Source organism: Papio anubis, chromosome 11 (assembly GCF_008728515.1).
Source record: "Papio anubis isolate 15944 chromosome 11, Panubis1.0, whole genome shotgun sequence".
Classification (NCBI taxonomy): domain Eukaryota; kingdom Metazoa; phylum Chordata; class Mammalia; order Primates; family Cercopithecidae; genus Papio; species Papio anubis.
In genome coordinates, this window is record NC_044986.1 from 109,230,183 (window position 1) to 109,489,989 (window position 259,807).

Consider the following 259,807-nt stretch of genomic DNA (forward strand, 5'->3'; position numbering starts at 1 on the left):
TGAATTCCTCTCCTGAAAAAGCTTTTTCTTTCTCTGCCATATGGCCAGGCTGTAAATCTTCCAAATTTTTACATTCCGCTTTCCTTTTTAATATAAGTTCCAATTTAAAGTCATTTCTTTGCTCCCACATCTGAGCACATGCTATATTAGAAGTAGCCAGCCCAAATCTTGAACACTTTGCTGCTTAGAAATTTTTTCCACCAGATACCCCAGGTTGCCACTCTTTAGTTCAAACTTCCATAGATCCCTAGGGCATGGACAGAATGCAGCCAAGCTCTTTGCTAAGGCATAATATGTGTCACCTTTGCTCCAGTTCCCACTAAGTTCCTCATTACCATCCAAGACCTTGGCAGCCTGGACATCATTATCCATATCACTATCAGAATTTTAGTCACAACTTTTAACCAGTCTCTAAGAAGTTCCAATTTTTTCCTCATCTTTCTGTCTTCTGAGCCCTCCAAACTCTTCCAACCTCTACCCATTACCTTGTTCCAAAGTCAGTTCCACATTTTCAGATATCTTTATAACAAAACCCCACTCCTGGTACCAATTTTCTGTTTTAGCTCATTCTTGCATTACTATAAAGAAATACCTGAGACTGGGTAATTTATAAAGAAAAGAGGTTTAATCGGTTCACAGTTCTGTAGGCTTTATAGGAAACATGGTGCTGACATCTACTTGGCTTCTGGGGTGGCTTTGGGAAGCTTATAATCATGGAAGAAGGCGAAGGGGAAACAGGCATGTCACATGGTGAAAGCAGGAGCAAGACAGTGAGAGTAGGGGGCAGGTGCCACACATTTTTGTGACCAGATCTCATGTGAACTCAGAGCGAGAGTTATCACCAAGGGGATGGTCCAAGCCATCCATGAGGGATCCACCCCCATGATCTAAACACCTCCCACCAGGCCCATCTCCAACACTGGGTGTTACAACTCAACATGAGATCTGCACAAGGACAAATACCCAAACTCTATGATATATTTATGCTCGACCATTGCCTATTCCTTAACACAATATGTTAAGTGAAAATAAACATTATGGTTTGCCATTTAACCAGAAGTAGAAAGTTCAACAGCACATCCTCATCTCCAATGCTGCCAGACATGTAACTAGGTGAGGTAGATATGAGCTTCCTTTTCATAAGAAAATTCAAATGCTTTTATAAAGTTTTTCACTGCCTCTAGAAAAGCAGAAGCCTTTACAAAGGAGATTTGCTTTATGTTAATTATGCAAAATCAAGGGTTATTAAGAACATGAGACCAAGTGAATGAAAGAAGCTGAGGAATATATCACTTCATCTTACTCTAATACTCAAATGCCAGAGAAATTATTTCTGGACAGAGTATGGAGCCACATAAATAAAACACTCTCACCTTAAAAATTCAGCTACTTGGGAGGCTGAGGCAGGAGAATCACTTGAGCCTAGGAGGCAGAGGTTTCAGTGAGCCAACATCGTGCCACTGCACTCCAGTGTGGGTTACAGAGTGAGACTCCATCTCAAAAAAACAAACAACAACAACAAAAATTCCTGCTCCTTTTTTGTATTATGGATAGATATATCAACTTTATGGGTGACAATTCTATTGGAAAGGATGGTGAATGCAATGAATAACACCATCAAATCCAAAAGGTCTTGATAAGCTAGTAACAATGGGCCAATTGTAACAGATGAAATGTGACAGATATAAGATCTTCCTCTTTTATCAAAAAATGAATTGCAAAGCTACGGAATCCAGGGAAAGTTTAACAATAACATGAAATAACATAGTACTTTTCTGAAAGCAAGATTAACATGATGTCGCTGTCAAAAAAATGATGCTTTGATCATGGACTGCATCATTAGAGTAACGGTATCATTTCCACTCAGAAGGGCATGCTTTTCTAGGAGGCATATTGGAATATCTGGGAGATGTGTACCTGAAATTGAGGAAAGCATATTTTAAAATTAAAAATACAGAAAAAAGAGACAAAATGAAGCTTTACAAAATCTTCCAGGCTAGGCATCTAGGAAACAAGCAGTGATTCTTTAGTGGGTTAGGGGATGGTCAGGTTTGGGAGAATGATATTTTCATGTATAGCAAAGGGAAGTAGTTATTGAGTAATTCAGTGTTTGAGTAATTCAGCTGGAAGAAGGAGAAAAGAGTCGACTCTACTCTCATTAGTGAGACCCATCGTATATCCTCTGGTTCTGCTTTACATTTAATTCGCTTGTTTCCAAATGTTTATTGAGCGTCAGCTATGTGACATGTACTAAATGCACTGAGGATAAAGCAGAGAACAAGACAGCCATACAAGACTATCAGCTGATGTCTCCCGACTTCACAAATCACACTTCCCAGCTCCATCTGCTTGATTTCTTGAGCCAGTCCCGAAGCAAAAACCTTAATATTCTTATCTGGTGAAGCATACATTGAGCCAGCTTCCCGGATCTAATGGCCAAGGGATAAGTTTCCTGATTCCAAATTGTGTCACCATGAAGTTTCACTGCTTGCAATCAGGACCCTGAACAGACTAACAATCATCCTAGCAAATTCATCAAACCTGAGTTTGGGTGTGGGAACCCTGATTGACAGCTGGGATCCTAGGGATCTAGGAGGAAAACAATACACACAAACAAGAGACCACTCCAGCTATCTAGAAAAACCAATTCAGATCTTCACACTTGAACTCAAAAGGACAACCAAGAATCCATCACCAGAGAGGGGAAGAATCTTTCTTTTCTAAGGGAAAGACTAGATAAATACACATAAGAATGGACTCCTGAAGAAACATAACTGGGTGAACAGAAGAGAGGTTTAAAAACTATTATCCTCAGTGATACTTGAGAAAAGAGTACATTCATGAAACAAACGCAGGGTGTTATTATAGAGAAGACTGCCACTGGCAGTCCAATAGGACTGGTGTCCTTAGAAGAGGAAGAGACACCAAGGGTGTGATTGCACAGAGAAAATGCCCTGGAGGGACACCAAGAGAAGACAGTCATCCACAAGGCAAGGGGAGAGGCCACAGGATAAATCAAATCTGCTGGCACCTTCATCTTGAACTTCCAGGATTGTGAGAAATTTCTGTCGTTTAAGCCATCCAGGCTGTGGTATATTGTTACGACAGCCCTAGCCGACTAACCCAGGTACTAATGTCTTCAGCCTACATAGTCAAGATTCACCATTAGAAATTGCTGGAACAAGAAAAATTCTGATTTTTTCAAAACAGGTTTTGCTTTAAAAGAGTTAATGATTCGAGAAACAAATATGTTAGGAGATTACCTTACCAACTAATACGTATAGATGAAATTATGAAGTTAGAAAATCATCAGTGGATGCTAAAACGAGTGGGTAAAAATTAGATGAGGAATGGGACGCGATCAAGTAGCACCTCCCCCCAGCATTGTTTTTAATCATAAAGAAAAAAATAGTAACTTTATGGTGAAGAAACCTGGCAGACACTACCTTACCTAAGTGAACATCACCTATACTGGGAGTAACCGATGTCATCTGTACCTTGATATCATACAGTGGAAAAGACACATCGCTTTAGTGGTGTTTCTCCAAAAATTCAGAACCCGAAAGGGAACATCAAACTCACTTTAAAGCATATTCCACACAACACCTGGTCTGTACTCTTAGATAATGTGTAGTTCAACAAACATAAAAGCCAAGAACGGTTCCAGATCAAAGAAGACTAATGCAGGAATGACCCTTTCATCTGGAATGTTTTTTACGCAATCAATGTTTGCTTTTAAGAGTGCAGATCCTTTTTTTAATCCAATTGGTTCGGAGCTATAATTACATGATTTTACCACATCTTCTTAAGGCTTTGATCCCCGCTACAATCTACAATATATACATGCGTATGTGTGGTATCTGTCTATCATCAATTTAGGTGACAATAGGAGAAAACTGCCTGGTGCCAAACTTTATTCCATAGTATGAAATTGTCTCTCAGGACAGGGCTTTTGGTGAGAGAAGCACAGGATATTGCTGGGTGACTGCGACTGGGTCAGGAAATAGGGAGGCAGAGGGCAGCAGTTTTGCTAGAACTTAAAATTTGGTTGCTTTTGGAAGAGGAAGCGGGAGATTCCTGGAAGCCAGAACGTCATGTCTCACAGATGTAAGTCATAGTTGGGAAAGACACATCGCTTTAGTGGTGTTTTCAAACGACTTTTGAAATAGTAGGGTTTTACTTGTAGCTTCTATCCCTGAGGGTAGTTCCTGCTGCTCAAGAGCAAAAGGGTCAGGGTTTGTAAAAGCCAGCCTTAGAAACCTATTGAAAAAGATTTCCAGCGGGGCGCTGGGGAAACGCAGACAGCGCCGGAATCCCTGCCTGGAGAAGCTCTTAACAGGACGGGAAGCTGCGTGCCCCACAAGGTCCCTCAGAGGCACATTGTGGAGACGGGACGCAGGGTAGCAACTTCCGGCGAGTGGAGCCGCTATTACAGAAGATAAATATACGGAGCCAATTTACTGCCAGCTTTCGCAACACCCACCCTCAGCCACCACCCTCCCTGACGCAGTCACGCCACAAACTTCCACGCTTCCGCCCACAGCCCTCTGGGCTTCAACCATCAACTGAGCATGCGCCAATTCTAGTGCGCACGCGCCAACTTTGGCCCAATCAGAGTTCCAACCCGTGGGGTGGACGCCACGGGGATAAACTAACCTCAGCGTGGGGCGGGGGTCTCGAAGCCGAATAACGAAGGTGATTGGCCAGCCTCTAGCACATACTTTTAAGGGCGGAGCCTGGCTCAGAAGCCACGTCTAGCGAGCTGTTCTCCTAATATGGGTAGGGTCGGGCGTGGAGCTGTCAGCTGAGCTGTGTGCGCCTGCGCGGGGTGCCGAGACAGGGCGTGTTCGCAGTTCAGTGCCGGTGTTTCGCGGGGCGAGGGCATCTCTCGCAGCCGGAGTGCGTCCTGCTGAAGCCTGTGGTTGCACGCCTACCCTCTTAGGGGCTACCTTCCTAGGTGAGTGTGTGCGGCGTGGCACTTGGGGTTGCTTCTCGCTGCGTCGCCGGAGCGGGGCTAGACCCTTCCCACTCCCCTGCCCTACCCCATCCCCTCCCCGCACCCGGACCAACCCCTGGGACGCCCACCCGCTCCAACCCTGGGGAAGCCTCAGAGTGGCAGCGAAGACCTCTTTCCTTTCCGTCCCTGCGCTTGCTGCCATCGCCCACGTGTTTTGTTGTTTGGTGCAGACCATGTCCAAGTCTCTGAAGAAGTTGGTGGAGGAGAGCCGGGAGAAGAACCAGCCAGAAGTGGACATGAGTGACCGGGGCATCTCCAACATGCTGGATGTCAACGGCCTCTGTGAGTTCTCGGGCAGGACCCTCCCGTGGATGAGCCGGAAGGCTTTCTAAGTTTGCCAGTTCACTGCTGCTCCTGCTGTGAGCGATTGTACTGGTTTAGACCCCAGCCCCTGCTTGTAAACATCACTTGTCAGGGGCTTCGCGCAGAGGGTTTGCAGTAGGATTTGTTCTGTTCCACCTGGAAAACGATCCTGAGAGTCCACGATGAGAATCACACAGACAGCTGTGCCTCATCGGTTGTCTCTGCTGTATGGCACTGAGGTGGATTTTCCACATAGTTTGCTTAATAGCCACTTTATTTTTAATTGAGAATTAATTTTGAGTCCTTCCTGTCTCCTAATAGTCTGTCCATGAACAAATGACACACAAAAGTTCCATGATTAATAAGCATTCTTGTGCCTGGAGCAGTTTAAGCATATCTTGAATCTTTACATTCTTCTGCGTATTTATTCTCCGAACTTGGTTCAGGCTTTTCTTACCTCCTCAGGCTGTGATGAAATCCTCCTAAATTGCCCTCTTGCCTTCAGTTTCACTGCCCCGTTTAATCAGTGGGTCACTTTCAGTGTTATTTTCCTGTAATCCCCGTCTGTGGTGTTACCCTCTCCCTTAAAATCAGTGATTGCAAATTCACGTGCCTCCAAGTGAGGGCGGTCATGGACTAGGTGATAGGTATCCCACCTGAAGGGGCCAGCTGCCGCACCTGCTACTCTGACACATGTCGCCATAGGAATGTTGGCCCAGTGTGCCAGATTATTAAAGGAGTCAAGATTCTATATTTTTATGTGAAATTTGCTAATTTTTAGATGTTGGCTAGTAATTTCAATATTTGAAAAACCTGTGATAAGTGAGATAAAGCACTTCCTCGGGCTGACGTGGCTTTGGTTTAAACCCTCTCCATACTTCTCCAGGTTGTCTGTTACCGACGGTAATGCTCCAGGTTTCTTGGCGTGATGTACAAGGCCTTTCTGAGTCTGAACACAACCTTACCCTTCCATGCAGTTGGCATTCCAGCCATTCTGAACCTATTGCTGTATCTGGACCAGAGCCTACTTGTTCAGACCTTTGTGCCTTTACGAATTCTGTTTTCCCTCCTTCTGAGTCTTTTGCACCTGAAATCCTTTTACTTCTAAGAGTCAGCTTAGACTATCACCACCTGTGTAAAATCTTCTCCGTGTGCACCAAGCTAACATAGCCACTCCCTCTCCTGTGAAGTTGGACATGTGCGTTGCTTTGTGACTTCTGTCACATAGGATTATATGGTTTTTTTTTTTTTTTAAATCTAGAAGTCTCTCTTCGCTGGGACTTTGGGAAGACAAAAACCGTGCAATATTCATGCTTGCATTTTTTTTTTTATAATAGTGCCTGGAGCACAGCAGATGCTCAAAAATAGTTGAGGAATGAAGAAAATGAAAGAATGATGGATTAGGCCTGTGAGTGTGAGATATCAGGTCCAGGATGTGACGAGAGAAGAAGGGAGCCTGAGAGGTGATGGATAGCCATTTAGGCATGGAGAGAACGGCAGAGTCGGTTTACTGTGAATCCATGGTTTTCACGGTTTGAAAACCTGCCTGCGACAGAGGTTGGAGTTGATACTGTTGATATGTCTTGGCAGAAGGAAAAGGGAGGAAACGTAGATTTGTGTTCCGTAGGCTTTATGAAAATACGTGCCATTAAACTGAGTTTGTGTACTAGTGAGCGTCTCAGCCTTGGTGTGTGTTGGTCTCTTGCATTCCGTAAGGGTCCTTGCTGTCAGCAACTGAGCAGATGCCTCTGGAGTTGGATATCTGAGTGTACCATTGCCTCTGCCTGGCTCTGCCATGACCATGGTCATTAGTGGGGGCACTGTTGATACAGAGGAGAAAGAGAAGGGGATAAGGAAGATGATGCCTTGTACAGCAGGACTCTTGGCCCCGCGGCTTTCCTCCCTCCAGCGCTCGTTCTCACTGGGTAGATGAGAGGCTGCTTTCAGCACAGGAACTTTATACCCTTCGGCTTTTGAAGAGGAGACTTTATGTAATATTTATAAATGGGGAGAATGGCTTAGCTATTTCGGTTCAGCTCTGTTATCTCTTTGAAGCTTTGGCTTTTATTAAGGAAGAAAAGATAGCCACTTGCTTCCTGAAATATATTTCCGGTGTAACACTGGGTGGTGAAAAGCGAGACCATTCTTAAATTTTCCTAAAGAAGTTGCTAACAAAGAATAATAGTACTTTTTGGGAAGTTGGGTGGAAGTGAATTTGGAGATTTCCAGATTCCACCTCCTCTGGCTTCTGTAGCATTGATCCAAGGCTGCTCTCTGCAAACTCCCTGACCTTGGGACTCCTTGGAGCCTAGGGGGTTCCAGGATGCTCTTCGGAGCCTCCACCAGGGCTGTTCTCAGCAGTGCACACACAGTGACACAGTGCTTAATATATACAAGTAGTAAAATACTTCACATGGCTCCATTAATTATAAGTGTAAGAATTTTTTTTTCCCCCCTGAAAACAGGGTCTCACTCTGTCACCCAGGCTGGAATGCAGTGGTGCAGTCACAGCTCACTGTGGCCTCAACCTCCCAGGCTCAAGCGATCCTCCCACCTTAGCCTCCTGAGTAGCTGGGACTATAGGTACACACCACCATGCCTGGCTAATGGTTTTATTTTTTATTTTTTTGTAGAGATGGGGTCTTGCTATGCTGCCCAGGCTGGCCTCAAGCTTGTGGGCTCAAGGAGTGCCCCCATTTTGGCCTCCTAAAGTGCTGGCATTACAGATGTGAGCTACCACACCCAACCTACATGTTTCTTTACTGATAAAAATCTTAGCTGTAACCAGGAAGTTTTATATATTAGTATCCAGTTTAAACACAAGGAACAGTTAACTTGCATGTACAGAGAATAGCTGTTTCTTGCATCTCAGGCTTTCTCTTCATTCTTACTTTGTTTAATTTCTCAAGAGGTAAGAGTTAAGCTTTGAAGATAAAGTAAGGTTTTGTACTACTAAGCGTATGAGATGCCCGTCTTTCTTCTTGGGAGAGTTGTATCTTCTAACGCAGCACTTCCTTAGAGATAGCAAATTACCTTTGAAACATGTTTTGAGGAGTTTAGGTACCAAGAGCTTTCTGATGGGGAAAACTTCTTAGGCTGGAGACAGATATCAGACAGGTTCTACATTTTCTAGTAGTCCAGCCAGATTCTAGAAATGCTCACTTCCTACCAGGAGAGGCAGAGGAGTACAGAGCATAGGAGGGGAACTTAGATTTGGATAGACGTGAGTTCCAATTCTGCTACTTAGTACTGTGTAACCTTAGAGAAGCTACTTAACCTCTCTGATCCTCAAGTTCCTTAACAAATAGTAACCTAAGTAACCACTTCATAAGACTGGCTTAATGGTTCATGTTAAATACAATAATGCACATTAAATGTTATTAACTAGTTAGTGTTAGATCCAATAATGTACATTAAATGTTAACTATTAATAGGAATATCCAGCTATGGGCCCTATGCCTCAGACATATCCAGTTTCAACATAGTCAATGGCCTGAACCAGGAATTTCGCTTTGTTAACTCGACTGGGTAAGGCATTTGTATCAGGTGTTGGAAGTTTTTGTGTGGCTTATTAGAACCTGTAGTGTTTGGTCCTTTTGCCTGAGGTTCTAAGTGATTTCGATGGCTCTTTATTTAAAATTTGTCCTAATTTATTTCTTTTCCATCATTTTGTTTTCACATGGCGTGTAATTTGCACACATATTCTCCTTAAAGCTTCCAAGAAGACCAGTGTGGGCAATAGAGTGAGACCCCATCTCTGCAAAACTTAAAACATGAGCTGAGGGTGATGTGCGAGTCTGCAGTCCCAGCTGTTAGGGAGGCTGCCGTGGGAGGATTGCTTGAGCCCAGGAGTTTGAGTTTGTAGTGAGCTATGATCGTGTTACTAGGCGACAGAACAAGACCTTGTCTCTTAAAAAAAAAAAAAAAAAAAAGCTTCCAAGCATAATCGTAATGCTGCTGATTTTTTTCTTTTTATTAAAGAGATTTCACTGCAGAAACTCTTTCCCAGGCAGCAGCTGTCTTCGTCTGGTTGATAAAGTTGATTTTGAAGAGCCCTGTAGTCAGCTTCCATTTGCATAGAGACAGAATCCCAGCTGTAGCCGGAGGAACTTTCTTTCATTTCTCGTATTTAAGTGTCTCCTGATTTTTTAATCTCTTCAAGTGTATTGCCCTCTCTGGGTGGTCACGCCTTTATCTTTTTTTTTTCCAAGTTAGACTAAAATATTTTTCAGATAAATCCTCGAAAAGAAAACAACCTGCTTTCAAGGGAGTGGTCTTTCTAAAGGAGCGGGCAAAATAATAAACAAATATGAGCATGGGTTATCTGGAAGAGCTATCTCAAAAGTCTTGCTCAACCTGGAACACATGCTATCCATGTAGACCTGCTTTGGGGGAAAGATAAAAGAGCCAGGGAGAACCTGTAATTTTAGCTATAATCCTTATTAAAATCTTTTTAAAAAATTTTTTATTTTTATTTTTTCGTTTTTGAGACAGAGTCTTGCTCTGTTGCCCAGGCTGGAGTGCAGTGGCGTGATCTCTGTTCACTGCAGCCTCTACCTCTTGGGTTCAAGTGATTCTCCTGCCTCAGCCTCCCGAGTAGCTGGGATTATAGGCATGCGCCACCACGCCTGGCTAATTTTTGTATTTTTAGTAGAGATGGGGTTTCACCATGTTGGCCAGGCTGGTCTCGAACTTCTGACCTCAGTGATCTGCCCACCTCGGCCTCCCAAAGTTCTGGGATTCCAGGCGTGAGCCACCGTGCCTGGCCTTAAAATCGTTTATGTTTTCACTCCTCTAGGTTGTGTATATGTGCCCACCTTTGTGTTTTTAAACACGCCGCATCTTGACCTGGGGAGCCCTTTTCCTTTTTCTCTCTCCAGTTAGCCCTTGCCCCCTTGTCAGTTAGTGTTTGTTGAAAGAAGGAAGGACTTATCTATTCACATGACTGCTTTTCCTGTCACCTCCTCCAGGAAGCCCCTCGAGTATACTCAGTTCTGACCCACCGTCCCATCCAACCTGGTTGAAGTGTCTCTCTACTTGGCGTAGTGCTTGGGAAAGATTTATTGAAGAAAGAATGTTACTGCTTTTAGTTAAGAGATTCAGGTTGGCTAAGGGAGAAAGCATAGCTCTGGAGAAAGAGCAGGTACTCTGTCTCCTTCCTGCAGGCTTCTCCCCAGTTTCCAGAGGGAAGCGGTTTCCAGCTCTCAGGAACAAGATGGAACTGACACCTTCTATTTGTGATTGTGTGATAGGGTTAAAACTGGACATGTTTCACTGAAACAAAGAGGAGTTGAAGCCCCTTTGGTGTGACTGAACCAGTAATGACATTTGACTGTTTGTCAGTCCTCTGACATTCCGGCTCTAGTGGCCACGGTGGCTTTTTTGCAAGCATCTTTTCTGTTTATTACTAGCTGTGTATCCTTGGGCAAGTTGCTTAACCTCTCTGTGCCTCAGGTACCTCATCTATAAAATGGGAGTAATAAGAGCACCTGATAGGGTCATTGTGAGTTAATATCTATAGGGGCCTAGTGTACCACCTGGTACCTGTTGGTCTTAATGCCTGCTATTATTAGTACACTCATGCATTACTTAATGATGGGGATACGTTATGAGAAATGCATAATAAGATTTTGTCATTGTGTGATCATCACTGAGTGTCCCTACACACACTCAGATGGAGTAGCCTACTACACATCTGGGCTAGATGGAGTAGCCTACTACACATCTGGGCTAGATGGTGTGCTTGTGACTAAGGCTTTAGCTTTTAGGCTACAAACCTGTACAGCATGTGATTGTACGGAATACCATAGGGAATTGTAACACAGTGGTGGGTATTTGTGTCTTTATAGAAAAGATACAGTAAGAATATAGTACATTATTGTCATCTCATGGGACCACTGTCATATTTGTGGTCCATTGTTTGTTTTTTTGAGACAAGGTCTCCCTCTGTTGCCCAGGCTGGACTACAGTGGCGTGATCTCACCTTATCGTAGCCTCGGCTTCCTGGGCTCAAGTGATCCTCCCATCTCAGCCTCCCAAGTAGCTTAGATTACAGGCACATGCCACCACTCTTGGCAAATTTTTGTAGAGGTGGAGTTTCGCCGTGTCTCCCAGGCTGGTCTTGAACTCCAGATCAAGCGATCTGCTTGCCCCAGCCTCCCTGGTGGTCCATTGTTGAGTGAAATATCGTTAAGCCGTACGTGACTATTTTAAAAACTGTTTTATCTGTGATGGTATAACAAATGAAAAACAGTGTCTCTTTATTTCTTGGAAATCTTGGTGATGGTACTTCTCAGTGGTCTTTGCCCACCTGTCCCATGGTCTCGTCGAACCTGCGCACCCACTGCCTCATTCCTCACCTGAGTCAGAATTCCCAGGAGAAGTTGGGTGGCTGGGCGCAGTGTGCTGGGGTCAGGAGGAACAGCCATGGCCACACGCTGGCGAGTTCAGAGCTGTGCATAGCCCAGGGGGTGGCTGGGGGAACAGCAGCAGGATTTTTGTTGGGATGTGCTTGTGGCCAAGTTTCTGTTGAAAATGGCAGACATGCTTTGAAAACTGATAATTTCTCCACTAATGATTAAAATACTCTGTCCTGTAGTAACTATTGATTTTTTTTTTTTTCTGATAGGCATTATGTAACCAGAGTTCATTTGGGAGTTTATATCGAATTTTTTTATTTCTATTTTTTTTTTTAATTTTTTGAGACACAGTCTCACTCCGTTGTCCAGGCTGGAGTGCAGTGGTGCAATCTTGGCTCACTGCAGCCACTGCCTCCCGGGTTCAAGCGATTCTGCTGTCTTGGCCTCCCGAGTAGTTGGGATTACAGGCGCCTGCCACCATGCTTGGCTAATTTTTGTATTTTTAGTAGAGATGAGGTTTTGCCATGTTGGCAAGGCTGGTCTCGAACTCCGGACCTCAGGTGATCTGCCCTCCTCGGCCTCCCAAATTGCTGGGATTACAGGCAATGCACCACTGTGCCTGGCCTTATATTGAATTTTAAAATTATCTAGTGATAAATTATTATTTGCTATGTTAAGATGACTCTGAGTTGTTTATTACGTGTGAAGTAGTTATATTTTCACCATAAGAAACCGTAACACTCACTGCTTTGCCATTATAACCAGTGTTACAATTGGTATGGATAATAATTGAAAACCATACCCTGTATTATTTGTTCATAAATTCACACGAACCTATTTGAAAGAAAACACGACCTATATACAGGAGATCCATTGTCAGAAAAAAGCCTAGAGGTGACTCTTTTTTTAAAAGTAGCATAAAGACCTCTTGCTTGTTTGGATAGCAAGTTTGTGCAGGTGGGTTAATTTTTTTATTTTTTAAACCAAAAGGTAATGTAAAAATGTGGCCCAGGGGCAGTTGGTCTAGATCAAGTGTGTGACCAGCAGGGGTCAGTGTTGAGCCTCTGCGTTTTGCTTCTGGGCTCCTTGGGAGGTTGGACACGGCGCGACTGATCTCCGAACGGACCTTTGCTGCCTCTACAGTTCCTTCCGCCTTCACTCGCCAGATTCTATCTTTGGGTAAAGAGATGGAATCTTAATGGCATTTCATCTGTGTAGCTCACAGTGAAGGAAATCTCACGTGTGTTACAGTCAACCAGAGCATCAGTTTCACAGCTGCCTTGCATATGGCCTCTGAGTAGAGAAGTGCTGATCAGAGTATGTTTCCAATCAAAGGAAATGGAATTTGCAGTGTCCCCTTTGAGCAGATTCCATCAGCATGTGATGCTTAATGATGTAAAACAGCATTCCAGGTTTGAGGTGCTAGCAAAGCCCAGGCCAATAATAGGATTAATAATACCTACTTGGTTAATTTCCCAGGGCTGCAAAACAAAATACCACAGCCTGGGTGATTTCGACAACAGAAATTTATTTCCCACAGGCCTAGAGGCTGGAAGTTCAAGATCACAGTGTCAGCAGGGCTGGCTGCTCCTGGGTCTTCTTGCAAGTGGCTGCCTTCTTGCTGTGTCCTCATGTGGCCTTCCCTCTGCATCCCTGGTGTCCCTCAGTCTGTTCAGTTTCCTCTTCTCATGAGGACAATAGTCAGATTAGGATAGGGGTCTACCTTAAGGACCTCATTTTAACCTAACCACCTCTTTAAAAGCCTCATCTCCAAATATAGTCACATGTTGAGGTATTGGGGGTTGGGGCTTCAGCATGTGAGTTTTGGGGAGACACAGTGCATTCCATAACATCTAGATTGGAGGTTCTCAAATGATACAGACCTGAGGACCTACTCTGTGGTAAGTGCTTCTCACACTCCTAACATCCCTCTTTGGTTCACCTGATTATTGTCAGCGTTTTATAAATGAGAAGGTAGAACGCTATTGAGGTTCTATAAAGTCCCCAGTGTCACTCAGGCAGTGGCTGAAACGGAGTTCACTTTTTTTTTTTTTTTTTCACTCTTGTTGCCCAGGCTGGAGTGCAGTGGCATGATCATGACTCACTACAGCCTCCCACTCCCAGATTCTAGCAATTCTCCTGTTCTCCCTCCCAAGTAGCTAGGATTACAGGCACCTGCCACAACACCTGGCTAATTTTTCGTATTTTTAGTAGAGACAGGGATGAGTTTCACCATGTTGGCCAGGCTGGTCTCGAACTCCTGGCCTTGGGTGATTCAACTGCCTTGGCCTCCCAAAGTGTTGGGATTACAGGCACAAGCTACTGTGCCCGGTTGGAGTTCACTCTTGAGTGTGTCCAAAAGCTTTGCTCTGTGATGCTGTGCTATGTTGTATCCTAGTCCTGAAAGAGTCACCAGGGCCAGGCTTGGGTGCCAAGGAGAGGTGACTTCTAGGGCCTGCCTTACCTTAAGGCATTCATTTCCAGAATTCTTTAAAACACTGTATTAGGCAAATAAAATGTGTCATTGGGCTAGCCCTGCCAGCTTGGAAACTTGGGTTTACCGGATGGCTGCAGAGCTTTAACTGTTGAAAAAAAGAAGCAACTTAATCTCCATCTGATCAATATTAGCAGAACCCTCCCCACTTTCTTTATGGTTTCCTAAAAAACTATTAATCTCAACGGAATGGAATGATCAGATGTGAGATCTTTTTATACCGTATATTAATTCATTTTCTTCTGTCTTCAAACCTAGAACATTACCTTAAAACACTGCAAAGTATGGTGCTGGAAAAGATTGTATTGGGGAAGTATTGGTTCATGTATCTAACAGAATAAACCTGAATTACATTAAATGGTAGTTTTAGTTATAGTATCGGTAGTTTTAGGTATAGTATCCATACCTCCTAAAGATCCTTTTTATTTCATCCATTTCTCTGCATATCCATTAATTATTCCTTTCGACTCTGTGTAGCTTATAATTTTAAGGGTGAGGCCAAATGAAGGTACACATCAGAACAAGCAATTACTTGCAAGGAGGTTTCGCCTCTTAGTTTTTCTCTACATAGTGTAGACCAGAAAATGGTAATGTGGTTTGCAATCTTGATATTTGAATGCTGGTCTGTGTAACTTGGTTTTCTTAACAGCTGTAAGTGAGGCTGGGCGCAGTGGCTCATGCCTGCTGCAATCCCAGCACTTTGGGAGGCCAACGTGGGTGGATCACCTGAGCGAAGTCAGGAGTTTGAGACCACCCTGGCCAACATGGTGAAACACCCTCTCTACTAATAATACAAGAATTAGCTGGCTGTGGTGGTGCACGCCTGTAATCCCAGCTGCTTAGGAGGCTGAGGCAGGAGAATCGCTTGAACCTGGGAGGTGGAGGCTTCATTGAGCTAAGATCATCACGCCATTGTACTCCAGCCTGGGCGACAAGAGTGAGAATCTTTCAAAATAAATAAATAATAGAACAGCTATAAATGCTTAAGTCTTTGGGCCGTGTCAAAGATACCTATGTAATTTATTATATGTTTGTATTCTGCAAAGTTGTGCACCCTTTGTTAGGATAAAAATAATAGATAATATGATTGAAATACCATGCCATCTATGCATGCAGTGTATCAATACACGCACACATTTACCATGTACCAGGCATTGTGCTAAGCCCTCTGTATAGATTAATCTTTCAAACCTCACAATTTATTGTCATTATATAGTGAATAGGTAAGGAAACAGATTTAGGGAGCATCATTAACTTGCTCAGAGTCATCCAGGCAATAAGTGGTAAAACCCAGATTTGAACCCATTCCAGCAGAAGCAGTGTTCTCAGCTTATCCTGTTTTGCCTTACTTGTTTCTGACAGTCTTATGCGCATACCCTGTGGAGGAGATGAAGATGAATGGCTAATCCAGCAAGCATGCTGAGTACCTGTGGCCACCTGGTCATGTTCTAGAAGCCATGGTAGCTGCCCTGTCTGGGCTAATGATTCTGTATCAATTTAGGGAATGCATTCAGGGTCACTACCTATGTTTATTCCATTTGAACCAGGGAAACAGGAACCTTCATCTTCCCAAAATACTTACACATAGTTTTAAAAAAATCTACTCCAAAACACTCTATTGAAATATTCACATCGATAAGTACATATATGATAGTACAAGTTGACAGATTTTCATAGCAAGAAACATTATCAGTAAGTTGGGAGCTCGTGCGCCTCCCAGTCACTCTCCCTTTAAGTCATGAGACTGCCAGCCTCCTGAGCTTATCCTGGTAGTTCCAATGGAAATACATAGTAACACTTAACTCCTCCTCCTAGTCCTCATCTTGACCTCCTCCCTTCCACTCAGAACCGTGCCTCTCACAGATATGGGTGATGATAGAGTTGAAATATCTCACAATCTCAGATGTGGTACCCGACACACAATTAACAATACTAATATGACTAATGCCAGTATTGCTAAAAACAATTGTCTTACGCATATGCTATCTTCATTCTCCCTCTTTAAAAAAAAAAAAAAAAAAAACTAGGCTATTTTTTTAAGAGCAGTTTTTGATTTATAGAGAACTAGAGCAGGAAGTACAGATCCACATCTCTCCTCCATCCCCCTTTCCTAGTTTCCCATATTAACATCTTGCGTTGGTGTGTTACGTTTGCTATGATTGCTGAACCAATATTGATGCAATATTATTAATAGTTTTTGAGACGGAGTCTCACTCTGTCACCCAGGCTGGAGTGCAATGGTGTGATCTCAGCTCACTGCAACCTCTGCCTCCCAAGTTCAAGGGATTCTCGTGCCTCAGCCTCTCGAGTAGCTGGGATTACAGGCACGCGCCATCACACTTGGCTGATTTTTTAAAATTTTTAGTAGAGACGGGGTTTCAGCATGTTAGCCAGGCTGTTGATGCATTATTATTAACTAAAGTTTAGAACCAACATCAGGATTCACTCTGTATAGTATAGTTTTATGGGTTTTGACAAATTAATGTTGTGTATTCACCATTATAGCATCGTATGGAACAGTTTCACTGCTCTAAAAACCCTCTCTGCTCTACCTTTTTGTCCCTTCTCCCTCATTATCTACCTCCAGAACCTCAGACAACCACTGAAATGTTACAGTTTGCCTTTGTCTCTATAATTTTACCCTTTCCAGAATGCCATACAGCTGGAATCGTACCATATATAGCCTCTACGGATTGGCTACTTTTGCTTCACAACATGCATTTAAGATTCCTCCATGTCTTTTTGTGGTTTGATAGCTCATTTCTTTTCGATGGAGTGAATAATATTCCATTGTCTGGATGTACCACAGTTTGCTTATCCATTCACCTATTGGATCATATTTTGGCAACTTCCAAATTTGGACAATTATGAATAAAGCTGGTGTAAACATTGTTGTACAGATTTTTGTATAGACAGAAGATTTCAACACATCTGGGTGAACACCTAGGAGTGTGATTACCGGATCATGTGATAAGACTGTGTTTAGCTTTATAAGAGACTGTCAAACTCTTCTCAAGTGGCTGTACCATTTTGCATTCTACCAATAAAGAATGAGATTTCCTGTTGTTCCACATCCTCACCAGCATTTGGTATTGTTGGTGTTTTGGATTTTAGCCATTCTAGTGGGTATGCAGTGGTATCTCATTGTTTCCATTCTGTTTAATTCCCTAATGACATGTGATGCTGAGCATCTTTTCATATGCTTGTTTGCCATATGTTTATCTTCTTTGGTGAGATGTCCATTCAGATTTTTTATGTACTTCTTAATTGGGTTGGTGTTCCTGAGTTTTAAGTGTCGTTTTTATATTTTGGATACCAGTTCTTTATCAGATATGTAGGTTGCAAATATTTTCTCCTTGTTTGCATTGGTTCTTCATTCCCTTAATGATATCTTTCACAGAGCAGAAATTTTTAATTATAATGAAGTCTCATTTAACAAGTTTTTCCTTCGTAGGTTGTGCCTTTGGTATTGTATCTCGGAAGTCATTGCCAAATCTCAGGTCAACTAGATTTTTCTCCTTTGTTATATCTAGAAATTTTTATAGCTTTGTGTTTTGTATTAGGTCTGTGATTCGAGTTCATTTTTGTGAAAGATGTTAGGTCTTTGTCTAGATTGATTTTGGTGTGTGTTGATGTCCATCTGTTTCAGCACCATTTGTTGAAAAGACTCCTTTTCTCACTGAATTGCCTTTGCACTTTTGCCAGACATTAGCTGATTATATTTGTGTGGGTCTATTTCTGGGCTTTCTATTTTAATCCAGTGACCTACTTGTCTATTGTTTCACCAGTACCACACTGTCTTGTTACTATAACCAATATTAAGTTTTGAAGTTGGGCAGTGTCATTGCTCCAACTGTATTTTCTTCAATACTGCATTAGCTGTTCTGCTTTTCCATGTAAATTTTAGGATCAGTTTGTTGATATCCATAAACTTGCTAGTATTTTGACTGGAACTGAGTGTAGATCGACTTGGGAAGAACTGACATTATAACAATGTTGAGTCTTCCTATTCATGAACATGGAATATCTCACTATTTATTTAGGTCTTTGATTTCTTCCATACTAGTTTTGAAGCTTTTCTCATATAGAGCTTGTACATATTTTGTTACCTATATATTTAAATATTTCATTTGTTTGGCGTTAATGTAAATGATGTGTTTTTAATGTAAAATTCTAATTTTTTTATATAGAAAAGCAATTGCCTTTGTATATTACCTTGTATCCTGCAAACTTGCTGTAGTTGTTTTTCAATTCTTCTTTGTTGATTCTTTGGGATTTTCTACGTAGACATCATATTATCTGTGGACAAAGACAGTTTTAATTCATCTTTCCCAGTCTGCATACATTTTGCTGTTTTTCCTTACCTTACTGCATTAGCAAGGACGTCCAATGTGATTGTGGCTAGAAGTGGTGAGGGGACATCCTCGCCTTGTTCCCAACCATAGTAGGAAAGCAACTAGTTCCTTAACATTAAGTATCATGTTAATTGTAGGATTTTTGTAGATATTTTTTACTAAGTTGAGAAAGTTTTCCTCTATTCCTAGTTTGCTAAGAGTTTTTATGGGTGTTGAATTTTGTCCAGTGGTTTTTCTGCTTCTATAGATATAATCATATGAATTTTCTTCTTTTGCCTGTTTGAAGTGATGGATTGCTTTTGTTTTTGAGTTTGAACCACCTTTGCATACTTGGAGTAAGTTCCACTTGGTCATTGTGTGTACTCTTAATACATTTTTGAATTTATTTGCCAATGCTTTGTTGAGGATTTTTGTATCTATGTCCATGAGGGACATTGGTCTGTAGTTTCTCCTTTTTGTAATGTCTTTGGCTTAATGCTGGCCTCATAGAATGAGTTAGAAATTGTTCTCTCTGCTTCTGTTTTCTGAAAGGTACTGTAGAGAATTGGTATAATTTCTTCCTTAAATGTTTGGTAGAATTCATGAGTAAACCGATCTGGGCGTGGTACTTTCTGTTTTAGAAGATTATTAATATTAATTTATGATTCAATTTCTTTAATAGACATAGGCCTACTAAAATGATCTATTTCTTCTTGTGTGAGTTTTGGTAGATTATGTCTTTCCAGCAATTGGTCCATTTTATCTAAGTTATAACATTTTTGGACATTGAGTTGTTCATAATGTTACTTTATTATCCCTTTAACATCCATGAAATCAGTAGTAATGGCCCTTCTTTCATTTCTGTTAGTAATTTGTTCTTTTTTTTTTTTTTTTTTGATTAGCCTCCCTAGAGGATTACCAGTTTTATTGATTTTTTTCCAAAAACCAGCTTTTGGACTCAGAGATTTTCTCTATTATTTCCCCTTTTAAGTATCACAGATTTCTGCCCTAATTTTTATTATTTTTTTTTCTGTTTACTTGTAGTTCATTCTCGTTTTTCTTGTTTTCTAGGGTAGAGGTTTAGATTATTGATTTTAGTAGGTTGGTGCAGAGGTAATTGCCGTTTTACCATTACTTTTGCACCAACCTAATAGAACTTTCTCGTTTTGTAATACATGCATTTAATGCTATAAGTTTCCTTTAGCATTGATTTTGCTGCAGTTCCCAAATTCTGATAAGTAGTATTTTCATTTTCATTTAATTAAAATAGTTTTAAAAATTTTTTGACATTTCTTTGACATGTTATTTAGACATATGTTGTTAATGTCCAGATGTTTTGGGATTTTGCAGCTATCTTTCTGTTTGATTTCTAGTTTAATTCCAATGTGGACTGAGAGCATATATTGTATAATTTCTATTCTCTTAAGTTTAAGGGGTGTTTTAATGCCCAGAATGTGGTCTATGTTGATGAATGTTCTGTGCAAGCTTCAGAAGAGTGTGTATTTTTCTGTTGGATGGAGTAGTCTATAGATGTCAGTTATATCCAGCTGATTGATGGTGGTGGTGTGTTTTTAACTCTGTCCTTACTGATTTTCTCCCTGCTGGATATGTCAGTTACTAATAGAATGGAGTGTTGAAGTCTCCAAGTATAATAGCAGATTCGTTTGTTTCTCTTTGCATTTCTGTAAGTTTTTGTCTTACCTATTTTGATGCTGTTGTTAGATACATACACAATAAGGATTACTGTATCTTTCTTGGAAAGTTTACCATTTAATCGTTATGTAATACCTTTTTTATTTCTGATAATTTTCTTTGCTTTGAAGTCAACTTTGTCTGAAATTAACATGACTACTCCAGCTTTTTTTGCTTACTATTTAGTGTCATATATCTTTCTCCATCCCTTTAGTTTTAATTTAGTTGTATCTACATTTTATATTTAAAGTGGATTTCTCATAGATAACATATAGTTAGATCCAATCTTGTTTTTTTTTCTAAAAAAAAATCCATCCTGACAATCTTTTAATTGATATGTTTGTTTAATAACATTTAATGCAATAATTGACATGACTTAGATTAATACCTGCATAATAAGTGTTTTCTATTCTTGTCCCCTGTTCTTTTTTTTTTTTTTTTTTTTTTGTCTTGCACTGTTTTTCTGCTTTCTGTGGCTTTAACTGAGCACTTCATATGATTTCATTTTCTCTTCTTATAACATATTCCATTTTCTCTGCTCTCAGGAAAATTTATATTTAAAAATTTAGTTTTTTAGAAGGAGGATAAAGCAAGGAATAAAAACTTCTTAATGATAGCCCTAGAGTTTGCAGTATACATTTACAATTAATCTTAACTCACTTTTAAATAACACTGTGCCACTTCAGAACCAGTGCAGGTAACTTAAAATCAAACATTTCCAGTTCCTTCCTGTTATCCTTTATAGAATTGCTATCATTCATTTCACTTATCTGTAAACTGTAATCAACCAACACATTGTTGCTGTTACTATTTTGAACAATCTGTGATCTGTTAGATTAAGAACAGTAAACCATTTTATATTACTTTTATTAATTTATTCTTTAACTCTTCCTTTCTTTATGTAGATCCTGTTTTCTGCTGTATCATTTTTATTCTCTGTGATGAGCTTGTTTTAACACATTTTATGTCTTCAGTTTTTACTTTGGTGAGAAAGTATTTTTTTTTTCTATCTAATTTTTCACCCTGAGAACCTGATGGGGCTCTTGGAGGTAAAACTCAGCAAAGTACAGGAGACCTCTTTAAGCCTGGGCCCCTAGGAGTTGTTTTTGGTTTATTTTCTATTTTTTATTTGTTGTTGTTGTTGTTTTTTAATCTCTCAAACTAGCCTGTCACTCAGTCTCTGGCAATTAGGCAGTTATCCTTGAAGCATCCCTACTGGTTGCTGGCTCCAGCAGGTATTTCTTTTCCTAGAATGCTGTGATTCTCTGTGTTTGCCTGTCTGTAGATTTCAGTATGGTGGATTGCCCTGTGACCTCAATTTTGTGATGTGTCTGTGGAAGAGTTGTTGGTTTTCTGTTTGCTCAGCTTTTTTCTCACTGTGAGCATGGTAGTGATAACTTCCGGACTCTCTATTTGCTAACCAGAAACCTGATACATCTCTAATCTGGTTTTAACTGTGGAAATACGGCTCCCTGCTTTTTAGAAGTTGAACTATATCTAGATTTTCAGCACATATAGCCATCTCCTATGATACCGTCTCTCCTTTAGCCCTCAGGTAGTCTTAGTTCTACAGGTACCTCTATCTTTTATGCGCATCAAGGTCTTTAGGTCAATGCATCTCCAGTTATTTTGATTGTCTGAAGCTTGAACTCTGAAATATTCCTCAGAAAGGTATCAAGAGAATAATATTCCCAGAGCTTTTCCTGTGGGTAGTATGTAAAAATTTGTGTTCTTTTAACATGAAAGTCAATTTTACAGGTAGGGAGACTCACGGTTTCTTTTCTGGAGTGTTGTTGATGTGTTACTCTTATTTCTTCTGGCATGAAGCGTTGTCCAAAAGTCTGGTGATACAATTTTATTTCCTGTAATTTTTACTAGAGTATGACTTGGTGTAGGGTATAGTTCATTCTGGTCTGATTATTTCCCAGGTATGTAGTATGCTCTTTAAAGTTTGAAAATTGTATTAGTCCGTTTTCATACTGCTATAAAGAACTGCTCGAGATGGGTAATTTATGAAGGAAAGAGGTTTAAGGAAGGAGAAGTGCTGAGCGAATGGGGAAGAGCCCCTTATAAAACCATCAGATCTCATGAGAACTCACCATCAGGAGAACAGGATAGGGGCAACCACTACCGTGATTCAATTACCTCCACCTGGTCTCTCCCTTGACATATGAGGATTATGAGGATTATCAGTTCAAGATGAGATTTGGGTGGGAACACACAGCCTAACCATATCAAAACTTTAAAATTTTTATTTCAGGAAAGTATTTTTATTGTGATTTTTAGTCTATAAGCTCTTATGTTCTTCTTTAGGTTTTTTTGGGGTCTGTATGTTGATCTTTTTGCCCGTCTTTAATATTTGTCACTTTCTCACAGATCCCTGTTCCTGCTTCATTTCTTTGTTTTAAAAGAAATCTCTCATGCCTGTAATCCCAGCACTTTGGGAGGCTGAGGCAGGTGGATCACCTGAGGTCAGGAGTTCAAGATCAGCCTGGCCAACATGGTGAAACCCTGTCGCTAGCTACTAAAAATACAGGAATTAGCCAGGTGTGGTGGTGGGCGCCTATAATCCCAGCTACTTGGGAGGCTGAGGCAGAAGAATCGCTGGAACCCGGGAGGCGGAGGTTGCAGTGAGCTGAGATCATACCACTGCACTCCAGTCTGGGCAATAGAGCGAGATTCCGTCTAAAAAAAAAAAAAAGAAAGAAATCCCCACTTTATCTTCTGTTTCTTGTGAAGTATTATGTATTGTGTTTATTTGCTCTTATATATCTTTGAATTTAGCTTTCATTTCTGAAATTTTTTTTTGTTTCTAATTTTTTTCTCAAGTTTTGTCCCTTTATTACTGAATTTTTGGAAATCAGATTTATGTTTCTGTTTTATGTCGTGTATCATTGTTGTAATGTCTTTTTACCTTGTTTTGAAATAGTCAATTATAGTTTTGCCCTGTTTTCTGGGCCTCTTTTTGGTTAGTGAGCTTTCATGGTCAGTGATGTTCTTCTACACTTTCTTTTTCCTTTTATTCCATAATAAGTTTATGGGATTTGCTCCCAATATTTTTTATGTCACTCATTTTAAATAAAATTAATTTTCCTAAACTTTCAGAGTTTAGGAAAATTCTATACAGGTTTTCTAACTTTACAGAGCTCTGTCCTCTGGTTGATTTTATGTAGTATTCAAAATACAGTGGCTTGCTTTCAAATGACTTGGTTCAGTCCTTCTGCCCACTTTTATTTGGATCTTATCTATCCTTGGTCTCTTCTTTTTTCTCTCTTTTAAAAAATTTTTAATTTTTACTTACTGCTCCTTGTGGAGTAGGGCTACCCTATAGGCAGTGTGCGTCTGTCGTTGGTCTCTATTATTTGTCTTATCCAGCTTTGATTCTCGGCCCTGTCCTGCAAGGGAGCCCTAGGTGGTCAGTTTCCAGGTCACAGGGCCTAGACTTGTTCTGATCCATCAGACCCTACTGCAGGCCCCGCTGTTGGAATGGACAAACCCTTCCTAATTTCAGCTGCTCTTCTCACAGAGATCTTCTGGGCTTTCTGGTGAATTTGTTTAGCTATTTGGGGGTTCTCTGTTCTCAAGTTGTTCGATGCTCCTTGGGTTCTCTTTGCTTTCATCACATACGTGCTGATATCACACCAGTCTTTGGGTTATTGGTAACTTGTCCTCATCTACTTGTATTTTGGAGTTTTTTGTGGGGACACTTTATTACTTAGTTTTGTTGCAAATAGTGTCCTTGAATGTTTTCTTGCTGCCTAGTTTCTCTGTTTTAATGTAGGGTTTCAGGATTCCTAAAATCTGCCATGCTGCCTGCACGTTTCCTGCACCCACATTTTTTTCCCCTTGGTACAGTGGGAAAAATACCCTTCTCCTGAAGTGAAGGAAAATATGTATGTAGTATCTGATGCAGACCAGGTACTCAAAAAATGATCATTGTGGTGAACAGTTTGGCAATTTCACCCTTGTTGAGCCGAGGCATAGTCTGTTTTGAAACTGCCATTGTGGGAGCTCTGATGAGGTGGAGATTTGGGGGTGAAGAGTCTAATGGGCCTTTGGGTTGAGGAAAGAACACGAGGGTAAGGGTTTGTGGGTGTCATTGGTGGCAGATTTGTTTGCTGCATCTGTGCATGTTGAGAGAAAGCCAGAGGGAATGGACTGGAGCAGGATTGGGAGAAAAGACTTCACACATAGTGAAGATCTAGGAAAGCCACGGAGCAGATCAGAAGAAACAAACCTAAGTTTGACTTAGGGGCCGGTGGATTATCAGTGTCAATCTAGGTGACTGGTTACAGGATTGGAGAAGGCAACACTTGGAGGCCAGGATAAGGGATGACATGGGGAAAGAATCAAAATCCAAGGTTAAAAATAATGGTTGAGCTGCCTCCGAGATCAAATCATGTTCTGCCTTCTGGTAAGAGCAGGTGCACACCATGGTCTTCTAATATTTAGTGACTCTTGAGGGACTTAGAATTCTTAGAGCTCCAAGAGTCACGTGGCTTTTGTACAGGCAGCAGGTTTAGGATTCCAGCTCCTCCTGCTTGGAAAGGAGGTTTGCTTTTCCCGGGGAAATGTGGGGCCAGGTTCAGATGAGAAGTATGGGGGAAGGTTGAGGCGGACGCAGAGAGCTGCTGCTCAACGGGGGAATGGAAAGTCATAGAGAAACTCCCAACATCAGACCCTGGGAATAGAGTGCCGGTGCCCCACCTGGGCGGCTTGTTTATCTCTAGGGGTCCCGGGGGTTGAAGAAACACCCTATTTTCTGAAATGCAAAGTGTGCACAGTTAATACTGCTCATGTCTTAACTTTGGCAAATAAAAGAACCTATGTACGTACTTAAACTCCTTCTTGTCTTTTCAACGTCATCAAATGCCATGCAATTGGCAAATTGTGGATGCAACCAGTGGCATATTTGTTTAGCCAGTAAAACAGTATCAGAATTAATCAACTTATTGTTTAGAAACAGCTTTTAGGGGATTCTGTCTGCTTACTAGTTCCGAAATCACAGGCAAGTTGCATAGCCTCTTGTGTCTCATTTTTCTCATCTAAAATTGAGAGGGAAGAAGATACTACTACTGTTGCCTTGTAGGGTTATTGTGAGAAGTAGGTAAATTGATAAAATTCTTAAAACTGTCATGTTTTAAGCATTTGGTAAGCATTAGCTATTGCTGTTTGTTATTGCCTTATTTTGTTTGAACATTTTTTTTTTTTTTTTTTTGAGACTGATCACTGTGTCACCCAGGCTGGAGTGCAGTGGTACCATCTCAGCTCACTGCAACCACCGCCGCCTGGGTTCAAGCCATTCTCCTGCCTCAGCCTCTCGAGTAGCTGGGATTACAGGCACCCATCACCACACCTGGCTAGTATTTGTATTTTTAGTGGAGATGAGGTTTCACCATGTTGGCCAGGCTGGTCTCGAACTCCTGACCTCAGGTGATCTGCCCGCCTTGGCCTCCCAAAGTGCTGGAAATACAGGTGCGAGCCACCCCACTGGGACTGTGTTAACATTTTTGATTCTAGTGAGCAGATAGGTAAAGTGCTCAGCACAACACAGTGATGTAGTGGTCATTGCATAAATATTCTTTTTTCTCTCTTTTGTTTCATTTTTAAGATGAGGAATTTGTGCTGCAGAACAATCCAGTGATTTTCTTGGGATCTCATGGGATGACAGGACCGGTCTCACCTGCTAGGAACTGTGCATTCTTTGCTTTGCTTTTGTGTCTTATTTTATTCTAGATAGGAAGGAATTTTCCATTCAGGTTTATATTATTTTTATTATGGTTGGAATTTCTGTCATAAAGGACATTCCATCCAGGTGTCAATATTATTTTTCCAGTTTGCAAGGAAGAAGCTCAAGATTTAGAATGTGGAAAACTTGGTTGTACTCTGTTCTGATTCTGGTGGCCTGTGGAATCTTAGAAGAATACCTTTACTTCTCTGGCCCACTGTTTTCTTATCTGTAAATTGAGGAGCTTAAGTTCTTTGATTTCTAGGGTTCGTTTGGCTCTGACATTCTACAACTATGATTTCTAAAACTACATACATCTTGTGTTACACAAATAAAATAGTCTATGCTAGAAAAATTAGTCAATACAAGCAAACCAAAAAGAAAAAGGAGGAGACAGAGGAGGGAGGTAGTTAGATATAAAATAAAAGGGACTCTGGTCCTTGAAGATTTTATTAACCCTAAAAAAGTTTTCAGCACTTGCCTTTTAATGGGAGTTTCAAAGCAGCTTGCTACTTTTATGGTACAAGTCTTCTGCCTGTCAGACTTCTCCAGAGAAATAGAATCCATAGGCAATATATATATATGGAGATTTATTATGGAAATTGGCCCAGGCGATTATGGAGGCTAAGAAATTCCATGATGTGCTGTCTACAAGCTGGAGGACCTGAAAAGTTGGTGATGATGAGTCCAAGGCTGAAGGCTGGAGAGTCACAGGAGGGGTGCGTATCAGTGACGCAAGTCCCAGAATTTCAAGGTCCTGGAACCAGAAACTGTAATGTCTAATGACAGGAGAAGATGGATCTTCATGAAATCTCCCTTCCTCTGCCTTTTTATTCTATGAGGTGCTCAATGAATTGGTTATTGCTCACCTGTATTGGTGAGGGTGGGTCTTCATTACTTAGTCCCCTGATTCAAATGCTAATCTCTTCTGGAAACACCCTCATAGACCGTGGAAAAGAATATTTTACTAGTTATCTGGGTATCTCGTAGCCCGGTCAAGTTGACAACATTCACTATCACGTTCTGTATTGTATCCTAGTGTTTTATTTCATCTCCTTATTGCAGAGGAAGCTCATTGAGGGCAGCAACTGCATCTCACTCATATTCTATCCCTGTCCCACCAAAGAAGTACAGTGGCTTGCAGAGTAGTTGTAACTCACCAAGTTTTGTTAATAGCATCCAAAGACTGCATCTCTTAGGTGGCTTACTATATTTTTCTCTTTAATTCTCCCAGGCATGTTCAGAAACAGTTTTTTCTGTGTGTTTTTCCTGGAGCAAAAACTATAAAATGATGTGTTTGGACAGGAATGATGTGGGCCCCATAATTTAAATACCAGCGTCTTGGGTCTGTCTGTCTTCTTTCTCCTTAATGTCCTGATGGACTGAAATACTCCAATTAGTGACCAGCTCATGGGAGGGTTCTCAAGATAGGTGAATTTGCTGCTCTTCTGTGTAGAAACAGGGGCCGTCTTTTTTTTTCAGTTGTAGTATGTTCAATTGTTTTATTGTTGATTGAGAGATGACTTAATTGGGATTGATAGACCCTTTATCTGTACGTAGTAGAATTCAGTCAAGTATTCAAAATTTCAAGTATTTTGAAAACTTACTACTGAAGAGTTTCAGTAACCCTGAACAATAATTAGTTGTGAACTAAGGAAAAGCTTTCATCCCACAGTGATATTTTTAAAGTTTTAACTTATGAACAAAATTCAAAAGAAAGGTTTTTATGATTCTGGGTGTGTTGATGAATATAATATTTTTATTGTTTATTGATATCAAATATTTTATTGTCTGTCTTCATTTTAATACATTGTCAGAACCTGCATACGTAGTAGTAGATCAGAATCTGTGTCCTACTACCAAGGGTGAAATAACTTCAGCCATGTGACATGGGCAGGCATTTTAAGCAGCATCACGGAGATGCAGAGCTCAAGTTGGTCAGCATTGCTGCCCGGTGCTGACATCTGTCCAGCTTCCACATTCCTGTGGAGCCTCTGATGAGGGTTATTTAAAGCTGTGGCTGTTTCTAGTCCACCAGGGAGCCAAAATGGAAAAGCCATTTACACCACGCTACATGTTAAGATCCAGTTAATTCTTTGTGGTCTAGAACTCTGGGATGATTTGCATTAACATGGCGGTCTCTGTGTACAACTGCAGAGGGTTCTGTCTACAATGCAATTTGTAGAATCTTGCAGAATTGGAATAGTGCACCCTGCAGTGGTAAAACAAGGTGGCCTCTGAATATCCCAGAAGGTATGGTGGTTCTTCCAACATGTTACATTTGAAACCACAAGAGGGGTGAAAAAGCACTGGCCGGGCACGGTGGTTCATGCCTATAATCCCAGCATTTTGGGAGACTGAGGCGAGCGGATCACGAGGTCAGGAGCTCAAGAACAGCTTGGCCAACATAATGAACCCCGTCTCTACTAAAAATACAAAAATTAGCCAGATGTGGTGGTGCGTGCCTGTCAGCTACTCGGGAGGCTGAGGCAGGAGAATTGTTTGAACCCAGGAGGCGGAGGTTGTAGTGAGCCGAGATCATGCCACTGTACTTCAGCCTGTGACAGAGTGAGACTGTCTCAAAACAAAAAAGCGATGAACTCTTTGCGAATAGCAAGACCTCTTTAATGGCTTCCATTCGGAATGCACAATCTTTGAGCTGAACTGGTGATTGCAGTCCAGTTTTTATGACCAACGTTACAGAACCATTCATTTAGAGTCCAAGATGGCCAGTGCTCACCCATGAGAAGATCTTAGAAACTTCCAAGCTCAGTTTCATTTTGTGTATTTTCAGGTCTCATCTCCCGTGTCTCATCCTGGCTTTGATCCCCCTCATCTCTCTGGATGTAAGTGCCATTTTGTGAAGCTAGAGCTTTTTCCCATCTCTGAAATGCTACTAAAGGAATCATTTGCTTCCTAATTTGTCAGATTGAAAACTATGGAGACAAGTTCCAGAGTGCCACATCTTTGTGATATGTTGGGCCACCTTGAGAACAAGTCAGTAGCATCATATTACAGGGCTGTGGATTGTATCCTGCTTATTTTTCCTTTCTTATGTTGTCTACTTTATCCTGAAGAAGAGGAAAAAAACAGGACCTATTTCAAATACTGATATCTGCTTAAATGAGTTATCTAGACATAATGATTCTTTTTCTAGGAGTTTTAGTTTTTTGATTTTTCTTTTCTTTTCTTTTCTTTTTTTTTGTTGAGACGGAGGCTTGCTCCATTGCCCAGGCTGGAGTGCAGTGGTGCGATGTCAGTTATCACACCAACCTCTGCCTCCTGGTTTCAGGCGATTCTCCTGCCTCAGCCTCCCGAGTAGCTGGGATTACAGGTATGCACCACCACGCCCAACTAATTTTTTGTACTTTAGTGGAGACGGGATTTCACCATGTTGAACAGGCCAGTCTTGAACTCCTGAGCTCAGGCAGTCTGCCCATCTCGGCCTCCGAAAGTTCTGGGATTACAGGCATGAGCCACCACATCTGGCCAGTTCTTTGATTGTTTTTTGTTTTTGTTTTTGTTTTTGTTTTTAATTTTTCCTTTTTTTTGACAGATGGCTCATGCCTGTAATCAGCACTTTGGGAGGCCAAGGCAGGTGAATCACCTGAGGTCAGGAGTTCAGGACCAGCCTGGCCAACATGGTGAAACCTCATCTCTACTAAAAGTACAAAAATTAGCTGGGTACAGTGGGGCACGCTTGTAACCCCAGCTACTTGGGAGGCTGTGGCATGAGAATTGCTTGAATCTGGGAAGTGGAGGTTACAGTGAGCCAAGATCATACCACTACACTCCAGCTAGTTCTTTGATTTTTCTGAATTTACTCCATTAAAATACTGACCACTCCTTCCAGGTTCTATCCTGTATTAGTACGTTCTCACACTGCTATAAAGAGCCGCTTGAGGCTGGGTAGCTTCTGAAGAAAAGAGGCTTAATTGACTCATAGTTCCACAGGCTATACCTGCAAGCATGGCTGAGAGGCTTCAGAAAACGTACAATCATGGTGGAAGGTGAAGGGGAGGCAATCACGTCAGAGCAGGAGAAAGAGAAAGCAAAGAAGGAGGTGCTAACACACTTTCAGACAACCAGATCTGATGAGAACTCACTCACCATCATGAGAAAGGCAAGGAGGGAGTCCACCCCCATGATCTAATCACTTCCCACCAGGTCCCTCCCTCAACAGAGAGGATTACAATTCAACATGAAATTTAGGAGGGGACACAGAGCCAGACCCTATCATATGCCTTCCTTGTTTTTCATCTCTGTGCTCAGATAAGCCTGGGATTGATTCCATCACCCATGAGTTGCATAGGTCCCCTGGGTGCATGGTGTACTCTGTACCCTAAAGCGTTTCTCAATTTGTTGCGTCTTACAATAAGTAACATCTCTTTCTGAACTGCCATTGTCCTTGTAAATCTACCTCCCAGTGTCCATGATTCTTTTATACCTAGCGTGTTAAGTGGTTGATCCATATTCTCTCTTCTGTAAGTTGGGTGATCGTGTAGCTTATCCTCCAAACCAGGACATTTTTTAGAGGGACAGTTGGTGTAACCCGAGACCATTCCAGGCTAATCAGGATGTGTGATCGATGCTGCCTCTAAGAGAATCTCCAAGGTAGAGACGGCCGGCGCTCTGAGTGTGATCGGTAAATATCCAGTCAATAAGTGCCTGCGTGAGTCCTTGATTGTCTTTCTTGTGAAATTATTGAACCAGCTAATTCCTTTCTAGCATTTTCGTGCTGATTCCCTTCCTGGCTCAAGAATAAAAAAATCATAAATCACAGGTACAGTGCCAGCAATCTCACCCTGCCCCCACACCCAACAAATGCTTCCCTCCCAATGATTTTGCTTCCCACTGTTCATTTTGGACTGATCCAACGTTCACCTAAATAATATTCCTAAAGAGGCTAGAGATAGAATGATAACCAAGGCACTGTAGCATTTCACTGTGCACGTCAACACATTTTCTCAGTGATTGAGTTGAATTTTGAAATGTATTCTACTCTGAAAATGCCCAGATAAAGCATAGTTGAATATTGCTTTAGGAATTTTAATAACAGTTTGTTCTCACTGCTTTGGGGGAGCTCAGTTGGAACGGTGTCTGGTTAGCAGGAGCATTAGAGGATGTTATTAACACAGCAGCAGATCTACCAGATGTGATTACGGTCAGCAAGGCACCGGTAGCGGGTCAGTGGTACTGCCTGCTCCCGTTTTCCCGACATGTTCAGCGGGGGCAGCTTTTGTACTTTTAAATAACCCATTCTATTTTGGTAGACCTTTTCTCCCTTCTTTTCTAACAGCGCCGTTTCCATACAAGACTCACAATGAACTCACCATTCCCGAGTGGAAAGGAGTGACTGGTTGTATAAATACGTGTGTCTCCACTTGGTCTTTGCCAGTCCCGGCTTTGTGGGGGTCTATTGCTTCTTTCAACTTAGCTGCCCTCCCTGCAGACCCGACCTGCAGTCCTTTGTTGCTCTCAATATTTTTCTCAAAGATCTTTTATTAACTTTTTATTTTCTGCTCTCGTTTTTCTTCCTCTTACCTACTTTAGCATGTGGTCCCGTGGCAAGAGTGAGGAAGAAAAATACACTCTGGTGGTGTGATCAGGTGAAGCAACTACTGAATTTCTCTTCTCTATTAAAGGAAAAAAAAAAGAAAACACAACTTTTGAACTTCTTTAGTTTCTCTCCTGCTAAGTGTTTGTTGAAAGGACACAATGAAATGACTGAAAATAACCAGTTTTCCCTCATTAAATCTGTCCTTGTGAACCTAAGCTTGTGAACTTTGCACTTTTTTGAGAAGAACAACATTTTTTTTCCCCTTCTAATTAGTTGCTTGTGCTATTTTAGGAGAAATTAAGGCAGGGAAGATGGGAGTACCTTCAGTTTTCTTTTGATTTCAGTGACTCTCAAATGGATGGTCTGCGGGTGTGAGAGACTGCTAATTGTCTGCCAGTTTCAGCTCACTCATCTTTCTTGGTAATAAAACACCTAATTTTTACCTGGCACATGGTCACCCAGAAGCCAGACTTGTAGCTAGGCATCACTGTGTTACTAAATTTTGATTACTTGCTTGTAAGTGGAAATACCGTGTACAACTTCTTGGATGTGTCCTGAAGGAGGAAGCCTTCTTTATCCTTTCCTTTTTCCTGAGAGGAATGTCGATGTGATGGCTGAGCTCAGGCTGTCATCTTGGGCCAGGAGGTGTGTTTTAGTCAGCTCTGGCTGCTATAACAAAAATACTATAGACTGGGTAACTTCAACAACAGAAGTTTTTTATTTGTGGTTGTGAAGGCCAGAAATTCCAAGACAAAGGTACTGACAGATGCAGTGTCCAGTGAGGGCTCTCTTACTAGTTTGTGGCAGGCCACCTGCTTGTATCCTCACCCAGTGGAGAAAGAGATCATGTCTCTCATGTCTTCTCTTATGAAGGCACTAACCTCATTCATGAGGGCTCCACCCTCATGACCTAATCACTTCCCAAAGACTCCACCTCCCAATACCATACACGGGGGAGTAGGGCTTCTGTATATGAATTTTTCGGGGAAAAATTCCCAAATGTACAGTCCCTACCAAGGTGGGAGCCATGCATAGGGGATGGCTTGGTAACAGGAAACCAGGGGCCTCTGGACTGCCTATGTGTGAGAGAGAGACTCCTGTTTTGTATAACTCCTGTTAAGTGTCGTTTACTCTTACATGAAGCTGAGCATAATCTTAACTGATACATCTGTGAATCTTTTTAATAATCTTGTTTGTTATCAAGGATTTCTGGGGAGATTGTTTTCATGTCAGACTATGTATCTCAGGGATAGAGCAATGCTTTGTCTGGTGGACAGAAAAATCTGAACTCTTAGAAATAAAAATGTGTGAGATTTCTGCAGCGTGTAACATCTTAACCATCATGTGGGAAACCACCATCGGGATTCTGTATAAAAGCCACAAAAATGCCTTTCTTCTTCCCCTTGGCCTCTTTCTGTCCCATTCTGTAACAGTTCGGTCCTAAAGCCATTAACTGGGTGTATTAGTTTGTTTTCACACTGCTAATAAAGACATACCAAGACTGTGTAATTTATAAAGAAAGAGGTTTAATGGACTCACAGTTCCACATGGCTGGAGAGGCCTCACAGTGATGGGAGGAGACGAAGGAAGAGCAAAGGGACATCTTACATGGGGGCAGGTAAGAGAGTGTGTGCAGGGGAACTCCCATTTATATAACCATCAGATCCCATGAGACTTATTTACTGTCCTGCAAACAGTATGGGGAACCCCGCCCCCCCCCCCCCCCCCCCCCCCCCCCCCCCCCCCCCCCCCCCCGCCCCCCGCCTCCCCGTGATTCAATTATCTCCATCTGGCCCTGCCCTTGACAAGTGGGGATTATTAAAATTCAGGGTGAGATTTGGGCGGGGACACAGCCTAACCATATCAATGGGACAGGAAAAGAGAGGCGTTCAGGGGTGGCCTGTGTGGGAGCATTGGCACCTTAGTGGGTGAGGAGAGCAGCCATCTAAGGGTTGGGCAAGTCGGGCCTCAGGCAGAATGAGGAGAGTGTCCTGGTGGAGGTAGCTTGGCATGGAGTTTAGTATCAGGGCAGAGTGAGGAGGAAGGGGTGATGGGGAGATTGGTTGCTGTAGTGGAACAAATGTTGGATAATTGAAAGGGCTCCCAAGATTCCACAGCGCCTGCTCACAGGAGGACTTAATAAGAGCACAGAAGGTGGTTCAGCTGGAGGAAGAAAGCACAAGCCAGCACTGGTGACCCAAGAGACTCACTGGTATGGCTCTGTAGGACACATTTTGTCTCCAGATTATGAATCATCAAGATGTGTCCAAGGAATCTTGGTGTCAGGAGAGCCTGGGCAAAAACATGGAGCACTGTCTTCTGTGCTTGGCCAGTCAGCAAGCCAGCCTAGGCCCTGTGACCAGGTGTAAGGCATCGATCCGATCCGCACCTCCCTGAATGGTCTAAGCAAGCTGGCCCTGGGGACCACCATGGGCGTTTTTAACTTTAAACTGGCCCACTCCTCCTTATCTTGATTAAGAGTCAGTACCAAACTTCCAGGGGTCCTTGCAGGTGAGCACAGAGCTGTCCCGGTTTCACTGTAAGATAACCGTTTTATGCAGCTCTATAGAGGAGTATTGATAAGTAAACGGTTTAAAGACCATAGAAGTGGAGTTGTCGTCGTTAGAGCAGAGAATTACAAATACGGGAAGAGAGAAAACTAGAATGAGCCCTGAGATGTATTGGAATTGGGTAGATTGGGGTGAACATAGGGTGTTTAAAAGTAGAAATAGACAATGAAATCAAAATAGGTGTTAGGAGTGTGTGTATTTCCTAGCTCTGACCACTCAGAGGGGCCGAGAGTACCTAACTCCCCACCCTGGCCCATAGCAGTGAGCACATCTAGTGCCTGAATTTTGGCTTATAAATATTACTTCCCACAAAAAGGAACCAGAGGTCATGGGAGAAATGGCTAATTCCAGGGCTGTGGTAGAAAAAATACAAGATGAACCTGAATATCTTGTGTCAGAAGGCAAGAAAGTGCTGCAAGAATGAGGGGGCATGTCAAAAGGACTAAGAAGCCAGCTTGGATGGATTCATACTGGCCAAATCAGGGACAATTTGAACATCACTGTAAATAATAATGATAAATGATAACCCATCAGCTAAAATAGCAAGCTGCAAAGCCTTACAAGTATAACTAAATAAACCATGATCTCCCAGTACCAATGCTGTTGACCTTTTGGATTGGATGGTTCTTTGTCACGGGTTGGGCTGCCTTGCGTGATGTAGGATGTGTGACAGCATCCCTGGTTTCCATCCACTACACCAGTGCTTTACACTAGTGCCATCCAGCAGACAGAAAATGCCAGTCACCAGTGAAATTTTAGATTTTCTAGTGGCCACAGTTGTTACAATCCAAAATGTCTCCAGACATTACCAGATATCCCAGTTTGGGCGGGGGGACAAAGTTGCCTTGACTGGGGACCAAAAGATACAAGAATAAGTTTAGAGTTTGGTGAGGAACAGGATATTGACATTGTATCAAAGTACCCTTCCTCCTTTTCCCAAATTTACTAATTACAAGAGGGGAAAACAAGACGTTGGCAATGGAGAAGCTAGGCAGACTTCAGCGATCAAAGCGAAGATCCTTATCAGTGGGATAAATGGAAGTCGTATGTCCTAGGTAGGGTGCCATGACAAGAACACAGTGTTTCTGTGATATCCCTGCCAAGGATGCTGATATGGTTTGGATCTGTGTTCCCACCAAATCTCATGTGGAATTGTAATCCCCAGTGTTGGAGGTGGGGCCTGGTGGGAGGTGACTGGATCATGGGGGCAGAGTTCTCATGAATGGGTTAGCACCATCCCTCCTGTATTAGTCAGAGTTCTCTAGAGGGACAGAACTAATAGCATATATACACATATATAATATATATGCACATATGTATACATATATATGCACATATATACACGTATATATACACACGTATATATATACACACGTGTATATATATAAATCTGTATATAGAGAGAAAGCACGCGAGAGTTTATTAAGTAGTATTAACTCACACGATCACAGGGTCCCACGACAGGCCATCTGCAAGCTGAGGAGCAAGGAAAGCCAGTCCAAGTCCCAAAGGTGAAGAACTTGGAGTCCGATATTCGAGGGCAGCAAGCATCCAGCACAGGAGGAAGATGTAGGCTGGAAGGCTAAGCCAGTTTAGCCTTTTCAGAGGCTAAGCCAGTTAAGCCTTTTTCTGCCTGCTTTATATCCTGGCCATACTGGCAGCTAATTAGATGGTGCCCACCCAAAATTAAGGGTGGATCTGCCTTTCCCAGCCCACTGACTCAAATGTTAATCTCCTTTGGCAACACCCTCACAGACGCACCCAGCATCAACACTTTGCATCCTTTAATCAAGTTGACACTTAGTATTAACCATCACACCACTTTTGTACTGTATAGTGATAGAGTTCTCATGAGATCTAGTTGTTTAACAGTGTGTGGTACCTCCCCCTCAACCCCCACTTCCTCCTGCCCTGGCCATGTGATATGGTTTGGCTGTGTTCCCATCCAAATCTCATCTTGAATTTTAGCTCCAATGATTCCTACATGTTGTGGGAGGAACCTGGTAGGAGGCAATTGAATCATGGGGGTGGGGCTTTCCCATGCTGTTCTTGTTATAGTGAATAAGTCTCAGGAGATCGAATGGCTTTATGAAGGGGAGTTCCCCTGCATACGCTCTCTTACCTCCTGCCATGTAAGATGTGCCTTTGCTTCTCCTTTGCCTTCTGCCATGATTGTGAGGCTTCCCAGCCATATGGAACTGTGAGTCCGTTAAACCTCTTTCCTTTATAAATTACCCAGTCTTATAAAAAACTCTCTTATAAAGTTTCCTTTATAAATAAAGACAGGTACGTCTTTATTAGCAGCGTGAGAACAGGCTAATACCTCATGTGAAGATGTCTGCTCCAGCTTTGCCTTCCGCCATGAGTAAAAGTTCCCTGAGGCCTCCCCAGAATCAGATGCTTCTATGCTTTCTGTACAGCCTGCAGAACCATGAGCCATATAAACTTCTTTTCTTATAAATTATTCAGTCTCAGGTATTTCTTTATAGCAATGCAAGAATGGACTAATACAGATGCATGAATCAAGAATCAACAAATGACTAATCTCCAGCCTGGGCAACAGAATGAGACCCCATTTCTAAAAAAAAAAAAAAAAGAAAAAATTTTAATCAAGCAAGCATGGTGCTGTGAGCCTGTAGTCTCAGCTACTTGGGAGGCTGAGGTAGGAGGATTGCTTGAGCCTGGGAAGCTGAGGCTGCAGTGAGCTGTAATTGCACCACCGCACCCCAGCCTGGGCAACAGAGCAAGGTCATGTCAAAAAAAAAAAACTGTGTAGAGGGACATAATATAAAACAATTGCCCCTGCAGTCTTTACAATTGCCAAGGTCACAAAAGTCAAGGAAAGAGAAATTCTCAGCCTAGAGGAGATGACAAACACCTGACAGCTACCCGCAACATGAATTCTGAACCAGACCCTATTTCTTCCCTAAAATAAATAATTGGGAGAAACTTGGATTTGGAGAAACTTGGATGGGGGCTAGGATTAGATGGTCCTCATGTGCTGGGTTAACTATTTTGATGGTTGTATTGTGGTTATGTACATTTTTGCTTGTAGGAAGTATACCCTAGAGTTTATGGGGCGTCAGGCCAGCAAAATTAATCTCAGTGGTCCAAGCTGGGAAAACAGATTTTTGTATTGCATTTTGAACTTCTCTGTAAGTTTGCAATGGTTTGAAAAAAAAAAAACAAAAACATGCGGGCAGACTCGGTGGCCCACGCCTGTAATCCCAGCACTTTGGGAGTCCGAAGCAGGCGGATCATGAGGTCAAGAGATGGAGACCATCCTGGCCAACATGGTGAAACCCCATCTCTACTAAAAATACAAAAATTAGCTGGGCATGGTGGCACACACCTGTACTCCCAGCTACTCTGGAGGCTGAAGCAGGAGAATCACTTTAACCTGGGAGGCGGAAAGGGCAATGAGCCAAGATTGCGCCGCTATATTCCAACCTGGCGACAAGAGTGAGACTCAGTCTCAAAAAAAAAAAAAAAAAAAAAATTGCAAAAGCGTGGTCAGTAGAAGTGATGCATATTTTCTTCAAAGCATGCTGAGCCCCAACATCGAGACCCTTCCTGAGAAAAATTTTTGTCTTATCAGTTTAAGGAAAAACCTCTACTGCATTAATAGAATGTTCTTATAGAAATAATTTGGGAGACTGGACACAGTGGCTGATGCCTGTAATCCCAGCACTTTGGGAGGTTGAGGTGGGAGAATTACTTGAGCCCAGGAGTTTGAGACCAGCCTGGGCAAAATGGCGAGACCCACATCTCTACAAAAAATATAAAATTAGCCAGGCATGGTGGCACACGCCTGTGGTCTCAGCTACACGGGAGGCTGAGGCAGGAGAATCATTTGAACCTGGGAGGTGGAGGTTACAGTGAGCTGAGATTGTGCCACTGCACTCCAACCTGGGCAACAGAGTGAGACCCTGTCTCAAAAAAAAAAAAAAAAAAAAAAAGGAAAAATTTACACACACACACACGTGTATATGCATATGTGTGTAAATGCTGACACATGCAGTAAAATTTTAGACCCCAGACTAGAGGGCAGATCATTTCTCTCTTTTACTTTTGTGGCTGTGTATATATTTTCTTTATTTATAGTTAGAAAAACCATTCTTTAAGCAAACCTAATCTTACTGAGCACATTAAACCGCCATGATAATGTTTGAAGCTGGAGAGCAATCTGCATTTCAAATCAGTGCTTCAAAATGTCAACCAAAATATGTTTAGAAGAAATTGTGAAGGGTTTTAACTCCGCTCATCTGATAGCATGGAGGGGAATTTCTGGATGGGCACCGAACATAGATGAAACAGTAACACTGGTGGCCTTCTGCTAGATAAGTTTCTGTTTGGATGAAGTGTCGTCAAAAAAAAATAATTAAAATTTTTTAGCACAAGTAAGGCCCCTGTGCACCTCTATCCCCTTGGCTGGTCTTTCTGACCGACACAGATAATTGAGATGAATCACTAACGGCTAGGCAAGCAGGCCGGGGCACCACACAGAGCTAACTGGCCCTTGTCATGTTGGATTCTGTGACATTAATCTCATTAGCTCTAACTTGCTGTGCTAATTGCACTGTTAGTTGGGTGCCTTTTCTTCCTTTGGTTTAACATTGAACAGATCGTATTCCATGAATCCTAGTTTCTATTTTGGTGAGTGATAATGCTTCAGCCTGTGAAAATAACTTTGCCGTTTGCTTTGTAGGAGTACAGGTAGAATCCGAATACAGCGATACATTTACTGACTTGACTTTTTTTTTTCTTTTTAGTTACCTTATCCCATATCACACAACTGGTCCTCAGCCATAACAAGTTAACAAGTAAGTGATGTTTCTCTTTTTTTACAGTTTCTGACATTTAGGTAATCCTATGGCACTGCTGAGTCTGTTATTGTTTCCTTGGAAGAAACTAATGACAAATGATTGTTTGCAGAAACCTTATTTTGGTGACACTAAGATGAGAATATTGTCGTCTTGTATTTTGTCCTTTTGTAGTTAGCTCTAGTTTGAAGATTCTTTTCTTTTCTTTTCTTTTCTTTTTTTTTTTTTGAGACAGGGTCTCACTGCGTTACCCAGGTTGGTCTTGAACTCCTGGGCTCAAGTGATCTTCCTGCCTTGGCCTCCCAAAGTGCTGGGATTACAGGCATGAGCCATGGCACCTGGCCTGAAGATTCTTTCTTATCATGTGTATAAACCAAAGAGGAAAAAAATGGCATTGTTTCTCTAAGTGGTTCCGTTCAGAGATAGTAAATGCTGTGGTGACCTGAACTGCCAGACCATTGGTGAGCATCTCAGGAGAAAAACTGACTTGAAGGCATTGAAAACTTGAAATGATTAGAACGAGTTCTTCGTTTTCATTTATATTTCCTCCTCAAAAGGAAAAGGTTTAAGTGTTCAATACACTTTCCGTCCCTGCTTGATGGGGGAAAAGATGCAAAATTGTATACATGATAGACCTTTACATCTGTATTTTTAAAAATTTTTGAGTCTGGCTTCTCCAAAAGAAAAATTCTGCTGGGCATCCATAGAGCCCCACAGTAGAAGTATCTGCTTAGCATACAGTAGGATGAATGCCTATTTTTGTATGAATGTCTTGTGTGCATGACGGGCCATTTTCTTCATAGAGCACTGGCTTTAAAGATTTTAATGGCAGGGACCCATGCTCCTTTCCCATTCCTAATTGACTGTCAGTTCTCTTTGCTTGCCATTTTTCCTGCAGACTTGAATGATTTTCTAATCATGTGGCAAGAATTTGTTAAGGAGCTTTCCGAGTCCAGTGAAATGGAGCAGAATGTCATGTTGAGGGATTTATGTCATGAATTTATGTGTGTATGTGTGTTATATACAGCCTGAAGCACAGAGCTGTTGATTATTGAGAATTAAGAGCGGCAGCGAGGTCCCCTCATGCGCAGGAAACAAGCGGATTAGTTCGTTGTTAGCCAAAGCGCGTATTTGTAAGGCAAAGGCAGAGTGATGACACAGTTGTCCACTTCAGTAGTGGTGGCCACAGAAGCCAAAAGTGAGACCTATAAATCTTGTGTGGTCATTGTTGTAACAGGTAATTTATTGCCGGTTTCATCGTTTTTCTGGGAAATGGTCCCGTGGTCCACAGAGACCCGATTCTCAGTTCAGAAGGGATTCGTGGTTTGTTTTGAAGGGTGGGCCACATGATTCCTAAATCCCCCAAGATTTGTGAGCAGTAATAACTGACATGCTCTGTTGTGTAGTTTATTAAAGTATTTCTTAATTGCTAAGCTTATCATTGTTATAACAATGATATCTTGTTTCGCTTATCTTGTGCAAACCAGTTTACACAAGAAAGCAAAATTGGCCAGGATCAGTGACTCGTGCCTGTAATCCCAGCACTTAGGAAGGCTGACGTAGGAGAATTGTTTGAACCTAGGAGTTTGAGATCAGCCAAGGCAACATACCGAGGCCTCCATCTCTACCAAAAATCAAAAAATTAGCTGGACATGATGGGTGCACCAGTGGTCCCAGCTACTCAAGAGGCTGACCCCAATAGGTCGAGGCTACAATGAACCAGGTGATGACACTGCACTGCAGCCTGGGCGACAGAGGGAGACCCTGTCCCCAACAGAAAGAAAGCAAAACCTTTATTTCTATTAAATCATTCATTGATCTCTTCTTTGAAAACATCTTGCAGATCATTGTAATTTATTTCTTTTTACAGGGGTCAATGGATCAGTTTCTTCCTCCAGGCATTATACTATTAGATTAATTTCGAGGGGCATATTTATATGTGGAGTTACATTGTGTTGGCCATTCAGGAGACTGACTGTGAAAAAATCCAAACTTTATATTTCTGCCTTGCCAGTTTTTTTTCCCTTTTCTTCACTCCATTTGAGACACTCTTGACCTAATCCAGTAAACTCTAATTAATGGTCTTGGTAAATTCTGTTTCAAGCCATCCTGAGTAGTATCAGTGACACCCGATCTGTTTCAGTAAGGTCAAATTTGCATCCTTTACTATTTTTCTGGCATTTAAATGAATGACTTTGCTATGGTTTTTCAAGTGTTTATAGTAAATATGTCCATTTGATGGAAATATAAATATGCATTAAATGTAAGTGGCTAGGCACACCCTGCTGTCACTTTTTATGGTAATCAGTGTCTTTCACTTTCTGTTGTTTTTAATAGGGACCAGCTGACAACGCCACATTAAAATCACAGGGACTCAAAAGATAACTCCCCCACCCCCTCACCCGGCACTGCTTTTATCTTGCAAAACTATTCATGTTTTTCTCTTAGTATACCAATTACACCGTTCTCTGACATTTCCACTTATGTGCTCATGGAAGGAATGAATGGTTTACTCAAACCGGGACATTGATTTGGGGACACTGTTGACTCCACTGACAAGATCTGCAGGGTTATTGAAACAGTGTGGCACGGGGTTGACTTCCCTTTTCTTGCCAGTGGTTTTGGCCTTGACAGGTCCACCCAGGGCAGTAAAAGTGAGGCCACAAGGAAGCTGAAAGTGTCATCTGTGATTCTGAAATTCCTCAAGAATTTGGGAGCAGAAATTCCTGAACTTTTAAATACTGCAGTTCATAAAAATATTTATGTATTGTCAAGCTAATTGCTGCTAATGCTTCAAGACTATTATGGTGACACTATTTAAATTTAAACCTGGGGGCTTGGGGCAGCATTGATGGGTTTTTGAAGTCAGCGGGGGAATTAATCTGTCTGTAGCAGCTTTCCTAGATGTGTCCATATGCATGATATATTTAAGGAGACAGGAAGAATAGTTGCAAGTGAATTTTTTTCTTCCGTCTTTTTGCTATGAATGGGCAGGTACTGACTTTGAATGCAACAAAGTCATTGGCAAAGTCAGAATGCAAAGCCATCCTGGCCCAATGGGAAGAGTTTCAGATTAAAGATCCTTTTGGAAACACTGCTTTCTTTGAGCACCTGCCTGTGATGCAGTACGCACCTGGCAGAAGGCTGGCTCGCTCTTGTGCACCTGCTCTCTCTCTCTGCCTTTCAGAAACTGCTCTAATCTGCCCCACATCCCATGCCAGCCTCTCCTCTTCATATGCTGCTCTAGGAAGATCTATCATCTTCTGTCCCCCGGTAGCCCTGCCTCTGGGCCCAGGGTCTACTCCTGCCTGCCTCTTGTCCTCTCTCCTCCTCTCTACCAGCCTCTCCCCATCCTCTCCCTGGGGCCCCCTGGCTACTCTGGCCCATTTGAAGCCTTTCCTCCCCAAACTCCCTTGCATGTAGACTCTTTAACTCCAGCATGGCATTCCCTGTCCTTCTCTTGCTTTGTGTTTTTTCTCTCTGTCCAAATAGGTGGTAAGCTTTTGTGGAAGCAGGGATCATTTCATATTCTTCCTGAATGCCTGTGGCTGGGCACTTAGTGGCTTCCCTGTATAAACCGAGTGTTCACTGCTCCCAGGAGGTCTGTGAATGACAGGGAAGGGCAGAGAGGAAACCGCTGGCTGGAGAGAAAGTGGGGAACACTGGGACCAGACGGTTTCTTTGGGATTAACTGGTGTGGGGACTTGAGTAGATGCGGCCATCACAGACTTCAGTTTCTTACTCATTATGTGCTCATTTCAAACATGGTAGAGCATGAATGCTCTAAAGATACATGACCTTCAGCCTGGGCAACACAGCAAGATCCTGTCTCTTAAAAAATGAGCCAGGCATGGTGGTGCACCCGTGTAGTCCCAGTTACTCTGGAGGCTGTAATGGGAGGACCACTTCAGCCCAGGAGTTTGAGGCTGCAGTGAGCTATGATTATACTACTGCACTCCAACCTGGGTGACAGAGCAAGATCTTAGCTCAAAAAAAAAAAAAAAAAGATATATGACCTTATGTCCAGTAAATGATGGCCGTCTCATCTTTACAATCCTAGAGCCAAGGAATGATGGGCTGTGATGTGTGTTACTCAGGCACACAAAGGACTCGCAGCCAGGGAAACTGGTATCACGACCACTCAGATGCGTGGGAAGGCAGCAGTGTTGCCAAAGGTCATCTTCCTGTGTTTCTTTGCTTTTCCTTCCTGCCCCTGGCCTCTGGGGTTACCCTCCCTTTCAAGCCACTGTCGGCTGAGTCTTTTTTAGTCTGCTCCTTAATCCAATTCCCAGGTTTTATGGTGTTTGAAAGTGTGAGCTTTGTAAATGCTTTCCTACTGTTTTTTTGTTTTTAAAAAGGAGTTTCTTTTGGGGACGACCATTTTAAGACTTGTCCACTAGAGGTCACTGTTGAGACACATATGTCTCCTCCAGGTTTTGTACCTAAAGATTAGAAATCCTTATAGAAGGAGGTGTGCTGTGTTTTTTGTTTTTCTCCTACCATGAGCATGTTCAGTTTCACGTGTCATTATTTGGTGTTTATTATGGCTACTTTCTCAAATTAGAAACATTTTTTTCCCTCCAATATTCTTACATTGAAAGAATTATACTGCTTTACGTAGTATTTTGTATTGGGCATATACGAGTTTTTTTTTTTTTAACCTGCAGAAGAAAGTTTGAAGTATTTATGTATGTAACCAGATTTTAATTCAAAAATAACTATAAAAATCAGGAAAATGTGTATTTTGTGCATATTTATGCTGATTCATAGACTGCCCAATTCCATTGTGTTGGGGAGAATATGAAATGAATGTGCATCAGGAAATGAATTGCCTTCTGTACCAGTGATAAACCAAGCTCTGGGCCTTACTTTTTTAAGTGAAGTTTTGCTTAAGTTTTAAAAATAGTTTTATTCCAACAGCAAAACCCATATGTAAACCTTGCAAGCACCTTAAATATGACAATAGGTTTTTTTTCAAAGTTTGTGACCCCTCTGTGTTGAGGATTAGACATTCATCATTTTGTGCAAGAAATAACCAAGGATATCTTTTTGCTCTGTGCAAACATTGAGGAGCTGACATCTATGTAAAACCTTTCAAAAGGGGGTCTCTGAATGTAATTGTTTAGTTTTATACTTTGAACTTTTAACTGCCATGTAAAGCCTTTTCCTGAGAGATTGGCAGTTTTGCCTACAATTTCAGATCTTCACTGTGATCATATCTCATCATTTAATGCATCGGAAATGGCTAGGCAGGTAGTAAACCTAAGTTTTATGGCAAAATATGGGTTTTTAAAAAATATACACTATTTCCTATTAGTTATAGCTTATGTACGAATTATAGCAAACAAGAAATACTAAGATACCTTCTTTGGTGTTTTCAATAATTTATTTATCAAAGATAATATTCTAAGTACATAGAACATAATACTTTTAAATTTTATGCAGATGTATATTTTATCTACCATAAGTCATTATAAACAAATTAAGCAGCATATTTCACATGAAAATGCTGCATTCTTAAAATCTGTAGATGCAATTTTAATGAAGAAAATTTAGCAGTTTTTAAACAGCGTAATACATTGAAACCTTTTTATACAGACATAATAGATTGTTGGGATGATTGAGAAGAACTAACTGTCTGAATTCCTGAGGGTGACCTTCACCGCTCTTCTCAGACCTTGCTGTTCTTGAGCCTGTAGTTATTCCATCCTTCATAGATTATTTGTCTTGCTTTATGCAAAAGTTCTTGTGCATGGCTTGTATGAAATTAAACCATGAGGGGGGAATATGTAAAATAAATGGTCTCTGTGTCATGAATTTATCTTGTGACAATATCAAAACAACTTGCTGTTTGCATTTTAACAGGGTGTAAATGTATTTATAATACAGAGGCTTTGATCAATAACTTATTTTTTAAATTACTGCACATTTATCAGTTCACTTCTGTGCCATCATTAAAAGATGAGAGTTAAAAAAAAAAATTTGCATAGTATCTTTGAATCCAACAGCTATTAATTAAACAGTGTCTATCTGATGGTTCCGGTAGTCAGGTTACCATGAAAAAATGACTGGCAGTTGGGCATGCGTTGCTGTTTTTGGCTTTATTGAGTGAGCGCCTGAGATCATCCTATGGGAGGGTCTGTTGACCCAGGGACCCGGGACCAGTGCGGCCAAGGCCAGCGAATGAAGTCGAAGAAATGTCTTCCCAATGGCATCTTATCTGTCCTCAGCTTGTAGACTGTGGCCACCCCCCAGCCCCTGTTCTCTTTGTTCTCAGCCCCACCAACCAAAATGTACCTGTTCCAGAATCCTTTTTCTTGAGGTCCTGTTCTGTGCTAAGTGGAAGCTAGCTAACATGTGAATTCCTCCACAATATATTTTTAAATGGAACCACTGCAAGCGTGAGAACTTCAGAACGGTGGCAGGCTGTGGAGAAAATAAGACGGGGGAGTGTAAGTCTGTCACTTTGCAACTCCTAATTAGCCCATGTTTGGGGCTGATCCTGAAAAAGGTTTCTTTTGCTATTGATGATAGAATGTCTATCAAACAGAATTGATGTAATAGCAAAATATTATACATAGATTTTCAGTTGATGCACTCTCTCCTAAATAACTTGGTGTGTGTGTACATGTGAGTATGTGTGCAGGATGTTAGAGAAGATATACTAAGAAGTGCGATACTTAGGTACATGCATTCTTCTAGAACATCTCTTCTCTTTTTTAATGTTTTTATTTTTTAGAGATAGTGTCTTTATCACCCAGGCTGGAGTACAATGGCATGATCCTAGCTTTCTGTAACCTGAAACTCCTGGGCTCAAGCAAGCTTCCCAGATGGATGTGCACCACCATGCCTGGCTAATTTCCCCAGGCTGGACTCAAACTCCTGGCCTCAAGTGGTCCTCCTGCCTTGGCCTCCAAAAGTACCGGAAACATAGGCCACTGTGAGCCCCTGTGCCCAGCCTTCGTAACTTTTCGTAAGTCACTGATCTTTTTAAATAATAGAGCGAAAACTACAACCCTGATCCGTAGAGAAGTGCACGTGATGGTTGTAGTTTCACCAGGCCTGTGGATCCCATTGTGTTCATCCATGAATTCTTTAGAGGTCCACGGAGCTCAGATTTAGAAACTCCAGAATCGGATGAAGATAACACTAGTATGTTTGCATGCAGTGTGGACATAGTGATGTTATTTTTTTGTTTGTTTGAGACAGGGTCTCACTCTGTCACCCAGGTTGGAATGCGGTGGCGTGATTTCGGCTCACTGCAACCTCCATCTCCCAGGTTCAAGCGATTCTTCTGCCTCAGCCTCCCTAGTAGCTGGGACTACAGGTGTGCACTGCCACGCCCAGCTAGGTTTTGTTCTTAGTAGAGACGGGTTTCACCACATTGGCCAGGCTGGTCTTGAACTCCTGGACTCAAGCAATCTGTCTGCCTTGGTCTAGTGATGCTATTTCTTAAAGGAGATGCTTCTTGGAAATTTGTATGAAACTTTAGATGATTTTTAATGCATCACAGAACTCATTCTTGATGGCTTCTTTAAAAATGTAGCTAAGTGCCTCCTTATTAATCTGCTTAAATTTACATTTGGTTAAATAAGAATTTGTAATCCTGTAGCTCCCAGGCTTGAACAGAACGTGGTGTGGGCATGTGCACATTTTTTTTTTTAAGGGAATACCTTTCCCATTTCCATTTTTCATTTTCTTCTTTAGCTTCGTAGGCCAAAACCACTTGAATACAATTGATAACCAGTTAACCAATTCATTGACCTTGCATTTTGCTGTTTTCAGTCTGAACCCTCTTTTGTCTAATTTTTTGCTATTTCTTTAGCTTTTTTTTCCCCCTGCCTAAATATTCTTTGTTCTAGTCACCTGATTTTTTCTAAAATCTGAAGTTCCTACCCCTCTCTCTGAATTTTGCTCATCCTTCAGAAAGTTGAGATGAATGCTCATCTTTCTCTGTGAAGCCCTCCTTTTCATCCAACTGAACCAGCCCTGTGTGGAAAGAAATACAAGGCACCCCACAGCCTGCGGGACCATCAAGAACAACACCTATGTAATAACTTCAGCAGGAAGTGAAAGGGAAAGAGTGAGTTTGTTGAGCCCCCACTCTGTATCACGTGGAGGAGACAGGTGTAAAGTGGTTAAGTGACCAAAACAAGGGGGCGATGGAGCTTTCTGTACGGCTTCCAAGTGGCTGCTCCACCATGTCCCCTGCTGTCTCTGCAAGTGATGTGTGTGCGCACTTGACATGTCCCATCAGGTCAATCTAGGAGCACCATGGACGAAGTGTGGCTCTGGATCCTTACTCATTCCAATAGAAGAACAGGGACAGTTCCTAAGGTTAAAAGCCATAGTTGTGTTAGTTCAGAGGGAAAGATCAAAGCTCCCATGTGGATTTGGTGGATTTCCTAGCCCTGGGCCTCTTCCTTCCCCTCCCCTTCCTGCCCTCCTCATGCAGCGACCCTAAAGATAAGGTCCGGTAGGAAGAGAAGCAGTCCAGTTGTGGCCTCTTGATAGATTAATTCCGGTGTTTTTTGTTGTTGTTGTTTGTTTATTTATTTATTTATTTATTTATTTATTTTTGAGACAGGGTCTCACTTTGTCGCCCAGGCTGGAGTGCAGTGGTGCAATCTTGGCTCACTGCAGCCTTAACCTCCAGGCTCATGTGATCTTCCCACCTCAGCCTCCTGAGTAGCTAGGACTACAGGCATGCATCACCATACCAAGCTAATTTTTTGTAGAGGTGGTATTTTGCCCTGTTGCCCAGGCTGTTCTGAAACTCCTGGGCTCAAGTAACCCACCCACCTCAGCTTCTTCCCAAAGTGCTGGGATTACAAGTGTGAGCCACTGCATCCAGCTAGATTAATTCTTAATTGTAAAAGAAGACAGAAACTAATGGCAAAACATGCTTTTTCTGTGTGTGTGTAAGAGTGCAAGATAGAATGTGACTTGCTTACTGTCTACCACGTAATGCTAATAATCGAGGCTTACATGTAGATATACATTCATATATATTATACATAATAAAGACATGTACTCACATAAAAGAGCCTAGATCACTCCTTTTATAACACTGAGCTTGCTTTTCTCCACTGATGGATTGAAGTTTTTTTTCATATTCTCCTTCTCTCTCTTCCCAGTGTTTTGGAATTTCCTGGGCAATTTTCCTACCCTTCCTTTTCTTACCCTTCGCTGGGTGTCACTTCCTCCCCAGGCCACTGAATGCCATTTCCTTTCCTCTCAGTGCTGCTTCTCCCTCCCAGCTCCCCAATTAAAGCTCTTTATTCAAGTACGGCTTTGCTGGAGGGGTAGCGCATCAGAACTGGAGTCAATTTAGAAGCAGTGTTCCTGCAAGAATTCAGAGTTCATATGTCCTCCTGAAGATGCTTTGGAAGTTAACACAAGATTCAGAAATTAATTTTTATATCCTTGGAGGAGAAGAAATCTATGCTTGTCAGTTTTTTAGGAGATTTGTTTGGTTATGCATACACACCTTTTATAGCTCAGGAACATATATTTTTGCATGTTTGGCTTTATACTTTAAAATCTACCTTATTAATTGCTTATACTTTTTCCTCTAATTTTCATGTAATTGATTTTTCACATTGCTGCTGAAAGAGTAGGACCATTGTGTTGCAGTGAGTTAAGCCAGGGAATTTTTTTGTTTACTAAAGTGACTTAGGCTATAGAATCCTGAGGCGGCTCATACTAGGATAGAGTGAGCATGTGCTTTCGGGGCACAGGTTCTCAGTAAATACTTGTTGTTTATTAACCAAAAGTAGCATTACCATTGTTATTTATAAAGCCAATAATATTTGGAGGACGTTGGCCTTTTTGGGGTAGATGCTTAGATATTTTGCTATTTTATGTTTACCTTGAGGAACATGTAGAACCTTTTAAATGAGAATTTTACTGTTTCATAAACTTTATGTTTAAATAACCTAGAACTACTGTAATTCACTGCTTTAATAGCTGCTTTGGGGGAAGTCCCATAAAATCTGTGAAGCCAGTTATCATTAGTATACTTTTGAACATCAAACTCTTATGGTCATATGTAATTAGTTCATTATCCACCTTGTGTTTTGGGCCAGAAAACAAAGGTAATTAATCACTATAACTGCAAATGACCTTTTTTTTTTTTTTGCATGTAAAGTGCTGAAGTGTAATTATTCCTACGCAAGAGTGAGAAGATTCTTCTTCATGTGTAACTATTAAAATGGCATTGAGAACTATGATTTGCTGAAAGAATCGGCATGTATATAATTAGTCTAGACGCCACCTCTGTGCTATGAATGGACTCATGTTCTCCAGTTATTATGGCTAGAGATTAAAAAGGCTGTGCTTTTACTTTGACCATGGATGCCCCAAATCGTATTTCAACGAGTTTCTGCTAATTTGGTTTTTTTCCTCCCTTGCTTCATTCAGGCCAAAGGGGGGCACTTGTTTTTGGGTATCATATTCATCAAATGGTGGGGCAAGGAAGTTTTTAGTAATTTTTCTAGTACCTTGGTTGTAGTAATGTAATATGCTAAGTTATCTTACAAGCTAATTTTAATATCCTCTACCATCCTCTGTTCTTCTATGCTTTATAAAAAAAAAAAAAGCTGTAGAAATATATGACATTGTGAACATCTGCCCAGGCATTTTCATTTGTTATAACAGCAGACAAAAACCTTTTTTTTTTTTTTTTTTTAAATAGCAATATGTCAGGTTTTTACAAGCAATGCTACTCGGTTTCATTTTGCTGTAACTCATGCTATGTGGTTTATTTGGGGACTCTTTGGCCTGAGGGTGGGTGGCACTTTTGCATCCTGGAAATGGGCACGAGACAGTAGTGTTGCCTCCATTGCAGCACAAGGGTGGGTGTGCCCCTTTGCCACCTGCCGTCCTGGTCCTGGCTGTCAGCAGTTGCCTCACACGAAGTATCTGCCCAAAGTCCTCCTCTTCTTCCCTTGCTGTAATTCACAGTCTGTCACTGGAGGCAGAGGTTGAGCTATCCGTTTACTTCTTTCCAAGAGGCTGGGTCCCTTGGCTTTCATGCCCTGGGCCAGCCCTAGCTCAGGAATCACCAGCTCTAAAAACGTCCTTTGGTGCTTCTGCAAAAACAATTGGGTGTAGTGCAGCCCCCAACTCCCCAGAAGTTTGGTGGAGATGGTGGGTGGAGGTCACCTCCAGATTTCATGCCTGCGGTGCGGATGGAAAGCGCCATGTGTTCGGAGCGGCTTCTGGCTTCCTGGCAGCCGTGGGTGTGCGTTAGCATGGTGCAGGGTCTAGTGCTGCCCTTCTGGAGCTGAAGAGGACCTGGCTGTCGCTGGTAACCATATGGCTCTAAAGACCAAAGTGTGACCCCCTGACCCTCCCGTGGGCTGCACCCAAGCAGAGCTCCCATCCTTATGTTTTTGTGTGGTGCCTGCTGCTCCCAGAGTCTGTCGCTCCTTACAGCTTTGTGTTTTTGCCTCAAGGGCCACAAGATGCTTTTGCTCAAAAAGCACCCCAATCAGCTGCACCCTGATCTGTCTGTGCTGTCTGTACCACCCAGCATCCTGCCGTTAGGGCTCAGTGTTTTGAAGTAGACCAGGTGACATCTCTTTGTGTGACTACCCTTGGTCATGATGAATTTGCCACTGAGTGACTTAATTCAGTGTGCTAGGGAATTCAAGGCTTTTCTCCTCTGGAGAGTTGTCCATCTTAATACTGATCTCACCATAAAATCCTGTGTGAGGAGGCAGAAGTTTGATGGTGGCACCCACGTTGAACGTGTTAGCTACTTAGAGTATCATTTGTTTCACTTGTCATCAATCCCCAGGCTCAAGAGGCATCTTCATTTGGATCAGATTGATGATTATACTCACTGCATTATCGCATGGGGTAAGGGATGTATGTGTTGGATTGATAATGGTGATGCTGCCAATGAATTGAAAGTTTTCTGAGCCAAAATACGGTTCCCAGACTAGCAACATCGGCATCCCCTGGGAAGTTGTTGGAAATTCAGAGTCTCAGGCTTTACCCCAGACCTACTGAATCAGAAACTCCGGGATACCCCTCCATCTGTGTTTTAACAAGCCCTCCGGTGATTCTGATGTCTCTGTGGTTTGAGAGCCACTGCCATCGGGCAGGGCTGTGTAACAGAACGTTCTGTAGTGATGGAAACAGTCAGTATCCCTGCCGTGCAGTAGTGGAGCCACTAGCCACCACATGTGGCCGTCGAGCTCTTGAAATGGGGCTGCTATGACCAACAGTAGCATTCATCATTTTATTTAATTTTGATTAATCTAAGTTTAAATTCAAACAGCTGCATATAGCTAGTGGCTGTCCATCAGATAGCCCAGCCCCAGAACATACCCGGCTAATTATTATTGTGTAAACTCCTAAAATGCTTTAAGTTGTTAGTTGTGGAATTATTAATTGTAGATCATAGAGCAGAATCTTCCTTACTCAATTCAACAGGATTGAAACTGCGATTGTTACAACATAGGTGATCTTGATTTTTCCTGTGGAGGGCAGACAGTTTGCGGGCTGCTGGCCGGTTGGGGGAAGCCTATTCTTGAGCTGATTGATTGTTGATTTTGTGAATATGCATCAATGGTGCAGTGCTGGGTGGCTCATGCCTGTTGCAGATATAACTGATGACAGTAGATATATGTCCTTTTAGGAGTAAAACTGTTGCTCAGGAAGGGGTGTCAGTATTTCGCACAGATGGACTTTGGTTTCTCCAGCCTGTCCGGCAAAGTGGAGGTGCTTCCGGCCAAGGAGAAGTGAATGAGCCCTTTGGGCACTTTGGGCTGCTTGTGGAACCTTCCAGAAACTGTGCTGGTGGAGATGGGGGTGCTGAATTGCCAAGTCTGGGCTTGCACATGAGATGGACAAAACTTTTGAATCACATTCGGGTTCTTCAGTTTGGGAGGACCTGAAGGAAAAAAGGTCATGGCGGGTGTGTTAGGCGGAACTGCTGCAAAGCCCAGAAGAAACTTTGAGATTAGTCTCTGGGGTGATGTGACCACATCCTTGTCACCTTTCCAAAACACCAGCAGAGGCTCTGGGACGAGAGCATCCCCAGCAGTCCTGTGACCCTGCGGCTAGAGTGAAATGTGACATTGAGGAGCCAGGGGATATATCTGAGTCCTTTGGGACTGTTCCCCAAACCTGGCAACTGAAGTCTCAAAATTAAAGCAACCATCTTTGGCTAGGCAGAAAATGATACTCAATTCTCTGTCAGAAGCAAAGTTCTACATGACTAAGCTTCCTAATTGTGGGCCCCATTTGTTGAATTATTTAAAGCCATATCATTGATTTTCATAATCCATCTCCTCTTAGAATCCTAGAATGTTAACACGAGGTGGAAGAGACCTGGGAAATGGTCATAATCTAGCCTTCTTATTTTATGGAGGCCCAGAGAGGTTATGAGTTGAGTGAGGGCACACACAGCACTGTAGGGTCAGGGACCATGTTACTCTTTAGTTCCTTTGGTGTCATAGGTCAGCTGGGGTCATAGATCAGAAGCTGGACAGATTGATGAAAAAGGGTTGTTTCAAAGACATAAGAAATATACTGATGCACACTGTTAGGTTTTAAAATGCTTCTTGCTCATGCGTCCTGTAGCTATCTAGAAAATTCCAATAGAATATTTTGGTAAAATATTGCAGTGGTCTTTTTGGAATAGCTAAAATTGTTCCCGCCATGTATGTATAGGATTTAGTCATGGCACAATTTGTATTGCTAACTGGGTTATTTTTTCTGGAGAGTTTGGTTGCGAGTAGTTTATTTTCCAAGCACTAGGCCTGTTTCTGTTGATTGACTTTGATACTGTGTCTTTTGTAACTTACTTTGTTTAAATAACATGCCTCTCCTACTTTATCCCCAGAGTATTGAGATGCTGTGTGTGCAAAGTATGGCACTGTGCACCTAATCAGCATTCTCTAAATATTGGTTCAAAGAGTGAATACCATCCCATCCAGAAGGGTCTGCATGTTAATTTCTTTAGATTTTCACTGTGGCTGGCGGTTAAAAAAAATTCTGTATATTTAGGGAAATTATTAGCTGTGTATTGTTTTTTTTTCCTCACCTAGCTTGAATGGAGTCTTAAACAAAAGATTCACATGCTCACCAAAGGCTGGGAGAGGTTTTGTAAATTGAATATGGGGTTATTGTTTGCGTTCACAAAACAAAGCCCTAAATCACATTTAGCATAATTTGTGGTTTTAAATTGGACTGATTTAGCAAGGAGAGTGAAATAATCTCTCATCCTGTCAAAAAGGCGATACCTTTAGACCAGCATTTAATTGCATTGGCAGAGTAACTTTGGGAAGACAGCAGTAATTCTGGCTGCATTATTCTTGGTTTGTGGCTAAATTGAGATCATCATTTTCTCCTGGTTTCACTAACTTTCGTTATTGCTCTTCAAACTAATCAGATGAATGTGGTCTTCGAACTAATCAGATGAAGGCTTAGTGGTAGCTGGAGGGTGGACAGGGGAGGGATGAGGTCTGTGGGCAGCTGTACTGTATATACTTCATGATCTCGGGGGAGAAGGTGACATCCCAGTGACCCAGAAGGCACAGCCTGGTGATTTTCTTTTCTTTTTTTTTTGACATAGAGTTTCACTGTTGTTGCCCAGGCTGGAGTGTAATGGCGTGATCTCAGCTCACTGCAACCTCTGCCTCCCAGGTTCAAGCAATTCTCCTGCCTCAGCTTCCCGAGTAGCTGTGACTACAGGCGTGTGCCACCATGCCCAGCTATTTATTTATTTATTTATTTATTTATTGTAGAGATGGGGTTTCACCATGTCGGCCAGGCTGGTCTCAAACTCCTGACCTCAGGTGATCCTCCTGCCTCAGCCTCCCAAAGTGCTAGGATTACAGGAGTGAGCTACTGTGCCAGGCCAGTCTTCTCTTCTCTTCTCTTTAGATAGAGTTTCACTCTTGTCACCTAGGCTGGAGTGTAATGGCGTGATCTTGGCTCACTGCAACCTCTGCCTCCCAGGTTCAAGCGATTCTCCTGCCTCAGCTTCCCGAGTAGCTGGGATTACAGGCGTCTGCCACCATGCCCAGCTAATTTTTGTATTTTTAGTAGAGTTGGGGTTTCCACCATGTTGCTCAGGCTAGTCTTGAACTCCTGACCTCAGGTAATCCACCCACCTTGGCCTCCTAAAGTGCTGGGTTACAGGTGTGAGCCACTGCCCCTGGCCCCGGTGATTTTCTTGGTAATTGCTTACACACAGTGAATACCATTCATTTGCACAGAAGTGTTCCATGGACTGTGCACCTAAGAAAGAATGTACATTTGCACAGGTAGGGTTCGTTTGCATTCCTGCAGGTATCCAAGAGGGAGGGTTCTGGAGGAACTTCGAGCTGTCTAGATTACCTGATGAAAACCTGTTCTTTTCTCAACAGCCACTTCAGGAGCTCACCCAGGGGCTGCTCACTAGACCACTGCTCCCTGCCCATGTGCCCCAGTTCAGAGTAATCTGTATTCTTCACAGTCCCTTCTTCCAGTGAAAGCATCTCTTTTACCTTTCACCAAGCCTTACCTCTAAAAGAATAGCCGGCGATACCTTAGACATTTCAGAAATAAGCAAAGTGCCTGTCCTTATACTTTTATTCCCCTGGGAGTTATCAACTAGTCTTCTTGAAATGGCTAACTGCTTAAATATTTTAAATGTACATTTGGCATTTTACACACACCTTTGTGGGGGTTCAAATCACGGGTGCTCCTGGGTCTGAGTTTAGGTCTGACTGCAGGAAGCAGGTTAGTTTCCCGGCCTCCTGGGGCACCCCTGGAGGAAGCAGATGGGGATAGGAAGTAAACTGACTGATAAGAGACATCACACTTTCCTGGGCTGGGCTCCAGGCCCCTGTTCATGTTCTTAGTTACCTGGATAGTCTTGGTATCAGAGTTTATGTGAACCATGGCCAAGCTTATCACCCACAGAAATGTTTCTGGAAAGACTGAATAGCAAATGGGATAGATGAATTACAGTCTATGGAAACTCCTTCTGCTACCAATTTGTAGTTTGTGCTTTTGAGATGAAGATGCCTTTGGCTTTTACATTTGTATTTTCAAGTGTATATATGCTAGGGAAGGAAGAACCTTTCAGATCCCTAGTGGCTGATTTTCATCTTGGATCTGCATACTAGAATTCATAGCATGCTACTGAGTTGACTTTTTGTATTTCTATATAATACCAGTGTATCGATCTGTTGCTAATCTGATGTAACCTTTGTGTGTGTGTATGTGTATGTATGTGTGTGTCTGTATGTGTGTGTGTGTGTTATTGATCAAGATACATTACTCCAGAGGCCAAAATCAGAAACTAGGGAGGTCGAATATTTCATCATTTAAAATTGAGCTTATATTGTTATTAATGCAATGTTAAGAGGACAGCCCTTCAGATACTGGGTTATTTAAGCAACTTCAATGTACCCCACCCCAGAAAGGATTAGGAGGTCGCTATCTTACTTCTGGTGGCAATGCAAGAAAACTGAAAGGAAAAAAAAAAACAACAGTTGCACTTATAAGATCCTATGTGACAACCATAAGTATGTATGCTTCACAGTATTTTTATAGGCTGTTTATGGTACAGAAATTCTCTTTTGTGCATCTTGGCTCTGTTGCCCCCGTCATTGTCCATCTGAAACAAACTATGCCAGGCACTTAGCTAATCAGATACAAAGAAGCATTTCAGCGGCCACTCAGAAGTGAGCGACTGCTTATGAAAAACCTGTACAAAATAAATAAGACCGGTAGGTGAATTCGATGGTCCTTTTGGACTTATAATCTTTCTTTGCTTTGAAAGAAAAACAAAACGTGCCGCTGCCGTCCCTTTCTAGGAGTTCCGTCCCCAGATTCACACTCAGCATTTTTGTTTCCATAGCGGTGCCACCCAACATCGCAGAACTGAAGAATTTGGAAGTGCTCAACTTTTTTAATAACCAGATCGAAGAGCTGCCCACACAGATCAGCAGCCTTCAGAAACTCAAACACCTGAACCTCGGGTGAGTATCAGTGGAGGGAAGAGGCTGAGAGGGAGAGAGTGGAAGGGGTGTGCCGGGTAGGGCCAGGGGAGGAATTATTTTTATATTATTGCACAGAAATGGATCTCTAATTTCTTTTTATGTTTTGGGTCTTAAACAAATTTTATTGTTTTAATATATCCTTTCAGTGGCCTACATCAGTGAGTATTTGAGAGCTAATTGAGAAGCTAATTGTTGGCACAATAAGGAAGTTAAATTTTTACTGTATTTTGTGTCCAGTAAAATTTTATCTCAGTTCTGTTGACCGAGAAGGGACTTATTTGCATTGCATGAACTGGCAGACAAATGGTAATATGGTTGATTTTTTTTTTTTCTCTCCGCGTTAAATAGGAATAGTTTACAAAGCACCTTTGTGCCTTGGAGGGAAGAATATTTTCCCTAATGATGCTTCATTCATTTTTGCAATTCTCTGTAGCTTAGAGGTGAGAATCCTCTGTCTTTGTTTATGCAAAGGTGAGGAGAGGAGTTTTGATTCAGCTGAGGTTGCAGAACCAGGGAGCAGTAAATAATAATAATGATAACCTGTTTTTGTGTATTACTTTGCAGCACTTGACCCTCTCAATATTTGTGAGGTAGGCAGGGCAGGTTTTAGTGCTTTCATTGTACACAGAGGAAGCTAAGCCTTTTCAAAGGGGCTAAGGGCCTGGCTCCTGGTCCCCTCTGAGGTTAGTGGCCAAGCTGGGAAGAGAACCCCATGGTTCTGGGTCTACATGCTCCTTCAGACTCCATTGATATGGTTTGGGTCTGTGTCTCCACCAAATCTCATGTGGAATTGTAATCCCTAGTGTTGGAAGTGGGGCCTGGTGGGAGGTGATTAGATCATGGGGGTGGAGCTCTCGTGAATGGGTTAGCACCATCCCCTCTTGGTACTGTCCTTATGATAGTGAGTGAGTTATTGTGAGATCTGGTTGTTTAAAAGTGTGTAGCACCTCCCCCCCTCATGCTTTCCTGCTCCTGCCATGTAATATACGTGCTCCTGCGTTGCCTTCTACCATGAGTAAAAGCTCCCTGAGGTTTCCCCACAAGCAGCTGCTGCCATGCTTCCTATACAGCTGGTAGAACCATGAGTCAGTTAAACCTCTTTTTTTGTAAGTTTCCCGGCCTCAGGCATTCCCTTATAGCAATGGGAGAACAGACAAATACATCCATAGACCCCAACTGGAACTGTGGCATCAGAATTCCATCTTCATTGGTGCAGCCATCAGATGAAACTGACCATTCATGCTTCAGTCTCTGTGCAAAGTCATATATTCATTAAATTGTAGCCACTAAATGCTCTGGTTAAGTTAGTGATTGACATGGAGTGGCAATAGATGCTGGCCAGGTATTTGCCAGCTTTTTTTTTTTTGAGGCAGAGTCTTGCTGTGTCGTCAAGCGGTCTTAGCTCGCTACAACCTCCACCTCCTGGGTTCAAGCGAGTCTCCTGCCTCAGCCTCCCGAGTAGCTGGGACTACAGGCACACGCCACCATGCCCAGCTAATTTTTGTATTTTTAGTAGAGACGGGGTTTCACCATGTTGGCCAGGATGGTCTCAACCTCTTGACCTCATGATCTGCCTGCCTCGGTCTCCCAAAGCACTGGGATTACAGGCATGAGCCACTGTGTCTAGCCGTATTTGCCAATTTAATAGGGAGCAGTCATGAAAAAAATCTCATTCATGGAGTGATTTTTAGTTTATTCTTTCCACAAAGAGTTTGGTCAGACACATTATTTTGAAGTTCACTTGGGCTTAGGGACCAACTTTGTAAGATCCATGGGCAGCCTTTATTCTTATGTCTGAGGGAAAGTGAAGTTAAAAGGAGGGAGAAACATCACTTTAGATGAGATGGGTTTTTTTTTTCTCTCCCTACAAATTTGGAGCCTGTATACCCATCTGGCAAAGCAGAAATGAAACGATTCTCCATTTATATCTTGGTTTTACAGACTATTCTATCCTGATCTTTAATTTGTATGTGAGAAAGAAGCTAAAACTACATATAGATGTATACTCTTACTGTTAATTTGTTCATTTATTAAATATATATATGTATACATAGTATATATATAAAATCTCAATCACTAGGAACAGTGCTTGGCACATACTGAGAAGTGTACCTAGTATTAGTTAGCTATTGTTATCATCATAATTGTCTTATTTACTTTTTCATTGATTCCATGACTATGTAAGTGACTATTCTATGTAAGGAATCTTGCTAGTACCGGGGAGCCAAGGTGAAGGTCATGGTCCCTGACCTTACCTACTGGGGCAAGACTGGCTATAAACAGGAACAGACCAGCGAGGTCACAGATGTGCTGGCGACTGTGGACCGGCAGGGGGAGCAGCAAGACGGGGAGCACTTTAGTCCGCAGGTGAGATTCTCAGGAGCAGGAACACAGCAGGTAGCACGGGAGCCGACACTCGATGCGTGAGAATTTCTCAGACTTAAAAGTCGAAGGAAGGTGTCTCAGATTGAGCGAATGGTATTTTTTTTTTTTTCGAGATGGCGTTTCACTCTGTCGCCAAGGCTGGAATGCAGTGACGCGATCTTGGCTCACTGCAGCCTCCGCCTACCAGGTTCAAGCAATTCTCTTGCCTCAGCCTCCCGAGTAGCTGGGACTACAGCCGCCCGCCACCACGCCCAGCTAATTTTTTTATATTTTTAGTAGAGACGGGGTTTCACCGTGTTAGCCAGGATGGTCTTCATCTCCTGACCTTGTGATCCGCCCGCCTCGGCCTCCCAAAGTGCTGGGATTACAGGCATGAGCCACCGCGCCCAGCTGAGAATGACATATTTAAACGCTCACAGCACTGCCTGCCTGGGGCCTGGGAATTGTCAGTTTTTGGCGCTGTTGAGTGTAAAGTGTGAGGCAGGCGGCGGTAAGGTCAGAGGTCAGGCTAGACAGGGAATCCTGGATGTTTGCTGTTCAGTGAATGAGGATTTACCAAGTTCCCAACCATGTACCAGGCATTGTTCTAGTTACTGGCTATCCAGCCCTGATGGAGCTTCCATTACAGTTAGGGAAACCAACTATAAGCAAATAAATGTTTATAATAATGACAGGGAGTCAAAAGTGCTAAGGAAAGGGCTCTGTGCTACATAAACAAGCAAGTCTCGGGCGCGGTGGCTCATGCCTGTAGTCCCAGAACTTTGAGAGACTGAGGCTGGCAGGTCATCTGAGGCCAGGAGTTGGAGACCAGCCTGGCCAACATGGTGAAAACTCATCTCTACTAAAAATACAAAAATTAACTAAGTGTGGTGGCACATGCTTGTGATCCCAGCTACTCTACCTGGGAGGCTGAGGCAGGAGAATCATTTGAACCCAGGAGGCAGAGGTTTCAGTGAACTGAGATTGCACCGCTGCACTCCAGCCTAGGCGACAGAGTGAGACTCCATCTCAAAAATAAATACATAAATAAATAAATGAGCTCCAATTTTGTAATGCTGACCATTGAGAAATTTGCATAGCCGAGTAGTGGATATGAGATATGGTCAGATTTTCCTACAAAAGATCAGTGTGGAGAAGAGGGTGGAGGGAGTTAAACTAGAGGTTAGGAGACCAGTAAGAACATGAGCTTCATGTCCCCTGTGAACTAGGACAGTGGCAGTGGAGGCAGGGGGGGATTTTATATGAAAAATGTACAGGCGGTAATGTTGACAGACAGTAACTGATGGGATGGAGACAGATTTGGGAATAAAATAATAAGGTCAGATTTTGTTCTTTTTTGACTTTCCTAATAACATTTTGGTTTGAGGCACCGTAGGACAGAGCTGTAAACTTTTCTTTTTCTTTCTTTTCTTTCTTTTATTTTTTGAAGATGGAGTTTCGGTCTTGTTGCCCAGGCTCCAGTGCAATGGCACGATCTTGACTCACTGCAACCTCCACCTCCTGGGTTCAAACGATTCTTCTGCTTCAGCCTCCCGCGTAGCTGGGATTACAGGCATACCCAACCACGCACAGCTACTTTTGTATTTTTAGTAGAGATGGCATTTCACCATGTTGATCAGGCTGGTCTCGAACTCCTGATCTCAGGTGATCCGCCCGCCTCGGCCTCCCAAAGTGCTGGGATTACAGGCATGAGCCACCATGCCTGGCCCTAAACTTTTCTTTTTCAATGAATGCATCTTAGTTGCCTTCTTGTTCTCTTTGGAGTTGTTTACACTTTTGGCTGTCGTTGTTTTATTGATTGTGTAAAGCTTCTTGTATTTAATTACGTAGCTGCATAGATGGAGTTGTCAAAGTTTGAAGAAAACTCCCAGTTCTTAGGGAAAGGAGCTAAGATGGGTTTCACTAAAGGATGCCTCTGTCCTCAAATGGCATGAAGAATTATGTTCACACAGTAAGGCAAGTTATAGGGAGGACTCCTTATTCTAAGGAGCCAGGGTGAAAGAAAGCATACACACAGGAGATCACAAAATGGAGCAGGCAAGCCACTTGTATGCGTGATCCAAAAGGCACCCTCAATAAGAATTTGCTTTCAAAGTTTTATATAGTATTTGCAGTTTATTCTGTTGGTTGTAAGACATGAGATAATTTTAGGCCACCTGAATAAATAAAAGAAAGTTTAGTTCTGTTCTAAGTTCGGTTTAAATACAGTTTATTTCCTAGAGTTATTTTCCAAAAAATGTGAAACCACACATGTTCCCATGCTGATGATTATTTCTAGGATAACTTCACAGCAGGACCACTGTGCCCAACTATTCAGAAATAACGTTTGACCTTGTTTGTTGCTAGAGCTTGTCTCATGAACACATAGAAGTTTTTATTAAGTACCATGTGGGGTACTTATGGATTTGGATTATTTATTTATTTATTGAGACAGGGTCTCGCTCTGTCTCCCAGGCTGGAGTGCAGTGGCGTGATCTCCGCTCACTGCTACCTATGCCTCCTGGGCTCAAGTGATCCTCCCACCTCAGCCTCCTGAGTAGCTGGGACCACAGGTAGGTGCCACCACACCTGGCTAATTTTTGTAGTCTTTTTTGTAGAGACGGGGTTTTGCCATGTTGCCCAGGCTGGTCTTGAGCTCCTGAGCTCAAGCAATCTGCCTGTGTTGGCCTCCCAAAGTGCTGGAATTACAGATGTGAGCCACTGGGCTCAGCCTGTTTTTTTTTTTTTAATATTTATTTTTGATAACTGTGAGTAGGTCACTGTGGAGTTGAGAAAATTAGTGCCTTTAGCCAAGAAGGTTTTATTGAAGCTGGAGGTGCTCAAGACAACCTGCAGAGAAGAAACTGCTCTGAAAAGGAGTCTGTACAGACCTTTCTGGGGCTTTAGAAGAAAAGGAAAACAGATGCTGAATAGCCTTAGACATCCTGGTTTTATAAATTTCTCCATCATATGCAGACATTTGCCCACTTCCAACACGCATTTGAAAAATCTTCCCATGCAAACAAAGAATTGATACCACTTGGCATAGCTGAGCCCTATGAAGCTTTATGTTTCAACACCTGAAGTCACCTGAGATTAAGCAAGTGTGGCACAAATGGTAAAACCACACTTGGTATTCAGACCATCCCAAGTGGCTTGTCATGAGGTGAGCTTGCTCGCTTAGGGCTGATTCAAAATTTTCTCTCAAATCTTTTGAAAAATAATTCTAGCAGCAGCTCTCCTTTCCTGAGAAGCCGCGTGTGAGCCATGGATCGGGTGTTGGGTGCTTCACATATTTTCTCTCTCATCCTCCCAGTGATCCTGCCCTGAAGATGTTATCAGCCTTATTTTATACTTGAGGAAATTCGGTCTCAGAGAAGCTGAGTAACTTGGTCAAGGTCACGCAGCTGGCAAGTACTGGAGTCAGACTCCTCACCTAGCTGTCTCCTACCTTAAAGCTCCATTCTTTTCCTACCCCCCCTGTAACCTCTCATGGAAACCTTGATTGCTAGCGGTGTCAGAGTGGGGCCTAAGCACGGAATTCCCACATGTGGAAATGTGGATGGATGGAGATGGATGTTAGCACCTGCTGAGGGGAAGGGGGACAGCCAGCATGTTCTGTGTTTCATTGTGCAGAGAGAGATGCCACCAGGTCACCGTGCACATGGTCTGGCGTCCGAAGAGGTGGCCAGAAGTCTCTGCAGTTCCTTGCCCCCTTTGTAGCTGGAGCTGTTGCTGGCAGTTCTTCTGAAGTTTCAGCATTTGTTTAAGGGCTTCCTTTCTGCCCCCCAGGGTGGTGTGCCTACTACTGTTACATACTGCTGTCAGCTGCACGTGGGACTCTGCTGTGTTCCTTACACGTTGTTGGTATTGTTTTGTCACTCAAAGGAAAAAGGAACCTTTGGTTAAGTAGATTCTTGCCACCAAGAGGTGGAGGGGCTCCAGGCTTGCTCTGGGCTGGAGATTGAATGGGAGCTCTCTCTCAAGTGAGATGCCTCTTCCCTCTAAACCTGTTTAACTGTGGATTTCCTGTACCTAATATTGCAAAAGTGTATTTCTTTATTTGCAGAGAAAAATGTTAAGGAATCAGCAGTTTTCAAAAACGGATAACTTAAAGCAGTGTTTAAAGACAGAAGCACCTAGTGTATGCTTCTCTGCCTCCCTTGCTCTCTTTGACTTGCACTTCTTCTCAGAATCCTTGCATAGGAGCCCACGGGTCTGGAGTGGCTTTGGCCTCCGTGAGGTACAGGGTGCTTCCAGACACATGTCACCCACTTCTGAAGTCTTTGCTCCTTACTCTCTCTTAGGCTGTTTTTTCGTCTCAACATAGCATTAATGACAAGCTCCATCTTGCCTGTATTACAAGGTAGTTTTAGTGAACAAGGGAAGTACTTGCCATAATGTGCTTCACAAATTGTGACCTCATGGAGAATGCTCGTCGTTGCTGTCGTGGCAGTAGATAGTCGTGGAGGTCGTTTTGCTGGGTGTGGTCTGTCTGGGATATTTTCTGCCTGAGAGAGGGAACCCACATTTCCTTTTGGTTGCCCTCTGCTGTCAGCTGCTTCTGTGAGGCCCGGCTTAGTAGGGCTGGACCGAGCTGGATCTGTTATGAGAAGGATCGATGGCTAGAATGATTTTTATTGTCAGAGTCCCTTCCATCTTTCAATATCTGTCAACTTTTATTAAAGTTTTTTTTTAAATTGACTTTTAAGTAAGTTCAAAGGGAACTGCATTAAGGAAAATAAGGGGCTTGAAGAAAGGATAAAAGATAGTGTAGAAAAAAATTCCCTTAGACTTCATTGGAGACACACACAGACACAGACACAAACATGCACACCCACACACACACCACACCACACATACCGTGTACACACCCACACACCCACACACACACACATACCGTGTACACACCCACACACCCACACACACACACACATACATACCTACACACCCACAACACACACCACACCCATATCATACCCATACACACCACACACACACACACCGCACACACCCACACACCCACACCCATACCACACCACCACACCACACACACCGTACACACACACCCACACACCCACACCCATACCACACACACACCGTACACACTCCACACACCCACACCCATACCACACCCATACCACACCCCACACACACACCCACACCCATACCACACCCATACCACACCACACACACACACCGTGTACACACCCACACACACCCATACCCATACCACACCCATACCACACCACACACACACCCATACCACACCACACACACACCGTGTACACACCCACACACCCACACCCATACCACACCCATACCACACCACACACACACTGCACACACCCACACCACACCCACACCACAACCCATACCACACCACACACACATACCGTGTACACACCCACACACCCACACCACACCCACACCACACACCCACACCACACCCATACCACACCACACACACATACCGTGTACACACCCACACACCACACCCATACCACACCACACACACACATACCGTGATAATAACTCCACACCACACCCATACCACACCACACACACATACTGTGTACACACCCACACACCCACACCACACACACACACCCAAACCACACCACACACACATACTGTGTACACACACACACCACACACACACCACACACTGCGTACACACACCCACACACACACCACCACACCCCCAAACACACCCCATACACACACCACACCACGCCCATATCCCCCACACACACCACACACATACCTCACACACCATACCCCTCACACACTCCACGAAACACCCAAATACACATACACATAACACCACACACACACACATACACACACCACACACCCCCACACACTCACACACAGTTGACCCTTGAGCAACACATGGGTTGAGGGAGCAACACAGTGACTCATGCAGTCAAAAATCCACACGTTACTTTTGACTCCGAAAAATCTTAATTCCCAATAGCCTACAGTTGACCGGAAACCTTATCAAAAACAGAAATAGTTGATGAACGCGTATTTTGTGTGCTGTATGTATTCTGTTCTTCATTCTTACAATAAAGTAAGCTAGAGAAAAGAAAATGTTATTAGGGAAGTCATAAGGAAAAGGCGGTGCATTGACTGTGCTTTAAATGGAAGTGGATCATCTTAAAGGTATTCATCCTCTTCATGCTGAGTGGGCTGAAGAGGAAGAGGAGGGTTGTTCTTGCTGTCTCAGGGGTGGCAGAGGCAGAGGAAAAATATACTTGTGTCCTTGGACCCAGGCAGTTCAAACCCATGTTGCTCAAGGGTCAATTGTATGATTTTAATTTTTCTTAAGTTGTGATAAAATGCACACAAAATGTTCTGTCTTTGTAGTAGACAGTTCAGTGGTGTTAAGCGTATTCACATTGTTGTTCAACCAATCCCCAGAATTTTCTCATCTTGCAAACCTGAATCCTATGCCCATTAAACAATACCTCTCCATTCCCCTCCCTCCAGCCCCTGGCCATCACCATTCTAATTGAAGATAATTTTCAATGTTAGCAGTTGTAGAACAAAAACATGATGTTTCCCTCCAAAAAGGAATAAATGAAATGAAATCAAGCAAAAGTCTGAAAACTACAAAGCTTCAATGTGTATATTTTGAGATATTATCGCTACGTTCATAAGGAAATTTTTCTTTACAAGGACAGATATTTTGTGATGGTTTGAGTTTTTGTGTAAAACAGTGATTAAGTTTCGCCGCTGGAGGAAAATGACAACTAAGAAATTTGCAAATGTTTCAGGAACCTACAAGCTCTCTGACTGAAATTATGAGTCCAAGTAGGACAACATACCACACCCTCTTACTTATATGTGGAATGTAAAAAAGTAAACCTCATTGAAACAGGGAATAAAATAGTTACCAGAGGCTGGAGGGAGTGGGGAATTGCAGAAATGTTAGCCAAAGGACACGAAATTTTAGTTAGACAGGAGAAGTACATTCAAGAGATGGATCATACATCGTGGTGACTGCAGTCAATAACAATATGTGGTATACTTGAAAATTGCTAAGAGAGTGAATGTTAAGCATTCTCACCACAAAAGACAAAAAAAAAAAAAAAAGACGAAAAAAAAATGACAAGCATGTGAGGCAGTACATATGTTAAACAGTGTGATTTAAGCCATTCCACAATGGATTATATATATATAATTGTTGTACACCATAAGTATGTACACCATAAGTATGTACACCATGTTGTACACCATAAGTATGTACAATCTTTATTTGTCATTGTAAATATTAAATAAATGCTTTTTTTTTAATTTAAAAAAAAATAGGATGGGCATGGTGGCTCACGCCTATAATCCCAGCATTCTCAGACGCCAAGATGAGAGGATTGCTGGAGCTCAGGAGTTTGAGACCAGTGTGAGCAACATGGCAAAACCCCATTTTTGCAAAAAATACAAACATTAGCAGGGCGTGGTGGCATGCACGTGTGGTCCCAGTTACTTGGGAGACTGAAGTGGAAGGATCGCTTGAGCCTGGGGAGGTTGAGGCTGCAGTGAGCTGAGATCGTGCCACTGCACTACAACCTGGGCACACCTAGGCAACAGAGCAAACCCCTGTCTCAAAATAATCAAAAATAAAAATAAAGTAGAAAGTGACTCTAGGATCATGGCACTGTCTTACACTTTCAGCCTGTGAAACAGAGGTGCCTTTGATAATCTGTATAAATGTGTCTTTGGTGTCCTAACAGATTTTTGTCCCCCTGCAACAGCATGAACAGGCTGAACACTTTGCCACGAGGCTTCAGCTCCCTGCCAGCTCTTGAGGTTCTGGACTTGACTTACAACAACTTGAACGAAAATTGTCTTCCTGGAAACTTCTTCTACCTGAGTAAGAAACTTTCAGTTCTATAAATCTCCTGAACACTATACTTTGCGTTCTAAGAGTGAAATGTATTTGCCAGGACCTAAATAAACTCCAAGAGAAATTACTGGACAGAGATATTTTTTACTTTAGAGACTCCTTTTGAATATTCCTTTGTAGCTCAGCAGTATGTACATTTGATATATCATTATGTGACACCATCGGGCTGAAGTGGACTTAGTAATGTCATATTAACATTCTGAGAGAGATTATGTACCTAAATGAGATCAAGCCTCACATTTAGCTAAGAGACTTGACTTTCTTTTTAAATAGCATGCCAAAAAAAGGTACCCTCCCATGTTGGTATTAATTCTTTGTGCGATATTTGCCCAGGATATCACAATCAATTATTTATAAAAATATTTATTAATAAATCACTAACCAAATTTTTTAAATTTCCAGCTGGGATTCTTATCTTCAGCCTTTTAAAAAGTACTCTTATTGACCTATTTATCCAGTACACAGGCATTAAGAAATTACTGGCCACACTTTATTCTTTTATATGCCAACAAATTTCTTGCTGAAGATGCTTTTGAAAATTAAAAAAGTGATTTCTTCTGGGAACTCATGCACTATTTTGGACAAGGTTTGCTTCTTTTAAATGAGTGTTCTATTTCTTCAATTAGTAACTTATATGGCATTCAGAAAATCTGAATTTTCTGAGCTGGTCTCTTAACTTTCACTTTTTACCTTATGTACATTACCTCTCTATGACTTTGTCAAGCACATGAAACCAACTGTAAAATATTTTCTTGGGTGGTGGAGCACCTGTTTTTATTATGTTATATTAACGTACAGTTCTGGAGTCTGAGCTCCAAAGATCACTTGAGGCTGGGAGTGTAGGACCAGCCTGGGCAACATAGAGAGACCCTGCCTCTAGAAATAAAAATTTAAAAAGTAGCCAGGCATAGTAGCATGCGCCTGTGATCTTAGCTACTTGGGAGGCTGAGGTAGGAAGAGTGCTCGAGGCCAAGAGTTTGAGGCTGCAGTGACCAACTACACTCCAGCCTAGGTGACAGAGCGAGACTCTGTCTCTAGAAAATAAATACTGGTAAACAAAACATATATCTAATTATACTCAGTTTTTTTGGTTGAGGATAAACAGATGCTTTAGAATTTTAGCCTTCAGTAGTTTGGAATCATATTATCATTGTGTAATAATTGTGAACAAATTTCTGACTAGTGATATTCTGCTTAAGTTAGGATTTACTCTGTTAACTTCATGCCATTGTTTTAGCCCCTTTGTCTTCATTTACTTTTGTCCTTAAGGCTGTAGAAACAAGCAGTAATAATTAGTCAGATTATGGAACTGATGAGCTATGGTTATAGCCTCCATCACCAGAAAGCCTTTCATTAATTTTTAACACAGTGCTATTTACATAGGAAAAGGTCTATTTTAACATAGTTGTATTCACTTGAAAGAACCTTTTTGCCCTAGGTAACCATAAAAGTGGCACAGTAGTTTTCTTTGTTTTACTTTGGATGCAAATGGAGATATAAATGTGAATCAAAAGTAATCTATGAGAAAAATAGCAATCTGTTTTCAAAATGCGTTAAAACTCTGTGCCCCAAAATGCTAGTGCCCACATTGTTAATTGCATCAGTCCTCTTGGATATAGATGTTTTCCTGGACACACCGGATGCACGATAAGCCAGTAAATCTTGGTTTGACCTGCTTGCTATCATTGGGAGCCCTAGGTATGTCAAAGGCTTTTCACCAAGCCAGCGTTATTAATCAAAGCTGACTCCCTCGTATTGATCAGACCTCAAATGGTTAGGTTCCCTGCCACCCTGTTTATATATTGCTGTTTAATTTGCAGCCACCCTGTGTGCACTCTATCTGAGTGACAACAATTTTGAAATCCTGCCACCAGATATTGGGAAGCTCACAAAGATGCAGACAGTAAGTTATCTAAATTCTTAGAAAATCAATTCACTGCTGCAGCCTTTTAGGGGTAGAATCAAGTCAATTTGAGCAGGAGTAAGGTTTGTTTTGCAGGAATAAACCACTACTCCTGATAGTGTTTCTTGATTATCTACCGGCACTTGTAAACAAATGGAAGGGACTGAGCTTTAGTAGAAGAGAGGGCATGGAGGAGGATGAGAGTTTCTGTGGAGCACCTTTTAATGTGTAAATATGTTGACAACTCCTTGTTTTCTTCTGTTTAGCTCAGCCTTAGGGATAACGACCTGATCTCACTGCCTAAGGAAATCGGGGAGCTTACCCAGCTTAAAGAGCTCCACATTCAGGGGAACCGCCTCACCGTTCTGCCCCCAGAACTAGGTAAGGTTGCCGATGAATGAACTTAGTTCTGGGTTTCATGAATAACAGTTATCCTAATGTAGCAATTCTGAACAACCTCTCTCCTCTTCTTGACAACTACTCTGCACCTAGGCACCCGATTCTGATCATTTGAGAACCATTTGTCATTGACTAGAGTTGAGCTGTTATAGATTTGACCTTCCCCGATCCTGTGTTCTGCAGCTGTAGTGTCCCGTATATTAGAAACTGCTGATGAAAGATGACCCCGCTCAGCTCCCTGCGTGATGTAGTGGAAAAAGCATGGGATTAGTAGTAAGAGCCTTATCCGTGGTGCCTCATTGACTAGCTGCGTAAGCTTTCTGGGTCTTGGTTGGTTATTAATAACTTTATCTAAGTATCACTCTTACTTTTGAACCCCTTAAATTTTTATTGACCTGGAAAAACTTTTACCAAATAGTTAAAGTAGTTGTTACGGCTACTTGAAGATGTTAATACCGCTGCGGGTCATGAATTTACCTCTCTCCTAATCCTGTCTCTAGTAGGAATTGTTAAATATGTTCTTGCTGGGAATGGGTTCTACTCCTGGCTGCTGAATCCTAATCCTATTCCTCTGCCAGGTCGTTCCTATTTCCAGAGTGGGTTTATGTCCCCCGCCAGAAATAACCTCCAAGCCAGTGATTCTGTTAACTGCTTTGTTCCACTGCAAAAGGTTCACGAGTTCCCTTATCTTTGCTTGTGCAGACCCTCCATAGCCTCTCATTTCTTCAGTCCTTTGAACCACATTGTTGTCTCAAACTGCGATTATTTGCCTTTCTACTCCAAAATACCATCATTTTTAAGAAACACATTGAAGAAGCAGTTCTTTAAACAAGTCTGGCGGTTTGAAGAGGCCATTTGTTAGAAATTAGAATGCAAGCACCAGGAGGGCAGGGGCATTTTTGCATTTGTTCCCTGGGGTACAGTAGGTGCTCAGAAAACGTTGAATGAATGAATTAATGAAGCAAGGACCTTGGATGGCAGGATGTTAGGAAGGTTATGAGCAGGCTGATGTGGCTAATTGTTAGCATAGGAAGACTGAGACACAGAACAGGCCTATTAGTGCCTAAAGTTCGGTTGGCAGCCATATTAGTCTAAAGGGAAGGCAGTCACGTGGTTTCCTGGAACAGCTGGAAAGTCCCGCCTCATCTCTTCCCATTTCCTTTAGCTCTCTTGTTAGTGTTAAAAGACCAGAGGATTATTTAATGATTTTTTTAAGGTTAACTCAACACTTCTCTTTACTGAGTTGCAAGTAGTCAAGTGTTGCTTTGGGAGCAGGGTTACAGAATCAAGAAACGCTTTTTGCAAACATTTTCAAGGCAAAAAACTTCTTGTCAAAGGAGAGATCTTGGGCCGGGCACGTGGCTCACACTTGTAATCCCAGCACTCTGGGAGGCTGAAGCAGGCAGATAGCTTGAGCCCAGGAGTTTGAGACCAGCCTGTGCTATGTGCTGAAACTCCGTCTCTATAAAAAGTACAAAAAATTAGCTGAATATGGTGGTACATGCCTATAGTTCCAGCTACTCCGGAGGCTGAGGTGGGAGGATCGCCTGAGCCTGGGAGGTCAAAGCTGCAGTGAGCTGTGATTGTGCCACTGTACTCCCACCTGGGTGACAGAACAAGACTGTCAAAAGGAAAAAAATATATATATATATTACACAGTGGTTAATAACCACAGATGTTAGCATTAGTAATAGCTGGGGAGCTTCTGCGGAACTCAAATACTTGCTCCCTCCCCAACCTACTAAATCGGAATCCCCGTGTGTGAGGTGAATTCTTGTGTCATTTGGTGTAAAGCTCACTTGATGCCTCTGACATGTATCCTTGGTTAGCGTGGTTAGTAGAAACAGAAAAATAAATGTGTATTTTGATGTCATTTGATCTTACTTCATTTTTCAAGCTGTGAGGCAACGTAGGATATTAGATTAAACGATTATTTTATCAGGCAGTAATTTGCCACAAAAATGCCTATTTGAACCTACGTGTGCCTATGTATATATTTTAAAATCTTACTTATTTTGCTTATCTTATTTAAATACTACACGAGGTCATATTTGTTCAACATTTCTGTTAAGCTTTCCATGAACAAATCATGTATGTTTTTATTCAGGTGTAGAATTGAGGGGGAAGGCTTTAAATGACTTTATTTTTGCCAGCCATATGTAGAAAAGCTTAATCTTAACATTGGCCTGATAGCTGTTTTTCCTGATTATAGACAAACACTTAGTTGTAAGTAAATGATAAACCTTCTTCAGAAGTCACTGTCACAAGCAAAACTCAAGATGGAGACAAATGTACTATTTATTTTTGAATGGTGATTTTTTTTTAAAGTCAAGATTAATATGATACTAATATAGTAGCAGCTGTTATAATAATAGGTGATATCTATTAAGGCCTGGAATTGCAAGGCACTGTAAGTGTTTTTCCTGCAATATCGCCTATAATGATCGTAAGAATTATAAACAGACTTGTTAGAGGTGAGGACATTGAGGTGTAGAGAGGGCTGGTTGGTGACATGTCTGTGGGGACATAGCTAGTGACTCACAGAGTCGAGATCTGAACCTGGCAGTCCCTCCTCTGGGTCCAGCTTCCTGATCACAGTGAGGTCCTCTTTCCTGCCCATATGCTGGTAAGAGGATTCCTAGAAATGCAGTTTTCAAGTTTGAACGAAACACAACCCCGGCACACCCTCCCGAAAAGGCAGGCGGCGAGATGTTGCTGGATGGTGAGCTGGCGTGGGCTTTGCCAGCACGTGAGCAAGGCTAGCATAACACTTTGCAAAATGCAGCTGAGATGGCCTCTGCAAGAGAAATTGCTGGCCCTTTCCAAGCCAGTTGCATTGTCCCGGTGTTTCTTTCCCCTCAGTAAACATGCCTCACGATGGGAATGTCTTTGGTTTCTTTGTGTCCCCAACACCTGAGGTGACCATCTGAATGCTGCTCCAGACTGGCTGATGGGCAGTGCCGGGCACTGATGATGCACATGAAGCTTATGCTGCAGGTTTGCTTCTGGGGGTGTTTTAAAGTGTGGATGATGATCTCTCCCTGTATGTTTTTTACATATCTGAATACATGAGATAAATGCTTTCGAGATTTCATAATAAATCCAGAGTTTATTGACTTGTAACCTTTTTGGTACTGGTGTTTCAGCCAAGCGAGAGAATCCGGGCGAGTTCTGATTTGTCAGGTCTGAGAACACAGCAAAATAAAGTCAGGGGCTTGGCTGGCGTTTTAATATGTGATTGTATTACTTTACCTTTATTGTGTGTCTTTGAATAAGCTATTTAAACCGTTATGTCTGGTTCCTAAGTAGTAAAGCACTTGCTTTCATAGTAGTCTGTATACCTATAAAAAATGAGATGTAAGTTGAGTCTCTCAGGTACCCATTCATTCATTTATTCATTCAGGTTAAGTTCCTACTTTAGGGCAGATCTTTGAGTCCAAGGAACTTGCCTTTTCTGGTAAAGTAAGATTCACTTATTCAACAACTGTTTGTTGAGCCTCTGGTATTTGCTAGGGATTAGGACAAGAGACAGAACACCTGTTATTGATGATGTTCTAGTGGGAGAGGACAGAAGAAAGAGAGAGAGAATATGAATGACAGACATGTGGTGTTAAGAGCTCTGGGAAAGAATTGAGCGTGGAAGGGAGTGCCTGGCTGGGGAAGGGGTAATCAGAGAAACCCTCACTCATAGGGTGGTGCCCTTTATGCAGAGACTTAAAGGAAGGAGGGAGGTCTCCTGTCGGAGAGAACGGTAAGTGCAAAGGTCCTGGATGGGCTTATGTTGAGGAAGAGCAAGGCCAATGTGGCTGGAACAGAGTGAGTGAAGGGGAGAGAGTTGTAAGCAATGAGCTCAGACAGGAAGTGGGGTCTGGTTCACATGGGAACTAGTAAGACATTGTCAGAACTTGGGCTTTTACTCTGTGTGAAATGGGCACTCCCATAGATGCTCCTGTCCCAATCACCAGAATATGAGAATTTGTTACCTTCTGCAGGGAAAGTGACTTTGCTTATGGGCTTTGGAGTCTTGAGATGGGGAGATTACCCTGGATTGCCCAGGTGAGCCCAGTGTAATCACAAGGGGCCTAGTAAGATGGAAGAAGGAAGGTCAGAGGTAGGAGTAAAAGATGTAGTGGCAGGAGCAAGAGGCTGGAGTCACTCATGGAAGGGACCACGAGCCGAGAAGTACAGGCAGCCTCCAGAAACTGGAAAGGCATGCAGCCGGATTTCCCCCACCGCAACCCCGAAGCCTCCAGAAGGAATGCAGCCTTATTGGTACCTCGATTTTAGCTCCATAAAATCCAGTTTTTGGACTTGTGCGCTCTACAACAGTAAGAGACTAGATTTCTATTATTTTAAGCCACTGCTTGTAGTCATTGGTTAGAGCAGCGAAAGGAAACTGATACAAGTGGGAAGACATTGAAGGGTTTTGAGCAAAGGCATAGCATGATCTGACTTTCTTACTTAGACAGTCTCATGTGATCACCCAGGCTGGAGTGCAGTGGTGCAGTCGTAACTCACTGCAGCTTCCATCTCCCAGGCTCAAGGGATCCTCCTGCCTTGGCCTCCCAAGTAGCTGGGACTACAGGCATGCACCACTATGCCCCACTGATTTTCTCAGTTTTTTGTGGAGGTGGGATCTTGCTGTGTTGCCCAGGCTAGTCTCAAATGCCTGGGCTTGAGTGATCCTCCTGCCTCAGCCTCCTGAAGCACTGGGATTACAGGCATGAGCCATGGTGTGCAGCCCCTGACTGTTTTTCTTTTCTTTTTTGAGACGGAGTCTCGCTGTGTCGCCCAGGGTGGAGTGCAGTGGCCAGATCTCAGCTCACTGCAAGCTCCGCCTCCCGGGTTTTTACGCCATTCTCCTGCCTCAGCCTCCTGAGTAGCCGGGACTACAGGCGCCCGCCACCTCACCCGGCTAGTTTTTTGTATTTTTTAGTAGAGACGGGGTTTCACTGTGTTAGCCAGGATGGTCTCGAACTCCTGACCTCGTGATCCGCCCGTCTTGGCACAGGAGTTCTTTGGCTGCTGTGCTGAAAATAGGCTGGAGGACAGAGGGCAAGGGTGGAAGCGGAGAGTCCGAGAGATAGGAGACTATCATAGCAATCCTGGTGGGAGTAGATGCTGGCTTCATCCAAATGGTAGTGGTAGTGATACAACTAATGGTTGGATACTGGATCTGTAACTAACAGGAACTGGTGACAGCTTAGATGAGGGGTGAAAGAGTTAAAGTTAACTGTGAGCTTTTGGTCTAAGCAACTGGAAGTGTGGGGAATATTACAGGAAGAGTAGATTAGGAGAGGGATTGAGGAGAGAAGGTCATCCTGAGCTGAGTTTCAGATATCTTAAATTCGAGATGCCTTCGGGGTAACTCATTGAGAAGGCAATGGGGTATAAGAATCTGGAGTCCAGAAGAGACGTCTAGGCTGCATATATAGTTTGAGGCATTATCAGCATACATTTAAGGCTACCAATTGGATGAGATCCCTTGTGTGTGACTGCAGAGTGAAAGATTAAGCCCGAAGCACTGTGGTTCCTAAACACTGAACCCAGAAGGATCGAGGAGGTTTATGGGTCCGGCTGACTCCCAGGCAGACGTCCGTGGCCAGTCAGGGACTGTGGCCACCTCGGTTGACACCACAGATGGCTCCCCATTGCTGGAGCTGTGTGGTGTGTTTTTGCTTCATAGGAAAAAGGGGTTCTCTAACGAGGCGGATGGGGAGTTATTCTTTTTTTCCTGACAAATGCAGTTAACTCAGATAGGGCAGGACAGTGGAGTGCACATAACTGAAATATCCTCCAGAGCCTGCCTGAATGCAGAAGTCTCTTTTTTACCCAGTATTTTCAGCCAACATCCAGTCTCCTAAAAAGCAGCCAGCCATGTGGCTAACTGAACTTTCACCCCTTTTTTGTTCCTTTATATATTATTTCCTGGAAGAATTAATTAGTAGAGAAGATAAAAATCCTGCATTGGTAGTGAAGAAAGGAAACTCAATATATACCTTGACCAATCCTCAGAATAGGTCGACAGCCCTAGGAAAAAAAAAAAAAAAAAAGAAAGAAAGAAAAAGGTGATTTGGGAGCTGGTGGCGCCCCCTGGGGTTTGTTAGCAGTTTTCTGTTCCACTTCTGCATTTTCTCACCCGCAGATGAGACCGCTGTCATGTGAGCTGAAGATCTGGATTCTGTGTTTTGCATAATTCTCTTTCCTAACCATTCCATGGTTTCTGCTGCTTGTTCTGAATTGGAATTGTTTCTGGTTTCTTGGCTTCTAGGCAATGATGGGACCTCTTCTCCCGCATTTGTTACCCAAATAATTTTGCCTTTGGAGAAGAGTAAAAAAAATCACATTAGTCTGCTTGGCATGCAACAAAACAAAGTGCTATAGACATCAAAACGTTATTTGCACCAATCCAAGCAGCCTATGAGACATATGTCTGCAACGCTGCATACGCGTGGGGCTAGCCAGCTTAGTGCGCTACAATATGTGCCCACAATCGATAGCATTTTTTACTACAGTAACTATGAGAACCATAGTATTTTCTAGCATATTTGTGAAGAGTGGAAACAAATATTAATCCCCTTCAGAGAGTAAAGGATGTTATGAATTGAGAATTTCCTCTCAATTATATTCTCCAGAATAAGCAGAATTAACCATGAGTGGATGTACAGTCAAAAATCTCTTCTGTTATATCTCTTAATCCTTCTCCTGTGGACATTGAGAAGCTAAAGAAAAATAACTTTCTTTCCTGAGGCAGGCAAGAAGAAAATCCAGTATTCTTTGTTTGGTCAATTAAGTCCCCGATTATAAGTGTCTTGTTTATCTTCTCTTCTGTTATTGTCATTCTGTCAACTGGTTCCCAATTATTTTTTCCAGAGGTTTAAAACGTTTTTCAGGCCAGGCGCGGCGGCTCACGCCTGTAATCCCAGCACTTTGGGAGGCCAAGGCGGGCGGATCACGAGGTCAGGAGATCGAGACCATCCTGGCTAACACGGTGAAACCCCATCTGTACTAAAAATGCAAAAAATTAGCCGGGCGCGTGGCGGTGGGCGCCTGTAGTCCCAGCTACTTGGGAGGCTGAGGCAGGAGAATGGCGTGAACCCGGGAGGCGGAGCTTGCAGTGAGCCGAGATCGGGCCACTGCACTCCAGCCTGGGCGACTGAGCGAGACTCCGTAAAAAAAAAAAAAAAAACAAACAAACTTTTTCAAATGTAACCAGTAGAGGATAGAGGGTAAGTGCTGGACTCTCCATCACTAGGCTTGGGTTCAAACCTCACTCTCCACTGCCTTGTTCTGTGACCTTCAGATACTAATATGGTTTGACTCTGTGTTCTCACCCAAATCTCATCTTGTAGCTCCCATAATTCCCACGTGTTGTGGGAGGGACCCGGTGGGAGATGATTGACTCATGGGGGCGGGTCTTTCCTGTGCCGTTCTCGTGATAGTGAATGGGTCCCATGAGATCTCATGATTTTAAAAATGGGAGTCTCCCTGCACAAGCCTTCTTTGCCTGCCGCCATTCGTGTAAGATGTGACTTGCTTCTCCCTGCCTTCCACCATGATTGTGAGGCCTCCCCAGCCTCTTGGAACTGTAAGTCCAATTAAACCTCTTTGTTTTGTAAATTGCCCAGTCTCGGGTATGTCTTTATCAGCACCGTGAAAACGGACTAAAACAGATACGTTATTTTACCTCCCTTCTATACCTCATGTAAAATGAGGGTAATAACAGCCCCCACCTTGTGGTGTCTTTGTGAGGATTAAAAGGATAATCTGCTTAAAGAATTTAGCCTTGACTCAGGAATGAGTACAGCTGCTCAGTGAAATGTTAGGTAAATGAACACACACACGCACATACACATACGTGCACAGTGGATTTTTATGCTATTAAACTTTGACTGTTTAGAGGCCAGCTTTCTGAAACCTGGGCTCTTCTGAAACAGTCTAAGCAGAGAGGTCACCCCAGCCCCACCCTTTTGACAGGGAAGAGGCAGTTAGTTACCGAGTGCCTAGTGAGAAAGAAACAACAGAGTAGATCCAAAGCCAAAGTCTCACCTCACACAGTGGGATTGGTCAGTGTATCCTGTGGATAAAAGAAAGGCTTGGAATTATCCTCCTGTGTGATAATTGAGGCACACAGGAAGGGTCAGAAAAGAAAAGCGAGGGAAAAGAAGGGGTAAGAGGGATTAGCTCAGATGAAGGGATTCTGCATGGCCAGTACTCAGGGCGGACAAAAGACATAACAAGAAGAGTATGCCTGCAGTCCGCCCATCCTAAGAATTTTATAATAACAAGGGATTTTCCAAGTCTGTGCCTTTCTTGGGAGTTTTATATTGAGGCTGGGAGCAGGTTCTGGTTGTTCTACCTAAAAAGCTCTGTGATTGGCTTTTTGGTTGGACCGTGGGTTGTTTCATTCACTCATTCGTCCATTCATTCACTCATTCACCCATTCATTCAGTTCTTTCTTTTTGACATCCTTTATATGATTATTAACTTGTTCCTAGTAAGGGTTGGGTACTTCGTAGTACTTGCACTAACTGATTATACTCACTTCTTTATCCATGTTAAGATCTTAAAACTACCTCTCTGCAAGTGACAACATTATTTTCTAATTGTTTAATTTCTCACTGTCTTAATGTTACCTTTTGTGACAGCGCTTATTTCATTGGGGATTTTTTTACTTCTCCCAGAATTCATGATAGCAACCATTGTTCTGAACCAATTGCTTCATTTGTTAATATCAGTTGTGTGCCTACACTATAATGCTTTTGTCACTTGTCTACATATTAGTAATTTATTTCATGTTAAAATACACTACATAAATCCATCTTTCAAAATCTTTAGTATTATAAATTAAAAGCATTATAGAAAAAGAAGTCTCTTCTGGAGTTGAACAAAGTAGTTTAGCTATCATGTGAAATCTTTTCTTTCTTTCTCTCCTCCTCTCCTCTCCCCTCCCCTTCCCTCCCCTCCCGTCCCCTCCCCTCCCCCCCTCTTTCTTTCAACAGAGTCTTGCTCTCTGTTACCCAGACTGGCTTGCAATGGCATGATCATGGCTCACTGCAGCCTTGACTTCTGGGCCCAAGTGATCCTTGCACCTCAACCTTCCAAGTAGCTGGGACCACAGGCATGCATCACCATGCCTGGCTAATTTTTTAATTTTTGTAGAGATGGAGTCTCCCTGTGTTGCCCAGGCTGGTCTCAAACTCCTGAGCTCAGGTGATCCTTCCACCTTGGCCTCCCAAAATGTTAGGATTACAGGAATGAGCCACCCACCTGGCTAAATCTTTTAATTATTTCCTTAAGAAAAGGTGTAGTGTGGTTGTTAACTATGTCTAGAATAAGCAGACTCCAAATAAATAATAAGAAAGTTAATTTTTTTTTAGACTAGATTTTTGATTTGGGGTAATTACTTGCCCTAACCCAAGGCAGCTTTATGTTGTTATCAGAATTGCTTTTCTTGCCTAAATCCTGTTACTATGAAAAGAAGATCTAGCTTAATAGATAGAGCAGTAAGTGACGAGGACGTTCTTTATGGAATTATAAACTGTGCCACTTACACATGTATAAGATTGAATTTGTTAATTGCTCACTAACATTTTTCAGATTGGTTTTAAGCTAGATATAATTCCAGACATACCTTAGTTTTTAATGCAGAATATCGTAATTTGCAGAAGAGTTTCATGCTCTTAATCTCAGTTTTATAATGTAGGCAAGGAGAGCTCTCTGGCCTCTTTTTAAAGATGTGACTTGCCTAAGGCTACATTATTGACACGGCTTATTATGGACAGAATCCAGTTTTTAGTTCAGATCTTTCTAATTCAAAAATAAGTATTTCACCCAATAGTATACTCATCAATGTGTCAAAACTGAGCCAATAAAAAGGCATAATTTATTATTAGATGACAGATTGCTGTGATTCCAAATATATGCCTTAATTTTATTTGAAAAAGTAAATGTTGGGAATAGAATATTTGTAACCAACTTTGAATTTTGACTTGGATTTTATTACATGCTCCTACATTTTATTTCTGCATTAATATTTCTTTTGCCATACTTCACAAAAGATCATACCATATCCTTTGATTCCCATGGCCTCAGCTGATAATCAAAAATGACTCCCGTCAAGTCTCCTACGTGATATTTTTTAACAAGTCCCATTTTATATATTCTATTTCAGTGAAATCTTTAGCCCCAGAAAATGTTTTCAGCGTGGATTTTTTAAATGCTACATGAATTATATTTCTACCTGGTGAGTTATTACCTTAAAGGGGGTGGGAAGTTGCAACACATAAAACGTTTCCGTTTTGTAGTATAAATTTCAGGAAGCCCAGCGTCAGGTTCAACGTGATTGAACATGTGCATCAATCTGTGTTAACACCAGCTGGAAAAGCTTGCCACTGTGTGCAGTGGACTTCCTTTGATTTAAAAGGATGCTAAATGTATTTTTGCCCTGGGAGAAATGCCAGCAGTGCTAAGGTTCCGGATTTAATTTTTTTTTTTTTATAAATTCCAGAGCCATGTCTGTAAATACAGTTGTTATCACCTGAATACATATATAATATCTTACATTTATGTAGCCTCTCCCTTTGAGGCATCTCCTATATATTATAGTATTCCTATGTTAAAAGAAAAAAAAAAGCAATGTTACACTGAGTCAGACCCAAATGGTATTGTATGCGTGTGTGAGTGTGAGAGTTTCTTTTAGAGTGCAGTGGGAGTTTGAAAGGAGTAAAGTGGGTGACGATTGTCCCTCATGTTGTCAACACCAGAAATCTAGGCCTTATCATGACATCATGGATCAGACTTTCATATTTATGGTTATTTAGACCTTTCCAGAATTGTTCACATTTTCAACTGAGTACTAATTCCATAAGTTGACTACCTATTACACAAAAGCATCTAATTGTACCATTTATACTTCTGTGAAGTTGTGATAGCATTCTAATATTAGTAAATAAGCTTATGCTCATTTTTTCAACATTTATAGAATGATTTTAACTCGCCCAATACTATCTCTGTTGCCTTTTATATTTGCTGTTTTAAAAATATTGGCTCTTCTCCTTGGACAGCCCCTATTGAATCCATCTTACCATATCAGAATCTGACTTCCAACCCCATATGTGTTATATTTCTGTCATCAGTTCAGTTTGGGGAGCACTGGTTAAATAAAACATACATAGCCCTTACCTTCATGAAGAAAATCCTTGAAAGAAAGAAACAGCTAAACAAATAGTTAAAATCACTAAATGGCTGCTAGAATGTCAGCTTCCCCACGACATTGGTTTAAGCCACCCTCATCTCTCACCTGGGTTGCTAGAATAACCTCCTAACTGGTTTCCTGCTTCCTGCCTTCCCATTGCAATCCATTCTTCTCCCCGTAGTCAAGGTGATCATATAAAATTACAGAGTGGATTGTATGCCTTTGTCAATTAGAGCTCTTGAATGTTCCCTAGGAATATTTAAGGCCCATCTGGCACCCATGGTTTCCATGCTACTTATCACCCTCCCTCACTCATGAGCGGCTGTCAATAACCTCCTCTCACTTCTTCATGATCTTTGCTCTCTCCTTGAAATTTTCACCTGAATATTTTTGCAGCTCATACCACATAATTCATACATCCTAAGTGTACAATTCAGTGTTTTTTCATATGTTCAGAGTTGTAAAACCATCACCACCACTTTAGAACATCGTTCATTACCTCAAAATGAAACACCGTACCCTTTTCTTTCTCACTCCAATCCCTCCATGTCTCCTAGCCCTAAGGGTTTTTTAATTTGGCTCTTACATTTATATTTTTGATCCATTCTGAATTAATTTTTGTATGTGATGTGAGATAAGGATTCAGTTTTATTCTTTTGCCTGCGGCTGTCCTGTTGTTCCAGCACCACGTGTAGAAAAGACTGTTCTCTTTTTATCAAATGGTCTTGGCACCCTTGTCAACAACCAATTGACAGCAGATATATAGTTTTATTTTTGTACTCTCAATGCTATTTCATTTATTTATATGTCTATCCTTATGCCAGTACCACACTATCTTTAGTACTGTTGCTTTGTAGTAAGTTTTTAAATTGGGGCATGTTAGTTTCAACTTTGTTATTCTTTTTCAGGATTGTTTTAGCTATTTTGAGGCCTGTGAGTTTCCATATGAATTTTAGAATCAGCTTGTTAATTTATACAAAGAAGCCAACTTGTATTTTGGTAGAAATTGCACTGAATTTGTAGATTATTTTGGGGATTATATCATAATCTCAACAATATGAAGTCTTCAGATCCATGAACATGGGATATTTTTTTCCATTTATTTAGATCTTCTATTTCTTTCAATAATGTTTTGAAGATTTCAGAGTTCGTTGTATACTTTTGCTAAATTTTTTTCTAAGCATTTTATTATTTTTGATGCTATTATAAGTGAAATTATTTTCTTAATTTTACTTTTGGGTTGTTGGTTGCTAGTATGTAGGAATACAGTGGATGTTGTGTTGATACTGTATTTTACAACCTTATGAACTCAGTGATTCTCATTATTTTTAGTGGATTCCTTAGAATTTTCTCTTTATAAGAGCTGTTTTACGTCCTCCTTTCCAATCTGGATGCCTTTAATTTTATTTTCTTGGCATTACTTTTCTGCATCTTCTAGTACAGTGTGGAATATAGGTGGCAAGAGCAGACATCCTTGTCTTATTTCTAATCTTAAGGGGAAAACATTCAGTCTTTCACCATAGAATATTGTGTTATCTGTAAGGTTTTTTTTGTGTAAACTTTGTCAGGTTTTACAAATTCCCTTCTATTTTTTGTTTGCAGAATGATTTATCATGAAATGTTGAAGTTTGTCAAATGCCTTTTCTACATCTATGTGACTTTCATTTTTTGTATCTTCTTTTTTATGTATTTCTGGATTTCATTTACTAGTGTTTTACCTAAAATTTTTCCACGTTCATTAGGGATATTAGTTTGTAGTTTTCTTCTGATCTTATAGTATCTTTGTATAGTTTTGTTTCAGGAATATCGAGTCACAGAAAATGAGTAAAATTTGATAATTTTTCTTTTTTGAATGTTTGAAAGAATTCATTATTGACGCCATCTGGGTCTTGAGTTTTCTTTGTGGGAAAGTTTTGAATTATGAATTCAGTTTTTTGATATAAGGCTGTTCAGATTTTCTGTTTCCTCTAGTGTCTTTTGGTAATTCTCATGTCTTAAAAATGTATATTTTGGCTGGGCGCGGTGCCTTACACCTGTAATCCCAGCACTTTGGGAGGCTGAGGCGGGCGGATCACCTCAGGTCGGGAGTTCGAGACTGGCCTGATCAACATGGAGAAACCTCATCTCTACTAAAAATACGAAATTAGCCGAGTGTGGTGGCGCATGCCTGTGATCCCAGCTACTCGGGAAGCTGAGGCAGGAGAATTGCTTGAACTTGGGAAGTGGAGTGAGCCGAGATCATGCCATTGCACTCCAGCCTGGGCAACAAGAGCAAAACTCCATCTCAAAAAAAAAGAAAGAAAATGTACATTTCTTGCAAGTCGAAACCACAATGAGATACCATCTCACACCAGTTAGAATAGTGATTAGTAAAAAGTCAGGAAACAACAGATGCTGGAGAGGATGTAGAGAAATAGGAAAACTTTTACACTGTTGGTGGGAGTATAAAATTAGTTCAACCATTCTGGAAGACACTGTGGCGATTCCTCAAGGATCTAGTACCAGAAATACCATTTGACCCAGCAATTCCATTACTGGGTATATACCCAAAGGATTATAAATCATTCTACTATGAAGGCACATGTGCATGTATGTTTATTGCAGCACTATTTACAGTTGCAAAGACTTAGAACCAACCCAAATGCCCATCAATGGTAGACAGGATAAAGAAAATGTGGCCCACATACACCATGGAATACTATGCAGTCATAGAAAACAATGAGTGCATGTCCTTTACAGAGACATGGATGAAGCTGAAAGCCATCATTCTCAACAGTCTAACACAGGAACAAAAAACCAAACACCACGTGTTCTCATTCATAAATGGGAGTTGATCAATGAGAACACATGGATAACAGGGAGGGGAACATCACACACCGGGGTCCATCGTGGGGTCGGGGGCAAGGAGAGGGAGAGCATTAGGACAAATACCTAATGCATGTGCGGCTTAAAACCTAGTTGATGGGTTGATAGGTGCAGCAAACCGCCGTGGTACATGTATATGTATGTAACAAACCTGTGAGGTCTGCACAGGTATCCCAGAACTTAAATTTTTTTAAAAAAGTACATTTCTTCTGAGTTAGTCTGTGTTGTCCCCATTTTTATTTTGTTAATTTGTGTTTTCCATTTTTCTCCCCTTTGATTGATTGGTCCAAAGAGCAAGTTGTAGTTTCACTGAGTTATTTTATTCTTTGTTTTGTATTTCAATGATTTGCGTTTTCTCTTCTCATTCTGAGTGCAGCTGGCTCTGATTTTTCTAGCTTGTTTAAGTGAAAGCTTACGTGATTGATTTTTAGTTTATCTTCTTTTTTAATATAAGCATTTCAAGTTAGAAATTTTTCTCCATTATTTTAGCAGCATCTCACACATTCTGTAATTTCATTTTCATTCAGTTTAAAATATTTTCTTTCGTAAGACCTGTGGCCTGTTATTTAGAAATTGAGAATTTGTTTGTTTTCAAGTATTTGGAGATATCCGAAACATTTTGTTACTGATTTCTAATTTAAATTATGTCCTGATCAAAATTCATAATGTATATACTTCTAATCCTTCACAATTTGTTGACTTGTTTCATGGGCCTTCATGTTCTCCAGTTCGTGAATTTTACATACACAAAAATTTTATGTGTCCCACCAGTGTTTCCATGTTAGGTGAAATTGGTTGATATGTTATAACCCACAATAATATATATATTTTTCCCTTCAGTTAGTTATCTTAAATAACTTTAGAGAGGAGGAAAAAGTTTTTTACAGTGACTGCCACTTCTATATTTACCATTTTGGATGCTCTTCTTTCCTTGATGTAGGTAGGTGCTTCTATCTGGTATCATTCACCTTTATCCTGAAGAATTTTTTCTTTTTTATTTATTGTAGTACAGTTCTTTTTGGTCATTAATTAGCTTTTGTTTGTCTGAAATATGTTTATTTTGCTTTCAGGTTTTGGAGGATTTTTTTTTCAGGATATGAAGTTTTAGGTTGACAGGTTTTTTATTTTTTTACTTCTCCCTTGCCTCAAGGGCGTTTTCTTGTCTCTGGTTTGCGTTGTTTTAGTGTCATTCTTACATTGTTCTCAGTGCCTGTTTTTCTGGGGCCTCTTTTAAGATTTTCTCTTTATCATTGGGTTTTAGAAGTTTCATATGTAACATGTTCTTTCTTTTTTCATTGATAGTTTTATGGATCTTGTTTGATATATGGGTTTATAGTGTTCATAAAATTTGGTAAATTTTCAGCTATTTTAAAAAATTAATTGATGGGTTGGTAGGTTAGTAATTTTCAGCCTTTTTTGTTTGATTGATTGACTGATTTCCCATCTCTCTGTCCTTTCCTAGAACTCACATTAGTCTTATGTTAGATCACTTGATATCTTCCACAGGTTACTTAAACAAAATGTTTTGTCTTGTTTTGTTTCTTTTCAGCATCTTCCCCCCATTCCCCTTTTGGCTTCAGTTTGGATAGTTTCTTTTGCCTTGTCTTTAAGTTCAGTGATTTTTTTTTTTGTTCTGTAGTGTCTAATCTCCTGATAAGCATATTCAATAAAATTTATTGTTTCAGATGTTGCGTTTTTCACTTCCAACTGTATCCATATAGCTCTTCTTATAATTTCATTTCTCAATTTAGATACTATTTATTTCCTTATTATGTTCATGTTTTTCTTTAAATCTTTGCACATATTTTAAATTGCTGTTTTAACATTTTTATTTGGTAATGCAATTTCTGATTCTGTTTGCACTGACGGATTTTTCTTTTGTTTGTAATCTGCTTTTTTCCTCTTGCTCTGCATGTCTAGTTTTTTGTGTTTTTTTGTTTGGTTTTTGGTTTTTACTGTATCTTAGACATTAAGAATAGTAAATTTTTTGGTTGTATAAATTCTTTTTGTCTTTATGGTCTGTTGAATTTCATTCTGGCAGTTTAATTTTTGATTAGCTTGATTCTTTCAAGGCTGGTTTTTAATGCCTGTTAGAATTGGTCCTTACTAGTCTTTACTTCTGGGCTAGATTAACCCTATTCTTAAGACTTCTGGGATTCCTACCTCATGACCAGGGTGCTTAGTAACATCTCTACTCTCTGACTGATTAGAGTGTGGGTGTTTTCTAGCCCTGCGAAAACTCCAGTAATTGTTTAGATTATATCTTCCTTGTAGTTGGTCTTTCCCTGGTAGTTTTTGTTTTTTCTTTCCCAGTCTTGAGGAGTCTTGTCCTGAACATTGCAGATAATATTTGGGCAAGAATTCAAGGGAATTCATGTGCAGCTTTCTGGGCCTCTTTTTCTTCATAGCTCCTTCTTTCCTGCTACCTTGCCCCACAAATTCCAGCTCCTCGAGTAGCCTCAAACTCTGATTTCTGTACTTTCAACTCAGCATCGCCACTGTTATGTTTGATCCACTCCTGTACAGCTGTCTGGAAATACTTCTCAGAGAAAACCACAGTGAATGTAGAGTTTTCCTTACTCATTTCCCTTCCCTCACACATCATAGTCCTGTGCTGCTTTTTGCCTGATATGGTTTGGCTGTGTCCCCACCCAAATCTCATCTTGAATTGTAGTTACCATAATCTCCACATGTGGGAGGGACCCAGTGGGAGACAATTGAATCATGGGGGCTGTTAGTCCATGCTGCTGTTCTTGTGATAGTGAGTTCTCACAAGCTCTGATGGTTTTATAAAGGACTTTTCCCCCTTTTAATTGGCACCTCTCCTTGCTGCCACTGTGGGAATAAGGACGTGTTTGTTTCCCCTCTGCCATGATTGTAAGTTTCCTGAGGCCTCCCCAGCCATGCTGAACTGTGAGTCAATTAAACCTCTTTCCTTTATAAATTACCCAGTCTTGGGTATTCCTTTATTAGCAGCGCGAGAATGGATTAATACATTACCCAGTATCTAGAAGCATTTCTGTTATACGTTTTGTCCAGTTACTTCAGAACGCCAGAAGCAAAAGTCTGGATTAATTTTTGATAACTGCCAATGTGGAAAGGTATAATTATTTTTCTGCCATTTTGTTACCCATTTACACAACCTCCAGAGGTTATTTTTGCTCAGGTCATCCCCCTCAACCCTGCATTCATTGGCTGGCTTCCATAGCAGACATAGCAGTATTAGGATGCATATCAGACTTCATGTTATGTACACATGTTCTTTAAGATCATTTTCATCTTTATTCTTGGTATTAAGTTTTTAACCCCTAGAATAATTTCTTGGTCTTTATTGCTTTTTAACTTATCTGTTAATGCTCTATTATAGCTGAGACCAACTGTATTAGTTTGCTGGGTCTGCCATAACAGAGTGCCAAAGACTGGGTGACTTAAATTTTCTTGCATTCGTGGAGATTAGAAGTCTAATGTCAAAATAATAGAATTGGTTTCTTCTGAGGGTTTAAGGGAACGATCTTTTCCAGACCTCTCTCCTTGGCTTGTGAGTGGCCCTTTTCTCCCTGTGTCTTCACTGTGCCTTCCCTCAGTACTCGTGTTCAGCTTTGCCCTTTTTATAAGGACACCAGTCATATTGGATTAGGATCCACTCATATTACCTCATTTAAACTAAATCATCTCTGTAAAGTCCCCATTTCCAAATACAGTCATATTCTGAGATATTGAGGGTTAGGATGGAATTCAGCCTACCATCCACTTCTCACATTTCTTACTTTTTACTTCTAAGCCTTGATGTAAAACTTGATATCCTGTGATACTGTTTAATCCTTCACCTGCTTATTCATGTCATCATTGTTTTTCATTATTGTAACAGTAAGTCAAGTTTCCTTCAGCCATTATTTTTAATCTTTTCAAAAATCTTTGAGAAACAAGTGAAACCTATGGAAATAACACCCCCAATATATATTTTCACATATGAAGTTTTACATCTAATTTGGAGAGTTTTAAGATGCCCCCAAATCCACGCATGTGCCCTTTAGTACAGAATTCCCACCCCAAATATTCATCATTGTAACCCTTTATTCTAGGTCCCATCTGCTGACTGGTATAGATGTCATTCATGTATATCTACCAGATTTCCCTCTGAATCCCATGCAAATAAAGAAGAGTGTGTGAGCACAGGATGCAGGAATGGGTTGTGCAGGAAGTTATAGGTATTGAGAGGGAAAAGCAATACATCACTCATTTGATCTGCTCTCTTTCAGATCATAGGATGTAGTGGTAGATGGTCACATATTAAACTTTAAAGAGGTGTTGGCTTTCTTCCCCCTTGCATTTAAAAGGTTATGTGCTGCAATGTGAGGCAAATAAATCATGATTCACTACAACAGTGTTGCAGTCAGTTATATAAATTGCCAATGAAACACTAAATCTGTCACTTTGTGTGTTCCGACCGTTTAGCAGTTGGAATCGTGTTGGAAGAGGGCTGACTGGGAACAAAAGAAGCTGATATAGTGGCAGACGCAATTAGCAAGATCAATGGTTAGTGTTAAAGGTTCATTGTTTGGTCATTTTGGTTGACCGAATTGAAAGCAATTGCTATCTAAAAGACTTTGCCAGCTGCAATTTCTATAAAAGAATGCAGAAAAGTTAGTTGCCCAACTTTATAACATCTTGGAGACTGTTATTTCTCAACTTGCTGTGTTCCTAGGACAGTGACCAAAAGATTAAGGTTGTTCTTCTCATTCAAGCTCATTCAAGCTTTTAGTATTCTAGAATTTCTGCGTGCTCAGTATATATATGTTTTTTACATTAGCTGTTTACCTACTTCTTTCACAAAAATTTTTGGATCTTTATTACAACCTTTATAAGAGTTCTTTGAACCCTAATTTATCACAACTTTCTGTTTCTTCAGACTATTAGAGTTTTCACTGATCGCTACTTGAACTGTAGCAGACACCACCTAGAATAACATTGGGGTTTCTGGGTTGTTTTGTTTGTTTGTTTGTTTGTTTTGAGACAGAGTCTTATTCTGTCACCCAGGCTGGAGTGCAGTGGCGTGATCTCAGTTCACTGCAACCTCCGCCTCCTGGGCTCAGGCAACTCTCCTGCCTCAGCCTCCTGAGTAGCTGGAATTATAGGCACCTGCCACCACGCTTGGCTCCCAAAGTACAGGCATGAGTCACCGTGCCCAACCGGGTTTTCTGTTTTAATAAGATTTATATTTCAGTGCCTTAAATTGATGCCTTAAACTTTGCATTTCAGTACCTTAAATTGATCAGTTTTTACAAATGAATACAGGTGAAAATATTTACCTAGTAATGATGATGGCTTATGATACTAATAGTCCATTTATGAGTGCTTAACTTCCCTAAGATAGGTCATCTTAAATAAGATGTTTCTATGAGGTGGAGTTACTTTTTTCACATTTTACAGATGAGGAACCTGAAGCTTAGAGTAACCTGTCAAAGCCATGCAGGTAGACTTTATCAAATTCCATCCGTGCTTTCAACCTTGGAAGTTAACCAAGTGCTTTTAACCACTTCTGCAGAAATGGTTAAGAACCTATGAAATATTTATTAAATTCTGATCTGATATCTTTGTAAGCCTTTCTGAAAGGCACAAAAGGTACGACCCAGTCCTGTTTCTAACAGAGCTACTAACCTAGTGAAACCTGAAGAATAGTTAATTTGTTAAATTGGGACACCAATCATTGCAGTAGACACGTAGCCTGAGCAGAAATCATCAAGGCTTGAGATCGTCTAAAAAAGCTTCAACAGTGTCTTAGTCAGCTTGGGCTGCTATAACAAAAATACCATAGACTGGGTGACTTAGCAGAATTTTATTTCTCATGGTTCTGTGGGCTGGGAAATCCGAGATCAAAGTGCTGGCTAATTCAGTTCCTGGCAAGGGCTCTCTTTCTGGTCCCAGGTGACACATCCTTTCTGTATCATCACATGGCAGAGACATCATTTTTCTTGTATCTGTTCTTATAAGAGCACTAATCCTATTTATAAGGGATCCACTCTCATGACCTAATTTTCTTCCAAGGACTTACTTCCGAATACCATCACATTAGCACTTATGGCTTTAACATATGGATTTGGAGGGGTCATAAATATTCAGTCCACAGCAATTAGAGGTGAGACTTTAGCTGGCACATAGCAGAATCAACAACAGTAAGAAAATGGAAAGCAGTGGTATATATTACATTTCATGACTTAAATATAAATTTAAACTGTTACTGGTCTCTGTCCCTTTGTGTACTTTCCATGAGCACTCATCAGAACTTCTGCCTTTCGTTCAGTTAGTTCTTCTGTGACTAGTTGGGTAATACTGAGGTATCAGTTTGGTGGAAGCTACTGATACTGTACTTCCTCATTTAGCCCAGTTGGTTCTCAGAGTTTCTAAGTCCATCAGCCCCTTAAGGAAGTCAATGAAAGCCATAGATTCTCTCTAGGAAAAATTGTGTATACTTGACCAGGGAACCTGGGATTAAATATCTCTGCCCTGTCCCTACAATATCACCTTATCTTAACCACTCTCAAAAGTGTTGGAGATAAATGGCAGAAAGCTACTTTTTATACCTCAGTAGAAAAAAAATGAGCAAGAACAGATATTTTGCAAGAGAAGATCAATGACCAAGCATATAAAAAACTGGTCAGCCTTAGCAATCAATGAAATGCAGATTAAAACAAGTTACCATTTTTTAGAGTATCGATTAACAAAGATTTTAGAAAATAATAATGCAAAGTGATAGTAAAGGTTTGGTGAAATAGTTTCGTGCATTGCTGTTGGATTGTAAATTACTGTGTTGATTCTAGACCCATTTTTGGAGTATATGCCAGGCACTGTGAAAGCTTCCAACCTTTTGTTGCAGTAAGTTCCCTTGAAATTCTATCATCAAGAAATAATCAGGAATTCAGAAAAGGTTAGTATAAATATGTTTTTTGCAGTGGTATTTTTAACAGTAGAAGGGCCACCTTGATATAAAAATGGTTAAATTAACTAGTAGGTGGTGGAACATAAAATGACATGAGAATACTTACAATAGCACATTATATAATTGCTTTTACAAGGCTGGGTGCCGTGGCTCATGCCTGTAATCCCAGTACTTTGGGAGGCTAGGGCAGGCAGATCAGGAGTTCTAGACCAGCCTGGCCAACATGATGAAACCCTGTCTCTACTAAAAATAAAAAATTAGCTGGGCATGATGGCTGGTGCCTATAATCCCAGCTACTTGGGAGACTGAGGCATGAGAGTGGCTTGAACCCAGGAGACAGAGGTTGCAGTGAGCCAAGATTGCGCTATTGCACTCCAGTCTGGGTGATAGAGTGAGACTCAGTCTCACTGAAAACAACAACAACAACAACATTGCTTTACAGTGTGATTCCAGTTACAGAGAATATTCACATAGCTGCATAAATAAATGAAAAAGTTATTGGTTAATGTGTCTGTATGTTGGGATTCTCAGTGATTTTATTTTTCTACTTGTTTTTCATTTTTCATAATTTCTCCAGTGTGTTGGTGTTAGCTTTATAGATTTTATCAAGTAACCTTTTGCTGCACGACAAAATACCCCCAAACGTAGTGGATTAAAACAAAACCATCTTACAATTTTGTCAGAACTGTCTGAGCTGATATTTACTGGGCTGTCTCCTGAATGTGGGGTCAGCTGGGGGGTTGGCTAATAGGGTAACCTAGGCTGGTCTCACTCATGTGTGTGGTGGCTGGCAGACCACTGTCCAAGGCACTGCAGTTGTCTTCCGGGTGGCTTCTCACGCCTTCTGATGTGCTAGCTTAGGTTTGTTCACATGGCGGTCTCTTCCAGGGATAGCACAAGGCACAGCTCACATGCGTGAGGTGCAAGTTGATAGAGTTTGGATGTTTGTCCCCTCCAAATCTGATGCTGAAATTTGATCCCTAGTGCTGGAGGTGGGGGGCCTGGTGGGAAGTCTGGGTCATTGGGGCGAATCCCTCTTGAATGGCTTGGTGTGTCCTCATGGTAATGAGTGAGCTCTTGCTTTATGAGTCCCCAGGAGAGCTGATTCTTTAAAAAAAAAGCCGGGCACCTCCCTTCCGTCTATCCCTCCATCCTCTCCATGTCATCTGTACACAACAGCTCCCCTTCCCCTTCTGCCTTGAGTGAAGCTTCCTGAAGCCCTCACAAGAAGCAGATGCTGGTGCCATGCTTCTAGTGCAGCCTATGGAACCAGGAGCCAAATAAACCACTTTTGTTTATAAATTATCCAGCTTCTAGTATTCCATTATAGCAACAAAAAAATGGACTAAGACATGAGCCCAGGTACACAAGCACTTTCCAAGTGTGTTTCATTCCCATTTGCTAATGCCCTCTGTATTGACCAAAGCAATTCACATAATTAGACCCAGAGCCAGTGTGCAAGGAAACACCAAGGGCATGGAAGGTACAGGGGAGACAGGGAGGGATGATCACAACTGTTTTTGCAAACAATCTTTGACATAAACAGTGAAATCAATGCTATGAAAAAGAAAAACAAACCCCAAACTCATCTGAATCCTAGTGCAGAGCCTTCTGAGAGTGATAGTATCTTTGTTTTGACTGCTTCAGAGGTCTCCATACCTTTTCATACCTTTGTGGCTATAAGAAGTAGGGAAAGAGGGGGCAGGCAGATCACTGACCACCTTCCTTGACCTTCCTTGGCCATCTAGCCTACAGTTAGCCTTCCTTGACTGTCTAGCCTTCAGTTCTCCTACCACTCCCTTCTCAGTGGCCACATACTTGGGCTTATCTGTTAATTTTTCTTGCTCTCTCACTGAAACTTCCTGCCACACCCAGAAGAAAACCAATAGCATGGTACCCACAGTGAGGGGAATAGAAGTGTAATCGAAGAGTGCTCATTTTGTGGGTCTGAGTTGGAAGTGTTTTTTTTGTTTTTGCAATATCGCTAATGATGTTTCATAGCCTTCTGTAAGAATTAAAACGTGTTGCATTTAATTGCAAATTTTCTGTGCCAAGACAAAAGTAGATTATTCTACTCTCACTTTGTGTAACAAGAGGCAAAAGCTTTCATAGATGCTTTATGAATAGTATTTTGAGGCCTAGAAAAATAAGTTGCAGAATAGCTGAAAGTGCTAATGGAGATAAGTACGCGGCATATGTTTGCATAGTGCCTTAGTTTCCTATTGCTGCTGTAAACAATGAGCACAAACTTAGTGGCTGAAAACAGCACCAATTTATTCTCTTACACTTCTGGAGGGCGGAAGTCTGAGATCTGTTTCACTGAATTAGATTCCACATGTCACCCAAGTCAGTTCCTTCAGGAGCCTCTAGAGGAGAATGGCTCCCTGCCTGTCTCAGCTTCTAGTGATTGCCTGTGTTCCTTGGCTTAGAGCCCCTTCCTCCATCCTTGGAACCCACCGCATCATTCCCTGCTTCCGTCATCACAATGCATTCTCCTCTCACTCTGATTCTTCTCCCATCCCTCTTATAAGCACCACTGTAATTATATCAGGCCCACCCAGATAACCTCCCCAACTCAAGATCCTCCACGTATCCACTTCGGCAAAGTCCCTTTTGCCTCATAAGCTGGCATGCACAGATTCCAGGGATTGGGACAGAAACATATTTGGGGAGCCATCACCCAGCCTCCCACACATAATAACACACCTATGAACCTCATGGTTCCATTGCGTTTGTGAAAATGGTTTCTTTCCCCTGCTTCGTCATGGGCTCACCTCTCATCTTCTGGATGAGCTGGCTGGTCTGCAGGGTTCTGCCTCACTTCCTGATCCTGATTCCACTGGGATTTGGATCTGGGTATGATGAAGGGTGTGGGTGTATATATGACTGATTTTTATTCTTCATATTGGGGAGAAATGAAGTTTATATTGCTCTCCTCCCTCATTCTATATATTGATATTATGATTAATAGCTTTTGACACCAAACTATTTTGAAATATGAGTCTTTTATGACGTATTTTGACAGCAGCATTGGCATGCTTTTAGCTGTTCTAACAGGAGTAAGTGACAGGGGCCACTCGCTCATTATTTTATACCCAAGTAATCAACCAAAGATGTCATGTCCAGAAATAACACTAAAATGTCAGCCACCCAAATCTCTTGCAAATAGTCTCATTCAGAGGGTTGGAATCTGCCTTACTTGCAGTTTTGAAAGATAAAATTTGTTGAAGACAGGGAGCCCTAAGTGATTTCTTTCTCTCTCCGAGATGCCAGATGGATGTTGAATGAAGTCCAGTTTTTAGTTTTTCTGTAGATAATTTTTTTAGGTTTGTGGTGGTGTTTTGGATCTTCATCTGTGTGTTCTCCCTCCTCTAGTTCCCCACGGCTACCCACAGCCTGGCAGCGGTATGGTTGCCTTGGTACCTGTTCCTGAAGGCTGTCTGCAGTGAAATTTGGTTGTCTAAATAGCACGACTTGTCATCTAAAAGTAGAAGTCATTAGCACGACGCCGTTTGGCTAGTGGTGTCTTGAATGCTGTTTTAAAAATCTTCTTATTTTATCACTTTACTGTTAATGTTTACTCATGTCATCACTGGAAATTTCAGGGCCTGGTTCACAGTATGGATCCAGAGGGAAAAATACGAAATGTTCTCCCTAAGAGTCTCCCAGAACTTGTGCCAAAAACAGTGGCCCGAGTTGGACATTTTGTATATTTTCAGAGACACAGACTTTGGCGTTCCAGCCCTGTTATGACCTCGCATGACCAGTAATACTTGCATGTTGGTAGCGGCAGTCCACAATTGAACAGCCTTCTGCTGTGTCTGAGGAAAACGAAGTTCCTGCCAGCTTCTGTTTGAACTTTAATTGGCCTTCATTGTGATTGTGAATTTGCCAGAAACACGTATTTATCTCAGAAAAGGTAGAATGTTTGTTTTTAAGTTTGATATAAAAGTTGAATTGGGTGCTTTGGGAGGATTTGTATCCATTTGCCTCCAGTCAAGTTATCTACTCTGTGAAATTATAACAGAAGATGCAGCCAGGCGGAACATCGTCACTCTTTCCGCCCAGGTGAGTCCACTCTGAAGTCAATGACTCCTGTCACTATGGGTAAGATGGGAGGCCACATCCTGTTCCCTTATGGTAGGCGTCTTGGCAAAAACCACCAACTGGCAGCCTGTGTTGTGAGGAATGCACATTAATTAGTTCCTTGAAACTCTTCCCTCATTAACTCCAGGTAAGTTGTTGAAGCAAATGTTCTGGAGTTCAGAGTGTTGCTTTTGATAATGAGAAAACAAGTTTAGTCATCAGAATCTGTCATCTTGTTTATAAAACAGTCAAACCATATGCAACGCCCTTCTGCATGGTGGATTTTGTTTTGTTCCTTGAACCTACTGGCTCACTTCATGCAGTGCCTACAGATAGTAAATAAAGAGGTCCATTTTTTAAGATAGATTAAATACTGCAGATTTTGGGAGGGGAGGTAGAGTAGGAGGGTGGTGGTGAGAAGGCAGCTGGGCCATTTTTTGGTGACTAATTCAATATGAGAAAAAAGATGGTATCGCTATCATAAAAATAATTTATAGTCATTTTTTCAACCAACTGAAACGTTCAGAAAGCTAAAAACATTTTAGTCAAATTCCCACCACCTTGAAATAACCAGAAGTATGTTTTGGTGGCCATCATTCAAGCGCAAGATACGTTCCTGGTTGGGTGCGATGGTTCATGCCTGTAATCCCAGCACTTTGGGAGGCCGAGATGCGCAGATCACGAGGTCAAGAGATCGAGACCAGCCTGGCCAACTTGGTGAAACCCCGTCTGTACTAAAAATACAAAAATTAGCTGGGCATGGTGGCGGGCACCTGTAATCCCAGCTACTCAGGAGGCTGAGGTAGGAGAATCGCTTGAACCTGGGAGGCGGAGGTTGTAGTGAGCTGAGATCGTGCCACTACACTCTAGCCTGGTGACAGAGCAAGACTCTGTTTAAAAAAAAAAAAAAAAAAAGGATACGTTCCTAAGATAGACAGAAAGGTGGGTCAAGAATTAGAAAGGTAACTATATTGACAAATGAAGAAACATACTATTTTTAAACGTAAATTTGAATCAAAGGAAAATCAAATGAGGTAGTTACTGAACTTTTACTATACGAGTCCAAGAATATTAAGCTATTACTTCCTAAAATATTACTCTAAAGTAAAAAATAACAATTATTGACAATATTGAGACGTTTTATATGCATATACACATATATACATGCGTATGTATCTATATTCTGTGTTTTGTACATATATAACTATTTTTAAACTGCAATTTTCAAAATAGTTTCGATAGCTTTTTGATTTGTTGCTTATTTGGCTAGATTTAATTGCCAAGAATTTTATTTTTGTTTTTTTCAAATATGGTTTATGTTACATGTCCTGTGTTCCTGCATACTTGATGTCTTAGTCCGTTTTGTGCTGCTATAACAAAATACTTGAGACTGGGTAATTTATAAATAATAGAACTTTATTTCTCATCATTCTGGGGTCTGGGAAGCCTGAGATCAAGGAGCCGACAGGTTCAGTTGTCTGGCGAGGGCTGCATTCCATCTGGTGACACTGCATCCTCTGGAGAAGAGAAATGCTGTGTCCTCCCGTGACAGAGGGCAGAAGGGCAAGAGGAATGAACTTCCCTCCTCAAGCCCTTTTATAAGCACACAGAATCCCTTTCACAAGGGTTTAAGTGGGCTTATAAACATCATGACTTAATCACCTCCTGAAGGCCCCACCTCTCAAGATGCTTTCGTTGATAATTAAGTTTGAACATGAATTGTTGAGGGAACAGAAACATTCAGACCCTAACACTTGAGAATATTGGTTCCTTTCTCATGTAATTGATAATTTGTCTGGGTATAAAAATCTCGAGTCACCTTTTCTTTTACTAGAACCTTGTAGATATTGTCTTTGGGCATTGAATTTCCCTAATGTGACAGCGGGGCTTAACTTGAGTTTCCCACTTACTGATGACTTGCTTTCTCTCCTAGGATGTACATAGGATTATTTATTTTTATTTATTCATATTCTTTCTTTTCCCCATCTCTACTGTATTTATTAAAGCATTGTACATGTAGAGAAAAGCGCATATAACATAAGCTTATAGTTCAGTGAATGATCAACATGCGAAAACTCAGACAACTACTCAGGTCAAGAGATAGGATACCACTAGAGTTTCAGGGTTTCCCCTGGTCTCCTTTCAGTCATAAGGCAGGACTTCCTCTCTACTCAAAGGTAGCCACTTCTTCAACTTCTAATACTATTGAGTTTTGCTGTTCTGGGATTCTACATGAATGGAACCATTCAGTATGCATTCTAGCTGCTTTCACTCAACATTGCTTCTTGAGATTGATCCCCATTGTTGCATAAAGTAGTATTTCCTTCATTTTGCTTGCTCCCATGATATATGAATTATCTGTGTGTCAGCTCTAGTTCTCATTTGAGCTACTTACTGGCTTAAGCAACAGCCCTGTCACTTTTGAGTCATTCCCCACTTTGGGACTGGCAGTGAAATAGAGGCTGTCAATGTGCTGATGAGTGAGCACTATGTCCCGTCCCTTGTTCCTGTCACTTCCTCCTCGGACAGTAAAGTCACTGTTTGTGATTCCCCCTTCTGCTCCTCTTCTGCCATGTGCTGTTAGCGGGGTTTCTCTGGGGATACCCCCTGCTGCCCCTTTTCTTTTAGTACGTTCTCACTCAGATCTTAGCCCTTTAGCCAATGGTTCATTTCAGTGGGCTAAAGGACTGAGAAAAATCTGTCATGCTAGAATTCCAAGGAGCCATGTGTTCACTGCTCATGCCCTCCCTCATTTTGGTCCAGTTTCCCTGTATTCAGCTAATGTTCATTATAGTTTATGGTGTTGGAGTAATAACCATTTATTTATGAAGCCATTTTATTATATTTTGTTCTCTTCTCTTTCACAGTAGATTTTAGGGAAGGAGAATATACAAAAATGTTTTTATTCCTTCCTATTTAACTGCATGTCTCAGCCGGGCCTGGTAGCTCATGCCTGTAATCCCAGCACTTTGGGAGGCTGAGGTGGGCAAATCTCCTGAGGTCAGGAGTTTGAGACCAGCCTGCCCAACATGGTGAAACCCCATCTCTACTAAAAATACAAAAAAATTAGCTGGACATGGTGGCAGGCGCCTGTAATCCCAGCTATTCCGGAGGCTGAGGCAGGTGAATTGCTTGAACCCAGGAGGCAGAGGTTGCAGTGAGCCAAGATCGCACCATTGCACTCCAGCCTGGGGGACAGAGCAAGACTCCGTCTCAAACATAAATAAATAAATAAAAATGCATGTCTCATAAATTAGCTAGGAATCAGTGCATTTAACAACCCAGAACTGATAATGCAGAGATTTACCAACGTGGTGAATATTTACCAACATGGTGAATATTTACCATGTTGTTATATCTCTGCATGGGTGGACTGAGTTTCCTTTTGGGGCCATCTCAGTCGCCTTTGCCCTCACTCATCCCAGCATCCTGCCCTCCACCCTCTAGTCCGTCTTCCTGCAGGCCCAGCTCTCCACTCTCCTGTGTTAGCCCTGACACCTGCCAGCCCATCTGAAGCTTCCCATTCTTCTTGGAGGCTGGTTAACTCAGAAGAATACTTTAACCAGAGGGGGTAAATTATAGTATGCGGCTAGCTTTATGTTCCTTTATAGGTTTTTAATATCAGGGAATAGAGAATTATTGTATGCTGCCTTCAAGTACAAGCTTAATATTCTCATTCATCATTAAAAAGCATCTGGAATCTGCCATTGGAGCTCTTGCTCAAATGCTTCACTGAACTGTAGGGAGGTGCTTTTTGTTCTAGTGTGTATAATTTGGTGCCAACATGGCAGCCCCTTCAAATCAGAGCCATAACTTTACCGGAGGAACAGTATCTCTTTAAAAATAGACACAGGTTTACGATTTAAAGTGACAGCAACATTTTTGAGAAAATTTTTTATCTGAAGGTTGAAAAAACATTGGATCTTATATAATTAAAGAGAAATGTAACCTTTATGTCTGACTGCATCTTTGCTTTCCAGTTCACCAAAATGGTACCCACAGTTGAAAACATTCATAAGAATAATGACATCACATTGCCATGGACTTTGCCCTCCCAGCTCAAATTATGTGCCAACTAATAGAGTAAATCATCTTTTTTTATATATGTATGTATACATATATATCACACGATATATATGTGTGTATGTATGTGTGTATGTATACATGTATGTGTATGTTTGTCTATATACATTTATGTGTATACATTTGTATGTCTATACAGATATGTATGTATATGTGTATATGTGTCACTGTATACATGTATATGTGACATATGTATATAGACACACATATATAGTTTGAGTTATATAAAAAGTGTGCTCTTAAGACAGATAACTTGATTTTCTCTAACCTCTATTGTCTGGAATATTGTCTATTTGGCCCTTCTGTAAATGCTGTATAGAGCCACAATATCCTTAACTTTAATTTTGGATTTCTTCACTCATGAGTTCTAATTCCATATCCCCAATCTAGCTAGTCCTCTTACCTGATACCCCAGATGATACATCTTAGATTGCTTGGCGGATATTTTCACTTCGATGTTCCGGAGGCACCTCACATTTTAACATGCCTGAGGTTGGGCTCCTCCACTCCTCTTGAATTCTGTGCTTAGGTCAGTGACACTACCATTCATATATCCACTAGCTAGAAGCCTGCGTGTCAGCTCCCATGCTTCATCAAATCCATTTCCTGGATCAGAAGTTCTTACTTTTCATCTGTTTTCTTAAACAATATTCCCACCTCATTAGTGTGGGATATGTTCCAAGACCCCCAGTGGATGCCTGAACCTGCAGGTGGTACTGAACCCTAGATATACAGCACTCTGCTTTTCTGGTACATGCATACCTGTGATAAAGCTTAATTTATAAATCAGGTAGAGTAAGAGATTAATAATAATAATCAAATAGATCAGTTATAACAATATACTATAATAAAAGCTATGTGAATGTAGTATCTGTCTCTCAAAATATCTCTTCGTACTGAACTCACCTGTTTTTGGACCATGGGTGACTAAAACCAGGAAAATAAAACCATGGATAAGAGAGAACTACTATGATAGTACAGTGGCAGTAGCAATAGTCATGGTAGTAATTAACAGTGCAAGTTTCTGTTGTACTTGCTATGTAGCAGGCCTTGTTCAATCCCATAGTAATGCCGTGAGGTAAGCACTTATAATCCTTATCTTTTAGATGAAGCAACTGAGCTGCAGAGAGGGTAAATATGAACTTGTCCAAGTTCATATTGTCAGTACATCCGGGATTCTAGTGGCAGTGTATGGAAATGGAGAAGGAATACCAGGGCGTCGATTTTGCATTTGCCACCCACGTCTCTCCCACTCAGAAAAGCCTATTGCAATGCAAGTGAATGAGCGTGATACCATTAAAGGGTTAATATTGGATCTAGCCTAATTTGTGAAGAACATTTTATAAGTCACTCAACCATCGCAAGTAAAAAATTGCTCAAGAAGTGGCTTAGGCCTCCCAGGCACATGCCAGGAAGCCTGTGTATGGCAATGACTGTTGCTCTGTACAGAATGGCTCAAGTGTTCTATTGGAAGCAGTCAGACCTTGTGGCTTTTGTGCTGTCGCCTTGTGGCTTTTGTGCTGTCGTATTATTTCTTGGCATGTCCACGTAAAGCTGGAGCTCCTTAGCCCAGCCAGAAAGGTGGCTCGTGATCCAGCCCCTGCCTGCCTCTCTGGACTCATCTCCCCTGCTTCCCTGTTTGCATTGTGGGTTTTGCTTTCTACCTCTGGAGATTTTGGAGACTCTGCTGTGTTCACTAATATCTGGTTAAGCATCTCCTTCTCCAGAGAGTCATTCCGAGCCTCTTCACTGCTGCCTCTACCCTGGGTCAAGAGCCTATGGTGTTCTCATGAGCTCACTCTTCAGTATCCATGTGAACCACTAGACCAAGAGCACCTGATGGACAGGTTTTTTATCTTTGTGACACAAACTGTACTAATGGAATGTTTGTAAATGAAAATGTACTTTGATGAACCAGAACCAGATACTTTATGTATGTATGTATGTATGTATGTATGAATGTAAGACAGGGTCTTGCTCAGTTGTGCAGGCTGGAGTGCAGTGATACAGTCTCAGCTCATTGCAGCCTCAAACTCTCAAGGCTCAGGTGATCCTCCCACCTCAGCCTCCCAAGCAGTTGGGACAAGAGACGTGTACTACCACATCCAGCTAATTTCTGTATTTTTTGTAGAGATAGGGTTTCGCCATGGTGCCCAGACTGTCGTGGCAGCCTTAACAGATGAATCCAGTGACATATGAAATAACTCCTAAGAACCATGTGATAGCTGGACGGGGGTTTGTGTGTGCACAGATGCACACACACACAAGACATCCACACGTGTGAAAGAGGGCGTTGCAATCCTTAAGAGTAGTATACTTATTTATATATTCTGTGTAGTATACTTATCTATATGAGAAACTCTAGTGCATGAGAAAATGTTGAATAAGAAGTAAGTAAAACGGGTTTTCTGTTTACCCTGAGTTTACTATAAAATTAGAGTTCTTCCCTAAATATTCTTGATATTATACATTTTTTTTACTGTAAAATATTCAGAGATTATCTAGTAATTCTGCCACTATCTGTCGTGATTTAGTGATTATGTGCATTTCTGTTGGACATTTAATTTCTATTTGATAATTTATTTCTGTTCAATATTTATATTTGTAGAAATATTTCTGAGATATGAATGTTTCATTGCTATCCAGAATATGTAATAGACTCTGTGTTTTCTGTCATAACTATGGTTAGGTACTGGTTTAGGGATAATCAGCCAGTTGCCTTGACTCCAAAGAACATCAAGATTTATTTGCCATGTTTCTTTAAAGGGAAGAGACGGGGAAAAAGGAAAGATTGGAAAGAGTTGTGGGAAGGAAAGCAAATGTCCCTTCAGACAGGTGATTGTGCCGCATAGGAAGGAACAGACCCTGGTTTGAATCCCAGCCTTACCGTGTACTGACCCTGTGACCTTTGGGAAATGAGTTAATCCTTGCACCACATTTTCCTCTGCTGCAATGCACCTCAATTTGCAGGTTCCTTTGAGGGGTGAGATTATATACATAAAGCATGTGGGCTAGTCTCTGGTGCATATATGCAAAAACCTTTGTCCCCAATCTTGAATTGTTAGATATTCATTTAAGGCAAACATTTTTGTTTTCTTTTTCCCTGCTGAATGAGAGAAGCTGGTAAGGAAACAGTGGGATGTGGCCAGGTGATAGGAGTGCAGACATAGCAGCCCATTGGTGCAGACAGAGCTTAGAGAAGGCGTCACCACCAGGCACCACACTGAGCATGTCTGTGCGGCCCCTGTGTCCTTGGAGCTTACAGTGCAGTTGGAGAAACAGACCAAAGGGAATAAACATGAACAAAATAATTGCAAAATATAGTAAGTACTCTGAAACAAACCAGTGGATTCTGGGAGAAACTAAAATAAGAAGGACCAGCTTTTAGTGGAGAGATCCAGGCAGGCCTCTCTGAAGAGGTAACATCAAATAAGTTACGTTTTAGGAAGCAGAGGGGAGAAGAGGGTATTTGGGTAGGTGAAGCAGGACAGGCCATGGTGTGCTTGGGTGATACAAGTGAGCCACCATTGTCTGATGGAAAAGGGACTGGAAAAGAGGCTGGATTGCCCTAAGAATGATCTTGAGTGACATTGGGGTTTTTCTGTTTTGTTTTTGTTTTTGAGATGGAGTTTCCCTCTGTTGCGCAGGCTGGAGTGCAGTGGTACAGTGCTAGCTTACTGCAGCCTCAAATTCCTGGGCTTAAATGATCCTCTTGCCTCAGCCTCCTGAGTAGCTGGGACTACAGGCATGTACTACCACACTCAGCAAATTTTTTATCTTTTTGTAGAGATAGGTTGTCACTATGTTGCCCAGGCTTGTCTTCAACTCCTGCCCTCAAGCAGTCCTCCTGCCTTAGCCTTCCAAAGTGTTGGCATTACAGTCATGAGCCTTGCGCCCAGCCAGTGTAATTTTTTTTTTTTTTTTGAGATGAAGTTTGCTCTTTGTTGCCCAGGCTGGAGTGCAATGGTATGATCTCAGCTCACTGCAACCTCTGCCTCCAGGGATCAAGCAATTCTCCTGTCCCAGCCTTTCGAGTAGCTGGGATTACAGGTGCCCACCACCATGTCTGGCTAATTTTTGTATTTTTAGTAGAGACAGGGTTTCACCATATTGGCCAGGCTGGTCTCGAACTACTGTCCTCAGGTGATCTGCCTGCCACGGCCTACCAAAGTGCTGGGATTACAGATGTGAGCCACCATGCCTGGCCACCATTTTTTTGTTACTTTATTTTATAATTTTTAAATACAGTTGTATAAAATTTGAACCACAAGTCTGACCATTCTGGGAGGCCTACTTTTGTTTCTCCTAAGACGTACCATTTACCATTTTAAATTTTCATCATTGGCTAGGGGACCTGGCTCTCCATTAAATTAGAGGACACCATTTGTTCACATTTGTTGATGTCAGACTACTTGCAAACAAAAATTTGTGCCCTTGTGACCATCTCTTTGGCTTTCCAGATCCGGATAATCAAATAAAATGATAAATATGAATAATGTATAACATGTCACATATAGTTTATTTACTGCTTAAGGTTGTTATTTTGTGTTTAAAATAATTCTTGCTACTAAGAATACATTCTGTGTCCCCCTTTTTGATGTCAGTTTTTATTATATTAATGCTAAGGAATATTAGGATATTCTGGAATTTGGGAATTGATAGTAGCAAGCTGGAATTTGGGGATTGAAAATGCTGTGTAAACCAATAGCAAGAAGTGCCAATGCTTGGAGTCAAGCCAGGGCCCAGATAATTCAAGCTCTATTTCTTTTTCTTTTCTTTCTTTCTTTTTTTTTTTTTCTTAATACATTGAGCTTTGGAAACACCTTCACATGTTGAAAATGCCTTTGTGTTTGTTGATTGTTTTCTTTCTTGAGTAGAGTATCATAGTACTTTCTTTTTTTGTTATTTGTTACTGTGACAGTATTTCATATTTTTAACCCAAGACAGTTGGCTTTCCAAAAATACTGGAAACAAATGCATGATGTAATCATCCTCACCCGCGTCCAAAATTGTGGTAGATCTCCACTTTCACTCTGTTATTTATAGTAATGCATTTTTATGTGTTAGGACTGGTAAGTTGTCTAAGTAAATCCTTGAGAGGCGGGATAGACATTTTTTCCCTTGAGTCATATAGTTAATTTGCTTTCATTTTTCTTGAGTCCTACTGTTAAATTTTTGAAGTACAACAGTTTATGTCCTTGGCCTGTGCTTGACTGTGGAGTAATACTAGACAATAAGGCATCCTTTATTTATATTAGCTTTGGTATATAGTTTTTGCTTTTCTTAGCTTTCTCCAGTTCTGAAGAAGGTTATTTACATTTATATGTGTGTTTACATACATGGTTATATGGAAATAATTGCTTTTCGTCTCATTGCTTCTTCTGAAATATTCTTGTTAAACCTGAGAACAAGTGAAAATGTCTCATGAAAATGCATTAAAATGCATTCTTAATATATAACCTAAAAACAATTGAATTGGTTTATTTTTAGCATGAAGAATTTTGAATTCACTGGAATTTAAGTTACAGTTGTTGCAGTTTTTATGTAGACTTGGAAGTTGTGTCACTCACACTTCTTAATTATCTTTGTACATATTTTATGTGACATAATATCTGCACCCTCACCATCTCCAACCTCTGTAGAGAATGTAACACATAGCACCAAAGTAATAAAAATATAAGCCCCAGAGCGGGAAGCAAAGCTGAAACAAGCCGTTTTTACATATAACTTAAGTTTAGGTTCTGTACAGTAGGTTGATCCCTTACTTAACCTTTAATAAAATTGGATTCAAGGGTATTTATATGTAAATAAAAAAAATAAAGTTAATTTCGTTTCATACTTCACTATGAGCAAGTGTCTAGTAATGTATTACAATGACATTTAAACATCAGTATTAGTCCTCTTGGCTGAAAAAATTCCTATACTTTTTTAGCAACACTTTTTGAGGTTAGACATAAAAAGGGAAGGTTGTTAAGATGAATGTTAAGATTATGTTGTCATATTCACAGTGATTAAGTCAGTCTGCATTTGTTTGACCTCTTATCTCCTATGAAGGTATCTAAGAAGTCATTTCCTCCTGTTACATATTTTAGAAATTAAAATTCAGGAACCCCTCATACCCTCCAAACTTCTCTGAAAGGGCGCTTTAGTTGTATAGGCATCTAGATCATGGTCAGACTCCTTTTCTAAGTAATGTTCTCAATAGTAGATTTGTATACATGGTTATAGATCAAAGGTTAAAGTACACTTATCAATGCCTACTGAAGAGGTAGTCATCTTTAGTCTGCTTATCACCCCTGACCAGTGTCTTCTTTTGGTGCTCATATCATAGTGTGGAGGGAGGTGGCAGGGATCAGGAGGGCATATCCCCTTTGCCTCTCATTCCCTATCTGACTTCCCAGAGGAAGCAGCATTTTCAAACTTGCAGAAATATGTGAGGGCTCTCAGAACTGCTGAGAATCAGCCATGTACATTGTGAAAAGTGAGTCATGGCTTTTTCTGTGCAATAGTGTAGAAGTTTCTACTCTTAAAAATAAAGATAGATTAAAATATAACACCTCAACTCCAAGAGCTCCAAGCCTCCCACAGAACATCGTAGTCCTGCTACACTCAGTTGAACATTTATGCCCTGGCCCTGGCACCCTCCTCCCTTAGGCTGCCCATGAAGGCATCTCTCTGATGCCCTGTCTAGACCTGTTCTTCCATTTCCTACATTTGAACTTCTTCTGAGATAGTTTCAGTTTCCATAATCTCCATGTGATGATTTTCCTCAACAATTCGACTAAGGAGATTTTATTCTTTTAAAAAGATTCGTTCAACATATATAATTACATGAGATTTTGTTCTTTTTAAAGAATATGTAAATAAATTATCTGATTAAGAAAAATTTTTCTACTTTGTTTTGACTCTTGAATAGGGAAATGCTTGTCTATATTTAAATGCAACCTACTAAAAATATTTGTTCTGTCCTACTAGTGAAAGTATATCACACTATCTAAAGCAATCTGTAGATTTAATGCACTCGCTATGAAAATCCCGCTGATGTTTTTTGCAGAAATAGAAAACCCCATCCTAAAGTTCATATGGAATTGCAGTGGACCTCAAGTAGTCAAAACAATCTTGAGAAAGAAAACTGAAGGATTTAAAAATTCCTGATTTCAAACTTGCTACAGTTACAATAATCAAAACAGTGTGGTACTGGCCTAAAGGCAGATACATTGACCAATGGAATAGAATAGAGAGCCCAGAAATAAATTCTTGCATATATGGTCAAATGATTTTTTGATAAGTGTGCCAAAACCACTCAATGGGAAAAAGACAGTCTTGTTAAGAAATGATGAAGTGAAAAACTACATAGCCATATGCAGAAGAATGAAGTTGGACCCTTGCCTAATAACATATAGAAGAATTAACTCAAAACGAATCAAAAACCTAAATGTAAGAACTACAACTATAAAAATTTTAGAGGAAATGATAGAACAAAATCTTCAAGATGCTGGATTTTGAGATGACTTCTTGGCTATGACACTAAAGGCACAGAGAGCAAAAGAAAAAACAGGCAAATTGGACTAAATAAAATTTAAAAATTTTGCGCATCAAAAGACAATATCAACACAATGAATTCAACACGATGAAAAGGCAACCCAGGGCCGGGCGCGGTGGCTCAAGCCTGTAATCCCAGCACTTTGGGAGGCCGAGACGGGCGGATCACGAGGTCAGGAGATCAAGACCATCCTGGCTAACACAGTGAAACCCCGTCTCTACTAAAAAATACAAAAAACTAGCCGGGCGAGGTGGCGGGCGCCTGTAGTCCCAGCTACTCAGGAGGCTGAGGCAGGAGAATGGCGTGAACCCGGGAGGCGGAGCTTGCAGTGAGCTGAGATCCGGCCACTGCACTCCGGCCTGGGCGACAGAGCAAGACTCCGTCTCAAAAAAAAAAAAAAGAAAAAGAAAAAAAAAAAAAAGAAAAGGCAACCCAGAGCAATATGGCCAATGGGAGGTGCCATCCCTCCCCCAAAAGGGGATCTAAACAACTATATTTCAACTAGAGTGACTGAGGAAATATGCTGGACAGCACTAGGGAAGCAGCAAGCTGTGGTGCATGGAAGGCCAGGACAGCACCATAGACAAGTGAGTGAGGCATCCTGCCTCTGCCACAATCTCCCTCCATGGAGACTTGGCAGTCACGGGGTGCTGTTTATGAGGAAAGGTATGCTGGTGATTCCCAGCAGTCCCCATTGCCACCAGAAATGCTAGCAATCTTTGATATAGGAGTCCCGTAGATTTCATAGGCCCCCAATCCAGTTTGGAGAGTAGCTGGGAGCTCACATAGATGCAATGCTTCAGAGTCCACATTGAGGACCTGCAACCTAAGCAGCTTCAGCTGGGTCCCATCCTGAACCGTTCCCACTACTGGAGTGCATCCTCCTGCAGACCAATAGCAATTGACTCTTTTCATCCTGGAGGCTCAGCTGTCCTTATACCACATTCACACAGGTACCTGTAGCACCATGACCATAGCTACCCAAAGCATAGGTCACATGGAATGATTGAGACCCCAGTGTTCAAACCCAAGTGACACACTGCACACCTCTGCCCCCCAGGGAACAGGCAGATCTGCATGGTGTGGAAGTCACTGAACAGTCAGCCAGATACCTCTCCTGCACATACCTGCACTATAGCCACCTATCCCACCAAGCATGGTGCACCCATACCTGGTCCAACTGCTGGTTCTGTGGCAACCTCATTCCCCCATACAGACACCCAAAGAGCAGCTGAATGCTACTCTATGTCTAGCCTGACAGCTGGTCCAGCAGCAGCCCTGCCTCCCAAATAACTGCAGGGCCGCCCAACTCCATTTCACACTGGCATCCAGCCCAACAGCTGGGCCGGTGGTGGACCTGCTCATCTCGACAGACTCCTACAGGGCCACCTGACACAGCTGCACCTATGTGCACCTGGCACAGCATCAGACCAGTAGACTCTTCATCCATCCTCTTGAAGAGGCAGCCACATAGCTGCTCAGCTAGCCACACCCACATGCAGCTGAGCTCAGCCCAACAGCCAGACTAGTGGTGGCCCCACCTCCCTAAAAAGCTTGTTGGAGAGCCTTTTAACCCTCCACTCCCACACAGTCAGCCCAACACCCCTACTCCCAGCAAAACCACACACTACAACTATCACAAATTCCTACAGCATAGGCCACCGAGGCAATTGCAGACATTGCTGATGAAGATTGCAGCTGAAAAAACTACATGTAGACCATGCTACTGAGTCCACCCAGAACTAAAGCCTACTAACCATACTCAAACGACACCTTGGGACCAGTCTACAGGAAGAATTATCTCCTAATGAAAGTTACTTCATAAACTTAGAAAAGGTCACTATTCCACTAGATGTACGGATATCAGCATAGGGACACAAGAAATGTGAAAAAGCAAGGAAACGTGATACCTCCAAAGGAACAAAATAAGTCTTTAGTAACAGACCCCAAAGAAAAGGACATTTATGAAATGCCTGAAAATAAATTCAGATAATCCTAAGGAAACTCATGGAGATACAAGAGAATACAGCAAATAATTCAGTGAGATCAGGAAAACAATCCATGATCTGAATGAGAAATGCAACAAAGATTAAGTGTCATAAAGAACCAAACAGAAATCTTGGAGCTGAGGAATTATGAGTGAAATAAAAAGTTCAACTGAGAGCTTCAACAACAGACTAGATCAAGCAGAATAATTTCTGAACTTGAAGACAGGCCTCTTGAATTATCCCAGTCAGAGGGAAAAAAAAAATAGGAATTTTGTTTTAAGTGAGGAAAACCTATGGGACTCATGCGATACCATTAAGTGAACAAATGTTTGCATTATAGGAACTTCATAGGGAGAAGAGTTGGAGAAAGGCACAGAAAATCTGTTTAATGAAATAATAGATGAAAACTTCCCAAGTCTTGGGAAAAATATGGACATAGAAATTCAGCAAGTTCAGAGGTCCCCAGTTAGATTCAGTCCTCTCTGAGGCACATTATAATCATACTCTCAAAAGTTAAAGACAGAATTTTAAAAACCACAAGAAAAAAGTGGCACATCACACACAAGGGAATGTCCATTAGACTATTAGTAGATTTTTCAGCAGAAACCTTGCAGGTTAGAAGAGAATGGGATGATATATTCAAAGTGCTTAAAGAAGGGGGGGCTTGTGGGGAGGAGGAGTTCTTAGCCAAGAATATTATATCCAACAAAGTTATCCTTCAGAAATGAAGGAGAATTAAAGACCTTTTCAGACAAGCAAAGGCTGAATTTGTCACCAGTAGGATGACTTTATAAGGAATGCTTAAGGGAGTGCTACCACTGGAAAAGAAAGGACAATAATTATCATGAAAACGTCTGAAGGTTTACAACTCACTAGTAGAGGTAAATTCATAAACTTAAAATCATCTAGTGATTTAATGGTGCTGTGTAAATCTCTCAATCCTCTAGTATGAAGACTTAGAAATCAAAATGGTCAAAAACAACCACCACACTTAGTGGCTACAAATATGTAATAAATCAGTAAATCAAAGCAACAAAAATATAAATTGTATATGGGATTAAGTCTAGAATACTTTCATGCAACCAGATTTAAATTGCTATCAGGTCGATATAGTCTATTGTAACTACAAGACTCTTATGTTAGCCCCATGGTAACCACAAAGAAAGAAATTACTACAGAATAATAAACAATAAAGAGAAAGAAAACAAAACTTTGCAGCACAGAAAACCACCAAACCACGAAGGAAAATAACATGAGTAAAAGAAAGGGAAGAAGGATCTACAAAACAAGCAGAAAACAAAAATATGGCAAGAATAAATTTTTATCGATACAGCCTTGGATGTAAATGAATTAAAGTCTCAAATTTAAACATACAGAGTGGCTGAATGGATTTTAAAAATAAGACCCACCTATCTGCTGGCTACAAGAGGCTCACATCATTATTAAAGACAAACATAAACTGAAAGTGAAGGAATGGAAAAACATATTCCATGCAAACGGAAACCAAAAGTGAGCAGGTGTAGCTATACTTGTATCAGATAAAACAGATTTTAAGTCAAAAACTGGAAAAAGAAAAAAAAGGTCATTATGTCATGATTAAAGCATAAATTCAACAAGAGAATATAACAATTATAAATACATATGCACTCAACCCTGAAACATACAGATATACAAAACAAATAGGATTGCACATAATGGTACAGATCAACTGCAATACAATTATAAAAGAGAAGTTTGGCAAAGAAATATCAGACTAAAACTGCATCAAAGACCAAATGCACCTAGTAGACATTTACAGAACATTCTAATGGCTGCAGAATACAAATTCTTCTCAATTACACATGGAACATTCTCCAGGATAGAGCACATGGTAGGCCACAAAACAAGCCTTAACAGATTTGAGATAGAGATCCTATCAAGTATCTTTTCTAACCACGATGATATAAAACTTGAAAACAACAACATGAGCAACTTTGGATTCTTTGAAATACGTGGAAATTAAACAACATGGCCCTAAACAACCAGTGGGTCAATTAAGAAATTAACAGAGAAATGAAAAATTGCTTTAAGACAAACAAGAATGCAAACACACCATACCAAAACCTGTGAGACACAGCAAGCGCAGTTTTAAGAGGGAATTTTTTAGCAATACACAACTACATTAGAAAAGAAGAGAGATTTCTAATGAACAACCTAATGGTGGAACTAGAATAAGAAGAACAAACTGAACCCAAAATTGATTGAAAGATAGAATAAGGCTCAGAGCAGAAATAAAGACAAATTAACATTCAAAAGATCAACAAAACGAAGAGTTGGTTTTTTGAAAAAATAAGCAAAATCAACAAACTTTTAGCTAGACTGAAAACAAGACTCAAGTAAAATCAGAGATGGGAAAGGAGATGTTACAACTGACACTACAGAAATACAGAAAATTATAGAGAATATTATGAGCTCCTATATGCCAACAAATTTGATTACATGGAAGAAATAGGTAAGTTCTTGGATACATACAACCTACCAAGATTCAATTATAAAGAAATTAAAAATCTGAACAGACTAATAACTAGTGAGGAAACTAGTTATAAAAAATCTTTCCTGGGTAAAGAAAATGTGGCACATGTACACCATGTGGAATACCATGCAGCCATAAAAAAAGAATGAGTTTATGTCCTTTGCAGGGACATGGATGAAGCTGGAAACTGTCATTTTCAGCAAACTAACACAGGAACAGAAAACCAAACATTGCATGTTCTCACTCATAAGTGGGAGTGGAACAAGGAGAACACATGGACACATGGAGGTGAACGTTACATACCGGGGCCTGTTGGGGGTGGGGGGTAAGAGGAGGGATAGCATTGGAGAAATGCCTGATGTAGATGATGGGTTCATCAAACTACCATGGCACATGTATACCTATGTAACAAACCTGCACGTTCTGCACATATATCCCAGAACTTAAAGTATAGTAAATAAATAAGTCTTTCATCAAAGAAAAGCTTAGAAACTGATGGCTTCACTACTGAATTCTACAAAACATTTGAAGAAGAACTAGTAACAATTCTCCTCAAAGTATTCCAGAAAATTGGTAAGTGGGGAGTATTTCTAAAATTTTATGAGGCCAGCATTACCCTGATTCCAAAACTGGACAACGATACAACAACAACAACAAAAAACTATAGGTAAATATCTATGTTGTGAATATAGATGCAGGAATTCTTAATAAGATATTAAACTGAATCCAGCAGCACATTAAAAAGATGATTCACTATGATCAAGTATTACTCATACCATGATGCAAAGGTAGTTTAACTTATGCAAGTCAGTAAGTGTAATACATCACATTAACAGAAAGAAAGACAAAAACAGTATGATCATTTCAGTAGATGCAGAAAAAGCATTTGACATCCTTCAACATTCTCTCATAAAAACTGTCAACAAATTAGTTATGCAAGGTATGTACCTTAACACAGTAAAAGTCATATATGAAAAACCCACAGCTAACATCTACTGATTGGGGAAGAGTTTTCTTTTAATATTTGGAGCAAGACAAGGATGCCAACTTCTGCCACTTCTGTTCAACATAGTACTGGAAGTCCTAGCCTAAGCAATTAGGGAAGAGAAAAATATAAAAGGCATCCAAATTGGAAAAGAGGAAGTCAGATTGTCCTGTTTGCAGACATGGTCTTACATGTAGAAACCCCAAAGGACTCTACTAAAGAACTGGTAGAACTAATAAATGAATTCAGTAAAGTTATGGGATGCAAAATCAACGTACAAGAATCAGTAGTCTTTCTAATAACTAATAATTATTAATCTTAGTTCATTATCTGAAAAAGAAATGAAGAAAACAGTTCCATTTATGATAGCTAAAAAAAAATAATAATAATAATAGTAATTGAAACAAACTGAACCAAATTGAAAGATCTCTATATTGAAACTCTAAAACTTTAACCAAAGAAATCGAAGAGTACACAAATAAATGACAAGCTACTTTGTCTTCATGGATTGGAAGAATTAATATAGTTAAGATGGCCATATTGCCTAAAATGATCTACAGATTTGATGCAATTCCTATCAAAATACTAATGACATTCTTTACACAAATAGAAAAAAAATCCTGGAATTCATATGGAACCACAAAAAGGACACAAATAGCCAAAGCAATCCTAAGCAAAAAGAAAAGCCTGGAGGTATCATACCACCCAAGTTCAAAATGTACAGTTAACTCCTAAAGAACTTAGATTTAAACTGTGCAGGCTCACTTTTATGTCAATTTTCTTCTGCTTCTGCCACTCCGAAACAGCAAGACCAGTCCCTCAACAGGAAGCCTACTCAACAGGAAGACAATAAGGATGAAGACCTTTATAGTAATCCACATCCACTTAATGAATATTAAATATATTTACTCTTCCTTACGTTTATCTTAATGACATTTTCTCTAGCTTTACTGTAAGAATATAATATATATGTAACATACAAAATATGTTAATTGACTATGTTATTGGTAAGGTTTCTGATCAATAGTAGGCTGTTAATAGTTATTTTGGGGGAGTCAAAAGTTGTTCAAGAGTCAATGCTACTACAAAGTTATGGTAACCTAAGCATGGTACTGGCTTTAAAAACAGACACATAAACCAGTGGAACAGAATAGAGAGCCCAAAAATAAATTTACACACCTGTAGCCAACTAATTTTCATAATGATGCTAAGAACACACATTAGTAAATGGTGCTGGGAAAATTGGATATCCACATGCGAAAGAATGAGTCCAGACTTCTACCCCTTACCATAAAATTAAAAAAAAAAAAAACAGATTAAAAATGTAAATGTAAAACCGAAAACTATGCAACTACTAGAGGAAAACATAGAGGAAACTTTTCACAGCATTGACCTGGAGAAGGGTTTTTTAAATAAGACTTCAAAAGCAACAGGCAACAAAAGCAAAACTAGACAGACAAGATCACATCAAATTATAATGCTTTTGCATAGGAAAGGAAGCTATTAACAGAGTGAAGAGTCACCTAAAGAATGAGAGTAAATATTTACAAACTATGTGTCTGGCAAGAGGTTAATACTCAGAATACACAAGGATCATAGCAGCAAAAAAAACCTGATTAAAAAATTGGGCCAACTACCTTAATAGACATGTCTCAAAAACAGACATACATATGGCCAACATGTATATGAAAAAATAACATCAATAATCATCAAGAAAATGCAAATCAGAACCAGAATGAAATACCACCTCACTCCAGTTAGTGTGGCTATTGTTAAAAAGAGAAAAGAAAGTAAGTGTTGGCAAGGATGTGGAGAGAGGGAAACACATTGTTGGTGGGATCGTAAATTAGCCATTATGGAAAACAGTCTGGAGATTCTTCAAAAAATTAAAAATAGAACTACCATACGATCCAGCAATTTCACTACTAAGTATATATCCAAAAGAAATTAGTATGTTAAAGAGAAAACTTCAACTCCCGTGTTTATTGCAGCACTATTCACAATAACTAAGATATGTAATCAACCTTAAATGTCCATTAATGCATGAATGAATACAGAAAATGTGGAGTATATATATATAATGGAATATTATTCAGCCATAAGAAGTATGAAATCTTCTCATTTGCCACACATGGATGAACATGAAGGAAGTCATGTTTAGGTAACCCAGACACAGAAAGACACATAACACATGATCTCACTCATATGAGATCTTTTTTTCTTAATGAAAACAGAGTTGGTATCATTGCAGCAGGAAGTAGAACAGTGGTTACTAGAGACTGGGAGGGAAGGGAAGAGAAGGAAGGATGCAGAGATGTTGACCAGTGGATACAGAGTTACAAGTAGATAGTAGGAATAAATTTTGATGTTCTGTTACACGGTAGAGTGACTGTAACTAACAGTGAAATATTGTATATTAGCAAACTGCTAGAAGAGAGGCTTTCAAATGTTCTCACAACAAAGAAATAAGTGCATGAGGTGATGGATACCCTAGCCACCCAGATTGGATAGTTATCCAGCATAGATATGTATCAAAACATCAAATTGTACCCCCATAAGTATGTATAATTTCACTGTCAATTAAAATATATTTTTTCTAAAAAGACTACCCACAGAATGAGATAAAATATTTGTAAATTGTATATCTGACAAAGGATTAAAATTTAGAGTGTATAGAGAACTAAAACTCAACAACAGCAACAACAAAAAAACACAACCCAATTGAAAAATGGCAAGGGACTTGAATAACATTTTCCCAAAGAAGATACATAAATGGCCAATAAGCATATGAAAAAATGTTCAACATCTCTAGTCATTAGGAAAGTCCAAATGGAAACTACAATGCTACGTCATTTCACATCCATTAGGATGGTTACTATAAAAAAAAATGACAAGTATTAACCAAAAGATGAGGTTGGGAACCCTTGTGCACTGTTGGTGGAAATGGAAAATTGTATGACAGTTTCTCAAAAAATTAAAACTACCATATGACCCAGCAATTTCACTTCTGAGTATATTCCCGAAATAATTAAAAACAGTCTCAGAAAGATATTTGTACAGCCATATTTATAGTAGCATTATTCACAGTAGCTAAAATGTGAATGCAGCGCACGCGTACATCAACAGATGAATGGATAAGCAAAATATCGTATTTACATTTGGCCCTTCGTATCCATAGAGTCTGCATTCACGGAATCAACCAACCACAGATCAAAAACATTTGGGCTGGGCGTGGTGCAGTGTGCCTATAATCCCAGCTACTCAGGAGGGTGTAGCAGGAGGATTGCTTGAGCCAAGAAGTCCACCACCAGCCTGGGCAACAGAGAGAGACGCATCTCTCAAAAAAGAATCAGCCAATCAATAAATAAAAATAAAAAGTGTGGGGGTTGGGTGCAGTGGCTCACTCCTGTAATCCCAGCACTTTGGGAGGCCGAAGTGGGCTGATTAGTTGAGGTTAGGAGTTCAAGACCAGCTTGGCCAACATGGTAAAACTCCATCTCTACTAAAAAATGCAAAAATTAACTGGGTGTGGTGGCGCTTGCCTGTAGTCTCAGCTACTTGGGAGGCTGAGGCAGGAGAATCATTTGAACTGGGAAGCAGATGTTGCAGTGAGCTGAGATCATGCCTCTGCACTACAGCCTGTGTGACAGAGCGAGACTGTCTCAAAAAAATAAACTGTATGGGGAAAAAAACAACAAAAATAGCAGAACAACACTTTTTTTTTTTTTTTTTTTGAGACGGAGTCTTGCTCTGTCGCCCAGGTTGGAGTGCAGTGGCCGGATCTCAGCTCACTGCAAGCTCCCGCCTCCCGGGTTTATGCCATTCTCCTGCCTCAGCCTCCTGAGTAACTGGGACTACAGGTGCCCGCCACCTCGCCCAGCTAGTTTTTTGTATTTTTTTAGTAGAGACGAGGTTTCACCGTATTAGTCGGGATGGTCTCGATCTCCTGACCTCGTGATCCGCCCGCCTTGGCCTCCCAAATGCTGGGATTACAGGCTTGAGCCACCACACCCGGCTCCAGAACAACACTTTTAAAGGTACATATCTTAAAATATAGTATAAAATCATTTATATCACATATAAATATCACATTTATATCACATTATTCATATTATAAATAATCTAGAGATTATTTAAAGCACACAGAGGATGTGTACAGGTTATATGAAAATTTACACTATTTTATGTAAGAGACTTGAGCATCCGTCAATTTTGACATCCACAGGGGTCCTGCAACCTGTACCCCATGGATACTGAGAGATGACTATATACACAGTGGAATATTAGCCTTAAAAAAGGAAGATAATTTTGACATATGCCACAACATAGACAAACCTTGAGGACATTATATGAAGTGAAATAAGCCAGTCCAAAAGAAAAAATGCTGTATGATTCCATGTATATGAGATACTTAGAACAGTCAAAATCAGAGAGAAAAACGGAATGGTGGTTGCCACGAGATAAGGGAAAGGAGAAATGGGGAGTTATTGTTGTATGATTTTAGAGTTCAAGTTTTACAGGATGAAAAAAGTTATGGAGGCCGATGGTACAGTGGTGTTTGCACAAAATTGCAAATGTATTAATATCACCAAACCATACCCTTAAAAATCGTGAAAATGATAAATTTTATCCCATGTGTGTTTTAATGCAATAAAAAGTGGGGGGAAAACTAACCAGTCAACTAACTAAAAAAGCAGAGGATATTATTTTTTAAAAAGTAAGCAATTTAAAGTAGAACCAAAAAAACTAAACAAAAAGAAAAGAAAGTATATTCACCTAATGCATTACCCCACTAGGGTGTTTTAATTTAAAAATAAAATTTCTGGAGGTAATAGGGCTTTCAGCCCAAAGGGAATGATTCCGATGACAGAATTCTGGGCCCTGTGAGGGAGGTGTGACTTGTTTTTGTGTATAACTCCCCAGTGCTCCTAAATCATGTCACATTATTGATAATACCAACAATATTCAATACCTTTTTACAGGAGGGAGAAAATCTGTTAAGTGTTACATACTGGAAAGACCAAGGCCTTTGAAAGAGCCAGATAAATTGGTTTTTAAATACCTGCCTGGCTGCCTACTAGTCACATGACCTTGAGTAAGAATCCTAAACCCCCAAAATGGTAGTTGCCGCTTCTTTTTTAAGATGAGATCATAAAAATGCCTTCCATGCAAGATTATTGTGACACCCTGGAATAATGTATGCACAGCTCCCGAAATGATACCTGGTACATGGTACACGTATAAGAAATAAAAACCAATATTATTATGATAATGATGATTCTTTAGTTGGGGGGGTTTTATCCTTTGTAGAACTTGTGATAGTATCTAAAAATTCAGATTTATTTTTCAGTACTCTAAATAGATTTAATTTTTTCTTTTATTTAAAATTTTAAAGTTCTAATGTTAAAAATTTTATCCTTGTGAAAGAAAAGAGATTTTTTTAGAGTATGGTCCTTTGGCCAGAAACACCATCATCCCCTAAGAACTTGTTAGAAATGCAAACACTAGGGCTTCACCCAAGACCTATGAAACTAAAAACTCTAGAGGTTTTAGTCATTCTGTAAGACATATTCTGATGCACACTCAAGTTTGAGAACCGCTGCTTCAGTAAATCTGGGAAACAGAAAAGGGTAGCATTTATGATCTGTCATCCAAAAATAACCACTTTAAATTCTGAGATTTTTTTCTAGTCTTTTCTCTGTTCATATGCATATACACTTATATGTGTATTTCTTCTAGTCTTTTTCCTATACACCTGTGTATATATTCTGTTTTAAAAAGTTATGATCATGCTATATAAGTTTTATAGCCTTCATTTTGACCTTCAATATTATGTCATGACCATTGCCTCATGTCATCAAATTTTATTTGAAAACATTTTTAATCATATGGCTACATATTACACCATCCTCTGAATGTCTTGTGAACCAACTCCCTAGACATCTGAGTTGTTTCTAGTTGTTCAGAAGGACATTAGCAACACTCAGTTGAAAATCTGTATTCATAAATCATTGTTAATATGAGTGATTATTTCCTCAGCATAAATTTATTACTAGGGTGGAATTACCAGGTCACACAGTATGAACATTTTCACAGCTCTCAATATAAATTGCCAAATTGCTTTTCAGAGGAGAGGTGCCAGTTTGGATTCTAACCAGCAATGCAGGGAAAATGTTTGTCCATTCCTCTAACCCAACCAACCCTGCTGTATTAGTCTGTTCTCACACTGCTATAAAGAAATACCTAAGACTGGGTAATTTATAAAGAAAAGAGGTTTAATTGGCTCAGAGTTCTGCATGGCATATAGGAAGCATGATGCTGGCATCTGCTCAGCTTCTGGGGAGGCCTCAGGAAACTTAAAGTCATGGCAGAAGACAAAGGGGGAGTGAGATGACTCACATGGTGGGAGCAGGAGCAAGAAAGGAAGTGGGGAGGTGCCCCACACTTTTAAACACCCAGAGTTTATGATTACTCGCTGTCACTAGAACAGCACCAGAGGGATGTTGCTAAATCATTCATGAAGGACTATCCGTATGGTCCTGCCACCTCACACCAGGCCTTACCTCCAACATTGGGATTTACAGTTCAACATGAGCCTTGGGCAGGGTCACAGATCCAAACGATATCACTCTGCCCTTGGCCCCTCCAAATCTCATGTGCTTCTTACATTGCAAAATACAATCATGCCTTCCCAACTGTCCCCCAAAATCTTAACTCATTGTAGCATTAATTCAAAAGTCCAAAGTCTCCTGAGACAAGGCTGGTCCCTTCCACCTGTGAGCCTGTAAAATAAAAAATAAGTTTGTTACTTTCAAGATACAATGGAGATAGAGGCATTGGGTAAATACTGCTGTTCCTAGGGAGAAATTGGCCAAAAGAAAGGGGCTACAGCTCCCATGGAAGTTCAAAACCCAGCACGGCAGTCATTAAATCTTAAGACATCAAAATTATCTCCTTTGACTCCATGTTCCATGTTTAGGGCACTCTCATTCAAGAGATGGCCTTCCAAAGCCCTGGATGGCTCCACCTCTGTGGCCTTGCAGTGTTTAGCTCCTGTGGCTGCTCTAATGGGCTGGCATTGAGTGCCTGCAGCTTTTCCTGGTGCAGGGTTCAGCCTGTCAGTGGATCTACCATTCTCTGGTCTAGAGGTTGGTGGCCCTCTTCTGATAGCTCCAGTAGGCGGTGCCCTGGTGGAGACTATGTGTCTGGGCTCCAACCCCATATTTCTCCTTCACACTGCTCTAGTAGAGGTTCTCCATGAGGGCTCTGCCCCTGCAGCAGGCTTCTGCCTGGACATTCAGGCTTTTCCTTACGTTCTCTGAAATCTAGGCAGAGGCTTCCAATCTTCAGTTCTTTCACTCTGTACACCTGCTGGCTTAACACGACATGGAAGCCACTAAGTCTTATGGCTTGCCCCTCTGAAGCAGTGGTCCAAGCTGTACCTGGGTCAGAGGTAAAGCAGTGGCCCGAGCTGAGCCATGGCCAGAGGTAAAGTGACTGGGATCCAGGAAGTAGTATCCTAAGCAGCAGGGCCTTGGGCCTGGCGCAGGAAACTGTTCAGTCCTCCTAGGCCTCCTGGCCTATGATGGCCCACGAAGTTCTCTAAGATGCCTTTGACACTTTTTCCCCATTGTCTTGACTATTAGCACTTGGCTTTTCTTTACTTATGCAAATTTTTACATCCTGGTTGAATTCCTCTCCTGAAAATAAGCTTTACTTTTCTACCACATGATCAGTCTGCAAATTTTCTAAACTTTTATTCTCTGCGTCCCCTTTAAATATAAGTTCCAACGTCACATTATTTATTTGTTCATGAGTATGAACATAGGCTATCAGAAGCAGACAGGCACATCCTGAGTGCTTTACTGCTTAGAAATTTTTTCCACGAGATACCCTAAATCATCACTGTCAAGTTCAAAGTTCCACATATCCTTAGGGTGGGGGCACAGTGCAGCCAAGTTCATTGCTAAGGCATAACAAAAGTGGTCTTTACTCCAGTTCCCAATATGTTTCTAATTTTCATCTGAGATATCCTCAGCCTAGACTTCACTGCCCATATCACTACCAACATTGTGGTCATAACCATTCAAACAGTCTCTGGGAAGTTCCAAACTTTCCCTCATTTTCCTGTCTTCTTTTGAGTCCATCAAACTCTTCTAACCTCTGCCCGTTACCTAGTTCCAACATCACTTCTACATTTTCAGTTATCTTTATAGCAATGTCTCACTCCTCAGTACCAGTTTTCTGTATTAGTTCTCACACTGCTGTAAAGAAATGTCTGAGACGGAGTAATTTATAAAGAAAGGAGGTTTAATTGGCTCACAGTTTCTCAGGCTGTACAGGAGGCATGATCCTGGCATCTGCTCAGCTTTTGGGGAGGCCTCAGGAAGCTTACAGTCGTGGCAGAAGGCATGAAGGAGCGAGGTGGTTTACCTGGTGGGAGTAGGAGCTAGAGAGAGAAGGGAGAGATGCTATGCATTTGTAAACAACCAGATCTCGTGATAACTCACTGTCACAAGATCCAAAGATCAGTTGCTAAACCATGAAGGACCACCCTCGTGATCCAGTCACCTCCCACCAGACTCCACCTCCACCATGTTGAATTACAGTTCAACATGAGATTTGGGCAGGGATGTGAATCCAGACCACATCACCTGTGAATTATAGTACTTTTGGCTTTATGTTAGTTTGTAGGAGGATATTTTTGAATTGTAAATTAGTAGAATGTATAGCTCGGTCTTAATGAGAGGTTTTCTAGTCATTGTATTGACTTACATCTGTATATTCAGAAGCCCAAATGGTAGATACTGTTTTGGGCCTTCTGTCTTAATTATAGATGTAATGGTTATTATTTTCTAAAGTTTACTCTTCCAATGTTTTGTGCCCCTCACTTGACATAGACTACTATTTTTGTGTAGAGAATGTTATAGCTCTTTCAAAGGTCTTCTATAGAATAAAAGTAACCAGGCAATATGGATGGCTTGACAAGCCCATATATCTCAGGCCATAGGGATTAACTAAGTGCTAGAGGACCTAGGAAGAGAAAAACAAGTTGTTTCTGTCTGTAGTATTACAAATCAATTAAACAACTCTATGTATTATTCATATTAAATCTTGCTAGCGGGACAGTGGTGGAAAGGGTCTGAGATAGAATGTTAAGCAAATGCTAAACTAGCCAGATAAATGTATTATTTAGGTGGCAGACCTATTCGTTTATGATAAACAGCCATGGTGAAGGCTGTTTTGTGATAACTTTATTGATTCTGTATAAAGTAATGATACCAAAACATATTTGTTGAACGTGTATTTATTTCGGTTTACGTTGCAGCAGTCAGCTTCTCACTGGGCTTTCTAAGGTACCTGAGGCTCCCTTGGTGCTAACATTTCCGTCTTCCCGGGAGGTTGGAAGGATGTCCTCCTCTCGGCCCCTACGAACTCGGGAACTTAAAGGAAGCTCTGAGGATCATGGGGGTATGACAAGGAGTGGCCGAGCACAGCCAGGGAGCACAGCAGAAGACTCCTGCTAGATAGTCTTGGAAACTCCTGCTAGGTGCAGAAGACTGCTGCTGCCTAGAAATCTCTCAGTCCTCACCCGAGCATAGTGGCTTATGCCTGTCATCTCAACACTTTGGGAGGCCGAGGCGGGTGGATCACTTGAGATCAGGAGTTTGAGACTAGCCTGGCCAACGTGGTGAAACTCCATCTCTACTAACAATAAATAAAATAAAAAAACAAAATTAGCCGAGCTTGGTGGCACATGCCTGTATTCCCAGCTACTTGGGAGTCTGAGGCAGGAGAGTCACTTCAACCTGGGAAGTGGAGGTTGCAGTGAGCTGAGATTGCACCACTGCACTCCAGCCTGAGTGAAGAGCGAGATTCTGTCTCAAAATAATAATAATAATAATAATAATAATAATAATTAAAAAAAGAAAAAGAAGAAAAAGAAATATTTCAGTCCTCTAAGAAATGAAATCAGTGCTCCTAAATTTTATCTTAACCCTACTTTTGATCACAGACCTTTGCAAATCTTATGAATGGGTGCTTTTCTCAGAAGAGTGCCTCCGTGCAAATTTTGCACTCAATTTCAGGGGTTTAAGAATTCCTTGAGGGGACTTATTTTAGGCAAACTGCCTTCAAGTATACATTTTCTTACTTTTGGAGGTTTTACTTAATAGCGAAAATCTTATTTTCTATTTTCAAAGTGCTTTCCAGTTTATGGAACCATTTTGTATGCACGTTTTGGCCCCTGTCCCCAGTTCTATCAGTTGGTAGTGTTATTCTCACTTGGCAGATGAGGTAACTGAAGCGCAACAGAGTGTAAGAATTTGCCCAAGTCAGTGAATGGTTCTTGGAATCAGGAGCCAGATCCACCAGACTTTTTTTGTCCGTTATGTCCTAACATTACCTGAGCAGTAAAAAGGAAATCTGGCAAGCAAAAACAAGATTGCCTCCCACATTTAGAAGAGTGATTGAGAAATCCTAAATGGATGCCAGGTTTAAAACATAAATTATTTACTTAAAAGCCATTTCAACTTGCAATGTAAGGCAACCTTGGAGGTGACTGTTGAGGATGGCACTGTTCTGTTGCTGGTTAATTATATTTATAAGCAACTGAGAGCTCCTTCTATCCCTTCTTAACCTGGACCACAGATATCAAATGGCCAAGAAGAGCATTGGATGGAAACAATGTAAAATGCTATTTTTCTTCTGGGCCTCTTCGCTTCAGGGCCTCTTCACACCAGCACACACTTATATCAGGTGCCGCTTGTGTTGGAACTATTTGTTAGGGTGGTGGTTTTCTCTTTTTAAATCTTTTTTTATGTAAGTTGTACTATCTTCCCCGACTAGATCCAAAGAGTAACCGTTTATTTTAGTATGTGTCTTAAAGCAGCAATGCAATGCATGTATTAAATGTACGGAATGCCTCTTTTAAAAATGTGTTGCTGGAAAGGCCAAGCAGACAGTTGCCGGAATGACAGTGTGGCCTTGCGTTCCCCACAGAATAAATTTGAGAGCTCTCATGAGACATCCCAGCTTACATTGCATTGATGATGCACAGAAAGAAAAGCAACCTCAGACCTAGATTCTCTTTCCGCTTAGAGCATTATAGACCGTCATCTATTACGCAGGCAGAAGAGAATGGGCCACAAGCATGATGTTCACTGCGATAGGCTATACTTAAATTAAGAGATATTGTTTTGTACCAATTAGTATGCACCATGTGCTTTGAATTTGTTTTTGACAATTCCCTTTCAATGTACTTTAATATTTTTAAATTATGAGAATAATCCATACTTGTAACAACATGGAATTCTCCAAATCGATAATTCATGTTTTATCCTTTGCTCTGCCAGTTCAACCTCCTGCCCCACCTTAATTTGAGAAAACCAACATTAATATTTCCCTTATTTGAGAAAATCAACCTTAATAACTTAATATTATTCTTTTCTTCTTTTACACATAAACATTTAGTCATATACATATGTGGATTTCTTCTGTATTTTTTCAAAAATTGGTTGATAGCAAGCTTAGTACATTCTTATTTTTTTTTATTATAGTTATAGACCTCCCTCCAGGTCAGTGCATACAAATAACTCTATTTTAATAACTGAATGGCATTTCATAGTATGGCTATAGCACATTATTCTGCTTATCACCTGGGAATGAAATTTCCGGTTGTTTCCAATGTTCAGTTGTTGCAGACACTGTCTGTTACAATATGAGCATTTTATAGGCCTTCTGATCATTTTCCACTCACTAAAGTGAGTTACTAAAGAAGTGAAGTAGGAACTTTCCAGAGTCAGCCATTTGTCTATAATCATGCACTGCTATAATTAGTAGCCTAGCACATCATAATGAGAATTATGGCGACTTATGTGTAGAATCTTTGTCTATGTGGGAGCGTTCCTAAATGTAGCTTTTATTTTGTATTGGAGTCTTTTGTGGTTAGCTTCCGTGTGAGGATTTGCTGCAGAGAGGAGGTGATCTTTCAGCTGTTATTATGTCCAATCTTGATCCCTTCTGAGCAAATCAATTACTTGGGTTTGGACAAATCTAGTATAGTAATGATGGACTGTACCCAATCAGCCACTTTTTTTTTAGTTTTACCTTGTTAGACCACAATCTTACATATTTATGAGTGAATGAGAGAGCATGGATTTTGGAGTACATTAATTTAAAAAAGCTCTCTGTGGTATTATTTTGAAATTAGGAAGGGAGGGAATGCTACTTTGATAACATGAAAAATTTGCCCAGATCGCCTCGATTGCTTACTATGTGATAAATGGTGCTGCTAGGCACATGTTTCAGGATTTTGAATACTCAGGAAGAATTCTTAGAGTGTGATTATGGAAACAACCAATTTCCATAAGTGAAAATGAGCATGCTTATTAATGGGGCTGCAACTGCCTATTGCATTCAATCACATTTATAACCAGCAAGGAGAATGAGTGTTTTGCATGATTTAGTGTTTACACAGTTGCAGTTGCATGGCAAAGCTTGCTGTACTAGAGGCTTTGGAAAGAAGCATATGTGGTCCTTTTGCGGGTAATAAAATGGAAAATCCAATTTGCAATTGCAGAATAAGCCTCTGAGTGATATACGATCTTCATAGCAGCATCGGTCAGAGGGTCACTGCTAATCACGGTGCTGCCTGGCTTCCCCAGTGGCCTGCGCCTTCCGACTGAGGAGTGAGCAAAGTGAATCTGTGTCTAGGAGCCAGCCAGCGTGTCTGTAGACGCACCACTTTCTAGCTTATTAGATCCTCTTTGTCACAGTGCTTAATCCTGCTGCCTGATCCTTGTTAGAACACCACCAGAGCGCCGCTCAGCCTTCTAATAAAGGGGATGGGTGAGGGCTTCTAACTCAACGCACTGAAGCGTGCGGCGTCAGGGCGATTGCAGGCTGACTGACAGCGGGGTGAGATGCTTCCTGCATGTTATTACTTAAAAGGGAACCTACCTCCGACAGCTGACAGACGAGCTCTGCTGAGGCAATGGTAACTTGTTGCTAGGCCAATATGAGTCGGGTGTCATCTTTTCACACAGTATAATGGCCAGCTTTACTCTAATTATATTAACCCTCTTCTGAAATTGCTTCATCCCTGACTGGTGCAGAGTGAGGAAAGAGAACCCAGAGACAAATCGCTTGCTGGGAGGATCGCAGCGCTACAGAAACAGGTATTGTGTTATCCACCGGTGACATTAAGTTGGAAAACAAAACAAGCATGCCCTATTACAGCAAGTCCCGGTTCTAACTCCGAAGAGACATTGCTCTGTTTGGCTCGCGCAGTTTCCATCCCTGTCATTTATAATAGTTTCCTCCTTTAAGGTTTGCCCTGGACATTATACCTGGGTTTCATGGTTCTTTGTTAAAAAGAAAGAACAGCATCAAACAGGAAGCTTTTTTCTTTGCTTTTTTTCCCCAGTGAACCCTAATCATTCTTTTCTATTAGGCTCCTAAGTTCAGGTAGCTTTAGGAAGCACTTGTGAATTTAATTTAGTAGCATTGCTTAATACTGAAGTAAGCAGATGAGGGTGGGGAGGGTAACCCAGTCATCTGTCCCTTCCTTCCCACTCCCCATCCCAGCTAAAATGTGCGGAAAGGTTGAAAGTGATATAAGTGAAGATGATCATGAATAGCCTGTGGTCCTTTCTGTTAACCCTGAGTTGCAGACATTAGCGTGTGACTCCTTTTCCCTGAAGGGAGTATGTCTAGCTCTTATCCAGTGTCTCCTGTGTGCTCCAGTTAGCAGCCGTCATTAGCAATCTGTGATGCTTCTGCCGCCTCCACTGACAGCACCTAAATAGAGACATCACTTGGGATTGACAGATCTCCAGGGGGTTGCAGGCTTCAGACAAAAGGGCCCAGAGAACATGGCTGACCTTTCTTGGCATTATTCTCCTTCCATGAGTGGCAGTCAGGGACCATAGAACTTTAGTGTATTATTTTCAGAGGATTACCACTGAAAAGACTGCACGCTTAGTAAGATGCTGTTAATAAGTTAACAAGAGGCAGGCTGAGTGCGTTCCAGAGTGGTTTTGCAAGCCATCAGTAGTAGAACACGGGTGCTTCTTTCCTGCAGAAACACGTACCTATTCCTTAAGTTTAAGGAGGGGCCTTTAAAACCAGCTTTGCTTATAACATACCTCCAGTTTCAGATGATTGGGGCAAGCCTTGGGGACTCGGCGGAAGCAAGCTTGTGATGCAGGCTAGAGGAGTCTCTTCCCCTCGTTACCCCAAGCAAGTCTTCCCAGGGCAAATTTGAAATCGCTGAGGCTTGTGTGTGTCATCCTTCCCGGATCCTTTCCCTGCTCCACGTTGTTCTCATGCTTGCCAAAGTCCCTGAAAATACAGTGTAGTAAGAAATGCTCTGTGCCCAAATGTAGCTGATTTGCCGCCTCTTTTCACTCTTCCCAAAGTGGAAAAAAAAAAAAGGTGTGTTCCTGCAGTTCCCCTCTGAACCAGATGTTAAAAACAAAGCACTTGTGTAAATGATTGAATATCCTGGATGCTTCTTCAACAGAATAAAATTCTACCAACTAGAAGTTCTGACTATATTTCTCATTAGGATAACCAATTTTGCAGAAGAAGGAAAGATATTTAGGGCAAAATACTCACTAACTAGAAAATCCCCTTAGCTTAGGAATTCATTTCTGTCCTATTCCATAAATATGCAGTTTATACTTTCATGGCTTCTGCTGCTTTTTTCTCATCCACTTTGCAATACACATATTTTTTATTTTCTTTTTTTTAAACATTCTTGCTCTGTTACCCAGGCTGGAGTGAAGTGGCGCCATCTCGGCTCACTGCAACCTCTGCCTCGCAGGTTCACGCAGTTCTCCTGCCTCAGCCTCCCGAGTGGCTGGGACTACAGGTGCGCACCTCTGCGCCTGGCTAATTTTTGTATTTTTAGCAGAGGCGGGGTTTTGCCCTGTTGGCCAGACTGCCATGTGGTCTCGAATTCCTGACGTCAAGTGATCCACCCACCTCGGCCTCCCAAAGTGCTGGGATTACAGGCATCAGCCACTGCGCCTGGCCAAGAATACACGTATTTTTTCCAACCACCTCAAGTTTATTTTTTTCATAGTTGATTCTATGCTGATGTCTGTGGGCAGAGATTAGAGGCAGGAAGATGACAAGATGTAAGCATAGGCTGTTCTCAGGTGAATGTTTTAAGACACGTTGAGCTCCAGCACTGCCATCCCCACCTGATGAGGACATTGCTGCACCGTGGTGACTGTTGTGTGGTTTGTAACCCCTTCCCTTACTAGCCCTGGCTCCTAAGCACGATGGGCAACATACCATTGTGCACATAAAATACGACACGTCAGAAATAGACTTGTTTTTACATGGATGGCTTCTTTCCAGGAATGTATATTATATTCATTTTTAGGAAAAGAGAAAATTGGAGAAAAAAAAATCGTGAAGGAATTATATGGAAGACAAGATATATTGAGTGCAGCAAACTAGATTTTAAGAGGAATTAAGAATTATAGAGAAATGTAAACAAGGGGTCAGTTTCATTCTTGGGACTCTAAACCCCCCCCCCCCAAGTAAAGATAAAAACAAAGATCGATGGCAGCCCCTTGCCAACAAGATCAAACCCAGGTGAGATACTCAGCTAAGCAGAATGCATACCACTAAGGGTTTTCATTGGCCCTAGGCAGCATTCTGACTCATAGTTTAGAGAATCAAGCTCACTGATTTCCCAAGTGACTTAATATCTGACTAACGATGTTTCACCATTAAGATGAGGAAATTGACAATATTGACAATCTTGGAGAGAAACGGATCTGCTTATTTTTGTACCGAGCGCCAACAAATTCTTAGTAGCTTTGGGAAGATGATGAATTACTCTATGTTAATATTTAGTAGTGTCTGTTTTCTTTAAAAAGATTCTGTGAAATTGTAGTCATTTTTCTTTTCTTTGTTTTTCTGAATAGTTGCAAGTTCATAGAACAAAAAGGAAAGATTCAAAGTATCTATTATTTTGTTTTAAGGAGCAATATTGCATTATCTTCCTCATAAAAAATTTCATTTATCCTTTCATTTCCGAAGCTCAGATCAGCTAGGCAATGATTTGCTTTGTGCTATACTTGCATCCCAGAATATGTTTTCATTGTCCTGAGTTACCATCTGTGAAAACATAGACAGTAGAGCCTGGGAACAGCAACAACATGTAACTTCAGTTGTGTCTTAGAAAGAATCATTGCTGTATCTCTAGGTTCAAACAGTCGCAGGCCATGGACAAGAAGTCTGAAAATTGATATCCTCAGTAGGACTTTTAGGGACAGACCTCCACATACATCCCTGCTGCCTAACTTCTCTTTCTCTGTTTCTCATTTTCATAGGTGAGTGCATTTTAGGAAGTTCTTTCACGCATTGCCTTTTCCATTTTTGAATACATAAAAAAAAAAAAAAAAAACCAGTCAACTGGTCGTCAACAGAGCATATCCAGATAAGGGGTGCTTGCTGGCTTTTTTAGGCTACCTTCATTAACTCAGCCTTATCTAGATTGATACATAACCTGATAGCCTCACCAAACACTGTAGAAGGAGTATGAGATTGGCCGGGTGTGGTGGCTCACGCCTGTAATCCCAGCACTTTGGGAGGCCGAGGCGGGCGGATCACGAGGTCAGGAGATCAAGACCATCCTGGCTAACATGGTGAAACCCCGTCTGTACTAAAAAAATACAAAAAATTAGCCAGGCGTGGTGGCGGGCACCTGTAGTCCCAGCTACTCAGGAGGCTGAGGCAGGAGAATGGCGTGAACCCGGGAGGCGGAGCTTGCAGTGAGCCAAGATCACGCCACTGCACTCCAGCCTGGGCAACAGAACGAGACTCCATCTCAAAAAAAATAAAAATAAAAAATAAAAAATAAGGAGTATGAGATTGAGCATCAGCTTGAAGTCTTCACGCTGGCTTTTTCATCTTGGGCATGTTAGTTAATTTCCTTAAGTTTCCATTTCTTTACCTACAAAGTAATATTAGTATCTGACCTTACGGATTGCTGGAGAATGAAATGAGGAATGATTTTAAAAGGTCATTAGTCTTTAACACTGCCATGTTAATGAGATTCATTTAGGGCTGATTGCAAGATGTGCTTATGCTCTTATACTTGAGTGACAACAATTTGACTTGGGTAACATTCCTGTCTTTCTCCATTCATACGCTGTCTTGATTGATGAAAAAAGTGGTGTTGATCAGATTGGGTCCAGATCAGCCAGGACAAGGCATGATGCATACTGACATTGTCAAGATAGAATTTCAAGTGGTTTTCATATTATCACTTGTCTTAATCTTGAACAGGTCATTTTTGTCTCTGCAGCAAATATCTCCTTCCCTCCGCTCTGCTCCCCTTTTCCATCTGTCTTCTTTCTTCCTTTCTTTGTTCTTAATTTCTTGGGCCAAGGTACTGTCATGACTGTGTACCTGTGATGACTCAGGTTAAGAAATTTAAAAGACATCAAATGATCCGAGAGGTACTTAGGGTTTGATTTAGGGTACTTAGGCTGTGTTTACTGAGAAGGACTTCTTAGACCTGCTCCGTATTGGATGAAGTGACCTTCACTTTTTTTTTTTTTTTCCTCCAGGAAACTTGGATTTAACTGGTCAGAAGCAGGTATTCAAAGCAGAGAACAATCCCTGGGTGACCCCCATTGCAGACCAGTTCCAGCTTGGTGTGTCCCATGTGTTTGAGTATATCCGTTCTGAGACATACAAATAGTAAGTAGACTCTGATTTTCTGAAATAGTAGACTGTGATTTTATAGTATTTATAATTATGTCTTTAAAAATATTATGTGACAGTATCCTATTGGTGGCAGTTAACACTTAGCATTTTAAAATGTTCTATTAAAAGCTGCATGTTGGCCAGGTGTGGTATGGCTCACACCTGTAATCCTAGCATTTGGGGAAGTCGAGACTGAAGGAGTGCTTGAGCCCAGGAGTTTGAGACCAGCCTGGGCAACATAGCAAGACCCCATCTCTACAAAAGAAAAAGAAATTATCCAGGCATGATAGTGCATGCTTGTCATTGTAGCTATTCTGGAGGATCACTTGAGCCCAGGAGATTGAGGCTGCACTGAGCCGTGGTCATGCCCTGCACTCAAGCCTGGGTGAGAGAGCAAGACCCTTTCTCAAAAGAAAAAAACAAAAACAAGAAAAACAGCATGTGGTCATTGTCTCTACTTGTAAATTGTTTTTTATTGACATTTTCAAGGGAATTTTTACCGATTTTCTTTAGAGAATTTTTGAGGTATTAAATTAGTTGAATGTTCATGGCACTAAGGAAATTCACCATTCAGATGAGAACATATTTTTTTCTTCTGTGAATGCAAAGAATTACAAGTGTTCTGAACAAAATTGTTAAGCAGTTTATTTATAAAATCAGTAGAGAGTACTAGCAATGCGTCATTCTATTACAGAGAAGCTTTTACTCTAGTGAGATGATAATCTCTTAGAGAAAAGGAAAAGGCAGGAGAGGAAGCGGAATCTGCCAGCTTAAAGTCACAGCACCAAAATACCTCAAGTCCTCACTCCAGGTGAAAGGAGTCTGTGCAAAACTGTCCCAAACACCTCACCATTCCTGCTTCTTTCTTTCTCCATGTGTCAAGGCTGAAAGGAATTCTGCCACTTCCACGTGCTTCTGTTGTTATATCTACCATCATTATTTTCCTACCTTATCCCAGTCCCCAGCTGCAAAACAAACTGTCATTTATCACAATGTTTGCCGGACCCCAAATGCTGAGATCTAGTATAATTTTAAGCATCTACAAAAAAGACAAAAACATCCATAGTTAAATGTAATCTGTTTTTGTTTCCGGCATCAACTTTTAAAATTTATTTTTAATTAATTAATTTATTTTTTTAAGAGACAGAATCCCACTGTATTGCTAGACTGGAATGCAGTGGCACAGTCACAGCTCACTGCAGCCTCAAGCACCTGGGCTCAGCAATCCTTCCACCTCAGCCTTTCAAGTAGCTGGGACTACAGGCACATACCACCATGCCCAGCTAATTTTTTATTTTTTGCAGAGACGGAGCCTCCCTATGTTGCCCAGGCTGGTCTCAAACTCCTGGTGTCAAGCAGTCCTATTGCTTTGGTCTTCCAAAGTGCTGGGATTACAGTCATGAGCCACCATGTCCAGCCTGGCACCAACCTTTGGGAATGTCCCAACTATTGGAAGAAAGATAGAAGATTGCTAAAGGTCACATTTAGTTAAGAGTTTCGTTTCTTTTTTTTTTTTCTTGGTATCAGAAGTATGTCCCACACTCAATAAAACCCTGTGAATCTGTGCCAGGCCATTGGGCCAGGATTGATTGGCAGGGCAGAGCCTCTGCCCAGAAATGACTGGCTGCGTTCCTGTAGTCTTGCAGCCTGAGCACCATGCTCCTGGTCAGACATTGCTGTGGCCATGTTTCCACCAGACAGAAACAGAGAAGACAAGCTGTAAAGAATAATGGCCTGCCTGAGCACGGTGGCTCACGTCTGCAACCCCAACACTCTGGGAAGCCAAAGCGGGTGGATCACTTGAGGTCAGGAGTTCGAGGTCAGCCTGGCCAACACGGTGAAACTAAAAAATCAAAAATTAACTGGGCATGGCAGAGGGGCGCCTGTAATCCCAGCTACTCAGGAGGCTGAGGCACAAGAATTGCTTGAGCCAGGGAGGCAGAGGTTGCAGTGAGCCGAGATTGTGCCACTGCACTCCAGCCTGGGTGACAGAGCGAGATTCCATCCCCAAAAAAAGAAAAGAAAAATGAACAATCACCTTAAAACGAAATATACTAAAATTGCCAAAATGATACCGTATCCTTCTATATAAAAGCAATGTAAAGCATGGTTTAGATTATTTTAGACAATACTGTGACACTTACAATATAAGTCTAAAGACTTACCTTAAGGATAAAATGTGAGATAGGTATAGGATGTGTATTAATTCTTTCATAAGCCATATAGATATGTACAGTTATTACAGATTCAATCTTTTTTAAAAAATATGAATATAGCTCACCCTTGGAAATTAGTTAATTATGAAAATGTGTGAAAATATAGTCACAAATTAGCAGATGATTGTTTATCTTGTTCCTTTTAAATTGTTAATCATTCCTATCATGAGTTTTAGAGGGCTCTAATTTTTTCTTAGTATATGGGAAGCTATTTAGAGCTTGGTTTGTACGGTATCTTGAAAAAAGTTATTCTGTATATGATAGTATACAGAAAAATACATGAACAAACTCCTAGCCATCTGGAATTAGAGGAAATTCTCTATTATTCTGGTTAACAATTTTTAATTTTCAATAGATGAGCTTATAATTTACAGAGGATGAGAACACATCGCATATGAAAGTGCTTTTAATTTTAAAAGGTTAAATTGTGAGTTTATGGATTTTGTATTACCTCAAAGTAATTATTAAGCAATTAATCACCATTCTGCACTGTTACAGGCTGTTTTAATTTATTTGAACGTGGTTAGGATTCTGGATATATGAGAGGTATTATAACATAATTGGTGTATCTGTTTTTATGTCTGTTATTAGCATCCTATTTTGGGGGGTTGGCGTAGTCTAAGCATTGTGTCTGCTAACTTTTGCTGTTTCATTTCCTCATGGAGACTTGGATTACTTTTTATGCAGTTAAATCAACATTCAAAAGCTTCGGTAGGCTGGGTGCAGTGTCTCACGCCTATGATCCCAGCACTTTGGGGTGAATCATGGGGAGATTCACCATGAGGTGGGTAAATCAGTTGAGGTCAGGAGTTCAAGACCAGCCTTGCCAACATGGTGAAACGCCATTTCTATTCAAATTACAAAAATTAGCTGAGTGTAGTGGTGGGCACCTGTAATCCCAGCTACTAGGGAGGCTGAGGCAGGAGAATCGCTTGAACCCAGGAGGTGGAGGTTGCAGTGAGTTGAGATGGCGCCACTGCACTCCAGCCTGGGTGACATAGTGAAACTGTGTTTCAAAAAAAAGAAGCAGAAGCTGCAGTAAGCATAGGAGAGCCATTGCCCCCTTTCCACTGGGACCAGTTGGTTCCATAATGGCTGCTTTTAGGGGCATCGACATGATCCTCTGCTGGGAGGTCACAAGGGACATGAGCTCTGCTAGGGCGGGGGCCTGCTGTGAGTTCTCTTCTCTCCTCCTTGGGAAGGAGAAGAGGGTTGGTTACTTTGTGTATTTGAGTTTTTTGGCCTTCTCTCATTCTCCTGTAGTAGCTGTTGTCATCCCTTTGTCAAACATACTAGCCCAAAAATGGACTGTTAGCCGATAAGACAATAAGTCAAACTTTTAGTCATTAAAAAAATAATAATAACTGTACAAAAATGTCACTGCTGTGTTTCACCAGATTAACACACACTGATTTTCAAAATTAAGGGCCTCCTTTATATGAACAGATCTGTACTATATTAGTATATCCTCATATAATTAGAACCCAACTCACCTCTTGGTTTGAAGCAGCCATTTCATAATTAGGGAATTTTTAATATCCTATCTGAAAAATATTATGCAAATTAGCAGGTACTTGGTGACTTTAAAAAAATGTTTTATATGTGGCAGCCTTCGGGGGGAGGCAGTTTATTCATGATACTCATAGTTTTTTTAAAAAAGCAAGTTTCACATTCATTGCCATAGTTTTTGATCTTCTATTCTAAAACTTATAGTGCCTACTTTTCAATTCTTTGTCTCTGTGGTTTAAGCCACGTACTTCCCCTTTATTAAAGGCAATCCTTATATATTTATCAGTGTCTGTGTGTTGTGGTTGTGTATTTATCTGTCTATCTTTAGACTACCATTGAAAGCATACTTTTGGTTTTGGCACTTAAAATGCCTGTGAACCTCCTCCTCCTTCCCCCACCCCAACCCCTTTTTTCTAACCAGTTAACCCATTACCTAAATGAGAGGAATAAAGAATGAAAAAACTTACCGTAATGTTTTCTTTTCATTCATGTCTGTGGTCAGCGTTCACAGTGACCTTCCTCGGGGTACATCCTCAAGTTCTTCTGAGTCTAGGGCAGAGAAGATGGATGATCTGATTTATAGGCTCTAATGGACTCCAAGGGGAGACATGGATGCTTGAAACAAAACTATGAATTCGTGTGTCAGCAGAATTAAAATACTTGGAGATGACTTAGCTTCATGAAGACGGGAATTTGTTCCGTTAAGCAGGAGGGGTGTGGCTGGTAGGATGTTGAGGTACAGTACTTCAGAGGTGGCTCTTTGGAAGTGACATTTTGGGGCATTAATAACGGCCCCTTCATCGTGTCTCAGGTGGAAGCTGCTCTCTGTTCATCTTTCATGCCTTCCACAGGGGAACCTGTTGGCTGGTGTCATTGAGTTGCTGGTTAACATAAAATGACGTGCTTGGTTGGGTGGTTGAAGCTCACATCCTACGCACATCATTATGTTTTTAAACTGTTGCTGAGTTATACAATCATGTGTTAACTCTTTATTTGGTGGTGGTTGTCTCTTTGACCTCTTTTATTTCTGTGAAGCAGAATTATGATGGAATACTCACCACTTGTTAAGTTTCCAGAAGGTAGATTTTTCTCCCCCTAGGAGCGACAGTCAGGTTGAAGTCAGCACCCTTGACAAGATTCTTTGTGAAAGGGGGTAACTCACACTTTCCACATTTCCATCAAGGAACGTGGATAGCAACTGCAAGCCATTTTAAAAGCTGACAGGTAAACTCTTGTCAACAAGTTAACAAAAGAAGAGGCTTGACAAATGTTATGCTGAAAATGCATCCGTTGAAAGAGGTATTTGGCAAACAGGCGTCATCGTGAAAACTGCAATTTGCCAAGCATGGCAGTCCTAAAGCCTCATTTCCAGCATGGCATCACTCAAAAGATGCTTCCTCGTCATTTCTGCCTTGTCTTTTTCATCTTTCTTTTCTCTCTCCAGGAAAGTTCCCTGCTCATGTGTTTTTTGTGTGTTCCATTTTTTTAACCTTAAATGAAGTCCAGCCATACTATTATTCATATTAGTTAACAGAAACATTTTAATAAAGCAGTCTTTGGTGAATGGTGGGAAACCATGAGATAAAAGCTAAGAATTCCTCTTTATTAGAAATCTAGCCAAATAAACCATACTGTTTGATTTATAAGGAAGCATTCTTTTGGCTGTTGGTTATTGTTTTTCACATGGTTTTACTTGTGAAATTAAAGCTAAGTAATGTTTTATTTTTCTTCTGCACTCTGTGCAAACCTGTTACAAGCTATAATGGACATAAATGGGCTTTATTAAACAACTACTATATCCTCTAATGACTGCTGAGTCAGTGGCCTAGAAATTCTTTAAATAACTTCACTGATATAACCGGTTCACCAAAAAGCTAGGACATTTCAAACCTAATAGGTGAGCCCATTCATTTTAAAATAGCCCTTCACTATAGGAAATTATCTCTAAGAAAAGCTTAATAAACATATGATGAAGTGTAAATGGGTGCACAGAGCTAGCAGATGGTTTTATAAATATCTTCACAAAGATGGAGGAGAGGGTTAAATTTCCAGGATCTTTCTAGTGGTTAGTAAATTGAGCATAGTGACAATCAGTATGTAGAACAATGTAGACTCTTCTTTTTCATTGCTGTATCTGAAAATAGCCCAAATTAAGCCACAGAAAAACAATATTTCTGTGTAGTAGACATAAAAATGAAGAACTATTTTTCTTTAAAGCTTTTTTTTTTTCCCCCGCCTTAGAGACACAGTATCACTTTGTCACCCAGGCTGCAGTGCAGTGGCGCCCTGATAGCTCACTGCAGCCTTGATCTCCAGGACTCGAGCAATCCCACTGCCTCAGCTTCCCTAGTACCTGGGACTACAGGCACACACCACAACGCCTGGCTAGTTTTTTATTTTATTTTTTTGTGGAGATGGGATCTTGCTATGCTGCCCAGGCTACTCTCAAACCCCTGGCCTCGAGAGATTTTCCTGCCTCAGCCTCCCAAAGTGCTGAGATTACAGGCATGCACCACCACGCCTGGCTTTTAACATAAAGATTGTTTTTGCTTTTTAAAAGTTGACTATGTATTCTCTTCCTGGTGACATATATTTTCTTTATAAATGCTACATATTTATATTATTTTTTTCTTTTTTTTTTTCTGAGACAGAGTCTTGCTCTGTTGCCCAGGCTGGAGTGCAGTGGTGCAATCTCGGCTCACTGCAAGCTTTGCCTCCTGGGTTCACACCATTCTCCTGCCTCAGCCTCCCAAGTAGCTGGGACTACAGGTGCCCACCACCACACCCGGCTAATTTTTTGTATTTTTTTTTTAATAGAGACAGGGTTTCACTGTGTTAGCGAGGATGATCTCTCGATCTCCTGACCTCGTGAGCTGCCCACCTCAGCCTCCCAAAGTGCTGGGATTACAGGTGTGAGCCACTGCGCCCGGCCTATTTTTTCTTTTTTAAAGTTGAAAATGCATTATCACATTTTATTCATAATATATGACTCAAAAAGTTTTGGCATCTCTGGACCTATTTGCAAGAAAATATGTTGCATTTAACCAGTATTGCTGAAGAGTATTAGAGAAAAGGGAAACCCATATAGTATGTTATATTTGGGGTGGTATTGTGTCACATATCTTATTTCATGTTAACTTCAATGACAAAATTAGGTAGCATCACATTTTAAAACACAAAGAGCTCCAGAATGTTTATCCTACTGAATAAGAGTAAGCCAGTTTGTAATACTAACTTTTGAAGGCCGGGTGCAGTGGCTCATGCCTGTAATTCCAGCCCTTTGAGAAGGTGAGGCAGGAGGATTGCTTGAGCTCAGGGAGTTCAAGACCAGCCTGGGCAACATAGTGAGACTTCATCTGTATAGAAAATGAAAAAAATTAGCTGGGCATGGTGGCACATGCCTGTAGTCTCAGCTACTCGGGAGGCTGAGGTAGGAGGATCCCTCAAGCCCAGGAGGTCAAGGTTGCAATGAGCTGAGATCACACCGCTGCACTCCATCCAGCCTCAGTGACAGAGTGAGACCCTGTCTCAAAATAATAATAATAATAATAGTTTGATTTTTGGTTTAATTGCCCAACTGTTCCTATATGTGGTCATGAGGCATTAATTACCCTGCTAAATTGTTACCTCCCTTTTTAATATGACAGGAGGAATACAGACGATGTAAGGAAGAATACATAACAGTTCTTACTCTCTTCTAAGTGTTTTGATAGATTTCTTAGTATATTTTGCATTTAAAAGGATTTTGTTTTCTGCCTTGTAACTTGGTTAACGCTATTATTCATATATACTTCACAGGTAACTAGTATTTTTCCCTTTTTTGCATTTTCATAATTTATTCAATATATGTTGTTTTCACAGGCTTTTGAGGCTTTACTTTTCTATAATTTTATAGCTCATGCAAAATGGTTCAGTTTTTTAAATGTCCTTGTTACCATTTGATATTTCCCAGACGCTTGGATTCTGTGAGTTAAGTTGGGAACTTCCGTCCCCTAATCCTATGAAAGTAAAAGGTGAAACTCTACTAAGGTGCAAAAACCAGCTTCGGGAGACTAGCTGTATTCCTGAAGGCATCTAGTAAGACTCCACTTTATACGAGTCCTATTCTGGAATGTTTTTCACTGTGATATGCAGTAGATGCAAGTAAAGACTTGGAAAATGTACCCTCCCATATCCACGTTGCTTTCTTCACTACTTTCCTCTGGTCCTTTAATGTGGTCAGTCCTCCAGCACTCTATGCTTGCCTAGGAGCTCTGACTGGGACCTGGTAGGCCCGGGTTTGACCAGTGAGAAAAAACTCTATGCTCCTTGCCTTTTTTACTCAATGCAATTTGCATTTTATTCAATGACTGGTGTGCTTACCTTTGAAGAGTTGTGGATAGCTATCAGAGGGGGCGTAGGGGCAAAAACTACAGCTGCAACATCAAAGGGAGAAGAGAGATTTATCCTGAACCCTGCACTACAAAAGACTTTTCCATAGGACTTTAAAGAGTAAAACTATCTCAGTCTCTCTGTGTATATCTCTGTCCTCCTATTCCAGTCCCTTCTTTCCCCTGTTCCCTTCTCCATCCCCCTCACTCGATTGTTGACTATCAAGCCTGCATTTGGCATGCCTTATACAGCTCCTAATATGGAGCATGATACATTACAGTATCAATTTCAGGTAAATAGAATATAGATAATTTGTCTCACTTGACAGAAGGAAAATAAATATCAGCTAGAGTCCATCCATACTCCAAAAATCCCAAAATGTGTCAGGTTACATTCTCTTCAAGAGGAGCTATTCTGAATTCTTTTTGGATGCTGTTCATTCGATATAATCATATTGAACTATTGGATATTGACCTCAATGAAGTGAAATTGGTCAACTCTACATATTGATTATTAACTCCCAGGAATCTTAAAAGTTCAATGCTTGATGCTTTCTATTCAGCTAAGATGAATTATTGCCTGCATTTGCTGTTTTTATTTGAGAGATAAATTTAAAAGTGGCGTTTTTATAATCAAACAAAACTGTCTGTGTTTTCTAATCTCTACACAGTAATATCTTGTTTTATTACATGCTGGTTTTTTATTGAGCTTTGGTGTCTTATTCTGGCCAGGCATTGTTGGAGGTTTTGTGGGGTTTTTTAAATTTTTAATTTTTGGCACTTAAGGGTTCTTCTGTGTTGTCATTTATTTTAGATTAAAATGCAAAATGCTGTGAAAGGAGTTTCAATCAACTTTATCAGATAAAAAACTTAAATGTGAGTTATGTTCACAGGCATTTATCCATGCCTCAATGTATTCATCAAGCATTAAGGAAATAACTTGCCATATTTTCTTCTACTGTGTTTGCATATTATATTATTTGTTTATAAGACTCTTGATTTTTTAAAAATGTAGTCAAGAAGAAAATATTATCCACTCTAATAGTTCTGTCTGAGACTCATGAACCAGAGTGACTCCATCGTGAATGGGAGCTGGGTAAAATGAGGCTGAGACCTGCTGGGCTGCATTCCCAGACGGTTAAAGCATTCTAAGTCACAGGGTGAGATAGGAGGTCAGCACAAAATACAGTTCATAAAGACCTTGCTGATAAAACAGGTTGCAGTAAAGACACCAGCCAAATCCACCAAAACCGAGATGGCGATGAGAGTAACCTCTGGTCGTCCTCACTGCTAGCCTCCCATCAGTGCCATGACAGCTTATAAATGCCATGGCAATGTCAGGAAGTTACCCTATATGGTCTAGAAAGGAGAGGCATGAATAATCCACCCCTTGTTTAGCATATCCTCAAGAAATAACCATAAAAATGGGCAACCAGCAGCCTTTGGGGCTGTTCTGTCTGTGGAGTAGCCATTCTTTTATTCCTTTACTTTCCTAATAAACTTCCTTTTACTTTACTCTGTGGACCCGCCCTGAATTCTTTCTTGGGTGAGATCCAAGAACTCTCTCTTGGGGTCTGTATCGGGACTGCTTTCCTGTAACAGTTCATTTTTAAATAATCTCATTTGGTTTTGTTTGGTTTTGAGACGGAGTCCCGCTCTGTTGCCCAGGCTGGAGTGCAGTGGTGCGATCTCAGTGCGATCTAGGTTCAAGTGATTCTTTTGCCTCAGCCTCCCAAGTACCTGGGATTACAGGCACACACTACCATGCCTGGCTAATTTTTTTGTGTTTTTAGTAGAGATGGGTTTTCACTATGTTGGCCAGACTGGTCCCAAACCCCTGACCTCAGGTGATCCGATCACCTCGGCCTCCCAAAGTACTGCGATTATAAGCATGAGCCACCACACCTGGTCTAAATAATCTCATTTGGAACATACGCAATTCTGTCATTGTCAGAATGCACATACCTTATATTCTCTATCCAATTAGGTAGTGTTTATTTAGAAATTAAATTATTGAAGTTTTGGTTATTTTTTATGGCAGGTTAATGAATAAGCACAGTGGCTTTTGGATGTTTCTTTTTCTTTTCCTGGTGACAGCTGATTTTGTCTTTACTGTTTGTATTCGTTTGCTTGGGCTGCCATAACAAAGTACCACAAACGGCGTGGTTTAAAAGCAGAAATTCATTGTGTCACATTCTAGAGGCCGGAAGTGCCAGGTCAAGGTGTCAGCAGGGTTGGTTTTTTCTGAGGGCAGTTAGGGAAGGGTTTGTCTAAGGCCTCTCTCCTTGGCTTGAGATGACCCTTTTACCCATATGCTTCTTCACATCATCTTCTCTCTACATATCTCTGTCTCTGTGTCCAAAGCTCCCCATTTTGCAAGGACATCAGTCATCCAGGGTGAGGGCCCACCCTAATGACTGCATTTTAATTTGATTATCTCTGTAAAAACCTGTCTCCAAATATGACCATTGAGGACTAAACTCCGATTTTTTTTTTTTTTAATCTTGCCCAAATTCCTATCTAGGAGTTTGGGGAGTCATGCTCTACAAACTATAAATTCCCATCAGATGGGTTTTATTTAACCCTATATATCCTGACTTCCTTTCCAATCTGACTCTGGCATAACATTACGTGACAAAGAAGAAAATAAAAATATTTCACCCCAAAACATGTTTCTTTGCCATATTTTGTAATGGCCCTGCAAAGCCATGCTTTGTGGGGGAAAACGTGCGTCTGTAAAGAATCTCTACTAACATAGCTGGATCTTTTTCTTTCACCGCCCTCCCAATCCTGAGGAGATGAACTGAGTGTCTAGCACCCCTTATAGGACTGAATAGGGAACATTTGTCATCTGTTGTCTGTAAGGACAGCCACTATGAGACTTCAAGAATCTTGGTCTCCACAATCTTTTCTCTTAACCTGAGCATTTCCTTTCTATTAATCCCAGGTCTTAGACAAACTCAACCAACTGTCAACCAGAAAATGTTTAAATCTACGTAAAGCCTGGAAGACCCGGCTTCGAATTGTTCGAAGTTAAGCAATTGAATTGAAGTTGAATCATTGAACTGCCTTTGGACCAAGCCAGTGTATTTCTCAAATGTATTTAATTAATGTCTCGTGCCTCCCTGAAATGCACGAAACCAAGCTGCGCCCCAACCACCTTGGGCACATGTTCTCAGGACCTCCTGGGGCAGCTGTGTCAGGACCACGGTCACTCATATTTGCCTCAGAATAAATCTCTTCAAATATTTTACAGAGTACAAAAGGGTACTCTTTTTGTTGACACCATATTCTGAGGTACTTGGGGTTAGGACTTCAACAAAAAAGTATTTGGTAAATTTGCCATATAAAATAACCAAAACTTCAATGATAATTTACACAATCTCGATATAAACACCATCAATTAAAAGTATGTGCATGTCAAAGGCGATAGAATTGTTTGTTTTCCCAATGAGAAGATTTACAAATTAACCATCATAGTGGAAAACAGTATTTTCTGGGCTATTTTTTAATACCATGAGCCTTATAAACACATATGAAATAATATACAAACACAATAGAATGAAATATTTATTGTTACTCAGATGCCCAGAAATGGCATTCAGTTCTTTATGAGTTTATTCCTTCTTTTTCCTCTCTTCATCTGTAGCCTCTACACCTTCACAGGGAGGCATATTCTGTTTATGAGCCAGTGCGTTTAAATGGCTAAGTCTTGACCCATGCCCGTACCACACACACACACACCCATCCCACTCTTAAGACTTGGGTTTCAACATCATGTTATTCTCCAAAAATGCACATTTACCACTGTTTCATTGTAAGGAATGGCAGAGGGGTCTGTGTTGTTTTTAATCTTTTAAGAATGGTCCCTATTAAAACAAAAGTTGCTTCGAATTTGAAGATGCATTAGGAATGAAAGGTACCTAACAAACCGCCTCTTTGTGCTATTTGGTAGAGAATTCATGAAGGGAGGGTTCCACAGAGTACCAGCCCCCACTGTTTCCTTCACTAGAATCTAAGGAGGGCATGTGTGGTGTGGAGGGTCTTGGTGTGTGTGTCATGTGATGGGACCCCCTCCAGTATGTGTGGAAGCTGGGACCTGTGTGGTCCTGTCTGATGGGTGTTGGAGTTTTGTTACAGGAAAGGGGTCTCGATCCAGACCCCAAGAGAAGGTTCTTGGATTTTGCACAGGAAAGATCCAGAGTCTGCAGTGCAAAGTGAAAGTAAGTTTATTAAGAAGGTAAACTGGTAAAAGAACAGCTACTCCATGGACAGTAGGGCATTCCCAAAAGTAAGAGGAGGAACGTGTGTCCACCCTAGGTAACATGCATATGTGTGTGTGTGTGTGTGTGTGTGTGTGTGTGTATGAAAGATTTTAAAAGACCATGGGGAGATGTGCTCTGCTACTAGGGTTTGTGATAGAGGATTAATTTTCTTAATTACTGTATTTTGCAAGAATCAATATTATCTTTAAAGCAAAATTAGGAAGGCCTTTGTTCTCCAGATATCAGGATATCAGAACACTCCCAAGTCTGGGTCTGTTTAGTCAACATTATCAGTCTGTTCCCGTAACTGTAAGCATCTAGAGGCTAGGAATGCCTACCTTTCTGGGAGTGCAGCCCAGCAAGTCCCAGCCTCATTTTCCTAGCCCTCACTCAAGATGGAGTCGCTCTGGTTTGAACGCGTCTGAGGGTTTTGCCCCATAGCGTGTGGAGTCAGAGATTTCCTGTTCCATCTTGGGACTCTGGTCACCACATCTGGAGCCCTCATGATTTTTGTCTCATTTTTCCTACCTTGTCCCAGGAGATCTGTGGATTAGTGGATACTATCAAGAGACACAGAGTTGTCTTCTTGTGTAATTAAGACTGGCTTGCTTTCTCAGCATGCTGAGAGCGGTATCAAAGATGGAGTGCTTGTTTTCATAGGATGCACCATGCTGTAAAGAGACAGTGACTCTTCTGTGAAACACTAAGGAAAAAGAAGGGGAAATAAGGCATATAGGACTTGTTAGAGGAAAAAGACTTCAGGTGAAAATGGATTGATTTTTATTATAAATTTGAACTTTTTAAAATCAAAATAACATTTTTAAACATACAGACGGCATATATATATATGGCATATACATAGGAGTGTTCTTAGATTGCTCATCTTAGAGGTGGCTCTAGTGCCAGTTTTCTCATGGCAGATGACCTCATCCCACCCACCTCAGCTTCCCCATCTGCAAAGCTCAAGTTTCAAACTAGATCATCTCTGAGGGTCGTCCTAGCAATGATTTCTAATACTCAGTTCTTTATTTTTCTAGAAAACGTATTTTATTGATGTCAATTAATTATTTTTTAATTCAATTTAATTCTTAAATTTGCCTCCCATCTGCATTTACTTTATCGATTTTTTTTAAGGCAATAGAAGACAATGATGACCCTGAACACAAATTGTTACAGGAAAATGGATCCAAGATAAAATTACCAGATCAACCTTTTTATTCCATATTTTATGGAATATCTAATAGATGTTTGGCAGTAACTTATTCTTACACATGAATTCCTGACAGTTTCGATTCTTCAGACTTATTAATCAGTATAGTCAGCACCAGAGCAATTTTATGAGACTTACCAGTCATCAAAAATTTATTATCAGATAAATCAAAGAAACAACGAGCATCTTAATAGGGTAGAGAAAGTGGCATGTAAAGGATCATTTAAGACGGTGCTTTTTGTCAGTTGTGCATTATATTTACAACCAATATCTAAGAACTTACTCATAATTTCATGCAAATAGTCAGCAGGGTGATAGTTGCTGTCTTAGGTAAACCTTTTCTCTGTTTTTCTCCAGCAGCATGTTGTGTTTGGTGTAACTATAAGGCTAAGACTGCTAAATAGACACAAGATAGGAAGCATTTTTTTCCAATGTTAAGCCTATAGCATTTGTTTTAAAGCAGAATCTCCATTTTCTTCTGGATTTTATTACAGTTGTCATCCAAAATTAAGAGTTACTGAGCTCAGCCCTTTCCCTTGGGAACAAGGTGCTAAACTTGAGCTCTTTGTTTTGTTGTTTTGTTTTTTTCCAACATAGTTTGGATATTTGTCCCCACCCAAATCTCATGTTGAAGGTGAGGCCTGGTGGGAGGTGTTTGGATCACAGGGGAGATCCCTCATGAATGGCTTTTGCCATCCTCTTGGTGATGAGTGAGCTCTCTCTCTGAGTTCACACAAGATCCAGTTGTTTAAAACTGTGTGCCACCTCCCTCCCTCCCCTTCCCTTTCCTCTTGCTCCTGCTTCTGCCACGTGACATGCCTGCACCCCCTTCATCTTCTGCCATGTTTGTAAACTTCCCGAGGCCTCCCTAGAAGCAAGCAGATGCCAGCACTATGCTTCCTGTACAGCCTGCAGAACCACAAGCCAATTAAACTTCTTTTCTTTAAAAATTGCCCAACCTCAGATATTTCTTTATAGCAATGCAAGAATGAACTAACATAGTCCTTGTTTTTTATTTTTCTTCTTATTATTTTTTTAAACTTGAGCTCTTTGGAATGTCATGGAAAAATGGTATTCAGATTGCCTTTCTTATGTCCAGGCTCCACGTGTATCTTCTGTCATGAGACATAGACCTGTGTCTGCTGTATTCTCAGCACTGTTTTTGATACCCCGTTAAAGATATAATAAAAGACCACATTTCTTAAAAATCCAGTTTTTGGCTGGGTGTGATGTCACACACACGTAATTCCAGCACTTTGGGAGGCCAAGGCTGGCAGATCACTTGAGGTTAGGAGTTTGAAACCAGACTGGCCAACATGATGAAACCCCATCTCTACTAAAAATACAAAAATTAGCTGGGCATGGTGGTGCACATCTGTAATCTCAGGTACTCTGGAGGCTGAGGCTGGAGAATAGCTTGAACCTGGGAGGTAGAGATTACAGTGAGCCAAGATTGTGCCACTGTACTCCAGCCTGAGCAACAGAGTGAGACACTGTCTCATTTGGGGGGGAAAACAAAACAAAACAAAACAAAAAAAACTTGGGTCTTTATTGTGCCAGATGAGGGGAGTTTTTCCATCACCCTATCCTTGCCCTGAGTATTCCCACATCGCGGTAAGTATCCTCTAGGGCAGAAGGATGGTGATGGTGGGCCACGTGGGAGCTGAGCTGGCAATAGAGAGCCTTCAGACAGAGCTGCTGGGAATGGACGCAGACAAGGCCGGTTTACATCCCAGCAGAGATACAACCTGCTTTCCACCTCACATCCATGTATGCCGCCTTCTCTGTCTGGAATGTTCTTTATTCACATCTTTACCCAGTTATTCTTCAAGTCTCAGGTTAAATATCGCTTCCTCAGAGATCTTTTCTTGGAAGGTTTCCCTACTGCCCATCAACTCTAGGCTCCTTTTATCATCTTTCTTTAGGGCCTCTACTTTCATTAGTAGTAATTTTATAATAACAGTGGCTATCACTTACTTCCTAGGTGTCAGACATTATATGCCTTGTATGCACTGTATGTAAGTTTCTCACTCAATATTTATTGGTGTGAATACTACCTGTAGTTTAGTAGTTAAGTATGTGTGTTTTTTTTTTTTCTCCTGTAAAAGACTTAAATCTTTTTGAAAGCAAGATTCCTTCTTGACTGGGCTTTGCACATGACATGCCCCCAATGTCTTATATGACTTGTGACAGGTCACCTTAGTTTCTGAAAGGTAAGACCATTCTGGGGTCTGGAGTGTTCCAAGTTATATAATTCATTGTTTTTGGTGGTAGGTAATAAACAGTACTGGAAACATTAAAATGTGTTCTCAATATCTAATACTCAGTTTAGATTGTCTTCCCTATGATCCTTCATTATTTTTATAGATCTTTCTTTTTACCATACTACTCTTATGGTGCAAATGAAACATTTCCTTAACAAATTAATTATGTTTGAAAGCGAGACTTTTTTTAATTCAAATCTGAGGGGTCTGTGATTCATTTGTCTGCCTTCTCTTTGTCCATTGATGGAGTAGTCCATGGGGCATGTGGAGTGCATGGTTGTGCTTGTAAATGGATGGAATATTTCTGAAGGATAAGCAATAAACTAGTAATGGTGGTTATCTCTAGGGAAAGAAACTGGATGGCAAGAGACAGGGAGGAGTGGGCACATCCTCTTCACTCTATCCTGTGGTACCTATTGAATGTCCTATTTTTACATGCATTCACTATTGAAAAGATTATTTCTTAAAAAAAGAAAATACTCCCCAGTAGGAATTTTTTACTTCCCATGAAGGTATAAAGGAAGAAACCACAAATAATGTGGTTTTGTAGCTGGTTTTGTCTACACTGTCTCCCATTTTCATTCATTTGGAGATTGTGTGGAAGTCCTCCTTTTTGGTCTCTCTTTGATCAGGTACACTAAAAATTTTCAAGGTGATACCACCTTTTAAAATGAGTCCTGAATCTTCGAAAGAGACAATTTGAGAGACAGTTTGAGAGAAGGTTTCTTGCTTAATGCATGGACCATTCCAATTCTTGGCTTAAGCATTGTGAAATCTTCCACTTTTTTATAACACCTGTCAGATAACATTAGGCTTTCCTGTGTTCTTGGAAGAATCTGTGGCAGTCTGTTTTTCCTTGAGAATCAAATGGGAAAAGATGGTCATTCATGAAGACCTAGCAAAAGAGAAGAATAAAGAAAAAGCAAGAAAATGGATTTCTACGTTGGGTTTGTTGTTTTGTTAGGGGTGTTTTCCCATCTAAGACTTTAAGTGACAGGCTTTTCTATTTTTGGAAGGGCATGAGGGTTTGAAATAAGGAAGAATGGATCTTGAAAGAATTGATTGTGTCTTAAAGGATGGATATGCGCTTCCGATTCCTACAGATGAGACAAGGATTTTTTTTGTTGTTTCGTCTCTGCTTAATTTTTTTAAGGCTGTCAACTAAGATGACGTGTGTGTTTCAGACTGTTTGTGTGGGATTATGAGCATGTTTAATCTGTTCTTGTGCATTCCCAATAGAAACTGCGTGAGTGGTGTGATCTTTTAATAGAATGTGTCTTGCAACTAACAAATTTATTTTGGTGCTAAATTCTGGATAATTCCTAAGAAATGTAAATGTTGTCAATAAAAGTTTTTGTTTTGAAATACTTATAAGCTTGGAGCTATATTATTTTAAGTTTCCTGAAGACAGCCTCTGCTTCATTTTTCTAAGTTTAGTTGAGACAGGGCAACAAGAAAACATACTGGCCATAAAGTAAAAATATTCTTTATAAATTTTTGGAACATGGTTAGAAGAGAACTGCAGATGGGGAAAAATGCTCCTTTCCGGCCACTGTATGCATACATGATACAAGACGACTTGGGTTTACTGTGGTTTCAGTACTAAGAGTATTGAGTGGCTTTTACTAGGAAAATTCAGAACCTGCATTATAAAGTCAGCTACTCCTAACTTCCTACCCTCGTTTTTATTTTCTTCATGTAGGTTATTAGTGTGTGATACAGTTTGCCTCAATTACACTAAGGAGAGAGAATTGACATTTATTGACTTCTATGTTCCTGCCATGCACATCCAGGCCCTCGTGAGTTCTTTACAGAACATCTCCTGTAGGTTCACGATTTGCTTCTGCTTTCAGATGAGAAAATGGACAGTCATCGTTTAAGTAAAACAACTGGTGACAGAGCCAGAAATCAAGTTCTGGCCAATTTAAAAGAACGTTGTCTCATTTTCCAAGTTGCTTTAAGTAACATTGGGGAAGAAAATAAGGAAATGTTAAGTTTATGTTGATACCCTCAAAGGGAAGCCAGGGTATGAAGCTTAGGGGAATGTACAAGATCATTTGACTTTTCTGGTTCTTGAATCAAATTCAGCCTCCTACAAGGCCTCATCCTCATACTAGGGTTGCAGGCACATGCGGCATTTAAGGGTCCCTAACAATATTCCTACTGCCAGCTCCTTAGTCCCTCAGAGTGAATTGCTCTAGTCCTGCAATTCACCCTGATTCTAATTTAACAGCCCCTTATCTGAGTGATTCTGGTACGACAAGTACAAATCTATCTTCCTGCTGGATACACCCTCTGATTTTGGTATTAGGGATACCCAACCTGTATAACTGCAGCCCGCAGTAGATGTATAACACAGTTATACAGGTTGAGTATCCCTAATCCAAAAATCCAAAATCTAAAATGCACCATATCTGCAACTTTTTGAGTGCTGACATGACACTCAAAGGAAATGCTCATGGAGCGTTTTGGATTTTCAGACTAGAGATACTGCACTGGTAAATAGAGCGCAAATATGTCAGTCCAAAAAAAAATCTGAAATTCAAAACACTTCTGGTCCCAAGAATTCTGGATAAAGGATTGATGTGGTTTGGCTGTGTCCCCACCCAAGTCTCATCTCAAATTGTAGTTTCCATAATCCCCATATGTTGTGGGAGGGACCCGGTGGGAGATAATTGAATCTTCAGGGTGGATTTTTCTCGTTCTATTCTCGTGATAGTGAATAAGTCTCATGAGATCTGATGGTTTATAAAGGACAGTTCCCCTGCACACGGTCTCTTGCCTGCCACCATGTAAGATGTGCCTTTGCTTGTCCTTCACCTTCTGCCACGATTGTGAAGGCTCTCCGGCCAATGGAACTGTGAGTCTATTAAACCTCTTTTTCTTTATAAATTACTCAGTCTCGGGTATTTCTTCATAGTAGTATGAAAATTGACTAATACAGGGATCAACTGTGTTGTTTTGTAGTTGGGCTTCAGTCTGTTAATGCATATTAAAGGGTGTGACCTTTCTCTAGAATACTTACTAGTATTTGTCTCTTTTGGACTTGAGTATGCACTCCTGGCCTTTCTTGGCTCATCATGTACCAACTGACTGTAATCAGATGGCCAGGACAGTCTTTCTCAAGCTTTCTCCGTGGTCCGTTCTTTGTCTTTGTTTTACTAGCTCTAGACTCAGGCTCTAATTCTGTTGCCCATCCAAGAATGAGCTCTTCTTCAGGAAGCTCTTATCCACTAAGTGGAAAATAGTATTTGAATCCAAATCTGAGGCCAAAGAAAGTTTTCCAAAAGAGCATGGAAGTACAGCCAGGGTGATGTCAGGTCTGCCAGCTATTTGAGTGACAAAGCAGAAAAATTACTTTCTACTCAAAGCAGCATGCGTTCATGTTGATGTTCTCCATTTACTTCTCTTTTTTACATTTATTTTGTCCTTACTATATTACCAGAATTTGTTAATCCAGTCCCCCTTTACCAAGCCATACGTACTAAATGAAACCATGTGTTTATGTGAGTAGTGATACCATATTTCCAAATTTTCATTTTCTTTTCCAGAGCCTGGTCTCTAGTGTTCTGGAATTGGCTGTCCAGTATATAAGCTCAGGAAGTTCTCCTTGTTACTGTCCACAGAGCAATACCTGCCTGAAAAGAAAAAGAAACAGCGATCTTCTTCTAGGTTTTATACTTAAAAAAAAAAAAAGCATGGGCCACTCAGTAGTATAAAGGCTTAGGTAACCCGATGTCTAGATAGAATGCCATTTAATTATGAAACAATAACAGTGACATAGGGAAGATGTACCAACAAAACCTTTTGAAGTCTGTTACCTCCTGATTTTCTTGGCCACTAATATTTGTCTTACCACTAACAGCTTTACTTTTTTTTTTTTTTTTTTGCAACAGGGTCTTGCTCTGTCACTCAGGCTGGAGTGCAGTGGTGCAATCTCAGCTCACTGCAACCTCTGCCTCCTGGATTCAAGTGATTTTCATGCGTCAGCCTCCCAAAAAGCTGGGGTTAAAGGTGTGCACCACCATGCCTAGCTAATTTTTATTTTTATTTTTATTTATTTATTTTTGATACAGAGTCTCGCTCTGTCGCCCAGATTGTAGTGGCACAATCTCGGCTCACTGCAACCTCCGCCTCCGGGGTTTAAGAGATGCTCCTGCCTCAGCCTCCCGAGTAGCTGGGATTACAGGCATGCCCCACTGCGCCTGGCAAATTTTTGTATTTTTAGTAGAGACGGGGTTTCACCATGTTGGCCAGGCTGGTCTCGAACTCCTGACCCTCAAGTTACCTGCCCACCTCGGCCTCCCTCTCAAAGTGCTAGGATTACAGCACTTGGCCAGCTTTATACTTATATTCAATTTCTAAATGTCCTTAGGCTTGCTCTCTTATCTCATTCAAGTTTCAGTTCAAATGCCATCTCAACAAAATATTTTCCATATCACTATATCTAAAGTGGACCCCATCACCCACCACCCACTCCTGCCTCCAATTTTATCGTCTCTCTTAGCTTAGAATGGAGGCTCCTGCAAGAGCGGGGAGACTTAGTCTTGTACACTGCTGTGTCCTCAGGAGCCTCAGACATTGCCTGGCACCTAGTGGACTCTCTGAATATGTGATAAATGAGAGCTGTTCTTTCAAGCATACTTTGTCACCTGCAGTGTAAACATTTCTGCTAGAGGATTTAAAAAAAAAAAAAAAACCTTCCGTGACACATTTTCAGTGTTTCCCTTTTCCTTCTTGTGGCTGAGTTGCTCAGATTTCATATTATTAGTGCCGCTTCCATCACCATAAATGTTGCTCTGATGTTTCCAAGGCTGCAGCCTTTCCCAACCAGCTATTTCCCGTCAAATCTAGTTGCTCTTTTTAGCTAGGCTTTGAAAGAAACTCTTGCACACAGAATTTTAAAGGGCAATATGTGGGGGGTGGGGAGGGGAACAAAACAAAAGCAGACGCTTTGTTTGAGCTGGACTCAGCCCATTTGCCTTATATTTTGTTTTGTTTTTGAGTCCGCCGGGCCTCCATCCCCTAACAGACACCTCTGTGTGTGGGACCTAGATATTGGCTGCTGAGAGCCTCAGGATGCAGGTGTTGCTTTTGTGCTCCATCATGATGGTGTGAAAGAGCCTATAAAAGGTAAATTGGCAGGCTTTGAACTATAGTAATTGCTTGAAAATAAACAGCAGAGGAGACGGGAGGGGAGGCAGCTCTTCTTCCCAGCCCTTGAAATATATGCGGGTTACGTTGGCAAGTCAGAAAAACTACTTAGAGCCTGATCTCTGAACCTAAGGACCTAGGTGGAAGAGGGCATAAAGAGTCCCTAAGTCATCACGCAGTCTGCGGGTGCCAGGGGGTCTCCTGATCGGCCCCATTGAGAAGCAGCTGTGTGCTGCAGGAGGCTGTGCCGTTGCTCATCCTTCCACCTGCGTCATTTGAGATGGAGCCTGACCTGTTGAACACAGGGACACCCAGCGACAGTCAGGCGTGATCGTGTGCTTCAAGAAACATTGGGCTTCTCTCCACACAGAAGAATCCTGTCAAGACACGACTTCTCCATTTGAGCTTAAATTTTCTCACAGATGGTATTAATTTTCTATATTGCTAAGAAAAATTCAGTCAAATTCCCATTGTTAATTAAGTGTTGAGGAGAAAATTGGTATGAGACAACGTTCTTTTAAAATTGTTTCTTTCTCCTAAAATGTGGAAATAACATGACTTCATTTTAATTATGGATGCCACCAGTAAAAAGAAAAATTTGTAGCCGCTCTGCTTATGTTGGAGCAAATTTCGGGCTTTTGAGAGTAAGGGTGGCTGCCTGCTATACAAAAGACAAACAGGGACTCCACAGCAGTCGTGAGAACCACAGAAAGTATCACAGCGCTTCTGGTCTCTGAGCCCTACCAGGTACTGGAGATGCACGCTTCTGCCAGCAGGACTTACAGACCCTGAAGAAGCATTTCTGTGGGGCCAAAGGACTTCTAAATACCCTCTAAGGAAAGGTACAAAAACTGTGAAGTGCCTTTTAATGAGGAGCAGGTGTAGCCTTGGAGAATAAGCTGGCCCTAGGAGACATGCTAGATTCTCCTCCACGTGTAGACCAGTGGGTGTGAGCCTGGCCCTGGAAACAGGCTGCCTGGGTTCAGGTCCTACCCTTACCGTTTGCTAGCTTTGTGACATTGGGCCAGGTAGATTTGTTTTTCATTTAACATCTTTATTTGACAACAATTGGCATACAACAGACTACAATTAGGGTGTACAGTTTGATGCATTTGACAAATGTATACATCTGTAAAACAGTCAACTTAAGACAGTGAACACATTCCTCATCCCCAGGGTTTTTTTTTTGTGCCCCTGAATAAACCATATTTCTCATTTGTGCCTCTCCCTTCTTTTCCCCCATCCCCAGGCAACCACTGACCTACTTTCTGACTGTATGTTTGCATTTTGTAGAGTGTTCGATAAATATAGATATAATGTGTACTCTATTTAAAAAAAAACAACTGGCTCCTTTCATTCAGCATAAGTATTTTGAGAGTCATTCATTCATGTTCCATGCTTCAGTAGTTGATTTCTTTTCATTGCTGATTTGTAGTCCATTGTGTGGATATATCTCCGTTTATTTATCCTTTTGCCTGCTGATGGACATTAGGCTTATTTCCAGTTAGGGGATATTAGAAATAAAGCTGCTATGAGCTTTTGTGTAAAAGTCTTTTGTTGGACATGTGCTATTGAGTGGAATGGGTAGATGATATGGCAGGCATGGATTTACCTTTTTTTTTTTTTTTTTTGGGACAGAGTCTTGCTCTGTCACCCAGGGTAGAGTGCAGTGTGGTGCGATCTCGGCTCACTGCAAGCTCCACCTCCTGGGTTCACACCATTCTCCTGCCTTAGCCTCCTGAGTAGCTGGGACTACAGGCACCCACCACCACACCCGGCAATTTTTGTGTGTGTGTGTGTTTTTAGTGGAGACGAGGTTTCACCATGTTATCCAGGATGGTCTCAATCTCCTGACCTCATGATCTGCCCACAGCCTCCCGAAGTGCTGGGATTATAGGTGTGAGCCACCGCACCTGGCTGGATTTACCTTTTTAAGTAACTGCAAAACTGTTTTTCAGAGTTGTGGTACCATATTATCAATCAACCAGCAATGTCTGAGAGTTCCAGTTCCTCCTTATTCTCATCAATACTTAGTATGGTCAGTTTTTAATATTGTATTTGTTCTGATAGATTCAGGTAGTTTCTCCTTGTGGTTTCAATTCATATTCATCTGATGAATAACAGTGTTGAACTTTGACCATCCGTGTATCTTCTCCTGTGAAATTTTCAAATCTCTCCATTTTTTTTTTGGTTGGTTAGTGCATTTTCTTATTACCAACTATTGAGATTCTTTATATACAATTGGCCTTCCGTGTCTGTGTGTTTCCCATTCGTGGATTCAACCAACTGCAGATCAAAAATAGACCAAAAGGGGTCTGTGCTGAACATGAATAGATCTTTTATTCTTGTCATTATTTCCTAGACAATATAGTATAACAACTGTTTACATAGCATTTACATTGTGCTAGGGTGGTATAAGTAATCAAGAGGTGATTTAATATATATGGGAGGTTATGCGTATGTTACGTGCAACTCCTATGCCATTTTATGTAAGAGACTGCAGCATCTGTGGATTTTGGTATCTGCCAGGAGTCCTGGAGCTAATTCCCCATGTTTACTGAGGGACAGTTGTTTCATAGATAGCAGTCCTTTGCCAGATATATGCCTTCTGTGGTCTGAATGTTTATGTCCCTGCAAATTCATGTGTTGAAATCCTAACCCCCAGAGTGATGGTATTAGGAGACGGGGTCTTCTAGGAGGTGATTAGGACATGAAAACAGATTGCTCACAAATGGGATTAGTTCCCTTGTAGCAGAGGGCCAAAGGAGCTCATTTGTCCCTTCCACCATGTGAGGATGCAGCAGGAAGATGTCAGATGAGGAACAGACCCTCACCAGATGCTTAATCTGTAGGTGCATTGAACTTGGACTTCCCAGCCTCCAAAACTGTGAGAAATAAATTTCCATTTTTTAGCAGCCATCCAATCTATGGTGTTTTCTTATAGCAGCCTGGGTGGACTAAGACATGCCCTTTGCAAACTTCTCTGCCTGTTTGTGTTTTTTCTTTTTATTCTTACAGCTGTAGGTTTTGAAAAATAAAATTTTGTGATTTTGTTGCAGTCCAGTTTGTCAATTTGCTCTTTTATGGGTTGTGTTTTTGTTGTTATATCTAAGTATTCTATGCCTAAATCAAGTTCACAAGATTTTCCCACGTTTTGTTCCAGAAGCTTTGTAATTTTAAGTTTTGCATTTAGGTCTATGATGCATTTTAAGTTAATCTTTATAATACGAAGTTTGGGTCAAAGTTTAAATTTTTCCATGTGGATATCCAATTGTTTCTACACTATTTGGGCGCAGGATAGGAGATTGTATTGTATAAGCCTTGTATGTCTTGATTTTCTCTCTGCTTGTTTTATCAGTTACTGAGATAAAGTTATTTAAGTCTCAGAGCATAATGTGGATTTGTCTGTTTCTTTTTGCAATTCTGTAAGTCTTTGCTTCGTGTATTTTGTAGTTCTGTTATTAGATCCATAAATGTTTAACACTGTTACACCATCTTGATGAAATATCCCTTTTCTCATAATTAAGTGAAGTTGTTTTTCTTTAGTAATGGTCTCTGGCCAGAAATGTACTTTGACAGATAACAATATCACCACTCTGATTTCTTTTGATTAATGTTAGCATGGTATATAATTTTCTTTTCTTTTGCTTTTAACATGTTTATATCTTTATATTTAAAGTGGGCTTCTTGCAAGCTGCATATAGTCTGGTTTATTTTTTCTCTCATCTGACAGTCACTGCCTTTTAATTGAGGTATTTGGCAATTTACATTTAATGTGTTTGGTTTCATTTAATTCTGTCTTCATGTGAGTTTGATTTTAGATAGTTTGTTACTTTGTCTTAAAATTCTTCATCCGAGTCATTATAGCATTAATCTTCTGTTATTCAATTTGAGTCTTTTTAAAATATCACCCAAAAGTCAGGATACTAATTAAGTCAAGAAGGAAGGGAGATCTTGGAGGGAGAGTGTCCACCTCATTCTCTTTCTTGACCCAGCTGATGGTTCATCATTATTCATTTTTTAAACTTGTGTTTGTTAATGCATATCTTTTATGCACTTTTTGGTAATAGGTGTATCTTCACAGTTCAAAAAATGTTTTAAATGAGTTGAAAATACAGTAACTCAGTGTACAGTGTTCTTTTGACGAAAAGAACTGCAAAAATAACTTTTCAGATATATTAGTAGTAATGCTTTTTATTGCTTTTGAAATGGTTGTACATTTATTGTAGTATAATGCAAATAAGGAATTATGCTAATGTCATTAGGAACAAAGATTTTTAACAAAAGAGAAAAGGTATGCAAATTTAAAAATGAGGGAATTTAAGTACATACAATTCTAAATTTGAATGAAAAATGTGGCAAAAACTCGAAGTTATTATTTTCCTTAAGATTTTTTTTGTTCTATCTGCCAAAGAGGCCTAGACAAAATGACCAACACAGTACAATGAGCACCCCTAGATCCTGGATTATCTTATATACAATTTCTCACTTAAAAACCTTTGAGCCGGCCGGGTGTGGTGACTCATGCCTGTAATCTCAGCACTTTGAGAGGCCGAGTCGGGTGGATCATAAGGTCAAGAGATTGAGACCATCCTGGACAACATGGTGATACCCCGTCTCTACTAAAAAAAATACAAAAATTAGCTGAGTGTGGTGGTGTGCGCCTGTAGTTCCAGCCGCTTGGGAGGCTGAGGCAGGAGAATTGCTTCAACCCGGGAGGCGGAGGTTGCGGTGAGCCGAGATGGTGCCACTGCACTCCAGCCTGACAACAGAGTGAGACTCTGTCTCAAAAAAAAAAAAAAAAGAAAGAAAGAAAAAACCTTTGAGCCAGGTGTGGTGGTATGCGCATGTAGTCCCAGTTACTTGGGAAGCTGAGGTGAGAGTATTGCTTGAGCCCAGGAGATCAAGGTTACAGTGAACTCTGATCATACCACACTGTACTCCAGCCTGGACAACAGAACAAGATCCTGCCTCAAAACAAAACAAAAACCCTTTTGGGGCCTTCGAGGAAATGACTAATTGCAGGTCCCTATCAGGAGAATGTAGAACACAGCCTCAAATGTCTTATCAATCCAGAAAGCAAGGGAGCTATCAAAGATTGTCAAAACATCACGCCTGTAATCCCAGCTCTTTGGAAGGACAAGGCAGGAGGATCACTTGAACCCAGGAGTTCCAAGACTAGCCTGGGCAACGTAGTGTGACTCTGTTTCCACCAAAAAATAAGAACAAAAAATTACCTGGTTATGCTGGCTGTCCCTGTGGTCCCAGCTACTTGGGAGGTAGAGGTGGGAGGGTTGTGTGAGCCTGGGAGGTCAAGGCTGCAGTAAGCTAGGATTGTGACACCCTCCAGCCTGGGTGATAGAGTGAGACCTTGTCTCAAAAAAAAAATAAATAAATAAAAAGGAGAGAGAGAGAAAGATTATCAAAAGAACTACTGCCAACTTGAGCGTCTCGTTGACCAAAAAATGGGAGGTTGGATATCAGTAAGAATAATAACTCTGTATTAAAATGCTTCAACCATTATGATAGAAAATCTCAAACCAAGCATTTTAAAAAAAAAACTTTTTTTGAAAAAAATCAGGAAATTTGAATACTGGATAGTTGACCAAGTTAAGGAATTATTAATTATTTTGTGTGTGATAATAGTGTATGATTTGGTATCTCAATTTTTGTGGATGAACTAATATAATTTCTGGGATTTGCTTCAGAATAAAGAGTTGGGGGACAAGTAGAAATGAAAGTGAGTGAAACATAACTGGCCCCAAGTAGATAATTTTAGAAGCTGGGTGATAGGTACTTAGGGACTTACATTATTCTGTCTACTTTTATGTGTAGGTAAAATTCTCTGAAATAAAGCTGGAAATATTTTAAATATAATGACAAGATGTATAGAGACTGTTTCATAGAATTGCTCTGAGGAGATGGATAATATCTGTAAAGTCCTTATCACATTACTAGACCTTAAAAAAGAAAAATAGCCCAGATCCTGGGCCTTCAACCCAAAATTTACCCCAAAGCTCTGTAGAGGCTCCTTGTTTTTTTGTTGGTTTGTTTTGTTTCATTTTGTTTTTAGAAAGGAAAGCTTTGTTTCCTTACATATGTAATTTCAGCTTTCATTTTAGATTCTGGAGCACATGCAGGTTTGTTACATGGGAGTATTGCATGATACTAAGGTTTGGGGTACAATTGATCTCATCATCCAGCTAGTGAGCATAGTACCCAATAGGTAGTTTTTCAGCCCATGTCCCCCTTCCTCCCTCCTGCCTCTGTGGATCCCCAGTGTTTATTGTTCCCTTCTTTATGTCTGTATTAGTCCGTTTTTACATTGCCATTGAGACATATCTGAGACTGGGTAATTTATAAAGTAAAGAAGTTTACTTGCCTCACAGTTTTGCATGGTTGGGGAGGCCTCAGGAAACTTACAATCATGGTGGAAGGGGAAGGAGAAGCAAGTACCTTCTTCACAAGGCGGCAGGAAAGAGAGCAAGGGAGGAACTGCCAAACACAAAACCATCAGATTTCATGAGAACTAACTCACTATCATGAGAACAGCATGGGGGAACCCGTCCTCATGATCCAGTCACCTCCCACCAGGTCCCTCCCTCGAAACATGGGAATGATGGCAATTACAATTCAAGACAAGATTTGGGTGGGGCCACATAGCCAAACTGTATCAATGTCCATGAATACCTGATATTTGGCTCCCACTTGTAAGCGAGAACATGCAGTATTTGGTTTTCTGTTCCTGCGTTAATTCACTTAGGATAGTGGCCTCCAGATGCAACCAGGTTGCTGCAAAGGACATGATTCTGTCCATTTTTAGGGCTGCATAGAATTGCATGGTGTATACATATCACATTGTCTTAATCCAGCCCACCTTTGATGGGCACCCAGGTTGATTCCATGTCTTTGCAATTGTGAATAGTGCTGTGATGAACATAGGAGTATGTGTAAATTGTTCTACCACACGGTTCTGTCATTTCATTTATTTCAGAAGCTTTAAAAGGGTTCTGGCTGGGTGTAGTGGCTCACGCCTGTAGTCCCAGTATTTTGGGAGGCCGAGGTGGGTGGATCACCTGAGGTCAGGAGTTCAAGACCCGCCTGACCAACATGGTGAATGAAACCCCATCTCTACTAAAAATACAAAAAAATTAGCCAGGCGTGGCGGCAGGCACCTGTAATCCCAGCTACTGGGGAGGCTGGATCAGGAGGATAGCTTGAACCTGGGAGGTGGAGGTTGCAGTGAGCCGAGATAGTGCCATTGGACTCCAGCCTGGGTGACAAGAACAAGACACCATCTTTAAAAAAGAGGTTCTGTGGTGCTATCCATGGTGCTGACTGGTACTGACCAAGGGAACACCAGAAGAAAAAGAGGCAAAGCAGGGAGCATGAAAGATGAGTTTGGTTTTATGTACACTAAATTTGAGGTTTTGGGAGACCCTTAAGTGGAGAGATATTTAATAGAGAAGAGGTTTTATGGGCCTGGAATTCAGGAAGCAAGTTTAGCCTGGAGGTAGAACTTACCTTCCTGTGGCCAAGTCCTCCCAGAACCCCTGCTTTGATTAATCACTAGCCTGGCAACCCCTCATTATGGTGCAGCCCAGAACACTGCAGCAACAGAATATTCTAACTTCAGGGCCTTTTGCTTTGAAGAGGTAGGATCTCAGTTTATCAATTCATATCTGTGGGTGTGCATTGCTAGCTGCTTTGAGGAGTTTTGTTTATCAGATTGAGTGGCCGTATCTCGGATCTTACCACGGAATAAAAAGGAGTCTTTAGCATGTACAATTATGTAGCAAGTTCAGTGAACACAGTTGAACTCTTATCTTCATTTTAGGCACCAAGCCAGCTTTGCTAGCCCCTGTGCTTTCTTCTGTAGTTTAAAATGTTGTACGTTTTTCCTCCTCAGTTATTCTCCAGCATAAGCAATGGGAAGTAAATTCACGTGGTCATCTTAGAAAACAGCTTACTGAATTGATTTGCACTACATGGGCCTGAGTAGAGACTGCTTTATCTAGATCTTAGTTTTATAATTTGGGGGGAACAATGGACCTAGACACCATTTGTGAGAGACTACAGTTTCTATGGGCTCCTTAATCAGTCTATAAGGTAAGAAAGACATACTGTATGCTATTAAATACCAACACTTTTGCCTTGCTCTGACTTTGGGCATGTAAGTATGAATAAAGAAGGAAAGATGAATTTACAGTAGCAAAGGTATGGAATCAACCCAAATGCCCATCAGTGATAGACTGGATAAAGAAAATGTGGTACATATACACCATGGAATACTATGCAACCATAATAAAGGAATGAGATCATGTCCTTTGGAGGGACGTAGAAGGAGCTGGAAGCCTTTATCCTCAGCAAACTAACACAGGAACAGAAAACCAAACACCACATGTTCTCATTGGTAAGTGGGAACGGAACAATGAGAATACATAGACACAGGGAGGAGAACAACACACACACATACAAAAAAGAGAGAAGATGAAGAAATGGCAGCTTTTGTAGATGAGTGTCACTGACAGGAAGAGGGAGGCTTCTCTGTGATGATGTGGAAAGGCGACATTGGCTTGGCTTTCCCTGGGGTGGGTCAGTAGCCAAACATGGTGAAAGATCAGCAGCTGGTAGAAATTCCAAAAGGGAAATTAATGAAAAATGGTTAAAAAGCAGTGTGGTGCTTGGAGGGGAGGGGGAACACACACACAAAGTGTGAATTTCAATAACACAATACAAGAGAAATCACATGGGCCTTTTAGAGTGAGGCAGGCCTGGGTTTGAATGACAGTTTTACATTCTGGGTGGTCACATGATCATGAGCACATTATTTTAATGCCCTAAATTTTTTTTCTTCTGTAACATATTAGGAGTTGCAGGTTTGTAGGTCACACTATGCATAGCTCTGGTCTAGCTTTTGTTTTAAGGAAAATAAGATCTGATAGCACAATTCTAACATTTCTATAAATGTTCCTATTAACAGAAACTTACAAACACTCTTTGTAATAGACTGCAGGCCAAAGTAGTGAGGCTTGAACTGCTACAGAAAGCACAACAGTGTTAAAGGAAAAGTGCACCACCTCTTAGTGAATAAACATGTCTTATGGCCGTAACTATATATAAGATTCTCTGAGAAGTTTGGTAACTTCAAACATTTAACCAGCCATATTTGTACACAACAGGGTTTCTGAGGAGATACAGCTGCCTGGAATCATGTCAGTGGCTGATACTCTTGAAACGGCAAATTGACATCACAGTGGGAAAAGTGTAAACCACCATCAAAGACAGAAAATGAGGTCACTACAGTGTGCCTCCTTTTATTTACAGATCTAGGAAAGTTAATAATGAGGGAGATCTGAGGAAGGGGAGTAGAAAGGAGACAAAATGGGAATGCTCTTGAAATTTATGTCTGAGGACCTTTGTGACTGCATTGAGAACCAGGGAAAACAGTAAAACATGGGGGGAAAAAACATGTTCAATTAAAGCCTATTTCAAATGTTTTTTGATGTTCAAATTTTATAGAATTGTAAAGTTCAGGAAACCATAGAAATAATCTTATTTTCTTTCTTACTTTTTAGATGATGAAATTAAATTCCACAATGATTAATGACCAACCTGAGACAATCTAGCCAGGTTAATATATTTTGCTCACAGGACCTTCTCAACCACTGCTCCCTCTGCCTGAAACGTCTCTCCTATACAATGCTCATCCTCCTTCACTGCATAGTTAATTTCCACTGTTCTGCAGATTTTAGGTCCTTTATCACTTTCTTTTGGGAGTCTACCCTGACCACTGCCCCCACATCTCATCAAGGTCCAATAATGGTAATAACAGAAAACAACTGCATCTAATGTTCATTGACTACTTATTTAATCATGATAACTCTATGAGGTGAATACTGCTTATCCCCATTTTCTCAAAGGAGAAGCTAAAATACAGGGGGAGTAAGTAACTTGGTCAAGGTTACAGTTTTAATATGTGGTAGAGCCAGAATTGAAACCCAAGCATTTCTCACTGCAAACTCCAAGCTCAGTCCTAGTCTACCAGTGATTCTGTTATCAGAATACCTTGATCCTCTTTTAGCATTTATTGTTCTCATATGTTTATATTTATTTGTATGGTTATTTGATTAATACTTTTTTTTCTACTAGAGCGTAACTTTTAGGAAGGCTCAGATTACATATCTTTTTGATTCACCAAATTTTGCTTAGAGCCTAAGTACCTAGTATCTGGCAGGTTCATTGAATATATTTCATATGTAAACTAGAGGTAATAATAGCATATTTTGGTCAGATGTGGTGCCTCACGCCTGTAATTGCAACACTTTGGGAGGCCAAGGTGGGTGGATCACCTGAGGTCAGGAGTTCGAGACCAGCCTGGCCAACATGGTAAAACCCTGTTTCTACTAAAAATGTAAAAATTAGCCTGGTGTGGTGGTACATGCCTGTAATCCCAGCTACTTGGTAGGCTGAGGCACGAGAATCACTTGAACCCGGGAAGCAGAGGTTACATTGAGCAAAGATAGTACCACTGCACTACAGCCTGAGTGACAGAGCAAGACTCTGTCTCAAAAAAAAAAACAACAAAACTTAATAAATAATAGCGTTAATAATAGCATATTTTATGTTACTATTTAATTGTATTGTACCCTAGTACTAATTACATTGTTTGGAGAATTGAGATAATATATACAGAGTAGTCACTAGTTCATATCACTTGCTAGTACTCAATAACTGAAAGGAGGTTAATTGTAATAAATAGATTTAGAGGTAATTTAGCTTAAGATCACATGACAGAATCTGAATCCAAATGCTCAGTGCTCTTAACTTTTATTCCCTACCCCTCTGGGTACCTATAATGAACATAATTAGAAAAGTGAGTCTTAGAAAATATATTGCTTTCCAGAGGTGATTTCACATTAACTAGTAGACAACTAAAGTATACGTTCCCTCCTTGGTGTCAGTTTTATTCTTGAGCTGAAGATAGACCCAGAGTCTTTATGACTCAGTGGTCATTAACAGATAACTTTTTTTCTTTTTTTTGCTTTGTTTTGGTTTTTTTTTTTTTTTTTATTTATTTTTTTTTTTGATGCGGAGTCTTACTCTGTTGCCCAGGCTGGAGTGCAGCAGTAGCGTGATCTCGGTTCACTGCAACCTTTGCCACCCACGCTGGGGTTCAAGCAGTTCTCCTGCCTTAGCCTCCCAAGTAGCTGGGATTACAGGCATGTGTCACCATGCCTGGCTAATTTTTGTATTTTTATATAAAGATGAGGTTTCACCATGCTGGCCAGGCTGTTCTTGAGCTCCTGACCTCAAGTAATCCACCCACCTTGGCCTCCCAAAGTGCTGAGATTACAGGTGTGTGCCACTGCACCTGGCTGATGGCTCATTTTTGAACACCTTGAGTTTGAAGTGGCTGCGAGTGCACCTAGAGATTTCCCAGGGGCAGTTAGGTCTATCCTTGGAAAACACAAACTTGTTATAGTAGTTTTGGACTATTTTTAAATACTTTAGTGCAAACACTATGTGATACACCTGCCTCGGCCTCCCAAAGTGCTGGGATTACAGGTGTGAGCCACCACGCCTGGCCCAGATAACTTTCTGAACCAGCATCTCAAGCTTTGATCATTAGGAAAGTCTAAAGTATTTTCAGATCAACATGTTTTTTGAGAGTGCAGTTCTGATGTCCTTGTTCAGTTACCGCAGGAGAAAGGGTACTTGCTTCTTTACCCTTTCTTTGACCTTTTAGATGTATTCGTTTCTATACACATTCCATGGCTTCCTGTGTATATTTCAAAGATGTAGATATTATCTATCATTTCAAATCATATCCTTGAAGTTAGTTCAGCAGTGTTATCTCTAGGTATAAAAGTACATATAGTAAGGGGTCATCAGTGTATTCTAGTATACAGAACTAGAATAGCTGTAGAATAAAAATTGAGTTATAATATTAATAATCTGTAAAATAGTCACAGATAAAATGGTGAAGAGATCAAAATTAATTTTAAAAAAGCATAAGCCAAAAATGCAGATATCATAGAGTCAAAAATAGTGGTATTCATGAAAGTTATGATTAATTATTTAATCCCAAGGACACAGTATAGTTTAAAAATATATTTCAGGTTCACAATTGACTAGCTATTTTATGTGGCAGAATACCAGCTTTGCATATTTATTAAAATTATTCATAACTGCATAGCTGCCTAGTTGAACGAGTCCTTGTTCCTTTGTCCAATATATTATCTTGTCCATTTATCATGGCACTGTAATAGAAATTTATCTAAATTTTAGGATGATCCGTGGGATATTTTCAGTGTCAGCATCTCTTAAATATTTTATTCTTTCCATTTTGCCTAATATGATATTTTACATAGGTTTAGAAGATATCTCCATGGGGAAAAAAAGTGCAGTTTTTTTAAGAATAAATTTTAGACAGAAGTCTTTGTTCAATATGAAAAGTTATTATATATCATTAATATTTATGTGTCAGAATATTTCTGTTACCTAAAATTCTGGACAAGATGTGAATGCTTTTGTGGAAGAATAGAAGTTTGTGATCTTCATGCAGATTTTGAGATAACTGTGTTTGCTTTGAGTATTGTTGAGAATTTAATGCATTGCTGTGGTCATTCAATTTAACAGTGTATTTGGATGGTGGGTTCTGGAGTCAGACTGCCTTTAGTTGAAATCCTGAGCGCACTGCTTAGTGTTTATGTTGTTTAACTTTTTGAGCACCAATTAGCTCATCTGTAAAATTAGATAATAGTGTTCATCTTGGAGGGTTATTAGGAAAGAGTGTATGAGATAATGCATATAAGAACACTTAGAATGTGGCTGGGTGTGGTGGCTCATGCCTGTAATCCCAGCACTTTGGGAGGCTGAGGTGGACGGGATCACCTGAGGTCAGGAGACCAGCCTGACCAACATGGCGAAACCCATCTCTACTGAAAATACAAAAATTAGCCGAGTGTGGTGGCATGCACCTGTAATCCCAGCTACTCAGGAGACTGAGGCAGGAGAATTGCTTAAACCTGGGAGACTGAGGTTGCAGTGAACCGAGATCGTGCCACTGCACTCCAGCCTGGGTGACAGAGTAAGACTCTGTCTCAAAAAAAAAGAAAGAAAAAAGAACTGGGTCAGATACGTAGTAAGCATTCAATAAATACTAGGTGCTGTCATTGTTAATAATAGTATATCATGGAATGTCTCAGCAAGCATAGGCTAGAGTTTTAGAAAGAATACACAGTAAAGAGATGTTTATTTCCAGTATTATGTCTCTAAATTGCTAAAGACTTCATTAGAAGATGATGTTAGGAAAGAAAAGTTGTACAACTCTTAAGCTAGAATATTAATTAAATTATAATATAGTAGAGTTCAAAGAAGTCTCAGATAATCTAGTTTAATGCCCTCTCTTTACATAAGTAAAGAGTGCAGTTTCCATAGGTGAAGTGACCACTGCAGGATCACCCATCTGGAACTGCGACTCTAACCCAGGTCTCCTGGTTCAAAGCCTCGTACTCGGTCTGTTTTGAAACACTCATTTATTAGCAAGATGCATTCATTAATGTTGTCTTAGATGCAGCGCTTATTTTAGGAAATAAGCAGTACGTGAAATTTTAGCCAGTATATAATACTTCCTCGCTTCTCATGGTTTGGTGTCCTAGCGACTTTTAAGCCTCTAGAAATATCTTTCCACATACCTAAGAGTCATGCAGAAAGTGATTGACTGTCGCAGAGCTAGAGCCATCATCAGTGCGTGTGAGCAGCTCTCCCTGAATCCTTCATTGGGACAATAGTGGTAGTTTTTGGTATGGGTATAGAAAATGGAATGTCCGTGGAGTGATCTGTAATTTCCCTCAAGACCTCATAAACTTCTAAAATTAACATAAAGCCTTTCTTCCCTATAAAATAGAGTCATGTGTTAAAGGAGAGGCATTAGATGCTTCTGTGCAGTATATTTTAGTGAGTTCTATAAAATTTGCAATAAAGGAAAGGTCAGTGTTGGTACCATAAACAGTGTTCCCGGAGTCATATTTAACCCCCGTCTCTTCTGTGATTCCTGGAGTGTAGAGTAATTGAACTACTCTTTTTCGAAAATGCTCCTGTACCCATTACTGCCCAAGAAAGACCCCACTGCTGCCCAGCACTCTTTTTTCTTAGAGACACTACCTGCCTCTGGCTCTGGGACCCGTCTGTCACCAAAGGGCGGTCTGAAAAGAGGGTTGATTTCATCTCATTCACAGCATGGGAGTAGGCGTTTCCCTTCTAGCTCAGCCGCAGTTTTGTAGTTGAGGTTAAAGTGAAAAGATTGTCGTCACGCTGATCTGTGGGGTATGCAGAGCGGAGTCCTCCTTCGTGGTGATCACGCGTGAAACTAAGAAAGTGCAAGGGTGACCTCTGTATACTGACGACACAGATAGTTGTTGTGCGCGGCGAGTGGCTATTCATGTGACCTTTCTGGCTGTAGTCGTAGCCTCCCAGCCTGCAGAGCCTCCTGCATTGTACAATGGCAGAGATAATGGCCCTGGGCTTGTTACACACAGCGGTTTTGAGGCTTAATTGAAGAATATTTTTAACCCATTATCACGAGCATTAGGAGGGAATGTTCAAAGAGTCTTGCTTGATACAGCTCTTTCAATTGAAGAAAGTAGACTCCCAAATAAGCAAATTACAACCTTAAATAGTAATCCATCTTTATTTGCAATCCCTTCATCTTTCCAGGATAAAGACTCCTCTCTTCACTCTGAGAGCATGAAGAGGGGCAGATCCAAATAGAGCATCACACATGCTGCTTCCTCCTGGCGTACAGGAGCGCGTAGGGCCCTTTGTTGAGAACAGGATGCCTTTGAATGGACTGCCTTGAATACATTTTTCAGACGATCCTAACCATGTCTGCCAGGCTCTTATGGCGCATACAGATCTGGTTGGAAGATATTTAAAGGTGTTCAGGCAACGTGAAGGGAAAGCACCCATCTGAGACACCATGAATGGGCTTTTCTTTACGTCATTATTTCTAGCTCCTTTCTGTTTTTATACTGAGCAAATTTGCTCTCATCCTTTCAAACTTAGAGGGTGGTGTTTTTTTTTTTTTTTTTTTTGAAAGATTGCTGAGAGATGCCCCCAAAATTATGATTACCACAGCCAGTTTCTCACTCAGTCATGGACTATAGTCAAATTTAATCTTATCTTTAACTTCACAGAATAGTTAATGTTATCACACTCTTGATTTCTTGGATTATTTTGTCTTTTACTTTTAAAATGGCAGGAGAAAAATAACCCGATTTTTTTCTGTAATTAAAATAAGTCTGTATGAATTAGCATATGAACGATCAGATAATATCTAACCAGTTGAAGTTTGGAAGCTCCTTTCGTTTAAACAAAAATAGAATTTCAGCACCATTTTCATTTATTGATTCTTCTTTTCCTGTATTTCCGTTTTTAAAAATGTGTTTGAAGTCACCAAAAATAGACTTCTAATGCTGTGACTAAATTTGCCACAGTTAAGACACCCAAGAGTCCATGAGGGTTAAAGTAGGCTAGAATATGTATATAAGGACAGGCAAAAGGTGTCAGTGTAAATTTTATTAGGAAAGTGTAAAAGAAAAGTCTAGGGGCAATCAGGAAGAAACTGAGTTATTTACCAAAAATATATGGTAACTTCTCTTTTAGGTGTGTTGTGTATATCTCAGAGAAATACATATTAGTTCACAAGGCTTTATGATTTTTTGGTTAATCAGAAATCCATTCCAAAAATTTACCAGCATTTCTCAAAGAGAAGTGCTGTCTGTAGACACCATGGGCACATGAAGTAAAATAATCTGTGAAAATTCTTTGTTTTAAACTTGTAAAAATAGGAGTGCCAATCTGATCAATGTATTGGGTTATACCAGCTGTGTGGGTGTTACAGAATGAATTTTGGTCTCAATTTTGTAACTTACAGAAAAGTTATAATTTCAGTCTCTCCTACCCACTTGTATGGTCAACTAATTTTAACCATCTCTAAAAGGCACTTGCAAAAAGGGAAAAATGCCCAATTCTTGGGTGCATGGGCAAAATATATATATAGAAATGATAGTTCATGAGGACCAGATATTCTGAAAACCTTCTCACCATGGTCGACTAGATGCAGAATGAGTCAGAGAAATGTACTTTATAAATATATTGCTGAACTTGTAAGAGTAGAGGAAAATCCTTAAGGGGCAGAAAGACCTTATAATAATTTGAAACCAAAGAAATGTACTAAAGTAGACCAGGACTGTCTCAATAGCAGTGCCCATGTAAGGAACTCAGAACTTAACCACTGTGGAAAATAAAAACATGACTAGGCCTGGGGTTTGGGTGCAGTTGGAGGACCGAACTCTTTCACAAAGCTAGAACAAAGGGGCTACCCACTCAGTGAAAGTCTGAGCTGAAAAAATTAGCCTACCAAGAAGGGAAGCAGATGGGAAAATGTGTCTGCTTTTGCCATTGCTCTACATCTAGGAAAAATAGTCATCATAGTCATCTTCTCTCCTCTCCTAACCATTTGGGACTATAAGCTTATTGTTGGATGGGCATGCAGTATAAGTATACGCTACTTGCAAGGTCATGGAAACTCTAATCTAAAAAATGTAGATAACTTGTTTCCAAATTGGTGGAACTCTGGCATTTGGTAGAGATAAGCATAAATCTGGGGCAATGCATTAACAAAATCGTGTCCTAAGAATTCCTACAGATTCAGCTGATATGAAGTCATCATAAATACACACATACACTCACACTCACTCTATATATCACACATACACTTTCAAGAAAGCAATGAAAAATTACTAAACGGAATAACATAGGTCAAAATTTGCAAGACTCAACAGAAACAAGAAACACAGATCTACATCCCCCGTGCCTTATAACACTGGGATGCAGAATACTGCATATAGAAAAATACATGTGAGGTATATAGAGAGAAACATTGAGCAAAGAGTCAGCAACCATCAAAAATGACCAGAAAGATCTGAAAAATAATAGAATAACAAGAAATGAAAAAATATAATCATTGCAATTAAAATTTCAGTAGATAGGTCAAAAAAGGGTATTATACATAAATGAAGAGAGAATAAGTGGGCCAGGAACAGTGGCTCACACCTGTAATCCCAGCACTTTGGGAGGCTGCGGCGGGTGGATCACTTGACGCCAGGAGATCAAGAACAGCCTAGCCAACATGGTGAAACCCCGTCTCTACTGAAAATACAAAAATCAGCTGGGTGTGGTGGTGTGTGCCTGTAATTCCAGCTACTAGGAGGCTGAGGCGGGAGGATCACTTGAGCCCAGGAAGTGGAAGTTGCAGTGAGCCAAGATGGTGCCATTGTACTCCAGCCTGAGTGACAGAACGAGAGCCTGCCTCAAAAAAAAAAAAAAAAAAAGGAGTTCAAGAATAAATGAACTGGAAAGTCATGAAAAAGATAACCCAACACAAAACACAGAGAAACAAGAGATGAAAAACAGTAAAGAGAGAGTAAGACATAGGGATGACAGATTGAAAAGATTTAATATATGTTGATTGAAGATCCAGCATATTAAAATACTGAAAATGAGAGAAGTTAAGAATTGGGAAAGGTTTGAGATTTTACCTTCCTTCCAAGCTCATAAATTAGCTTCCCGCAGTTTCATAGATGCTGTTTGAAGACACGACATTCCTGGGTCAGACACAAAGGACTTTATTTCTCACCGCACAACAGGTAGCATGAACTTTATGTTCAAGTCAGTTCCGCCTGCTTCCCGAGTCCCATGGGGATGATGTGGCCCTGATGCACACTGGGCGTGCAGTGAGTTTGAGTCATGCCCAAAGACACCTGAGCTTCAGAAGCCCAAGTCTTTTAAAATGGTCTGTAAGCAAATGTGCTCTTTACCTTGGAGGGAGACATTATCTTTACTATTTTTTATCGTAGTAGACAGTATTACCTTACTAGACAGTAAACAAATCTGCTTTCTGCTCCAGAGAGACACTATCTCTGTCTTCCAAATATCCTTGAGTAGTTTTTTCAGAACTGATGCTGTCGGTACCTCTGCTCACAAAACATGCAAAAGTTTGAGAGTCCCATGGAGAATTATTTCCCAGTAGTGGAGAAACAATTTAAGACTGAGACTTTTCAGAATGCTAAAACATTGGAATCCTCTGATATAGTTTACACTTTGTATACCAAGCAGCACTAATACATATATAGTTAGACTTATCATGTGGACACCAAAAACAAAAGAGGAGACCTTAAAAGCAACCAGTGAGAAAAGAGATCAAATTGACAAGCTAATTGTGCAGTTATTTGTAAGAGTGAAAGATCAAAAATAAAAAATCTTCCCTGAGGAAGAACCAGAGTAGTAGAAATGGGCTGTCTTGCCTTAGAGATATCAAGGTCTGTTATAAAACTGTAGTAACGAAGAAGACGTGGTATTAGAGTACTAGTATATAGACAAAGAGACCAATGGAACAGGATTAAAAGCCCATAAATAATCCCATGCATATATGCACCCTTGATTTACAGTGGAAGGAATATTGCATCTCAATGCGGAGAGAATGAACTAATCAATAAATCATGCAGTTACAAGATCATACATGTGGAGAAACAAAATGAAACCAGATCCTGAAGTACACAAAAAATCGGTTCCAGGTATATTAAATATTAGTATTTTAAAATCACCAACAGAAAGTTTCTAAAGGAAAGGAGAACTATAGAACTTTCAAAGAACCAAAAATAAATAAATAAATAAAATACCAAAAAGGAGAATATATAACCTCAGTAGGGAAGGATTTCTTACCCTATACTCAAGAAAACACAGATTGTAAAGGAAAGATTGATAAATTCAACTACGTTAAAATGAACTTTCTCTTTATCAAAGGATACCGTTAATAAGTTGAAAAGATGCAAGCCACAACTGGGAAAAGTGGTCTGCAACACACACATCACTGACAGCCGATTAGTATCTAAAACATTTAAGAAAGATAAATAAAAATTGGCAAAAGGTATGAACAAGCATTTCAAAGAAAAGAAAACATGACTTTGACTTGCCAATACACATGAAAAATGGTCAACTTCAGTTGTAATTAGAGAGCTAGAAATTAAAACCATACCAACAGCATTTTATATCTACCAGGTTGGCAAAATTAATACAGTTCGTGGGCAAGGATACGGAGCCACAGGAACTCTGATTATCTCAATCTAATTCCCTGCCAAGATCAAGGTAGACGTGTATAGTCTAACTTCTCTAGGGTTTTATTAAACATAAGGAGAAGCTCATTTAAGAAAAAATCTTGTTCTATTCTTGTTAACGAGCACCAAAATATTTTTATTATTTATTTATTTTAGGGACAGGGTCTCAGTCTGTCACCGAGGTTAGAGTGCAGTAGCGTGATCTTGGCTCACTGCAACCTCTACCTCCCCGGTTCAAGCAGTTCTCTTGCTTCAGCCTCCCAAGTAACTGGGATTACAGGTGCCTGCCACTGCGCTCAGCTAATTTTTGTATTTTTAGTAGAGATGGGGTTTCACCATGTTGTCCAGGCTGGTCTCAAACTCCTGACCTCTGGTGATCTGCCTGCGTCAGCCTCCCAAAGTGCTGGGATTACAGGCATGAGCCACCACACCCATCCACACCAAAATATTTTCAAGCCCAATTGTTCTCTGGTCAAACCTTGAATATTGAGATAGATGTACTTTATGTTTTCAAGGGGAAATATATACCTGCAGAGAAAAATCCACTGCATCCCAAATGGATACCAGTTTTGTTTATCTTCATCCCAATTTCCAAGATTAAATAATTCAAAAGAGAACCTTAAGGAATAGCCCTCTAAGATATATTCTGCTTTTATTTCTATTGCAAATGGAAATTGACAATTTGACATACAAAATGAAAAATTAAAACACAAAATATAGAGTGATTGGAATAAAGGAAAAGGCACAAACTGCTAAAATTCTCTGTGTTTGAGAGAGAAATCAAGCAATGGAGCCCTGTTATCCCCTAGAAGAATCCCCCGGGGGATCAAGTTGCATCTTGTCATGAACCAGTGAGACAGGATTACAGAATTTATTTTATTTTATTTTATTTTTTGAGGCAGATTCTCACTCTGTTCCCCAGGCTGTAGTGCAGTCATGCAGTCTCAGCTTACTGCAACCTCCGCCTCCCAGTTTCAAGCAATTCTTGTGCCTCAGCCTCCCGAGTAGCTGGGATCAGAGGTGTGCACAACACCCCGCCAATTTTTGTATTTTTAGTAGAGATGGGGTTTCACCATGTTGGCCAGGCTGGTCTCAAATTCCTAGCCTCAAGTGAGCTGCCCACCTCAGTCTCCCAAAGTGCTGGGATTACAGGCGTGAGCCACAGCACCTGGCCCTTTGGATTACAGAATTTGACGATATTGGGTTCATGGCTGTCTGGAGGCATAACCTCTGGGGCAACTGAACAAGATTATGGGAAAGGAATAATAAAGAAAATATTCTGAAGTCTGTCTATGCAAACAAACACAGATGTCTACTCTGGAAGAATAAAATCTACTGTAGAATTGCTTTTTTTTTTTTTTTTAAGTATGATTGAGATGTTATGGTAATATTAAAAATGAAAAAAAAATCCCAAAAGTCTAACCTAGAATAACTGCACTGATCATGTTTTATTGTTCTTTAAATTCTTAGTATCCAAATAACTTTCAGTATTTAGTGAGACATATTTGTATATACTCTTACTACCAGACAGCCTATTTATTAAACATTCTTAATTCTTGAACTAAACTGAATAGTCAAGCAAGTTACCTAATTAGCCAGGGAAGCTAAAGGAAGTACTAGGAGTTACCATCTTGGGGAAAAATTTCCACGCTTGGATTTGAGTACTTGTGAAACTTGGTAGCAGTAGACTAGATCTGAATCAATATCTCTGCCTGGAAGTCATATAACCTCTACGAGAGATTAATGTGGCTACTGTTGGAGTCTGTGTTCTCCATCAGCTAAGCATGTGCACGTGTCATTCATATTTTGTTTTCAGCTTGTTACACTGACAGAAAAATCTCTGCAGAATAAAGAACCAGTTTTCTCAGCCTCTAAAGCAATACTGTATTTGCATATTTCCAAGATTTAAAGAGAACAGTGTTTTCCTTATGTGGACGGTTTTTCTATTTGTACCGTACTGGAAAACATTGTTGACAGCTACCAAACTCTCTCATTTTGTTCCTGCTGATTACTAATTTTGTTGATTCAATAGTAGAAGTGGGGAATTTTTTAAATTAGATGGCATATTTCAAAAACATTTTCTTAAAAACCCTGAAAAAATGTCTGACTTTTGTTAAAGCCCTTTTCTTTGTACATTACATATTGTGTTTACGGAAGAATTAATATATATAAGCCGATTCTGTTAGGTTGATAAGACGTTCAGGTTTTACCTCTGTTAATTCAAATACATGATTGTACATATGCTTGTGTATACTTGGTTGGTCAAGGATGTATGATGGAAAAGAATAGTGAAGCTACCTGAGAATCACTTGTTTAAATACATTGATTTTATACAATCTCACTCTGCAGCCCCTGGTTGACACCTCAAAATAAAATAGAATTCTTTAGCTGGTGTTCCCTTTATTTTGTACATAAGGTAATCCTCTTAACAAACAAGCAAACAAAAACTTAATCTCATTTGTAATACTAGCAATTGGAAACAACAGAATGCCCTGTGAGATTTGATTGATTAAATAACAGTGCAACAATATGATTGAATCCTAGACAGCCATTTCAAGTTGTGACTTATAGGATGGTTTAATGACTTAGAGAATTTTCATAACATATTATAAATTTGGAAAGCCAAGAGTCTGCATCCCAAGGCAAATCTGTATGGAAACAAAAGAGAAAAAAGCTTTGAAGGATACATCTCAAATATTAATAGTTTTCTTAAGTGGTAGGATTGCGTATGGGTTTTTTCTCTCTTTATGCTTTCCAGTACTTTGTAATTTTTCTCTAATTATGTGCAGCCTAATTTATTTTTTTCTAACAACATGTACATTTCAATAATTTATCATTTTGGCTAACAACATAGAAATGTTTTAATAAACTTTCATAATGACAAATATATTAAGAAAAAAAGAACATCACATTTCTTGTATTTTTATTATCACAGCAGTATTCAATATAATTACAGGCAGACTCCAGAGATATCTCAGCTCTAGAACACAGCAATAAGGCAAATAGTGCAATAAAGCAAGTTGCAGTGCATGGAACAGTTATGTTTATACTGTACTAAAATCTATTAGGTGTGCAATAGCATTGTATCTAAAAGAAACAATGAACATAATTTAAAATATGCGCTGCTAAAAATACTGACATGGAAATACAAAGTGAACACCTAATGTTGGAAAAATGGCACCCAAAAGCTTGCTTGACCTAGGGTTGCCACAAACTTTCAGTATCTCCAAAGCATAAGAAAACAAGGCAGGCCTGTTTTATAGGCATATGCTTTAAATGCATATATAATTAAGTTATATAAATATTAATTGTATAATAAGCAATTATATTACTGCATATATATGCAAATTATATATAATATATAATTATCAGTTATTGTATACCACATACTCTGCTAAGCTCTTTATACAAGTTTTCAGGTAGGCCAAAAACATAGTCATCCGCCCTTTGTAGGTCAGCAAACTGAGGATTTGATTAAGTGCTTTGCCATCAGTAGTGTAACTACTAAGTGACAGATCCCAGCTTTGACCTAGAGCCTAAGTCCCAAGCCCATGCTCTTAAGCATTGCCCTTTTGTCTTTTACTTCGTTTAATTGTTGTTAAATATTAGCAGTGGTTTTGCCTTTATCCATTTCTTGTCTTCCATTTCTCATTACAGAAGAAAATGCAAATTTAATTTGAGAGAAAATTGTAAGGATTGTCACAATTGAATTGAAGCAAGTAGTATTTTTAAATATCTATTGACCAATTATTAGATTGCATTTCACTTATTTTATTGAATGATACAGAATGCATTTCTCTCTTTTTTTTTTTTAAGGGATAGAATCTTGCTCTGTTGCCCAGCACTGTAGGCACAATCATGGCTCACTGCAGCCTCGAATTCCTGGGCTCAAGTGATCCTCCCCCCTCAGCCTCCTGAGTAGCTAGAGCTACAGGCAGGTGCCACCACACCCACCTGTTTTTCAAAAAACATTTTTTATAGAGATGAGGGTCACACTATGTTGCCCAGGCTGGTCTCCAACTGTTAGCCTCAAGTGATCCTCTCACCTTGGCCTCCAAGAATGCTCGGATTATAGGCAAGAGCCACTGTGCTGGGCCCATTTCTGTATTTAGAAAGGAAAAGGTGCACTTGGGCTATGTCAGAGGTTGTGATTTTTAAATTCACACTAAATCATTTCCTTTTTGTTGTTGTTTTTGTTTTTGAGATGGACTCTCACTCTGTCACTCAGGCTGGAGTACAGTGATGCAATCTGGCTCACTGCAACCTCCGCCTCCTAGGTTCAAGCGATTCTCGTGCCTCAGCCTCCCGAGTAGTTGAGATTACAGGCACACGCCACCACGCCCAGCCAATTTTTGTATTTTTAGTAGAGACAGGGTTTCACCATGTTGGCCGGGCTGGTCTCAAACTCCTGACCTCAAGTGATCTGCCCACCTCAGCCTCCCAAAGTGCTGGGATTACGGGCATGAGCCACCACACCTGGCCAATTTCCTTTGTTTGTTTGTTTGCAAATTTGGGCATAGGCAACAAACCAAATATGGCACACATTTGTGTTTCAAGGTCACACTGCATGAGCGGTGGTCCACACCTGTAATCCCAGCACTTCGGGAGACCGAGGTGGGCTGATCACCTGAGGTCAGTAGTTCGAGAACAGCCTGGCCAACATGAATCCCTGTTTCTACAAAAAATAGAAAAATTAGCTGGGCATGGTGGTGTGCACGTGTAATCCCAGCTACTCAGGAGGCTAAAGCAAGAGAATCACTTGAGCCCGGGAGGCGGAGGTTGCAGTGAGCCAAGATCATACCATTGCACTCCAGTCTGGGCGACAAGAGCAAAGCTCCATCTCAAAAATAAAAAATAAAAAAGAAGTAACACTTTTCCCTCTTACTGTAGGCACTTGGGGTTACTTGGGGGTGTATGGAGAGACAGGCATTCTTAATGTGGAGACTTTACTTGTGTGTTTACGAATCTAAGGGTTGGCTCTGGTGTCAAATTGGGCATCAGTGAAATTCTGTGCAATTCCTTTGAGAATTCAATCTCCCCTCTCCCCAATTTTCATAAGATTTCTAGAAAGCATGTCCCACTTATTAATGCACAGGAAGTACTGTCTTCTTTCTACTCTTCCGAAATCTAGTACAGTTGACTTCAATCAAATCATAATACAAATTGCATGCTGAAATAAAAAATAATACGCAGTGTTTGCAGCCAAAGACTCCTTTTGGCCCTAAGTATTTAGCTTATATGTATATTCAGGCACAAGTATTACTTGTTGCAGAATTTTCAACCAAGGAGTGAACGAATAAGAAAAAAGAAAATCTCGATTGTTTCAGTTCATGCTCTTAGTCAAAGCACATCCCGACACATTTATACTCATTCATCCTGTGTGGGCGAGGAGGGAAAGCCGTGCTACTACCATGTGAAACTTAACAGTGGTTTTTATTTTTACCCTCTGCACACACACAACAGAGTATTGTTTTGTGAGAAGAATTATGTGTAGGAGTTTTAGAGATCTATTTGTATCCTAGCTCTTTCCTAATTGTATATCCTCAGGGATGTCACTGAACTATTCTGTATATTTCATCAATTTTGAAATGGAGATAGTGTTAATAGCCTGTTGTAACACAGAAACTTGTTTATTAAAAGTAGGTAACATATGTCAGAGTTACACAGATTTGAAGCTTGCTTCTTCCCTTTCTTCGCTTGCCTCATGAGCACTGTTAGAACCTTTGGAAAGATACTTCTTTTCTAATGGCAATGCAGAGTTTGGTGGTTTGTCTCTCAGCTCTGCTTGTATTTTTTTCCCTAGATTTTTTTTTTAGCTCTCCCTTTTATACTTTTCTGTTCTCTATGTAAAGAAAGATTCATTAAAAATTGATTAGGCCAGGTATGGTGGCTCACACATGTAATCTCAGCACTTTGGGAGGCTGAGGCAAGCGGATCACTTGAGCCTAATAGTTTCAAACCAGTCTGGGCAACAGAGTGAGACCCAGTGTCTTTAAAAAAAAAAAAAAAAAAAATGTAGCGCAGTGAGCCCTGATCACACCGCTGCACTCCAGCCTGGGTAACAAAGTGAGACCCTGTCTCAAAAATAAATAAACAAATAACATAAGATTTTTAATTTTGTATCTAATACATTAAAATAAACTTATACATTTGCCATGTTTATGAGTTCTTTTTTAATTGAAGTGTAATTTACATACATCTGTACAGACCATAAGTGTGTGTGTGTATGTGTGTGTATATGTGTATATATAGTTCCCTGAGTTTTGACAAACGTGTATAACCAGTATACCAGTTTAGATATGGAACATTCTGTTCATCCTGGAAAGTTTGGGAAATGTTTTTTATCCACTTAAGAATGGCTCATTTCTCCAGATTCTTTTTGTTTTGTTTTGTTTTTGATTTCCAATTTTTATTTTAAGTTCAAGGGTACATGTGCAGGATGTGCAGGTATGTTACATAGGTAAATGTGTGCCATGGTGGTTTGCTGCACAGATTATCTAGGTATTAAGCCCAGCATTCGTTAGCTATTCTTCCTGGTGCTCTCTCTCCTCAGCAACCCTTTGACAGGCCCCAGTGTCCAGGGTGTGTTGTTCCTCCCATTTGTCCATGTGTTCTCATTGTTCAGCTCCCTGGGTATTTTGGCTTTGGGGCAGGTGAATCCTCTCTCTTGTTATCAGTGCACCTCCTGTAGCTTCAGAGCAGTCTTTCTCAATTAGCCTCCTTTTACTGATGACATGCTTCTTGAAGAGGAAAAAGTTGGCTTTCTTTTTCTATGAGAATTCTATGAGAATTTTCCAGTTTTTTGTTTTGTTTGGTTTTGTTTTTTTATCTTCCTAGCATCTCTCTTCCTCATTTCCAGGTGGTGCTGGCAATATATTTTACAGTTCAGCACAACTGTTAGACTCCAAAGACGTCATTTAAAGGTCCTTTCCAATAAGAAACATTTTAGTGTTGTCTGTGACTTTTTTTTACTCTCCCCCTGCACCACCCAGAATTTACATAGTTTTTGCGTACATAAGTGCGCTCTCTCCTCCCCCAAATTTGGTAAAATGTAGAAGTCTGAGTTACTGTCAATTTTGGGGATATTTAGGAAATTTAACTCAATACCAAACCAGCCATTTATTTGAAGTAGAAATAAATATTTCATTTACTTACTTTATTTTGTTTTCCTCTTGGCAAGCACGTAATATTACATTAGTTTAAACATATGCCTTTTATTTTAAGTCAGTTATTTGTTATTTTTTAAAGGCTTCATTAGATATAAAAGCTATCCATAAGCCAAGCTTTTAAAGTACTCTTGAGAATTGTCAGCCATAATTCAGTTTTTATTCTTTGAATCAAGACCTAAACTAGTACTTTTAGAGTAATATTTCAAACGAGCACTACTTAGAACCATTTTTGAAAGTATGTAAAGTGTGTTTGTTCTACCTTGCCTTGTGTATTTACACCTCTTCAATTTTGCTTTATGAGGAGCAAAAGAAACTGTCACTATTTGCTGTAAATTGAAGCTTTTAATAACTAAGTCTTTTCTACAGCATTTGTCAGCTTTGAATATTCTGTCAGTGGAAAATAAAAATAGCAGGGAAACCCAGCAGTGGTGACACTGAGAATTTATCTGCTTATGCTAAACTAAGGTAAAAAAAAGTAGAATAAAATCTTAAAGGGTGAGCATTTGATATTTTTCTTTCAAATAAAGTAAATTTGAACTGACTCTTCCTCGATTAAATTTTAGATGAAAAGTTGGCAAAATAAATGATGAAGTTTCATCATTAAACACAGAACACCTTTAAACCTAGAAACGAGAATAAAGAGGTTTGTTCACATCATTGATTCAATCCTGTATGCTTTGTTTGACATCAACTTGAAAAATAAGTTTTATAAATACATAAAAAGAAACATGATAGCTCAGTAGTAAAAACATTGATGCATATGGCGTTTAAATTTTTAAACTATTTCATAGCAAAAATTCATGTGCAGATCATCTTGGATATGTGACAATAAAAAATTAATTTATCTAATAAAGATGATTCAAGTAAATCAAATCTAAATAAATTCCATAGTCCACATTTTTGTTCGTAAATTGTGTGCATCCGTTATAAATATTAAAAACATGAATGAAATATACATTATGAAAAACTCACTGCTCCCTCTTTCCAGGTAAAAACATTAAAAGTTTTTCAGCCGGTTGCAGTAGCTCACACCTCTAATCCCAGCACTTTGGGAGGCTGAGGCGGGCAGATCACGAAGTCAGGAGATCAAGGCCATCCTGGCTAATGCAGTGAAACCCCATCTCTACTAAAAATACAAAAAAATTAGCCGGGCGAGGTGGCGGGCACCTGTAGTCCCAGCTACTCGGGAGACTGAGGCAGGAGAATGGCGTGAACCCGGGAGGCGGAGCTTGCAGCGAGCCGAGATTGCACTACTGCACTCCAGCCTGGGCAACAGAGGGAGAGTCCCTCTCAAAAAAAAAAAAAAAAGACTTTTTCAGGACTCTTTATTAGTGCTGACTTCCAGTTTTAGTTAGATCCGCTTCTTGTTCTTCTGCCTCTTTGTTTTCTTTGCCTGTCTACTTGTAAGTCTCTTCTCAAAAGATGCCTTTATCATTGTCTTTATCGATAACAATGAACATTTATGGAGGACCTACTATGTGGCAGATTTGATAAACCTAACAATAGGTCAGCGCTGTTTTGAGAAGGAAGAAAAATGTTGTTGGAAGTGTGCTTAGCTATGCTGCTGTATAATCTTCATTTAAACCTCTGTTATAATAGAAAGGTGATTAATGAGATCCCATGAACCTGCCTCCTCCTGTCAACCTTTTGACATGTCTGCAAACATACAGAATTTTAAAAATAACCTCTCAGTGAGCTAAAGAGATAGTCTCATCTTTTACCGAATGGACATGCCTGCGTGTTTTAATTTAGCTTTCTGTTAGTGTGATTCCATTCTTACAGATTGAGCCTGAGGGAAAGAGAGAATTAATTATTGTCAAAATAAATGAGATAATTGCATATGTGTAATTTCACAAAGCGCTCTACAGCTGTGTTTCTCAGTGATGAGAAATGCCTGGTTCTAAAAGTTCCTTGGGAAGGAGTGGAATTTGAAGAGTTTTAAATGGCAAGATGTGTTTTCTTTTGGTTTTAAACAAAAGTCCTAGTATAGTGTTAGGGCCTGGTTTTTCATGGTGATAAATTGGGACTTTATTGCTGTATGAATGGTGGGTTCTCCCTGCCCCAGTGAAATCTCCTTATGTCTATTATGAAATCTCATTTCAAACAAGATTACAGGAGTCATTTCTGGTAAAATTTGGACATGAATACACATTAGTGATTTGTGAAGATGGTTGAATTTTTTTGTGCAGAGAATTTTTATACTAAATTCAGTAAATAGTTCTGTTTGTGCCGCCTGCCCCCTAGACAAATCACGTGCCTATAAATAATAGGGAAAATTGAAGATAATAATTTTCCTCTTTGGCATTTTTGTCCCTGATTTGCAAGGTAGTAACAAGGCTTTTGAGTTCGTTTTCTGTTTTGTGTGTGCCCCTTGCATATTGAAAAGTTACAATTTTTATTTGCTTTTGTCTTTTTGTAGTAGTCTGATTTTGAGTACCTCCTAGGATTTACAATGCTGTCAGGTACAATATTTCTCTTTTAAAGACTGATAAGATTTTCCCCTTTGAATATGCTTTTTCTTTTTGATTTTGTTAATTGATTTGGATAAGTAAGCTATTCCAATTGTTTGGATAATGAAGAAATAAGATGCATATCTCAGAGAAGGAGGCTGATTTAATTCCTCGTTTTGATACGTGCTGAATATGCCTTCGTGATTCCTAAGAGCCATTTCTAATCTGCATTTTGTGAGGGTATTTGTCTTGCTTCTAAATAAATGAGAGTGAAAATCTTTTTAAGTTAAGACTGCATTGATGGTTCAAAAAATAAATTAAAAATAAAGATGAGATTGTTTAAATCTTTGATTAATAAGCAAGCTCATAAAGTTCTCGTGAGTTTTAAGGGAAATATTTAAATGGATTTTTCTTAACCATTTAAAAATCTCAGAACAGAATCATTTTATAGAGTATCTACAGGAAAGAGGAAAGTGAATATACCACAGAAGTCTTTCTTTATAAATAAATGAAATCTTATAAGTCATCTGCTAATGACTTTTATACTAATGCTTTATACCTGTGACTTGGGCAAAGTGTTTAACATTTTACAGCCCACAGTTTCCTGTTCTTAATAGTTAAGCAAAGCTATTTATTTATTTATTTATTTAATTTATTTATTTTAAGTATCTTGGTTTTCAACAATAAACTGTGAAAGCTGGCAGCTCTTTGTTCTAAATCTTCTGAATATATTCCAGGTACATGTAATTTTCTGGAAGGCAGTGCTTTTAAGTAGAATAGTGAATAATTGAATTTCCCATTTGATTTTAGAAGAAAATGAATTCCTGTTGTTTACTTTGGCCATCTGTTCACCTCCCTTCCTCATTATTGTCCCCTTCCTGCTCTTTCAAACAAGCCATAGACTTGGCTAATTGTAGATTACAGCTTCTCCTCTCTCTCCAGTGTGGAGGCTTATAGCAAGCTTTGACTTATCTTCGCAGGCAGTGTGAAGGAGAAAACTAATAAGCTCTCTGCCAGAATCAGCACATTAGCATTTGAGAAATCAGGTTATCTGAGTTTGGTTGATTGAGCTGCCTTAGTTTCCCCAAAATGATCAGTCTTTTTTTTTTTTTAATTAGCCGGGCACAATGGCTCATGCCTGTAGTCTCAGCTACTTGGGAGGCTGAGGTAGGAGGATTGCTTAAACCCAGCAGGTCAAGGCTGCAGTGAGCCTTGAACAGGCCACCACACTGCAGCCTGGGTGACAGAGCAAAACCTTGTCTCAAAGAAAAACAAATAAGGAAAAGGAGAAAGCACATAGTTTAGCAGTCATCCCAATTCCTGCCTATGTGTCAGTCAAAGAATAGTCAGATGCCAAAGAGCTCGTGTGGCGGTGGAGTTTTTTAGAATAGCTTTATTGAAATAAAATTCACATCCCATACAATTCACCCATGTATTCAAAATGTACTGTTGAGTAGCTTTTTATATATTCATACAGTTAGCATTCATCCCCACAGTCAATTATAGAATATTTTATAATCCCCCCAGAAGATGCCACAACCCTTAGCATCACGAGCTTCTCTTCCTGGCCCAGCCCTTGGCAACCACTCAGCTACTCTCCGTCTCTCCACATTTGCCTGTTCTGGACATTTCATATAAATGGAGTCAAACTATATGTTAGTACTTCATTCCTTTTCATGGCTGAGTAACATCCTACTATATGGTTTTACCATGTTTCATTTGTCCATTCACAAATTGATGGATATTTGGGTTCTTCTGGCTATTATGAGTAGTGCTGCTGTGAACATTTCCATAGAAGTTTTTGCATGGACATATGTTTTCATTTGTCTTGGGCATATACCTAGGAGTGGAATTGCTGGGTCAAATGATAACTGTGTTTAACTGTTTAAGGAGCAGCCATACTCTTTTCCAAAGCACCTGCAACCACTTTACATTCCTATCCATGATGTATAAAAGTTCCAGTACAGGCTGGGCGCAGTGGCTCACACCTGTAATCCCAGCACTTTGGGAGGCCAAGGCAGGTGGATCATGAGGTCAGGAGATTGAGGTTATCCTGGCCAACATGTGAAACTCCATCTCTACTTAACATATAAAAAATTAGCCGGGTGCGTTGGCATGCACCTGTAATCCCAGCTACTCGGGAGGCTGAGGCAGGAGAATAGCTCGAACCCAGTAGGCGGAGATTGTGGTGAGCCAAGATCATGCCACTGCACTCCAGCCTGGAGACAGAGCAAGACTCCATCTAAAAAAAAAAAAAAAAAAGTTGCAGTACCTCCACATCCTGACCAACACATGTTACCATCTGACTTTTTTGATTCCAGCCCCATTTCACACCCACTGGTATGAAATACTATCTCACTGTGGTTTTGATTTGCATGTTGATTCCAGCCCCATTTCACACCAGTGTGATGTCTCATTGTGGTTTTGATTTGCATTTCCCTAATGGCTCTGATGTTGGACATCTTATCCATGTGCTTACATATTTTAATATTATTAGTTACAATGCCTTACAAGCTAATGCTTGCCACCATAGTATCTTTGAGACTGTTACTCAGAAGTATTGACTGACATGTGCCATGTAGTAACCCCTGGAGCTGGAAGGAGCTTGGGGCCCTGCTTCGGTGACATATAGGGTAGGAGGAAGGAAAAAAACACTTTAAATATATGAAATAAAGTGTTTGGGGAGCTACAATGGAAGTGTGTGCAGGGACCAGTGGGAGCATAAGGGTGGAAAGGTTTGATTCTGCTGGAGAGAAGGGACTTGATCAGGGGCAAAAGAGTCAGAGAGGAGGTGATGGTTCATCTGTAAACAATGATGTTTCAGTCATTGAACCAAGAAGGATACCAAGATGAAAAATCGCGGCTCCTGACTGTACCGATAGTGAGCAGGGGCTGTTGTGAGTCTTGATTCTTGACAGTTAAGATGTTTGAGGCCACAGTTGAACACAGCATTCCTGACCTGCTTTCTTTCTCCTTTACTGAAACCCTCCCGAATGGGGAACGGGCTTTCTCCTAATCACTAAGAAGGGGTGGGATATCACAAAACACCGGAATGAGAGCTGTGCCCAGTGGTTCCAGAAACTGCTTTCTTGCTGCTGTTGCTTTGTTGTAGTTGTGGTTTCTGTTTTTGAATGCACATTTATATGTTTTGTTTTGTTTTTAATGTGACAAAATGTGACTTGTTTTTTGTTGTTTTTTGTGATGGAGTCTTGCTCTGTCACCCATGCTGGAGTGCGATGGCACGATCTTGGCTCACTGCAACCTCTGCCTCCTGAGTTCAAGCGAGTCTCCTGCCTCTGCCTCCCAAGTAGTTGGGATTACAGGCATGTGCCACACTCCTGGCTAATTGTTGTATTTTTAATAGAGATGAGGGTTTGCCATGTTGCCCAGGCTGGTCCTGAACTCCTGAGCTCAAGCGATCCTCCTGCCTCAGTTTCCCAAAGTGCTGGGATTACAGGCATGAGCCACCACACCCAGCCAAAATGTGACTTGTAATCTTTGATTTATGAGATATGAAGTGACTATCCTAGGTCTGTTGCATACATGAAAGAAATGTTTTCTTTTGGAAAAAGTTTATTTTCCAATGAAATGTTTGGATTTTCAGGGTTTTTCAATATTATGATTCGTTCTTTTTCTGATATCTTCTATGACAGTTTGGAGGAAAAGATCAGCTTCTGGGAAGCATGCAAACAAACAAAACCACCTTTGGTACTAAATCTCATCTAGAATGAACACTTCTACGTTTAAAAAACTCTCCAAGATACGGTTTAAAAGATGAGCGTAGAAGTGACCTGCACCAACCTTGCTAGCCCAAATCCTTATTTATGTTTATGAAATTTGCAACTCTGATATGATATTTTGGAAAGCCATATAAAATGATTTTACCCATTGGTTATGGTGTTTAATGGCTTCAGGAAAAATAGATTTGTATCTTGAAGCTTCTGGACCCATTCCAACAAGACTGCCTTCCCCCCCCTTTAAATATACAAGATGCGTGCTGAGAAATCAGAGCGGTTAAATATTATACAATTTCTTTGATTTTATTTTCTTGCAGATAAAATTAGATCAGGAATGTAGTGTTTTCTGGAAGGCTTTCATGAAAAAATAAGTGATTACAGAAATGCCATGAAATAATTAAATCTCAATTATTTGTACTGGTGTTTTCTTAAATGTAATTTAACCTGTCACAATACATATTTTTGCTTATCAAATCATTTTTATTAATAGCATTGAGAAAATGTTCACTCTTACTTCCTCCTGCTATGAATATTGCTCTACTGTTCACCATAAATATTCCCTTTCCTTTTCTTCTTTCTGCAGATCCATTTAGCAGGCAAAATCAGAACACTGTGCTATGTGTGGCAGTTAATGCCACGGGTCTGGGAGACCCAGAGCCTCGTTTCCATTCTAGAGTCACTACTTTTTAGCTGTATGACCTTGAGCAAGACTTTTAACTTCTCTTATGGCTCAATTTCCTCTTCTGTAACATGTAAAGTCTTTAATAGCACGTATATCCAAGGACTACTTTGAAGAATAATATGATAGTGCAGAAAAACACAGCCAGGTATCTGGCACGTGGGAAATGCCACTGATGTAACCTGTAATCACCATATTTGTGGTTATATCTACTTAGTAGGGAAGGGGAGCATTTAAATTCAGATCCCTCAGACTGTCGAGAAACATGTTTGTTGTGGCGATGACTCACTTTGAAAACATGAACTTCCTGTATAATTTGTAAGTCATTTTCATTTCGGAGCATAGTAGTGAGTTGTAGATAGTAATCACCCCAGCTTATAGTTATTGACATTTTCGCAGGTGCCAAACCCAGCTCTAGGGACTATATAGTCACTTTTCAGTGACCATGGGGGATTGGTTCTAGGACCCCCCCTGCCCCCCACCCTCTGCCCACCTTACAATACCAAAATCTGCAGAAGCTTAAGTCCCTGAAATAAAATGGCGTATTGCGTAACCCATGCACGTCCGCCCCTATACTTGAAATCATCTCTGGATTACTTATAATATCCAATATGATGTCAATGTTATGTAAATAGTTGTTATACTGTATTGGTTAGCGAATAATGACAAGTTTTTTAAAAAAAATCTTTACGTGTTCAGTACAGATGCAGCCATCCACTGTTTTTTCTTTGACTGTTTTTTCATTTGGAGTCGATTGGGCTTACAGATATGAAGGGCTAAATATGCTTGCATTCTCTACTTTAGCCTTAACAGCAACCCTTTAAGGCAGGTGCAGTTAGTATGCACATTTGGAGAACCATGTTCCAAGTCTCTTCTGTGGATTTGGAAACTGAGACACAGAAAAGTTAGCTAGCTTTCCCAAGGTCACAGAGCTAATAAAGGCTGCACCAGGATAGGTAACTCTATGGGCTGGTTTGCATACTGATCGCTTTATGTTACGTGAGTGAGAGTGAATATGAAATAGAAGGTGTTTGTCATTTTAATTCTTGGAAGGAGGAGGAGTAAGGCAACAAGAATATACTTGTTTCTAACCTAATTTTGTATGTAATATATAACTTACATGTTTTAAGTCATGCATTCGTTATCATAAATAAAGCTTCTGCCCACAAAGTACTAAGCTGATAATCTACCAATTTTTTAATGTATGAGCATTATTTATATACTGAAAATAACTTTTACATCTTCGAAGTATCTACTAGGAATCCATTGAAGCAAAGGGTAGCTATCATTTTTAAGGCAGTGATGGTATTTCATGTCTCAGTGACAGATCACATCTTCCATGCTTTTCTATAAATTGTTATTTATGTGTTTGAAGTTGTCCAGACAAACCCATATGACACCTATTGCTGGGCATTACTGAGTTCTTATACTGTATTATGATTATTTCTGTACAGATTCATAACTGTCCTTCAAGGTGATATCTCTGCATAGCCATGCTGTTTTATAAATCCCATCATTATGAAAATATTGATTTCTTTGGTCTCCTAGGTAAAGTAAGCAGTAAACACTTGTACTTATCAAAAAGGACTTGTTAACATTTCACCTCTTAAAATTAACATTTTAATTATAAGCATTGGTAAGTTTTTGTTTTGGCTTGTTATTTAAAGAATAAGCATGAAATTTTACTGTACATAAATTATACCTCAATAAATCTGACTTATAGAAAGTAAAGGAATGCATAACTATTAGAAATGTTGAGACTGGCGAAGAAGTATGCATAAATTCCAAACAGGAAATTTACAAGGGTTTTGTTTGATGTTGTGGTTAGTCTTTTGGAAAAGGTTTTAGATTAGTGCTTTTACATAATATATTATTTCAGGGTCCATTTAGAGAATATTTATCTGTATGACTAGAAGAGAATGTTACAAATTGAATTTTAAGAATAATGCTCTAATTTTACATAACACCAAGAATGATGTTTCTTTGTTTACCTACCACATGAAAACATGCCATCCTGGATATAATTAACGACCAAAAAACTTAAGACAAAAGACAGTGGCTCTTCCGCCAGCATGCAGCTGGCAATCTGTGAAAAATCACTGATAGGAAAGGTTAGAGACTCAAAAATCTATCGCTGGTAATAGATTCCTATTGCTAACCAGAGTCCAAGGTGAGAAGCTGGCATTGGTGCGTTTTCTGCCTGCAACATGCCGTCTGCGGGTCTCCGCAGAGCAGCACGTTATTTCTCTACAGCTCCTCTGGATTATCCGGTTTGGTTTTCCAGACATTTATTACCATGTCCCTTGCCTCTTTTCCTCCTCCCTACCTGCCTGCCTTAGCTCGTCTCACTGTTTTTTTAGTAACATTATTAAAGAGAAAGCGGATATCAGTATTCCTCTCTATCATCAGGTGATGTAACAGGTGACAGAGAAAAGCAAAATCGGACTGAAATCAGACTGCTGCCTGTTATCAGTTCCATCTGTTTCCATATCCTAGAAAAATCAAGAGCAGCAGGATGTTTTTATAAACCTAGAATGCCAAGTTTACAAAAGTTAGCTGAATCTTAGATTGTCAGCGCTAAAAGGAATCCTGTGGGACACTTTTCACCCTTGGAGTGGCCAGCTTGTCAGAGGGTCCTGGGCCAGGTTCCAGGCCCTGCTGCCCGCTCTGCCACATGGATCAGGTTTCTGATGCCTTACCCTGCTCAGAGCCAAACTGCACAGCCCAGCCCATACCTTCCTGCTCTCCTGCCTGGATGGGAAGTCGGTTTGCTGTGAAAGTGGGCACAGCTGCTACTGGATGTGAATCTGGGATTAATACCCCTGGGTGGCTATAGCAGAAGTTGAAGAAGTAACCAGGCTTTCAGGCTCCAAGTCACATTCTGGGAAGGCAGGGACTGGCGTTGGCGATGGAAATCTGGCCTGAGAGTTTCAGAGAGCCAGATTCATTAATGGACCCACCCAAGCCCTGGCTGTGTGCTTGTCCTAATAAGGATGTACTTACAACAACCAATTCCATACACAGATGTGAGCGTGGGTGTGTGAATAACCTTTTTAATTTTTTTTTTTTTTTTTGAGATAAAGTCTCACTCTGTTGCCCATGCTGGAGTGCAGTGGGGCAATCTTGGCTCACTGCAGCCTCCATCTCTCGGGTTCATGCGAGTCTCCTGCCTCAGCCTCCCGAGTAGCCGGGACTACAGGTGCCTGCCACCACACCCAGTTAATCTTTTGTATTTTTAGTAAAGATTGAGTTTCACCATGTTGGCCAGGCTGAACCTTTTTAAATTCTTCAATCTGCTTTGAGGGAACCAACAACCTGATAACATAACCAATTAGCTGGTGGAAGGTAGTGTTGTCAGGTGATTCCATTTGTGATCCTAGAGCCTGAGTGTTTATTTTATTTCATTTTAAGTTCTGGGGTACATAGGCAGGACGTGCAGGTTTGTTACATAGGTAAACATGCGCCATGGTGGTTTGTTGCACCTGTCAACCCATCACCTAAGTATTAAGCCCAGCATGCATTAGCTATTTTTCCTGGCGTAGAGCCTGACTTTAATGGTGGCCATGGTGGGAATGATACTACAAGTCGTCTTGCCTAATATTATTAATGCTGTGGGTGGACCCATTTTTCAGCTCCGTTCTTTCAGTCAGCAGCACTGCCTCAGAACCTGTTTCATGTTTATGACAGGCCCTCGGCTAAGGGATTCAGTGGTGCCTGAAGACAGGTGTGTTCCATGTGTGTGTCACTGTACAGTGCAGTAGGACAAGCTACACTGTCATCAAGGAGTTTCATAAATAGATGTAAGCTCAAAGCATGGTGAATCAGACTGTGCTATGAGAGCTTGTAACAGGGGACTCAGCAGCCAACTGAACCCCTGAAGAGGGGCAGGAGCTAACCAGGTGAAGGAATGAGAAGGCAGGCACCATCCGGGTGTGTGCCTGGAAGGCGTTGCCGGCAGAGAAAAGCCCACATGCAAAGGCCCTGTGGCAGCAGAGGGCAAGGCCCATTTGAGAAATTGACTGTGCTTGGAGTAGTCACCAGTGGTCCCAGGGAAGGTCAGGATGCAAGCAGGGGCTACCTTATTCCAGACCCGGTGGTCTGTGTTCAGGATTTTTATCCTCTAGTAGCAAATGTGAAAGGACAGGGGTGTGATCAGATTGACTTTTTGAAAAGATTGCTTTAGACTCTGTGCGCAGAATGAAGTGGAGAGTCTGGTTGCTAGGCTATTTCAGGAGCCTGGTGAGAGACAGTGGTAACTCAGACCAGAGGGATGATGAAGAGATTAACAAAGTTACTTAGGGTTGAGAATTTGGCAGCACCTAAGAGATGATTGGATAAGAGGATATGTGAAATAGGCCGGGCGTGGTGGCTCACGCCTGTAACCCAGCTCTTTGGGAGGCCAAGACAGGCGGATCACGAGGTCAGGAGATCAAGACCATCCTGGCTAATACGGTGAAACCCTGTCTCTACTAAAAATACAAAAATTAGCCAGGCGAGGTGGCGGGCATCTGTAGTGCCAGCTACTCTGGAGGCTGAGGCAGGAGAATGGCATGAACCCGGGAGGCGGAGCTTGCAGTGAGCCAAGATCACACCACTGCACTCCAGCCTGAGTGACAGAGTGAGACTCCGTCTCAAAAAAAAAAAAAGGAGGTGTGAAATATCAAGGGTTGTTTCTGGGGGTTATGCTCCCACCACAGGCAAAATAAATACAGGATCTAAAATTTAAAATGCAGTTCTAAATGATCAGAGTCCAGCATTGATCTTCTTTCTCCCCTTCTCCTTCCTTCTTTCTGCTTCTCATTCCCTCTCTTCCCCTGTCATAATTTTTCTAATTTTCTGGGTTACACTCAGGCAGAAAGATTGGGTACTTCTAAAGAAACGTTGTAAACTTTGGCCCATAACTTTGTAGATACCCAGTGCTAGATGGGTTACCATTAATATGAAATGGAATTTTAATATGAAATGGAATTTTGATATGAAACCTTTCTAAAATATATTGTCTCATTTATATTAAAAAGCATACAACTTCTGAGCATTTATTTGAAACTTGCTGGTGAGCTAAACCATGAGCTGGCTGGGTTGTTTCTAGGTGCTAAACCAAATGTCCGCATGAATTGCGGTGTTGCTGTAAATATTTCCAGGCACAGACAGATAGATGCAATAGGAAAAACCCGAACAAATTCTTAGTATGCCAATATTGTCACAAAGTCTCCATGCAGAATGAAGTTGTTTGACAAAGTGTTTCCCTGGTGATTTGGCTGCAGATGAAAATGTCTTTGGCAATAAAATTTCATGCCCGAGTCTCAGCTCTGTGCTCTCATCAGTCAACAAATGACATATCAAGGATCCTTTTTGCTGTATTAGTTAATATGTTGGCAGAAATATGTGAAACATTGTTATTCCCCTCCAGTTCTGTGCATAGATTTTTTTCTACCTTTAAACCCACATTAATTTTACCAAAATATTTTGCCAGCTATAAATTTAATACTAATCAATATGATTGCCTTAGAACAGAGATAAAAGGTTCTTTATTACAAGGGTTTTCTTAGTTCACCAGTATTAGAAGATATAATAGTAAGGGCTGCTGTTTTGCCATCATTTGAAAATGGTTTCAGGGAAATTTAAGGATTGGTAAGGCAATTAGTAGTGAAGCATATTTTAATTATAGTAACTGGATAAGCTGCTTACAGCTTTATGGATTAATACGTTATTGTTTAATAGGCCAGAGTCACGTGTGATTTTAATCACACTTCTCACTGTAGCCACCGTTTTATTAGCAATGGTGTTTTATAACTTAATAATTTATACATAATGAGTTCAGAAGTTCCATTTACATGATATCCAAGAAATAATTTACCCATACATTACCACTCGTCAACAGGAAAGAAGTCCTTCAGGATCACAACCAAATAAATGTCCGAGATTGTTTTGCATTAAAGGATACTTATAATAATGAGATCATTTTACACTGCATTATGTTATTTCTGTTGATGCCAAGTCTGGGTTTTACAAAGTCATTTAAAACACAGGAGGAAGATGAATCACAATAATTTCACACGTATTTAATAAGCATGAATTATCCACTGAAGTCTACATCCTTTCTTTAAGTTATGAAAACCATAAGGTGTTTGAGTTAATGCTCTGTTGTAGAATTTTCTCGTCTAGCACTGCCCTCCTCCGTGCACCCCCCATTCCCGCCAGGCTTCCTCGAACGTCAGAAGCTGTTACACGGACAGGATTGAGCTGTGTGTATTTTAATGGCACGTGTGTCATGGTTTAGCTTGGGGTTTGCAAAACCTCTGTATATGCTAGCCTCTGGGCATCCATTACCATCTCGGAGAACACAGTCTCATCTTATCCAAAACAAACCTCAAAAAGCCCCCTGTGAGGACACCTCGGGGCCCCTGTCCTTGTGCGGAAGCAAAGAAACTTAACACTCAGTGATTAACTGCTTAACAGCGGACGCTGTGCTAGTTTATACTTGTCATTTTCCTGAGGATTTTTTTTTGAACTCATAAACCCACTGGGGTTTCAGTTCTGCAAAGTCTTTTGAGGCCACGATGTGTGATATTGGAGAATCTTTTGGTGGGGTTGATCTGCGTAAGACACAAGGATGTTAAAAAGTACTGCCTACACACACACACACACACACACACACACACACACACGGCATTATGTTCAAATGAGCTTGGAAACCTTGGCGAGACCATTTTCTGATATGCTGTTGTACATCATGAGTGTCCAGGGAGCCGACCCAGCTTGCAGCATTTCCCAAACTTAATTGACCGTAGAACCCTTTTTGGAAGAATAGCTTAACTTCACGTTCTTTGCCTATAAAATATATAAATCTAAATCAAAATATATGAAAAAGTACGTAGCTACACTATTCTGCCTACCACACAAATTTTATCAAGGCAGAAAATATAATGTATGTTCAGGTGATTTACAAGCTGGAAAGTACCATAAAAATGCAACAGATGATTTTTTTTTTCTCCTTTGATCTTTTTGGAAACAGTGTGGAAGAAATGATGTGCCAATGCTTTAATTGTTCCAAGTCCAGGGATCCGGATGCTGTTCCTTGTGTTCCTTTATTCTTCCTATCCAACTTTCCTCTCTGCTAGGAAAATCACTTTTTTTTTTTGAGGATACATATTACTAATTGCAGAAAATTGCCATTAGTAGGTGCTTGGTCTGAGTTCTCATTTTAAGTGGCTTTACTAGTCATGTTTACGCGGTCATCTAAATGCTCACTCTTTTAATGCCTAGAATGGCTTCTCTTCATAATGGGACTCTATAATTATCTGTGTGTTCCGTCTGTTTTCCATACTCTGCTTTTCCAGAATGGTCTAAGGTGTATTAAAAGAACAAAACTAAAAAACAGGGAGTCTTGTGTCATTCAGATCATCCCCACCTAAGGATTCTCCAGTATCACACATCATGGCCTCAAAAGACTTCGCAGAACTGAAACCCCAGTGGGTTCATGAGTTAAAAAAAAAAAAAAAAAAAAAATCCTTAGGAAAATGACAAGTATAAACTAGCACGGCATCTGCTCTAAGGGAGTCAGGATAGGGGAGCAAAGTTTTCTGCAGATTCCCCGCTGCACAGGTTGGTAGACAGAAGGCCCCTGCGTAAACCCGCTTCTGGCTCCAACCTCCTGATTCCTCCTAACTAGTTTACACTCACAGTCGCATGTTCGTGGACGTTTACTGAATTAACAGGTAACTGTGGATATCGTAAAAGTGCTATTTTTATTTCATGTGGAGGCAAGATTGAATTTCTTCATGGTTAGATTTGGTGCAGTTGAAACTGCTTATGGTGGCTTGGAGAGCAGTGGCCTCAGCGAGCTAATTTGTTAATAATGTAGTTTATCTGTAATGCTTTGGCTGCAGGAAATAAAGGAACATGTTCCACTCAATACAAGCATAGCCATTCTTTTATTATTCATTTATTTATTCAGCCAATGTTTATAGTGCCTGTTTCTTATAAAAGGGAATAAAATACAGAATCCCTGTCCTCATGCAGTTTGGAGTGTAGTGGGGAGACGAACAGTGAACAGATGCCTGTGTGTTGTGCCTGATGGTGGGTGATAAGAATGCAAGGGGGAGGGGATGTGGGGGAAGGAGATGGCACACTTATAGGGGATCAAAGAAGACCTCAGAGACCTAAAGGTTGTGCAGAAATTTAGAGAAAGAATGTTTCAGACAGTGGGATTGGCAAGTGCACCTCCCCGCCCCCCCAGGGAGAAGCAGGCTCACGCAAGAGAGAGAGCTAGGGGACCGATCAGATAGGAAGTCTCCTACACCATTTTAAGGAGTTTGACCTTTGTTCGCAAGGAGACCCTAAAGCCTTGGTGTGTTTTAAGCAAAAGAGTGACAAGATCAGAGTAATCTTTTCAAAAGGATCACTGCTACAAGGAGGTAAAAAGGGAAGCGCAGAAAACAGGAGGCAACCGCAGTCATCCAGGCAAAAGCTGAAGGTGGCTTGGCCCAGAGTGCCAACCACGGACAGGATGAGAAGTCGTAAAATGCTAGGTATTTATTCGAAGGGGGAGAGGGACAGAGTTTGGCCAAGAATTGGATGTAGGATGGGAGAGAAAGGAGTCAGGGCTGACTTTACATTTTAGTTGAACGACTTGAAGAATGATGTTGGCATTATCAAGATGGGGGAATACTGAGAGTGGGACAGATTTGAAGGAGGGGGCAGTTTGGGGATAGTTAAAGGTGAGCTGCCTCCAGATATCTAAGTGGAGATATTCAGCAGGCAGGTGGCTCTAGGCATCTGGAGGCCGGATTGAGAACTTGGCTGGAGACAGAGATGTGTTGTTGGTTGATAGTCATGAGTCTGGAAGAGATCACTTAGTGAGTGAGTATAAAAAGAAAAGAAGAACTTCATACACTAAGCCTGGAGGCACCAGCAGCAGGAGGAGAGACTAGCACAGGAAACTGAGGAGTAGCAGCCAGTCATGAAGAAAACCAAGAGGGCACGGTGTCCTGGAAACCACGGGAGTTGAGTATCTCCAGAAAGTAAATGTTGTTCACTTTGCCCACTGCTGTTGATGACTAGAGTAACATTAAGAGGGAGAGGTTGCCTTTGGAGTTGAGGATGTGGAGGTCTTAGCAAGGTCAGGAGCTGGCTTTGGTAATGTAATGGGGCTAGAAGCTTACCTGTGATGGGTACAACATGGATAAGTCCTTGAAGAGTTTATTCCAAGTGAAGGCAAAGAAATTGCAATCGCTGGAAGAGGATGTTGGGTTAAGGAATGGTGTTTTTAAGACAGGCATTAGCACAGTGTGTCTTTTGTTAAGGCAGGTGGCTAGCAGAGTGGGGAAAATGATGTAGGAGATAGGCCCAGTTGCTGGGGCAGTATCGTTGTGCAGGGAGAAGGGACTGGGATCTTGAATGCCAGTGGAGGGACTGGCCTTGGCCAGAGTCCCAGCGACAGGGGAAAAGACAGAATGTATAGTACCAGCCTGGTGTGCTGGTAAGGGTGTGGGGACTGGCTAGAAGTTCTCTTTGGAGTGTTTTGGTTTTCTCAGTGAAATACGAAGCAGGGTTATCAGCTAGCTGAGAGGGAGGTTGAAGGAGAAAGTATTATCATATTAGAGTTTTGCGGAGAGAGGAAAGGTTATGAAATAGTTGGTTAGCAGAGAGAGAATGGACTGAAGAAGAAAGGTAGAAAGATGATAATTCAAGAGGTGATAACTCAAGAAAATTGAACTTTCTCTTTTCATTGCTGCATCGGAGAATTTGGCCTGGATATTGGCAAAAGCGGCCAATATTCCATTGCATATATATACCACAATTTGTGTATTTCATTTGCCTATTATTAGGCATGACTGTTATTTCCAGTAGGAAGCTGTTTTGAATACAGCTGCTGTGAACATTCATTTATGGATGTCCGTTTTCTTCCCAGAAGCAGAATGGCTGGGTCGTAGAATAGATATATAATAACCTGGTAAGAAACTGCCAAACAATTTTCTGAAGTAGTTGTTCTGCAAAAGTAACCAGTCAAATGTTTCACCCCTTAAAGTAGAAAATTAGCTATAATAAATGAAACGTAGAAATTTAGAAGTTAGAAATTTAGAATTTCTATCACTATACAATTTCAGTTTTTACAGTTTCTGCTTAGTTACAGCTAAGTCTTAGCAAATCTTAGGAACATCACCAAACATCCGTGGACTCAATTTCCATAGGTAATTGAGGTAACTGGGTGACCTGTAAGGTCCCTTCCAGACCCCACATTCTTTGATTTTTGGTGGAATTCTGCCACATGGTAATAGACAGAAAGCACCTCTGTGTACATTTTTATTCCATGGGAATTGAGCAGTATTTAAAGTACTGGACATAGTAAGAAAAAAATCTAGAACATAAGATGCAGAGGCAAAAGGATGAGGCTCCTACAAAGCACATACTTGTGTATGAAAATCACATATTTCAAAAACAACATTGTACCGTGATACAGGAATCTACTCTTGTGTAAAAAGCTATATACCTATGAATAGCTCCAATTCTGTTTTAATTATAATCAATACTGGGAGATGCATTTGGATGGTTTGAGGAAAAAAGGTTGCCCATCCACTGTTTGGATTGTCGTGGCTTGTTTTGAAGCCAGCGTAACAAAATATTTGCCTCTGTTACTTTTGCAGTACTGCCGGGCAAGTGTTTGTCTGCCTGGGCTGTCTCTAGCCAGGAGAGAAGAAATTTCTGTTTCCTCCCGCCAGGCAGAATCGATAGCCCCAGCACCATCTATGTGCTAGCTCTGGTCTGTAAAAGTATCTAAATGAGCGTTGCTACAAATCTTTCTCTGTTAATCTTCTAGCTGTTCCCTAACTTCAGCACTGCCTGGTGAAGGTGCACTTCGCCAAAGACTGAGGAGTCATGGTTCACTTGGTGGAAGCTGTCTGATAAATAGAGGATGCTGGAAAAGACAGATTGAACATCAGTGTGAAATCATGCACTGCCATAATTTGTCTTTCGGGTTAATGAGAATTAGGAATGGGGAGGGGAAACCAGCTGGAGATAGCCCCGAACCAGGTGGTGATTGGTGGTGGAGGTAGATGTCCAATCGGTCTCAGTCACCCTTTCGAGGTCCTGGGGTTGTGAGGTCCTCACCCACCCAGGGCAGGGCGAATGCCCTCTGCTTGTCACTGCCTTTTTGGAAGGGACTCTGAGAGGTGTGAGCGTTGAAAAGCACACAGAAGCCCATGGAATCGTGGAGTTGAGACAGTGGAGGTCTCTTAGGCCAAACTCTTGCCCTGCGTGGAGTCCTTTTCATGGCCTCCCTGAGCTGGTTGTCATCTGGCCCCTGCTCGAATACCCCTAGTGACCTGGCACTCACCACCTCAACAGAGTCACTGTCTAGGACTCAAGCATTCCAGAACATTCCCTGAGGACTCAGCCTCACCACACCGGTGCTGAATAACCTTTCTTCCATGATAAGAAGAAAGACTCTAAAGCTAGCCTGGGGGTAACAGCTCTGGATGGTTTTTTCCTTCTCTCCCCGGCTGGGGATGGGTGTTGGGCACAGTAAGCATTTTATTTCTGTTCTTTCTTGGAGGCACAAATTAACAATTTTTTCCTACCCAGGGGCCATCATACCCTAAGCTGCACTGATTTTTAAACTGGTCTATAGAGACAACTCGTTTCCCATGTTCGGCTGATGCACTCCATAACTACCCAAAAGTCCATTTATTTGTAACTCTAAAGCAATGACTCCCAGCCACGGCAATTTCACACACACCCCCACTCCCCCTGGGGACACTCGGCGCTCTCTGGACACACTTTGGTTCCCACAGCTGGTGTGGGGTGCTATTGATATCCGGTGGGTAACGGCCGGGGGGTGCTGCTACAGACCCTACAGTTCACAGGACAGCCCCCAAAACAAAGAATGATTTGGCCCAGAACATCTCAGTGCCAAGGCTGAGAAACTCTAGTCTAAAGGGACTAAATAGCCAACCAGTAGGACCATCTGCACTTATATTTGTCTTCAGGGTTTTTTGTTGTTGTTGTTGTTGTTTTGTTTAAGATGGGATCTCAGGCTGGAGTGCAGTGGCATGATCTTGGCTCACTGCAGCCTCTGCCCCCCAGGCTTGAGAGATCCTCCCATCTCAGCCTCCCTGGGAGCTAGGACATGTACAGATGTGCACCACTACACCCAGCTTTTTTTTTTTTTTTTTTGGTATTCTTGGTAGAGACGAGGTTTTGCCATGTTGCTCAGTCTGGTCTCTAACCCCTGAGCTCAAGTGATCTGCCTATCTCGGCCTCTCAGAGTGCTTGGATTACAGGTGTGAGCCACCACACTCAGCCTGTCTTCAGGATTCTTACAGAAGAGTTCGTGTAGAAGCAAGCAGTTCGCTGTAGAAAGAATTCGAGGAAAATCAGGTGTTGTGGGGCATGGAGGTTGTGATAGGATGCAGGGGCAGTGCAGTTTACCAGCTTTCAGCCATAACTTTCCTCACAGATTGGTGCATATCTTTGAATCATAAATAGGAGCTTATTTTTAAAAGGCCTCTGGGGTTTTGTAAGACACGTCCAACTTATTACTAATAAACCAAGGAGGTATCTGTTAACTTCCAATTAGAGGAGAAGACAGTACGAAGTCCAAAAGTTTTAAAAGGCCTTGTTTTTTCAATAGCTTATTCATTCAGTTTAAGAAAGCAATTTGTTTGCTGTAGTTTATGGAGAATTCTAAATCTGGTGAATTGTTATTGCTTGATAAGGGTTTGCTTTGGTTGATCTCATGTGTGTACCAGGGGAGACCAAAAATATTATTTTTATTGAAAAAACATGCGAAGTCATTTTTTTTCTCCTTGACTTCAGAAGACAAAGATAATGATGCAAGTGTTGCTATATGGTGGTGGGATAATGACAGACAGAGGCAGTGGGTCATTCCCACACCCACTTTCTGGGGTAGGGCCCATGCTGAGAGAGGAGGCGGAAGAGCTTGTCAGTCAAGGCAGCAGCTAATTCACTGAGCTCCAGCACTCTCCGGACACTTCCAACATCAATCACATTTGCCATGAACATCAGTTCAGGTCCCCTTTTCCCCCATCCCCATGACCGAGAACAATCTATACTTGAAAATGGATGAAATCAACATTTCTGGGGTGCCCCCTCTGTGCTGGCCTTGTCTGTGGCTTGGTGCAAGATCCTAGAATGGGAACAAGAGGCACGCACTCCTTAGGGGCAGGGAAGGAGTCCTGGGCCCACCATGTGTCGTCACTTGGCAACATAAGACCAGCAGTATAAACAAAGGACTGTGGGATTCTGAATTGTCCCACCAGGTGAAATCCTCTTTTTCTTTTCTGGCTTGTAAGCATAATGATTGAGTGACACTTTTCACTTTTAAAATGAAAATAGCAAAACTTAAACGAGGGAGTTGTTATTAAGTCGTGGCGGCCCTCTTGGAGTTTAAAGATGTTCCAGGGCACAGTACAGGGATCCTCCTCCAATTGTGTGACTTTTTTTATTTTTCCATGGTAAAAGTCACGCCATGCTTCCCCTCCTTGTGAGGCTCATGAAAACACACAGCCGAGGTTCCGATGATGGCCACCGCCAGACAAGCGCACTCTCTGAGGTGTGGCCGTGTCCCTGCCATGCTAACAGGCCCCAGCACCAGTGCGCCCTGGGCTTATTCACGGCTTAAATCATCTCAGCACCCTGAATTCGTTCCTCTGGAGACATGCTCGGAACCATCCTCCCAGTGATGACATTGCAGCTCTCATACAAGAGCTTGCCTTCCGATCTCTCCTGTGGAACGTGGCAGTTTTCTCTGTGATGGCCAAATTAATTATTAGAAGTGGCTTGCTAGCAGACAGTTGGATGCTAATTATGATTGAAACCTTAGGGACCCTGAAACCCGAATGTGTCAATGCTTATTGTTGCTGAGAAAAATGAAAAACCATAAAATAAGAAAGAAGTTTTTTAAACTGAAAACAATGCAGATGAAGCCGGGAAACGTGGACTGAGTTAACTGAGGTCTGAGTGAAATCTATCCAAACCCTTGCTCACAGTGAGAAGGTTTAGAGAAGTGTGGTTAATTAGTTGCTACTTTCTGTTAGAGAGGGGATCGAGTTTGGCTATTTCCACGCAAAGCAAAAAGACTGGCATTGATTAAATTGGAGATGACATTTGGGAGGTGTTCTCAGAATATCTAAGTTTGATTATCTAATTTGACTTCATACTGTGTCCCAGGTTTGTGAAGCCTTTCTAGCAAGTACCACCCAGGAAGAATTATTTTCAATTAAATGGATCATGACCACTGCAGAAGAAATCATGAAACGCACCTGTAGCGTGGGGTCATGGTGTGAACAAAGCTGCCGAGCTCACAAAGAGACAGTCTGGGAGTCGGCTGTGCTAATGCCGGCTTTGAGCATCATTTCGTTCCTTCCCATCAACAGTTCCATTAATGAGGTACAGAGATGAAGGCAGGCAGATACTTCATGGAGCTGTGTGACACAAGATTGATGCTGTCACCAGCTGTCATTGGAACGAATAAGAAAGAGGCTAACAGACCCTTGATCATTAGAAGGGCTGATAATCTATTGTGAGTTTGTCAAAAAAGGAGGAAGGAGATCAAATATTAGTGGAGAAAGAACACAGGGTAAAGAACATGATGGAAACTTCCTAATCATTTCGTGTAGTTATGAAATGGGTGGCTTTATTTAGCAACGCATATGATATGGTAGAGGCAATATTCCAAGCATGCATTCTAGAGTAATCTTTAATAAGTAAACAAAGGGCAGGGCGGTGACTTGCACCTGTCATAATCCCAGCACTTTGAGAGACTGAGGCAGGAGGATCACTTGAGCCCAGGAGTTTGAGATCAGCCTGAGTAACATGGTGAGATGCTGTCTTTACAAAAAATTTAAAAATTTTTAAAAACTTTAAAAAGTAAAGAGCATCCATAAATACTTTTTTGGGGATTCCATGGGATTTTTTTAATGGTTGTTTTTTTCTCAAAGAAAGTTAAGTAATTTATAATATCTTGTGAAATGAGGTGGCTGTTATAAAATAACAATATAAAAAATAAGTTTTGTCTAATGTTGCAGCTCGATCGTTGTTCATCATACAAGACTGTCTGGTGTCAGACGCAGAAATTTCCCCTTAGTTTCACCTGTGGATGCAGCAGGTCAATGAGTCCCCACTTCCGTTAGAGACACGTGAACCACTCTAAATACAGTCATTTCTCAGGGAAAATTTACACAGAGGTAATGACAGATACGTAAATTCCATTGTTCCAGAGCAGAGCAGGTATGGCTGAGGGAGGAATGATGTTATAAGAAACTCCGTTACAGTCCCTGAGATTCTTCTCCAATTACACTTAGGGTTGAATTTTCAGATACTTTTTCTTGCATCCAAGGAAGGAATTTTAGGGGAATTATATTTATTAAATCTCATTTTTCTTTGCTTTATCCAGCTTTTCCTTGATAATTTTAATTCTTACCATGCAGTAATTCAGTGACCTCAATTCTCCCTCCCCTGAGCCAAAAAGGAAAGCCCTCTGTGTTTAAAGAGACTCAGAGCCTCCTGCCTGTCCTAGTTCTGCAGAAAGGAAGCTGCACCTTTGCAGAGCCCCTCTTGGCACAGGTAGAGATCAGCAATTCAGTCCTATTCAAAAGGTTAAGGAGGGTAGGGGCCAATTCAACTGCATAAACATTTGATACTCAGTTAGCGTCTCCCAAACAGCAGCATTGATATCACCTGGTAACTTGTCAGAAATGCAGAGTCTCAGACCCCACCCCAGACCCACTGCATCGGAATCTGCACGTGCACAGAGTCCCCAGGCGATTCCTATGCACATTGAAGTGTAGAGAACTCTGCAGGTCTGGCAGGCTCCTAGGCAGGTCCAAGCCGATAGACAGAGGAACACAGCCTGAGTGTCACTCCATGGCAGCAGCGTTGATAACGCTCTGGCCAAGAATGAAGCATTTGAGGAATATATGAGGAACGGAGGACAGTGAGGAAGGATGAAAATGACCCGAACACAAGCAAAGTGGTAAATGTGAAAAATCTCTTTTCATGGACCTTGCTGCTTGTGTGGTTGAGAAAGGATTTTTTTTTTTCTACCTTTGGAGAAGAAATTCATTCTACATTGATTGATTGGAAGGTCAAACAATGAATAAAAAGTAAGAATTTTAAAAAAAGAGAGAGGCAAAAACTTAGTTATAAACCAAGGTTCTCATGTTCAGCTAAACTACAGGGCACTTTGCCCCATATTTTTTCCCTGTAAGTTCACATTTCTTATAAAACAGCTACAGGGTAAAAAATCGTATCTGTCGGCCGGGCGCGGTGGCTCAAGCTTGTAATCCCAGCACTTTGGGAGGCCGAGACGGGCGGATCACGAGGTCAGGAGATCGAGACTATCCTGGCTAACACGGTGAAACCCCGTCTCTACTAAAAAATACAAAAAACTAGCCGGGCGAGGTGGCGGGCGCCTGTAGTCCCAGCTACTCTGGAGGCTGAGGCAGGAGAATGGCGTAAACCCGGGAGGCGGAGCTTGCAGTGAGCTGAGATCCGGCCACAGCACTCTAGCCTGGGCGACAGAGCCAGACTCCGTCTCAAAAAAAAAAAAAAAAAATCGTATCTGTCATATAAAATAATTACTTGTATCTGTTGTTGAGAAAAAGCATACAGCATGCATTAACAAATGCCTTTCCTTTCTCATGTAGTTGTTTATTGAGTTTAAAATATAAAATTTCTTGCAATCAGTTTGTTTATTCTAATTAATAAGTGAACTTGACACCTCACAGAAAGTTAAATAATGTGGTCAGTGATGTTTTTAAGGTTTATAGTGAAAGAAATTAAGTATTAGGTACATGACTTAAATTGATTAGAAGGTAAATTGAATCTACTGAGAAGTGTGAGCATATAAGTGTGTTAACACGTGGTGTGAATAATGTGTTCTGATACGGAGGAAGATTTTACATAGTCTTTGATTTTATAATGCATTGATATTCTTACAGAAGGTCAAAGCAAATGAAAGTGTTGCAAGAATGTTCAAAACTATCCACCCTAACTTCTAGGATCATGTTCTCCAAACTGCTAATTAATGAAAAGTCAGCTTCATCTATTGAGATGTTTAATCAATTGGCAGATTGTTGTCAATAAATATGTGTCGTAAGTGGTTTGTAATAGACAGGCTAATGAAGTTCCCTCTGTGAGTGTCAGAGCTATTTGGAAAAATCTCTCTCCCTTCTGGGCGGTTTGCCATACGTTATTAGTCTCCCTCTGACTCAAGGAAGAGTGCCCTTCAACATCGCTGGTCTCACCTCTGGATGGAGGAGCTGGAGAAGCAGAAAGTAAATTTCATTTTCTACTAGCAGTTAGTCAAGCGACAGGAGGCGGAAAGAAGGGTGGCTACTGATAATATGAATGATCATCAGAGAAGCCAACATTTCTTAGGCAGTTGCCTCTATATGTGCTGGACTCCGCAGTCAGTAATTCAGTTACTTCTTTTCTTTTTCTTTTTCTTTTCTTTCTTTCTTTTCCTTTTTTTTTTTTTTTTTGAGACAGTTTCGCTGTTGTTGCCCAGGCTGGAGTGCGATGGTACGATCTTGGCTTACTGCTATCTCTGCCTCTCGGGTTCAAGCGATTCTCCTGCCTCAGCCTCCCAAGTAGTTGGGATTACAGGCATGCACCACCATCCATTCCTGGCTAATTTTTTGTATTTAGTAGAGACAGGATTTCACCATGTTGGTTAGGCTGGTCTCGAACTCCTGACCTCAAGTGATCCACCTGCCTCGGTCTCCCAAAGTGCTGGGATTACAGGTGTGGGCCACCATGCCTGGCCAATAATTCAGTTACTTCTTAATCTTCACCTTATGAGAAAGATTCTGCAACCTCTCAGATCCTTTATTACAAACATTTTTGTCATGCCACTACAATCCTGAAATAGATCTTGTAGCTAACATAACCTACTCTACATGTAACTGTTTTAAAAGTCATTATAATTCCCCAACTATAACATAACAGAGAAATAAAGGGAATAGAATTGACTATTGAGTACATTCAATATATTTGTTTAACTATAATATAATGGAGAAATAAAGGGAATAGAATTGACTATTGAGGCTGGGTGCGGTGGCTCACGCCTGTAATCCCAGCATTTTGGGAGGCCGAGGCAGGCGGATCACAAGGTCAGGAGATCAAGACCATCCTGGCTAACACAGTGAAACCCCGTCTCTACTAAAAATAAAAAAATTTTAAAAAGCCGGTCGTGGTGGCGGGCACCTGTAGTCCCAGCTACTTGGGAGGCTGAGGCAGGAGAATGGCATGAATCCGGGAGGCGGAGCTTGCAGTGAACCAAGATCACACCACTGCACTCCAGACGGGGAGAGAGAGAGAGCAAGACTCTGTCTCAAAAAAACAAAACAAACAAAAAAAAAGAATTGACTATTGAGTACATTCAATGTATAAGTATTTGTTTCTATGCATCTGTACATAGAAATCCTGCAAATCTAACAGTTGTAACTGCAGACTGATAGAGAAGTGATGTTCTACCTACTCACACTAGAACTGGTCGTCCTGTTAGTGAGGTGATATTATAAATTGGTGAATACTTCTTAGAAAAGTTACCCAAATTCAGTCGCACCTCGATTTGCACAGGAATTGCATTTCTGGAATATCAGTATACATTGTTACTGGCCAGAAAATGCTCTGCATTCACATATAAAACAAATTTAAGTTCTAGGCACAAATATTTGTAAACAGGATTTTCCCTTCCACAACTACCTACTGGGGCATCGAGAAGGTATGCAGCCCGGGAGACCACTCCCAGTGTTCCAGGCCTGGCTTGCTAATGAAAGACATCTGGCATCCAAACCTTCATTCAATAAATACTAGTCGAATCCCCCATTCATGAGGTCGACCATGAACCGCCCTATAGATTTCCAGAAGTCTACAGTGAAGCGTTACCACCCCATAAGACCAGGCTGCTAGGATTTTCATTTCTCCTTTTCAGATGTGGCCACTGAAGCTTCAGTGGTTTCCCCAAAGACAAAGAGCTAGGAGGTAGAGTAGTTGGGATTCAGACTCTGATCTGTCTGACCCCAGAATCTCTGCATTGAACCCAGTGCTCCTTCCTCCCCAGTGCATCAAGACAGGCCAACATTGCCACAGAAGAGCCCAAGTAGGCTTACTGGGTCATTTTTTAGAACTGTGCTTGTTAAAAGGAAAAGGACTGATCAGGCATGGTGGCGCATGCCCGTAATCCCAGCACTTTGGGAGGCCAAGAGTTCGAGACCAACCTGGGCAACATAGGGAGATTCTGTCTCTACCAAACATAAAAAAAAAAAAAGCCAGGTGTGGTGGCATGCACCTGTGGCCCCAGCTCCTCAGGAGGCCTAGGTGGGAGGATCACTTGAACCCAGGAGTTTAAGACCAGCCCAGACAACATAGGGAGACCCTGTCTCTACAAAAAATTTAAAATAACAAATGAGCTGGACGTGGTGGCATGCACCTGTAGTCCCAGCTATTCAGGAGACTGAAGTGGGAGGATCACTTTAGCCTGGGAGAATGAGGCTGCACTGAACCCTGATCGCATCATTGGCACTCCAGCCTGGACAACAGAGTGAGAACTTGTCTCAAAAAAATAAATGAATAAATAAAAAAGGAAAAGGATTGGTTGAAATGCATTGAGCACCCAAGAGCACACACTTGGCGGCTGTAACACCATGCCCCGGTGCTTTGCGTATGTTACCGAATGTTCGCAACAGCCCTGCAGTGTGGTTAGTTGTGGGTAATCCCTTTTCACAAACAAGAACCCTGAGTCTGAGCCCTTTCCCAAGTCAACCAGCCTGTGAGAAGAACTGTATTGATTTCAATCTTATGTTGACTTCAAAGCCCAACCTCTTGCTCCTACTCCTTAGACCAGAATGGGCCCTCAAGAGGATGGGTGTGTATAACCTGTTGATGCCATTCATCCATGTCTTCTTGATTTCCCTCCACTTTCTTTCTCATTACCCAGTAAGTAAGGTGAGCAAATAATTGGCCAGGCAAGGACATTTTTGAGAGTGACAGGGGACACTTCCACCAGGACATTGATATGGGTCACTCAGTGATGCCTATTTCAGGGCCTTGAAGCAGGCAGCAGTCTTACCAAGTTATGGTTGAAGTTTCTATACAGAGTTGGAAACGTGTCGTGGGTTTCCTGATCAGAACGCAGTGGGGACCCTGCTGTCACGGGAACACTGCTTTGCTTCTTTCAGTGAATGTGTGATTATCTTTTGAGGATGGTGACATTTTTCTGTTGAAATCTTTCCTAGTTTAAAAAGTCCCCACTGTTTTCATGAGGCAGGGATAGGTGAGCCTCGGGCCATCATGAGAGTGGGTGGGGGCAGGCCTGGTGAGGACACACCAGACCCCACGAGACGGAAGCTCTTCACAGTTGGTGACTGGGAGAGAGTCTGCTTCCCAAGTCCAGTCTGGTTCACTTCCTCTCAGCAGCAGGACAAGAAGGCTTCCTTCCGTTTACACGAAAAGCTTGCAGTAAAAGAGTACAAGTGACGGATTCTGCCTGAATTTCCCCAAGCTTCTGCACTTGTCTTTGTTTATTATATTAATAAATACTATGCAGCTAATGTTCCCATCTGGCAGGGCAGAGAAAAGAGCATAAAAATGAAGTTGTGGCTACATCACTTAAATACTAATGAAGGTGATACCCACTTGGCATGGTGGAAAGGTGGGTCTTTGTTTTAGAGTTCTTAATTAAGAACTGCCAAGTGACTAATATTAATTAGGAAGCCAGCTGTAGCCTTCAGTTTCATGGTATATTTATTCTTAGGAACCTGTGACGGGAGTCAGTCTGAACATTTTTAATCAGTCAGCCCATGAGCAATTACCTATTAAATATACCTCGCGTGCATGGGACCAGGCTATGTGGACAGAGATTTATAAGATACTGTCTTTGCCTTCAGAATCTCCACCTAATCGAAGAGTGTGCACAGATAGAGAGCCAGTATTTCAGAGAGTGAGGTCAAAGCATTTTCACAACACTATGAGTGAATGAGAGAAGTGTGGCATCGGGGGGTCAGGGAGCTTTTCAAACTATACCAGTGCCCTTCCTGCTCTGGGGTTGCAGTAGTGAGCCAGTATAAGTGATGGGAGGGTATCATACTGCTGGGATGCTGGGGCACAAGGGTGGTTACGGACCAGCCAGCAGGTCGGAGAGTTGGAGTTCAGAGGGAGGATTGACAGTCATGGGCAGAAATAGTTGGGAGGGCTAGAACTGGGCTCTCAGGTGGAGGGATCAGATCTCCAACAGGTGAGGAGCAATGGGCAGCCACAGAGGTGGAAGGAAAGAGGTCAGGGCAGTGGAACCAGAAAGGAAACTAACTGGCATTGAACTGGGATGTCCACTTCAGCTCTCAGTCAGTCTACCAGCCATTACAGTACTGATTCTGTTGACTCTGCTCACACTTACACACACACACACGCAAGCTTGGCCTCCTGCAGGGACCTGATACCCTGAGCTAGAGGATAGGGATGTGGTTAAAGAAGGGACTCAATACACTATGTGTAGCTGACATGACCACCCAGCATGTCACAAAATTGTACCCAGAACAATACCTAGTTGTGGGTAATCCCTTTTTACAAACAGGAAGCCTGAGTCTGAGCCCTTAGACTGAGAAGCAAAACTGGGTTTCGTACTTATTTTGACTTCTTCAGAGCCCAAGGTCTAAGGTCTAAGGAGCAGGAGCAAGAGCTCAAAAAGAAGCACCTCAAAACCTATGTTTTAATGTCTCCTGGCATTGATGTGTTAATATCCACTGAATTCTAGTTTCTTAAATCTCTTGTAACTGGAGAAGGGTTTTATGAAGATAAGTTGTAACGAGGGGCCAACAAACATGAAAAAATACTTAACAGCACTAATCATTAGAGAAATGCAAGTTAGAACCACAGTGAGATACTATCTCACACCAGTCAGAATGGCTGTTATTAAAAAGTCAAAAAACAACAGATGCTGGCAAGGCTGTAGAGAACACAGAATGGTTATACACTGCTGGTGGGAATATGAATTAGTTCAATCATTGTGAAAAGCAGTTTGGAGATTTCTCAAAGAACTTAAAACAGAATTACCATTCAACCCAGCAATCCCATTGGTGGGTATATATCCAAAAGAAATCGTTTTCCCATAAAGACACACACACACTCGTGTATTTGTCGCAGCAGTCTTCACAATAGCAAAGGCATGGAATCAACCTGGGTGCCCATCAGTGCTGGATTTGATTAAGAGAATGTGATGCATATATACCATTGAATGCTACACAGCCATGAAAGAATGAGATGACGTCCTTTGTAGCAACATGCATGGAGCTGGAGGCCATTATCCTAAGCAGATTAACACAGAAAACCAGATTACTGCATGTTCTCACCTATAAATGAGAGCTAAACATTGGTCTTCATGGACAAAAAAATGGCAACCATAGAAACTGAGGGCTACTAGAGGCAGGTGGGAGAGAGGGACCTAGGTGTGAAAAACTATTGTCAGTACCTGGGCGATGGGATCATTCGTACCCCAAACTCAGCATCACACATATTGTCCAGGTAACAAATCTCTACATGGACTCCCTGAATCTAAAATGAAAGTTGGGGAAAAAAGATTCGAATGTACTTTTTCTTGATTTACACAGAGTGTTAATTATTACAGTTTTTTTCGAGTTGTGGTCTCACATGCAGCTCTCTCCTAATTTCATACTTAAGACGTTCAGATCGTTGAATTGTATCCACAAAATTGCAGTTCTTTTACATTGCCTGCCAGAGCACTGTGGGTCTTTTCAGGGGCCCCGAGTCCAGGCATCTGCGACTCTGCTTGCTCCTTGATAAACTTTCTTGAGTAGCGTTTATTCTGAATCATCCAAGCACACCTCAAGGACAAGAATCCTTAACCTTGATCCTGGGCCGTGGTGATTCACAAAGGCTTATACTTTGTAGATTTAGGCTCATCTTTCAGGGAGCTCAGTTTGATGTACTTTTTCTTTTCTCGAACTCTGCCATTCAACATTTTTTTCCCCATATCTATTCTCCCTGAGTGCTAATTTTAGTTCAGGTTGCACCTGTGTATATGTGTGTGTGTAAACCTTCTGTAGCCCTAGTTTATAGCCTTTTTCAATAAAATCACATATCCAGAGAAATTGTTTTCCCATGTGAGCACTTTTTCAGAGTGTTTTCCAGAACTCTGCCTGCTGTTCGAAAGTCAACCTCAGTTGCCCTCTTTAGAATGCTTCCCTAATGCAATGGCTCTGAAATTTCTGAATATTGTTACAAGCACAGTTCCCTTCAGAAAAAGAAACCTTGGAAATGGTGGATCTATGCTTTTTTTTTTTTCATTTTGGAGCTTGGAGAAGTTTGTTGACCTCATGTCGTCATCAGCTTCCAATTGAATCTGTTAAACAGCCAATGTGAATAGTATCTATACAAAAACACAAAGTAAGCACAGAAATACTTTTTCAGGGGAGGTATTTTGCCATATTGAAATAACACCTGTATTGGGGGTTTTTTAATTTTATTTTTAGTTTTCGTGGGTACATAGTAGGTATGTATATTTATGGGGTACATGAGATGTTTTAATACAGGCATGCTATACGAAATAATCACATCATGGAGAATGGAATATCCATTCCCTCCAGCAAGGCCCCTGTATTGTTATAATGTTTTTCCTTTAATAAGTTCAGCTCTCAAATTTACTGCTAAAAAATTTTATAGCAGTTTTCTAATTGAAAACTAGGTTTCATTTGCTAGCAATAAAATTACATACATAGTTATTGATACGATTTCGCTGTGTCCCCACACAAATCTCATCTTGAATTGCAGCTCCCATTATCCCCATGTGTCGTGGGAGGGACCCGGTGGGAAGTAGCTAAATCATAGGTGGCAGGTTTTTCCCGTGCTGTTCTTGTGATAGTGAATAAGTCTCATGAGATCTGATGGTTTTATAAAGACGGGTTCTCCTGCACAAGCTTTCTTGCCTGCCACCATGTAAGATGTGCCTTTGCTCCTACTCCACCTTCCATTGTGATTGTGAGGCTTCCCCAACCATGTGGAACTGTGAGTTCATTAAACCTCTTTTTCTTTATAAATTACCCAATCTCGGGTATGTCTCTCTTAGCAGTGTGAGAACAGACTAATACAAAACTGACAACTTGCATCTGTGTGCACATAGAATTTTCTCACAGAACATCTTTGGGAACCACTACTGGAAGGAAATGTTACATTTCAGGGGCTGAGGCTGGGTACGGGAAACAGAGCCAGTTGTCCATAGTGTTAATATTCATAGGGGCCTCAGATTTCATTTTACCTGTAAGTTTTTCTTACACCAGAAATTTTCAGCCTCAGCACTGTTGACGTTTTGGGCCAGATACGTCTGTGCTGATGGAGGCTATCCTGTGCAGTGTGGCATGTTCAGTGGCATCCCTGGTCTCCTCCTGCTAGATGCCAATAGCACACCCCCACAGGTGCCCCTCGGTGTGACAGTCAACAACCAAAAATATCCCTAGACGTTGCCAGATATCCCCTGGCAGGGGCAGAACTGCACAGGTTATGACCCACTGTGTCTCACGTAAGTCATTATGTTGCTTTGATTCTTCTGGTGTCCTTGGGCTTAAACTGTTGCTTGGTTAAGTATGCAGATTGAAAAAACACTGCAAGGGAATTTTTTAGAGTCTCTCTGCACCTATTCTGGTTTCAGGACTGCCCAGTTTGCATCGTTGTTTGTTCAAAATGGAAAGAAGAGAGGGAGGAATTTTTTACAAAATGAAATTCACTACAAGTTTTGAGACTTTTTAAAAACATTTTTGTACATATGCCAGTAACTCCCCTCCCCCCAAAATGGAAGATTGTCCTGGCCTCTCATGAGACCTGCTGAGGCCACACCTGGTCCCCCCACTGTAGAGGTGAGTTAGGTCTCCCCACTGACTGTCAGTTCCCAAAGAAATCTCATGGGTAAATGAAAGACCAGATCCTCCCTCCCCTCCTCACATGTTTTTTACTTATATGTAGATGTGATTCCTTTCAAGAAAACTCAGTGAGAAATTACTTCACTATCATCCACTATTGACATCAACAGCAGCCTACATTGTTTCGAGATACTTTAAGTGCATTTTCGCTTTTAACTTTCACAACACTTTAATGTTGCTGGTTAATATTGTTGATCCCTACTTTATGAGAAAAACTGAAGCTTAGATAGGTTAAATAACCTGCCCAAAGCCACACCACTGACATTGCGATTCTGATAAAGCAGAATATTTGAAGCAGTTTCCCTCAAAACAAATATTCACGTTAATTTTGAAACATGGCATGAATTCATAGGTAGCCTGTCAATAATTATGGTTATGAGTATGTGGTATACTAATGTCATAATTTTTATTTAAATTTATAAACCTGTCAGCACCCTGCGATTGTTACTGGTTTGTTTTTTTTAAGTACCTTGGATGAAAACTTGAAAGAAATAGACGAAAATAGAAGCAGAAGTTATGTTTAAGTGGGATACTTTTGCAGTTTTCTTTTGAACTCCCTTGTGAATTTCTAAATGGGTTGCAATATATTTTTACTTCTTTGGAAAATGAAATTTGTAAGTTAAAAGTGAAGGGAGATATAGCTAACGTAACTGCCAAAGTTGCTTTTTCTCTATAACTCTAGCTAAGAAATGACCATATTCTGTCCATGTGTCCGTATGTCTGGGCTCAGGAGTCTTTCAGAGTTGATTTGATGTACTGTTGAGCTGAGGGCTCTGTCCTGCCACCTCTTCAGGGAAAGACACAAGACACTTCCTTAGGGAACCCAGTGAAGATACCTACTGATGGGAAGCAGGACAGTTGATTCGCTCCCTCTGTCTCTGTTTTAATGCTACACTGGGGTGAGATTAAGCCGTACCTCCCAAGAAAAAGAACAGGGAACCTGATGTATCTAGCTTGGTTTACTCTGAGCCACAGCAGTTGTTCCTGTTGCCATCACAGAGGGGACATTGATGGTAGATCATGTCACCATCAGCTCTCCCTAGTGAAGACTTGTGTCTGGAACCACATGGAGAAGACTGTGAGGTGAAAACATGCTACTGTCTGTCACATATTGCCAGGTAGATGCTTGCTGCTGGCAGAAGGCATAGAATAGTTTGTAAACTACATGAGTATTCTATCAAGTGATATTATTCTTAAACAGGCTTTCATCTGTCTTTCCATTCATTTTTAATTTCTTAGCACTTCATAGTAGACGTGTTTTGAGTATTTTGGTCAGAATTGTAAACATTGTCCTCTAAGGGAGTAATCATTCTCAATGAGGTGCTAAGTACCTGACGTTCAGTCCTCATAACTACTCTATGAGGTAGCAGGTGGAATGCCCATTTTATTTTATTTATAAAAATCTGGGATACATGTGCAGAACGTGCCGGTTTGTTACATAGGTATACATGTGCCGTGGTGATGTGCCACACCTATCAACCCATCATCTAGGTTCTAAGCCCCGCATGCATTAGGTATTTGTACTAATGCTCTCCCTCCCCTTGCCCCCTACCCCACCACGGGCCCTGGTTGTGATGTTCCCCTCCCTGTGTCTATGTGTTCTCATCATTCAACTCCCACTTATGAGTGATAACATGCAGTGTTTGGTTTTCTGTTTCTGTGTTAGTTTGCTGAGAATGATGGCTTCCAGCTTCATCCATGTCCCAGCAAAAGACTTTAACTCATTCTTTTTTATGGCTGCATATAGTATTCCATGGTGTGTATGTGCCCCATTTTCTTTATCCAGTCGATCATCAATGGGCATTTGGGTTGGTTCCAAGTCTTTGCTGTTGTAAATAGTGCTGCATTAAAATATATGTGTGCATGTGTCTTTAGAGTAGAATGATTTCTAATCCTTTGGGTATATACCTAGTAATGGGATTGCTGAGTCAATTGGTATTTCTGGTTCTAGATCCTTGAGGAATCGCCACACTGACTTCCACAATGGTTGAACTAATTTACACTCCCACCAACAGTGTAAGAGTTTGCCTATTTCTCAGCCTTGCCAGCACCTGTTGTTTCCTGACTTTTAAATAATTGCCATTGTAACTGGCATGAGATGGTATCTCATTGTGGTTCTGATTTGCATTCTCTGATGACCAGTGATGATGAGCTTTTTTTCATGTTTGTTGGCTGCATAAATGTCTTCTTTTGAGAAGTATCTGTTCATATCCTTTGCCCACTTTTTGATAGGGTTGTTTTCTTCTTGTAAATTTACTTAAGTTCCTTGCAGATTCTAGATAATAGACCTTGGTCAGATGGGTAGATCGCAAAAATTTTTCTCCCATTCGAAGGTTGCTTGTTCACTCAGATGATCGTTTCTTTTGCTGTGCAGAAGCTCTTTGTTTGATTAGATCCCATTTGTCAGTTTTGTCTTCTGTTGCCATTGTTTTTGGTATTTTAGTCATGAAGTCTTTGTCCATGTCTATGTCCTGAATGGAATTGCCTAGGTTTTCTTCTAGGGATTTTATGGTTTTGGGTTTTACATTTAAGTCTGTAATCCATCTTGAGTTAATTTTTGTGTAAGGTGTAAGGAAGGGGTCTAGTTTGTTTTCTGCATATGGCTAGCCAGTTTCCCCAGCACTGTTACTTAAATAGGGAATCGTTTCCCCATGGCTTTTTGTCAGGTTTGTCGAAGGTCAGATGGTTGTAGGTGTGTGGTGTTATTTCTGAAGTCTCTGTTTTGTTCCATTGGTCTATATATTTGTTTTGGTACCAGTACCATGCTGTTTGGTTACTGTAGCCTTGTAGTATAGTTTGAAGTCAGGTAGCGTGATCCCTCCAGCTTTGTTCTTTTTGTTTAGGATTATCTTGGCTGTATGGGTTCTTTTTTGGTTCCATATGAAATTTAAAGTAGTTTTATCTAATCCTACGAAGAAAGTCAATGGTAACTTAATGGGAATAGCATTGAATCTATAAATTACTTTGGGCAGTATGGCCATTTTCATGATACTGATTCTTCCCATCCATGAGCATGGAATGTTTTTCCATTTGTTTGTGTCCTCTCTTATTTCCTTGAGCAGTGGTTTATAGTTCTCCTTGAAGAGGTCCTTCACGTCCCTCGTAAGTTGGATTCCTAGGTATTTTATTCTCTTTGTAGCAATTGTGAATGGGAGTTCACTCATGATTTGGCTCTGCTTATCTATTATTAGTGTATAGGAATGCTTGTGATTTTTGCACATTGATTTTGTATCTTGAGACTTTACTGAAGTTGCTTATCAGCTTAATGAGTTTGGAGGCTGAGACAATAAGGTTTTCTAAGTATACAATCATGTCATCTGCAAACAGAGACAATTTGACTTCCTCTCTTCCTAGTTGAGTACTTTCTCTTACCTGATTGCCCTGGCCAGAGCTTCCAATACTATAGGAGTGGTGAGAGAGGGCATCTTTGTCCCAGTTTCAAAGGGAATGCCCATTCAGTATGATATTGGCTAGACTTTGTCATAAACAGCTCTTTTTGAGATATGTGCCATCAATACCTAGTTTATTGAGAGTTTTTAGCATGAAGGGATGTTGAATTTTATCAAAGTCCTTTTCTGCATCTATTGAAATAATCATGTGGTATTTGTCCTTGATTCTGTTAATGTGATGGATTACTTTTATTGATTTGCGTATGCTGAACCACCCTTGCTTCCCAGGGATGAAGCTGACTTGATCATGGTGGTGGATAAGCTTTTTGATGTGCTGTTGGATTCAGTTTGCCAGCATTTTATTGAAGATTTTCACATCGATGTTCATCAGGAATATTGGCCTGAAATTTTCTTTTTTTGTTGTGTCTCTGCTAGGTTTTGGTATTAGGATGATGCTGGCCTCATAAAATGAGTTGAGGAGGAGTCTCTCTTTTTCTATTGTTTGGAATCATTTCAGAAGGAATGGTAATTAGCTCTTTATATCTCTGGTAGAATTTGGTTGTGACTCCATCTGGTCCTGGGCTTTTTTTGGTTGGTAGGCTATTAATTACTGCTTCAATTTCAGAATTTGTTATTGGTCTCTTCAGAGATTTGGCTTCTTCCTGGTTTAGTCTTGGGAGGGGCTATGTGTCCAGGAATTTATCCATTTCTTCTAGATTTTCTAGTTTTAGTAGAGGTGTTTATAGTATTCAGATGGTAGTTTGTATTTCTGTGGGATCAGGGGTGATATCCCCTTTTTATTGTGTCTATTTGATTCTTCTCTTTTTTTTTTATTAGTTTAGCTAGTGGTGTATTTTGTTAATCTTTTCAAAAAACCAACTCCTGGGTTCATTGATTTTTTTTTTTTTTGAAGGGTTTTTCATGTCTGTATCTCCTTCACTTCTGCTAGCTTTTGAATTTGTATGCTCTTGCTTCTCTAGTTCTTTTCATTGTAATGTTAGGGTGTCGATTTCAGATCTTTCCAGCTTTCTGATGTGGGCATTTAGTGCTATAAATTTCCCTCTAAACACTGCTTTAGCTGTGTCCCAGAGAGTCTGGTAACATCGTCTCTTTGTTCTCATTGGTTTCAAAGAACTTATTTGTTTCTGCCTTAATTTCGTTATTTAACCAGGAGTCATTCTGGAGCAGGTTCAGTTTCCATGTAGTTGTACGGTTTTGAGTGTGTTTCTTAATCCCAAATTCTAATTTGATTGCACTGTGGTCTGAGAGACTGTTAAGATTACCATTCTTTTGCATGTGCTGAGGAGCATTTTACTTCCAATTGTGTGGTTGATTTTAGAATAAGTGCCCTGTGGCACTGAGAAGAATGTATATTCTGTTCATTTGGAGTGAAAAGTTATGTAAATGTCTATTAGGTGCACTTAATCCAGAACTGAGTTCAAGTCCTGAATATCCTTGTTAATTTTCTGTCTTGTTGATCTGTCTAGTATTGACAGTGGGGTGTTAAAGTCTCCCACTATTATTGTGTGGGAGTCTAAGTCTCTTTTTAGGTCTCTCAGAACTTGTTTTATGTGTCTGGGTGCTCCTGTATTGGGTGCTTATATATTTAGGATAGTTTGCTCTTCTTGTTGCATTGATCCCTTTACCATTATGTAATGTCCTTCTTTGTCTTTTTTGATCTTTTTTAGTTTAAAGTCTGTTTTATCAGAGACTAGGATTGCAACCCCTGCTTTTTCTTTCTTTTTTTTTTTTCTCTCTCTCTCCATTTGCTTGGTAAATATTCTTCCATCCCTTTATTTTGAACCTATGTGTGTCTTTGCATGTGAGATGGGTCTCCTGAATACAGCACACCAATGGGTCTTGACTTTTACCCACTTTGCCAGTCTGTGTTTTATAACTGGGGCATTTAGCCTATTTACATTTCAGGTTAATATTGTTATGTGTCAATTTGATCCTGTCATGATGCTAGCTGGTTATTTTGCACTTTAGTTGATGCAGTTTCTTCATAGTGTCCTTGGTCTTTATGTTTTGTTATATTTTTGCAGTGGCTGGTACCGGTTTTTCCTTTCCATCTTTAGTGCTTCCTTTAGGAACTCTTGTAAGACAGGGAATGCCCATTTTAGATATGAGTAAAATGAGGCTCAGACCAGTTCAGTGGTTCTGCACGGTGATCTATTCCTTAGTGAGTCCTCTTGAATTTGGGGTAAGTCTATTTATTGTCTGTCATCTAAGGGAGCTTGCTTTTTGTCTTCTGGTGCATATCAAAAAGTGGCTGTTTCCTCTTTTAAAAGCTTATTTTTAATTTTTGTGGGTACATAGTAGGTGAGGCATATGTATTTATGGGGAACATGAAATACTGTGGCTCAGGCATGCAATGTGTAATAATCACATTGTGGCATATTGGGTATCTATCCTTTTGAGCATTTGTCCTTGTTACAAACCAATGATACTTATTTTTAAGTGTACAGTTATTGATTATAGTTCCCTTGTGGTGGGGGGACTATAGTGAATAATTTAATTATTCATCAAATACTAAGTCTTGCTCATTCTATTTTTTTTAACCATTAATCATCGCTACCTTCCCTCCCAGCCCCCTACCACACCGCCCAGCCTCCAGTAACCATCCTTCTACTCCCTATCTCTGTGAGTTCAAATGCTTTGATTCTTAGATCCCACAAGGTAGTGAGAACATGGACTAGCTGGTTCTTGATTTAACACCTACAACGTTTTCAGATTATTTTTGCTTGTTTACAGTTTTTGTATGTTATACCTACTTTGAAATTTAGATATTGGTGAATTAACTGCTAAGCACGATTATTTTCATTAAGTACAGGGGAGCTTTGCTTACCTACTTTGTACTTCTTGTTCCTAAATTGTAGGGTTATATAGCTTGTCTCAGCACTACCATTATTCCTTACCTATATTTTGAACTTTTTTTTTTTCTGGCCTTAATGCTATTGTCCACAATCCCTGTGAGTACCCCTGAATCCAGCCCAGTAGTTTTGCCTTGTAACCTCAAATTCCCAAGGAATACAGCCTGGTAAGAGATTGTTTCATGTATTTTTACAGCACAAGTGGTCTTCACATCCATCAGTAGTTAGTCTTCTGCACTCACCAAAAGCACGATGTCATGTCTGGGGGGAAAGAATTTTTTTTAAAGAGCTGTAGACATTTTAATAAAAGTTTCTTCTCAGCTTTTCTCTGATGCGTATCAAGAGGAAAGTATAGTAACAGAGAATATAGCATTACTGCAACATGCCTGTCTGAATACATTTCAGTTCATTGAGCTAGATTTCCCTGAAAAGGGAATGTTCCCAGCCAAGTCTGCCCTAAAATCATAACCAAGGTGGCAAGCCCAGATTCTTGATGTCTGCAGGTGTTGTTTTTGTAATATTTTATTCTCCAGCACAGTGGCAACCAGGATCAAAGCTAATAGTCTAATTAAAACGAAAGATGCCCAGGCTCAGATGGGGTTGGGATGAAGCCCTGCGCCCAGTTAGAGTGGTGAAGTCCACTAGTTGTTTCCGACCAAGGTGTCGATTCTTGGCGTGAACCCACACAGTCTCTGAACCATTGTGCTGGTCATGACCACTAAGGTGTGGCAGGAAGGTGCTCTCTGTGGAGACTCACAGCCTGCTTACAAGCAATTCCAGGAGCAGGAAGCACAGAGACATATGGAAATTCCACTCTCATGCTTAATATACAACATGTAAAATGAATTTTTCATATTGGCTTTTTTAAAAAATGGAAGAGTTCCAGCTTTGCCTCGCTGGTGTGCCTTTTGGAGTTAGTGTCCTTTAAAGCAGCCAGAGGGGGAATAACTGTAATGTAAGCAGAGTGGTGTTTGCAAGTGAGAGCTGGGGGAGAGGCGATGATGATTTTGGAAACATTATTCTGGGTATTGCATTGAACGAAGAGTTATTACTGAAGGAAAAAATACCCAGAAATGCATTGTTAATGCTCTCTCGGATTTGGGCCTGGAGAGCCATACTGTGAACTGAGTGGAAGATAAATAGGGAGGAAAATAGCAAATTAAGGGGACAAATAACCAGGGGGAAGAAGGCGGGGGGAAGGTTGCCTGCTGGCATCAGGAGAGGAGAACATATAACCAGTGTCTGATGCATTTCCTTAAGAATCAGTGTGTTTGCAAATTGCTCCATTGCATCTTAGCAGAATCTAATCTGGGTAACGAAGAGCTGACTAGCGAACATAGTTGGATGAATTCCCCAAGTACTCCTGAAATATAACAGAGCAAGGAACAGTATAATGAAAAATAACAGAGAGAGTAGCTAGAGGCTTAACTTATGATCAGTGTTCATTACAACAAATGACATTTTCACTGCGGAGTTACCATAAGATTATTGACTCTTACGTAATATGGTTCCCATCTGAATAGATTTGAGAACAGCTTAGCCTGTGAATGGGAGAGCTGCAGCCATCAGAGGACTGAAGATGTACTCAGTCCCCGTATTCACGTTTTCAATTAGTCCGAGGGAGCTGCCTGTTCAGGACCATGGACAGGGCAAAAAAGAGCTTGCGCCTTCCTCCATGCAGCATCGTGGTGATTATCTTTGGCATTGACTGGCATGGTCATGTGTTATATTCAGTGAAAACCAGACTCAGAAAGTGACTAAACTTGTTGGTAGTTTCATATCCAAGGCCTCCTCCTTATGTTCTCTGCCATTTGCTATTTTCCTCAAGCATACATATTGCAACATTTGAAAAATATATATCTCTTTGGAAAGAAACTGTGTTTTCTCTAAAACTTTGGGCACACAACCATAAGGCATGTTGCAACTCTGTGGCTTCAACCACATTTGAATGGACAACCCTAGTTCTGAGCGTAGCGTGGCATTGCCTTGGTTTGCTGAGCACCTGTTCGATACCTGCTGAGCACTCTGTATTTCTGTTATTTTGTCCTCCCAACAACCCTATGAGCTATGTGCTATTATCATCAGTCCTATTTTATTTATTTTATTTTTTTTTGAGACAGAGTCTTACTCTGCCTCCCAGGCTGGAGTACAGTGGCGCAATCTCCACTCACTGCAAGCTCCGCCTCCCGGGTTCACGCCATTCTCCTGCCTCAGTCTCCCGTGTAGCTGGGACTACAGGCGCCTGCCACCGTGCCCGGCTATTTTTTTTTTTTTTTTTTTGTATTTTTAGTAGAGACGGGGTTTCACCGTGTTAGCCAGGATGGTCTCGATCTCCTGACCTCGTGATCCGCCCGTCTCGGCCTCCCAAAGTGCTGGGATTACAGGCTTGAGCCACCGCGCCTGGCCATCAGTCCTATTTTACGGAGGAGAAAGCACTCTGAGAGAGGTTAGGTAACTTGTCCAAGGGTACCCAGCTGCCAAGAATCACTAATTAATTTCAAAGTCATTTCTACCAGTCTGCTGTACGTTGTAACTTCCACACAGGTGCTGAACATAAAGAGAGGTTCATTCATATTCATTATCTCTCATTCTCTCTCACTCTCTGGAAAAGCAGCCTGGGTAGTAAGTCTATCCAGAACCCTTGCTTTCAACCAGTATTCATGAGTCATGCCAGTCTTGCTTGCTGTGTATTTTAAAGTTAACTCTATACCGGTGTCTCCCATGAGAAAGGGTTTACTGTCACTGTTAGCTAGAGGTGCAGATGGCAGCCCGCAGTACATGGGAGTTACAAGCAGAGCAAGAGAACACAAAGAGGCCAGTGGGTCAGGGGCGGTCTTGTTGCAGGAAAGCAGCAAAGTGGTATTTGGAAACAAATCAACAGTTGTCAAAAGAATAATGAAGACATCTGTGGGAACTCAGTAGCAGCGTTTTTGGATCTCACCTTTTCTTTTCAGTTGTGTATTTCTAAATTTTATGAGAAAAAAATACCTCAACAAAGAATGGGGAAGTTAAAAAAATATAATTGGCCCTATTATAACCAGGGGATTTCCTGTTTGTTTCCTATTACTTCTAAGCAGCGTATTATCTTGTTTATAAAAGCCTGATTGGGATGTCCCTCCTCCTGGCCACTGCAGCCTGTTCTGGGGACTTCCCTGCAGCCCATCTTCCCTGGCAGTGGGCCCAGAGGCTAGACGTAGTATGGCCACTCAAGAAGGAGCACAGCTGAGTGAGGAAGTCTGGCCCACCGTGGAAATGGCAAACTCTTGAACGCACCCAGCCTGTAGCCACTGCTGCTTGAGCCCCTAGGGAGGGCCTCATGGATAATGCACTCTAGCCAGGCTGGGCACTGGGGACCTTTGGCTCTTAAAGCTGCTTTTATGTTTTCGTGCTTTGGGGGAAGAGAGGGACTGAATGTATTTTCTCCAACCAAGTAGCATTTAGGGGCTTCAGGAGTTAGTTATTCATTTTGGCCTAAAAACCTTTCCAATATCACAACTATTACAAATAATTAAGGACATTGGGAAAATCTCTAGGTAAATGGGACTCTTGGTGACAGATTTCCTGTGTGTATCCTTCCTTACTCTAAACCAGCATGTCTAGCCTTTTTGGCACCAGGCACCAGTTTTGTACAAGACAGTTTTTCCATGGACCAGCAGGGTTGGAGGGAGATGGTTTGGGGATGCTTCAAGCACGTTACATTATAGTGCACCTTATTTCTATTATTATTACGTTGTAATATATAATGAAGTAATTATACGGTACACCATAGTACAGAATCAGAGGGAGCCCTGAGTTTATTTTTCTGCGACTAGACAGTCCCGTCTGGGGTTGATGGGAGACAGTGACAGATCATCAGGCATTAGATTCTCATAAGGAGTGTGGAACCTAGATCTCTCGCATGCGCGGCTCACAATAGGGTTCATCCTCCTGTGAGAATCTAATGCTGCCACTGATCTGAGAGGAGGCGGAGCTCAGGCAGTAAAATGAGCAGTGGGGAGTGGCTGTAAATAAAAACAAAGCTTTGCTTGCTCGCCTGCCACTCACCTCCTACTGTAAGGCCCAGCTTCTAACAGGCTGCAGGTAGGTACCTGTCCACGGCCCAAGGGTTGGCCACCCCTGTTCTAAAGTATTAAAAGTAACCAAGTGCCAGGATGACAGGAGAGGGGCCATCAGCCTTTAAAATGTCTTTCATCTAAGTACAAAGAAGTGGCTCAACTCCACCATATTCAGCTTGTCTATATCAGCTGTGCAGTAGCATAGCCACCAACTGCAGGTGGCTATTGAGCTGTTGAATTGTAGCTTGTCTGACAGACAGTGTGCTTTAACTCTACAGTATTCACCAGAGTTCAAAGACATAGTACTCAAAAAATCATTACATTTATGCAATAAATTTACTAAATTATTCATCATCAAATTACAGATAACATAGATCAGGAATCATTTTTAAATTGATGACATGTTGAATTTATATTTTGGCTATATTGGGTTAAATAAAATATGCTATTAAAATTAATTCCATCCAGTCTTTTTTACTTTTTTTAATGCCACTACGAGAAAATTTAAAGCTACATTCATGGCTCAAATTATATTTTGGACAGTGCTATTCTGTAGAGATGTGTGGAATATGGAATGTCTCTCTGCAAATTGGATGTACTAATGTGTGTTTAAGAAGATTTTGGAAACAGCTTATGAGGAGAGAAATTAACTCACTCGAGGTATTCAGTGCAGCAAATACTAAATAAAAGAGGGCTTGTTTTACCTTTTTGGGGAGATACGTTGGATGGAAATATTCTTGGATGATCGTCATTCAGGGACAAATACTTTTCCATGAGAATATTGTCAAGGTAGTAGGAGTCGATTGTTACGGAACATGGTTTGTGGACGTTTGAAAATAACTATGGTGCACACATTCCTTTGGAATGTTCCATCCAGTGTCATCGTACGGGGCCTGGGAGGTGCTTCGCTTTGCAGACACCTGCTCCTCTGGCATCTCCACTCCACGCTTTTACTTCCACCTCGCTCTCACCAGCTGTATTTAGCATGCTCTAGCACCTTCCAGGGGTGTTTTGTGGGTGAGATTCTTAGATGAAACACTTGGAATTCTTGGATGCTAGGGGCTGTTGTGACAAGCTTCGGCTCTTCCCTCCCCGCCCACGGCCACAGTTTTGCTTGCAGCCTACGGGGCCTGTTGGGGGCATGAAGCGGCTAAGGCTCTCCCCTAGCCAGAGGCAGCTCCTGGAGGAGGCAGTGCCAGGGTCCCAGTCAATTCCTTGCTGATGCATGGAGTCTTCTCATAGATCATTTTTAACATCAACCTTAAACCACAGACATCTTTATTTTTAAGCTTTTTGCACTTGCAGACCATAAGTTTTTCTGAGACTCTTAAAAATCTGACTTTAGGCTGGGCACCATGGCTCACACATATAATCCCAGAAGATCTGAGGAGGAGGTCTGAGGCCAAGGTAGGAGGATCGTTTGATGCCAGGAGTTCCATATTAGCCTGGGCAATATAGCAAGATCCTATCTCTACAAAATATTTAAAAATTAGCCAGACATAATAATGTGCACCTGTAGTCCCAGCACTTTGGGAGGCTGAGACAGGAGGATCTATTGAGCCCAGGAGTTGGAGGCTGCAGTGAGCTGTGATTGTACCACAGCCAGGGTGACAGATCAAGACTCTGTCCCTCAACTAGGAGGAAATGAATGAAAATTATTAAGTCTGCTGAATCTACCCAGGGCTACAGGTATTTTTTTTTTAACTTTAAACTCTTCATTCTTTTTCACGATTTTTTTTTCCCCAAAAAACTCAGAAATGTGAAAGTGAAAAAAGAGAAGGATGGAGTTCAAAGTCTCATCTCCTGTTGCGCTCTCAGAGATGCCTTCTCCATTATCCCATTGCCGGGTGTTGACTTGCTCCTAAACACCACTTGACCCTTTCTGCACACCAGCATGTTCCCTTGCCCACAGAGCTGGGCTCCTCCCTGTCACTAGCCAGTAGCTCAAAGATTGGCATCCGGATGGAGGAGAATCACAGATGAACTCGAGATGCTGTGTTTGTGGCTAGTATTTGCCACTTCAAAGAGAACATGGCTTACATGGGGAAGTTTGTCTTGGCCCGGGAAGTGGAAAAAGGTACCAGATGCAGTTTCTCTGAGCTGCTTCTGCCTAAAGCCCACCTGGAGGATAAAGCACATGTAGGTAGCTGGGTATTTTCTGGCATTGATTCCTAAGGATTTTTAAAATATCATTACTCTATTATGTTTTTGTTTTTAAATAGACACGGGGTATTACTGGGTTTCCCAAGCTGATCTTGAACTCCTAGGCTCAAAGGATCCTCCGGCCTCAGCCTCCCAAAGTGCTGGGATTACAGGAATGAGCCATTACACCTGGCCTGCTCCATAAGTGGAACGTGATTCACCTTCCAGAAAATCCATGGGCGATGGAGGAGGGGAAAATAATACAATGGCTGTCTAAAGTCTCATGACAATGGCTGGGCGTGGTGGCTTACGCCTGTAATCCCAACACTTTGGGAGGCTGAGGCAGGTGGATGGCTTGAGTCTAAGAGTCCAACACTAGCATAGGAAACAAGGCAAAACTCCATCTCTACAAGAAATGCAAAAATTAGCCGGGTGTGTTGGCATGTGCCTGTAATCCCAGCTACTCAGGAGGCAGAGGTTGCAGTGAGCTGATACCACTCCATTGCACTCCAGCCTGGGCAGCAGAGCGAGACTCTAAGAAAAACTCATGATAATTATAGATTATCATGCCATAATCTAACCAGAGCACAGAAGGAATCTTAGAGGTACAAGCCTTACTTGTAGAGTTACCTGTAGAGTTTCATGTAACATGATTTGGTTAAGGGGTAAATATGTTAACATTAAAGTAATGTGCTCTACAGCGTTCCTGGGCAAAGCATGTAAGTTCCATTCAGATGCCCAACCCTGACCAGGTTGAATCCTCTGCCTGGAGTGCTCTATTTTAGTGAGGTCTAGCACATTCCAACAGAGCGCCTGCTCGCTGGGTGATATCTGCCGTGGATATGAGATGGGGAGTAGCAGTGCTCAGGCCAGATTGTTACCACCCCTGTTTAGATTCAGACGCCTCATTTTCTGTTTGGGGAAACACAAATCACCCTGCTAGGGGATGAATCCCAAAGCCTTCTGAATTCCAATTCACCATTCTTTGCCCTGTACTCTGAAACTTATAGGCCTGAACTTAGATTGAATGTGATGTCCAGCTTTCCACTGACGTGGTATATTAGTCCATTCTCACATTGCTATAAAGACATACCTGAGACTGGGTAATTTATATAGAAAAGAGGTTTAACTGGCTCCTGGTTCTGCAGGAGGTACAGGAAGCATGGCGACTTCTGCTTCCGGGGAGGTCTCAGGAAACTCAGAATCGTGGTGGAAGGTGAAGGGGGGCAGGCACACCACATGGCAGAGCCAGAATGAAAGAGTGCAAGGGGGTCGATGCATGCTTTTCAACAACCAGATCTCGCGAGAACTCACTATCACGAGAACAGTACCAAGGGGATAGTGCTGAACCATCCATGAGAAACCACCCCCATGATCCAACCACCTCCAACATTGAGGACTATAATTCCACAGGAGATTTGCTGGGAACACAGACCCAAACTGTATCACATGGCCACGTGTCACCTGCTGTGGTGAAATCATCAGGTCACCTGGGCAGAGAGAAACTGAGAGGGAGGGATAGTGCCAAGAGCAGATGGCCAACAGCCACAAATAGGGAGAGGAAGAGGATTATCAGTAGTGATACTACTACCACTAGGTATGGTATGCTTTTACCATTTGTCCTTATTGTGAAAACAAGACAAAGCAAAGGCTTCTCTCTAGATACTGGCATCCCTTTTCATGGGACACCAGAGCTGTGTAATGTCACTACATCTAGAGCCACGGGACAATGTGTGCCCCACATGGTTTCCTTCACATGATATTGCTTAAGGCTTCAATGACTTAACATATACAACGTGGCAGAGAAGCTTCCTGTCCGCATGCTACAGAAGTCCTGCCCTGGCGATTATCAGCTTAATGACTCAGAAGTCACGAGCGACACTCAGCTGCCCATATGGAAGCCTTGTGTGGCCAGGAAGACTCTAACCCTTCCATGATAATAAAAATTCATTCTGATTTTTTTTCCCAACAGAAAGGGAAGAAAACATTACTTTTAGGTTAATTTTAGTTGAGCCTGGTGACTTGTACCTGTAATCCCAGCTACTCAGGAGGCTGAGATCACTTGAGGTCAGAAGTTTGAGACTAACCTGGGCAACATAGCAAGATCCCATCTATAAAAATAAAGTTAAAAATATATATATAATGTTAATTTTAACTGAATTCTTTTATAAATAACTAGTATCTTAAACTAGTTCTTATTAACATTAAAAATAATTAACATTCTATAAAAGTCCTTTGTACCTTAAAGGAATTTAGTAGAATCACCCTGGTCACGGTACTTTAAAAAAGTATCCACAAGAGGACAATGGCCTGGCTTCCCAAAGGCCTCATGAAGTGGCGCTGCAGCACCTGTATTGAGTACCTGGTCTTCCCTTTAGCCTTAGAAGCCCTGCAAGCTGGCAAGGTGCGCCTGTAATCCCAGCACTTTGGGAGGCTGAGGCAGGAGGAACTCTTGAAGCCAGGTGTTTGAGAGCAGCCTGGACAACACAGTGAAACCCCCCTCTACTATTTAAAAAAAAAAAAAAATCAGGCATGGTGGCACGTGCTTGTGCCAGCTACCCAGGAGGCTGAGGCAGGAGGATCACTTGAGCCCAAGAGGTGGAGGCTACAGTGAGCCATGATCGCACCACTGCATTCCAGCCTGGGCAACAGAGTGTGACCCTGTCTCAAAAAGGAAAGAAAATGAAACCCTGCAGCAAACTGAGGAAAATCACATAAGGGGAGGAACCAGAATTCCACAACAGAGGATAACTGCCCCCAAAGACGGGAACACTTGCCTCGGTCTGCACAGCACACATCCCTTTGGTAGACAGCTCCAGGCGGGAAGCTGATGGTAGTCACCTGATGAGTGTGGAATTGAGGACATCAGGAAGTGATCCTGAGCTCAGATGTTCAGTCACTCCATATTTTGGGGGTGACAATTGTGTACGAGGCAGCAGGCACTGGAGAAACAGAAGTGATTTAGGCCTAGTCCCTGTGTCAGAGGCACTAATGATCTAGTTGGGATCCGTGTATCTGGATACCTATAATACTTCCTAGTAAACACAGCTGTATATACTTTCATTCAGTCAATCAACAAACATTTCTAGTGTGTCCCGGGGACAGTGAACAAGACAGATAGGCTCTGGTGCTCTAGGAATGAACCTTCTATCAGGGGAGGCAGGAAACAGACATCAAATAACTAACTAGATGGTGATGAGTGGTGTGATGGGAATGAACGTAGTCAAAGATAGAAAGTGTGGGCAAAGACGACCGGGCTAGGGAACTCACATTTGCAGTAGACCAGAGTGATGGTGTGTTCGTCAGGACTCAGCATTGCTTTGATTACAAGGAACACAAGGCCTAAGAGGGAGGGGGATTATTTGATGATTTTACACTAACCATCCTCCAGCAATACAGCTGACTTTAGGCATGGGGACCCACACAACGTTCTTGGGCCCAGTCTCTGTCCTTGCCTTCTGCTTTGCTGGTTTCTCCTCCAAGCAGGCTCTCTCACCACAGTGCTAGGACAGGGTACCGGCAGATCTGGGCTCATCCTTCCTACTTCAAGTAAAACAGAAAAGAAAGGACTTTTCTTCCCACGCGGTTTGAGCTCCGATATGAGGCCTGTTTTTCTCGTTGGCTCTCTTTGGTCCCGTGCTTGTGTGTAAACCAGTTACGGTACCCAGGGTGACAGGACACCCTGACGGACCTAAGGCTGAGTCATGTTGACACCAGCATCAGGGAAACACAGCCAGACCCCGGAGTCTGAACACCTGTGGTCACATCACAGTATTTAAACTCTGTGCTTCTGTTTCCCCACCTGTCAAATGGGAATGGTAGTAGCGCGTGTCTCAGGGGGACCTTGAGAGGAGCTTTCCAGGTAGAGTGAATCGCAATGGGAAACAGAAGCCCCTAAGGAGCTGGGATCAGGGGCGTGGAGGGTCACGGCAGAAGATATGGAGGTGAGCTGGTCAGAAGCTGGACCGTGCAGGTGTGGATCGCGTGTTCTGGGTGGGCAGTGCCACGTTGTTTTCGGTGATTCCTCTTAGACACATAGTCCCGCCAGGGCATCCACAGAACTCACAGCCGCTGGTCCTCACTGCCTGCATCTTCTCACCCGTTTTCAGTGCTGACTCTGGTGGGCAGGTTCTCTCTCCAGCTTTGTTGATATCCCTGGTCTGCTTAGAGTCGAGGCGCGCTGGTCTGGGAGTTATGCTGGTGTTATTTTGGGTGACTTTTCATGTTTCTGCTTTGATCTATTCTGTGTTGATTTTTATTACTTAACACGCAGGAGAAAACCTTATTTCCCCATACATTCAAGTTTTGGGGTGGTGCCTCACTCTTGCCCCGACCAGAGTCATCCCCAGCTAATTCTGTGTTGGCAGGGCATAAAATCGGAAGCAGGTTATGTTAATATGGACCAGAGTGGTCATTGGTGACTGCATCCTATCATCATCCAGCTAGCTGTTTTAAGAGGTCCATTAGATAATTACTATTTAGGTTTTGAGAGCTAGATTCAAGTTAGTGGATTTTCATAGTAGTGTTTTTGAAGAATAATTTTTAAATGGGTAAATTGCCCATGCGAAAATAATTCCTTACTTCCTTATATTTATGAATAGGTTTGTGTATCGCTGTATTACAAGCACATATACAGTTGGATGTCTCTTTTTAATATCTGCAGATGCCAAGTACTAAAATAATGATTTCTTTTCATAAATAAAAGAAATCCACTCCAGGTATGAAGTCTGTCAGAGAAGTAGCTTGTTTGGGAAACTTACCAGTGCCCTTGGACTGATTTCGTTTTTGCCTTGGAGTTTATTCTGGAAATTGCAACATTTAGCACTTTGCAGTTTAATTTAAAAGGATTACCTATTTTCTTAAATGCTTAAGCAGGGAAGCAAGTTGCAGTTATTGATTTTTCTCTGCATGTATTCCGTGAAAGCTCCTTCCCCGGGGAACATACCTCCTGAACTGCTGGTGACAGCTCGGACCTCTGATACATAACCAAAGACCTTGCCTCATATCCTTGCAAGTGCTCCGGGAATTTTTATTAAGTAAAAGCATCATTAGAGTAGACAGGATGATGAAGTTTAATGAGCATCTTTTGTGCATGATATTGTTAGTTTTGCTCTTCCAGAATCCTCATTTCTCCCCTCCAGTGGGGCAGATCGTGAGTCTAAAATATATGGCTGTTTTGAAATCTGCCTTATATATTATAGCCTATTTTTCATATAGCTTGCTATCTGTCTTAAGCCAACTACACATTTCCTTGTGGCTGTTTATATAGATGCCATTTGCACATGCATGTTTATACTTTCTTTCTCCACTACGTTGGGAACAGAAAGCAGGTTATAATGGAGAAGAATGTGACAGACACGCGCTGCCATTCGTAAATTGCATGGAACCGTCTCTTGGAGGTTTGATCTCAAAAAAAAAAAAATCATTTCCTTTTGAATTAATGAGACTTCTCACAGGAATTAGGGTAACTGTTAATTTTTTTTTTCTTTAGGGCTCAGCAATTTACGTGCTCAGGTTCTGTCACCAGCCCCTGATAGCTGCCGGATAGGAGAAATAAAGCTATTGCCAAGTGCTTATTAATAATCTCGGCTTCACACTTTGTCCGCAGATCTATTTGTGGAGATTTTAAATTTAGGATCCTACCAGAAGATTACAGATTAGAAGCAAAATTATTTTTCTCCATTATTTTCACTGGCCATATCCTGCGATTTTAAAATTGGTTCTTTTCTTGGTCTGTATGAGGACTCGCCATGGAAACACCCAAAACAACAGTAGGGACACATATGACACGAGCGAACGACTTCAGAGCAGCATATTGCACCTCTCACATACCTGGCATTCTGAAAGACAATATTTACATCGCACACAATGTGTTTCTAGCAGTGCCTGGAGTGTATAGACTACAAAAGAAGTGAAGCCTGCACTCCCTGCCCTGCAGAAAATGGTAGACTTCTTAAGAAAACAAAACCAAGATGGGAGGTGAGGTAACTTAGTGCTTTAAGAGTTTGGACTTTGGAGTCATTGCCTGGGTTTATCAGAGCCTCAAGCTGCTAAGCCTCAATTTCCTCATCTGACAAATAATGATCATAATAGTAGCTTCCTCGTTGGGTTGTTGCAGCAGTGAATAATGAATGCACATTAGCTGCACTGGAAATGTCGTGCTATGATCACAGCACCCTGCTGATGTTTTGAGATAACACGCCAAGGTCAGGAGTCACTTTATGTATCAAGGACTTAGGGATGAGATCCTGATGCATCCCGTAGGGCTTTGTGACAGCAGAATGGAGAAGGTGAGGAGCAAGCTGTGAAAGTCCTCAAGGCCTCAAAATACGGACAGTTGCAGAGGGGACCTAAGCAGGCATTCCTGGCAGTAATAACACAGATAAGCAGCAACAACAGAAACAAGCCAAAAGGAATGTTGGCTGTCAGGAAAGGCTTATCTCAGGCCTCAGATTGATTTAGCCCTCTTTTCATTTTTCAAAACACTTCGGTGAGCCCAGGGCAACCTGATTATCAGTTCACCCGCCAGGTAGATAATGGGCGAGTACTCCCCTTTTCCAGTTCAGATGGCAGAGGTTCTGGAAAGATACAGGACTCTGAGGCTACACAGCTAGTAAGTGACAGAAGTCACACTCACTCCATCTTTCCTGCATGCTGCCCTGCTTGCCTTAGTGCAGAGAGAGAGGACATTGGGCGAGCCAGGTCCCCCAACCGCTTGCGCTGTGGCTGCTCGGTGCCAGTTGCCAGGCTGGGTACCCCATCCAGCAGCCAGGACATTGGGCGAGCCACGTCCCCCAACCGCTTGCGCTGTGGCTGCTCTGTGCCAGGTGCCAGGCTGGGTACCCCATCCAGCAGCCAGGGGTTGCTGTTTTTCATGCATGCACCAGGAAGAGTTGTGCAGACATCCTGTGTAGGACACACTGAGAAGGGAAGTCACCTGCGTCAGGAAGACCAAGGAGGGAACCATTATAATAATTGAATGGCCATGTGACGTGGGCCTGATTAGGAGAAAAAAGGAATGGATGATGGAAATAAGAATAAACGAGGTGCCATAAAACAGCTAGTTAATGAGTTACAGATCTTTAGAGGAGCTGATGAAAGCTGTGGTCCCTTTCTGCTGAAATATACACATACAACTTTAGAGTTTCAGACACTTCTGGGGTCCTAGGCTAAGAACGTCTACTGTAGAAGAAACTAAACTTCTATCAGACCTGATTAGTATGGTGACCAAAAAAGAGAGAATGTCAAAATGACTTCAGCATCTGCTCCTGAAGTTCTAGAGACATGGAGGGACAGACCTGTGGAAGGTGGGGTGAGGGACTCTTCCCTGCCTTTTGGGGTTTGATAGCCAAATTGTCCCAGTGGGCTGAAGAGGATGAGGACTTGGAGAGCGGCTGCTCAGAAACAATCATGAAAGTTATAAAATTAGATGGGAAGAAGACACAAAGACACACAAGGACCATTGAGGTGTCCAGAGAGAAAACAAGAATCAGGATGACATCCTAGAGCCAAGGGAGAACATTTTTAAGAATGAGTGGCTTGGCGGAGGGCATTGCAGGGGAGGAGGGGCGGTCTTCCTTGCTGCTGCAGCAAAGGGACGTGAGACCCTTGGATCTGACGTAAGACTCAGTTTTTTCAAAAATGAAGATGCCCGCATTAAATAAAATCCATGTATCAGCCAGGCGCAGTGGCTTACGCCTGTGATCCCAGCACTTTGGGAGGCCGAGGTGAGAGGGTTGCTTGAGCCCGAGTTCAAAACTAGCCTAGCAACATAGTGAGACCCCCATCTCTACAATAAGATTTTAAAGTAAGCCAGGCATGAGGGTCTGCACCTGTAGTCCCAGCTACTTGGGAGGGTGAGGCAGGAATCCCTTAAGGCCAGAGGTCAGTGCTGCAGTGAGCTGTGATCATGCCACTGCATTCCTGGGTGACAGATCCATACCCTGTCTCAGGAAGAAAAAAAAAAAATCCACGTGTCGTGTGATAGAAAATCATGCATAATACATACTGCTTACAAAAAGAAAATGTTGCAAAAGTTATTCTGAGTACAGTAGACTGGAATTTTTTGCTGTACAATCTTAGCCATCCATACATGGCAGTGGTCAGTTGCAAGGAGCTTGAAGCGGCCTGTCTGCAGGCTGTTTTCACAGCACACCGGCGAGGTCACCAGCCTGCCAACCCAGGCGGTCTCCAGGATCATTTCCCAGTGATCCTTCTACAGGTGGGCTTCAGCAGGGTTCCTGGGGTGGCTGCTTAGGGCAGGGCCCACTCCCGCGTTGGTGTTGGGGCTTCACAGTGAGATATAGAGCCCCTGTGAGCCTAGCTGTCTGGTTCACTCATCTCCCACCACTGAGAGCATTGCAGGCATCTCATCTTTGAAACCATTTTCAGCAACAGAAGCCTATTCATCAGACTCTCAAGAGCAATTGATCCTCTTGTGTCACTTCAGAGTGCTCTTTCTCGGTTTTTCCCACATCTTAATTGTCTCCCAGTTCTCTTCTCCAAATCCTGGGTTTCAGGGGAGAGAAGATGTTCTAGGGCTCCATGCCAAAGGGTTTCCTCCAGTTCCTGGGCTGAGCATTTTACCCACCAGCCACTGCAGCCCCATGGGTGACCTTGGGCCAGGCTCCCTTTATCACTTTCCAGCTGGCATAGCTGAGTGGCAGTGCCCGCCGAAGCTTTCCCAGAAAGATCTGCACCAAAGTGCAGATTCTGGGCAGCACGAGGGCGTGGCAGCAGCCTGCAAGAGATGGAAGGAGCTGGCCCTGGTAGCCTGCGTCAAAGAAGCTTCCTGAGAGGTTAGAGGCGGCAGCTGTCATTGTGAAATGCCTACTGTGTGCCCAACGAACAAGAGCATTTCCCTAATTTAATCTTCTCCCAAACCCTCCATGGTAGCTGGGAATCTTCATCTTCCTTTTGCAGATGGAGACATCAGACTGTTGGAGGTGAGCGAGGTTCCCCAGGGCACACATCATTCAGGACCAAGCAGGGTGCGGAAGGCAGAGGTGATTGTCAATCTCAGAGACTGTTCTCCAGGAATCCCCAGTGCAGGGTGCAGTGGGCTCCTGTAGGGCCAGACAGGTGCCACGTGAGCAGAGAGCTGCGGTGGCCCCGAGGGTACACGCTGTCTCGGAGGGGACAGTGGTGCCAGGGTCTGAGGGATGGTTGGGGTTTCCCAGGTGCAGGAGATGGAGAAGCTGCGTTCACCAAAGCCCTGGGGGAAAAGTACAAGTTACGAGAGGTCAGGACAAACGTTTTTCACCAACGCTGGCACTTCCCCGCATGGCGCTGCGTGGTCTGGCACTGTCTTTCCTCTCAGGAACTGCAAGGAATAGGATGTCTTTCAATGGCACTGGCTGCTGTGTCCTCTGTACTCAGTCACTGCTACAAATTCAATCCAGGTACATGCAAAACACAAGCCACGAGTGTTAGCTTCAGAGGGTGGGGCGACAGGGACCAGCCAGTTCATACTAGCAAGGGGACAATTTGCAAACCTGTTTTCACTTCCTCTCATAAAAACTACACCCATTTTTCCTTTGGGACACACCTTGCCTCTCTGAATCTTGGTTCTTTCATTTTTCCATCTTTCTAATTTACCCCCGAAATTCATTTTTCCTATTGAAATTAAGCAGAATCCTCATGGACAGGCCACCCTGTGAGGCCCAGAGAGGCTCAGCTACTATGTGAGTTCTCTACTGCTGCTCTAACAGATTACCAAAAACTTAGTAGTTGAAAACAAAACGAATGTATTACCTGGTAGTTCTGGAGGTCAGAAGTCTGAAACCAGTGTTGCTACATTGCATCTTTCAGATTCTAGGGAAGAGGTTTCCTTGCTTTTCTGGCTTACACAGACCACCTGTGTTCCTTGGTTCATAGCCCTTTCCCCCATCTTCAGAGGCTGCAGTGTAACATCTTCAAATCTCTTTCAGTCTGACCCCCTGTTTTTATTTTTGATTGATTGTTAAGGTCTTGCCCTATGGCCAGGCTGGATTGCAGTGGGGTGATCATGGCTCACTGTAGCCTGAAACTCCCAAGCTCAAGCAATGCTCCCAGCACAGCCTCCCAAGTAAGTAGCCGGGACTACAGGTGAGCTCCACTACACCTGGCTAATTTTTTTTTGTACTCTTTGTAGAGATGGGGTCTCCCTATGTTGCCCAGGCTGGTCGTGAACTCCTGGCCTCAAGCAGTCCTCCCACCTTGGCCTCCTAAAGCGCTGGGATTACAGATGTGTATCCCTGCACCTGGTCCCTCCTGCTGCTTTCTTATAAGGACCCTTTTGATGACACTGAGCCCACAGGATCATCCAGGATTCTCTTCCCAGCTCAAGGTTCTTAACTAAGTCATGCCTGCAGAGTCCCCACTGCCATGGAAAGTAACAGTCACAGGTTTCAGGGATCAGATGTGGCCACCTTTGGGAGCTGTGATTCTGTCTACCACACTTACTTGCCCAATTGAGGCCCCGTGGCTCGTAACTGGCAGAGCCAGGAATGCAACACCAGACTGTGGAGTTTGTTGTGACTACACCGCCACTGCCGTAGCCACATCCCCGTGAAAATGGCCACTTATGGCCGCTTAGCAAAACGCCAGCGCTCCTCTGCCCACACAGCTGGAGGAGGTAAAGGATCGTGCGGCGGACAGCAGCGTCATCCAGCCCTGCCGATGACTCACTGAGGAAGTGGGCCATGCATTTAGCTCTGTCTTAGTTGCTTGCTTCAAAGAGGATTAAAACCTTTGTTCCAGCGGTGTTTGGGGATTTAGCGTTGATAGAAAATACTGTGTTATTTTGCAGAGGAAACAGCCCTAAAGAAGGAAGGTAATCATATAATTATTTTGATTTAATCACTCTTGACTGTAACCCCACGTCTGTCCTACTTTTCAGCAAGCACTTGCTGGCTGCTTCCAGTAGATTTGCCATGGTGCTGGGCTTACCGAACCAGCCTGCAATGAAGACAAACGACATCTCTAGCTTCCAGATAAAGAAACTGAGGCATGGAGAGGGAGGCGAACATTGGTAATCATTTGCCCAGAGTCAACAGCTAATAAATGTAAAAAGCAGGATTTGAACAGCAAGTTCAGGGCCGCCGGCTCCCACCTGGCCCTGTGTAGTGACTTGCTCTGCAGCTCCAGGACGTTCAGACCCACACTGGGATCTGAATGTAAAAAGGCAGAGACTGAAACACGAACATTCCAGTTCACTCCGAAAAAGGAGAAGAGCCCTGCAGCTTTTGCAACCCCTTCTGAAATGGCTTGCCTGGATTCCCGTCGTCAGGGCCCAGCTGAACACCCACCCCTTCTGGGAAGCCCCCACACCCACCTCAGCCCTTCCCTCATTCAAGACATGACACGAAGAAGGGCCTTGTCAATTCCTTTCAATTCCTACAGCTCCTCTCCCTCTGCTAACCTCTTATCATTGCCAAGACCCTTTCTTTACACTCAAGTGTTGCTAGGTTTCCATGGGCATGAACTGTGGAGTCATCTGTCGACTTTTAGAATCCTTACGGTTTAGAGGCCAGGTGCGTGGCTCACGCCTGTAATCCCAGAACTTTGGGAGGTCAAGGTGGGTAGATCATTTGAGGTCAGGAGTTCGAGACCAGCCTGGCCAATGTAGCAAAACCCCATCTCTTCTAAAAATACAAAAATTAGGCCGGGCGCGGTGGCTCAAGCCTGTAATCCTAGCACTTTGGGAGGCCGAGACGGGCGGATCACGAGGTCAGGAGATCGAGACCATCCTGGTGAAACCCCGTCTCTACTAAAAAATACGAAAAACTAGCCGGGTGAGGTGGCGGATGCCTGTAGTCCCAGCTACTCGGGAGGCTGAGGCAGGAGAATGGCGTAAACCCAGGAGGTGGAGCTTGCAGTGAGCTGAGATCCGGCCACTGCACTCCAGCCTGGGCGACAGAGCAAGACTCCGTCTCAAAAAAAAAAAAAAAAAAAAAAAAAAAAAATACAAAAATTAGGCAGGCATGGTGGCAAACGCTTGCAATTCCAGCTGCTTAGGAGGCTGAGGCACGAGAATCACTTGAACTCAGGAGGCAGAAGCTGCAGTGAACTGAAATAGTGCCACTGCACTCCAGCCTGGGTGACAGAGCAAGACTCCATCTGAAGAAAAAAAAAAAGAATCTTTAAAGTTTGAAACTATCTTTGAATAAGAATATACATACATATTTTTTTGCTCTGTGCAGATAAGGGGTTGGGAAAGAGAGGGAAGATCTCTGAGGGTATAAGGAAGCTGTGTGTATCGCTGAAGCTGGGACAGGGCTACTGTCTCCATTACACGAGCAAAAAGACCTCTAAATTCCTACAGATGTGGAAAACCAATTTCCAGGCTCTCATGTTCTGTCTAGTACATATGGAACCTTCTTGATGCATAAGAGTGGCCTCCCCTTTTCCTGGAGAGCAACCCCAGCACCTGGCTGGATGTGTACACCCTGGCTCGTAGGTCTGTCTCTGGCCAGCTCTGAACCCTGCGTTCTGTACTCCGTGAGAGTGACTGTCGATGGAACCTGCTTGTACCGCCTCCAAGGTGACACTTGGAAGACTGGAATAGAATACAGCATGGCCTCTCAAAACCATAGTGTCCAGCTTTCCTGGATCACAAAATCAGTTGGGCAGTTCCATCTGCCAGCCCTTCCCCTCTGCCTGTCAGCCATGGTGCAGATGTCGTCCAGAACACTAGTATTGGAGGCCAGGCACAGTGGCTCATCCCTGTAATCCACTTTGGGAGGCCAAGGCAGGAGGATTGCTTGGGGCCAGGAGTTTAAGACCAGCCTGGGCAACAAAGTGAGACCCCATGTCTATGAAAATAATTTTTTTTTGGTGGTGCATCGTGACTCAAGGCCTGCAATCCCAGCACTTTGAGACGCCAAGGTGGGTGGATCACTGTAAGTCAAGAGTTCAAGACCAGCCTGGCCAACATGGTAAAACCCCATCACTACTAAAAAATGCGAAATCAGCTGGGCGTGGTGGTGCATGCCTGTAAGCCCAGTTACTCAGGAGGCTGAGGCAGGAGAATCGCTTGAACCTGGAAGGCGGAGGTTGCAGTGAGCCAAGATCACACCACTGCACTCCAGCCTGGGCAACAGAACGGGACTCAGTCTTAAAAAAATATATATTTTATATATATATATATATATTTTTTTTTTTTAATTAGCTAGGCATGGTGGCATATATGTGTAGTCCAGCTACTCAGGAATTCTGAGGCGTGAGATCACTTGAACCCAGGAGTTTGAGGCTGCAGTGAGCTATGATCGTACCACTTGCCCTCCAGCCTGGGGAACAGAGTGACAGAGTGAGACACTCAAAAAAAAAATGCCAGACGCCAGTATATGCTAAACAGCCCAAGACGCCAGCATCCAGAGAGTGTGTATATTCCTCGTGTGGATACTGGAGCTGAGGCCACCTGGTACAGGGACGTCAGGCTCTGTGCCAAACCTCATTCATAGCGACTACAGGCTGTGGAGCTGGGTATGCCCTTGCTGTAGAGGACCTGAGACACCCGCCAGGCTCTCTTGGAGACACAGTTATATCAATAAAAGGAGATAAGTTTGAGCTGTATTTATTTTAGGGTGGCTTTTAATTTGTTTTAATCAGAATTACTCATAAATTATCGATTAATTACCTTCTACTGTTCAGTTAAATCCTCTCAGCTACAGAGGCAGCTTCGCTGTGCAATGAATGCCATCCACCGTAATTATAGGGCACTTTGTCAGCATTTAATCAGCGGTACTTATTAATGTGGCATTGATGTGTGTTAGCCCGCCCCACGCTATCTATCATGGGTGAGCAGCCAGCACAGATTCGGACACCATTGCTCTCTGTCCCATTAGCCAGCCCCCGGGCTTTCGAGCCAAGGCATCATGCTCACTTTTCACTAAATAGACACTCTGTCTCGTCCATTCAATTCCATTTTTATCATTGTCGACTTAAACACTCATAAGCTTTTGAACTTCAGTCCAGAACGGCTGAGCAGGGCCTGACCAGTTCTCCCAGTGAGTGTGAAATCCCAAGAGACTGGTCCGTGATCGGACATCATGGCATGGCGTGCATGTGTAAGAGAATTTTATATTCAACACAGCATATGACCTAGAGAATACAGAAGTGATCTTTTGGTTTCCTTTGGCTTACTATTTCTGGAGATTCTTCTATTCCTGAAAGCTCTTCCAATGAAAGCTATGTTGTGTTGGCAAACTAGATCTGATGGTGTCCTTTCTCTGTCTTTGCAGCCTCTATGGCAGACACATGCAGGCCAACCCAGAACCACCAAAGAAGAATAATGACAAATCGAAGAAGATCAGCCGGAAACCCCTGGCAGCCAAGAACAGATAAGGAAGGGGTTGGCATCGGCTGGCCTTCCAGCACCTTCTCTCTCCAACACTTCATTCTCTCTTGCTCTGTCTCTCAAATAAACACAATGCGTGTGTGGCCTTTTTTATTTTTCTTTTCACTCTGTAATGCTTCCCACCTTACCTTTTAGATTCTTTTGGTAGGTGGGAGATTGTTGTAAGGTCTTTAAACCATTTCCATTTGTTTCTTTAAAATTACGAAAAGCAGGGAACAAAGCTCTTATTCAACTGCAAATTCCATAGTGGGCTCAGGCTTTTGTTGAATAGACATCACAAGGTTGCTTATTATCAAAAGAATAATTAAAATCATGTAACCATTTAAATGTCACTGTTAACACTTTTCACTCTTTCTATTGATTCACACAACTCATTATTTTGCTTTATTAAAAATCTTCGCCACCGAGATATGTTAATTTAACTTACAAATGATTTTAATAAAATCTTGAGTTTGTATCACATGTTACTTGTTGACCCAGAATAAAAGAACAGTCTGATTTTGGGGTATAACACATCTTCATTTACTTTTCTCCCCCAAAATCATCTTGTCCAATTTTATTGGTTATACATGATAAACTTTTCATGAAAGAAATGCAAAATTAAATCACAGTTCGTTTCTTCTCACATTAATTTGTCAAGTTTTTTTTTTTTCTTTGAAGACTTTCTAAATTAGGAAGCAGAAAAACAAATCTCTAGGAGATTCTGCCAAAGGATTTTGGAAAGTAGCATTCCTTCGCCGAAGAAATGGTGATTTCTGCCAGGGGCTGGTAGACAAGAACTGTGAAAGGGAGAGAGAAAAAACCTCAACTATGTTTTTTGTCACGGCAGAAAATCTGCTCACATCAAAGCATTCTTCTAAGCGACTTCGATGCCAAGGAAGTTGTGTAAATGTGCACACGCTACACCACACCCAGGGTGGAAACCACAGTTGCAGAGTCATTGAACAATCAATTGTTTGACATCTGTGAGGCAGCTTTCCTTCTTCTCAACAGGGAAACCTATGACAATGAAAATAAATGCAAGCTCAGGTTTTGTGCTCACTGAAAGGGCTGCCAACCCCAGAAGGCCTCCAAAAAAAAAAAAAAAGTGTGAAGATGCACCATCTTTTCAAATGGCCTGGGAGAGGGGGCCTACCCTTCTCTGCTGTGTCCTTTCAACTTCCCAGTTGAGCTCCCAAGACCAGGACGCACTGGGGCGTATAAAAATCCAAAATCAAAATCAAGCAACAAGTTCTGAGTTAATTAGGAAACAGACTTTGCATTTCAATCAGAGAGGCCAGAGAGCAAGGTCTAAACTTCTGGCTTCTAGACAACTTCCTGATAGAACATTTAACTGTGGGAAGAGGCTTCCCCAGGTCCCATCTATCCCTGTTTAGGGATAGAGTTGATAACATTTTTGTAGGTGGCATGTTTGCCTCTACCTGAATTTTTTGAATTGATTTTTGAGCTTTTGAGATTCCAGGAGGGAGGACAAGGCCTCTGCTGTTGTGGATAGGAAAGGCTTAACCTAAAATTAAACCAGCAACGAAACATTAGTAAAAATCTAACAATATGAAGGGCTCTTATGAGTGATTTTTTTCAAAAGATGAAAACTCCAGAAACGCACAGGAATGAAATACCTCCCAGAAACATGAAGCAATCATCGAAGACTCACTGGTAATATTTTTTAAAAGTATACAAATCAAAGCAAAAATAAGCATGTGTAACAATGAGAAATGTGCAAATATTTTTTAAGGCAGTACTAAGTGCATGAGGAGTAACATGAAATAAACATTCTTTCACACAGCTACTGGGAATATAAATTTCTCTCCAGAAAGGTCGTGGCAGTTTGACGATAGGTGGCAAAACCTGAAGATTGTGTACTTGGGCACAGTTTTTATTTCTAGGAATGTATCCTGAGGAAATTATTAAACTGCAGTGTTTAGAAATTGTCCGTATAGCATTGTATACACAAGAAAAACAGACAAAAGTCTGATGCCTGTCAGTGGAAAAGAGGTTCAATGAATGATGGTGTATCTGCATGAGGTTTCCATGACATTAAAAATTGTTGAACAATGGCCACGCACAGTGGCTCACGCCTGTAATCCTAGCACTTTGGGAGGCCAAGGTGGGAAGACTGCCTGAGCTCACGAATTCTAGACCAGCCTGGGTAACACGGTGAAACCCTATCTCTACTAAAATACAAAAAATTAGCCGGGCGTGGCAGTGTGCGCCTGTAGTCCCAGCTACTCTGGAGGCTGAGGCAGGAGAATTGATTGAACCCAGGAGGCAGAGGTTGCAGTGAGCTGAGATTGCACCACTGCACTCCAGCCTGGTCGAAAGAGCAAGATTCCATTTCCAAGAAAAAAAAATTGTTCAACAATAAGGGCAAAGGGAGAGAATCATAACATCTGATTAAATAGAAAAAGCAAGATTTTTAAAACGACCTATGTAAGGGTGGTCCCAGCTGTGTCAAAAGGAAGCTATGTGTGTAATATGTATGCATAAAAAATTAAATAGAGATAGAACACAATTTTAAGGCAGATAAATTATCTCCGTATTGCGAACTAAGACTTTCTAGAATTTTACACTTACTCATTCTGTACTTAAATTTTTTCTAATGAACACATATACTTTTGTAATCAGAAAATATTAAATACATGTATTTTTCAAAATGAAATTGGTATGTCATGGTATGTTATGCAATCCAGGAAATATATAAGCTCAAGGCATAATATAAAATGTCAGGAGGGATTTTTTCTGTTTTTGTTGCCAAAATGGGTTTCAGGTCTCTTCCTACAGTTTTTAGTTACTTGATATCTGGATCAGCAAACAAAATATCCAAAGTTTGAAAGGTGGCCCTTTTTTTTTTTTTTTTTGAGATGGAGTCTCACTCTGTCACCCAGGTTGAATTGCAATACCATGATCTCAGCCCACCGCAACCTCCGCCTCTCGGGTTCAAGCGATTCTGTCTCAGCCTCCCGAGTAGCTGGGATTCAGGCACCTACTGCCACGCCCAATTAATTTTTGTATTTTTAGTAGAGACGGGATTTCACCATGTTGGCCAGGCTGGTCTCAAACTCCTGGCCTCAGGTGATCCATCCGCCCACCTCGGCCTCCCAAAGTGCTGAAACTAAGTCATGAGCCACTGCGCCTGGCCGAAAGGTGGCCTTTTCACAAAGATAGTCTAACCTTTTCGCCCAGTGATGAAATCAGCTCTCCCCGTTGATGCCTTGCAGTCCGGTCTTCCAAGTGCTAAGAGCCCACGTGTGAACCTGCGCATATATTTTTATTCCTCATTTGAAACTTCTTCCCCAGGGTTTCTCCCCTTTATGTAAAACACTTGCCTTGCCCACGTGGCTAGGTATCTTAGAGATGTTATGCAAAATACTTTCATGCACATAATCACATATGGTTTGTGCTAGAGCCTTGTGGGATAGGCAAGGCAGGTTATTTGAGAATAAACTGTATAAAGGTTCTCAGATCTAGGAGAGAAGTGTTTCTCTTTATTTGCTGGAGGTGATATAATGTTTATTAGGAGTCTATTGATTTTTTTTTTTCCCAATTAAGGTAGGAGCAAGTAGAAAAAGTGGATGGGCCATTTGGCCACAAAACCACTTCTCTAAGCTTTGTATCACCCCACGTTGGGAAATACTCCTGTGGGATAAAGCAGCAGGTCCCCAGTCACGTCAGGTTCGCCCTTTGGAATAGAAGCGACTTGTACACCACTCTGCAGAAGTGAATCTTCACTTTGATAAACTTAAATATAGAAGAGAAATCCTGTGACTGCATAGAGAACTGACTTGCCCCAATCATTGTGTCCGTATTCACCGAAAACAGAAGTTGCCCCTGTCCATGTTTTATCCTGTACTTTTACTTCCTTCTACAGACTCTGTACTCAACACGTTTGTTGCCTCGAATTGCAAAGTCAAGTCACTAATAGTTCAATTTCTAATAAAGCTTCATAGTCATAATATCCCATAAGTACCGTGTTAGAAAATCCTCTAGGCTCTACCTGTAAAACAACCCAAACTGAAGACTTTGCACCATCTTCTTCCATGCTGACCCAGGTCACCCTGCCCTCTTGCCTGTTCCACTCTGGTATCCTCTGGTGGGCCTCCTGCTTTTGCACTGAGATCTCCATGCAACAGAGCACATCTTTATATGCTGACATCACATCAGGACGCTCTTCTGCCCCCAGTCTTCCAGTGAAGTCCCCTTGTCTCTTTCACTCAGAGTGAAAGCCTAGGTTACCAGTATCTAGGTTACCCCCACTCCTCCAGGTTCTTCCCCTTAAGATTTTTGTGCAGTTGATTCTTTTCTAGAATGTTGTGCCAAATGGACCTATAACTCCTTTGCCAACTTCAAATCCTAGTTAAAAAGTCACTTTCTCAACAGAGCCTCCCCTGATTACCCTGCTTTAAATTTGCAATTTATTTGGTCAGTCACCTGCCTCCCACCCCCAGTGCAGTGGAGGCTCCTCCAGGAAAAGGGTGAGCCAGCTACAGTTCAGAGGCACCCAGACGCCAAACCTGGTCCACACCTGTTTTTGTAAATAAAGTTGTGGGAACACGGCCATTCCCATTCATTTACCTAAGGTCTGTGGCTTTTTTTTTTTTTTTTTTTTTTTTAATTTTGGAGATGGCGTCTCCCTTCGTTGCTCAGGCTGGAATGCAGTGACACAATCTCAGGTCACTGCAACCTCCACCTCCGGGGTTCAAGCAGTTGTCGTGCCTCAGCCTCCCAACTAGGTGGGATTACAGGTGTGCACCACCAGACCCGACTAATTTTTGTATTTTTAATAGAGACAGGGTTTTGCCATGTCAATTAGGCTTGTCTCGAACTCCTAGCCTCAAATGATCCATCTGCCTCAGCCTCCCAAAGTGCCGGGATTACAGGCATGAGCCACCATGCCCAGCCAGTCTGTGGCTGTTTTTACGTGACCACAACAGAGCTGACTGACAGAGAGACCCTATGGCTCACAAAGCAAGAGGTTTCTACTCTCTGGCCCTTTCCAGAGAAACTTCTGCGGATTTTTCTATCAGCTGTTACATCCCCAGCACCCAGAATGGTGCCCTGTATACAATAGGGGCTCAATAATGATTTAATTGAATAGACTACAAATTGGATCATTGTGATTTGGATGATACAAAGCTAATATTAAGGTAGAGGGAAGGGGAAAAAATCCTAGACATTCCTTTTATACTTTGTCATTCAAGGCTACTTTATCAAAGCTAAATTCTAAGGGAAAAAAAAAACTGTGAATATTACTACAGGTGAGAGTTTATGCAACCCTGTAAGAGTTCAAGCCTTTATGTGAATGTTTGGTTTTCCCTATAATTACCCAATTGTTTCATACCTGACCATTTAGCCTTCCTCAAACAACCATCAATTTCTTCAGTAACAAAACCAGAAAGGGCTGGCACCCAATTTACCTGTATGAACCCAGAAGAAGGGTTCGTGTCAAAGGTAAAATCCAAACTGCCCTTGTCAATGTGAGTCAATTCAGATGTTTAGAAGCAGCAGAACTGGCAAGTAAAGTGACAAGTCTCTGTTCTCTGGACGTTTTATGACCTGAAATCAGGCATTAATCATGTGTGTATCTCTCTATTTATAGTATCATGTGATCCTACCATATATGGTGTGTCCTTATTTTTATAATTGATCTTCCCATCAATAACAGCTTTGGGAGATTCCTGGTCTCTAACATCATGTTTCAGTTAAGACTGCATAAACATGTTCCTCTTTCTTACCACATGCTTATTTCATACACAATAGAATGTGGTGATTTGCCACTGTTAAGTTTCCCCCTTAATCTATTTTCTTTTACTAACAATAGCACTCATTGATTGAAGCCTGTTCATGTATCAGGAACTTTGTTTCCTTTCATTCTCACTCAATGGACATCCTCACTTTGTGGGAAATTTGACCTCCAAGCAATTAAGGAACTTCCTGCAAGAGCCCACAGCTGGCAAGTGGCAGAGGAAGGATGCAGAAGAACATGCATTTGACTCTAGAGCTAATGTCCTTTCCTCAATCCCACATCACACTCTGCTGTCAATCAAGACTCCCTTGGCCTATCCAAAGGCAGCAGTTTTCCTTCCCATGACCTCTTAAATTGGAGTTTCTGCTTTTGAGCTCCTGAAGCGTTCATTTTATTAACACATTTAAGTTACTGCACGATGACAGCTTTACCTCATTTCTATAAATGACAGACCTTTGGTTTCTGCTGTCTCTGTTCCCCATGCTTGGTCAGGCAACAGCATCTCTCTGATGGTTCAGTGATGGATCGAGCAAAGCAGATAAGCCTTACTTCTGAGAATAAGTTTGCCCTTTCCCCGTCTCATCCAGAAATTCACTTCCCACACTGTCCTATCAATGAACTATTTTACTCCAAAGGGGATTCCCTCATATGACCCACCCAAAGAGCAGCGCTTCCTGAAATAGGTAGAAAGTGGCTTTGGGTTTCATTTTGAAGCAGGTTTGGGTTGGCATGATCAGATCACCTGGAGACTTTGTTTTTAGTCATTCAATCAGAGACAGGGCTGGGTGAGGTGGCTCAACATCTGTAATCCTAGCACTTGGGGAGACCACGGTGGGAGGATCGCTTGAACTCAGGAGTTAGAGACCAGCCTGGGCAACACAGTGAAAACCCACACAAGCAAAAAAAAAACTTTTAATTGAAATAGGATGTGGTCAGGGTCCTGAAGCACTGGATGAGAATCAATGGAGGACTGGTGGAGCTGGATCTTAAGAATGGAAAGCCTGGGTGGACAATGGAGATCCTATAAAGAAGGAAAGGAAGGAAGGAAAGAGGAAGGAAGGAGGGAGGGAGGAAATGGAAGGTGGAAGGGGGGGGAAGGGGAAGGAAGGGGGAAGGGGAAGGAAGGGAAGGGGAAGGAGGGGAAGGAGGAAGGAAGGAAGGGGGGGAAAGGGAGGGAGGGGGGAAGGAATGATGAAGGATAAAAGGAGGGAGGGGCTGGGAGGGGAAGGAAGGGGGAAGGAGGGAGGAAGGAGGGGGGAAGGAAGGAAGGAAGGGGGAAGGAAAGGAAGGAAAGGAAGGAAGGAAGGAAGGAAGGAAAGGAAGGGAATGGAGGAAGGAATGAAGGAATGAAGGAGGGGAGGGAAGGAAAGGGAAGGGAAGCAGGGAAGGAAGGAAGGAAGGAATGGACTGAAGATCTCATCTGATCCATCCCATTCAATAGAAGAACGGAAACATGGATTCAAACACACAGAACGCCTATTCGAATGGATTCTAATGCCCTATTGATGTTTTTCCCTAAGCATTTATATTCCTTCTATAAATGGAGAGACCGTGTCCCATAATGGGATATAAGAGTCAGCTAATATCTCTAATAAGTTTTCAGACCCAGCAATTAGCAGTGAATTAAGCAATCAGGGTTGGATAAGAATATAGCATTATCAGAAAAGACTTGTAATTAGAATTGCTCATCTCCAGTTACTTAGGGGCTGTGTGAGACCCTCCTTAGAATCGACAAGCCTTCAGTTACATAGCTGACATACACACAGCTCCCTGGAGTTAAGAATTGTGCTGTCCCCTAACATCCACCCCAGGAAGCCTCCCTGTCCGCATTCACAGGACCCGCTTTATCTGTCTCTGGAGACAGTCTTCTGGATACATCTACTGCCCAGCACACTGACACTGCCATTTCCAGTGTACAGATGTTGTCAGCAAAACTGACTCCTTCCTGCCCCAGGAAGAAAGCTTTCCCACTGACTAATAGCTGAAAGCAGGGAAAGAAGCACAATCCATTCATAACTCCCCCAGAGCACCACCCAAAATAGCCCTGCCACACCAGGTGGACAATCTCGCTGTTTGCGTGGGCTGCTGTATTTGTCATTGTGCAATCAGGATTTTAACAAAGAGCCACTTTTTAACTCACCATGCACAATGCAGCTGCGAAACCCAGTATTTTCATTAAGGAAGGCTGGGTCTAAGATCCAGACCATCAAACCATTTAGCAGCTCCAGTGTGAGACGGAGCTTTGCTGTGGCCGGTTAGGATCAGTAACTGGAAGGATTTGAATGAAAGGCCATAAAGACACGAGGCCAGGCATGATGGCTCATGTCTGTAATTCCAGCACTTCAGGAGGCCAAGGTGGGAGGATCTCTTGAGGCCAGGAGTTTGAGACCAGTCTGGGCAACACAGGGAGACACTGTCTACAAAAATTTTTTTGTTTTTTGTTTTTGAGACACAGTCCTGGTCTGTTACCCAAACTGGGGTGCAGTGGGGCAATCTCTGCTCACTACAACCTCTGCCTCCGGGGTTCAAGTGATTCTGCTGCCTCAGCCTCCTGAGTAGCTGGGATTACAGGCATGCGCCACCACACCCAGCTAATATTTTGTATTTTTAGTAGAGATGGGGTTTGGCCATGTTGGCCAGGCTGGTCTTGAACCTCTGACCTCAGGTGATCCACGTGTCTTGGGTCCGCAAGGTGCTGGGATTAGAGGCGTGAGCCGCCACCACACCAGGCCTACAAAAAACATCCTAAAAATTAGCCAGGCCTGATGGCAAGCACCTGTAGTCCTAGCTACTTGTTTCCTAGGCACACTATATTCAACTACCACCAAAGCAGTGGCTTGTATTCTTTCACATTACTCTTCACCATGAAGAGCAATTAGCACAAATTGAGTTCACCATTGCACCGATGTTTAACAAACTGTCATAAAATCAGGCCTTCAGAGGGATTGTGGTCTTCCTGACACCTTGATTTTCGGACCTCTTACCTCCAGAAATGTAAGATAACACGTTTCTGGAGTTTAAGCCACCACGACATTCGTGGTACTTGGATATAGCGCACCTAGGAAGCAAATACAGGCACCCAGAATGAGCTCAGAGCAGACGCTGTGACATGAAATGTCGCCTGCGGTAGTTGCCCCTGTACTGAGAACAGAGAAGCCAGAGCAAACCCGGGCTGTCTGGCTCTGCATTCCGTTGTTGGCAGGCACAGAACTGTGTGTCACCAACTTCCTTGGATGCGGCAAATCAGCCTGGGCAGCGAACCCCCCAGAGTGCCTTCGGGACATTCCCTACCCCAGCCTTGTGTTTCTGGCTCCCCATTTAAGAACCCAAATGGGGCCAGGCGCCATGTCTCACGCCTGTAATCCCAGCACTTTGCAAGGCCAAGGCGGGCAGATCACCTGAGGTCAGGTGTTGGTGACTGGCCTGGCCAACATGGCAAAACCCTGTCTGTACTAAAAATACAAAAATCAGCCAGGCATGGTAGCAGATACTTGTAATCTCAAATGCTCGGGAGGCTGAGGCAGGAGAATCACTTGAGCCCCGGAGGCAGAAGCTGTAGTGAGCCAAGATTGTGCCATTGCACTCCTGCCTGGGCAACAGAGGGAGACTCTGTCTCGGGAAAACAAAACCAAACCAAACCTGAAGGATTCCTGTCTCATCAGGTAGCTTCTGTTGCTAAAATAGAGTCTAAGAACAGACTTATCTGTTTTGTGGAAAGAAAATCTTTTTGGCTACCTCATTAAAGACCTCTCTTTTCTTTGTAGGAGTTGGGTGACATTCTGTAATCATGTTGATTTTCTGATCCAGAGCTATAAACAAAGACAAGAAGATTCAATATGAAAAGGTGTTTTTTTTCCCCTGAGCTGGCTAAATTATGGGGTTTCTGTTGTTGTTGCCTAGGTAAGGCTTACTCAACACCGTTTTATGAACAGAATGAGAAGCTCTCATCCAATTGCCCCCATGAAAAACTTTCACGATGGGTTTGCAATAAGAGCGATTCATGAATTCATTCATCAAAAGACTATTTGTTGAACATATGTGAAATATATGCTTATATATTCATAGATTATCTCGAGAATGAAATCTAAGCAATGTAAGAGGTTGCATCTGGAGATAGAAAATGAAGACTTATTTTTACTGTATACCCTTTTTAAAAAAGCATCAGTGTGACAATCATCATTGTAATAATCAATGTGTATGTATATGAAATATTTAGAATAAAATTTGTTTTTAATATGGCAATGGTTTCTCTAAAATATATGTATCTATAAAATACACACACACACACACACACAATTTTTTTCGAGATGGAGTCTTGTTCTGTTGCCCAGGCTGGAGTGCAATGGCGCAATCTTGGGTCACTGCAACCTCTACCTCCTGGGTTCAAGCGATTCTCCTGCCTCAGCCTCCCCAGTAACTGAGATTATAGGGGCACACCACCATGTCCAGCTCATTTTTTATATTTTTAGTAGGAACAGGGTTTCACCATGTTGGCTGACCTGGTCTCGAACTGCTGACCTCGTGATCAACCCACCTCTGCCTCCCAAAGTGCTGGGATTACAGGTGTGAGTGACCACACCCAGCCCTCTAAAATATTTTTAAAATACTTATTGGGTGCTTATTACATGTCTATACTGTACTAATTATGGAACATACATTCACTTTTTTTTTTTTTTTTTTTTAACTTTTAGGTGCAGGGGGACATGTGCAGGTTTGTTACATAGGTAAACTCTTGTCACGGGGTTTGTGGTACAGATTATTTCATCACCCAGGTACTAAGCCTCGTACCCATTAGTTATTTTTTCTGATCCTCTCCCTCCTCCCACCTCGGGCAGGCCCCAGTGTCTGTGTCCATGAGTTCTCATCATTTAGCTCCCACTTGTAAGTGAGAACATGCTGGATTTGGTTTTCTGTTCCTGCGTTAGTTTGCTAATAATGGCCTCCAGCTCCATCCATGTTTGTGTAAAGGACATGATCTCATTCTTTTTCATGGCTGCGCAGAATTCGATGGTGTATATGTACCAGGTTTTCTTTATCCAGTCTTCCACTGATGAACATTTTGGTTGATTCCATGTCTTGAGCATACAGTTTTAAATGAAGCAGGCACGATCTCTGCCCTTGTGGAACTTAATAGCCTAGTCTAATGGAAGAAACTATAAACTAATATTCACAAAATAATTGCGTCATTCAAAATTGGATGCTTATCTGAAAGAGAAGAATTTGGCACTATAAGAATGAATAAAAGGGACCACGTAAGATCAGAGCATCTTGGAAAACTGTTGAGGAAATTATGAGTCATCTGAAAGAAAGCAGAAGTTAACTAGACAAGAAGAAGGAAGTTAGTGGCATGATGAAGCTCTTGAGCAGAACAGGAGCGTAGTCTGTTTCTCTAACTGGAAGAAGGTTGGCGTGGCCAGAGCAGAGTGAAGAGGTAGGAAAGAGAAAACAGGTACCAGATCTTACAGGATCTCTATTCATTCAACAAGCATTCACTGGGCACCTACTCCATGCCTCCTGCTGTTCCCAGCACCAGCGACACAGCAGTGAACAGACACAGGGCTATTCCAGCCATCTTATGGAGGTTGGATTTGCTTACAAACCCAAAGGGAACTCACTGAAGGATTTGAAGAAGAGAATCCATATGATCCCATGTAGTTATTTAAAAGACCACTTGGAAGAGGTGGAGAATAGATGTATCAGACTGTCTTGGCACAGGAGCCCCTGGGTGATGAGCTGTGTCAGGTCATTTTGCTGCATGGAGACCAAGGTGAACAAGACCAGCATTGATTTTACAGGCCTTAAATAGCAAAATGGCAGCCATTCTATTCCACACAATGGTATATCCATACCCATTTCCATTCTTGTAGAAAACCAAGAACTGGGAAGATGGCGTTTAATCTGGTTATTGGTTTTGACTGCTAACTTTTTAAAAGGGTAATAAACTTCTTTTCACCATGAAGAGCAATTAGCACAAATTGAGTTCACCATTGCACCAACATTTAACAAACTGTCAGAAAATCAGAGCTCTACAGTGACACTAGTGCGAGTCCAGGCACCAGATCGTCACACTGAATCAGATAATGACATTCCTGTTATAAGACAACTTTTAATTTTGCCATTTTACTCTTCAAGGGCACTAATACAGCCCTCCTAGCTATTCATTGATTTCTTTTTCTACATGATTTCTGACTGCAAGAGAACAGAGATCACCAACTTTATAGAGATCATATGTACACATTATAAAAGAGTTCTTACCACATTTACATTTTTCACATTTTCCCAAGAAATGCTTCCTTGCATATAGTTAGCAACTTATGCCATTATATATGGAGACAAGAGTAGATAGATAAAAGTTTCCTACTCAGCCAATTTTGTTTAATCAAAGTTTTGGGGAAAAAAAAAAACTGTCATCATCTTATCCACATCCCCCTCCTCCTCTTATACAAAGAGCATAGTCTGAAAACTGGATGTCAGAGAACCTTGAAGGATGTGCTCAGGCAAGGCTTCCAGAGAACATCTTGTTCAGTCCCTTTATTTGGCTGATGAGAAAATAGAAGCACAGAGACAAGTTGAGTGATCCCAGAAATTCAAGTCTCACAGCAGATTAGTGGCAAAATCAAGACAAGAATCTGGACATCCAGACATCATTAAAGAATCATCTCAGTAAAATACCAAAGAAGAATAGAAACAAACCAACGAAATGTATGCTAATGTGGTCTATCCTCAGAATTTCATTTTTTTTCATTTTCTTTTTGAGACAGGGTCTCACTCTGTCACCCAGACTGGAGTGCAGTGGCGTGATCATGGCTCACAATAGCTTTGACCTTCCGGGCCCAAGCGATTTTATCACCTCAGCCTCCCAAGTAGCTGGGACCACCCACAGGCACGCATGAATCAATCAATCTATCTATCTAATATATACGTAATATGTATATATACACACACACATATATATATGTACCTCACTCTCCTCATCTGAAAAGTGAGAATGACAGTATCTGTAGCTTTTGTCTCTTTTACGAGGAGTTGAGTGATTTAGGAGATTTGCTATTTGGAGACTGCATGGAGTTACCAACAGCAAAGTGTCAGCAACCTAAGAATGTGGCATAATGGTTATTTTGCCACAGTGCAAAACACTCAGCCCAACTTCTGGATTTGAAGGTAAACCACCAGGGTCAAGTCAAGCTGACCCAAAGTCCACATGGCAAAAGCCCTGATATCTGGACTGTGATATAACAAGATGTTTATTTGGATAATGTCAGAGACTGATTGAGGTCGGGATGAAAATACAACCCAAAAGATCCAAAACAACCCCCTTTCATTAATTATCTCAGAAAGGCACAGTAAGAGCTCATGCAAAGAGGAGCATATTTTGTTCAAAACCAATGAGAAAGATCAAGTAAACTGAAGGGCTAGTGAAACAGAGCTGGTGGTTTCCTACAGCTTTTGAAGACTGCCTGAAGCAGAGAACTATATTTGAGTTAAAAATCCATCTCAATCCCCTCAGCAGACACATATATGTCCAGCAGTTTTCTTGTAGACCATTCCGTTCATTTGGAACTAGATTTCTCTCCCAAGCTAACAAAGAGCCAGAAGATAAAGAAAGAGAACTAACTATTATTTGACCTGGTCTCTGATATGTTCTGGCTCCTTACACATTGTTTCAGCTAAATTCAAATAACCCCAGCATAATATGGCAGTGCTAAGTTGTATGTTTACATATCTCCACCCATTGGTCTTTTTCATTCACCCAGGGTGGGACAAACATTAAACCTGTATGAAATGGACAGCAGCATCCCATTACATCTTCTCCTCCCCTGCTCTCTCTCACCCCTATAAACCCTCAATCTCCTCTAAAATAAGGATACAAGCCCCAAGCCACTCTCCCTAAGAGGGAGCTTGAATCCATAAAAAATAAGGAATCCCCAGAATAACTAATTATCTAGAAAGATGTTCAAGGGATAGCCCTTGAGTAGCCTTGTTCATGGGCATCAAAATCTTAGAACTGCCAGAATAACATGGAGGAGGTAGGTGAGGGTAGCAGAAAAATTATTGTGAAAAATCTGCATGACAATAAAATAATCTGGGTCATTGACAACCAGAATGATGGGAGTCACATTTTCAGTATTATTTGAAGTAAAGGCAAACAATCCTAAACTGCCTTCATCACGTCTCTATTTTGGACATGTAAATTTGGTTAAAGTTTTTTGTTTGTTTTCCAGTCAGATCAATTGAAATCCTCCTCTTAAGCGTGTTCATCCTCCTCCCTCTGGAAATATACTTCCGCCCTCTTTTCAACAGAAAAGTTTAACATGGCAGAAGTTTTGAGAATGATGTTGTCTACCATAATTTTATGCTTAGATCTGTGTGTGGCGCAAGAGTTGTTAAGCATCGGTACAGGCTCTAGCTAAATTCCACTGCTTCAAAGGTGCCTAGGGAGTGAGCTCTGAAGCTTGCAGAGTCACAAAAGGGTTCTGCACTGGGTGGAGGGGGTTGACATTACGGAAGAGTCTGTTATAGATGTGAACCTCTTGCTGTATTTCAAAGGCTGTTTCTTGAAACATTTTAATGTCCTTCCTCAGTTGGAATCATCTGTGTCCAAAATAACAAATGGTCCCCCTGTTTCCCCCCTCCCCCCTGCCCTGTATCTCAGGAGGCTTGCTTTTTTGAAGTAGATGGAAATTGGTGTGGAAATCATGAGGTTCAGAGAAGAATCAAATCAGCCATTCAAAGCTGCCATCAACCCCTGGGCCCCCTCTAAATTGCTATTTCCATGTCACAGAATTTTTTCATTTTAAAACATTCTGAGATATTTTCATGGTGTTGTGGCTAACCATTTTTAGTTGGTTAAAAAAATGCCTTTATCACCTCCCACCAGGAAACTCATGGAACACACTGTTGGAGATGTTAAAACTTTTTTTTTTTCATTTTCTCCTTTAAAAATATTAATGGTAAGCATTAAAAAAGAAACGAAAAGTCTTTAATTTGGTTTTCAGACAGCTTAGTTTGAAATTAAAAATTGTTCATATCACCGTGAATCAAGCATCTGTGAGTAATCACCGTGAACCAACCTGATCATTTTTATCCAACAGCAGGGTAGGTGCCAAGTTCTCCATCCCACCGAGTGGGTGTAAAGTGCCAGTGTGCACTGGTGGAAATGGCTCTGGGTTGGAGGGCTCTGAGTTACAAAATTAAAAAGCTTCAGTTCACAAACAGTAAGAGGTCTGGTGGATGAGAAAGACAAAGGAAGAGGAAAGTAGCCAGGAGCTGGGGTAAATGAAGAAGCCAAGACCAGACAGCTTCTCAGCTTGGCATAATGAAGAAGGCTGCAATCCACCTGATGACCAGGAGTCTTTGTTAGGTCTCCTCTCAGTTTCCATCTCTTTCCAGCTCCCAGGGCTCCCTCCCATCCAGTTTCCCTCCAGGCCAGGGGCAGAGTGACTGTGGTCCTAAATGACCATCCAGATGATCTTTGTGTTTCCCAAAAGCAGCCGAGAGTGCTCACTCAACTTTTCATAGCTTACAAATCCTTCCTGCATCCAGAAGAGCCTGAAAGTTGGTAAAAGGTATGTTTTGCTTTGGTTGGTGGACTACATAAACCATGGCCAACTTCCAGCCACAGTCTCTCATAGAAGAAAAGGATGGCAACGAGACAAAAATGCACTCACAAGCTCCTGGCCATTGGTATTTTCCCCCATTGTGGGAAGAAATGCAAATGCATACAATAGGATTTTCCCCCTTTTTCTTAAAAAGAGCAAGAAAATAAGTGAAATGAAGTCAGAAGGGAAAAGAGTGACAGAAACAAAACCAAGGAAGATAACATAATTATTTATAGAAATAGCTCAGTATATGCACAATTTCCACAACAGCCTTCACCTCCGAGTGGATCAGAAATCCACCCGTAGTCAGAGAAAGGGAATGTGCTACATAGAAAGGAGACCCAGTACACTGAACACTTGGCCAAGTTCTTATTTCCTCACCTATTTTCTCTCTCTGGAAAGATTATTTTAAAATCTTTTTAAAAATCTTGAGTAAACAGACACGTGAACTAAAGCACATAAATGAGTAGTGCTCTTAGGGTGAATTATGCCTCCCCAAAAATTCATATGTTGAAGTCCTCAGCACTGGAACTTTATAATGTGACCTTATTTGGAAATACGGTGACTGCCGATATATTTAGTTAAGATAAAGTCATAATGGAATAAGGTGAGCAACTGATCCAATATGACTGATGTTCTTATTTTTTTAATGTTATTAAAAAGAGAGACATACAAATAGAGAAGATAATGGGAAGAGACACAGGGAGAAGATGAATCTAAAGCCAAAGAGAGGTTAAGACAGATCCTTCCTTCTCAGCCCTCAGACAGAACCCTGCCATCACCTTGATCTCAGACTTATAGCCTCCAGAACTATGAGATAATAAATTTTTATTGCTTAAGCCACTCAGTTTTTGAGACTTTTGTATTAATCTGTTCTCACTCTGCTAATAATGACATACCCGAGACTGAGTAATTTACAAAGGAAAGAGGTTTAATTGACTTACAGTTCTGCAAGGCTGGAGAGGCCTCAGGAAACTTACAATCATGGCAAAAATGAAAGCAAACACATCCTTCTTCACATGGTGGCAGCAAGAAGTGCTGAGCAAAAGGGGAATAGCCTCTTATAAAACCATCTGATCTCATAAGAACTATATGGGAACAGCATGAGTAACCACCCTCATGATTAAATTGTTTCCACCTGGTCCCTCCCACAACATGTAGGGATTATGGGAACTACAATTCAAGATGAGATTTGGGTGGAGACACAGCCAAACCATAACACTTTGTTATGGAAGCTCTAGCAATCCAATAAAAGAAATTTCTTTAGAGCAAGATAGTATCAGATAATATCAAAAGTAAATGAAAGCTAAAATCCATTAAGCAATTTCTAGGTGCCAAAAACTATGCATTGTATATGCATCACTTCTGTTAATCCTCACAGTTTCAATCTTCAGTTGCATCAGGATTTGATGGCTGGAGCTGTGGCAGCCATTTTTATCCACAAGTGTGAAGACTGAAGCCAACACACTGAGCCTATCAGGGTTGAAAGACAGAAAAATCTGAGTCTCTCATGATGACACTGGGCCACTGAATCAACCAACTCTAGAACCCTCTATATCTTAAGACTGTTTAATGCAAGATAATAATATTTAAGCCACATTTTGTTGGAACTTCTGTTACTTGCAGTCAAGAGCATACCAACTGATACATTTCCCTCCTAGTAAATGTTTTTTACTAACTTTCTCCAAAGGTAAGGGTTATGTTATGCTCATTTTTACATTTCTAGATCCAACCACAGGGACTGTGATATGGAGGAAAATTCAGTCAGTGTTTGTTGAATAAGCAAACAGGTAAATTTCTCCTCAAACAGATGCCAGTGGTGTTTGACAGATGGAGAGATGAAAACTCCATGAATTTAACTGATTTGCTGAAGACCATGCAATAGTTCAGTGATTCAATGACAGGGCGGGGGTCCCATGACCACCTTATTCTCACACTGCACTGCCTTTTTTACCATTTTGTATAATTATGGAATGTTCTCTGTAATTCTCTAATACTCTCTCTTCATTCTCCTCTCCAATACTTTCAACCTGTACACGACGTGCATACTTCCTACTTGTCCATTGTTTAGAATTTTATTTATTCTGCCTGTGAATACTTTACCCATTTGTATAAGTAAGAGTCTCAAAGCCAGAGACCATATCTGTGCTGTTATCTCTGTGCAACACCTGATATAGCTCAACTTTAATTTGGCAATAAATAAATCCTCCTGGATGATGATGGTATCTGAAAACATAAAATGAACTCCTCAGAGAAATAATCTTCTCTTCTCAGCCCATATCCTATATCCTCTTCAGGAGGGAATGGCTAAATGAGAAATTAATAGGATTGGAAACATATTGTGCCTGTGGACTGAACCACACATAAATATTTTTTTAAGTTTGTGAGTTTATGACCTTTGTACTTTGTGCAAGTTGTAGTTGTGGAGAAAGTATTCACACTGTTTTGAGGTCATATCTCCACATTTGGAACTGGTAAATGTGGAATGATTATCTTAAAAGGCTGGTCTTTATCTCCAATTACCTAGTGGTCATTTCTTTTTTTTGAGAGTCTTGCTCTGTCACCCAGACTGGAGTGCAGTGGCGCGATCTCAGCTTACTGCAACCTCTGCCTCCTGGGTTCAAGTGATTATCCTGCCTCAGCCTCCTGAGTAGCTGGGATTACAGGTGCCTAGTGGTCATTTCTACTGGAATGTCTCATTGTGATCTCTATTTCAACATGGTTATGAAAAAACCCACGATCACTTGTGAATAAAAATTGGTGTTTTACCCCAAATCTTGTCACTTTTATTCCCATCCTTGAGGCCACCAAGAATGAAAACTTTATTTACTAATTATTCCCATCTTTTCCCCTCCATATCTAGCCAAGTTCTGTCCGTGTTCCCTATAAAATTCATCTCATCTATTACCACTCCCGTCTGTTCCCCTTATCACCACCTAATTCAGTCCCCTAGCTGCCAAGGACACTGTTATATCTTCCCAATTTGTTTCCTTGAATCCAATCTGTCCCCCATGAAATCAATCCTTACGGTGCAGGGAAGCCAGCTCCCTTACACATACTCATCAGGACAGTTCCAGCTTCACAGTGACCTATATCTTTTTGTATCTAAATACATTTGTATTTCCAATCCTATCCTAATTCTCCTATGCAACCATATTGTCTACTATTCACTCTTGTAGATTAGTCCTTGTTGATGGATTGGTTTTAGTATATTCCCAAGCAAATCAGGGTTGAAAGAAAAATTTTGGGTCTCTCATGATGACACTGAGTCACTGAATTAACCCACTCTAGAACCATCTTGAGATGTTTTTCTAATATGAGATAATATTATTATTTAAGCCACATTTTGTTGGAACTTCTGTTACTTGCAGTCAAGAGCTTAACAATTGTTACAGGACAACTGATACAGGCCTTGGGAACTGATATTTCTAAGCCATTCGAGACACAAGAACATACCTATGTGTGTTCAGAAAACCAAAACACTGTTTTGTTTGGTAGAACCAAGTATTTTAAGTTGTAAATATGTTGTTTTGCCCAACAAGGTAAATCATCCTACTCTCTCAGTCTATTTGGGATGTTGATAGAGCCAAGTTCCAGATAGGAGAATATTTCTCCCCAGGGACTCATATAGTTTATTATGACTCTAAAATCAATCTACATTCACGAGGGAAAACTTTTAAATATAAAAACATACAGCACAAAATTAAAAATAAATCTTGGTCTCACCCTCCAGGGATAACCACTGTTAATATCTTGATTTATTCATTCAGTTTTTAAAAATGAATATACAGGGAGGGTGGGAGGAGTAGGAAGGATAAAAAATCTCCATATTGGGTACAACGTATATGACTTGAGTGACGGGTACACTACAATCTCAGACTTCACCACTCTACAATTGATCCATGGAACCAAAAACCACTTATACCCTTAAAGCTTTTGAAATGAAAAAATTAAAATGAAAATTAAACAATGAGTACATATACCTGAATATATTCTAAAAATGTAAAGAGCATTGTATGTTCAAATACTTTGCACTTATTTATTTATTTAGAGACGGAGTCTCACTCTGTTGCCCAGGTTGAAGTGCTGTGGCACAATTTCAGCTCACTGCAACCTCCACCTCCCGGGTTCAAGCGATTCTCCTGCCTCAGCCTCCTGAATAGCTGGAATTACATGCCCATGCCACCACACCCGGCCAATTTTCTTATTTTTAGTATAGATGGGGTTTCATCATGTTGGCCAGGCTTGTCTCAAATCCCTGGCAGCAAGTGATCGGCCTGCCTCGGCCTTCCAAAGTGCTAGGATTACAGGTGTGAGCCACCTCACCTGGCCTACTTTGCTTTTATTTATTATTTTTACTTTTTTGAAACAGAGTCTCATTCTGTCCCCCAGGCTGGAATGCAGTGGCGTGATCACAGCTCACGGCAACCTCTGCCTCCCAGGCTCAAGCCTCCTGAGTAGCTGGGACCACAAGTGTGTGCCGCCACGCCTAATTTTTTTGTTTGTTTGTACTTTTATTAGAGATGGGGTTTTGCCATGTTGCCCATGCTGGCCTTGAACTTGTGAACTCAAAGTGATCCGCCTGCCTCAGCCTTCCACAGTGCTGGTATTATAGGCATGAGCCACTGTGCCTGGCCTACTTTGCTTTTATTTAAAACACACACATACATTTTTATTGCAGACATCTAAGAGTACATAAGATGACAAATAAAATATTATCCTCCTACCTTATATTCATCTCATGAATATTTTCCTACAGAGATAACCCCTGTTAACAATTAGCCTGTATCTTTCCTGGTTTTTCTATGCATATGCAAATATATCTTTTTATTTTTACAAAAATAGCAAACATATTGTTATGCATCATATATGTCTCTACATAATATATTTTGGATAGCTTCCGACATGGTAGAACGCTATCTCTTTCTTTTAAATTTACATTGTAATGCCATTGAATAAATGTAGCAAAAGATTCTTAACCAATCTCCAATTATGGCTTGTTGGATTCTTTCTGTTTTTGCTCCGACAATCGCTTTTGCCAAGAATGTTTCTGTACACACATATTTCAATACTTGAGCAAGTTTTACTGTAAGACAGATCTGAGAAGTGGAAATACTGGGTCAAAAATGCACAATCTAAATTTTGTACGATACTATCTATCTGCCCTCCAAATGTTTTCTGATTAGCTCTTAAAAATGAATTTATTTGGATCAAAATTGTTGAAAATTAATAGAGTTTTAGTAAAGGATTCACACGCGCAACTACTATTCTTATTTTAATTTTCTTGCAGTATAAGCTCAGAATTATATCCCAAATTGACTTTTAAAAAAAACTGTGAGTACATAGGTATATATATTTATGGGGTACATGAGATCTTTTGATCCAGGCATGTAATGTTTAATAATCACACCATGGAAGATGGGGTGCCCATCCCCACAAACATTTGTCCTTTGTGTTATAAATAACCCAATTATACTCTTTGTTATTTTTAAATGCACAATTAAATTACTTTGACTACAGTCTCCCTGTTGTGCTATCAAATACTAAGGTATTATTAATTCTTTCAGGGTTTACTTGTTGCTGTTAACTATCCCCACTTCTCCCTACCCCCTGCTACCCTTCCCAGCCTCTGGTAACTATCTTTCTACTCTCTACCAGATTGACTTTTGGTTTTGGGTTGAGTCTATCCTTATTCTCTGTGCGAAATCTCTCTCCCACTGAACAGAGTTGGGCTGTCTTTGATGTCTGAATAAATAGGCACCAAGGTTTCCAATAAGAGAAGTAGTACACCCTGGTGACTGTGAAGTCAGACAGATTACATTTGACTCCTACCTTTTTTAATCATGAGCTGCGTGTCCTTGGGGAAATGACATGACCTCTCTTAGTTTCTGTTTTGTTTTCTGCAAAAATGGAAATGACAAGAATTAATCGCTACCTTGTAGGGAGGTTTGGAGAATTAAAACTCGTTCTACAGTGCCTATTAAAACTCGTTCTACAGTGCCTATTACGCAACAAATCTTGTTGGTTGGTTCCTCTTCTTTTTTTCGGTTTTGTTTTTTTTTTTTTGAGATGGAGTCTTGCTCTGTCTCCCAGGCTGGAGTATACCGGTGCCATCTCTGCTCACTGCAAGCTCCGCCTCCCAGGTTCACACCATTCTCCTGCCTCAGCCTTCCAAGCAGCTGGGACTACAGGCACCCACCACCACGCCTGGCTAATTTTTTGTATTTTTAGTAAAGACGGGGTTTCACCATGTTAGCCAGGATGGTCTCGATCTCCTGACCTGGTGATCCGCCCGCCTCGGCCTCCCAAAGCTCTAGGATTACAGGCGTGAGCCACTGCGCCCGCCCGGTTGTTTTCCTTCTAAGGGTGCAATGGGGATGGCTCAAGCAAGAATGAAGCCTATTACTGAAGATGATCCAAAATGAGGTGCCAGAAGGTAGACATCAGACCAAAAAATCTCACTGTCCACATCAGGCAGGCAATTGGCATTGGTTAACTCTGGAAGACTTTTAAATCATCCTTATCATTTAGTTTCCCTAATAATGACAAATAAAAACAAAGTGGAAAATGAGATGCCTAGATTCCCCTGCAACTAGATTTATCTTAACAGCAAAGGTGGCCAGGCGTGGTGGCTCACGTCTGTAACCCCAACACTTTGGGAGGCTGAGGTGGGTGGATCACAAAGTCAGGAGTTCAAGACCAGCCGGCCAACATGGTGAAACCCCATCTCTCCTCAAAATACAAAAATTAGCCGGGCATGGTGGCGGGTGCCTGTAATCCCAGCTACTTGGGAGGCTGAGTCAGAGAATTGCTTGAACCTGGGAAGCAGAGGTTGCAGTGAGCTGAGATTGCCCCACTGCTCCCCAGCCTGAGTGATACAGTAAGACCCCATCTCAAAAAGACAAAACAAAACAAAAACAAACAACAACAAAACAATAACCTAAAGGACACATTTACACAGGTATCAGTTGACAGAGTTATAAACCTTGCACCTCTCGGATGAACCAGACAAGAAGCATTTTGCAAAGATCAAGGCAGCAAGGAAATGTTGTCATTCTTGCATAAGCAAAGTCTGTGTTATTCTGCTATAACCAGAGCATTCTGCATTTGTGCAACAATTCTTGCTCTTATGGGTACACCAGAGCTCAAGTGTGTCATGAAAAGGTAATGGCAAGAAATTCCACAAAAGAATGAGTGACAGTAATTGGAACAAATTTGAGCAGAAGGGATATGAAAAAGTAGCTTTTGATTATTCTCTTCTTTTTTATAACATAAACGATCATTGGTAACACATTTAATTTGACAGCAGTCCAAGGCCTTAAAAAAATATTCCTACGAACCAGTTATAAACTGTGATAATCAATTTCCTGGCGATTATACTGATTAAGGAAATTATTCATCTACATTTTTCATCTCAGATATTTTTCAAATGTCACGTGAGTCTCTTAAGCTTAAAAAAACCTTGCTCTTAGCCAGTACACACAATAAATGTAAAACCGATGGCACCAATATTATGAATAGTACCTCTTAGGACAAAATCTGATTTGTCTGAAGGCAGATGACATTATAAAGAATAGTCAAGATGTCACTAGAGGGACTTGGTATGCAGCTTGATTTACTTAGCATCTTTGTCACTTTATAGATTGAGATATGATTGATGGTAACATTAATATAGAAAGCATGTTAATATTAGAACAGGCTTTAAGATCCCTTACTAGAAAATTCTCCCCCTCCTCAAATTAATATAATTTGGAATAAAATGCCCTAAGGATGCAATGATTCTTAGTCTTGCTAGCCCCTTGATGTAAGCTTTTTTTTTTTAGAAAATTAAATCAGTTTTATTGAGGTATACTTTATATACAATAAAATAATATACCCAATTTATACATTTCCGTAAGTTTTAACAAATGTGCACATCCGTGTAACCATTACCACAATCAAGGTACATTTCATCACCACAAAAGTTCCTTTTTGGTCCTTTCCAGGCAACATCCCCTACTCCTCAGCCCTAGGAAACTGCTAACCTATTTTGTCACTATGAATTGGATTGGATTTCTCTTTTCTGAGTTTTATATCAATCAGTCTTACAGAGTGTAGAATTTTGTGTCTGCTTCCTTTACTCAGCACAATGCTTCTGAGATTCACCCACGTTTCCTGTATCAGCCATTCATTGTCTTTTCTCGGCTTGTGAGAACATAGCATAATGTGTGTAGACATTCAATTGATGGCGGCCATTTTTGTTTCCAGTTTGGGGCCATTATCAGTGAAGCTGCTTTACCTATTCATAAATAAATCTTTGTTGTGGACATATTTATTTCTCTTGGGTAAACACCTAGGAATAGTATTGTAGGGCAGCAGTCCCCAATCTTTTTTGCACCAGGGCCTGATTTTGTGGAAGACACTTTTTCCACAGACTGTTGGTGGTAGGGGATGGTTCTAGGATGAAACTGTTCTACCTCAGATCATCAGGCATTAGATTCTCATACGGAGCGTACAACCTAGATCCCGGGCACGCACAGTTCACAATAGGGTTCCACTCCAAGGTGGGTGGATCATCTGAGGCCAGGAGTTTGAGACCAGCCTGGCCAACATGGTGAAACCCCGTCTCTACTAAAAATAAAAAAAAAATTAGCTGGGCATGGTGGCATGCACCCGTAATCCCAGCTACTTGGGAGGCTGAGGCAGGAGAATCACTTGAACCTGAGAGGCAGAGGTTGCAGTGAGCCAGGATCGCACACTGCACTCCAGCCTGGGTGACAGAGCGAGACTCTCTCTTTTCCAAAAAAAAAAAAAAAAAGAGAGAGAGAGAGAGAGATATTATGATTCTCCAATCTGTGGCCTGCCTCTTCATTTTCTTAACATTGTCATTTGAAGACGAGAAGTTGTGAATTTTGATGAAAAGGGACGCTTTTCAATATCTACTTCTTTGTCTCCTCCACAGCTTTGAACTTGGAATTGGGCTTTTTTGAACACAGAAGTGGAGCCTTAGTTAATCTTTGTTTATTGACAAATTAGAAAAGGCAAAAAAATTCACTCTGAATTGAGAATTCTCTTTTATATATTGTCATTCTTGCTTCAAGTAAATTATGCACATTTTTAAAATGCAGTCCAGTCCCATGAGGTCAAAAAATATCACTGCTCCCATTTCATAGAAAAATAACCCGAGGTGTGAAAATCTGAAGCCCATGACCCGAGGTGATGAAAAATGACTGAGGCAGAGCAGGGGATGCAGTGAAACTAATTGGTCACAGTGAAGGGTCTTGGCCGAGCCCTCTGGGGGCTGACGCTGGTGCCTAAACTCACTGAGCTAAATAATTACAGCGAGGCTGAGCCTGGAGGGATTCGCCCAGGTCTGCTGCTGTTGACTCTTCTCGCTTCATTTTCTCTTCTCTTTTTCCACCCTCCTTCCCTCTCTTCTTTCCTTCTCTATTCTTTTTTGTCTGCCTTCTGTTCCATATGAACTCCATTCAGCTGTGCTTGGTTCTGCAATTCTTTGTCTCTCCATTTCTTTCTTCCTCTCTCCTCTCCCTCCCTCTTCTCTCTTTGGCCTGTCTCTCTTCCCCTCACTCCACTTCTCTCTGCCTCTTCCCCCTCACTCTTTCCCTGTGTGTGTGTCTTTCTCCCACTCCACCTCTCTTTGCCTCTCCCCCTTTATCTCTGCCTCCTCCCTCACACTCTTTCCCTCTCTCTGCCTCCCTGCCTCCCTCTCTGCCTCTTTCTGTGTACCCCGCCTCACCTCCCTCTGCCTCCTTCCCCAGTCCCCCACTACTCACCTCCCTCTTTGCCTCCCTCCCCATGCCCCACTTCCCTCTCTCTGCCTCCCTCTCCACCCCTACCTCCCTTTCCTCTGCCTCCCCCCTTCCCCCACCCCCTCCCTGTCTCCCTCCCCATGCCCCAATTCCTCTCTCTCTCCCCACCCCCCTCCCTTTGTCTCTCTCTCATTCTGTCTGCCTATCTTAAATGAGGAACTCTCCTTTCATAACTGATCAAAGCTTGATCTCCATGTTGTACGAGAATATACATATATGGGTACATCTACGTCATCTTCTGAGGGTGACAGGAGCCAAAGCAATGGCCAGACTCCCCTTCAGAGGCAGACACCAGCCTGGGCGAAAATA

General features: G+C 41.2%; 1 protein-coding gene across 1 annotated transcript; it reads left to right on the forward strand.

Annotated features, from left to right (window-relative positions):
- Window positions 1-4,730: 4,730 nt before the first annotated feature.
- On the forward strand, window positions 4,731-237,006 carry RSU1 (Ras suppressor protein 1). The gene is made up of 9 exons (XM_031652473.1): window positions 4,731-4,957; window positions 5,188-5,299; window positions 38,830-38,880; window positions 55,748-55,868; window positions 66,011-66,129; window positions 67,983-68,065; window positions 68,332-68,446; window positions 128,255-128,387; window positions 234,232-237,006. The coding sequence occupies exons 2-9, from the start codon at window positions 5,191-5,193 to the stop codon at window positions 234,332-234,334; spliced, it is 834 nt and encodes a 277-aa protein (XP_031508333.1). The 5' UTR covers window positions 4,731-4,957; window positions 5,188-5,190; the 3' UTR covers window positions 234,335-237,006.
- The last annotated feature ends 22,801 nt before the right edge of the window (window positions 237,007-259,807 follow it).

Coding starts and splice junctions, on each gene's coding strand:
- RSU1 (XM_031652473.1), top strand. CDS start 5,191: ATGTCCAAGTCTCTGAAGAAGTTGGTGGAGGAGAGCCGGGAGAAGAAC. Junction 55,869..66,010: donor CTCAAACACCTGAACCTCGG/GTGAGTATCAGT, acceptor CCCCTGCAACAG/CATGAACAGGCTGAACACTT. Junction 68,066..68,331: donor AGCTCACAAAGATGCAGACA/GTAAGTTATCTA, acceptor TCTTCTGTTTAG/CTCAGCCTTAGGGATAACGA.